The sequence below is a fragment of the Squalius cephalus genome (assembly GCF_949319135.1).
Source record: "Squalius cephalus genome assembly, chromosome: 9".
NCBI lineage: Eukaryota > Metazoa > Chordata > Actinopteri > Cypriniformes > Leuciscidae > Squalius > Squalius cephalus.
Genome location: NC_137130.1, coordinates 6,845,495 through 7,133,852, shown reverse-complemented (window position 1 = coordinate 7,133,852; position 288,358 = coordinate 6,845,495). Strand labels below are relative to the sequence as shown.

Below are 288,358 nucleotides of genomic sequence, written 5' to 3'. Positions count from 1 at the left end.
CTATTCAAATTCACTGTATATGCATAAATGGCTTTAAACCATTTTCCTTTTACCAGTTTTTCACGGTTTAATACCGTTTTACAATCAGGAATAATTGTCTTTTAATGTGTTGAATAGGTGTGACCCCTGGGTTCAAGGGCCCTTAGGATGCCTGGTCTTCCTTCCTCTTCTCCACTTATCGCCATGCTCTTTTCTACACTCTTTATCTGTTATTTAATGTGTTTTCTAATCAGTCCTTGAGGATGTATCTTTGTTCTGTGCTTCAGTGAGAAGATTGCATTGCATTATGATATGATTGTTTTTCCTTCTAAGTAGGATTTTGTTATTGAATAACCCTTATGCCAGCATATCAATGAAATGGAGAAAGATTGCACTAAAATTGTATTATTATTGTCTCTCTCTCTCTCTCTCTCTCTCTCTCTCTCTCTCTCTCTCTCTCTCTCTCTCTCTCTCTCTCTCTCTCTCTCTCTCTCTCTCTCGTATCTCTATTTGTTCCTTTCATTTTAGTGTGCATGGGCTTTCCCCAAAAGGATAACTTGGAAACTTTGAGGTCCATTGAGCGGCCAGCATTAGATAATCAATCAATGCAGCGCACGTCCCCCAAATGAGCATTCTGATGTCACTGATGTGGAACAACATGGTCTGAATTCACCATTGAGATTCCAGGGAGAAATGAGGTCATCTTCACTGGGGCTCACGCACACGAGAGCACAGCAATCCATAATCACACCAGGATATGATGTTAATGAAACGAATACAACTTCTCATAAAATGATGAGAAACAAGATTCTCATAAAATTATGCGATAATGCACCACTTATCTGCTCAAGGCCAGACGTAATCTGCTGAATTTTATTGCATTTTATCACACTGATTTTCGGTGAAACATGTTAAATTTATCTAAGAGCACTACCTGTACTGAAAGCTGAAATGATAATCAAATTATTGAAGAATACTTAAAACACACGCGAAGGTCCGAAGGTCTTTTCAGTTTGGTGGAAATCTGCAGGGCACATATTTCATCTCATTATCAAGGTTTTTGTGGACAGAAAATAAGATCCAGATATCTACATTATATCATGTCCACAAGTGCAGAAACAAATGCTATCAGGAGAATTTAAATGTTTTCTTTCCCCATCCTGGCTTTTGAATGTCTGTCTGTACAAGGCAGCTGGTCGTTCAGCTGGTGTCAATTACTCAGTGAAAATGGTATTTGTATTGTCTGCTAAAGAGAATATGGTGCCTCAGTGGGGGAAAAAAAGGTTTGATGAAAATCATCTTATAAACCGAGTCCATGTTCCTCTTGTTTTAGAGCTTCATTGGGGGAAATTCATGCTGAGAAAGCTGTAATTTCAAGCAAATTTATCTTGCAACCCATTGTTTGAAATATTTAGCTGTGCGCCAACAGACAAGAAACTGCAATCCACATTTGTTTCCTTAGCATTGCAGATGCAGACTTTAGTCAGTGTTGGCATGCATGTCTTCTAATTTGTGCTTGCGTAGTTATGATTGTTGAGGGGTTTATTTCCAGAATGCAGTCTCGCTTTATCCCTTTTGCACAATAAATTGTGACCAACTGCTATTTGCAGCTGTCAAATCTTCCCACCTGATATAGTTTGTCATTATTTTATCACTGTAATTTGATTCACTCTTTTCCCCCATGTTCCCTTTCCTTATGGGTCAATGCACAGGTTTAAACTTTCTTCAAGGTTACACTTTATTCAAACATCACTTTAACCAGTTTATGAATTGATTTAGATGGCCAGTTATATATGTGAAACATTTAATTAATTTTGTGAAATGATAGAATTATTGAAAACAGCATGTTATAATCTAGCCTTCTTTTAATGTATATATTTTTTTACATTAAATGTGCTGTATATTTTTTTTGACCAAATCATACCATAATATGTTTGCAAAGATTTAGGAAACATGCTAAGTTCAAACACTTTCTCAGAAAAACAAACCAAGTTATTCTACTTTGAAATGTGCTTTCCGGTCGGAAACCTGTTTGATCCCGCCCACTGCCAATTTACCCAATAGTAATTCGACACCCCGAGTTGCCAGTTGGTGGAAAACACAGTGTATTGCAGCCACGGATACCAGCAAACAAACTGGGTCTGACATTGCAGATTTTACCTGACCTAAAAAGCCAATAAAAACATATCAAACGTCTACATTTGCTGATCAACTTACATTGTAAGGCTTTTGCTTTTCATTTTTAATTGCACTTTTTCCTGTTGCGTGTCCTCAATCTGGCATCCTATGTGAGCGTTCTCCTTAAAAATGCAATGTACCAAAAACGCGATTTGAAACCTCCCGTGTTTCCTATTACCACAAACATGTAACCAATCCAGTCAACGTGTGGGGACATATGGCTGAATTAAACCAATATTTCCACTTGCCATTGTGTAGCATTTACTACAGTTAACCCAGTGGATCAGGTATTCTGAGTGGGTGTGATTGAGTGGAGGCGGGGTCAATTAGCATATTCATGGTTCTGTATGCTAAATTAAGCAAGGGTGTTAAATTACATTCAAGCTATTTTAAGCCATGGAGAAATTATTTTCACAGGGAAAAAAAAAAAAGTTTAAACATGTAATTTTGATTATCAAAGATGAGTTTTAAGGTATACAATTATTGATTGCAATAAATTAATGTATTTACAAACTATTACTTTTTATATGAATAAATCAGATCAAATAAATGAAGCAATTTTGCCCTTTTTCCAATAATCCAAAACCTTCTTTTTTTTTTCAGATCAGGTTGCTTGTGAGATCTGGCAACGCTGATTTTAGTGGCTGTGAAGGAGAGACAATGCAGAAGTCGTGTCCTGTTCCTTAGAGGGACGTGTTTGTGCTGTCTCTGCATCCCATAAGAGTTCCCTGCTCTGAATTATTGAGAGGAAGAACTGGGCAATCCATCACAAGAGAGGAGACATGAAGACGCCTGTCATAGCTGCTGGAAGGCGGTGTGTGGATGTGTGAAGAGTCACCTCACAGCTCATCAACACAGTGAGAAGCATCTACACTCCCTTCTTTCACAAACCATCAAAATCAACCCTCCGATTGAAATGACTCGATCTATTCATAGACTCCTTATTGTTGGGACAGTTTTCGCTGTGAAAATCAAAATTCCATACAGGGACGTCTCAGCAATGATTTGAATCAGAATATTTTTTTGTTTATTATATATTAACTTGCATTAAACTCTTTAGATAAGTGTCTGAATAAACTGAAGCACAATGTCTTAGGAGAGGTATAGCCTATATTGCGTCAGCTCACTTCACTATAAAGCTGAAAAGGCACAATAGAATTTTGCATAGTTTTTAGCATTTTTGTTTCACCACATCTGCTACATGAAAAAGTAGCTTGTTGATGGAAAAAGTTTAGCCTTTTTTATATGAACTACTACTGAAAACCACAGTAAAGTCACTAAAATGATTCGCTCCTTTTGAGTTATTCTCCGACACTGGGCAGCTCAATATTTGCAAGCATTTGCAAAACTGAAGCTTATGTTTGATTTTGATTTTGTCTTATGGTGCATTCAAGTCTTCCTGGGAAGTTAGTATTTACGAGTTTGGAATCGTGTTTTTAAAAAAGCCTGACTGTGTCACTGCTAAATACCTGTATTGTGGTATTGCACCACTAACACACCCCCAACTCGTAAACTCTGGGCTTTAAGAAAATCCCAAGCTTCCCACTCGTATTTACGAATTTGTAGTGGTGTTCATGTGCATTAAACTCATAAAAAATCTATCTTTCCGACATGACTTGAACACACCATAGGCAAATGAATCTGTAAATTCAAATCAGACTTTCCATGGCAAAGATGCACTCACCCTTTCTGAAAGTATTGTTTTCATATATACAAATCTATCCCAGATGATATTTCCTGGGAATTGAGGATGAAGATTAATCTCAGCGTTTCGTTTTATTTGTGCATTGCATGCATCATTTAATTGCGCTCATCCGTCCTGGCAGAGCCGGCTCTGGACACAGTTATGGAAAAGGTGTGTTATAGAAGAGTACGTTTTTGGCACAGCTTTGTAAAATCGTGGACAGTTCATAAAATGACGGTACATCATAAATAATGTGCCCATTTCTTAATTTGCAGTCTTTCCATGTCTGCTTCCTCCATAAGATTTCAATTTGAAATAAATTGGGATTCCCATTATTGGTCCATTATGCCATCAAACCGGATAATAAATAATAAAAATACACATAGCTACTGTCAATGTATGGTAGACAGATCCCACAGTGTTCCTGAACTACAGTACATGCAGCTTCCTTCTAAAGTGATTTGGAACTTTCTACATATAGGAAACAGCTTCTTGTGTCATATAAAATAATGCTCTGAATGTGAAGAATCATGATTTTATTACAGCAGAGTATGATGTTGACATCTTGCTAAGTTCATGAAACAAATAGGTACATTTTGAAGGGAAAAAAGCCACCGTATGCTCTCAATGGACCTTTTTTTCCTGCTGCAGATGAACTGTGCAGACTTAATGGGAGTAGGTGAAATGTGCAAATCAGTAAGTCATTGCACCTTGGCCTTATTTGTCCTAATTACCTCAAGCTTCACAGTGTCCTGCTTTAAATAGTTTCCGAATGAAGTCCTGGAGGAATCTTGTGGCACTATCAATATGTTCGCGATAGAAGATCCACAGTGAATTACCTCAGCGCCTGCTGCTTCTGATTGCTGCTGAGAGATAAAACCGCTACTTAATTGCTGGTTTAGGATCAGCTTCTCGTACACAGACTTAAATCTAATATGTGCTATAATTGATGTTTTCTAATCAACAGAATTAGACCTCTTTTCCCAAATTCCCACCCTCCAAAGACATAGCAAGTTCACTTTTAAAAATAATAAGGTTCCCTAAAATAACCTTATAGTAATAGTCTGAAGAACATTTTAATAATCTAAAGAACCTTTTTAGCAAACAATGTTATCTTGATATTTCAGTGTCAATCTTTTTTTCCTAACCCAACTGAGGCTGTTTGAAAAGCAGAAAAGTAAACTCTTTTTGCCCTCCAGTACATCATCTTTTGATTCAACTCTGCATCATTGCCAACCTTGTTGCTTACTGCACTGATTAACATCTGTCAGTGTGTGAGCCAGAGCTGGTGTAACGTATAAGAAATGTTGCTGGCAATGCCATTGAAAGCTAACGAGTAGCCTACAGTATCTGCTCATCTTGTAGTCATAATTAGGCTGTGAATGTGACGGAGGCTGAGCCCACTTGGAGGTGCTGGCATGCTAGTGTCCACACAGCTCGGTTTCTCTACAGCTCACGGAGCCAGACGTCCTGCATTGCCCTCGCTGCGCCAAAGGACAGATTGAGGCAAGTGACGACAGATGCCTCTCAGTATGTGTGTGATAGAGTTAGAGCCCTTACACTGGAGAAACTCATGTGGCTATCTGGTGTTGAGACAGTAAAGGCATTTTATGCGATTTTCAGAATGAAAAACTAGCTTACAGCTTGAGGAAATATGTAGATGAAATAGATGTTTCAAACAGTATGCTTCATTGTTGTCAAGTAAATGTCATCCAATTACCATCTTGAAAATAAAAAATTCTGTCACGAGTATGTTAGTTTCTTCATGTTTTAGGGCACGTTTACACGACAATGATGTACTACAAATTGAAACGTTTTTCTTTAGCATTATTGCATTTGGCGACTGTAACTGTAATGTTTTCAAAAACTTGCACTTTGAAACCAGTTTTCAAAAGTTTGCATTTTCAGGAACCCAAAACACAGTTGTCGTTTAAATGAATGGCCAAAATGCATATAAAGTTTTCCGTTTTTAGTTGAAAATGATGTTGACCCCTCAGTTTGGTTTTGTTCCATTCATGTTTGCCTGTGTTTTCTTAGTTTCCATGGTTGGTAATGAGTTGCGCACCTGTTTCTGGTTCTGTTGATTAGCTTACCTTTGTATTTAAGTCCTTAGTTTTCATCAGTTCCTTGGTTCGGTGTCGTTCGGTTTAGTTTATGTGGTTGTGTTATATTATTATTATCTCCTGCATGTTACTTGTTGGAGTTATTAAAGAATGTTTGTGTTATACGGAGTATGCCTAAGGGGACATGGGGATGGAACAAAATATATGAGATTGGAGGAAAAATTATATTTTGATTCTTTTGCGTTCCAAAGAAACTGTTCTCTCGCAAAACGATTGCATTCCCCCAAGAAACTTTGCAACTTGCAAAAGCACTGAAATATAGTTTTTCCTCACACCGCATAATTCAGAGTTTCTCAGGGGAATGCAAAAGTTTTGCGAACGAATGCAAAGTTTCACAGGGGAAAGCAAATATGTTGTGAGAACGCAAAAGCATTGAAATGTAATATTTCCTCCCATATAACTTTTTTACCATCAATGTCCCTTTAGGGGCTCTGTAGAAATCAGATCAAATAATAATGCATAATGCATAATGCAAATCGCAGCCGATGTTACTTCCAATAATATTACTTCCACTGTATATCCGGTCAAGTCAGAGGCCTTGCATTATGGGAAACAGCAGCCACCTAGCAACACCCTGGCAACCACTCATAACTCATTTCAATTTTATTTATAGAAAATAGTTGCTTATTAAAAATGATTAAATTATTAAAATCTTAAGACCTTAAGTTACAAAACATAACTTAACAGAACATGAATGACACACAATAACAATACTTTTTGAAATAATAACATTATGAAGGTGGCAAAACAGAATATTGAAAATGCACAGTCTTCATGATCAAATACGAGTTCAGCTCAAGTGAATGCTGAATGAGATTCAGTCTAGTTCAGACAATAAAACATGTTCTCTCACATATAGCTTAAAAGTGTCCCGAGCTTTTTTTAAATTGGCATCTTGAATCCATTGTGTAAAATGTGGTTTATTAGCCCATAATCGGTGACATACATATGAAAATAAGAGAGTAGCACAGTGAAAGTGACTTCACCGAAGGAGAGCAGAGAGGGATGAGAATGGCATGCGGATCCTTGAGCGTGGCTCTCAGCCACCCACACTGCCAGGCGTGGGAGGCAGAGGTAATTCTCCTGTGCCAGCCACACGCTAATGGCAGTAACGCTGCGCCACACCAAATGCCAGTGCTTTCTTTTTTTGGCTGTGCCTTGAACTTATTAACTGCTTTCTCCAGTGTATTCGGAGATAATGTGCCCCTCGAGCGACTATCCTCTGGTTTCCTTTTAACTGTAGCGTTTTTCTGCTGTGTCAACTTTGTGTTTTTGTAACACATCTCTGGAATAAAGTCTCAATATAAAATATATTGGTTTAGTAAAACATCCAGCATCCAGATGAGTTGCATTTTTGTTGATAAATCCAAAGGGACATTTAAAGTCTCCATGAAATCAAAATGGGCAATTCGCGCCCTGCATTTTTCCGTTTCACTCAGATATATGTCACAATAGGGAAGACCAGACTATCGCAACATCATGTCAACTTTATATAACAGTGGAACAGACATCGTCTCGTCCTCACTGTAAAAAAAGTTGCTGCCTTAAATTTTTAAGTACAAATAACTTGGATGTTTAAGTCATTTCAACTTAAATTACATTAAAATGACCTTAAAAATTGTTGAATCTTGTATAACTTGTATAACAAAAAGTTGAAATGAGTTTAAGCAATGTGAAGCAATAACTTATTGATCATATAATTTTTTTACAGTGTAAGGTCTCATTCACTAACCGTGTGCACAATAAAAAACGAAAGTCATATTTGTAAATTTGTCAAACAGAAATCAATACATTTGTGCTAAATTTATTATCTGTTAAGAAAATTAACACTGTATATTAAGAATTTGGAATGTGTTAAACAGAGAATGTTTATTTTTTAATATCATAATCTTGATAAAAAATGTAAGATGATAAAATAATATGAAACAATGTCATTTTTTTAATAGTTTGATCTAGGATTGTTTAGGCATAAAAATGCAACCGATCATCATGTTTGTTAATGTTTTTACTCAGAAATCAATACGTTAATTATAATATTATACTTAATAATATTGATCAAAATATTAATAAAATAATATGAAACAAAATCATATTTTAATAGCTCGATATATGATAGTTTAGGCATTAAAATGCAACTGATCATGTGTAGCTAGTCTATGCCTGTGTAAATGTGTTTGATTTAACTGGTTTTGACAAATTTCACTTTCATCTTGACGCACATCTTTATAGAGCATAAGGATACTTTTGAATTGTGATTAATGACTGTACAAGAGAAATTGTTACGGAGGCCCTTATATGGAGACGGGTTTGGGCGTGTCTTATGGTAATTAGTAATGACAGACTCATATTCCCTCATTTAGCATAAACTGGATTCATTAACCAGAGAACAAATGTGCAGACACACCTGTTGTGAATCTGGTGGAAGTTTTCCATGAGAGGTAAGAATGGTCGTAGCAGTCTGCAACAAAAGTAATTGTTGTTTAGATTGTCTTGTCACATTAACAAGCCCATGCATATCAACATGATGGCTGAATTCTCTTTTCCCCCTTATTATCTGTCATTGTTTAATACTCTGCTGATTTTCACACAACACAAGCATAAATCATTATCAGCATTCCTGGACATATTGCCCATAGTTAATCTAAAAAGGCAATTTGGCAATTTATTCAAGCATATCTCGCTCTTATAGGATTATTCAAACCAGCCTCAGCATTTGGTCAATATCCACATGATAAATATAATCTTCCTTCTGCAGTCTTTTTTTTTTTTTACCTCATATGAACAGTGTTCTACTAGCCTGTTTAGGAAAAGCCTACAAATTCCAGCCATGTTGTTGCTGGGCGGCTTCTGTGGGATGGATATTCTGTGTGTGTCACAATCTGTAATTACTCGTGGACAGGATATGAATTGATCTGCGGGTTTAATTCCCGAGGGCTGTGACCGCGGTGTCACTCGGGTGGGGTTCAGTGCTATCTCTCAGAAATTCACTGGCTTTTGTCTAGACTTGCATGTTCCAGTGAGAATGAAAAGGGCAGAGGATGAGTAAAAAGAAAATCTGATTCACTAGTTTATTAAACCGTTTTCCACAAATCCACAGGGGAAAATGAGGATAGAAGAGGATGTCAAAGAGGAAGGGGAGGGGTTAATCTGAGTCCACTAAAAGAGCAGACAGATGCCCTAATCCCATTCGCATAGGAAAGATGACTTTGATAAACTGTTAGCCTGTGCTGATCTTTGGAAATGAGAAGGCAAAATCCCGTTTTGGGGTTTGGATTTATCTATTCCAATGTTACAATTCCATTTGGTGATTATATATTTTTTGGGCTTAAAAGTACATGAAACATCATTTTATCTTCCGGTACATGACCTGCTTCATATTTTTAAGTCACTTGACCCATTTTGAGGTCTGTGCACTATAAAGTAAAAAAGTAAGAACCGATAAACAAAAAAGACATATAAACAAGTAGCCTACTGTTTTATTTAGGATTTTAAAGATTTTACATACAGTATCTTATTTTACTGAGAGTTAGTCAACAAATCTTCAGTAAACACAGCAACTATAATGATGTGTTTAATCTAACCTAGCTGAGCAGTCACTAAAATCTGGTTTAAGTTCATTTCAAGTGGATGAGTTGTTTACTCTATAATTATGCTAAGTCCTCCTGGGACTCACTGGACAATTTCACATTTCTCTGTCTTTTGTATTGACAAAAACAGTACATGATGAGCAATGCATGCATAACGGGTGTGTTATTGTTGCTGGATGTGTTGTCATTCTTGTGCTGCACAGAGAATTATGGAAAATGTTGTTTGGTTATGCATGATATTCTTCATCAACGATAAAACTAAAATATGTAAATGACATTTGTATTCTAAATAAAAGATGTATACTAAATGTCAGCTTGCTTATTTGGCTCAAGATAAGGATTTATTGAGTCCACATGTCATGCAAACTAGAAACTATGCTTCTAATCACAGCTTGAGAGCTGTCATTATCAACTTTGCGATGCTGTTTGCGAATGTTCGTTAGAACTACTGTATGTTTTCGGAGCCCCTAAGGGGACATGGTGGTGCGAAAAAAAAAAAAAAAAAGAGATTGGAGGGAAAATAAAGTTAAGAAAAAAAATCGATGTTTTTGCGCTCTCTCACAAATGTTTTGCGTTCTCCCGAGAAACTTTTCATTTACTTGCAAAAGGTTTGCGTTCCCCTGAGAAACGTAGTGTTTGCTCTCAAAGCTTTTGAATTCCCTCGCAAAAAATTCCTTCGTTTTTTTTTTTTTGAGAGTGAACGCAAAGTTTCTCGTGTTAACGCAAAATTTCTCAGGGGAATGCAAAACATTTGCGAGAGAACGCAAAAGTATTGCCAAATAATTTTTCCACCCATCTCATGTTTTTCTTCACCATGTCCCTTTAGGGGCTCAGTACCAACTAAGAAAGTCTGGGCTTAAAGAAAATCGTTTGCCACTCATAATTTTCCACTTTGTTAGACACATGTGTGATTTAATATTTGGTTTGGTTTAGGTTTGTACTGTCAATTACTTTTTTTTTTTTTTGAGGATGCTATTCCTCCCCACTGCGAGAGAAAATGCCCCAGCATACACTCTTAAAAATAAAGGTTCCATTGGTTTCCCATCTCGAAGCACTTTTGAAGCCTGATTGTTTTTATATATCAACCACATTCAATCTCTTCTCTTCCTTGACGTTATGTTCTTTGCTACCTTGTCTTGTAAAAATAGCATGCGCATCAATTATTCATTACGTAGGCTAGCATCTCTCCATTACATCCATCAGTTTGTTGCTTTATGGCTTTTATCCGTGGCATCTTCTGATAAACACACTTTTCGTTTTATCTTCTGGTGCACCCCTTTTGAAAGCCCCATGTGGTGTTATTTTTGAGAGATTTTGAGAAAAGTAGAGTGTGGGTTTAAGTGCTTCTTGCTTTGCAAATGCAAAATCTGTTGTTATACAACATGTTCTCACACAGCTACTGCAAAGTAATATCCAGAGACATCCTGACTCTATTTATAACCACCTTCGTTGTCTCATCATGGACAGAATGTGTGTATCATGACATTTGGCAGCCCTTATTTAGTTCCATTCCAAAATCTAGCAAATCTATTGATTAATTCTCCTTCTAAAAGAAAGCATGACAGTCTGTATCTTGTAAACCAACTTTGTTTCCAGGTTGACCCGTGATGAAGTGTGTCTGACATTAAATATTTCCTTGTTTGTTTGTTTGTAGCAGCTGTTGTTGTTATTTAATCACTCACCCATGGAGTCAGTCTAGGTCTGTTAATTGCAATAATTACAGCCACTGTTCATTTGTCTGTGATTACATGTGTTCCCGCTTCTTTAGTCCTGTAATTTGTGAATCAGTGGAAGTTAACCTTCAATCTAGTAGGATTTCAGCATTTTTATATTTAGGTAAATGTCATGAGAAAATATTCAAGCCACTTTTTAATTCAGGATGAAGCCTGCATAAATAAATAAATAAATAAATAAATACAATTATTTTCCCCATCAGAAAAGGGCAGACCATTTCAGGAATCAGACGAATAACTTAGCTTTTATTTCTTTTTTAAAAAATCTTCCAGTAATTATAATGCTAACGAGATTCCATTACCACTCCATAATTTAGCCAGAGGCTATCGAAGACTCATTCCGAAGTACCACAGTTCTACTTTAAAGCAGTTTTTTAATTAGGCTACCGACAGTGTCTTCCCAGTAAACGCTCAAAAACTGCCCATAGCAGGTGCTCTTCAAAATGACTCTAAATAGAATTTTCACACCAAGGAGTGGAAATTGCATTAACACATTATAGTAGACGATATCCAAGTATATTTAGAGAGTGTGATGGTGTGGCTCACGGGAGGGTGTGTGCAGAGACCGTAGTTTTCCAAAGCTGTGAGTGTGACTTTGACACATTCATCCTCTATGAATCTCATTAAACAGGCTGGTAAGGGTTTAAGGGGCATATTCCATAATACAGCTGAGCTCCCTCTGCCCAGATGCCTTACCTGGGACCAGGGGTGCTATTACATCCCATTCCATAAATCAAAATAGCCTGGATTATGACATGAACATCGAGCAATTAAAGCTGTTCTTTCGATTCCACCCCTCCCCATGCAGATCTTTTCACTTTTGGATCCAAACCACAGTTTATTGTTGTATTCTAAATGTATAATGCATGAGTAGGCTACATACTAACTGTATTTAGGTAAAGAATCAAAAGAAAATACAAGTTTGTAACTTCAGTTCAATTTCTATTTCAAAACTTTACATGATACTTGTTGTGATTGTGATGGTTTTAACATATTTACTTCACAACAAAAATGCTGTGCAATGAGCTACGGGAAATTAATTGAGTTATTCAAATGAATCTGATTAATCGTTTTGGAGTTCATTGAAATTAGCCGCTCAAACCAACTGACTCGCTAAAATGAATCAAACTATTTAGATAGATAGATAGATAGATAGATAGATAGATAGATAGATAGATAGATAGATAGATAGATAGATAGATAGATAGATAGATAGATAGATAGATAGATATGTTTGAAATGCCAAAAGTTAATAAATAAATGATCTTTATGGACCAGGGTGGAAGAACACTAATTCCCATTTAGTAAATTCCTCTTTCTGTCATTCCATTTTAACTTCTGTCATGCTACTGACAAAATATTTAGGCTAAGTTATAGTGTTGCTAGTTATTTGCTTAGTCCCCAACACTGCCACTTCAAGTTCACTCGTTGGTGCACATTTTCACACCAACTAAATGAACTGAACACGCCTGAAGCCCATAGTGTTAGGATTAGGAGACCATAACAGCATAGGCACTCTTTACTAAAAAACTGAAGACAGGAGCACAGGAGAAAAAATGCCCAAAAAGGCCTCACAGTCCCCGAGGATGAACTGTGCAGTAATTAAAAAAGAAGAATTAAGGGAGTGCACTTGCTGTTCTAATTGCTTCACTGTTTTATCCATGACAGGGGAGAGTTGGCACCAAACGTCCAGTCAGTATTCATTACTTCAATGGTTTGATATTTTGCCCACCATTTTAGAAAACCCCAGAGGCTTGCATAAGACCTGCACCTGGTCTACTTGATCTCATTAAAAGGATTTGCTCTAAAATCTCATTTCATGCTGGTGAAAACTGATGGTAAAGCTAATTTCATCCCTATACGTCCATAGGATTTCCTCATATTCTTTGTCTTTAGATCACCATCACCTCTGTGATTGCAATATCCTTCCTGCTTTCACTTCTAATAGCTGTAATTTCACTATCTTCCCAGTTTGAGCCCCTACATGCCACCACTTCCAGAGTCCATGCTTGTTTTTGTTTCGTATTGGTTTGTTGTGCTTGGTTTCTATCCAGCTCACTGGTGGCATCTGCCCAGCCCGTCCGTTGCATTGCGCAACGACAGATGGTACACCCAGCTGGTGTTCCCTCTCAGCCCCTCTTTTCATGGGTCATTCATCCGTGACCCAGGAAATATAGTATAAAACTTGACTCAAACTGCCTTCCTGCATTGCATCCAATGCTTAGAGAGGGTTGTGTGTAGCATTCAGAATTCAGTTGAGAAAGTCTGAATATGAATTGAATTCCAGTTGAAGTAGCAAACAGGATGAAGATTAAAAAAGGAATGACATTCTGGTGGTGCTGTAGGTGTAGTTTTGCATTTCATTTTTCTTATGTGTGAATTAGGCTATCCATTTTTTTATTTTTTTTATTTTAATAACCAATGAAATGCCACATATAGAACGTTTTTATATTTTAATTTCTATAAAAAAAAATATGCATTTCTGTATAATTATATTATTTAAAGGGGCTTCATGTAATTCAGAAACCGTTGTTATTAGCGACACCGTTGGGCCGTTAAGTGAACTACAGCCAACTCGAACAAGAAACTGATGTTGAATGTGATTCATCAATGCGCTGATATACTCACGAGTCATGACGAAGTTCTGCGAAGAATTTGGAAAGCGAATAAGCGATACTGTTGACGAACATTCAGACGCCGCTCACGCTGCTGTGAAAGACGTTTAGATGAATATTTCCTCTCAAAAACAAAATCTCACAACAAAAAATGACAGCAGTGAGAAAACAGCAGTCATAGCGATGACAATATGTTTGCACCAGCAATTCACCGGCATCATGTGGACAGATGAGGTAATTAAATTACACTGTTGTGATAGTTTCTTTATATATGAGACTGTATAGACTACATAAGCATTCATTTAATGTGTCTTTGAACGGAAGAGAGACTCCCGGAACCACGTGTAAACATCACATTCTTTTGATATTCCCTCTAAATACGTCCCAATTTCTCTACACAAAAAACTGTCTGCAGGCTTTCATAGACAGCCTAGGAAGTCGTTTTGTTACAAGCTGTTCACACAAATTAGCAATAAAAAGTAGTCAATAGGTCTACATGTAAATTCTTACATAGCCCCTTTAACCCTTTAACTGCCCCCCCCCCCCCCCCCCCCCCTTCCACATAGACATGAAAATCACTATCCGAACTTAATTGATTGTAATTCAAGAATGCTTTGGAATATAGACATATGGTTGGTCTTGTTTTAAAGAAGACATTTGCCAGATTATTGTAGAAGTGAAATAAAAGTTATATACGTCTGAGTTTATGAAAATGTACAATGTAAAAATATAATTATTTATATTTTATATAATATATATATATATTACAAAATATATTTTACTCTAAAATTACAAGATAATGAAAGCCAAAAATCTGAACAAGTTGTGTTCCAAATTTTAGGTTGATATCTCAAAAAATGAGCTTTCAGTAAGATTTTATTTGGGCGCAGTACCAAACTTTTTCACTAGATGGACAGCCAGTTTCCTTACTGACCATATAAGGGCGCCTCCATTTTCATATATGTTTTGAGTGATCTGAACCATGTATTTCCATAATTTTCTTACAATTTATGAAGTAGACATCCTATTCAGTAGTATGGGTGGTTTAGTAGTATTTTATTTGAATTCAACCTCTAATAAACGCATAAAAAGAGCACATATGTGCGTTATAGCTCGCAGCCGCATCACAAACCGAGAAATCATAATATTTTTCTTTATATTTAAAACATTTTCAGACCTTTTTTTCTCATAAAATTGAATTGGTGTTATCTTTTGAGCTCTTGGCATGAAAACAAACTGAGTACCAATCTTTCATGATTTTTCATATTTATTGCTATTTCAAAATAAAGGCCTAAACACGCCTAATGAATATGAAATATTCTTGTTGCAAATTGATAAATAACTGCTCCTCTTTAATTTATTTAAAAATACAAAATATGAAAACTAGAGATTGTAAGTTTTCAAATGGTATATAGTTTGTCAATATTACTCTAGGTTTTTACTAAGATATTATTGTTTTAAAAATAGAATAGCAAGAATGACAGTCAAGGTTAATGTAATATGTTATTTATATTTAATATATCGTATTCAATGATTCCCAACAACGAAATATGTTTTTTTTTAATAATAATGAAAAAAATTAAAAGCATTGTGACTTGCAATTAACTATTAGGATTAAACTATTAAAGATGAACCTTTTAAGGTCAAACTGACAGTTTTTAAGAATTAGCTGTTTTAAGGTCATGTATTTTTATTTAGGCTATACATACTTTTCAATGTACAATTATAATCATAAACAAATTATATCATTGTTTTAATAAAAATAATTTGATGTTACTCTTTATTCTATGATGGTGGTTGTGAAACCTATAAAAATTGTGACCTAAGAATAAAAATATTAGGATTGAAATATTAAAGATTAAATATTAAGGTACTATACGGTTATCCGGACCACACGTAAATGTACTATACGGTTAACCTAAACCTAACCCTAACCCTAACCCTACCCAAATAGGTGTGGTCCGGATAACCGTATAGTTCCAATATTAATATTAGTGTTGAAATAATAAATCACAATTTTATGATTTTTGTAGTGTATATCCTACCAGGTTTTTAAGGAAGTCTAGTGTAATATGAGCTGAAAGAAATACAACAGGTTATTTTGTTGATGAAGCCTTGTTGAGACTTGAGCTTTACGGTGAGGGCTATGGGGATACATAAAACCAAAAAGGTTTGGAAATACTGCTTTTATTGAAACCAAAGTCAGACAACATGAAACAGTCTTTCAAGGCGTACAACGTTGCTTATTCTTGCCTGTGTTGTTGAAACGACAAAATGCATTTCAGTAAATTGTATTTCAGTAAATTTCTCTTTCTGTTATTCAGCTTCTGAAATGAAAAGGAGTCTATTCTCATTCAGAATTGTCCCCTACCCCATTCTTAGCACAATCTAGAAAGGCACCAACAGGGAAAACAGACATCTTCAACAAAATGAAAGATTTTCCCACCTGGAAAATAGGCCGAAAATCTTCCCAGCATGAAGCTACTTCCATGTGTTTCTGCACTCCTGCAGTGCAAAGTGTCTTTGACTGTAGCATACCTCCACATAACCTCACACTTCCCTTTTTGCCCTCAGGTTTAACAGCTCGATGAGAAGGCAATGAGCAGCAAAACATGCCTGGAGGAAATACCACAGTATGTGCACACAAACCAGGCCGTTATGCCACATGCAGGACCATGGAGAGGTTGAAGGAGAAGTGGGCAGAGAAGGTCAGTGTGTTTTTTTGTAATTAGTTGGAACGTGACCTCAGAGTAAACCACATGAGCTGAAGGCTTTAATGAACACTATTCATCACTGGCATCCATGCTTCACAGGTGGCAGCTAGTGTCAGGACTGAGATGAGTCTCATCCTTCTTCATATGTTTTGTGGGAGGAACAGTGGACTATTTCTGTATCAACTGACATTCCGTTACATAACATTTATAAGGTGACTACAACCCCAAAAGCAGATGGCTTCCTTATGATCAGTTGCATTCATCTCTGAGAGGATGACTGATTATCAACAAACACTTCGGAATTTAAACGTACAGTATGTAATTTTTTCGCCGCTAGGGGTCGCTAACCTCTTTACAATAACAAAGGTGTAGTTTGACGACGTAACATTTGCTAAGAATTATGGATCTTGTCGTCAACGTCAAGCCGACCGATCTAATAATGTTTATGGATGAGTGAATACATCGATGTTTTTATCATGACTGTGATATGAAGCCGTTCGGGATTGCTAAGAGACAGCTATCAGCTCCACACGCGACGCGAGTCCCGCGGATATAAAAGGAATATGGACTTTTCATTCTACCGAACTACACGCAAGAGCAGAATTACAACTCACAGGTCAGTTTATTAGACAAATTAAACTTGTGAGGTAACACAGCGCTGTTTCACTTGGTCTAACATTACACTATCACACTAAACTGCATTTGAATGTGTTAAAGTTATAATGTTATTCTGTGTGTTAGTTTGTCTGTATGAGACTAGCAGTAAGCTAGATCAACATTAGAATAACATACAGATCATATTCTAACATTTTATCATTGTTGAACTATATAACATTGATTAGTTTTATGTAAATGTGCTCACCTGTTTAATAAAGTACATGTAGGAGCGGTCGAAGTCTCGGACGTGGAGCTCTCGGCATCTCGAAAACACCGCGCTGATATTGATTCTCGTTTTAATTCTCCTTTTTTATCCAAAGTCTGCTTGCCATGGTCCGTAATGTTTTAACGAAACAACAACAGCGTGCAAATAGACATTGCGAACTACACAGTTGTCCACGTCTGTCGCCTTGGTTACTATCAGAGGGCTCTGGTTGCTATGGCAGTACGAGCGGAAACCAGGGAGAACGCGGATATGACGCCATTGACGGCGACAAAACGGAAATAAAGAAACGGGACGTGTCTTCGAATTAAATTACAAATTTCTCCTGGTTTGAAAGTTGTTGGAAACAGTCGGGATAATGTAAGTGCACAACTAAAAATATATATATAACATAGATATAGTGATTTTTGCTATTTTTAAAGCAAAAAAGTTACATATTGTGCCTTTAATTTACCAAGTGGTCCATCTAAATAAACACTGCACACGTTAACTTTTACTATGTATTATTATATCATGTTTAATGAATAATAAAAAAGAATAATCAAAATAACTTAAACATTCACACATTGTCAGATATTGCACTTTACATCAAAACGATCATTATTATTATTCCCGACCTGTAAATACAAAAACTGATTAAGAATAAAAAATTATGGTTACAATTTTAAAGATTAACTGTACAGTAACCATTTTTAAGAATGAGCTGTGTCAAGCTCTTGTGGAATCACATTTGTTTTTCAAGCTTTATAACACTTTTTTGTAGTATTTTTTAAATACTTTTTTTATAAAACAAAATTAACACAAGCAAACAGCACCATAGACGTAATTATGGATATCGTAAGTAGGCCTACACAACTAGAGGCACATGTTTTTGGCAATATTACTAATAAAAAATAATTAATAATAAAAAGTATTTAGGACGTTCTATATAGTATGAATGTGTGTTGTATGAAAGTAATCTGGACTTATTATATTCGCCATGTATGTCATTATCACATCACCTATCAGCGTCAGTTACGTCACTTCACCGCCATTCACAAATCCACTCCCGTGGCCTCATGGGATAGTAAAGTGTCCATCCTGTGCACTCTTCAGAATCTCGTCGGAAGAAGTGGGCCATCTGGCTACTTTTGCATGAATACTGTGAATTCGGACATACCTCTTTTGACACTCATTTTTACTTGGCATTACATCCATGCTATGGCTTTTCTGGTGTGATTTCCACTGTCACGGCATGAAAGCTGGAAGTGCCACTGAATTCAGCAGTACTGGAGCACACACCTCAGGACACCGTGTATGAGGCCAGACCCTTCAGGTGCAGCAGGCTGCCTTGAGATGGAGAACAGATTGCTAACCAATGGGGTGACATTTAGATCAGCTCTCTGAGTCTCATTAGTGGGGGGTGGAGGAAGGGTTATCTTCTATCTGTATGCCAAAGACATTTATTCTAATAAAATTGCAGAAAGCAAGTATAGGATTTAATACCATGTGCTGATGAATATTCCATAGTACTGCATAGGGTTGGTTCACCCAAAATATTTTATTCTGTCATTAATTACTCATCCTCAAGTCGTTCCAAACCTGTACGACTTTCGTTCATCTTCGGAACACAAATGAAGATATTTTTGATGAAATCTGAGAGCTTACTGTCCCTCCATTGACAGCTAAGCAACTATCACTTTAATGTTTCAATAAGTTCATAAAGAGATCTTAAAACTAATCCATTCAGTACTTGTTATTTCATTATTAAATAAAATAATGTGATTTTAAGTGATCAAACGTAACTGTTTTCAAAGTTCAAGTTCAGGGAATGAGGCAGACATGAAATGTAACTTTAATTGTAAGATAAACATCATCATCAAGCTACGCCTTTGTTATTGTTTTGAATAAGCGACGGGAAAATTACATGTGCCTTTAATACACTTTTAATTTTTTTTTAAAAACAACAATCAAATAACCCATAGAGGGATTGCACTGTCAGAGAGTTTGGGAAGATATTGACATAATTTATCAGAGTTTCAAAATCAAACATTTTAGAAGAGAAAAATACATCACGGTTGTTCAAACCAATGATCATCAAGCTGTGCAGTCGGTGCAGGGAGAGCAAGAGTAGGAAGTAATTGGCCCTGTCGCAAATGGCACCCTAAACACTCATGCTCTGCTCTTCCAACGAGTCCGCACTTTCGTGACATAACGCTGCTTTGACTGTCGAGAAGAAGTCTGCTGCGGAGCTTGCTTCACTGCGGACTCAGCAAAAGTGTGCATTGAAGGCGCATATCAACCACAAAACATGCCGCTCGCGAGCACCCTTCTGAAACCTAAAATGACAAATGGGACCCTTGTGTCTTAACGGACACGCGCACGCTGCAGCCATTGTAAGTCCACAAGACCGTCAGTGCATAGTAGTGTGAAGTGTGCCATTTGGGACAGGGCCATTATTTCTAAAAAAAAAGTACATTTTATATATTGTATTAATGTAATCTGTACGTAATACATTCATCATGCGGTCATTATCACGTGACCTACCATTGTTTGTGTCGCTTCACCACCATGTGGTCTCATGAGATAGTAAAATGTCCATCGTTTGCACACTTTAGAATCTCGTCTGAAGAAACAGGTCATCCATCAGGTACTCTTGTGTACTATTTTATGAGAACTTTGAATTCGGACATAGGCTACTGCTTTTTGTCACATATTGTTTTTCACCTACTATATAGTAGGGAAGTAGGGGTGTAACAATATATCGTGTCACAATATATCGCAATACAAAAATGCAACAATATGTGTCGTGGATAGTGACAATTATGTATCGTGGATAATTCACCCAAAATAAAAATTACCCTGTGAGAAAAAATTTAAGTTTTCAGAGTCAGTACTACATTAAACTACAATATATTGTGTTGAATATAATGTATAATAATGGGGGAATATTAGTGGGTCCTGATAATGCTTATGTTATAAGTCTTATGTTACCAGTAAAAAGTGGCCTACATTATTTTAAATATATATATAGCCAGTGACAGAGTGCAAGCATATTCATCTAAAATTCTGTATTTTCAGGTTCAGAATGATGAATATATTTATTCTGGTGTCACCATTGTCCAAGCCTATTCATTTACACCCACAATGTTATATCAAATTTAGCATTTAATCAACAGTACATTTTTCTCAACCTTTTATTATATGTCTTGGAGTATTGCAATAATATCGTATCATGAGTTCAGTGTCGTGATATGTATCGAATCGTGAAATTAGGATATCGTTACACCCCTATAGGGAAGTATGTGATTTCAGACGCAGCCCAACTGTTCCCGACTGCACAATCCCACATAGCCTCCTCACCATCGTGACCCGTGAGTTTTTTTGATGTACGTCAGTATGAGATCAGAGCAAGTCGGACCACAGTCAGACACATTTCTTACAGGCATGCATCTCACGGTTATCGCTGGTGATGCACAGATTTTGCTCATATCAAATGAGCCTACTGTCCCCGTGAGTGAGTCAGTAAATCATTTGCTGAACCATTCAAAAATAAATTAAAAACTCAATATTATTTATTTATCAAACTGTTGTGTAAAAAAATATCACACTTGTAATTTAATTCATCACAGTAGGCCTACTATCATGCACGTCAAAAATAAAACTTTTTTTTTTATTTTAAAGATTGACTTCAAATGATCTTTTATGTAATTTTTTATATACTTTGTTAAAAGTGTTTTTGTTGTTTTCTGTTTGCAAAATTAGTATGTGAGCTGCACACACCCTTCTGTGGCTTCCTGAGCCTCAAGAAATGATTCGTACTGAAATAGTCCTGTTCTGCCTGACTGTAATGATATGCTTCAGAAACCAAAATACTACAGGCCTGCAAAAACCCAAATAAACACCAGACTTCCCCAAACTCAGGCCAAGATGCATAAAAGGATTCTTATTGGGCTCAATATTTTATATTAGTTTAGGAAAATGACCGGAGGCCATGGCATTTTCTGAGGTTTACCGTGAATATACAACCAGTAATTACCATCAGGTGGTAAACGTATCTGTCATATTATCTCTAATGTACTGCATTTTCCAGACATTCCTGGATATGTGGGTAGATTTTGTGGAACCTTGATCCCATTTGGTGCTGTGCACCCACATCAACAAACAATTCACTTAGCATGTCCTGTCTTTTCTTTCCAACTTATAAACTGGAAATGCTCAAATCTTTTCTGGATTCTCAACAGCTCCTTCAGTTTCTTCTCAGGTTGTGTAATTTCTCTTTTCTTAAAGTGAAGCATGTTATTTCTCCACTAGTGGCAGCCAAGTGAATTACTCTTTGTACATTTTGATTCATTTAGTGATGCTTGCCAAAACATGGCCAATATCTATGGCAATAATACACTTTTTTTCCCCTTACGCCTGTTTCACACATACTCCGTCTGCAGTGCAAAAGAAGATATTTTTGAAGAATGTTGGGAACCAGACAGTTGACGGCACCCATTGACTTCCATAGTAGGACAAAAAAAATGCTATAGAAGTCAATGGGTGCCGTCAACTGTCTGGTTACCAATATTCTTTAAAATATATTCTTTTGTGTTCAACAACATGAGGGTGAGTAAATGATGACAACATTTTCATTTTGGGGGAATCTATCCCTTTAAGACCTCAATATCAGGTTAAGCTAAATGTTATTCATATAGTACAGTGGATATATTTAACAATCTATTTATTTATTGCATTTTTAGAAAATACTAGTTAAATCTACACTATGCCTGTTCTTTATTACCATATGAAACAAACAATCCATTTGCTTCAGATTTTTACAGTTTGCTTTGAGGCTAAAAACCCAACTCTACTGGAAGCATTTTGTGGCGGTGAAGCTGTGATTATTGTTGATGCATAGAAATTCACAGTGCTGACGAGTTCAGATGCTGGAGCATAATCAGATTTCCAGCTGTGTAAATGGGAAAACAATTTTCTGAGTTTGTTTTTTGGATGACTTTTACTTTCCTCAGAACGATGGCTCTCCTCCACTTCAGCTTGACCTCAGGGCCAAAATCACACTTAAGCTGATGCGCATTATCATGCAGAACATGCGGCATATCGTGCCAATATCAACAGAACAGCACATTGAAAACACCCCACAGGGTGGTCCATAAAACACCTAATGAAACATCTTTAGATTTGATCTAATCCTCATGTCTGTGCAGGGAGATCATGCTGAGAGAGGCTTGTAAAATCTCAAGTATTAAGACATATCTTTTGTAGCCGTGTTGATCCCTGCTAAAGCCTGAACAGTTGCAAAGAGGAAGTATCACTTCATCTCTCAGTCATTTGAAACCTGAGGATTTTGCCAAGACAGATGTGTCAGTATCTTAGTGCTGTGTGAAGGACATGTGGTCTAATTGAGGAGGTAAAATACAGGGCAGAGGATTCAGTGTCTGATCTGTCATTTAAGCGCAGTGAAATACACAGGGATTTGAGAATCTAGCATGAAGCTCCTTGTATTTCCTTGCAAAGGCATATTTCAGCGTCTTCAGATCATTTAGTTGACATCTGGAGCAATTTAGGCCAGAAACATTCATGCATGTTCATGCAACATTCATCAAGTATGCTTGTTGAAGACATTGTGGTTCTGTTGAACAGTTTTGCATGCATTCTTGTATTACTGTGGCAATGGCAAACTTCGGTATACTCAAGGGGGTGAAAGAGTTACCTTCACATTTCTGTGTCATTTAACCAGATATGTTGTTATTCAGGTAGCTTATTTAGATAAATATACCCGGCAAGACATTTCTTAAACAGTTGCTCCACTTTGGCAGTAGTCTACTTAAATAAAGATCCCCCGAGACATTTCTATACGTCTCTGAATAACACACTTATTTTCTCTTGCATTTTATAGGCAGATTTGCAAAACGCATACCAGAACTGCTGTCGTTTGAAGATTAAGGTTGATGACCTTAACTGTGTCAGATCCGTAGATGTCATACATTGGTTCTGCATATAACATATCAGAGCACAACATGCCTGCTGTGGAATGAAAATGAGATTTGAGAGCTATGGCAGAGAGTGAGATAATAATGAAAGAAGATCTTTTGTTTCATTTTTAGTTAGAAATCAATTATTGCTAACCATAGATATTTATACGTAAATTCCACATTCGACCACTCCAGACATGTCGGCGCACGCACCATCTTGCAACGGTCAGTTTGTCGTCACTCACAGCAAGAATAATGATGTCACAACATTACGCAGCTTCTGGTTGTGAAACGCCGAGATTTAAATTCCCGAAGAAATGGTATAACCTTTCATCGGTGAGAATGTGTTGCTTACATTGTGTTTTTATATGTATTAAAGGAGAACTCCGGTCAATTTTAACATTGAGCTCATTTTTTTGTAAATTTGGAGTGCTGTCAGTATTTAATGAGAGTGATTCCTTCAGAGTGAACACGGTGAATCTGACTGCAGTAGATGTGAAAGATATGAATAAAAGTGATGTTAATTCAGCCAGCGCACATACCTGTATTTTCTTCCTGTTTTCGGTCGAAGTCCACAGTAGTCGATTGTCGAGTTCACGCTACCGAAAACAGGATGTAAATACAGGTATGAGCGCTGGCTGAATTAACATCACTTTTACTCATATCTTTCACATCTACTGCAGTCAGATTCACCGTGTTCACTCTGAAAGGAATCACTCACATGGCTGTGCACTTGTAATGACACATCAAGGATGTTAAGAGGCTAAAAGCAGGTTTAAAACTTGCCCCATTGAAGTCAACAGGGTGCAAATTTTAAAAAGAGGATAACACGGTGTAGGCAACACCGATTTTTGTCGTTGTTCTCTGTACTGACAGCACTCCAAATTTACAAAAAAATGAGCTCAATGTTAAAATTGTCCGGAGTTCTCCTTTAACTCAATATTACAAGTTTTTACTATGGTACTGTTAATGTTTTTACTTTTACTATGGCAACTTTTTAATGACATGTTAGCTAACACCTTCATATTGTTGTATTGTGTGAGTTTAGCAAAACCATCTGCTGAAGTCTATTTCATATATAGATATTCATACATGCATCTAATTTTGGTTGCAGACTTGCTCAACTTGCATCTAATTTTGGTTGCAGACTTGCTCAACTTGCTCTCAAATGTTCACGGTCCGGCTTTGACCGTTCCAATATGGCGGACGACTTGCGGATAGCAGCCCATAGAAACAGCTGCTAATGAGAAATCTATGTATATATATATATGTATATGTTGCTAACTATTATGAACACAAAAACCCGAAACAAGTTAGCATGTTAGCACTCCTGGTTCCATCGTCCTGGAACCAATGGGGTTTTTTAATGGGCTTTTGGTTAAAGGCCTGAAGTATGGTCTGTGGTGAACACAAGCTCAATATATTTTTATGTTTTATTCTACAACATAAGATACATCAGTAAAACCCTTTGTTGCAGCCTCTAGCGTCTGTCACTAGAGCGCCTATTGAGATCAGAGGAGTGAGGTTTACTCGCACAGCAACTACTAGCTGGCCTCCGTTACATGAAGATTATCATGATGAACAAAACATGTAGGAATCATAAACTTCAGTTGGTCACTGGAAAATGGAAATGGGAAAATCCTATTGTTGACTAAAAAAATCCTATTTGGTTGGCCAAAAAAAATACATCATCCCTGCAGCACTGTATATCGCACCAATACTGCAAAATTTAGTTATGAAGCTTGTTAAAAAAAATTTTTTATCAGTAAAATAATTTAGCCAACACTGAAATGTTACCCTGTTAATAATCAGCACAATGTCATGAAAAAAGCATCCACCTCCACAACATGCGTGAGTAACCTTTCTCTTTAATTGTATCTGCAGCAACCTGACTAGATGTATAAGAATGATATGTCCCAACCTTGGAGGGAACATTCACAAATTTATTGTTTTTAATCTTTTTAGCACACAACCGTGAGCGAAAATGAGTCCCCCACAGAAGCCATCAATCAACATAATGGATATGAGGCAGGACACATCTAGAGATGCTGCAGTGAAACTCTCCCCCTCTTATTCCATCACCACCTCTCTGAACGGGAGCCTAGGGAGACCAGGAGCAGGTAAACAGCAGCTTTTCACTTGAGCAAGGTGAATACTTACAGACCTTTTGGTAAAGCACAGGCTTTTGATAAAACAAATAAGAGTTGACTGCTCTTAGCTGCTCGGTTTTTGAACAGAGAAGTGGCAAAGGGGTAAAGGGTATCGTCCTTCAGCTGATGAGGTTTCATTCACCCTGAATACCCAGACGTGGCTGTCAAGGACTCTGGTATGGCTAATTACAAAAGCAATCCCATCAATGTCCCAAAATAGGCTCACTGGAGCCCTGACACTTCATTTTACAAAGTCATGAAAATGCTGAGGTATTGATTCCATTCGACTTCCTCTAGCCGAATGCGGACAGGCCGATGCTAGTCCCAGCAGGATCCTCTAAATGAGTCACTTTTGGTCACATCTTTCACCATTTTATTTATTAGTTTACTGTTTTCAGATGTGTGATCCTCAGTCGTTTAATGTATGATACCCAGATTTTCTTTGTAATCGATTAATAACTGAAACTGTTCAGATATTAAAAGTTGCTTATTATATTACAGCCAAAAAGGGTTAGTTCACCCAAAAATTTCAATTCTGTCATCATTTACTCACCCTCAAGTTGTTCCAAATCTGTATGAATTCCTATCTTCTGCTGAAAACTGAAGATGATGTTTTGACTATAGAAGTCAATAAATATAATACATATAATTCTCTTCCTCTTCTTCTGAATCAGTTTCTGGTTCAAACATAATGGCTGAGTAAAACTTGTGAAAAGCTGGTGTGAGTGAGTGGAGGCGGGGCTAATTTGCATATTTTAAGGCATGAATCCTTTTTTTTTCACAGAAAAAAAAAACATTTAGATATGTCATTTTGGGGATCAAAGATGAGTTTTAAGGTATAAAATTATTGACTACAGGGGGACTTTCACAATATTTCACAATATTACTATTAGAATCTTCAGTGCACTGGAATGAATTTGATTCCCTGTGTGGCAGGGGTTGCCTTTTTTCACCTCAGATAAATATTAGTTTTGTTTTGTTTATGTATTCATGGAAATTAATGTTCAAGTTTGATCCCTTATTATTCATTAACAATTTAAAACCCCTTGTTGTTGATGTGTGTGTTTTTTGTCAGAGAAATATATAAAAGTCAGGGATTAGTTAACTATTTGTTTGTTTTTCTTTTTTTCTTCTATTTTTCAAGGCAGCTTTTCCAACACTGTTTAACACTGCTGAGATATACAGTAGATGTACTATATGTGCTATTGTTGTGCAGTGTCTGAGTAGAATCTAAGTGAGGATCTGATATTCATATTTCCAGGTTCTACGTTACTCTCCAAGCAAGTTCAACAAACAATGTTGAAGACGTTTGCTTGCACTGGGAAATCAGGTACAACTTGCAAACAGCACCTGTGGTTGTTGGTTTAATTCCCACTGGGGCTACCTGACCATGTAGTAGACCTAGATATAAATGTCATAGTTTAGTAGTTGAGGGACCAGGACTGACTATTTTATTCTGGGAAACCCTGTAGGTGCAGATCAGACCCTTATGCTGTGACGTCTTGCAGAGTTTGGTGATGTTGTGTCTGTTGGAGTCATCCCTGTCAGGGGATCTGTTACTCCCCCTACACACCCAGGAAGATTTGCCGTGTCTTGACAACAGTTTGAAGCAGGATAAAAAGCTCCAGGAACAATTTGTAAGTTTGCTGATTATAATGCCATAGAGTAATCTAAAGTAAAATTTAAGATTGTATACTGCATATATTACAGTCTGAATCCTCAGCCTTTCACATTTTTTATTTATTTATGAGAAGCTTCAGAGAAATGTAATTTGTAACACTTTTTTGGATTTTCAGCTCGGTGTAGGGGATAAAGCATGTTTTAGAGACATGTTCCTTTAGACCATTGTTCAAAGTAAGTTGGATATTTTTTTAATTATATTTAAGTAGATGTGTATGGCCTCATGCAATTCAAATGAAATGACAGATCTGTATTTTCTAAATTAGCCATCCAGAAGAACCTGGCAACCCAGGATGCCACTGATGAAGCGGTCTAGGTTAACGTTTCGCGTTACCTGAAAGGAGCATCTGACCGTGAAGGCAGAAAAAGGCACCGCACAGCTGAGAGGGACCCACAGCCGACCACTTAGGCTGACTACTGACACCCCAGAATCACTGACAACTGGAATCCTTTCTTTATCTTGCAGTCAGTAACATCAAGACCCCTAAAGAAGTCAGAAGTGTCACACTATACTCACTAACTGTGGAAATTACTTTCTTTTTTTTCTTTTTTCAAATAATGCTTGTAAGTCCTTGTGCCACAGGTCAGCATTGCAGCTATAATGGTCTATTCTACTCCAGAGCTTTACTATAAATTACTACCACTTAACCTATTGTTAGAAATGGCTTGTAAATGTGATGTCATACTTTGATTTATTTGGTATCCTGCACATTATTTCGTATCAAGTATTCTCTTTACTTACAGGTAATTTTTTTCACCCTAGAGCTGTCCTCTTTATATGAACAATTATTGTAAGAGTTGTAATATGCTTGTAAGGCTGTTTTTTGTTTGTTTGTTTTTTTACCAAAATTTAATAAGAAACCTGCATGTTAGTATATTGATTTATTTATTTTTCTGTTATGTTTCAGTGATCTGACACATCTTGTTTAAATGACAGTTAATGTACTTTGAAATGTGGAATAAAAATGCCAAATGGATAATTTGTCTGGTTTGAGCAATCATTATTCTTGATAAACTGCATGCTATAAATATTAAATATTATATATATATATATATATATATATATAGCCAGAATAAGCGGCGGCAGATCGCTCGAAAATAGCGCTTGCCTCCAGCGGGCCGCGGAAGGGCCGCCTTAAATATAACGGCGGCGGGACGGCGGTTGGCCCGCGGGCCGGCCGCGGAACGAAGGCGGTAGGAAGGCGGCTGCCGCTTTTAAAGAGCGGCTGCCGCCGGCGGTGCGCCGTCCAACGTGTTTGCGATGTCGCCATTCTGCCGCTTCTACTGCCGCCGGAGCGCCGACGGTGGTCCGCCGACTCATTGCTATCTGGGGTTACTCTCCGATAATTTTTTATAATGTTGAAGCCATTCTGGTACATGATTTTCCCAAGTATGAATGATCAAAATGCTGCAAAGAAATTAATTTGAAACATATAAAATATTTACCTTTGGGGACAGGAATATCCTACTGAACTTAGATCAGAGTAATGCCACTTATCTCCTCTGCTTTCCCGCGTGAGAGGTGTCATCCTGCTAAGAAGTCGGATCAATGAAAGGATCAAGACGGGGGTTGTGGCTTTAGAGAGAGGAACAGTATATGAGGAATAAAACCTTTAGTTTCAGCCTAATCCTGGCCATGATTGACACAGTCCGTGTGCACAATGTGAATGAGCCACACGTAACCTGTGTCAGGAGACTTAAGAATATTTCAGATCTTAATCAAACCCTGTTAAAGCTTTTTACTCGTCCTCATGATGTTCCAACCCTGTATGCATATTTTGGTTACACTTTATTTTAAGGTGTCATTGTTACAGTGTAATTATATATTTAAGTACTGAGTAATATTAAGCAACTATATGTACTTACTATAGGGTTAGGGTAGGATTAGGGTTTGTTTGAGGGTTAATTGCATGTAATTATGCATAATTTATTGTTATTACTGTGATAAGTACATGTAACATATGTAACAAGGACACTGTAAAATAAAGTGTTACCCATTTTTTTTTCTTCAGATGAACACAAAAAAAAGATATTTGAAGAATGCTGGCATCCAAACAATGTTGGACGCCAGCATTCGACAAAAGCCAAGTTATGGCAGAGCCTGATGACGTCATCCAATCTTACTCCCTCTGTGACAGTCCCACTTTCTTTTCTTTTTTTCCAGCACTTCAAAGCTCAAAAGTCTGAATATTATCTGATTTAAATGTTATTTTTAATGTTATTACCAAAAACATTTTTGTTCAAACTCATTGAGTGCAGAAACTACCGTTTTAATCAATGAATCTGTTAAAACTGCACAATGAATCCTTTATTTACATTGTGTCTGCTTTGAGAGGAATGAGAGGATTTGTGCCCATGCAGAACTTAGTCAACTTGCGCTTACTATAAACTTATTCAGCGTTTTGAGAGATACTGAATAGATTCTCACTACCAGTAACTTAAACACTTCTGATTGGTCAACAAAATCCCTGTGATTGGCTACAATACTCAACACTACAAAATTAAGGAAAGTTTGACACTTTTAATTTTTTATTACTCTACAGATGGTTGTCATGAATCATGTATATAGTCTTCCCAAAATGCTCATGTTTGATCTTTACTTAATAAATCTGCCCAGTGATTCTCATCCAGGCCATGGTCATATTGCAGATAGACTGTGCCTTATGATGGCAAAACACAGCAAATATGCAAACACCGAATGGCTTAAAGGTGTTGGACAGAATCTTGATTGATTTGATATCAATTATCACACTTCATGCTCTGTTATGAGCATAGTTGAGCCAAACTTGTAGGATAGATCATATCTAAGGGTGTGTTCACACTTAGTTCGGTTCGTTTGGTTCGTTTGGCCCGGACCAAAAAAAAAAATTTAGTCCCGGTCCGATTAGCGTTCAGATTGGCATTTTTATCACCGAACCTAAAGGCTTAGGGATATGTTAACAACCTGATTGGTCTGCCTTTATGACGTATTGCCTATTTTGAGACGGCACTTACAGAACATCCAAAACAATGCTGTGTGCTGGGATAGCTTGCATATGATTTTGACCAGCTGAGAACTCGTTAAGAGCTTATAAAATGTGAATTTTGGGGGCAGTCATGGCCTAATGGTTAGAGAGTCAGGCTTGAGCAAGGCACCTAACCCCTGGTCGCTCCCAGGGCGGCACAGTAAATGGCTGCCCACTGCTCCAGTGTGTGTGTGTGTGTGTGTTCACTACTCGCTACTCCTAATGAGAGTACACTAACTTGGATGGGTTAAATGCAGAGGACAAATTCCGAGTTTGGGTTACCATATTTGGCCTTCACATGTCACTTTCACTTTTGTTTTTGAACGGCAGTTCAAAGGTCCACTTATAGAATTGAATTTTTATTGAAAGGATAGCCGTTGTGATGTGACATCTCATTTTCGAGGGGGTCCCAATTACACATACAAACTACAATACAAAATACAACACATTTAAAGCAAAAAAAAAAAAAAAAAAAATTCATAATGTGAGTAAAGTGTTTTTTATTTCCTTCAAAATTATAGTCATAAATTTGTTTTTCTTTATAAATAAATACATTTTTCACCTTTTCTCTGACACTTAGGCTACATTGACACTGTCAGTTTTTGGGATTGACAACTGCATTTATATCTGTGTGGATGGCAGAGCATTTGAGTCACGCGTAGAACACAAAACTGATGGGAACAGCTCCGGTGGAGAACATTGACTGTAGGCTATCTAAAACCTTCAGATGACACACCGTTCATATCTCTGTTGCTGAAAGTTAACAAAAGCAAAACCACATACGAAAACAAGCAACACACGGTAGACATGCGTTTGTGCAGCGCTGTGCAGCTCTCTTGCACTGTATTACATGACAGACATCCAGTTGTTCAGTCTGTTTCCGTTCATACAGCACAGCTTATGCAGTTGTGAGTCCTGAACATTTACGGGTGTGAATTTGGTTCTAGAATGCGGTGTAACTGTGTGTGAACGTAACCATATTAAGAACTTGAATTGGACTGACAACCCTATTCTGCTGCTGTGTGAACGTGGTCTTAGAAATAACATAGGAGCATTTGATATTCGCGCCTCTACCTTGTTTGCAAAACTCCAAAAATGTACTTACATATTTACAAACTTACTGCAGTTTCCAACTAAAATGAACACTAGATGAATCACAAGATCACAAAGATCACAAAACCAATCTGTGCTGAAATGTGTCACCCAGACTGTGAAGGTCAGACTGAAACGATTAGGGTCCTTGTTAAAAGAAAGAACCACTGCCCAGCTAAATGTAAAGCTTTCCTCCAGGAAGATCTTCCCATGGAGACTCGAGATAGAGGCACAGATTGTAGATGTTTTTCAGTGTGCCTCAGAATATACAACAAAGAGTGCCAATTCAGCAGTGAGGGAGTTGTTAAAAGTGATTGTCTGTTTTTTATGTAAGTGTTTCTTCAACCACAGACACTTCTATGCCCCAAACACCAACAATTATCGATTAATAAAGACTTATTTTTGCACAATTACTTGCACAACACTATGTTTTGACCTCAAAACAGTTGTACCATAGTGCATTACTTGTAAAATAATACAGTTTGACATTTGCATCACAGAACCAGCTCCATATATATGTTTTTTCTGATGTAAACTTGCTCACCTGATACAGCACTGCACTTGTGATGTGGAGCGTTTGGGCGCGAGTCAAATGAAACACGAGTCACGATTAAAGAGCTCAAAGACTTGTAGAAGCAAGCTAAAATGGCATTGTTGCTTCAGCAAATGCGGTTTTATCTCTCCTGTTTGCTTTTGTCAACACTATAGGTCAGGGTTTAGTGTAGGCAGTACATTATTTACATAGAGCATTAACCTTTCAGTGCCACTCGCTGGACATTATTTTCTGAACTGCAGTGATACACACACACACACACACACACATAACAACCAACATTATAAAAGATTCACATTCATCTGTTTTGGATAAATCTGAACTTGCTTTTACCATCACTCACTGAACATTTGACTTTGAAAGTACCACAAAACGGGCAAGGATCAATATAATATCATTTTGTAGAAATGTCGCCACAGGCACGTATTTTCAATGAGGTTTTAGAATTGAAATGGCTGTGTTCACTCCCTTTGCATTTCTCCAGTTTTGCTCACACGCTGGCTTGTGTGTTTGATGTTGTGTCAAATATAGTTAGTTACCATAATGTCATAGTCTCTTTGCAAAGCCTGCATTGCGACAGATTCACAAAAGAATCCAGGCTGCATCAACAAATGGCCTTTTTGGAGAGGAAGTTTTGAGTTCTGAAACTTACAGTAAGTTTTCATGGTACATCAAGCTCTTTTATCTCAAAAGATCAAGGGGAATTTGATTCGTCATGATATGACCCCTGTAACTAGCCAATCCATCAAAAAATGGCTCTTTTTAAAGCCCGTATTACATTGTGACAGGATCACAAAACAATCTGTGCTGAAATGTGCCGCCCAGACTGTGAAGGTCAGACTGAAATGATCAGGGCCCTTGTTAAAAGAAAGAACCACTGCCATATAAATGCATGTTATTTTTATAAAATAAAAAGTTGCTTCCGAAGGGAAGATAAAAATAAAAATAAGAAATTTGGACATCATCACCCTATTTTTTTTGTCCTGTGGACTATATGTAAACATCTTTTATGTAAATATCTTATTCAGGACAGTACTAAATAAAAAATAACTTGCATGTTTTTATTAAAATTATTTTTATTACAATTATTTTGTTACAATTATTCACATTTTCACAGATTCTGCAAGGGGTTCACAAACTTTCAAGCAGCACTGTATAATGTCCACTTTTGAACATTGATAGTGTTGATAATGATTAGTATTGATAGTGAGTCATTTGAAATACAGCATATGCAATACGGCATACATACATGCGGTTTGATCATACACAGTCAGAGATACAGCATGTTGCCCTGAACAATGTGTACTTTTGAATGAATTCTGCATTCCTAAACATACTGCTCTCACACTGGCATCTCATGTTCCCAGCTGTCTCTGTGCTCCTCTTTTCAATAGATATTTCTGCCCGAGGAATTATATAAAATAAAAGTTATAAATAAATAAACATGGTGATGGGGATGCACTTTCTCTCAGGCTTGAATCAGCTTGTTTGCCTGTGAAAGTGCTGTTCTCAAGAGACATTTGCCTCTCTGTGGCGGTGTAGTTTAAAAGGAATTGGAATCAAGATCCTGTATGGTTTTTATTGGTTTATTCATTTATGGTAAAAACACTGTGATTCATTTCATAATATTTGTAATGCCATTCATATTTAATGCAATAGTCTATTTCTTTGAAATAACAATGGTTCTACAAATCCTTCTCCATGTACAGTATAACCTCCTGGCACCCAGCAAAAGAGCTTTTGGTAATTTAGTTTTTCTTTGTGCATCATTGTAAAGTTTAAAGCAATAGAAAACATGTTTTATGAGTAAAAAAAAAATATATATAGCTATATATTACATGCATAAAACATGTTTTCTTATACTCTAAACTCTATAGTGATATATTCTATGAAACGGTGAAAAAATCAATGTAATATACCTAGACCGTGTCCTATCTGGTGCACTTAAAGGGAAAGTTCACCCAAAAATGATGTAAATGAATTGTGAAGTTTGCGCAAGAAGTTACAAATATTTGTATTTTTCTCACACACACTTATAGTTTTGCTTCAGAAGACTTGATTCCTCCACTGGGGTTGTATGGATTACCGCCATGAACGCTGTGTGTGTGTTTTTTAGGCATCAAACGAGCATCAATGGACTTCCAAGGGTGGATTCATTTCTTCAAAATTTTTGTTTGTGTTTATTTGAAGAAAGAAAGTCAGATACATCAGGGATGAGGGTACAAGGGTGAGAGAATTTTCCTTTTTGGTTGAACTATCCCTTTAATGTGGATTTGCAGTCTTGTAGCCTTTGCTTACATGCATCTGTAAAGCCTGTAGGGTTTCCAGTTTTCATTTTATGATTTAGAGGGTGCTCACGGTTGTGTGCTTTCAATGTGCCCTTTGCCGAATTGTCATGTCCGACATTTAAAACAAAGCAGAGGACTGTTGCATGTGTAGAAATAAAAATATTAATAATGATGCCCTCTATAGAGGACAAAAATGAATTGCTGGGTCCCAGGAGGTTATCAATGCTGTAATGAGATGATCTATATGACGTTAATATGTAGCCATACTGCCATTTCTCCACCCCCAGCTGCATATTGAACAGGAATTCAATCTGTGCCTGCATGTAAAGTTTTATGAGTCTCATTTGCACCTGTTATAAGGCTGCATTTCTATTCCACAAGCATCTGGTTTGAATATTTCTTTCAGGCTTTGATCACTCTGTTTATTCAAAGCATTGATTTGAAGCCCAGCTCAACTTCTTGAAGCCTGCAGCAGTCAAAAACCATGTGTTGACAACCGAGTGGCTGTAGTTTAAACTTGTTAGACGGAATTGCTATTCTTCACCAAAAGAATGTAATCAAAGACAAACTAGAAGGCTCTAATGGTCTCCAAAGCTATACACCGGCAAGCCATAGTGCTCTCGTTCAGTTAGGTTCATTTAAACTCAAAGCAGATATTAAACACAATATTAGACAGTGGTATCCACCACAACAGGACAAATAAACCACTAATATTTCATTATGTTGTAGTGGATGTTTTTAGCGGGCCTTTAAACGTGTGAAATTGACTTTGATGCAGGTTAGGCGCTAGAAGAGTTTAGGACTGTTTTATGTTCTTCTGGTTCCTTTCACTAATCAGCAATGTCAATGTTATTTTTCTGCAGCTCCAGAGTGATTAGTCACAGGACATTTACGACCGCCCATGATGCAACAACCAGGTCGCATACTTTTGGTGCTGCAGAGATTGCTGAACAACTTCCATTGAGAAGAATGGGAATGCAAAAGGACATTTTCTCCAGGTATTATAGAGCCCAATATCAAACACTGCTGAAACCAATTGTGAGTCTAGTCTCCCGTGCGCTTCATGTGAGTAACACAGAGCTGCTAGATTTCCAAATAAGCCACTTATGAGGTTCCATTTTAGTGGTTATGCTGACTTAGAAGGGAGCAGACAGCAAAGCAGCTCGCTGGGTCTTTGAAAGGTGTGATTTCCTCTGGACACTTTATATCAGTGATATGCTTAATTAAATTTCATACTAGTGCCAGTGAAAAAAACATAAACAACAGAAAGACTAAATCACTGAGGGATGTGTCATCTTATTATTCCTAATATCAGCTGAAAACAGAAGGTTGTGCCATAGAGGGTTTTCGACTAAACTATTCATTTTATGCTGCAAATTCGAACTCTTATGCTGTTTGTTGCCATGCTCATTAAGAATATCTTTTGTCACAATGTTAGCATTGAGTAGGATGCCTCATTTGTCTGTCCTCTCCTACACCCAGCTCCTGCATAGTCCTTGTGGTGTGACACATTTGTCTCCTTACTGCAGCAGAAGCATTGCAGGAACAACTGGAGCAGTCAACTGGGTGCCGTCGAGAATTCTGGGGCCTGAATTTGTGACTGTATTTACATTTGGCCCCTGTACACTGTTAGCATTCTCGTGTTCTTGGGAGCCCTGGGATCTCATAATTCTCTCCCGGTAAACTTTTCACGGTGGCTGAAAGAGCACTGTGCAGTATTTCAAATCTGCTGGCCCTTTTCAGCTGCCAAGGAAACAGGATTCTCAGTGGAATGAAACATTCTCTTGCATCAGTTTTAAAAAACACATTATTTTTCACCTATTTGACATTGTTACAGCACCTCTCTTCCCAGTCTCTCAGTAATGCTACTGATCAAATATTACTCCAGAACAAATGAAAGTAGTAAAGACAGATTTTTACTTAGGTAAAAGTACTTGCTTTTAAAAGTAGGCTACTTAAGTATCAAAAGTAAACGCATTGTTTTATTATTGTTGCATTGTTGAATGAATGCATGCTGTGCCATCATGGTGGTTTAAGCCAGTCGGTGATGCTCCATTCGACATGCTAGCACACTTGTATTCATTTAAATACTTGTTTAAAAGTTACAAAGCTCTTTTCAAAGTCGAAAACATACTGTAAAAGAAAGGTTTCTAAATTGTGTTTATTTGACAAGATTACGCTAAAACACATTTTTGAAAGGACTTCAGTTAACGTTATACGCCCAACTATGTTTTTGCATGCTAACTTACGTTATTGTCAAACCCTACCTGCGTTAGCGGTGTATCCACAAGGATATGGTACTGTAACTTGGCTGGCAAATCCCAATAAATTATTTGACTGATCATACTTCATAGTGAAACTTTAAAAACAGACAATTTCCATTTCAAGCTTTCACCAGAAATGAAAAGTTTACTTTTACATGGACGGCGAGTTTTTGAAGGCTGTGATACAATTCGTTTTAGGCAAACAAAACAAACATTTAAAACGAAATGAATCTTTAATCTTTTCAGAAAACTACGAAATTACGAGGAACCATCTTCTTTCATTTTGCCATCAACTGATCAGTGTTCAAAAAATGCTGGGAAATCAATGAACTTCACGGGACCCTAAAAGAGTAATTACTGATAGGCTGTCTGCAAATGTATTTATTTTTTAAATCACGTTTTAGAGGACCTTGATAAATGTAGTGGAGTGAAACATATAGACAATATTTGTCTTTCAAATGTAGTGAAGTCAAAGTCAAAAGTTAAGTACAGTACTCAAGTAAATGTACTTCATTACTGTCCACCTCTGGGTGGGAATTATTTAAATGAGGAATATTGTAATGTCTATGTTCAAAGAATAAAACAGTGCTTTCTGATATAGAAAATAACTCCCTTTGGAGTGGACTTTGTACCTTTGCAGACCTTTCTATGCTCAAACCTTAACATTACACTCTAAAGAAATTTCAAAATGTAATAAAGCATAATAGATCCTCTTTAAAGAGGTGCAAATAAACGGTGACTATTTGCAAGGGAGACTTGAAGTTTGAATGAAGCCAACTGCATTTGCACAGATGTAGATCACGTGTTTTTTGCAGAACAAGCTTCGCTCTATTTCTAGCATGTGTTAGGTCCCTGTGAGTCAACCTAGCGTAGCCTGACAGATGTACCGGCTGCACTTTTAATTATGATGCAGGCCCTAACCCAAACTCATTAAAACATCTTGAATAACAAAGGCTGCATTGTCTGAGATCATTTGTCCCGCAGACAACAAAATGCTGTATTCCAGATGAGTCGATAATTTGGCGTAATAAATGGAAAGCCGGCTGCCTCACGCGTGGAAGATTTATCTCTGATGAGCTCGGTGGTCATTGTTCTTACTCATTGGCTGTAAATTGATGGGTCGTTTCAGAGTTTAAGAGCCAGATCTTCTGCCCCAGGTCCCTTTGAACAGAACAGATGGAGAACAATTGCCACCAGAGCTTTTACTCTGGTGGTGCTCATAATGAATTTCACACATTATTCTCTGCTTCAGACCATTAATGTGCTGTAAATGTGTGTATTTCTTTCTGATGGTAAACTACCTATCATCTTAATATGCAGAAGCATCTATAAATGCGCTATTTGTAGGTTAATTATGAGGTTAGCTCAACCAGTGGCATGAGTTTGGGTCAGGGCTATCGGTGTTTGAGTGATAATTTTTCTAATGTCACAAAGTATACACCGTGTTCAGAATATGATACTACTATACTGAGCTCAGTATTTCTGCATTATGTAGTTGTGCATACTGTGCATTTATACTTTTTATTCAGCAATGGTGCATTAAATGAATCAAAATTGACAGGAGTGGCTTTTTACATTGTTACAAAAGATTTCTTGAGCAGCAAATCAGCATATTAGAATGATTTCTGAAGGATCATGTGACATTGAAGACTGGAGTAATGATGCTGATAATTCAGCTTTGCATCACAGGAATAAATTACATTTTAAAATATATTTTAATAAAAATAAGTTATTTTTAACTGCAATAATATTTCAATTTTAATGCAGCATGGTTGAGCATAATCTTTCAAAAACATAAAGAAGTTTTACAGACCCCAAACTATAGTGTTTATTTTAGTCTGTTCTTCACATAGCCTTCACACTGCTTGTAAACTAATCATAAACCCAGCATCTAACCCTGAGATCACAGAGGTTATTTGCTATTTTAGCAATACCGCTTTAGAGTTTGTTCAAATCTCTTCATGATGCTGGCATTTAGAAGCTAATTAGAGGTGTCACTTAAAGCAGCTATGGAGTTCTTTGAAAAATATGAATGTTTTTGATTAAATTAATTATTTGTAGATGTGTTATTTATTTATTTGTCTGTTTGTTTGTAAAGAAAAGCCTGCATGAGAAATGCCATTGTCAATGTTATGACACTCACTTTTATAGTGCACATCATTTTCGGTTAGCTGTGCATGAGATTCAACACATGACTGGGTTTTGTGCCGTCTCTGCAGTGTTTTGCAAATGGTTAAATATGTGTCAGAAAGAAAGAACTGATCGTATTTTACTATGCAGATAAATTAAAGCAACACTAAGGAACTTTTCCTAAGGAAGGGGGGGGGGGGGGGGGTGGACGATGCAATGCTCTGCTGATGTGAGCCGCAAGAAAGCCCTTGTCTGTTCTAGAAAGGATGCAGCAAAGATATTTAATGCTAATGTATGAGGCATAGGCCTACGCTGAGTTTCATTCATTTACGATGAGATGCGCTCTAGTTCAAATTCACAATGCAATGCAAGTGAACGCGGCGCACCGGCGCCTCCATGTCACAGTTGTTATATTGTCATTTGCTTTTTATTTATTAAATACATGCAATTGGTTGATGAAACATTTATTAAAATTAAGATACAATTTGTACAAAACGAAATTCGCTTTAAAGAAAGGCTTTTAACAATGCAATGCAAGTGAACGCGGCGCGCTGGCGCCTCAGTGTCACGGTTATTATATTGTCTACTATATTTGTTTTTTATTTATTAAATACATGCAATTTGTTGATGAAACATTTATTAAAATTAATATACAATTTATACAAAACGAAATTCGCTTTAAAGAAAGGCTTTCTACAAAGAAAAACTTAATGAAGTGGTAAAAATCATGTCTGACGATTTACAAAACAAAACTTGCTTTGGTACTTGGCAAAGAATCAAATACAGTTGGAAACGACGTAGACCATTAATGACACAGACTGTTAACAATTGTTTTTAATTAGTGTTTAAACATTCTCTATGATAAAAAATGTTTGTAAAAAATATTTTAATAACACGGTTTTGGCTGTTATGGAGATCTAATGATGGTGTTCAACTATAACCGTCGGTCTCACGGTTTTGATTAAAATCGTAAATCGTTTTGCATGCTGAAATTTACTAGTTTTATTGTTTAGAAAGTACCACTATAAATAGATTATTTGAGGAATATTAATACAGTAATGCCCTGCAAACGCTGCATTAAAGAGGACCTATTATGCAAAATTCACTTTTATATTGTTTTTGAACATAATTATGTGTCCGCAACCCTATTGTTTCTCAAAATGAGCCGTTCAGAAATGTTCTCCAATGGGACATCACATTGCTTACGACAGGCACAAAATCTGTTCTGTTATCTTAGCTCCTCCCCTGAGTGAGCCGTAGACAGTTCGCCATGTTTATCTCCTCGCCAGATCATTTAAAAGCAGCACTCAAGTAAGAAATGTATTCTTATTAAAGCTACTAAAGTTATTTAAGAGCAGTGAGTGATTTTCTGTTTTTCTTTTGTTGTTTGATTCATATTAACAGCAGAGCAGCTGCAGTAGGTGCTGTATATTACACTGCTGTCACTTTAATACACAGATCTGATATACACATGCAATTTCTTTCCCTGCTGTTTACATTCACAGGCATAATCGACTGTGTTTATGTGAACTTTGTGTTTTTTTGACATATCATTGTATGTATTTGACAGTTTAAGAGCAATAAAAGTGAAAGAGAACGTAGTTTAATATTCACGGGATGCAACGTCTCACAGCCAGCTTTCTGTGCACGTGCTTCAGATGTGTGCGCTCAGAAGACCTTATCTGAAGTTTAAACTGATATGGCTTTAAAACACATGCAAAAATTAACTTTCACTATGACTAAGAACTGCAATGTCACAAGAGCGCATTTATAATTCCTCGTTTGTAAGTCGCATTGGATAAAAGCGTCTGCAAAATGAATAAATGTAAATGTGACCATGATAGAGATGATAATCCAAACCAAACAGATATTTTGTTAGTTTTTGGCCGAGTATTCAAGGCACGGGCTGTAAAGGCACAGCGCTATTCTGGAGCTGTAGCTCATTTGCATTTAAAGATACATGAATGAAAGCGTGCTTTGCTTCAACTCAAAAATGAGCATTTATAGCATAATGTAACAAATGATCTGTGGGGTATTTTGAGCTGAAATACAGACACATTCTGGCGACACCTGAGACTTATATCACGTCTTGTAAAAAGGGGCATAATATGTCCCATTTAAACAAAATGGTTACAATTTATTTTGATGGTACACTTTAGACATTCTAATAACTATCAGTATCTTTGCAACTACAGCTAACTCTCATCAGAGTATTTTAGAGTTAGGTGTAGTGTTCTGGTTAGAATAAGTTGACAGTAGTTGTGAAGTTAGGCTACTTATAGTTAGTAGAATGAGTGGACCATCAAAATAAAGTGTTACCAACATAATTCTTCTGCCTCAGGTCTCAGTGAGCACCCCAAAACTGCCAAACACAGTCTTTCCCATGAGCTTCCCCATATGTTAGCAGTCGGGTCTGTTTGATGTCGTGACTTACTGTGTTTATCATGTCTTGGTTGGGCTCACAGGGCTGGGTGTGAGTCACTATGGTCGATTAAATTTTTTATTGGCTTGTGCATGTCTGTGCGAGTGTTTATTAAAAGGGCAGAGTAGAATAGCTCTGTGCTTCTATAATTCATCAAGCTGGAGTTCTCAGTAAGCAGTCCGTTTCCATTTGAGCTGGTCCAGATGAAAGATGTGTGTGGAGAGAAGGACTAGATCCCTGTTCATGTATCCTTTTCAATCTCTCTCACATACAGTCACACACACCCTGCTTTTACAAGGGGTTTGTACCCACAAATCCCTGTGCTGTGCTCAGGATTTTCATGATAAGAGCTTTGACAGGAAGGATAATGAGAAGGGAGCGATGAAATGGAGAAGCAGATGATAGGAGATGGTAAAGGGAAAAAAAAGGTGGAAAGAACAAGGAGGGGGAGATTATATGTTTGTGACTTTTCACTGCAGCCGTTAAGAATTGTCTCTCTTTCAGTTTATGAGTGTGAATCGAATCATCCTGCAGGATGTTGAAGTAGAATTGAGTTGCAATTCAACATGGTCACATATTAGAAGAATTGCATTAGTTCAACACAAACCCAAAATGGGCAAGAACAGAAAACTTATGCATGTATTTATTTATTTTGGCTATAGAAATGTATCTTCCAACATTGTTAATGATAACATGTTTATTGGAAATTCATACCGAAAATACATTATATGTTTTATTATGAATTTTAAATGTATTAAAAAACACATTCACTCAGCTATGAATTTCTTTGAATAATAGCAATGTCCATTCCTTCCTTCCTTCCTTCTTTCCTTCCTTCCTTCCCTCCCTCCCTCCCTCCCTCCCTCCCAGGTCTGCACATTAAGGTAACACTTTACTTAAAGCCTTTATATATAAAGCATTATAAAATTATTTTTAATGCATTAATTATGCCTTTCAATGCACCTTATAATGCACTGAATGATCTCATGAAGCTATAATACATATACAAATATATATTCTGTAAAATGCATACAAATTTTGAAGAATGTTGGTAACCAAAGATTTGACTTCCATAGTATTATTTTTTTACATCAACTGTTTGGTTACAGACATTCTTCAAAATATCTTCTTTTGTGATCAGCAGAATAAAGAAATTCATACAGGTTTGGAACAATAATGATAATGTCTTTTATTCCATTTTAATTCTGGATTGCAATTCTGCATCCTGTTTGCCACATCAGTTGAAATGCATTTCCCCCAAAAAGGAAAATCATATGGTTTGGATGGGTGAACATGAAGGTGAGTAAATGATGACAGAATTTTCTCAGAACTGTCCCTTTTATTCACAGGTAATTTACTCTTGATCCCAACTGCAGAAAGCCTCTGTAATTGAATCCCTAAACTCATAGGCACTTACCAAAATGTGACTTATGCTATAGAAAAGGCACACTGTCCCAGCATCCTCCTCTACTTTTTATACCTAAACTTTCAGGGACAGAGCAAACTAACTTTGCTAGCAAACCGTCCACATTCAATCCAGTTCTCAGACAGCCAACAGCAATAATCCATCAAATCAGTGTGGAAATTCTGGCACAGCTGCCTTCTGAGTGCTGTTTGCATTTTCTTACATCATTACCTGTCTGTAACACACACACATCACAAATCATGACTGACTGTGTCCCTCTTTCATCTTTATTTCTGGAAAATATTGTCTCTGGCATTTAAGCAATAGTTAACCCAAAAATGAAAATTCTGTCATCATTTACTCCCCCTCACGTCATTCCAAACCTGTATAAGTTTCTTCTGTAAAAAAACAACAACAACAAAAAAACATAAAAACATGCACACTAAAAAAAAAAAAAAAAAAAAAAACATTGGACTGGACACTGCTGGCCTGGACAGGTCCTCAGAAGTCTTACGGTAGCAGGCCAAAAATGTAAGACCAAAATTTAAGATGTTATTCCTAATAGTCATGACAATCTTCCTCTGCAGAGAGCAAGAAATGGCTGGGAATTGATCAGACTCATGAAGTTTTGTGAACTGGATCAATTTATTACTTAAAAAAAACAGACTCGCTAAAGTTATTTCTTCTTTCATGAACTTTCAAGAACGAGAAATAGAATCAGTATCAAGTTTTCCAGTGAATAATGACTTAAATTTCCTATTATGAATAATATGTTATGATATTTTGAAGTCAGCATGAAATGGAAGTTGAGGTAGCATATCCAAATGAAGTGGCTTCTTGACCAAGAAAAATGTAGGATGGGAATTGATTTTGTCCATAAGGAATTGGATGGATGGATGGTTGTGGTTTACTATTGGTCGATCTCATGTGAGTGACAGGTTGATCGTCTTTTTTGATTTAATGGTGCTTTCTTGTCATTTTATACTCTTTATTTTCATTCGTTATACTAAAAAGTGTGTTCAGGATATTAAAAACTTTTTGTGTTTCACATAACACTTTTGTGTTTCGCATAAAAAAAAGAAAGGCACACAGGTTTGGAAATGATGACGTTTTCATTTTTGGGTGAATTATTCCTTTAACTAACATGCACCCTCAAGCAGAAGAGGTGTAAAGTAAAGAAATAAAATGAGTGGGTGGAAAGAAGGTATCTCCGTCTATGACTAAGTTGGCATGCCCTTACGCACTTCTTTAATTGCATGCAGGTTAATGCCACATGGCGTCACATTGCCTTTCAGTCCTTCACTTTAGCAGCGTTGCTTGTGCCCAATTAAAAACAACACGGGAACAGACTCAGCTGGGAAAGAAAACGGAATCGTATTGTCAGAGTCTCTCAGGAAATAGCAAACAAATTAGCAGATGGCATGCAGAAATAGTTGTAGTGATGCACCTGGGAGGGCTGACAGAGAAGGGGGAGAGCCAGAAGACGAAACCGCCAGCATATGTCATATATATAGAGCTCAGACACAGCAGGGCTGTCAAACAGCATGATATGTGTGAGAAAAGCCGGATTCCTCATGATGGTGAAGTGCTGTTAGCTTCTTTTCTGAAATACAAAAGCCTCAAGTGCCCCTAATATGCACTTGCTTTGGGTGATAGCTCAACGAAATGACATCACACCCATATGCTTTAATCCATAGACCTTGAGAGAGAGTCCTGTTTTCAGAAAAGCTTTTAGACAATATTCACTCTTGAAAAAAAAACCTTCCATTTTGTCAGACTAAATTCTCTCTTCCACCCTCAATACCCACGACTGAGGTGCAGTGTGTGTGTGTGTGTGTGTTCAGTCACTACTCTTTGTTCTCTACTATTTGCATAATGCTCTTCATTGGCTGCCCGTGAACCACATCTACATTGACCTTCCCTCAAATATTGTAGTTAGAAATGTACTTGGCTTTGCAATGGTGGTTCGGGTTTATCAGCTACTTCTTCCAATGTTTAATTATCAGACTCTGGCTGAAATTGAAATTGTTTGTATTACTATCAAGTGCTGAGGAACATCCAGAGCTGAAATTTAGTTATGAAAGGGGCGTTTCGTTTAAGACACTCATTCTACCAGGTGTTTTGTCTTTGTGTGTGTATGACCCTGTGCATTGTCTATACATTAGCATTGTAAAATTAATTTCCTCTGTAATGTTAATAGGATTTTTTTTTTTTTTTTTTTTACAATGGAATCCTAATCATGTCTGTTGGTAATTAGTTAAATCAGCCCAAATTAGAAAGTTTACACAAAATAGAGACAACATCATCAACTTGATTAGCAGTGTTTGAGATACAACATTTTCTTGAAACTTGAAACTGCTAGCCTAAATGTTTTCTTGAAAACATTTTTGTTAATATTAGTGGAGCGGCTCATGGCAATTTTCATGCTTGTATTACCAACTAAATGATTTCTTAAGCCTAATTGCTCCACTAAGGTGGTGGCCATCTTGAAAAATGGCCGCCATCTTGAAATTTCAAGTAGCTGTAGGTGGCTTATTGTCAAGTGACCCACAGAGACTGCTCATGCCAATTTTCATGCTTGTATCACCAAATAAACCACTATATCACTTAACTGCTCCACTAAGGTGTCGGCCATCTTGAAAAATGGCCGCCATCTTGAAATTTCAAATTTCAATTTTCTCGTCAAGTGACCCATGGAGACTGCTCATGCAAATTTTCACGCTTGTATCATAAACTGAACGATTCTGCCAAACATAAGCACTTAGCCGCTCCACTATATGGTATGATTTTAACAACTTGTAAGGTTAATTGCATTAGTTGTTCGATGGTAAAATACTAAGTAAGAGGGATTTGTGATAACAGTTGAAATTTTATGTTTTACAGAGGCAGAAGTATTTTGACAAAAGGTTACTTTTTTTGGAATAACGTGCACAGATGAATCATGCACAATAAGATGGAAGAATGTATTATTAAAAAAGTAGGGTCGAGTCATTTTTAGATTTAGTGTTTAGTCTAAGCTGGAGATGCTTTCGCCATTTGATAGGAGGTCAATGAGATGTGAAGCTCTGTGCTTTCTCAATCTGTTATTTGTCGTTTGTTGAAAGGTGTTCATTTTCTTTTTGAATCCCCTGTGATGATCCCAGGCTGCTGAAGAATATGTGTTGACTGACACTCACCATTCTCTCTGTGTCTGGTTAAAGGTATGATCCATCATCAGGAGGAGTCAAAGAACTTCAGCCTTTCATAGGCTCTGACACTTCAACATAAAGCAATGAAAAACTGGAATGTGTGATGGCTCTCACCTGCAAACATGCCTCTTCCGTCTTTGAAGGTAATTGAGTTTTGATCCATATGTCTGTCTTTATTTGGCTCTGTTATACTGTCAGTATCTTTCAAAGAGCTGTCTGTTCCTTCTGGTGTATCCAAACAGCAGGAGGGGTTGAGCAAATGCACTTTATAAGATGTCTAATACGACGCCACAAATATATGCTTGAGTGACAAATGAGAAGGACTGAACGTGTATTTCCCACTGTATGTTCTGTCGTGGTATGTGTGTAAATTGTTTCTTGATTGACACTTATATTAAATTATGAAATGATTATTTTATGTTAATACATTTCCTTAATTATCATGAGTGAATCTCGTGACATGTCAAGAACAAATTCTGACCATATTTTATCCTAAACTTTACACCTACACACACCTATATGTTTGCATTGTGACATTATTTTCATGACAAATAAGCACATTCTCATCCACATTCTCATTACTGTTATGCAAAACAAAACAAAAATTGTATTTACACTGTAAGTTACATGGTAGTATTTGTACTTTTTTTTGGACCTGGGCCGGTTTTGTGCAATTCAGAAATTCATCTTTTATGAGTCACATTAGATTCTCATTGAGTTCCACCCACTGCGCCAGGAGAAGCCAGAAGTTGATTTATCAACTTATCAGCACACTAATGCTATTAAATGTTATCGAAGCATGACAGTATACCCAGTGGCACTGTCTGCTGTCATCCTGTGGTGCTAACGGGGGACCAAAAATCAGACGTCTGCACTAAATTGCGCTGTTATATAACATCTGAAGCACAATCAAGTAAACTGCCTCTTGAAAGGCCTCCAGCAAACTTCGGTCAAGGACAATCGTGTACTTCAAGGTCAAGTGTTCTGTCAGTACTTGATAGGATTTTACTGTGAACATCAGCCTGCTGTTCCCTCACACTATATTTATATCCCTTAGACTTATGGATTTGAACAAACCTCAACTTTAAGTATCCAAATTTGGTTCACCCTGTACCATTTGTGCTACAGACTTGAATGAAACTGCACAATTGTTCAGGAGATGTACTCTATTATTTTCAACAGACTTATGACTGTTGCCTGACAGATGAAAAAAGAGACAAACAATCTTACTGTGAAGGAGGGATCTTTCATCAGATGTCTTGGGAATTTTTAAGGGACTTTTTTGCATTTAGTTTATTACTTAGACAACAAACTTCCTGTTGACTTACAAGACCCTGTCAGACATTTTGTGATGAGGTTTGCAATAGATATTGGGGTTTCACTTTTTTTTTGATGGTCCCTTTAATTCATTCTGTTGACTATAAGTAATGTTGCACCTTCATGTCTACTAACTCTCATTATTAGTAGACTGGTAGGGTTAGAATAAGTTGACATGTAGTTGCAAAGTTACTTATAGTAGAATGTCTGTTGGAGGACCATCACAATAAAGAGGTAGCATATATTGAGCAGACAGTCTACTAATACTCTAATGAGATTTAGTTGACATATAGTTGCAAAGTTACTTATAGCCAACAGCACATTCAAAAGGGACCATCAAAATAAAGTGTTACCGATATTGTGTATATCTGACACTTGTTTTTGGTTAAAGCAAGGCATTACTCATCTAAAGAAGCCGTTTTAAGTGCAGCCCAGAAAGTCCCTTTTATTCTTATCTCAGAAACCAACGAAGGGAAAATATATTATCTCTTGTCATGCATTTAGTAAACAGCTTACATAATTTATTCTTTCAAATTTTAATGGAATTGTTCACCCAAAAACAAAAAAATCCATTGATGTTCCTAATCCATATGCTGTCTGTGAAACACTAAAGAAGATGTTTTGCTTTTCTTTACACAGCCATTTTGCATACAATGACAGTTCATACCACCACAGCTGTCAAGATCCAAAAACATCATAAAAGACTAAATACACAACATCTTTCTGTGAGGAACAAACTGAAATTCAAGTTATTTTGGTAATTTTGGGATGTATGGGATTTATTGTTGCCTAGCAACTAGCGGTTACATTTGCAATATTCAAAACGTCTAGAGCCTAAAAACAAACTAGAGAGTCTGTCTCCTCATGGGATCCGGTTTGCCTCGAGGATCAATTGATCTGAGATTTTGGTAACACTTTATTTCACAGTGACATTGCTACATATGTTACATGTAGTTACTATAGTAATAACTATAAATTATGCATAATTACATGCAACCAAACCAAATGGTTATCCTAACCCTATAGTAAGTACATGTACATGTAGTTAAGTAATATTACTCATTACCTAAATAAACCAGACACCTTAAAATGAAGTGTAACCGATATTGTTGTATTTGTGTAACTTCTAATGCAATAGATTTGTTAAGATGACATTGGCGTCTTGCATAGGTGCTCAAGCACCCACAGAAAAACAAGAGATTAAAAAATCGATTGAGATTTGGGAACCTCTCTGATCGGTGGATCTCACATCAGGTCCCGGCGGGTCAACAACCTGACATAAACCCGGGAGGTTTGGCACCCACAGGATTTTTGGACTTTATACTACAGTAAAATATTAATAATAAATGTATTTTTTATTACTCAGAATGCATGATTACTTTGAATGTCTATAGAACAGTACGCTGGAAGCAGTATACATTATTCTAGTATATATTACTAGTATTCTTCTTTACAACAGTTTCCTGCTGAATTGTTGTTTGTATATATATTTATGTTCATTTTAGTTGTAATTAATTACATATTCAAAGAGGCCAGCAAATTTGCTCCAGGCATGTCATTGTGCCCCAGCGTGCCATGACGTTTTGCCCTTGGTTTTACCATGACCTTCATTTTGTCCTTTGCTTTTGTTGTGCAACTGTGCATTTAAACATCCCTGACTTAGCTGTCAGTGCAGTGGGATTCAGCGCTATCTCAGGAGAACAGGGGTCATTTCTCTCTTGTTTCTTCTCTTTGGCTGTCAGGGAGAGCCCTCTATTATATGGCTGTATAGAGGGGTGGACAGCATTCGCAGGGGCAGTGTGTTGTTTGTTTAAAGGCTGAGGCAGAGGCTGACCCAGCAGAAAGGAGCTCTTTTATGCCAGAGACACAGGATGCCAAAGCTCACCTTCCTCTTTCCTGCCATTCCCCCTTAGGGGCTCTGCCAATGCAAATGTGCACCTCCAGTCTGAAGCCCAATGAATACACTCAATGAATACAATAAATTACAGAACCTAGCGAGCTGCCTTGCTGTTTTCCTTCTAAGGCAGCGTGTTAACTGAAATGAACCCTCACAAGTGACTGAACGGAGGCACTTGTATACTTAAAAACTGCTTGATGGGTGCAGTTTTTTCAGTGTTCACTGTTTATGTATTTCTTATTGAAATAGGAAGTTTGTTTGGATTGGGACCTATCAAAGAATTCCCTTTTCCAATAGTGTTGATGTTAAAATTATTTGCAACAATGTGTCCAACGTTGTATCCGTTTTTCTGGCTACAAACTAATCACTGAGAGTTTTTAATATTTTTGAAATAAATCTCTTATGCTCACCAAGGCATTTTTTTAACAATTTAAAAAACAGTTTTCTGTTTTATATATTTTAAAATGCAATTCATTCATGTGATGACAAAGCTGAATTTTCAGCATTATTACTCTGGTCTTCAGTGTCACATGATCCTTCTGAAATATGCACCTGATTGGGTGCTCAAGAAATATCTCAAAATAGACATTTTTGTAACATTATAAATGTATTTACGGTCACTTTTGATCAACTGAATGTTTTCTTGCAAAATAAAAAGTATTAATCTTACTGAAATTTTTAACTGTAGTATATATATATATAAAAAGTCTATTTTATCAAGTTTGTTGATCAATGTGGTTTTGAAAGAGCTATTTCTACACGACTTTAATTTCATTGTTGAAGCTCAATATGTTCAGGCTTATTCAGTTATGTTAAACAGTTTTTATGAATATTTATTTATTTATTACAAACTAATAGTTTAGGTTAACTGACAAAACATTCTTTACAGTCTATGCAGGACCTTGTCATGCCAGTAATCTTATGTGCATAAAAGCATAAAAGATATTGGGGAAAATCTATTTTTTTTTTTTTTTTTTTTTTTATTAGACTGAACTGTTTTCAATGAGCTTATTGCCATCCATTCTGGCATTGCCTTATTTGTGAAGAATACATAATGTTGACTTAGAATTTGGCATAAGCATAAGTTTGCTGCTTACCATTTGAAACCACCTTTGTGATGCCTTAATATCCTGTCTAGGTTGGCAGCTCACAAGATTTCAGAACAGCTAAGGTCTGTCTACATATGGAAGGTCAAAACAACACGTCTTGCATCTCTGAATTTGCATTTTATTTCAACCTTGGCAAATCAATGCTAGATCTGGACGTAATATATTATGTGAGATCAATTATTTCCTTCTCTGGCTTTCTTGTTAGAACCCCGAGGTGTGTTCCCCACCCAGGCGCAGAGAGCGTGCCGGCAAGGTTGATTGATAACCTCCCTCTCACTGCAGAACTCATCCCTTGCCTGCCCTGCGGTTTCTCAGCTCCGTGGACTGGTCTTCCTCTGGGTAAGACAGAGATGGCGGGGGCCCATTAGCAGGCCCCTCACGCAGGTGTCGTCACAGCCTCATGCTGTGCAGCGGGCTGGATTCACCTTGCCTTTGGAGGAGAGTGCACTAGACAGAGAAACAACAAGGTTAGGAACGATGCAGGGGGAGGTTGAACTGTAAATTAATTTAACCCTGCAAGCACAAATATTGCTGGAGTACTTAAGGGTTTTCTACAGGATTGGAAATGCTGTAAATAATTTGGATTTTTTTTTTTTTTAAAGAAGTCTCTTATGCTCACCAAGGCTGAATTTTTTTTTTTTTTTTTTTGTTCACAAATACAGAAAAAGTAATAATTACTTCAATGAGCTCATTATTTCTGCCATAAATGAATACATTGCTAGCTAACTGCGTGATTTGTATATGTACATTTCTGAAAATACGTTACTTGGACTCTGATAACAGATCATTTTAAATTTTAATATGCATTTTCTGTAAAGCTGCTTTGAAACGATATATACTGTGAAAAGCGCTATACAAATAAATGTGAATTGAATTGAAAAAAAAAAAAAGTAATATTGTCAAATACTATTACAATTTTAATATATTTAACTATTACTATTTGAATATATTTTCAAATGTTATTTATTCATGTGATGACAAAGCTGAATTTTCAGCATCATTTCTCCAGGCATCAGTACATGATCCTTACAGAAATTATTCTAATATGCTGATTTGCTGCTCAGTTATGATCAGTTATTATTGGTGCTCAATTATTAATAATGCTTCTTATTTTTCTCAGGATTCTTTGATGATTGAAAAATGTGAAGACATTATTCATTATATATATGATTCATTATTCTTCCTCTAGACATACCGCTGATCCATAAGGCTGAAAAGTTCCAGTTTTGTTTCATCGCTCCACAGAACAGAATCCCAAAACCTCTGTGGCTTATTTATAGGATTTTGAGCAAATTGGAGACTACTTTTCTTGTGCTTTTGGGTCTGTAGTGGTGTGCGTCTTGGAGTTCTGGCATGGAAACCGCATGCTTTTAGTACGCGCCTTACTGTGCAAAATGAAACCTCAGTGCCTGTTGCCTCCAAGTCTTGGTCTTTTGCAGTCATTCAATGGTTTTTCTGAACCTGCCTTCTCAGAAATCTGGTTCCAGCCATTGATAGCTTCCTTTTTCTGCCCCATCCAGGTAGTGTAACCTGTCACATTTTGGGTTTTGTTTCTTGTTCTTGTCATGTGATTCCCTGTTTGTCATGTGATCCTGCCATGTGTCTTGTCATTGGTTAATCGTCTTATCATTGTTCACAGGTGTTCCTTGTCTTGTAATTAGTCTGTGTATTTAAGCCCTCATGTCTTGTTCGAGTATTGCATGTTTCCTGTACCACTGTTGTGTTTTTATTCATGTTCATGTTTTGAGTTCCATGCATCGTCATGCCCTTGTTTTATGTTTGATCACATTTTGTTAATAAATTGCATTTGGGTTCTCACTTCAATTTGCCTACAGAGGATTCATTACAAAACCACGGTTTCTTTAACTTTGAACTTTCGAACTGTGCTTCTAACAGTGTCTCTAGGAACATTTAGTGTCTTTGCTATATTTTTGTATCCTGTTCCTTGTTTGTGAAGGGCGATGATAACATCTCTTAATTTTTTGGACCATTCTTTTGACTTAAGCCGCCTTTCCACTGCACACAACAAACGACAGCCGTCGGACCGGAAGTAATTCATATCCGTTGGACAATAGTGCGGGAGCTGCGTGGAGTTCCGATCATATGCGTATGCGGTAATTTCGGATCCGATTTGAGCTTCGGATGCGTTGAAATATCTGAACTTCTGCGGCTAGACCGTATGCGACCAGTGGACCGGATGTGATGTATTCTAATCAAAACTATGAGCGTGAAGATAGAAATACCAATTTTTTAACACTTTAACGTCATTATGTAAACGCTATTTATGTAAAATGTCGGTTATTAATAATTATGTCAGAAAAAATATTTTATAATTATTAAATCAATATTTATATTGATTAGCTCTATAAAATCTACTATATTTTTATTTTAGATGTATTGAGGGTAATTTTTTTTTTGTGTGGATATATTCATGCATGCATTAGATTTATTAAAATCATTCATTTTACCATTCACGACAAATTTCAAAGTTCTGTGCGACTGACACTAGGGGGCGAAATGCGACAATCGTATGCGAATGTCGTGTGCAGTGGAAAGGCGGCTTTAGCCATATTTTTTACATGCATGCAGTCAAACGTGACACTCAACAAACCAAGCCAGTTCAGATATTTAGTGTGTTCTAGCTCAAGCACACCTTGTGCAACTAATTAAGCCCTTGGTTATCAGGTGTGCTTGAAACAACACCTGTTTTGCAGATTTGTGCTGTTGTGAGTAATTCTATTCAGGGGGTTGAATAATTTTGAGACTGCATAAGTCATTAAAAGTTGCATTTTCAATTGAATTTGGGGAAACCACTTGAAGCATTTGTTGTGTTGAGCTATTTCAATTATTTTTGTTTGATTTTTTTTTTTTCATTGCAAACAGCTGAAAGTCTAATTTTGCCAATAAGCCTGATTTGCAATGGGGGTTGAATTTTTTTTTATTAAAACTGTATAGTGTTACAAAAGATTTCTCTTTCAAATAAATGATGTTCTTAATTCTATACATTTATAAACAGACAGATAGATAGACAGACAGACAGACATAGTTTGCTGCAGAATGTCGAGATACTTCTCATTCATTGTGGCTCATGATTGATTTGTGGCAGCACTGTAAATTATTAGCACTATTTTATAAACGATCTAGCACAGTGTTGTGCAATTTTAGACCTAAATTGGGTTTTTATAATGAGATATGGCACAATTAGGATATCCATTAAAATTTAATTGCACAAAAGAAGTATTTCAGATCCGTCCCCCGTGATATAATGATAAACAAAAAGAAAATGGGTAACGCCATGTGGCCTGTGGCGCTTATTGAATCTCTAAATAGAAATAAAGCCACATAGCACATCTTTACTCCTGCTGCAATTAAGACCTGTATCGATCTCCTCCCTATTACATTAAAACCATGCAGGGCTATAATTTAATCCATTTCAAGTTAATGTCCCTAAGAACACACCGTACATAATCGTCAACATGACTAATTGTACCATGCCTCGCAAATAAACCACAGAGGCCCTATCATCCCAGCAGCTGATTACAGCAGGCTGATAGATGAACTGACCTTGTGTAACAGAGATCCCTTTTACAGATTCTGCTTTAAAACTCTTGTTGCAGACTCAGTTAGCAGGCCAAAAATCATCGTAAAAGAATGAAATTTACCTAGGGCTCTGACACCCTTTTGTCATAGTGGAAGCTCAGAGTACATGGGTCTCAGAAAGGCTTATCAGAACAGAAGAGGTAAAAATGAAGAGGGGATTATGGGTGCTTAGGTCTTCACTACGGATGGGAATTTTATGGAATTTAACTAACTCTGATTCCAATTCCATTTAGAGACCATATGAAAGCTCTCGACGAGTGCAGTTTTCTGTATTGACAAAATTCAGTGTTAAAATTAGCTTTTATTAAGTAGCAATTGGAAATGATTTTCCACTTTTGTGAGTGGAATAGTTTTATGAACTTTTACGAAGGATTCTTTTTTCTAACTATATAAAAAACAAAGCATGCCACGCATTTATGTTAAATCTCAGCCTGACAGTTACGGCTGTAAATGAAAAAATTAAATGCACAAGATATTTTTACTCTACATTTTAAATTTTTGTGGCTTTTGGTGGAATTATTGCATCAAACACATGCTTATTTCTAACTCTCTGCTATATACTATAGCATATAGCGTATAGTGTGTGTGTATATATATATATATATATATATATATATATATAGCCTATACACTATATACAGTATATATATTTAAAAATTTGGGGTCACTGAGATTTTTCTTTTTAAACGTACTAATTTTTTATTCAGCAAGTGTTTAATTGACCAAAAGTGACAGTAAAGATTGTTAAATTGTTACAAAAAAAAAATAGTTTCGATTAAATTCTGTTCTTTTTAACAAAATTACAGTTTCCATAACAATATTAAGCAGATCAAATGTTTTCAACACTGATAAGAAGAAAAGTCCTGTTTAAATGTTTGTTTATTTTTTCTCTCTCTCTCTCATATTCTGTCACATCAGTAGATGAAAGTTGAGGACGTTGGTTTCGCTGCAAATCTGTGTGAAGCCATTAAAAAAAATAAAAACAACGTTTTTTTTGCAGTTATCCAAGGCAAATGCATTAATGAAGCAAAACATAATAGGACTGATATTGAAATTCATATCTTGTGTCATGGAACGGATTAAGGAAAAAGGTCATTGCATTGATAAGAAGGAATAAAAGCTATCAAAGTCACATTCATCTTACCAGAATCCTAACAGGGAGGGTCAACATCGAGGCCAAGCTCTCCAGTAGATAAAAACACTCTACATGGAGATAAAAAACGCTTTTAAATGGAAAAGTTCTAAGAGACACATGAAAGATAAATGTAATAAATAAATAATATTTATGCAACTCAACCTTTTGCATTTCAAAGGAAGATTAGTGGTGCTTTTCCAGTGCAAAACTTGTTAGTTTGTAATGTATATGCTTGCTTTGCCATTGCTAAGGTGTTCTGGGTATTTGCTAAGTAGTTGCTTTCTGACCCAAGTTAAAAAATTTCAGACCATATTCTGGTCTGTGGTTCAGGTCCCTAGCCTGGCAAGCCAGACCTACATCAAGATGTTAGGTCTGGCAACTCACCATAGACACGGCTCAATCCGAGGGGCGGGATAAACGGCTGTCTTTCAAATTCCCTCTGCACGCAATAGGACCAACCATTGCGTTTTCCGAACAGCGGAGCTAACGTTAGTTGATAGATTCAACTTTTGAATCTGGCCAGCAAAACTACGAACACATCTTCCTTTTTTAAGAATGACTTAAGTGCCGTTCTTTGCTCTTTTCTCAAAGAAAAACGTAACTCCAAGCCGAAAGGCGATTTGAAAGACTGTTCGCCAGAAGCAGCAACTCTTCTTTGTTTTCAAGTAGCAGGGAACCGTCGCAACTCTGACGTCATTATGTTAAGCCCGCCCCGCCTACTCTATACACGATGTGATTGGCCTGACCCAATTTAGGTTTTTACAGCTCCGAAAGTCAATGGAGAGTTGCTAGACTACCCTGGCTGCAAAATACATTTTGCTGCCGCTAGGGTGCGTCTAGATTTCTAGGCTATCAGGTCCCTCCTTCAGGGAAAAAATAATCACACCTCTCACCAACAAGCCGCATGATTTGAGATATCATTCTGTAGTGAAAACGGTCCGGAATGGGGTGCAGTAAAGTCAAATATTTAAGATAAAACCACATAAATGCTCTTAGAATCCTCTGGATAGATCTGTCAAAGATTCAGTGTGCAGCACAAGTGTGAATGTTGGCTTTAGCTGCATCAAAATATAATCTGAAAGGTTTTTGAGCTGCTGTGTTTAGCTCTTAGTACACACAGACCCAAAACAAGCTCTCACGGAGATACAAGAGATGGATCCTCAATTCAAGTCTTGACAATGTCTCAATTATTCTAAAATGACTCACCATATAAGCCATATTACATCAATTACATCCAATAGCATGGCCAAATTAAAGCATTTAATGAAGAGTTTTACATTTGGCAAAATAAGAGAAGTATATCTGCTGGGATGAAGCCACAACACAGTTTAAATGCTCTAACTCGTATAGTTTTACACAATTAACATGTTCTGACAAACAATCTAACTTTGGTGACATTTTCGAACAACATGGCAGTTTGCGAAGAATGAGTTAATGGGAAGAAATGTTAATCAAAACAGTCCATTAAAGAAGACAATTGCTTGAAATGTAAAATTACTGCTTTCTGATCCCATGTCAGCGACTAAAGTAGCACAATACAGATTTTATGTTTTTATTGCATAATTATTACATGTCCTCTAAATCTGTCATTCATTCAATCAGCAGAATATATCTGTCTGTCTCCCTGTCTGTCTGTTTATCTATTTATCATTATTCAATCAGCAGAATCTGTCTGTCTGTCTAGTTCATTCATTCATTCATTCATTCAGTCAGCAGAATCTCTCTCTCTCTCTGTCTGTCTGTCTGTCTGTCTGTCTGTCTGTCTGTCTGACTTGGCTAAGTGATAGTTTTGATTGAGAATAATTCTCAAGCATATTTTCATTTGAGTCTTTCAGGGGAGTTGATAACTGATGAAACATCACTTTACTCACAGTCATGCTGAAGCTTCTCATTACTGAATATACGTTAATTAGTTTCTCTCCCTACCGTTACCTGCAAAGCTGGTGAGATTTCTCTCAGATTTGTGGTGGCTCAAGGTGACGTGAGGTCTGTCTCTTTAAGAGGTCGATCCAGGGGAGTTCACACGTGTGTGGTTTCCTGTGTGGGTTGTGTGTATTGGTCTCAATATTGAGACTGATTGAGGTTGGCGACCGGCGCAATCAGAAAATGTGTCACAGCATAACCATCGACAGACCTCACAAATACTTTTTTTTTTCAGAGAACAGAATTGAATTGAATGAGGGAAATGCCAAATCTGTTTCAGCCCATTAAATCTTACAAATGATACGTACGCTCCCTAATGGAGGTGTTGCTGTGAGAGAGAAATGACCATGAGTCACTCACACCTCCACTGAAGATATGTGACTCATCTATGACTCATCTATACAATAGAAATCAAAGTAATGCTTTTGTATAGAGTAGATGTCTTATTTATGTTCTTAAGGAGTTACCCTCTAATGCCTGTGTCTTGTTACTTATGAGCTTAAGCTATTGCATAATCATATAAGCATTATGAGTGTCTCATAAGGAGCTTATATGTTAATCACAATGTACTGTTTGTGCGTCAACTCTTAGGAAAAACTTTTACTCTTTTGATAGGGTGGAAGTCGTCAAGATGGAACACATCCTGAGTTTAAAGGTGTAATTCCCCCCAAAAATAAATGTATTTAATTTAAAATTGCAATGTATTCATTAAAATAAATGTAATATTTACAATTCAAATAATAAATTAAATTATAATTGAATTAATTCTGTCTTTATTTACTTATTATTTAATCTTTCAAAATTCTCCTTTTGTGTTCTGCAGAAATATATGACAGCATACAGGTTTGGAACAACATGATGGTGAGTAAATTATGACAATTTTATTTTTGAGTGAACTATCCTTTTACACTCCTTGATTTAAAGCAGGGGTCTCAAGCTCAAATTATCTGTGGACCATTAGTCAGTTGTTGGTGAACAGCTTCACCAATTACAAGGGTTTTTAGCAGCACATATTTTTATTCAGATATTGCCACAGTTTTGTGTACGACTTAGTTCACATGTGCACACTATAGATTTTTCGACAGATGCGAGCAAGCAGACTTGTTTCTGATTAAACAAAGGGTCGTATCAAACTTTATTTTCTTCTATGGAGCACTTAGAGTACATTTTTAAGAATATTCTGGTCATTCTTTTAAATATAATGAAAGTAAATGAGGCCTAGTACTGTCCAAAAATTCCAAAAAGCACCATAAAATGATCATAAAATTTGTCCAAATCAAAATATTTGTACTTAAATTAAATAAAATAAAATATTAAAAAACTTGCTTTATTTCAGCTAAGGCAACATTTCCCATTTTCTTGAACTACTAAAATAACTAAAACTTAATCGACTTAAACTAAAATTTAATAAAAACTACATAGACTTTTTTTTAAAAGAGAAATAAAATTAAAATTAAACAGAAAACATACCAAATCTAATTCAAACATTAGCAAAAACTATAACAGTAGATCAATGATAGAATAACGCTGGTACATATTGAATTTTTAGTTAATATTAGCTGAAACCCTTAACATCTGCCATAACATCTGCCATGTTCTTGAGAGTAACCATGTCCACTTTGTTCCACATGCTTGAATCAGATCTTTTCCAACTCATGCACAAAGACAAAATGAGTGATTTATTCACTGTCTGATCTGATTCTCAAGTTCAACTGACTCTTCAGCAACTTTCACACAGTAATCCCGGTAAATTACCGTAAAATGACCAGACTGACTCATTCATTCCGATTGAATGAGTCATTCTGGTCATTTTAAGATAATTCACAGTAATGAATCATTCGCCCGCATAAGGAGAAGCGCTTTCGTTTCACTACCTATTCGCCTGAAATGTTGCGGGACTCGCGCAACGGTCAAAGATGTCCATCTAGTGCATATTTACATAAAAAAATGTTTAAAAAGCAGCAGAGCTTACTGTAAACTGCGCGGAGTAATTGCGTCATCTCCATAAGAACTTTATGATTGGCCTAAAGCAGACTTCTCACGTCAGCGCGCTCTGACCTCGTACATGCTCAAACCGGTAATTTTCATTCTTTGTTCACACACAGCATCGTACCGGTTATTTACTGGTAATGTTACAACTTCTCAAACTGATAAATTGCCAGAACCAAATTTACTGGTATTTTTGAAAAGGTCCTGTTCACACATGATCTCTTAACGGTAATTTACCAGTAAAGACTGTATGTGTGAAAGGGGTTAGTCTGATTCCGTCACTTCCATCTCCTTGTACACTTGTCTCTCATTGGCTATTGTGGAGGTACTGACATAGTCTAATCATAGTCGTAATCATCCTGATTTAAAATCCTAATGCTGGGGCCCCACACCACATCGGGACGATTTCTCCCCTTCCGACAATCCTAAGTGAAGTCCCTATTATCTTGATGGTTCTACAGATGGTCTCATCAGATTTTCCTGTGGTGTGAGGTGTGTTAAGAGTGACCGAACCTGCTCGGAAGAACATCGGAGCCGCCCCGATCGTGAACATCAGGATTTCTGATCGTAAATGTGTGGGGGGGAACCCAGAGGACATGTACTCTGTTGATTGTCAGGTGGAACGAAACGATACCCAATCAGAAAGCGACGTAAAGTCCATGCTCCCGCCATCTCCACGACTTCACCCAAACCCTTTTCTTTTTCTTTCCGGGAATGTTCTGTCAAAAGCATTCCAAACACTATCATAGCAATTTCTTCCTGCCTATCGTCCGCCATGTTTATTCTGAATTCTCAAGAGATTTTGTGAGATTTCCCGTGTTCAAATTCGGGACTCTGATTGAAAATCTTTTCGTGTGTGGTGTGTTGTCTTCTTAACATCATGGCACACCATACACTATAGGAGCAAAACTGTTATATCTAGTATTTTTTTGTCCTCGTGTTTGTGGTCTCTCACATTTTGAAAATCTTATAAGATTTTAATTATCTTTTGGTGTGGCCCCAGCATAATCAATGTAAATATGTAATGTGCGCCCGGCTTTACACAAAACTATTGTCACGCTGTGGTTCTCAAAAGGGACGATGGAGGCAATGGATACAAAAAATAACAAGATTTATTCTAAACAACGATTAGTTAACACAGTGAAACAGTGTGATCCAACACAAACAATAACTGACCATGAACAAGACATGAAGGGAACTTAAACACACAGATGAACAATGACGACAACAGCTGAAGATGATGAGTGATGATAACGATGATGACTGGCAGGTGCGGGTAATTGTGAAGGAGGTGCAGGTGTGGGCCAAGGAGGCTGCTGGGAACTGTAGTGCAGATGGAGACAGATGACAGTGATGGTGACAACTATAGTATGGCTCTGAAGACTTTAAATATTGTGCTTAAGTCATATCTTTTATGACACTTTTGTAGTCCTTTTTGAAGCTTGAAAGCTCATTCGTTCATTATTGTGGAGATAAAAGAATCTTCGCTTTTTCCATTTGCATCTACATGACAGCGATTAAATGATGACAGAACTTTCATTTTTGGGAGAACTATCTCTTTAAGTAGTTCAAAGGAAACTTCAACCGCTGATGTAGACAAATCTGAGAGATTAATGCTTGTAGGACAGCAACCTTCTCCACCGCAGATCCTCAGTACAGTCGCTGCCAGATGAAGATGATGTGTGTTCATACAGAGGCACTGGAGACAAATTGAGGACGTTTTTCCCTTTGTGCTGGAACTGAATTAATCGCTTGTCTCCAAATGAGCAGCGTTGCAGCCCAATACTCAGGGTGCTTTTGTCGTCACTATCTGGGGCAGCAGCCACCACACGCTTGACTGCTCCGCCAGCGCCTCCCGAGTGCCCCGCTGTGACTCACACAGGGGCGAGACATTCAGCAGCAGAAGAGTGTGTGTGTGTGTGTGTGTTGTGCACATGCCAGAGAAAAACAAATCTTGCACAATGCCTGTTTGTCACTTGAGGAGAAAGGAACAGACCAGCTAAAAGGTGTGTGCTTGTGTTGGTGTGTGTGAGAGTGACTTTTATAGAAGGCTTCTGCATCGCAATAACAGGATGAAATATCTTTTATGAGCTTGTTTTTGCAGCATGCATCTTTGATTGCACTGTGACTGAAGGTCATTCAGACAGACATGCTGCTCTGTTTGATTTGACTTGAATATGCATTATGAATATTCTTTTATTGGAGTGTTTTCCAAGTGCGACGACAGAAACTTCTTTATGAGGAATTCAAAGCAATGAACCAACAGCAATGCACCTTTTTCTTATCAACTCCACTGTTTATCATTCTTATGTTGCTCTCTGGTTCTTTGGGAATTAAAAAAAGTTATATTAAAAGTATATTAAGATCAGAGAAGATGTATTGGTTTTCTAAAGAACTAGAGAATTGAAAATTCTGGCTCTTTCTCAAAACATGTCCTTGAATTTTCAGCAACAAAAAATAGAAGGAAAGGCACAATTCTATAGCCTAATATTCTATTAAATATTAAATAGTTTGACTTTTTTTAACCTATTTTCTTACCTACCTACTTCAAAAAAAGAAAAATAATAATACAAATAACAGAATTCTATAACCTCATATTAAATGAAATATGAAATATTTGACTGTATTGTTTGCACACTTTTTTTATTGATTTATTTACTATGTTAAGTATTAGTTGAAAGAGTTTAAAAACTGTGCAAAAAAGCAAACTAAAATAATACAAATAATTTTAAAACAATGTGTATCCCTTTATTTCATGCCATTGATCTTGTCAACATTAAAAACTATAGAATTAAAATATTCAAATACTAGTTGTCCCTAAAGATGTTATAATTCTTCTTTTATGAGAACTGAGCTGAACTGAATTAAAAAAGTCAGCATGTTTTGAGGATAACTCTTTTGGATTATGCATATATGTGATCATGCATCCAGATGCTCCTATATCAACAGACATTAGAAGTAGACGGCTGATATAGGAGCATCCAGATGCTCCTATATCAGCCGTCTACTTCTAATGTCTGTTGCCAAGTATGAGTTTATTAAACAGAAACCAGAGGAATCGTCACACACAGCTCTGTAAGACTTTCCAATTACAGGCTCAAAGGCAGCGGTTCATTAGGCAAAATGGACAAACGTAGAAATGGCTATCCACTTTTTCCATCAGTTTCTTCAATTATTTTTGCACTTCTGTCAGGATTGATTGGCAGGTGTGGCTCAAAGTGAACTGTGAACACAATGTAAACGTGTCAATATAAAATCCAATTTTTGAGACGCACTTTCTCCATTGCATAATGGATATTATAACCACAGTTTTGACAGCTCTACTATTTTCCACAGAAGAAAAGGTGGTTCAGGGCCGGATGATTTGGAACCGTGTGCCGGTTTTGAGAGAGGTTTATAAATCTCCTGGCCAGAGTGCATTTTGGCCAAAAGGGGTTTCTCTGTGCTGCGAAAAGGAGCTTCTTCCCTGACTGTAGGGAGCCAGGCCTGGAGGGGAAGGGCCTGCTGTGAGAAGATTAGTGCTTTCACTTTGGACCCTATTTCAAAGCCCCGTCCCTCCCAGCTACAGATTCACTGCCAGTTCAGCGCTGATCCACAAGTCCCAGAGCTTTACAGCTGCAAGATTAATCAATACAGGGCTTCTATGATTCTGAACTCTACCTCTTCTACAGAATCACCTCTTCACCTCTTCAGAGAGCTGCTCTTGGAGGGCACTTTGTGTTGAGTTTGGTGGTAGTACAGTACAAACAGATCTATGCAATTTCACACTAATCTCAGGTGCTGACACATGTCTGGAAATGCATCGTATTTGTAGTGTACTGTAAATGCTAATCATATCTAATGCATCCCATTCAACAGTAAAAGTGGCATCACCTTACTTTTCAGTGAAATCAAGGTCAGAATGAGTTCACAGAACATCTTCAGTATTCTGTATGCAGTGACAAATTGGATTAAAGCATCTGATGTCAGTTTAATACAAGTACTTGAATAAATAACATTAAGCTTGAAAAATCAAACAAGTCTGCATTCAAGTAGGCTATATTTGATAGTGCTGTGATTACTTTTTTTGTCTTTCTTGCACTTAATCAACATGTAGCTATTCAGTATTTTTCATTCACATATTTTTATGCAAATTTTGCTGGATGCTGGATGCTGGATGGAAACACCAAGATGCAAATACAATGTGCATATAATCTGCCCATCGATAGTTTGGGATCAGTATGATTTGATATTTTAAATGCTGTTCATTTTAACTTTCTATTCATCAAAGAATGCTGAAAATCTTTTTTTGAAAATCACTGTTTCCACAAAAATATTAAGCAGCACAACTGTTTTCAACATTGATAATTATAAGAAATGTTTCTTAAGCTGCAAATCAGCATATTAGAATTATTTCTGAAGGATCATGTGACACTGAAGACTGGAGTAATGATGCTGAAAATTCAGCTTTGTCATCACAGAAATAAATGACATTTAAAAATATTAAAATGTTTAATTGTAATAATATTTCACACTATTTTACTATATTTTTGATCAAACAAATGCAGCTTTGGTAAGACTTCTTTCAAAAGCTCACTTGTAAATAGCCTACATTTTTTTCAAAAGCTCACTTGTGGTGAATAGCCTACATTTTCATCTCATAAACTTTGACAGAAACACATTTACTAAATAAATAGTTTATTTTCTTCAAGACGCCATGTGACTGAATCATTCACTCATACTTCATTTCTATTTTGCTCCAATTTCCCTTGAAGTGACAAATAGTTTTTTACATTATTCTGCTTTTCCCCTCAATATTCTTGCATGAATTAAGCCCTCCACTCAACAAAATCTGATCACAGGACATGCATTTGAGACACGTAGCTTATAAACAGTAAGGTGTCTCAGCTGGTGATCAAATCACCTGAGACAGATGTAAACAGCTAGAGCCTCCCTGTCCCGATGTAAATTCAGCAGATGATAACCTCTGTCAGACAAGTAATCCGCAACGCCTGAATCAGGACTAACATGCTGTTTTGCCTTCTGGCATCTAAACTTTGGCATTCAGTGCAATGGCCTGGAAATTGAGCGAGGAGAAGCAGAGGATTCGGTCTTGTTCGTGTCTGTGGTGGTTGGTGCAGAGATTGCTGGTGTTCTTCCTCTGTTTGCTGCAGTGAGGTTGACACTGATAAAGTGGACTTTGCTCTCGTCTCTCCGGGGAAACGGGAGGGCACAGAAAGAAATGCTGTCTGGGTAGCTAACACAGATCTCTGCTGTGTCGAGACTAAAAGCCTCTTGTAAAACAAAGAGTTCTAAAGATCATGTGCTGCAGTTTTGCATACCCTCGTGAAAACAAACAACCTGTGCCAAAAAGTATTTAAAATACATTTATTTCACACTAAGCATACTACAGATCCATTAACATATTTACTGCATATTTCTTGAGACTTACAAGTATAAATATTATAATTGAACTTTGTAGGCCTACTTCTTTTTTGCACAATCCACAGTTCTTAATATAAGCCTAAAATGTGTTTTAATATCACTATTAGTAAGAATAGTATGATCAGTGTATAGTATCAGTCTTTAAATGCAAGATATTTAAAGTATACTTAAAGGCTAACTCTCGCCAAAATGCAACCTAGGGTCTTTTTGTTAATCTACCCAAGGTAAACTTTCATTTAAAAGCATAATTAGAATGGAAATGCCACTTTTAAGTTTGACCGTATTTTCGTTTTCGGTTGAATGGGAGTGCTTGGGGCACTTCAAAAATCACTATTTTTAAAACACTAAGAAGGCTCGACACAACATGAAACTTTGCTCAAAGTATCACCAGGGGCTCTACACATGAACTCGAGCATTGAGAACATTGTTTGTGTACACAGAGTTTACTAAAAAGAAAGATTTTGAACAACTCACTGTAGCTGTGTCCGCCGGCATTTTGACAGTCAAAAATAGTCGATCTCCGAATGTGAATGAACTGACTCTGAATTTTAGTATTGCTTCTTATTTTTTCCAAGGAAAGTTAAAGATATGCTTTTTAGTATTTTCATTTTCCTTTGGGGTGTAATGTATCTGTTTGTGCATAAGATCTGCAAACTTACTAAGCTCACAGTCTCCCACAAAGGGATATATTCTATCGAGCAGAGAACACTGCTCTAGACCTGCCTAAAACACATAGATTGAAGTCCAGATACTTCCGCAAACGTCTTTGTCACAATTTAAAATATTAGCATAATGCCTATAAGCATTTGCATAGACATACGCAAAGAAAGAAGACGAGGCTTCAGTGAACTGTAGTGTTGTCGTCATATTGTGGCGTTCCGATCAATCTGCTTGATCATCTGCATTTTTAGACTCTTACTCGGGCTTGAACTGATGGGCTAAAAACTTACGCCATTATGCTCACGATTATAGTAAGAGGCGTTACATTTCCGACACACCCTTGTGGTGTTTGACCAATCACAACGCTCTGGGTCAGCTCAGCTGGCCAATGAAAGCACTCACAAAGGAAAAAATGTGTTTTGTGAACATTAAAACATGCTATTCTATTGTAGTACACCCAATAAACTAAATAATTAACTTTTAAACAGCATCATATGGCCTCTTTAATAGTGACTACATCAATTTCATTGAAAAATAGCCTAAACAAACCTGCGGTCCTTACACAAAGCACTCATATTGCTTTAGAAGCCTTGTATAGTCATGTTGACTATTTTAATATGGTCTATTTTCCCTTTTCTGTTGTTTTATAGAGAAGAGCTGTGTGAAGTTTCTTCAGAATTTTTCCTTTGGTGTTCCAAGAAAAAAATAACAGCCTATAAATTTGTAATGACAAGAGGGTGAGTAAATAATGATAGAATTTTCATTTTTTGGTGAACTGTTCCATTAAACAAGTCATTAGGCTGAATTATTGTACCTAATTGCCTGTGTGAGAAAGTATGCGGTTGTGATATTTTACACCTCTGTTTGTACCCCCTTATGGTGATCCATGGAAGATGGTTATATGAGACAGGACTAGTTTAGATTCAGTTCCGCTGTGGTCACTGCACTGTGATCAATCAGTCAACATAAATACACTCTTAAGCCGGTTTACGTCTGTCTCCAAGGATACAGCAGAAAACACTGTAGTACAGACTGCACGTTTTTGTTTTTGGCAGAGAATGAGCACAGATGTTGAAAGCTTTCTTCATGACCTTCATGACTTTTATTATAAAGACAGGTCATGAGGTGATTACACATTTTAAATTCGGTTCCATATTGTTGTTCCATAAATGTATTGACTGAAATGCATGAATTTTTCAGGATTCAAGACTATGGGTGTTCTATTAAAGTTCCAAGAGTTCTATTTTCTAAATTTCCTTTCCAGCAAATATTTCATCATAACTATTTCAGGATTTGTAAAATACATATTGACTTTACATATACGTATTGACTAACCCGTTCAAATGTTTGTGGTCAGTACAATGTTTTTTTTTAAATTATTTTATTATTCAGCAAGGATCAATTGAATTGATTAAGTGACAGTCACTTTTACATTGTTACACAAAATAAATGCTGTTCTTTTGAACTTTCTATTCATCAAAGAATCCTGATTTAAAAAAAAAAAATCACTGAAAACTTTTCCACAAAAAGTAAACTGTTGTCAACATGGACTGGAGAAAGGGCTCCTGAAAATTCTGCTTTGCCATCATAGTAATAAATTAAAATTTAAAAATATATTTAAGCAGAAAACAGTTATTTTGAATTTGAATAATATTTCACAATATTACTGTATATACAGTATTACTGTATTTTTGATCGAATAAATGCAGCCTTGGGGAGCCATAAGAGACTTTATTAAAAAAACATTTAAAAAATCGATAACACTTTACAATAAGGTTCCATTAGTTGAGATTAGTTGATGCATTAACGAATATATACACTAATAATGAACAATACATTTTCTTACAGTTCTTATTCATCTTTGTTAACATTGCTTAATAAAAATAGAACTGTTTGTTAATTTACTAATGTTAACAGATACAACTTTTGATCATGTATTAGTAAATGTTGAGATTAACATGAACTGAGATTAATAAATGCTTTAGAAATATTTTTCATCGTTAATTCATGTTAATGAATGTAGTTAATGTAAGCAAACGAAACCTTATTGTAAAGTGTTACAAAAAAATCTTACTGAATCCAAATGCTTGAACTTGGTCTTAATATATGAAAGTGGAGGGCTGCCACTTCAATGCTACCTCTTCTGTACTGAAGATAATATAGTATGTTTACAGTTATATTATGATAATTTATGAGAAATGATTTTTTGTCCATATGGAACCAATTTTGGGTCTGGATCTGAACCTCTAATTAGGACTAGGTTGTGTTGCAGTAAACAAAAGAAAAAAAAAATGTGGAAACGTGGTGTATGGCCACTGATGCAAAACTTCCTCTGTAATTAGTTGCCTTTAAAAGGAAAGGGAAGTTTCTTCACTGGAATATTACAAACATAACCGTGATTTTTCTCATTCCTGAGGTTAGTCTGTCATGCAGGTTGGCTTCCAAGAGCAACATTTTATTGCTTTGTCTCAGATGTGTCTCCTAAAATTCCTTAGGAGGAATAAAAATAGACACAAATGAGACAATTGTGGACTTGCAGTAAGTGTTATAAAATGAATGTGGACGACATATAAGAACATTATGAGAGTTCATATCAAGATCTTTAGTATCCGGATGAATTTTAGCGCAGTTTGAGTCAATCATCTTAAAAATTACATACAGTGGTGTTTTTTAAGGAGAAACATCTTCTGAAAAGTCTCCATTTGCTCTTAAAATTTCAAAGATGTCTAAGTGAAAAAGCCCAGATAGTGTATTAAATAGAACTCATTAGCAATTTTGAGTTTTTAAGCATGGTGCATCTGATCTCCGTGCATCGATTCTGCACCTGAAAACGTCTTTGTTTGTGCAAAAGAGGGTCGTAAAATTCTCAGGCATGAATTTTCATGTTTTAACGATGGAAATAATGAGCGCAGGAACACTCTGTGTCGATCAACAATCCGCGCTGGAGTGTCAGTCTTACTTTTCCAGCAGCGTTCTGGGCCACATTATCCTCATAAAGCAGTTGATTGACAGGTGACGGAGGCGGCTTCTTCTTTGCCTGTGGGCACAGAACCTGTGGGAGTCATTGATAAACACTCGGTTTGACTGCCGAGGTCAGCTTTCTGCAGCTAGATTGACTGCAAGCCTGATGAGGGATTGCATTTCCCCAGGTTAAGTAGGACGCGGCCAATATAGATGAGTTGGAATAGACTAAACAAACAAACTGGAAAATGTGTGTGTGCACGATTCGCTCATGGGGAATAATGATATCATTTGCTTCTGTTGACGTCTCTGTTGTGTTTAAGGAGCCATTATTGAAAAATCCTATCGGTCTCTGGAGGAAATCGGTCCCGTCGGTGGGTCTTGAAAGGAAGCTGAGGGGGGCAAAGAAAATGTTTGCTATGCTTTTGCTCTGGTTCTACAGGTCTGATGTGTTTGCATAAGCAATTATACATTACAGACCTTAAAAGGTAACAGAGAGGGTATTCATAATTCCTGTAATCGTGCACTTGGCCATCAGACAGAATAACTTTAAAATAACCATGAGCTGATATACTGTATGTATATATATATATACGCACATGCTCACTCGCTAAAAAGACTAAATATTACTTTGAAGTCACTTCCATAGCAACAACCATGAAATGTTGTTGTTTTTCAGTCGTAGCTATGAATCCTGATCTGAACCTCAGAGACACGCTGCAGCAGTTCTTATCCAAATAAAGGCATTGTAGCATGACTTGCACGGCACCTGGCATGAACAGGCACACCCAATGTTCTGTTTTCCTTAATAAAAAGACGCAAATAACAGCTCATTTACGACATTCACTCGACGGTTGGGTTGTTTATGGCTGTGCCCTCAAGCACTTGGTGTTCTGATTAAACAATGTCGGATGGATATCAACTTCCTCAATGTGTCAAGACATGGATGAACGTACTGACAGCAGGATTTCACAACAGTGCTTCGTATGATGACAAGTGGCTCTAAATTAGCATTTCCTGAAAGGAATAATGGTGCTTGCTTCTGTGTTATGATGACGTCTTTGCAATTATGTTGCTTGAAAAATAAGCCATGTGAATGCACATACTTTATTTTAAACTTGTTGCATGCACCATTCCCTTTAAAAGTGTGCCAGAGTGTAATGTATTGTAACTTCAATGGTTTGGTGTACTTGCATGAAGTATGTTTCTGGCCTTATGATACATTCATGTCGTGAGATAATTCTATTCTTTAAAGATCGACAGAAAGCTCTCAGATTTCATAAAAAAAATCGTAATTTGTGTTCCAATGATTAATGAAAGTCTTACGGGTTTGGAATGATATGAGGGTGAGTAATTCATTACAGAATTTTCATTTTTGGGTGAACTAGCCCTTTAATGGATTCAAACAGTTAATGAGTAGTTGAAAAAATGTCTCCCAGTTCGTTTAAGTTTAATATGAGACCAAATATTCACTATAGGGTTCAAATCTGGGCTCTGACCAGTCCAGGGCAAAACATGAGCTTGATGAACTTGTTCTCAAGCCATTTCTTTGTAATTTGGACAGAAGCATTGTCTTGTTATAAAATAACATCTGATCATTAGATATCAACTTTCCATTCTGCAATATTCTCCTGTACTCCAAAGCATTGAATGACTGTTCACAGTGAAGTATGCTCACCAATACCAACAGCTAAAAAGGCTCCCCACACAATGACATGCTTCACTGTGGTATAGAGATCCATTTATGATTATATTTCTCAGCAGATTTTCGAAGACACTGCTCTGGAGCATCACCGTGCAACTCGTGTTGCATTGAGATTCATCACTCCACACAACTCTGCTGAACCACTCCGAATCAAACTTCCCATATTCTGCCAAAAACTTCATTCTATCTTTGATGTTATTCTGAGACCGCAATCAAGTAGTGCATTTGCTTAAATGTTGCTAATTTTCTGACCAATAATTTGTGGCTAAGACAAGCTTAGTGTTTAGCCTTTTGGGGCTTGGGCCTTTTTTTTTGCCCAAGAGTGTATTCCCACACTTATTGTTAGTGCATGAACATTTACTATCCTTATGGTTTTATGGGACCATCTGAAAGCTCTTAAGAAACGTAAGAAGGGTTTGGGGTTGTACACTAGGGAATGTCTTTGTCTGAATCATCCCGCTCTCCGTATTGGCACTTTTTGCAGTGCATGGTATGGTATTCATTAGAAATCAATTCTGCGCTGAGGACAGACTCCACATGTTACGAAAATGATGGATGTCAAATGTGAAATTGATTAATTTTCATTCATGTAGTTATTGTTATATGATAATGGGAAAATTTGAGGAATTACACAACGGAGGACATTACCTTCACGAGCACTTCATGTAGAAATCTAATTTAGAAAAGACACAGGGGTTGGTCTCAACTGCAGGAATTAATTAAATACTCCCAAATGACATGATTACGGTCAGATGATTTTTTACAGAATGTTGAGTCTAAGTCTGTGTTTTGTGTACAGCCAATAATGGCATCATGCTGGATGGTTGTAATTTACTCAAACATTTTTCTTAGGTTATTTTAAGACTATTTTATGTCTTGTCACATTACAAGTAAAAAAAAAAAAACCCCAAATGATTAATTGCCTATTTTCTCCCTAAATTCCCTATTTGGTCCTGGTGCCATTTAAAGTGTCTATGAAGTTAGTACATGAATATAGACAGGCATTTTGGATCAAAAAAATACATCATGAAAGGAATAGATCATGTAAAATGAAACACTTCTGTCATGACATCATTTTATTATTTTCTTTCTTCCTTAAAAAAAAAAGAGCTGCTCTTTTCTGTCCAATAAAAATTCTATGAAATAAGTATAGTAGTCCAATTGATGTATGCACTATATTGCACAGCTTTCAGAAGTAATACGATCTATTAATATTTCCTCTGGTATTTGCTGATAACCCCTTTTCAGAACTTTCATGTAATTTTGTGCAATTTTGTATTTAAAAGTATGACATCATTGATACCAAATGGAATTGGTTCTTGCATCTAGAAATGTGTCTACTCACACAAATATGACTTCAGAAGAATTATGGTTTGTTTTTATGAAAGTTTTACTATGCTTTTTCCGTCCTTTTCAGAGCTTGACAGTATAAATCACTATCCATTTTAGTTGCCTATAACTTTTCTCTTTGTGAAAGAGGTTTGGAACAACTTGAAGGTGTGTGTGACGACAGAATTATTTATTTTCAGGTGAATGTCAGGATGTCTGCACGAAGAAGTGTTGAATTCTCACTTATTCTGACTAATTAAGCTGACAAAACGCAGGCCTCAGTATTTTCTGCCTCACTGCTTGTAAAACAGCATTATTCACTGTTTAACGGTATTCTTCTATCCTTGGAAACACCCAGCCTGCAGCACCATGTTCTGTGAAACACATTGAGAAAGCAGCTAATTAGTACGAGACCATGAGGGTGAGCAACCACAGTTTTTTCACAGCTTCAGGCTAGGCTAAATTGTTTGACTTTAATTATTTTTTTTATATATATAAAAATATTTGACAATTTATTTATTTTTTGCCCCATGGGCAATGTCTCAAAATCCCCATTATTTGTTTTCTTCACCAGGGGTTCTTCACAATACTCTCTCTCTCTCTCTCTCTCTCTCTCTCTCTCTCTCTCTCTCTCTCTCTCTCTCTCTCTCTCTCTCTCTCTCTCTCTCTCTCTCTCTCTCTCTCTTTACATTGGCATCATCGCTGACAGACCAGAGTCGCACTTGCCAAAATGAGATGTTTTTGAATGGTTCCCTGCATGTAAGCCAGACGTTTCGGCAGCTTTGTTGAAGCGAGAAAAGGAGACGTGTTTATGGATTTGCATATTGCCACTTTGAGTCTTGTTGTTTACCAGCTTTGTGGCAGTTTGTAGTGTAAGTGAAGTTGAAGGGGAGGCAAGTTTTGTGTTTATGTTCCTCCCCACTGTGCCAGGCCTGCCAGAAGGTTCTGCTCGCCAACCATGCGGGACGTCTGACTGCCTAGTCTTTTTTAGCCACCTTGTGTTCTGAAATTGATGGCCAGGTTAGTCAATGATTAGCTAGGTTAGTCTAGGTTAGACACTTTTTCACAATTTCAACAAATTATTCTACCAAAAATGCAAATTCATTTGTCAGGTAATCACCTTCGTGTTGTTCCAAACCCCATAGGACATTCTTTTATTTTGAAAAACACAAAAGGAAATATTTTAATGGAGATAATTTGTTCACACTTCTGCATTTACATATACATTTAAAGCTACACTGTGTAATGTTTTAAGTTGATTCTTAGCAAAAAACACTTTGTTCTTTCAAAATGATATGTGCTCATTAATGTGTAATTACTTCTACCAACTAATCAAGTATTCTCGTAAGCGTAGAATCTACCATTTAGAATACATCGCTCGAATGGCGGCAGCCATGTTGCGCCTCCATCTTGAAAATACATTAGCCAAAGAGGGACATACCTGGAAATTCAAGCTTCGCTTTTCGCGTTTTTACACTCAGTGGCACCGTGACGAATGCGAGGGGGAGATTACTCGCGACTGCCGGCAGATTTGAAATAATACGGCCGCCGTAGGAGTTAAAACGCCCTCGGAATGGGAGGGGCTAGAAAGTATTATTCAGTTGGTAGTCATAAACAATTTCACTGCTAGATTGGAGAAAATCCTACAAAGTAGCTTTAATAATTTAGCAGATTTTCTAGGTTATGATTATTTTGTTATCATCGATAACAAACCAACATCAACTGGATAGATTCTCTTTTGGCTTTTCCTGCCATAATACATGTGTCTTACAAACACAGTTACAGCAGCCAGAGAAAATATAATGTCTAAAAGTCAAGGGTCGAGAGCCCAACTAAAACAAACACTGATCACCATCATGGTGACGTCAAACGAATAATAATAATAAAACATCAACATCTAAACCTCTATTTATTCTCCAAAAAAAACTTCTGTAGACATCTGATATAAATAAAGTCATTTTGGTTAGTAATAAGTGAAGCTGGTAATGTTGTTTGTGGAGTTGTTCCTCCTCTGCTGAGATCTTGAGAGATTGAATGCCTTCTTTTTATTTCATCTAAGGCTGTGGTTGAAGTCGTTTGTTTGGAGAATGTTCTAATGACAAAAATCTGTTATCTGGGTGTGCACTCAGACTGTGAGCTCACCATGTGACCACTGTGATATCACTGTGATAGTGTTGAGAAACAGGAAGTAGAATGTCTGCCCCCCCCCCCCCCCCCCGTGACCGATATTTTAACCGCCTTCTCTCAACCTACTCAATATTTTGAATTCACAATGAGCTCATATATTACTCACTATCATCTTATGAGAATGGTGTGATGTCACTGTGATCATCACATGATCTAGAACCAGAATGATCTGTTGTATATAATACATTAACATTGATGCAAGTGCATACCCAAGCCACCCTATGAAAATTTAATACGTCTAACCATAGCCCAAGAATAGACTATTCATAATCGCATAGAACATGTCAAAGACATGAAACCAAACACCTTGTAATCACTGTTGACTTTGCTTACATGAGGAAATATCATACATCTCGCAAGTTATTTTGGCAAAACCGACGTAACCAAATTCAAGGTTATCTTGGCTAGAAGTTGGTTTCTCATAGCCGAACTGTATCGGGTCTATAGTTAACCTAGATGGTGAAATGATGTCTATTGCTTGCTGGGTAGCCACCAAAAATACTAACCCACGCCGCAGATCTGTTTCTCAATAGTAATTCAGGCTATCGAATGGTTATTGAACATCAACTGTGCTGACAAAAGGAGCTGCTGATGTTGTCAGTCAGGGCAATCTCTGTCTCCTCGTGCAATTCAATGCTTCACGTGATCTCTGCGTGCAGGACTAAACCAATTCGCTAAACTACTCAGAATCTCCAAAAGACGTATCATGTGTCTCAGCAGACAGCTGGGACAGTGAGAGACACGAAAGACGGCAGAAAGTGTCACTCGATCCCACAGAGGTTTCACCTGCGTTCAAGGTAGATCGGTAAGGTAAAGCTCCATTGTCCGCCTGTTGAAAAGCAGAACCTGGAAAATGAGGATTCTGACATGAGAAAGCTCTTGATTGATTGAGACGACATTGAGAAGCAGGGAGCAACAAAGGCGCATGAAAACGAGAGGAAATCCTCCCTTACGAATGCATAATTGATATTTTTCTCCCTAAATCAAATGTAAAAGACGTCATACTCATGCTATGGTTAAATTATGAAGTTGTGCAAGTACAGGTTGAATGAAATGTTTGCTAACCGTTCTTAAATAGATAATGCTAGAATCCAGAACAGGCTTTTCAAAGCATCCTGAATCGCACAGTTTTTAACACAACAGCTGATCGTGTATGAAGACACTAATGTTTATATAAAGAAGCTTATGATGCCCCTACAAGAACTTTGAAATTTTAATATTTAATTTAAAAAAATGCACTTAGCTTCATGTTCCCTTCTTAAATGCCATTTCTGTCTACAGCTCCTTGTATTAAACACAGTGTGTTGCAATGCAGTTGCAAAATTGTATACATTTGGGATTTATTTTTGTTTTAAAATAAAATTTAGTTTCAAGATTTAGATTTTTTTAATATATATATATGAGTAAACGTTAATAAAAGAAACACAAAATTAAGGTGCAATTTCTAGGTCACTCATAAGTAAATTAGTGGCAGTGATCATGTGACTTTGCACTTTGTATTGAAGCACAAGATGCTCACTGAAACATCTCAAGTCATGCTGGAGAACATGGTCATCAGCTCTAGTGCTGCTGTCATTGAAGTTAATAGTTTAACTTTATACTCACATTGTCTGATTATGTAATTTGAAATGGAAGCATTTTCACTAGTTTCAATAGTGTCAGATTTTTTGGACCACCAAACACTTTTCAATAGTGTCACAGTATTGTTGTCTATTCATCTATGTGACCCTGGACCACAAAAAAATAATTATACATTGTCTGAAAGCTGAATAAATAAGCTTTCCATTGATGTATGCTTTGTTTGCATAGGACTAATATTTGGCTGATATACAACTATTTGAAAATCTGGAATCTGAGGGTGCAAAAAAATCGAAACATTGAGAAAATCGCCTTCATGTTTGCGATTGTGCTGCATTCACTCACAAATATAAATGTTTTTTATATTTATGGTAGGAAATGTACTAAATATATTCATGGAACATGATCTTTACTTAATATCCTAATGATTTTTGCCATAAAAGAAGAATCGATAATTATGACCCATACAATGTATTGTTGGCTATTGCCACAAATATACCCGTGTGACATGTGACTGGTTTTGTGATCCAGGGTCACTTCATCAGCCTGATGATTCTCATCAAAAAATGAGTTTCTGGCTTGTTTACGATCACAGACAGCAGGATAAAGCAATTCTAAATGTTATTAATAAAACACAGCTAATTATATAATTGTGAATTGTTATGATGGCAAAACAAATACTCGTTTGAAAGGGTTGAGAAAATGCTTCCCATGTGTTTTGCTGCTGATGTCAAAATCAAAGCAAATAAACAATATTTTGATGTAAAATCTCTCATTTGGTAAAAGTATGGTAAAATATATTTTGTGCTGTAAATTACTGGCTTTCAATTATATTTTTCAAGTAATGCGTTACTCCGTAAAAAAAGTAACTAATTGCGTTATTTATTGACTTTTTTTCTTTATTAAACATGTAAGATTCTGAGTTTGCATTCCACTGTTTTATTCATTTTGATGAATACTGAATCTGTTTTTGTGCAAGTGAGATGAATAAATGCATGCTCACATTTAACCTATAATACACTACAATAAGCATCATGTTTACCCGGCGCACACAATGCCTCCTGATTTCTCTCAACATGGGGACAGGAGAGCTGTCAGTCAATATATGGGAAAACAAAGCAACTCAGATATTTTGTTGTAAAAATAAAAGTTATGTGTTACTTTAGTTACTTGAGGAAAAAAAAGTAATCTAACTTGCATTACTTGTGATGTGTTACCCCCAACACTGTTCATGATATTATATTAAGACATTTAATGTTTGATTTTAAGGACGGGTTTGTCCGATAATCATTTTTTGTGCTGTGTTTGGTCGCCACTTGATGTCTTGGGTCTTGAAGCTAATAATTGAGAAGCACCACTCAAGACAATACTCGTTCTTGAGTATCCACAGAGCAGTAGTCATTATTTACAAAGCATCAAATGTGTGATTGTGTCATCTCGCAGCGGCATTACCCACCGGCCTCCGCACGGCTACCCTGGAGAGAACTCACCACACTTGTTAAATTCCATCTCTCGGCTTTTCCCGGTCTTTCCCACCTCCCTCCCTAGTCATTGCCTCTGTAGTCTCGTTAATCCATTATGAATTCATTATCCATGCTGCCGGGCCCAGTGTTCTTTAATCTTTCTCTTTCATCCAATTGCAGTGCCTGACAGCGTCGCATCGTGAGTGGAGTCGTCTCATGCTTTCATCGGTAAACACGATGTTTGAGCACTGGAGCAGAGAAGGGAACCCTGACCCTTAAACAAAGACTATACTAGTGTTGTGAAATACAGATGACTCAATTCTCATAGTTAATTTCATAGTGCAGGGGAACTGCAGGGGGTTCATGAATTGACGAAAAAACTAATAATTAAGTAAAATGTAAAATGAGAATAAATAAATGTGGCTGCTCAATCAATCGAAATACAACCGAAATTGCTATATAGCATGGTGCGATTATCAAATCAAAGGCAGCTATTCATTTAATTAAGTATATCATCTGTGTTTCAGACTGAAGAGCAGCACTGTGTAATTATCAAATGTTATTTTTTTATTTTACAGGACATACAATTTAATTTACAACAAGAATATGTGTATAATTTATTATTTTAAAACTGTATTAGTATTATTATTACTCTAGATGGGGCAGGCTGATAGGTCCTCAACTCAATCTGCTTGCAATAACATCATTCTCTATTGGGCACTGCTGATTGGTTCCTGCTATATCAGTAGCCAATGAGCTCGCTGCTCAACCTTCAAATACTGCTCACCATTCGCTGTAGCAGTTGCAGTGTGCTTTCAGAAACCCTCCACCTTCCCCAGCTCCACCTGTATAGATCTGAATGAGTCTAGAATCAAATGAGTGTTACCAATAAAAAACAAACAAACAAATAAAATACTTAGACTTACTGTCATGTGACCATTAAACAACACCAGAGAACCATGAACATGCACATTCGTTGTGATATTAATAAAATATTAACTTCAGGTGAATATTTTACATCTAAAAGGTTTGGCTGGCAACAAAAAAAGTCAAGACTTGCATTACTATTACCACTGTTGATAAAATGTTCATAACTCCCCAACCCATTAAACTTTTTCGACTTCAGACTTCATTTAGTGGAGGACTAATGGTAAAAAAAAAAAAAAAGTAGGGCTGTCAAACGATTAATCGCAATTAATTGCATCCAAAATAAAAGTTTGTTTTTACATAATATATGTGTGTGTATGGTGTATAATTATTTTCTATATATAAATACACACACATGCATGTATATATTTAAGAAATATTTGCATGTATATACTGTGTATATATATTTGTATTATATATAATTTATATTATATATAAATATTTTATATATAAATAACACATTTTTCTTAAATATATATGCATGTGTGTGTATTTATATATAGAAAATAATTATACTCCACACACACATATATTATGTAAACACAAACTTTTATTTTGGATGCGATTAATCGCGATTAATCGTTTGACAGCCCTAAAAAAAAGAAAAGACAATTCTCTAGAGTTACATTGACTCGGGCCATTTATAAAACTCTAGCAAGGAACCAATTAGAGCTTAGCAAACACATATATAGCAACACCCTTGCATCATGGCAGTGATTTAACATACCACTCAAAAATCTTCTGACATGTGGCTTTATTCATGAAACACATGCTAAATGAATTTAAATGCAAATGAAATTGGTTATAAATCCATTCTCACATAATTTGAACGCAACAATTTATTTAGGAAAGATTTTACGAACGATTTACGCAGATTTATTCTGCTCTTGTTTCATGAATAAGGCCCATTGATTTTATAATCCAATCAAAGTCAAAGACAAGAGATGAAAAATGCAATATTTTCAGAATGTGCTGTTTTAAAGATATTTCTGACCTCAATCCAATGCAGAGAACTGCCATAATCCAGTAGATGGGTAAAGCTTTTTGGAGTTCAGACAGGTCGGGATGTGTTTTTCTTGCTGTTTTAACAGTGCTGACCCCTTTCCTGTCTCTGCTCTCTATCAATGATGCAGAAGGCTGGCAATCTCCAGAGATGCTCACCGTGTTCATATGTCCACACTCACCTTGCTCATCTTTCCTGCAAAGCTCACAGAGATGTATATTTAGCTGCTGAGTGCAATACTACAGTATGATGGTGCTGTTTGCACTGAGAGGAAGTGATTTTTATGAAGTTTATTGGCAGGGGAAACCCAGACGCAATTTGGAGGTTGCTTTTTCATAGCGAATAGTGTTTTGTCTGTAGTGTTATATTTATCAACATTATTTTAGATATTTCTCCTTAGATTCCATTTTATATGTAATTATTATGTAATATATTTTTTACTATGTCCGGGAAAAAAATTATGCATTCAGATTCAGAGGCACTTTGAGCTGCATTTCTATCTATCTATCTATCTATCTATCTATCTATCTATCTATCTATCTATCTATCTATCTATCTATCTATCTATCTATCTATCTATCTATCTATCTATCTATCTATCTATCTATCTATCTATCTATCTATCTATCTATCTATCTATCTATCTATCTATCTATCTATCTATCTATCTACAGTATCTATCTATCTGTCTGTCTGTCTGTCTGTCTGTCTGTCTGTCTGTCTGTCTGTCTATCTATCTATCTATCTATCTGTCTGTCTGTCTATCTAACTTCCTATCTATCTATCTATCTATCTATCTATCTATCTATCTATCTATCTATCTATCTATCTATCTATCTATCTGTCTGTCTGTCTGTCTGTCTGTCTGTCTGTCTGTCTATCTATCTATCTATCTATCTATCTATCTATCTATCTATCTATCTATCTATCTATCTATCTGTCTGTCTGTCTATCTAACTTCCTATCTATCTATCTATCTATCTATCTATCTATCTATCTATCTATCTATCTATCTATCTATCTATCTATCTATCTATCTATCTATCTATCTACCTATCTATCTATCTATCTATCTGTCTGTCTGTCTGTCTGTCTGTCTGTCTGTCTGTCTGTCTGTCTATCTATCTATCTATCTATCTGTCTGTCTGTCTATCTAACTTCCTATCTATCTATCTATCTATCTATCTATCTATCTATCTATCTATCTATCTATCTATCTATCTATCTATCTATCTATCTATCTGTCTGTCTGTCTGTCTGTCTGTCTGTCTGTCTGTCTGTCTGTCTGTCTGTCTGTCTGTCTGTCTGTCTATCTGTCTGTCTGTCTGTCTGTCTGTACATCCATACTTCTGTCTGTCTGTCTGTAAATGAATGACCAAAAATCATAAACTAGCAACTCATTCACTGGCCAGCTTTCCTATTGGATGACTCAAAGGACACATGCAAGATATATAAAGAGCGTTTCGTAAAACATAAGCGTACGCTTGCAGTTAGTGCTCTCAAGCATCTTAACATCTCAGACCTGAAGACTTCTGACCTTTGCATTGGTAGCTGCTTTTCATGAGTGTTTATGATGCCTGCTCTCTGCAGACTCTGGCGCAGAGAGAGAAAAAGAGGGGTCAGATTGCAGGGGCAGCTCTAGACGTCCCCTGGAACAGACGGGGGTAAAGAGCCTCCGTATAGGAGGAATAAAAACAGCGATTGATGGGCGCTGCAGGCTAGCTTTGAAGGTCTTTTCCATTATCTGTCTACACTGAATGCAAAGGTCATGTGTGACGTGAAACAGTCGCAGCAAATCAGAAAAGACTTCATGTTTAATATGCAATTAATGTACAATTAGACTAATTCGGTTTAGGATACCCAGAAAATGACCCATTACTCATCACTTGCATGGTCTGACTGGTTAAGTGATTTGTTAGAATCAAAAAATGCCTTAGTATACTCTTAAAAATAAAGCTAAAGCTTCCAAAAGGTTTTTATTTATTTATTTTATTTAATTATATAATGGATGCAAAGTTCTTCATGGAATACTGTGGATGCCAATAAAGAACCTTAATTATTTTAGAGTTCTATAATAATAGAACTAGAAGTTCTATTATAATTTAGAAATAATTTCTTATTTCTATAACTTAGAAATAATTCTAAGTTCTAAATAAAACTAAATTATGACTATTTTACTGCAGAAGACTTTACTAATATTTGAAGTGTTAAAGTGGTCAAATAAATGATAAAAAAGTGTGATATGATATGTATATATATATATATATAGTTAATTGGCTGTTGAGACGTGACACAAGTTGTATTAAGGTTGATGAATTTGGACTTTCACTGTGAATGAATGACATGGATTAATCAGGAATTTGGGCACAGGTCTTTGCATTTAAGAAACTGTATAGTTGGTCCAATGTTCTTTTCACATAATCAGTGACCTTAAAGTCTTCCTGTCAAAATTCCCACTGATGCAATCTTGTGAAATATTTTAAATTCCTTCCAACATCTTTCTGTTTTTCGGACGAAGAGGACAGAGTATGGAAATTTTTAACATATTCACCCCAGACTTTGATAAGGTGAGTCGAGGGGTGGACAAGGTTGTCTTTTATTCACTGATATGGAAAATAAAATACATTTACAAAATTACATCCTATGCATTCAATAAACTGTGCTTTAACCGTACAATTTCTCAAAGGAACAGTTCATCACCAAAAATCAAACTATTGTGTCATTCCAAACTATAATGTCTTTATGACTTTCCCTTTACAGAAACAAGTGTGCATGTAATGAGAGTGAGCCTATCAAGCTCTTATTGACAAAAAACACCATAAAATATGGCACCATTAATGTCTGTTCCTCACACAACACTATCAAATGATTGAGTAAATATTAATATTAAATATTATAATATTTCAATACTATTAAAATAGCATACTGTATTTTTTGTTTACTATATTTATTTTGACATACCTTTAAAACACAAGTTTGGAGCACCTGGTATGATACTTTTATAGTGCTTTTGTAAAGCTAGAAAGTTTTATTCTTTCATTGAGTGGGAGAAGCAGTAACTGATATTTCAGCATAAGGAACAGAGCAGAAGCATTACTGTATCCTTCACATTCACAGTCCTGCAATGAAGAGCAAAGAGTCTAAAACCGAAGCACAGGACGAGACAGAGAAAGAACGGGGAAAGATATCCACATTCTGACATACTTCAAAACCCTAATTCTTGCCCTCAATATCTAATGATGGGGAAATCAATAAACAGTGCACTTCAAAAAAAATAAAATAAATAAATAAATTGCTCTATTGATTTCTTCCCTATTGTCCTTCCAATTTGGTCTGGACGAGCTCAATAAACTGCCTATTGCAGATCAGATGTTTTGTGCCCTACTTAATTTAGCAAATTAACACACAAAAAAAATGGAGGATAAACAAATACAGGTGTAAAGTGCAATCTGTCTTGATTAAAGGCAACAACATTTTAATTTCACTTTTTTTCTTCTGGAATGATGTAGATAAAGTTTGTGCAGTTGCTCTGAGCTCTTCTGTAAAAACTAAACAGTGTTCCCTATTACAGAAAACCAGGAAATATCAGGGAATTTATGAAAATGGGATTTTAAAAGTCACACAATCTTAAAAAGTTGAGAAAAAGTAATGATTTAAACATTTATTTGGCTAGATATCGCTCTTTGTGAGTGTCCAAAAGAGTCCAAAATCACATACTTTCCATACAATTGCCCAAAAGTGGTAAAAAAGGAGACGCTTTTAAAATGTATTTGTGCCTTTTGTCAGGAGAGAGAAGTATAATTTCTTTAAAATACATAGCCTATGTATTTTTCTGTTTCAAGTTTAATATATTTCATATATATAAGTAAGTTAGCTGGGTTATGTGAGTGATAATTTAATGTCATAATTTGCATAAAATAAAGACTAAATAAGACGAAATGTATGTTAAGAACATTCTTGTGATCCTATTTGATTATTATCAAACTGGAAAAGTTGTATTTTAAAAAGTAATGTCAAGTAAAATGATGGGACACGTTTTGTCCATGTCTCAAGAAAGAATCAGAAAATCACAAAGTGTGGGAACTCACTATAAAACTAACATAAATATTTTAGCAGACTGCAACCCTGTAATAGCTGCAGCCAAGCCAACTTATCATCATCACTCTGTCGTTTACAGATATAATTAATTAAACACAACAAATTTGCATTTTTATCTTACAAATGTAATCATCCGTTGTGTTTACAGCCAATAGGGTTCCCTGTAGTGTGCTCCGCCAATCAGATTCGTCGCTTGGGTTCAGCCTCCCGCCCTGACGGACGCATTATGGGCGGTCCCTGCGCTCCTTCAGCCAATCACAGTGTGTTTCTTTAACCACGTTGCGCGCTACCGACGAGCGACCCCGCGAGAGTATTCTAGGCCGCTCGTGTGATCAAACAGATCTACTCCGTTCCCTGGAACATCATCGAGATTAGAGGTGTGGGCTCTCAACTTTATTCCAATGGCGGACTGGGGTCCTATGAATCTGTATTGAGGTGCCGATCGCCGCATTCCCACCCGTGAGTACTGACGCTTCTCCACTCTTGTGTTATTTTTAGACGCTGGATATTTTGCGCGTGTTCCCGCTGTGTTTATGTAACGCAAATGGATCATTTTTTTTCAGATCCTCACGCAAGTTAGGTGGAAATCTGGTTATTTGAGAGGGATAGAAGACGTAGAACTGGTGTATAGTAAATGTTAACCCGCCCCCGCTGCTGGAAGGTGCATATTATGGTGTTTAGTGGTGAACGGGAACGCGCGTGTAGCGTGAAACTGTAATAACGAACGCGATGCATCGCTGCAGCTCTGATGGGAAGCGGGGCACGCGAGCCTGTCATAATGCAGTTCCACAGTCCACAATGGAAACGCGCACGGAGGATAGATAGTGCTAGATGGAAAGAGAGAGACGGCTTGTTCTGGATGAAAACACGAGTCCGACGCGATGCTATTAGTCAAGTGCGTTTACAATGCAACTTCCAAATGATATTTCTGTCGAAAGATGTGTTTGTGTGAAGCAGCGCCGTGGCAGAAATCACCCATTCACATGTGTAAATTTGTCCGGCCAGCTCAATTTAGTCGCTACTTCCGCAAATAATTTGCAAAACACGGACACGTCTGTCATCATCTATCTACCTACCGTCATTGTTTGGCTTTTTTCCCCCACCAGTGAAACACACAATGAGTTATCAAACCGTCAAAGGTCCTGTGTGTCATTCAGTGAAGGCATATGGTGGCAGCTGTCAAAAAAAGTGTTTACCCTATAAAGTGCTCTGTAAATAAATTATTATTATTAATATCACTTTTATCAATAACCAAGATTAAATCTAAACAATAAATAGTATAACAGTTCAAAAAACATTTATTTTTATTTTTTTATTTACTCTTACATCCAAGTCACTTGAAAGTCCCATCAGCTTGGTTTATTTTTTCTAAATACTAACTATGATAAAGTAACAAACATGTATTTTACCACATAAATGCTGTTATATTAACCATTCCCAGCCACTGACAGTGTTTTTGATAATTTTCTCAAAAGTTTCATGGCCCCCAGAGTATTTTTTGTTTGAGTATCTGAACAAGCAATATATCAAAAGAAAGAACAGACCCTCTGCTTTAAAAAACAAACAAAAAACATTTTATTCTAGCTTCAATCATGCATTCCTTTTTTTTCAACACTTGAATTTGGCTAAGTTTCATAAAAAAGGCAACATTTTGAGCAAAAAGCTGAGAAAATCGTGTTTTTAGATGAGTCCATCAACACACCCAAAGCTTCACAGTCCTATAGCTCGTCCTGGGTCGACATTTCATTTGGTAACATTAGGCAGTTTTGATTTATGTTTAATATTGATGACAGTGTTACATCTGCTTACATATATCACTTGTTTCTGCTTTTCCTTCGCCTGTGTTTTGATCAGGAGCGTCAGTATTCTTTCAGAGGATGCGTAATAGCGCCACCTACCGTATAACAGTGAAAACACGGAAAGCCATTCCCGTCAGTAGAGTTAGAGTTAAATGAGTCAAAGAGTTAGGCCTAATAGTCACCTTTTTTTTCAGACCACTAGTCATCAAATTCTCGGTAAACACCACAAGTGTATGGTGACAGCAGGTGCAGCTTTATCATATGAAAACTGGCTCACACACAGATCTTTTTGTGTTTCAAGTACATTTGGATGTGACCACAGCTTATGATATCTGGGTGATTTGTTTACTTAGTTATTAGCCTCACCATTTTCCCAGTTTGACCAGTGCACCTGGTGTGCATTGTCCTGTTTTACTGTGTTTGCCTCTTTAATGCACCTGCCTCTCCTCAACAACAGTGTACTGTTGTTGTTTTTTCACGTCTTTTCATCACGAAACAGCAATCATATTTTAATGCTCATATCTCATATCTATCAGTAGTGCTTCTAGAGTTCAGAAATGTCCGTCTCCTTTTTTACTGTGATATTCTAGTGGGGTCACTCACTGTGGTATGTTTTGTCCTTTGTCAAATCACTGGACCGTTTTATGTTTCTCATCAAGGCTTTTGAAATGGAAAAATTGAGTTGAATGATATCTGGTAAGTACTATATGTCAAAGCAGTTCTATTATCCTGACGTCCTGCTGAAGTTTTAATGCCTAGCGTGGTGTGGTGTCATATGAAATAGTTTTAATATTGTAAGGGCAGAGCATCCATCAAAGCAGTTTAACCATCCAACCTCAGAGTAGCCCGTGAGATAACCTGATGATGGGCTGTTGTCCTCTGCAGAGCAGAAGTGCATGATTCACTTAGAGACAGCCAATCTCATGCTGCTTACTTCTCCTTAGTCATAGATACCCTGAAGACTCAAAGCTCATATTTGTCTCCTAATAATGACTTGGCTGCGCTAATCAGAGATGTGGAAAAACATTATCAGCAGATTATGTGGAAATGCAGTTTGAGAGCGTTGCTGTTCTTATTTGGATGTTAAGTTGAATCCCCCACATGATTGTCAGTATTATTTATACATAAGCTTCCTCTGACAGTCTGCTCGCCACTCAAACACACCGAGGTGCTGCTTATGTTTGGCCTGTCGGCCACCCTGGCTGTTAAAGAAGTGTGTAATCCGTCACATGGTATCACTGCATCCTTGTTAACAGCTTGTTTTAGGGTCATGCCATTGTCTACATGAGCAGTGCATCAGTTAATACGTTTTCGACCAGTTCGTTTACTGTGACGTGGAGAGATTCCTGTGCCGCGATCTGTATTGGTTGGACAGACGAGTTTAGCCACAGGGCACACAAAAAGTGCCATTGAGTATTGGGTGTCTCATTTGATGTCAAGTTCAGAGTTGAAGGTTAGGCTTAGCTGCGTATTTGTTCTTCTCTGTGGCACTTTGTTGCGCCAGACGTGTCAGATTGAATTTCATCTCGAGTCAATTGGCTTCAATTTGTCCATTGGGCTACTAACGAAATATGCAGGAATGACATGGGTGGTGTAGTTTGATTATTTGAACCGCTGATAAAATGATCTGGAGTGAAACTATTTATATCATGTGCAAGTAGAGCTGGCCAGTGTGTTTAAAAAAAAAAAAAAAAAAATCTACTTAATCGTGTTGTCAAAAAAAATGCCATTTTTTTGAGCTTCGAAGCTTCGGTAGTAATGAACATCGAATATTCGAAGCTTCGGAGAGAGGGGGCTGAGCATATTCTTCTCTCTAATAAAGGCAGTATTCTCTATGTGTCTGTCTGTCCGTTTGCATTTTGATTATTTCGAGAACCGTTCATCCAATCGACTTCACAAGGGAGTGCAGTGTGCATTTGGTGCAATATAGATAGACACGCGGGGCGCGACACGTTCAGAATTAATAAACTTTTAATAAACTACAGAACCTCACACGGGCAGGGCTTATGCTCCGAGAACGGACACTGCACTAGTGATATTAAACACATCTTCCCCTGAGCAACACAGAGTATACACTCGCACGTAATCACACACACACAGGTCTGTTAACTTAAGCAATACTTTTAATAATATAGTCTAATATTTTTCTGACTAACAAATTACTGACACAGTAAAGGGTAGATTTAAATAAAGAAAAACTAAATTTAAATAAAGAAAAACAAAATTAAGTTAAATTAAAAACGAGATTAGTTTAGATTGATAATAACGGGTAAAAAGCTTAATATATTTTGTTTCTATTATTCTATTTTCCACAATGTCAAAGTAACGCAGCTTAACCCAAAACACAAGCTCAGGCCAAGAAGCAGCAAATATATTTATTAAGTATAACGAGGTGAGGTTCCTTCAACTGTCCATCCTATTAAAAATGGCTAGGCTATATAAGATAATTGTAAAAAAGAGTATTGTATTTCGTCAGATTTTATAGCGTTAAACATATTCAAGCGCGAATGAGAACTGTTTCGAGGGGGATGCCAGGTGTGCAAAAAAAAAAACCAAACAAAACGAATATTCGAATGTCAAATTTTCAAATCGAATACCAACCCACCGAACGAATATTCGAATATTCGGGTACAGCCCTAAAAAATTTCTCTGTTTCGATACTGAAATATTTGAAACGATTCCAATACTCCTTTTCTGCAGTATCGATGCACTGACTCTCCGACGGCAAATTGACACACACCCGCCTCCATTCACTCCCTCGTCTTATTCACGTTCACACAAAAGGGGCACAAACCTCAAAAAACATAAAGCCATATCATTAACAGCTCGTTTAATTTTACTGAAGATTATAGAGCTGCTCTCAAACTCTTATGTTGCTAGACATGGAACAAACAATTGTGAAACTAGTCTTTAGGGAAGTTGAATAAAAAGCACATTAAATCACTGCGATTTTCAAGATATTCATTCATGTTGCTTATTCATCACAGATAAAATATTCATGTTTCTTATATCGCCCAGCCCTGTGTGCAAGTAGCCTCTTTTCTGGATTGTTCCTGTTGTACAGAACCGGCACGTCTTAGAGAGTTAGTCGGGTGGAAACTAACAGCGCTGGTTTCTAGTTAGTGAAGATTGAATAATGGGCGTCAGCAGCAGTAAATACAGTAAGTTATTGTATGGTGCGATGCACATAAATAATGAACACAAAGGAGCTATGTGTGTCACGAAATGAAAGCTGCAGCTTTATTCGTGTCCTCATTCTACCCTCGTCTAGAGCTGTGCTCATGATATCTGCATCCTTAATACTTCGTTTCTAGTGTTAAAAATGGAGTGAATACTCTGCTGAAATCTGAGTTGTTTCTAATGTATTGATAACGTATCCCCCAATGAGTTGCTAAATTGCATCTGGGCTTGTTTACTTGCTTAAATGTTCCTCGAAATATGCCGATAAAAATATTTTTTGTGATTCTGTTTTTGTTTAGTTCTGTTTCTATATTGAGGGGTGCTACTATGTTCCACAATATAAGGAGCTTCTTTTGTTGACGTAGTATGTGCACAAGTACAGTAATGCTTGATCATTATAATACAATTGCATGTATTTCATCTCCCCCAGTTTCATCCCAAAATGTAAAAAAAAAAAGTCAAAAAATGATCTCTATTTTTGTAAATTGATTTAGGTTTTGACAATTTTTACAACCACCACCTTGGCAGTTAGAATTAACTTTTTTTCCTTCCCACAATTCTTTGTTTAAATTTTCTTTTTAGTGGTGACACTTCAAATTGGGGGGAATTCTCCCCTTAGTTGATTCTAATGGGGGGGATTTTTTAATTTGGGTAGGAAGGCATATTTTTAGACAAAAAAACAAACAAAAAACTTCTCTCTCCTAAATGTTTGCTCACTTATTGTATTTGTGTTTTTACAATATGGTAATTTTGTTGCTTAAGAGCTTGATTTCAATCTTTGAATTGAATTAAAGTAGCACAAATAAATACAATAAAGATACAAATGAAATAAAGAGTTTTTTTGGGCAGGTCTAACCCTAGTATTCAGGTACAGAAATACTACAGAAGTGGAATAAAGTAATCAAATGTAAAATGACACTGGATAGTCTTTTAGTCCTGTATAAATGAAATACATAGGCTATTAATCCTGATTCCTTACAATTAAAGCTGTCTTTTGCTGTTTTATCAACATTGACAGACACATGCTGCTGTCACTTTAAGAGCTAGTGCATGGATCCATTATACTGTTACACATGTTTATTTAAAACATAACCATCTGTTTACGAGAATACTCGCAAAGACCGCAACTTTGACACAACTTTGTGTGCTTTTGACCATTAAAGCCGTGAAAAATAACTCCGTTTTGGTCCTCCCAAGCTGTTTTGTGTATGTGCGCAGAGAACCATCTCTCAGAGTACTAATAGTTTAAAATCGCTTGAATGTTTAAATGAAGACTTAAAAAGACATGCAAATGATAAACTTTAGTGACGATGCAACACTGGCCAGATTTTGCAAGTGACAATTCCGTTAACTGTCCCGACTCCCGAAACTCAAGAGTCTGATATCTCACGTTTTGAGAGAGAGAAGACGCAGCACCGCTGAATCACTCACGAGTCACGCTGTTTGTGAAATTACGTCTCGCAGAAAGTTTTAAAATGACTGATTTGATTTTATAATCTGTGTGGATTAATTTACTCATACAACCTAGATGCAATGTTTGCGGGAATTTATAAGCGCGAGACCTGCGGAAATTATATATAAACAATGTGTAATACCCGTAATCCCGTGCCGAAATTCGAGCGCTTGAGCAAAAAAAGTCTACTCGTCTTTCATCGCTCCCCGCCAAAGGAGTTTACTTTGAAAGGCTTGCACACTCAATTGAGTGCAAGAATGAGCGTAACGCGGAATATAAAGTATACCCGGGCCTTTAAAATGACCAAACAGGTCTTTGCTGCAGAATTCTGTTTGATGGTCTCTAGCTTTGCTGTAAAATTCAGTCTCACCATTGAGGTTTCATGCTTTTTCTCTCCTTTTTATGCTTTGTTCCGTGTTTATATTTGGAAAGTGTGACTCAAAGTTGTGTTAAAGCTGGTGAGTAAAGTTTTAAGAGTAGATTTATTGGACTGGAAGTATTGGCCCTTGGGTCACAGGGGTGGGGGAGGGTGGATGGATGCTTCTTTAGGCTGACTAATTGGGCAGCAGCATGGCCAGTGGAAATGGAGGAGGGGGATGAAGGGTTTTTGTCATGGGCCTGGTGATGAAACCGAGGCTAACATGGCTGAGACATCCTGAAAGCTTCCCAGAGGGCACATCACTGCCGCCCCATCTCCTCGTCACAAAATCTGGGCGGCGCAGAACCTGCAGGTTTGCAGCAATTACTCATGCTGAATAAGTTTGTATGTTGAAACTGCAGTTGCATAACTCCTTTTAGAACAAGTACAAGGCCTTAAGAAAGTACACCAATCGCATCAGCTGTGCGTAGAAGGGCTAGGGCACGGCCAGCCCGTTTCATAACTTCTTACACAAAAGGAATCGACCATTAGCGAAGAGGGGGGAAATGGCTTCCTGCATATGACAATGTCGGGATCTGTGAAGCGCGAACGATGACTGCTCAGTTCCAGTGCTCAAAGGTCAGATGTTTGACCACAACACGCACCTTAAGGAGACATCTTTTAGCATTTAACATGGTTGTGCGTCATCCATATTTATAGTGCACAGTCACAGAATGTTTAAACACTTGCTCCAGTTTGTTCCAAATTCTTTCACCAATGCTGTGGCCTACGTAGTGAATATAATCTGATGTATTAATGAGCTGTATGCTGTCTGTGCACTTTTTATATAGATTGACTGATACTGTTTTTAATATAATTTATTTATTATTATTAATTATAATTAATAGTATAGTAATAATAATTCCATTGTATTTATTCAGAGTATTTTTATAATCAAAATGCTTTGTCTTGAACTATATTTTAAAGGGATAGTTCACCCAAAAATGAAAATGCTGTCCTCATTTACTCACCCTCATGTTGTTCCAAACCTGTATGACTTTCTCTCTTCTGCTGAACACAAAAGAAGATATTTTGAAGAAAGTCGGTAACCAAATGACTGATGGACCCCATTGACTTCCATAGTAGGAAAAAAAAAATACTATGGAAGTCAATGGGGACCAGCAACTGTTTAATTACCAACCTTCTTTAAAATATCTTCTTTTGTGTTCAGCAGAAGAAAGGAAATCATACAGGTTTGGAACAACATGAGGGTGAGTAAATGAGGACAGCATTTTCATTTTTGGGTGAACTATCCCTTTAACTGTTAAGCTTAAAATGCTAAATTCATTCATTATTTAATTGCTACTACTACTACTAATAATATACTTGTATACTATTTATTAACTTTATTATTATGCCATTATATACACAATTTTTTTAAATAAGTTTGTTTTCATCTGTCTAACAGTTAAGCTTAAAATTATAAATGCATTTATTATTATTATGCTATTATATGTAACCAGAGTTGTTTTCCGATTCTTGAGTCATCTCAAACTGTTACGCTAAAAAGGCTACGTTTCGCACTTCAGAATGAATGACTGTAATTAGGGATGCACCGATAGGATGTTTTTTTGGCCAATACCGATAATAATCTGTAATGAATATGGATCGGTTCTATTTAACATTCAGCAGGCCAACATAAATACAACAGAACAAAGATACATAGGAACTAATCAGTGCTTTTTATTAGGGGTAGGCGATATACTAGCAGACACGATTAACCGGTAGAGATTTTGGACTATCGTCTCTATCGCGGTTACGCTCACGTGACGTTGCTGTGCTATTCAGTCACGAAAGCTTATTGTTTGCATGCGTTTTTAATAGGGCTGCATGATATATCATTTTAGCATCGATATTGCGATGTGACTATCCCTGATGGCGATGTCAAGTTTATGGATCGATCGTAGTCGATTCGTACACATGAACAGAATGGTTCTGTATTATAGTATAGGCAGGTGTTTCAGCTTTCACTTTTTTTTCTGAGTTCTCTCTTTTCACCTTACACATATAGCTTGCAACTTTCTCATTGCGAGACAAGTGATAGAGTTTGCTTGAATTTAAAGGTGCCTTTGCCTGCAAAACTGAATCCTCTGAGTTGAACATCTCCCTGAAGTGTCTTTATACAGCTTTGCACTTTTTCGGGAATGTTTTAGGAATGCAATTAAATGCAGAAAGACACGTCCAGCGAGAAGAGGTCTTGCCCTTCGATTAAATGAGAGTTAGTTAGCAGTAAGCACCAGTGACAAATGTACTTGGACATCTGATGCTACGGCTAGAACGGTCTGCTTGTATGGAGGCACTAAGAAGTGATTAAAGATACCGGTTTAGGCTTTGATATGTTTTCTCTGATCCTACACAAAGTGGTTTGTTTGATTTGTGTGCATTCAAGGCAGATTTTAAGATCATGGCGTTAGCCACAATGAGTCCGAGCATGATGCTAAGATGCACCTGCCAGGCCTTTAGCAGTTCAGCTTGGTTATCTTCACTTTGAGTGCAGGTTTGATTTTTAGGATTCCCGAAACGTGGTTATTGCGTGATCGCTGTACGAGGGCTTCCTCAACTTGCACTGGTGAAATGCATTTCACAATAATTCAACCCTTTTGTTTTCCGTTCAGTGAAATAACTACTGAGGACAAGCACATACTATCTGCAAATCATATGTGTTCTGTTGCTTTCTCAATGAGTCATGATCGAGGAAGACTATTTGTATTTTAGATAGAATGAAAGATCCATGAATAATACACATGGATGTGCCTCTGGGGGAAAAAATAACTCTTGTTTGTTTTCTTCAATGGCATAGACTGGAAATGGTATCCTGTGGAAATGGAGTGTCTTGGTTGGAAGAGTGTTTTCTGTGGGCAAAAAAAGACCCTGTAATGTGGGGTTTGATTTATTGACTAAAAAAAATGGTTTAAGTTTCTTGTTATTTAGACTAGTGTCAAAAATAGAGTAGTTGAATTACTGAAGAAAAAAAAGTGTATTTTGCAGTTTCATTTGGCTGAATGGAAACGGCAGATATATTACCCTGAGGTACTTGGAAGTTCATTGCAGTTTTCATCGTGAGAGAAACTATTTTGTTAGTTGATTAATCTTAAAGTAATTTCTTTGGTTAATCAGGAAATGCTCTCGCTCTTCAAAATTGAAGTTTATAATGACTGCTATACATTGTATTATGAGGTGCCTACTCTTCTGAGGATCCCATTACATTTACAGGTCATATGAAAATATACTTGTTACGTGGAGGATTTCGTTTAGCCACATCTAATTTAAAATCTAAATGATATCCAGCAAAACTATTTTTTTTGGGATCAAAAGGTTAAAAACATCGCTTCCTGCGCCACTTTTCGTAGATTGTGTAGATCATATCAGAACATAGATCAAAAGATATCATATTTTACTCAAGTTCCAAATGCAAGTAAAAAAAAAAAAGAAAAACTATCATGAGCTGATTCTTTTCAACCAATCACTTCGAAGGAATGGTTTAATTGAGATGAATTGAAACTCTATGAATCATAATAATAATAATAATAATAATAATAATAAATTATATATATATATAATATGTATATAATACAATAATACATAATATAGCAAGTTCTGTGTATTTTAGGTTTATAACCTTTATTGACTGGTTGCACATATCCCAACATGTAGTTAAAGATACATGCTTGCATTATTTATTTATTTTGTAATAAATTACACTACTGTTCAAACGTTTGTGATCAGTACGATTAAAAAAAAAGTATCTTATGCTCACCAAGGCTGCATTTATTTGATCAAAATACAGTAAAAAAATTTATATTGTGAAATATTACAATTTAAAATAATGATTTTCTATTTTAAAATCTAATTTATTTCTGAGATGGCAATGCTGAATTTTCACCATCATTACTCCAGTCTTCACATGATCCTTCAGAAATTATTCTGATTTACCAATTGCAGCTCAAGAAACGTTGTGTATTATTATCAGTTTTGAAATCACTGTGCTGCTTAAAATTTGTGGAAACAGTAATACATTATTTCAGGAGTCTTTGAATAGAAAATCTATAAGAACTGCATTTATGTGAATTGGAAATCTTTTGTAACTTTTGTCACATTTGAACAATTTAATGCATCCTTGTTAAATAAAAGCATTAATTTCTTAGAAAAAACCTACTGACCCCGACATTTAAAAATAAAAAAGGCTATTGAATAAAAAAGTTGCAATATAGCTGCAACTAATGATTATTTTATCTGTCTGTTGATTTCTTTGATTAACTGGATTTAAAAAAAAAAGCAGAATTTCCTGTATCTTCTGAGAAAATAGATCAATGCTTTGATCAACCTTTTGCTTTTTGGCCTTTTTAAAACGTGTTTTTGACAGCACTATTAAGACCTTGTTTAGCCTTTTGTTTGCTCTTCCTGTTCTTACCAATTTAAAAGAATCAAAGACACTCATTCAATGCACCGCTGCACCAAGATTTGAAGACCTCCGATGCAAAAGCCTCTAAAAGCCACTTATGTCAAAAATGAGATAATAATATTGAGTGAATGCTCTCCGCACATAGTAAATTCTCATCAAATCTAAATCGCTAAATCCCAGCCTGAGCCCATTCAGAAATGTCGGTACTTGGGTAGAAACCTATACATAGGAGCCTGATAAAAACGTTAAAAACATTAGGCTTTTGCATCTGAAGTCTTCATTTACTGTCCTGCTGTTTCCGCTAGTGTTCTGTGGCACACGAGGCTGAAACGAGCATCTAGTTTTTTTGCCACTCAGTGATTGGCCGGCGGTGGATTCCCTGGGAGCCATTATTCTGTTGTTCTGCAGCGAGGCCATCTGCTCTTTCTTCAGTGTCTTCAGTGCACAATCTGCCTCGTTGTGTCCGTCCATCCTCCGTCTCCCACCGCAGTGTATGGAAACTTCATCACACGCTCCTCTGGCTTGCAGTGAAGGTTGTGACGTAGTGTGTGTGACTGTTGTCTGCTTTTATTTGTCTCAGGAACTGCGCAAGCGTATAACAGGGATACAGATGTACTGTTTCTCACACATACATACGCGTAACTGCAGTAGCGATGTGGCTATAATGCATTATTGTACATGACAGGGTGTTTCTTTGCTAAATGATGGGAGAAATCTTTTGTTTTATTCACAAACAATCCAGCGCAGCGTAACGTAACACAAACTTGGATGTTCTTGGCTTTCGGCCTCTGTCGTGACTAAGAGAGAGGCTGCTGTAGACATCACCCCAATTATGTGGGTCGGTGGATTGGCTTTCAGGAATTAATGTAATGAATAATTGATCACAGTCGCCTTCATGTGGATGTTGACTAATCGTGCTCACCTGAGGCTGTGGAACGTTTTGTTTTATGTTGTTGCTGAACTGAAAAAACTGTTGCACAACTTTTTTTTAAAGACTGGATTATATTCATACATGGTGAATATCCAATCAATCATTCAAGAAAGCTCTTTTTTTTAAATGAGTAAGGAATCAGCTGTTAGCAGAAGGAATGGGAATCTTAAAGGGATAGTTCACTCAAAAATGAAAATTGTCATTACTCTTGTGTATCGTTCCAAATCACTCTTTATACAATGAATAAGGATGCAAACGCCATAAAAGTAATTATGACTCGTAAGCTGTATTCACAGTTTTTTGAAGCCGAACAATCGGTTTGGTTGAGAAATGAGTTAAAATTTTAAGAATTATTCTCAAAATATCTTGAGCTTGTTCTCTGGCACATTCATGACATAAGTAATGATTTCTAATTCACAAACGAGTTGTTCTTTTGAGTTGAATCTTTTCATTGAATCAGTTGATTCACTTCTTAAAATGGTTTAAGGTTTTGCTCACAAAAACAATCCAGCTTCTTTTTCAATTGTTTCAATATAAGTAGTCTGTAACTGTACACTTAAAAAAAAAAGTATATATATATATTTGAGAACTACTTGTAAAAAAAAAAAGTTAAAGAGATGCTTTCAGAACTGGTTTATGACACATAAAAAAACAGTCAGTAATCATAAAGCCTAAAGTACACTTGATTACTCACAAGTTTGAGACTTAATCATAAGTGTTTTTGACTAATTTATTCAAAAGAGTCAGTCATACAATCCAATTACACTGGTTATGCTGTATGTTTGTTGGCCCCACAATTAATTTGATATAGAAATCTTTTGTGACATTATAAATGTCTTTCCTATCACTTTTCACCAATTTAATTTCACCTTGTTGAATAAAAGTATTAATTTCTTTAAGAAAATGTTTTTGCTACTCCAAGCTTTTGAACGATTGTTTTGTTTTGGTTTGCAGGCTCACTGAGCTCCTGATTCCCAGCCCTAGTTATCAGAGTCCTCAGAGGAACTGTCATCCTCGAACTCTTCATTTCTGTCATGACTGCTCACAGCTTTTTTTTATGTGTGTTTGATGGATGAGTCAGTAACTCCACCATTCCTCCTCCTTCCGTCCCCCTTCCTCTGTTTGATCTCTACTTCAGGGCAGAGGTTGGTGGTTGCTTGAAATGATTTGAGTTTGTTTTTTGCAGAGATTGTCTCAACAACTACTACTACCAGGAGTTGAGGTAAATTGCACTTATGCGGCACTTCCCAATTCACCCAGATCAAATTTTTTAGGATGTATGTAGCTACGTGCCTGTATTCCACCCCTGGTACCAGCCCAACTCAATGCTGCAGAGAACAGTGTCTGTGGCAGGTGGACCTGAAATCCACTGATGAAAAAATAATGAAATGGCTGGAAAATATAGGTTGTAAACTGCACTCCTGACTGGTTTTGAAGGCTGGTGGATTTTCGTTGTGGTGTTTTTTTTAATGTGACCCAGTTTTTCTCTATGTATGGTGCAGTGGCTGGTGCATATGAGGCAGCGTGAGGAAGATGGACTACTTGTTGAAAAATGAATGGGAAAAATCTCTGTAACCAGTATAGGGCATCTGTAGGAATTAAAGTCACACATTTCAGTTAAAAGAGCCAATTGTTTAGGCACGATTTGTGTCTTTACACTAGTAAACTTGTGCATTAGCTGAATCGGTCTAAATAATTGTAATTTGAGTGGTTTAAAGTAGAGATGCACTGTTTGCAATTTTCTGTGTCTTTTGTTCTTTTAAATTAACAGACTGCAGCAAGAATATTAGGCTGCTGTTACTTTAAGAGTTTATGCACGGATCCAATATACTGTTACACAACTTGCGTAATTTTTCTCTACTAATTAGGTTCCAAAACTGACTGTGTTTTAACTGAATACTCACCAAGACTGGCATTTTAACATAATTTTGGGAATTAGTAAAATTTTGCACAATACAAGCACTATTAAACCAGAGCGAATGAGACGAGTGAGTTAGAGGAGGCGGGTGTGTGTCACTTCTCCGTCGGAGAGAAGAGAGTGAGAACGTACAGCTGACGTTATTGCTGAACGTTACTGACGATGAACCATCTCGGAATTGGAAAGCCAGTCACCTGTCCGATCATGTACCTGCCGATTCCGGTCCCTGGCTGGTCGATCGGTGCATCTCTATTTTTAAAAGTGATTCGTGTGGAGAAAAAAAAACAAACAAAAAAAATCATGATGTTAAAAAAATATGATTTATAAAACTGATAGTTCTGGTCCTTGATTCTGATTGGTTGAGCTATGTTCAAAGCTGTTGTAAATGACTCTACAAACATAAACCTGTTAATTTATTCAAATAAATAGTTTTGTGGACTAACCATTTTATAAAAGCAATAGCCAAAGCCTCCTGAAGCCATGGTTTACATTGAATTTGTAACTCCGCTCCGTGTCGTGCCTAAAAACACCCCTTAGCTGTTCTAAATTCATGGTAAACCACTGCTTCTTGGGGCTTATAAAAATATATTAAAAAAAACATATTTTGCTTATATAAATATAAAATAAATTATTTTATTGAAAATTTTGAAGATTTTGTTTCTCTATTCAAGGTGATGTACTTGCATTATAAAACATAAAATGCACATTAACATCAAGCTAGTTATAGTTGACTTCTTCAGTCCTTCATAGTCAGAACAGCCATGGCTTGCCTGTCTGCACTTTTTTGTCTGCAACTATTTTGAGTCAGCATGTTAATATAGTGCCTAAAATAGCGCTGTAGAGGGGCTGAATTCACACTAGCAAGAAATAGTTTGGCAAATTGCGTCCCATGGGCAGTTTCAGTGTTTAGTTTTGCTCTCACACCCTGCCTATCAGTGTTTTCTGAAATATTATGTGTCCTCTTTTTGTCATGCCTAAAAACACTCCTTAACTCTGGTAAAGTCGTAATATCCTAATAGCCTTTAGTGACTTATATACTGCTACAAGACTCTAGCTATTACTTTAAAGGGATTGTCCATCCAAACAACACTGGACCCCGTTGACTTCAATTGTACAAAAATACACTGAGACATTTTTCGAGACATATTATCTTTTTTAATATTCAATAAACATTTTATTTATTGTAATTTTGAAGAATTATTTTGAATTATTAGCTTACAGGCTTCTATACGTCGTCCGTTGGTGTTATTTTGTCACTTATTGGGAGCTAGTATGCTAGCTGGAGCCATTTACCTCCAGTCTTTGTGCTAAGCTAGGCTAGCGGTGGGTGCGTCAGACAGAGTTACGGCACGCACGGAGATGAGAAGGGGATGTATGGACTTACCCTAACTCTGGGGGATACGATGAATAAGCTAAAGTCCCAAAATGATGCCGTGTTCCTTTAAGAATGCAATTCTCAATGCAGCATCAAGCATGAGCGACCTACAAATTTCAACATTTTTCACAATCCTGACAGAAAATCAAAACACTACGTGATCCTCCTAAAATGCCGTCCAAACAAGTTACCCAGAACTCAACACAGCATTACCTCAGCTTCATATTCTCTATTATGGACGGACAAGTGTTCATGGAGGATCCAGCACAATTTTTTCCTGATAACACCGTAAAGAGCTCAATACTCTGTTATTTTTGGTCATACAGACTAGAGTAAGACAACATTCAAAACTGTAAAGGGTCTACTTTTGTAAAATCAAGAAAACAAACAGGGAGCGCTTTCTGCCCTCTCTGTATACTGGAGTGCGTCACACCGTCTCCTTTCTGTTTTTTTCCTGACTCATTCTTAATCTTTACATTCGCTGCGGCAAGCTTTGTGTGTGCGCTTGAGCGCTTAATGTATGTTTTTAAACGCTCAATAATATGGTTTGGTAATTCTCTCTAATGTAGGACAATGTTAGCAATGTAACGTATAATATTCTTTCCCAGCCCTGAAACTCAAACCATTTTCCGATGCCACATCCCAGTATATATTTAAGTATTTAGATTAACATCATAAACATGCGATTAGTCAACTGTTGAAAATCTTTAGTCGGGGGAAGCCTTTTTTAATGAAAGTCTCTTTCCCCTTTCTTCTGTTCTGAAGTGACCCGAGGTGCAGAATATCTATGATTACAGGTTGCGTCATGCATTTTGAGGGAAAGGAAACGAATTCCTCTCTTGCTTTGTTTGAAATGCCATTCTTTTATGCACAGTAAAGTTCCTGTGTTTTGACTGTCCTGTTTGTCATTAGGGTCACATTTCAATGAGTGCACGCAGATTTTGAACGTGGCCTGGTAATGAAACCAGAATACCAAAACAATGTCAAGTGCAATGAGGTGCGCCGTGGACAAGCAGAGGGTTCCTTTTTATTTTGCTGTTGTCATCTGTCTTGCTGAGATTGTTTATTTCTGACATTTTTTCCCCCCCTCTTCTCTTTGGGTTTTGTCAGCGTTTTTTTTCTCTCTCTCTCTCTCTCTCTCTCTCTCTCTCTCTCTCTCTCTCTCTCTCTCTCTCTCTCTCTCTCTCTCTCTGCGTCTGTAGTGGTGCACTCAGCAAGGGTGAGTGTGATGCAGCAGTGTTTTCTAGTTCATGTCAATCACTGCCAAGTGTTTAGTTTTCTCTCTGTATATTTTACCGCACTTGCTGCTTTAATAAAGCAATAAGCCATGATAAGCTGTCCGGTTGGGGCTTTACAATGGGCATGAGGTGTTCTGTTGCTTAAAACATCTTTGACCATGGTAAAATCTTGCATTGTATTGTTATTGCCGCTTGACCAATTGGATTAAAGTACCAAATATATATGTAGTTGTTCATTGTCTGAAACTCTGGCCATTAATATAGAATGTGTGGTAGTTACAGGTTTGACTATTTAACTTTTGATCGACTGACTTTTTTTTAGGGCGCTTTCACACTTGGTTCGATTGCCTGTTCCGAACCCGAGTTCGATTGCTCCCCCCGATGGACTGTTCACATTATATTATTATATACGCTGCAGCTGGTGCGTAATCGTGTTGCTTGGTAACCGCTATGAATGAAAATGTCAGCATTTTAATGTGTGTTTTCCAGTTGCGTTTTTATGCTTTCGTCAGCCCATTTCGTGCGAACCCGGGTGCGCACCAGTGTGAAAGCGCCCTTAATGTGGCTTATCCAATCAGAATCTAAAGTCCGCATCAGTCGTTTCATGTCAAGCCTAAATACTTCTTGCAGCTTCTGTTTTGGGTATAAATTCAGTGCCTTGTTTATCTGGAAATACATGCTACGCTTCCTCTCCATCTGTCTGTGTCTCTCTCTTGTCTCACAGACTCTCAGCATCTGAGTGACAGCTTCCGCCGGGAGCACTCCAGCCATAGAGAATTGTTTCCTCTCCTTTCTTAGCACTGCTGACAGGCTGTCTGTGACATATTGGGAATACAAGGGACTGAGACAAAAATGTGATATTTGTGTCTCAGTCCTTGTGGATGTGGCTGTTGTGGTTAAAATAAGAAGGTCGCGTCATGTGTTTGTACTTTCCACTGATAGCTTGCCTCTTCATTTGTTAATGATGGAGAGTTTTGCATTCTGTTACACTGTTACATTCAGTTTCCATGGCACGCCTCGGTCATGTTTTACTTGAGCTAGCTAATGTGTGGACAATGCTCTCAATTCAAAACAATTTGAGGTGAGCTGCATAGAAATTAGACACTGTTAGGCACACATAGGCAGTATTTTAAGGCTATTTTGTAACTCAGATGCACTTTTTAAAATCCTTCTGGAAGAAATTGAAATTCCCACATGCTGTTGCAAATTGCAAAGCGTTATTAAATTATTGTGAGATAAGATTTAGTCAAACACCATCAGATTGACTAAAGAAACGCAGTATTTAATCATTTTTTTACTTGACGACAACCTTTGAAGTTTTGTGAGCTATGCTATACAGAGCCTTTCCTAAGTTTTCTGTTGCATTGACTGAAGGTGTAGTCAAAAAAGTTCCATTGTCTTTTGTCAATAGTGTAGAAAAGTATGAAGCACAGCTCACACGCAATTCACTTTCAAACAAAGCAGCTTTCTTTTAGTCAACGTGGCTAAATCTGTTGCAAAATTTGCATGTGGAAATCTTTTGCCCTCCACACGAAATTCTCGATTGTGTGGATTCCTATTGAAAGAATGCCTATTTCGCCTGAAAAACAGCAGTGAATGTGACAGTACCTTGAGTGTTTGTTCACAATGCTTTTGAAAGCACTTTTCTTAGCAAGCTAATCTTACATCCGTATTTAGATGTTTGTCTGAGTCTGTTTTGTGTACTCGCTCTGCACTCCAAAGTATTGTGGTACATTTTCGTTTAAATTAGGAAATTTAGGAGACCGCACTGCACCTAGTTACCCACAGGTTAAGAAGTGCCATTGCTTCCCATAAGAATATTTTAGCTCATTAAATTTTACACATTTTTATGTAAATACAGTTCTGTGCCTTTTTATGTAGAGCACTTCAGCTAAACACTCTGCATTTGAGACAAAAGCCACTTAACTAGCACCTGCACCATTATTATTTAATGAAGCAACAACCACGTTCCTCGCTACCCTGTATTTGTGGCACCAGATTTAAGGGTAAATTAGATTGTTCACCTGCATAAGGATCTGCATGTATAAAGATGTTTAAATAATTGCTGTTTTTGTGCTATGACACCCACCGTGACAGGATCTGACTGTCTGTATTATTTGTTTGTTGTTTAGCCAGTCGTGTTGTAAAGCTGTTTGATTCCGGGTCTTTCTGCCGCTCTCTCCGCGCAGTTATGGATCGTCGTAGGCGTCTGGTGTTAACGCTTATTTTTAACCTCAATAGGAAGTTGGAACAAAGCTTCCCAGTGTCCCGCTCTCACCGTGCAGACAGGAATATTACCTCAGCGGACTGCCTGTGTCTGAACACATTTATATACATTTTTATAGAAATGCGCACACGCTGGGATCTCATTAAGTTGTTTTGTGAAAATGCTACAGCATCAATTATTCAAGAGTTGGTTTATTGTAAAGGCTTGGATTTCCTCTTGGATTCCTGACGGTTGGGTTTCTCGTGGTCTTTTATTCATGGGCTGGTGAATACGGTGTAGCAGGCCGGTTTCCCTGAGCAGTTGCAGACGCAGAAGTCAAGTTGAGCTGCATCAATTATGGTGGTCTGAGGGACGTTTTTCTCTTTGTTAGACTCCTTATTACATGCTGAATTAGTCAAAAGCCTTGAGACAAAAAAGAATCGACCTTGCAGATGTAGTGTTCGTACATTGACATGGAGCAGAGTAATGATTGCTTAATAATTCAGCATCTCGGGTCTTAAAACAAAGGTTGCTGTTTAGATTTAAACCAGGATATCTTGTCGTGTGTTTGGATGTGGGGAAATATCAAATATGTATATAAATGCATACTTTTTTGGCAGTTTCACCGCCATATTCAGTTAAGACTTAAAACTTTGGTTTGGAGCCTTCAGGCTAGTGTCAAAAATAAATGTCATTTAGCCTATGTTATCAACATTTGCCCCACTGAAATCGCATTTTTGAGGGCTTTTTTCTTTTCTTAATCTGGACATTTGTTGAAACTGTTACCTATAAAATCAAATCAACGTAAAATACGAGTTGTGACCGTTTAGTTTGCAAAACAAAGTTGTGCACCACCACTACCACCACCACCACCACTACTACTACTACTACTACTACTACTACTACTACTACTACTACTACTACTACTACTAATAATTTAGTAGTATTAATATTAGTAGTAGTAGTATTCATAATGTAGGCTATATTATTTTCATTGTAGTCTCATTGCTTTTGTGTCAAAATTGGTTCTGCATATCGACTTTTAGGTTTATAAACATTCTCAAAGACATTCTCCTTGGAGACAGTGATTTTGACGGCGTTGACGCTCTTTGGTAAATCGATTTATGAATGGCTTATTTCAGTTGTTTTTACTTATTTAGCAGGTTTGTATAAAGTGTGTAAAATATGACGTTTTGGGGATTTTTTTATCGCTTGCCATGTCATTTACCCCTAAAGCTGTGGTTTAAGAGACAGTTCACCCCAAAATTCAAATTCTTTCATCATTAACTCGCACTCATTCCATCCCAGATGTAAAAATAAAAGTATTTTTGGTCACACTTTAGATTGGGGTCCAATTCTCACTATTAACTAACTATTAGCTATGGCTTTAGCCTCGATTAAACTCCTAATTGCGGCTTTTTAATAGTTAGTAAGGTTGTTGTAAAGTTTAGGTATTAGGTAGGATTAGGGATGTAGAATATGGTCATGCAGAATAAGGCATTATTATGTGCTTTATAGATACTAATAAACAGCCAAAATAATAGTAATATGAATGCCAATAAACAACTAGTTAATAGTGAAAATTGGATCCTAATCTAAAGTGTTACCATTTTTTTTTCTTGTACATGACTATCATTTTGTTTCAAAAGACATTGATTCATCCAAAAAAAAAGGTCATGAACTTGGACTACCGTCACGATCGCTGTGTGTGGGGTTTTCAAGTGTCAATCGAGTAGCTCCCATTCACAGAGACTCAAAGAGATGGATTATTTATCTAAAAATTGTCACTTGTGTTTATCTGAAGAAATAGTCACATCGGAGATGGAATGAGGGTGAGTAAATGATGGGAGCATTTACATTTTTTGGGTGAACTATCCCTTTAATTTGTGACCCTGCTGTGGACACTGACCAGTGTAAGTGTGGCAGTAGCTGTTATAGAAAAGAGAATGTATGAACCCCACCAGAGAGACTATGAGTTTAAACACTTTTTCGCCACCGCCTCCACACCCACCCCTCCCTTTATATGACTTTGCCCTGACCTTGTGGTCTGGAGAGAAATGACCAATCTATGAGTGTCCTCTGACACATCATGCCTGTAAGGGCATCATTCTGCTGACAAAGACCTTGTCATAACTGTCTCTCTGCATCTGCAATTTTTTTTGTCCTATAGCAAACGTATTGGTTATGCATTAGGTCATGCTCGTCTCTTTATTGAACCCTGGGTGACCTTCGCTTGCGTGCGGTGGAAATTCAGCCGTCTTGAGCGCGTGCGGTGTCACCCGTGTTGCAGTGCAGGATAAACTTACAGGCTCCTGTTGCACTGCTGACAGTGAATTACAGTTCCTGCTGGATTCCTCCTAATGATGCAGGAACGGCTCTGGGATGGAACTTCCTCCTTCTGAAAGGCCTAATTGTTTGGAGCTTGTTAGGCAGAAAGCGTCTGCATTAGTAATGTGCGAATCTGAATGAAGAATATTGTATCCCTGTTTTACAGTTCCTGGTTTAGAAAGTGCCAATTATGCAGAAATATGGGCTTCAGCGATGATGGTTTAATTGCTGTATTGAGTGTGTGAGTCTGGGGAAAAACAGTGGCTTTGTGCTAGGCTATATGATAAGCAGGCGTGTTGTAGAGCATACAAGTTCTCATGAGATATGGATGCCTAATTCATTTACAAGATATTATTTATACTATTAGGTGTAAGTTGGTTTTAATTGTGGATGCAAATGTTTAGATTGTCAAAGGTCAGTGCTAAAACCTTTTTTCCAAAAGTAAATGCTCACCTATGTAGTGTGCATTTAGATTAGTAGGCTACTTAACTAAATTAAGAATGTATGTACTTAAAATTTTAGCTAGTACAATTAATGGATTTTTTGAACAATGTTTATATAACGGTATATTGTGAATATATCTGTGAACCCCAGATTTTTTATTGATATGGTATTATTTGTAAGTTAATTTAAAATAGGGATTGCACTGATGTGGAAGTGTTAATATTAATTAAAAAAAATATTTATACAAATGTTTTGTACCTGTCCATTTTCATATTGGTTATGGTTATTGGTTAATATAATTATTTTTTTTACTCTACACTAATATACAACTGCTTCCAATATTAGCATAATCTTAACCATGCTGAATTAATTACTTATTTAATATTAGATGAAACCAATATGATCACCAATATTTTGTGCACACTTAATTTTGATTGATTTTTTTTATTTTCTAGATTTAGTTGTAAGTTTGTTTTACTGTACTTGCATAGAAATTTTGGCCCGGCGTGGGCCCAAATGTAAGCTTATGTACACTACAATAAAAAGTAAAAGGCAATTGAAACTTTGAATTTGGTGGGAAATTAGATATTATTTGGTTTACAATATTTGAATGTTCAAGAGGGTTAGTTATACGTTGATTTCAATTCATCTTTAAGTGTAAATCTTCATCAGTTGTAAATGCTAAAAATATGGTTTCTCTGTATCATATATTTGAGGATATAAATGTGTTTTCCAAGTGAAAAGATGTGAGGGCCCATGGTAAAAATGATGGGCTCCTTTGATCTAGATGACAGCTGGTCAGTATTTATGCAGGACAGAAGTTCAGCCCTTTTCTTCTCTTCTCCTACAGCCCAAAAACAGCCTTGTCTAGTAAGCCCCACGTCTCCTCCGTTTAACAAAGGCCTCCGTGGACGAGCTGTGTAATGTTGTGTTTAGCTGTAGTAATTTAAAGCTGATAAACCGAGCAGACGTTTCAGGCTCGGTGGAGAGGAGCTGCAGAGGAGTTTACGAGCGCAAGCTCTCGAATGGTCTTGGTGGTGGAGAATGTTCAAGCCCCGGGGGGAGCTGGAGCGTTTCGGTCCCTGTCTCTGTGAATCAGCCCCATCGCCCAGAAACCTGACCACATCTGGCACCGTTTCCACTACTGAATCCCCGTGCAACATGTAGGGGCCTATGATTTTTTTTTATTTTTTTTTTTACCAAATTCCATTTTAATCTTTCTTGATTCCATTTTAATAGTTAAATAAAATTTCAGTAAGCAAAAATCATGTCTAATTATTGGAATAATGAAACTTATATAATTTAACAACAACAACAACAAAAAAACACTGTTTAGGGCTTTCCCCCCCAAATTCTGTTTTATTTTATTCGAATAGTTCTGGATTGAGTTTTAATGGTTTAATTACATTTTAATAATAATAATAATAATAAAAACATGTTTGATCAATTGAATACTTTTTTTTATTATTTATTAAAATGTATTTTAACTTTTATTATTATAATTACTACTACTACTACTTTGAGAAGAACATTCTGCAGTAAAATAGTAATATATTTCAACCAATTTCTTCAAGTTAAACTGAACTTTTTATTTTGGCATGTTGTCGTTAAGACCTTTCCGTATCGGTTTAAATTATATGACGATAGTTACAGTTTTATATTTTTTGTATACTTTTATATTTCATTTATATTTATTTTGGTTTATACATCAAATTTGCCATATTCCATGACATTCTGTGTTATACTGTAAATTACATTTTTATGACTGGATTCAGTGATTCCGTCCGTGTTTTCCGCTTCGCAGAAATCACAGAGCCCAACAGCATCGCAAAAGGCCAAAGACGAGGAAAAATAATGCCCTTCTTATCTCCCTAGAGCTGCACCGTAATGCTTGTTTGCTTTGCGCTTTGTAATGTGTCCTTGAGGGACGTGTCCCTAGTGTGGCGGCCGCTGGACCGCTCGTCTCTCGGTGGGAGGTTTGTGTCAGACTGCAGTCTGAGGGGATTTAGCTATTCTAAGCCTTCTCAACAATTGTGTTTCTGACACGAGCGTGCTTTAGTTTACAGGGATGGCGGAGAGCGCGGCTTTAATCCAGCGCAATACAGTGTGTCTTTCCTGCTGACGTCTCCAGTCTTGCGAGCAGCTGCGGACCCCGAGACCTCTTCCGCAGATTTTCTTCTTTGTGCGCTGAGCTGTGTATAATTATTTCAAAGCAAGCCAGTTTATTTTCCTTTCCTGCTTTTTGCTGCGTTTTGCAGTCATTTTCTACCCTTCGTGCTCGCTCTGGTCGGCCCGAGGGCCTGCACGTTCCTACTGTTTATCTGAGTGATGCGGTTCGCGATTGGGGAAACGGTCACACTGGCGGCTTGGATGCTGTGTGTTTGTTCAAGCTTCTGCTAAGACTCTCTGTCTTTGTCTCACTGTAAGAAATCACACGTTGAAACGCTGCACCCGCTGGGCTGCCGAGTGGACTCCCCCGATCTGCTTGCACACAGATCAATGGCGTTTTAGTCTTGTGCAAAGATCTCACTTCTCCGTAATAGTAGAAATGGGCCGCCTGCTGCTGCTGGGAGTTTGTTTATGATGAGTGGCCAGAAATTGGATCAACATGTATCTGTTTTGTTGATGTCAGGACATCGGTCCAATTTCTGGCTAATGTAAATGCCACAATTTAACAATGAGAATACAGTTTGCTCACAGTAAAAGTTGTGAATTTTAGTGACACATTTTTGTCCGTTTTGAAATGTTGCCTCAAATTGAACCAAGGAGAAATTGCTACATAACACTCTCTAAGGGTGTTCACAAAAAAATATCAGTCTCAAACCTCTTTCAGTTGAGTAAAATTCAGTTTTCTTTGCGTTCACATTTGTGACCACAAAACCAGTCTTATGGGTATTTTTTTTTAAATTGAGATTTATACATCATCTGAAAGCTGAATGCATAATCTTTCCATTGATGTATGGTTTGTAAGGATAGGACAATATTTGGCCGAGATACAACTATCTGAAAATCTGGAATCTGAGGGTGCAAAAAAATCGAAATATTGAGAAAATCGCCTTTAAAGTTGTCCATTTCTATTGGCGATAGTGCTGCATCCACTCACAAAAATAAATGTTTTATATATTTAAGGTGGGAAATTTACAAAATATCTTCATGGAACATGATCTTTACTTAATATCCTAATGATTTTTGGCATAAAAGAAAAATCGATAATTTTGACCCGTACAATGTTTTGTTGGCTATTGCCACAAATATACCTGTGCGACTTAAGACTGGTTTTGTGAAGTTGTTTCATACAGAAGTGAAATTTATAAACAATCATGCTTTTACTTTAAGACTAGTCTAATTTAAAGGCCTCTGATTCGCTACATCATTCATGTCTCTCACTGGTTCCAATGCTCAGCCTTGCAAAAAGAAAAGCGTGACACCATGTGAGTTGACCAGAATGGAATGCTGTAGTTAAACCTTTTAGCCATAATCGTAATCTCGATCATTTATTCGATTAATTGTGCTGCCCTATAAACCATAAATATTCTGCATTACTCCCTAGTGATTCACCACCGTGGCTTTCCAAATAGCTTTAATTAAACAACCTGCATGGAATTAAGTTCATAACTCAATGTGACGCATGCAAAATAAAGAACTAACTCTGAATTGCAACCTCTAATTAAATGACAAAAATATTTATTTGTTGTTTATGTCTGGGTGCTTTATCGTGCATAGATTGTCCCTGCAGTTACTGCTGTTATTTCCATTAGTCATGTAAGTCCTCTGTGTTTGTGAACCAGAAAGAGAGGGAGTCCACTTCTTTATTTATTTATTTATTTATTTATTTATTTCATGTTGAAATTACATTGAGATGCTGCCGATTGCATGATGATTACTTTGAAAAGATGATGATTTTATTGCTGAGGTTAATGGGAAACCGTGTCAGCCAGGAGCTCAGGACTGCGTCAGCACGGTTCTTGAAGGATCTCTGAAAGGGTTTGTCAGCTAAATATAGGGCGCCGTAGCGCAGAATGCTACTGGGATTCCCTGGCATTTGATTTTGTCTGCTCACAGAGCCTAGGACATCTCAGATGAGAAATGATTACGGCACTGCGTATCTGGAGGTTGTCATTCCTACTGCAGTTTTTCACTAATGCATTATTCTATCATATGTTACGTCATTTGAGCTGTTTTTCTGAGCTGGACAAGGAAACAACTGCATGTTTGAACGTTTCAATATTTTTGAAAAATGCCTATCCGTAGTCCTGACCTTAAAACATGTTCAGGTTCTCTCAGTCAGGTACATAACAGCCATTAAATAGCACATATTAAAGGGTTTCATTTAGCCTGGCTGCAATGTTTAGAAGAAAAAAAAGCAGTCGGTCAAAAAATAATTTCATTTAAATTTATTTACAAATTTATAACAACTTTTTTTTGTTAAAATTTAAATTATATTTATATATAATTAAAATTTTAACAAAAAAAGTTGTTATAAATTTGTAAATAATGCTATTATTTGTAAACATTTTTGTTACAAATATTGTTATTATTTGTTACAAATTAATGTTATTATTTGTAAATAATATATTTTTTTTTTTACATTTTACTTAAAATATTATTATTATTATTATTATTATTATTATTATTATTATTATTATTATTATTATTATTATTATTTACCAGATCAGCATAGAATAATTTCTGAAGGATCATGTGACACTGAAGACTGGAGTAATGATGCTGAAAATTCAACTTTGATCACAGGAATAAATTACATTTTAAAATATATAACAATAAAAAGGTTCTTTTTTAATTGAAATAATATACAAAAATATTGCTTTTTTACTGTACTTTGCATCAAACAGATGCAACCTTGGTGAACATAAGCTTCTTTCAAAAACATAAAAAAAAAAATTAATTATTCCAAACCTTTAAATGCTAGCTATAGTGTAATACACTATTTTATTATTTTTCAGTTTAAAAAATAACTTCTGTCCATTTGATTTAAAACAGTTTTTCAATATATAAATCATTTTTTACAGTCATTTTAAAAATGATAAAAAAAAAAAAAAAAAGAGTAAAATGACAACTGGAAGGCCAAGCAGAAGCTTCTGCCAAACGGTTGCGTTGGCAACAAGCAAGCTCTCTGCACCGATCCTATTATAACTAATGCTTGCTTACCAACGTCAGTCTGTCAGCAAGTCCTGTAGGACTCCTGGGTGAACGTCATGTCGTGTAATTCATATTCATGAGTCAGGCTGTGTAATTTTATAATGTGTCCCCCAGCTTTTCTCTCCTGCTTTGGACGACTCTCAAGTACCCGCTTCAGTGCAAAAGAGGAGTGTTTAGTGACCCTGATGAAATGAGGGCTGCAAAAATGTTCTGCGTTTGCCCAGAGCACGACACGTTTTGTCACCATCTTGAAGATGTCCCGAGACCTCGTGAAGTGGAATGGATTACGTGTTGGCTGACACCCTTGAACCAAAAGACTCATTGGACTATGGCACCAAGGGGGCTCTTTCAAATGGGCCCTGGGGCCCTTTCTCACTGAAGACTGGAGGCCAGACTATCTCAGGCTGCCCTTTATTCCATATCCAATCAAACCAGATTCAGTCTTCTGCCATTTTTTGATGTTTGGCTGCTGGAGAACCAGAATGAGCATCATCCAAATAGATGGCTGATTTGGGCCTGCCGCTTCCAAAAGCAATTAAAGAGTTGGCGTAATAACAGACCCCCTTCCCGCCTGGAAGGCTGAAGCTGTCAGATCAAATCGCAATGAATGCATAATTGCGAATTTAAATACCATTTGCAGTAGACTGAAAGCTAAAATTATCCCATTTGTCCCATGGATTTTTCCATTTATTCATTCCATACTCAAGTATACAGCCTAGAGGTGTGGTAAAGCCCCATCATGCATGCAGTATGGTTAAATTTGGGCTGACATCTGTGTTCGTCACTGTTCTTTCTGTGTCACACCCGGACCCCTTCTGCCAAGGTCTTTTTGCACCGGAGCTCAAGTCCTATGCTCGCTCGATACTTGTTGCATGGCTGAAACCAAATCAAATCAACAATATTGTTTTCCTCTTTTTTGTTGTTCGGCTGGGTAGTGAATTATTCACTGTGGATAATTCATGAAAAAAGCTTGCTGCCTTATTTTGTTGGCTATGAACTGTTATTGTTTTGACTGTGGAACAGAAAGGCCCTGATGGGCTTGGAAAGTTTAGCCTTACTCTACACAACTGTATATTGGAAGCAATTGACCGTTCGCAAAACCCCGCCCTAGAACGGTCCTCGTCCAATCCTAGCTCAGCAACAGTAACTAAGGAGAAGGACCTTCCGTCAAACATTGCGATTTCAGCAAGATGGTGAAACGATGCGCCTATGGCACCTGCAAGTCTGACACCAGGTACCCCAAAAGTTTAGAGGGAGGGGTTGTTTTTTTCGCCTTTCCAAAGCCCAAGACCCAAGCGGGAAGATGCCGACAATGGATTAAGCAGTGTGGGAGACCTCACTCACAGCTAAATGCCTCGAAGATTAATAAGCATAGCCTACATATGTCTGCTCTAATGTAAGCAAAGCTAGCGAGCTAACTTAGCATATCAATTATCAATAAGTAGTTTAAGTAGCTAATAGGGGTGTAACGATACACGTATTCGTATTGAACGGTTCGTTGGACCATTTTTCCTGCCGACCAAAATTTAGTTATTTCAAATGTAGGCGCGTTGCGCGTGGCAAGCGCGCTCATAATGTAAGAGACGCCGGCGCGACCACAACATTGCCCAACATCAAATGGCAAACGTAATGCAAGCGGAACGAAACTGCTCTTTATTGTGTGGTTGAAGGACCGTTTATCAGTTTGAACCAAAGCAGCACGAGCCGATCTTGATCAAGCGACACTGTTACTACACAGCGATAAGAGATCCAGTAAAGAAAGCATTTGAATTCGCCACAGAAGTAACAACATCGCTGCGAGATCTAAAGTTAGTGTGAAACATTCACATTTCGGATCAAACAGCGTTGACGTGGAAACCAGGAAGAAACATTGTGGCATGAATGAACTATCCAGTGTCCACAGATCAGCAACATTCACCATGGATTTACTCCAAAACCAATCACTATACCGATAGGTATGGAGCTCAACCCAGCCATGGCTATGTGTCTGGTTCTCAATTGTTTGACGGGCGTAGTAACAATAACTAGGGGGCGTGGCTTTTGCGAACGGTCAATTGTGAGGACATGCTAGACGCCATGTTTTGCTTTTGAGACATGCTATTAGTAGACCTCAGAGGGTTACGTTAATGCGCAATGCATTGATCCTGATCTCTAGATATCTGCACTGATGTCAGCCTTTAAAAAAACACTGTAGTAAACTCTGCTTCCAGTGTGAACAGCCTGAAGCTATCTGCATACCGCTTCTGGGTAAAATATTCTCTTGGATTCTGCTAGGAATGAAAACTCTTAATTTTGACAGGCCTAAAGTGCTGTGTCTGAGACAACAAAAACTGTTTATCCAGCACTGACTCTGTTCTCTGCTCACTCTCTTCTCACATGCTTTCTCATCCATTGAGATGAATATTAGTGTTCCTTTCCATGCTGTTGGGTTTCTGGCTTTCCAGAAATCTATCGCTCAGAGTCTCAGAGTGGTTTCTATCCATGTGTGTGTGTATATGTCTGTGTTAGGACAGATGCGAGCGTTGTAAGTGCTGTCAGGTTCCTCTGCTGGTCTCGGCACTTTCTGTAATTCATGACCAGGGTCTTGTGATGAAGGAGAGACACTTGACAGAAAGGCTTTCCCTGCAACCCTAAATCACCAGCTCATATGAATAAAGGCCTGTACACACACACACACACACACACACTTGGAGCCTCAGTCTGGGTCCTGGCCCACAGGCAAGGGATTGTGGGTGTAAAGACACTGGAGGAGTTGTAAAAGTCAGCTGTTGAGGGGAGTGGAAGCCCTCGTCTAATTCCCTGTACAGTTTTAGCGCTTGTAAAAGCCTGTTCTTCGCTGACGGAGTATAGACAGACCCATATCATAGAAATCATACAACTGATGCGGTTTCATTTCATGAGTGTGTCTTATCTACTTTATTAAACATGACCCACTCACAGTCCTTTTTATATTTAGGGCATCTGGGAAAGGTTTGGTGATAAAATAAACATTTGCAAATAATTAATTATCTCAAAATCATCTATTCGGTTTGTTTGCCACTCAGATTCTCACGTTTTTCAAATAAATAAATACAATTAAAAAATTATACCGGTATATGTTTTGGAATAATACAGTTTTGGAATTAATAATAATTTTGGAATATTATTATTGCTATTATTATTTTATTATTTTTTTAAAGAAATCTCTTATTCTCACCAAGGCTGCAATTATTTGATAATAATTAAAATGTCTTCAGTGTCACTTGATCCTTCAGTATGCTGATTTTGTGCTCAAACTTGTTTTGTTTTTTTTAAATAAATGTTGAAAACATTTTGAGTTTTATGGAAACATTGTGCAATTTTTTTGCTGAATAGTAAGTGTAAAAGAACAACATTTATTTAAATATAACATTATTTATGTCTTCACTGTCACTTTTGATCAGTTTAATGCATGCTTGTTTACAAAATTGTAAATTTCTTTCAACCCAAGTTTTTAAAATATATTTTTATATATTGAGTGCTGCCTGTCCACTTGTCCTGTACTGAACATACATAAGATAATTAAAGGTGTTCTAAGCGATGTCACATGTTTTTTAGGCCTAAACATTTTTTTGTCACATACAGCAAACATCTCCTCACTATCTGCTAGCTATCTGTCCCCTGAACACACTGTAAAAAAAACGTGGTCTCTGTAGACAGCCCAGGCTCCACAAACGGCAAGAAAAACAAACTGGCCCAGCCTGGACCACGAAACATAACAAACAGTGTTCCAGCCAATAACCGACAAGAATGATTTGGGGGTGGGGGTAGGGGGGTTAGTGCACATGAAGGGGGGTGTGTGGAGTCGAGGAGAGAGAAGCATGGAGAGGGAAGTTAGCTAGAGGAGAGATGTCCTAGACCAGGACTAACATTAGAATTATATTCTCTTGAATTTTGATATGGCCGACACACGACCAAAGAGATGAAGTTCCGATGAACACATAGCAAAGAAGAGGGAAAAGGAATGCGCGAAGTCCCGAATTTACATCGGAAAAGCCTGTTTCAGGAAGCACGGAAGGGAGGGGGAGGGGACGGGATGAGGAGGAGGGAGGGTCGAACTAGGCGTTGACTTTGAACATCAACAAGAAGTGACGTCACCCAACATCGCTTAGAGCACCTTTAATAATTATTAGTTATTTGGCCATTTTATTGGTTGATAAATGTTCCCAAGGGAACACTACTTAAAATATTTCAGAAAAAAAAATTGGTTGTAAGGTTGTTTTGTTTTAAAATGCATTACATATGTGTGTTGCATGCACATTTGGACATGTTGACTTTAATGTCCTTGGGCCAGCAGCATTTACAAACGGGCACAAGTCTTGTTTTGAAGGACCGCTCTCTCTTTTACTGCAGTTCCAACACCGCAGAATCATTAAATCTTTCAACCGGCTCTGCTGATGTACGGATCCCTCAAACCTAATATTTGCTTAAGGTCATGAAGAGACTTTAATAATTAATGCTTATGCTTAGTAAATATTTTTTCACCCCCCTCAAGACCGTGTGAAGATCAGCATGTGGTGATGACTTTCAATTACGAGCTGCATTTCTTCGGGCAAATGTCTTTGGGCTCGGACAGACTTTCTTCGAAACCCTTTGGAGTTGATGTGTCAGAGATGAAGTGGGCGTTGGTTAATTAGTCAGCCAATGAGCTGAGGCGCTGGAGCGAGTGCCATTTTGAGAAGCAGCTCTTTCAGCGGACTGTGGCGGCTGTCAGTTGCACTGATGCTGATAGTTGTGATTGATAGTTTAGTCCGAGTTATTTGTCAGCCTCCATCCCTAGAATGTGACATTTTGGTATTTGGTTTTTCTAATGCTGTTGAAGCATGAAGATAAGTGGGCTTCATTCTTTGCCTGCTGTTGGATTGATGCTCTTTTCAATCAACCAATTTAAAATCTGCGTCAGTTGTCGTTTGCAAACTATTTTACTTCCCTAATCTGACACATTTTGGAGTCACAAATTAATTTTGTTTTATATAATATAATATAATTTAATTTGATTAAATTCTTTTAATTTTGTTACGTCCCTGAATTTTATTCAGTTGAGCAGGAGCATGATTAATTCATAGGCATTTTTAAAAATATATATATTTTCCCAGCAGTCACTGCCAAATTAATGCCCATGAATCTAAATGTCAAATTTATTTTTTTTTAGCTGTGCAAAGACTGACTAAAACTTTTCACCTCTAGTTCAGGACACCCAGTGCCTTTTCAGTTCACTCCATCCATGCGTCAGACGTATTCAGAAATCACTGACAACTTTTCATGCACATTATTTTTTAATTTATATTAAGTCTATATTTTAGGAATCTCTTTATTACAAGAAAATAAAAAATAAATCATGCTTCATAGTTGTTGGAATATTCCTGACACTTTCCACAAATAGTACTTTTTTTTTTATTTACCCTTAAATGCTGCTTTGTATTGATGCATTTACATCTGGCATAGTTTTTCTTATAGTTACTTTGTCAAATTTATGTTAATTAATAGTTTATCAAACACCTTTACACCAAATGTTATGTATTTTAATTGGCGACTCTTTACAATAAGGTCTCATTTGTTAACATTATCAGTTAACTAACACAAACTAAGAGTGATCAATATATTTCTTACAACTTTTATTAATTTTTTTTAATGTTAGGATATAGAAATAGTTGTTCATTGTTTGTTTGATTTTAAAAATATATATTAATGATTGTTGTAAAAATATTGTTCATGTTAACTAATGTAGTTAACTAATGATGTTGTAAAGTGTTACCATTTAATTAATTTATAAATTTTATTTTGATTTTAAACACAATCATTGGTGATCTCTAATTGGTTGAAATCAACTCTGGATTTTAGAGGTTAAATGGAGTCGATACCCATAATGCACTTGGCCCAGCCTTTACTTACATTATTTCTTGTATTATTATTATTATTATTAGTGTTTGATCTGATCTTCTGCTGTCAGAAGATGTGAAAGATGAAACGAGTAGCGTACATTTGAGATTTGAGAGTGTGTGTCTGAGAGCTGTGGAGAGAGGCATGTTTTCTGCACTATGCTGAATGGATGTTGATGTGTCTTGAGGGAAAACAAGCTTTTGAGCGCTGGCTGATTGCTCACAATATGCACATTTTCTAATTGATATTAATTGATTTAATGATCTATGCGTTTACACTCAGGGTTTTCCGTGTTCCAGTTTTGATTTAGACTTTTGATTCGGGAATCGTCATTTCAACTAAACAGTCATTGTTGCCATTTTTGTTCAAAATGCTACAAGTAGAGTAAAGGCCAATTCCCACTGAACCAACAGATGCCGACCAATGCAGACAGTCATCAGATTACAGTGCATCACTTCTCAGGCAATCCAAGACCCGACATACGCCGATTCAAGATGTTTGATCGGCGACACCAGACGCCGACAGGTGTAACACACTGATCCGACGAAATGTTGGATGCCGTCTGTCAGTGCAGTGTGAATTGGCCTTGTGAAATGGCTTGTTTTTCACTAAATACACAAGATATATACCAATTAAAAAAAGTCTTGGCAACAAACAGAAATATTTATCTCTCTCTAAATCATTAATGCAGTGTTTCCAAAACTGGGGGTTCGTGAAGGAAAACTGTTCATGAGTTGATGAAAAGGTAATATAATGAATCATACAAAATAAAAATAAAAATAAAAAATTGCAATAAATATTTTTTAATCAATCAAAATGAAAGCTACCCAAAAAATGTTATATTTTGTTTACCTTTACCTGCATGTAATGTGACCAATAACTGACATTAGAGAACTGTGAACATGTGAATCATTCTTGAAATATTAACAATAATATTGTGTCAAAAGGGGTTTGGTTGAAAAAAAAAAAAAAAAACCTTTTGGGTTTTGCAAAAATGCAATCTATGTAAACGTGATGTGTTTGACAGTTGCGTTGCTGCGTCCCATGAATGACGACATATTATAAACATGCGGTGCTCAAGATAAAAGAAGTTCAACTTTCAAAAAACATGTTTGAAGCAGCAGAATATGACCTTTGTGGCATTTGTGCCTTTGTTCATATGGACATCAGACTGCTAAATAGGGTTTGTGTTTTTCAGCAATAATGTACGTTGCACATTGTCTAAAAAGGTTTGTTTATTATTTATTCAAGTTTTATTTATTTAGGATATTATTATTTTTTAATTACAATTCCATTGTCTAAATATTCTTAGAATTAAATTTTTTTTTTAAATTTTTTTTTATTTAAAATCACTTGTGTTATGATGCTGTTATATTACAATCAGTGGCATAAAATGGTCATAAAATGACACTAATATTGTTTGTCACAAATACAATTCTAGTATTTTTGGGACAATATATCGCCCAACAAAAAGTACTTATCACAGACCTACTGCTGTAATGCTTTTCTTGCACTCTCTGTAGCATTTTTCACAGTTTGTGTAACTAACTGTAACTTTTTTTTTCTCGTTTTAAGGAAATTATTTTCTGTGTCAGTGAATATTATACCACAAATACTTTTCATAAAGCTTAACTTTGTTGAAGTTCAAATATTTCTTTATTAATAAGTCATGCTTGTTTATTTCTGTACAGATTTTGCCACACATTGAATTAGTGTTTTATTTGATCATGGTGTTTGTACATGATTGATTGTTGTTCACTGCTGACTGTGGCATGTTATCAGTCACATGATCAAAATAATAATGTGAATAATAAATGATATGGCTCTGCTCTGACGTGGGATTGCACACTGTGAATAAACCCCAGTGTTTCCTCAAGGTCACGTCTGTCTCTCAGTGAGGAGGGTGTCGAGGTAATGAAGGATGAGAGCAAGTTTCAGGCCTGTCACTTGCCCTGCTGAACCGTTGCTCTATTGCCGCTACATCTTGATCTTGTCCATGCTTTTCTATGCCTTGCAAACTTAAGGCTGGCCCACACTATAAGATTTTTAAAAACTTGTCAGATTTTCAAAACGTGAGAGACCACAAACAACATGCTGATAAAAAAAAAAAAAAATCATGTATTTAACAGTTTTGTTCCTATACCAAGACAGATTCCCTTCAGAAACAGTTCCCTTCTCTCGCGGTCAAACATGACTTTAGAGTAAACAAACATGGTGGATGACAGGCACGAAATTGTCATGATAGTGTTTGGACTGTTTTTTACAGAACATTACATTACAGAGGACAAGTCAGCAATATCCATCTTTGTCTTTTGTTGTTTGATTAACATTGACACACATTGAAGCAGTAATTTTAGGCTGCTGTCACTTTAAGACCGAATTCTGGATCCAATATACTTTTACACGCATTTTCTATCTCGACTGTTTATTCGCTTAAGACATAACCGACTGTTACAAGGATACTCACCAAAATGGCATTTTGACATTTGTGTGTAGACTATTTGACCGGTTTGGTGTGAACCGCACTGTAGGCTATAATTTGCATATTCATGTTCAGCTCCGTCTCGGAGTGTGTGCACAGAAAGCCGCCTGGGGAACAGTGTATCTTTCTTAATGCGCTTTTAATGACACTCTTTATTATAAAACACATCCTGCAGTACTAAATTCCTCTAGGTAACTGATTGAGTGGTCAACATATATTTATTTGGGAAATGTGCAAGGACTGATATGTGGGACATTTATTTATTTTTTTGTGTTTTTTTTTTTTTTGGAATGACAAGTAAAAATGCTGACATGCTGCACGGCCAATGTAAATCTGGACTACAGGCCCCGACGGGGCTAGCACACACACACACACACACACACACACACACACACACACACACACACACACACACACACACACACACACACACACACACACACACACACACACACACACACACACACACACACACACACACACACACACACACACACACACACACACATATACAACCTTACTGCCCTGTCATATTTATCTTCTCTTCCACTTCTTCTCTTCTCCTCTCCCTCTCTTGGACACTCTCATCAGTTTCTCATTCAGCTTTTTTCCTCTGTCCATATGAAGTGCATTTATCCTCTGGGATTGGGGAGGGAAGCTGTCACAGGGTGAAATGCTTCGGCAAATGCAGCGTTCCATGTCAGGAAATGCGCAACTCCAGGGTTAAGTGTGTGTGTGTGTGGCTTCTGAAGCCAACTATGTGTCACCCATTTATGCCGCTTTCAATAGGTTAAAACGCGCTACTACTTTATAATTTATCCTGAATGAAAATCATGTGTGTTTATTCAAGCGAAACCGCTTGGCATGCAAATCCAGAAATGCGAAGTGCAAATGTTTCCAGAGAACAATCAGGCTTTTGTGTGCTTTGGCCTGCATTTTTCAGGACATTGCGTTAGCTATTTCTGCCGCGGCGCTGGAAGAGAGCAGTCAGTCAATATTTAATTTCATGTTTTATTGAGATCAATACAACATATTGACATCTCAGAGAGATTTTGTCTGTTGAATGACTCACAGGTGGAGGCTCAATAGACGCTCCGTGCCGTTTGAAGGAGACCGAGCACGATTGACTGGACCCAAAGTCGTTTAATAAACCGTCCTTCATCTGGCTTTACTTTAGTATGACTGGGGATGGTTTTCACTCGGCCAAGTCGATGGAATTAAGTTCTGCCATCGTGGACTGATAAAGTAAAGCAATAAGCCACGAGAGCCGTGGTAAAAAGACCGTAACGCAGGGCCTCGAGTGGCTCATTGCTGCTCAGTTTTATAAAAGCACACTGATGTTCAAAGACACTGATGTTCAATGAAGACTTGCCATAATAAATGGAATAAACAATTCTTCTGAAAAATAATATATGAAATAAATATATGAACAATATAAAAATACATATTCTATATAAAAAAATATATATTTTAAAGGGGTGGTTGATTATGATTTCACTTTTCTAACTTTAGTTAGTGTGTAATGTTGCTGTTTGAGCATAAACAACATCTGCAAAGTTACAACGCTCAAAGTTTAAAGCAAACAGAGATATTTTATTTGAAAGAAATCGCTTTTTAAGGACTACAACAAACGGCTGGTACACGACATTCCTCCCGGGTTAGTGACATCACCAACCCTAAATTTTACATAAACCCGCCCCCAGAACACGATTTATAGATTATCAAGACAGAATATGCTAATCAATGACTAGAAGATAACTACATACGCTACATAAATTCATCAACAAACTATTCAGAAACGTCCTGTTGCTTCTACATGTTGTCACCTCTTCTTGAGTCTCTCCATCATTGTCTGAATCCGGTTTGAACATAAGGCTAAAAGTTTTTGAAATTTTCAGTGCATGTGTGTGTGAGGTAAAAGCACACAAGCTGTTGAAGCTCCGCCCTCTGTGCCGGGAGCAGCAGCTCATTTGCATTTAAAGGGACAGACACAAAAACGGTGCGTTTTTGCTCACCCTCAAAAAGTGACAATTTTAAAATGCTATATAAAAATATCTGTGGGGTATTTTGAGCTAAAACTTCACATACACACACTGGGGACATCAGAGACTTATTTTACATCTTGTGAAAAGGGCATTATACCACCCCTTTAAAATGTCATTTATTCCTGTTATGTCAAAGCTAAATTTTCTGCATGATTACTCCAGTTTTTAGCATCACATGATCCTTCAGAATTAATTCTAATACATTTCTTTGATGAATGAATAGAAAGTTCAAAAGATCTGCATTTATTTAAAACAGAAATGTTTTGTAACTGATCAAAAGTAACAGGGAAAAAAACCCTTTTTTTAATCTGTTACTTTTGAGCAATGTAATTCATCCTTTCAGAATAAAAGTATTAATTTAAAAAAAATCTTACTACCCCAAACATTTGGATAGTTATTTGTTTTATTTTTCAATTTCTTTTAAACAAAATGGTTGACTGATATTATTTAATATTATGTACTATTTTGTGTAAATATATTAAAACACTAATATTTGTGTGTGTGTATATAGCTAGTTAGTTAGTGTATGTACATAAAATAAATAAAATATGTATTATAAATAACTAACACATATACATGGATTAAAAAGTAATATAGATTTGTAATCCTGTAATGCCCATTCACTCTCTCAAATGTTTTTCAGCTGTCTGGTTTGCCGTCTAGTCTCTCATAGACGAGACCAGAAGATATTTATATACATCCTCAGACACTCAAATTACAGTGAGTAAAAAAAGTCATGACGGTTTTGATGGGTTCATCAGAAGTTTAATTTTCCCAAGCTCTGTCCTCCTGACCTTAAAATAGGAGTCACGGCCTCAGTTTGTTCATTACAGTCCATTGTGCCTGTCTCCATCCCCTTCCTTTTCCGTGCTTCACAGGTTTAGTATAGAAGCCTCCATAAGTGTCATGGCCGCCCGTCTCCGTTTGTGGGTCATTATGGAAGAAGTTGCTTTTGGTAATGGCTGTCCTGTCTGACGTGTTATGGAGCGTTTCACAGACGTAATCCCTGACGGGAAATGGATGTGGATATAGTAACAGCCCGTGCTTCTCTGCATTAAGGATCTCTCTTCTTTGCATCCCGAAGGGGGATGGGGAAACGGAGCACTGTCCTGGTTTTGAGCAGATTGCTGGCTTGCGGCAGCACTGACGTCTTTAACTGTGGATTGTGGTGGGATGATGGACTTTCTGGGCACAGGGAGGGCAGGGTCTGTCTTGAATGAGCTGCTGTTGTTTCCCTTGGATCTTATTTCTTTCACTTAAATATGATTCATAGGAATGATCATAGTCAGTGACATGATAACAATGATGGATGCTTCAAAGTAGGATATGGCAATTATATTGAATATTTGCAACGTAAAATGAAACCACATAGTGCGTGTCATTTGACTAGTTTGTCAGTCTTTACTTGTTTCATGGTTACAATGTATGTTGTTTAAATTTAGTTTAAATAAGTGTCCCTAGCTTTTAGCATCTGTAGTTAAAAATGTTAGAGTTGGTCATTTCATTCAGTTCGTTTCAGTGATTTGGTTCAAGCTATCTGTTTAAACTCTTTCTTCGCCATATGACGGACATTTTCGTCATTTATGAGACAACACTTCCCTGCCATTGACGGAAAATTCCGTCTTTCCGTGTTTTCACTGTTACACGGTAGGGGGCGCTATTACACGTCTTCTGAAAGAGTACTGAATCTCCCGATCAAAACACACGCGAAGAAGCAGCAAAAACAAGTGATAGCAGTATTATAAAATTGCCTAAACATCGAATTAAAATCAAATTTTTCCAGAGGTCAGAACAAAACCAATATACATTTAAAGCCTATAAAAACAAAGAATAAATAAAATCTATAAAAGCAACTGAAACAATACAGTTAAATATATAAATAATGTTTAAGGTCGCACGTCATCTATTTGTGGTCATTCTTTACCCTCATATTATTCTCACACTTTGGCTTTTCTGACCGACATAATTCAGCATTGTCAGTGATAAGTCGCTGTGTGACTTCACCAATTCTTGTGTTTTTTTTAGTCGGCTATAAGAGGGCAGCTATAGATTTTTCTTTCCTTTCGTATTTCACTTTTTATTTTTTATTTTGTTCTTTTTTTCTTTTCTTTTAGTTCTTTTGTTAGTCGATCGAACTAAATCAGTGCAGGAAATGTTTTTTTTTCTCCAACTGTTTCCTGAAAACATGACCTCCATGTGAGCGCCTGTAGACTGCACAGAGCGGATCCATGTGGAAGACTGGACTGAGAGGATCCAGATCATCTCTATAGTCACGTCTGTTGCCTGCACTCCCAGTGCGTCAGTAGATCAGCTCCAGATTACGCCGATGCTTTTCATTTATTCTAAGACGCATGAATGCGCCATGCTGAAATAGCAAATATTCCTTCAGGCGCCCAGGATGCAACATAAGTGAATCGGTGTGTGAGAGGGGGTTGGCTGTTGTTTGCAGCACTAGTACACACGCTATCAACAACGACAGCACACCTCTGCAATCCATTTACAACACTGGACCCAATCGATCCTGCTTCTGTGTTGGATTTTGGTCGTTCAGTGGGGAAGGCTACCAGATTACACCCTGAATTCATCGTATCTGCTGATGTCACTGGATGGGAAGAGCTGGCTGGACAGCGAGACTGCAGTAATGTCCATCATTGGGACTGCCCGAAAGGTCTCCGTGAGCACGCTAGCCTTAACATTGCAGTCAAGCCCCGGGTTGGAGAATCAACAGAGTTGCAGGTGTCTAATGATGGCCTCTCAGTTGAAGAGATGTAATCTCTCACATGTAAATAAGACCTATTTCTCATTCAGATGGTTTGTGTTTGTGAGCATTTCTGTTGTGTTGAGTCACTGGTATCAGTCTGAAAGTCCAACAGAGATTAAATAGCCTAAATTGGTGTTATTATTGTATCACAGTCTAATTTGCATAAAGCTAAGAAAATGTAATGACTTCTGGCCAAAATGTCAATGAATCTCAGCGTTGTGGTGCATTTTTAGATGTCTTAAGCACTCTTCAACTGATGCTCGTTACATATTGAAGTGTGGGGTGATTTCAAATAAGTATCAATCTGATACGTTAATGCTTAGCTTTAATATCAAGTTTGTTTGTTGTTTTTATTCTAGTATTTTACTTTTAATTACTTATTTAGTAGTTGTTTATTAGAAATATTTTTATGAAATAATTTATATGGCTGCCCTTAAAGGTGCATTGCGCAAGTCTCTGAGTTTTTGCAGAACTATGCCCCCTCTGGCGACAAGCGAAACTGCAACCAGAGGTGTGCACGCTCATGGACCACACGCATGTGTCTTTGTCTTACGTGGAGTTTGCGTTGGGGTTTGGAATGGACTACAAGCCGGTCTCTTTGAATCCATCTTCTACTTTTGTCGCTCGAGTTGTCTTCGCTGATACGGAGAATGGTGGCGAATACACAAACCTTCCAGACATAGCCAGGTGAGCGTGAACACGCATGACGTCACGCCCAGTCTCAAATTCCGTCCCGAATCCCTCTTATTTATTTTACTGTACAGGATTATAGAGGCAATCGCAGTGATCAGAGAAGGGCTCATTCAGCCCATCAGGCAATTGTTTAAGCATGTATGGGTTAGAAAAACGGGTATTTTTAACATGAAATGTTGCGCAATGCACCTTTTAATAGTCGACCAAATTTTAATTAGTCTGTTAGTCGTTAATAAAAAGGTTTATCATTTGAAACATGTTAGTAGCTGCTTAATGTTAGCCACTTTTTACATGGCCGCTCACTCTTACATGTGTTAACCTAGGTAAATGTGTGCTATTAGGCACTAAATTAGTATTGATAGATAAGATAGGTTTAGTATTTCTCTTTAATGTATAACAATGTTAGCAATGTTACTTATAATATTCTTTCTCAGCCCTGAAACTCAAGCCATTTAAGTAAATTAACATCATAAACGTGCAACTAGTCCACCAGTGACTTACATGAACGACTACTAGTCGTCCTTCTACGACTAGAAAGTTTTAGTCTGGGGCAGCCATAAATTTATATTTATTTTTTTATAATGATAATTTATATTTTAATACATTTTATATCATAATTTAACAATTAGTAGTGGCAGCAGTAGAAATAAGTTTCTTTCTGTCCTCGTTTTGTAAATAATGTTATTTATTTACTTATTTATTCATTGATTTAATGCTGTTATGTAGAACAAGTATTTTACGACATTATTGTTTGATAGGTGCCTTTATTGTTTGATAAAGTAGGCGTAAACATTATTGTGCCTATGTTTGAAGTTTCCATTGGCAAGCCTTGTTAAATGGCTCCTTTGAAACACACTGCATTGTGGTCATTACAGATAATGCACTAGAATTGCTTGTAATGTTTTCATAATGTAACTGATCCTTAGCAATATGTAATTTTCAGCCACTATGAAAGGAGGGATTAAGACTGACTGCCTGTCTTGGTAGGGTTCATTCAAAATGCCATGCTTAACGTAATTGCACGTTATCGAGCAAAAGAACCATAGAAGAAACGCTATTCCTCTGCCATCTTTTTTTTTTTTTTTTTTTTTTTTCCTTAAAGAGAGTAATCCGTCATATTCAAACAAAACGCCAGTGTTTCATTTCAGTCGTTTCCATTTCACAGTTGGACGCTTACTGGCCTGTTGTCTGCAAATGGGAAGCCTGGCTAATCACTTTTTTTCGGTACAACTGATGTCAAGAGTCCTGGGCAGGGAGCTGACTGATTTCTTTTTGTACCTCAGTGTGCTGGCTGGATTTATTTATTTTATTTATTTGTTTATTTATTTATTGCTGTTTATTTGTTTGTTTACTTTATTGTGGTTATTTGTATTTATTTATTGTTTTATTTATTTGTTTTATTTGATTTTACGTAACTATTGATTATTTTAAATACCTTTTTTATTATTTTTTTAATTTTTATTTATTTATTTATTTATTTATTGTTTATTGTAATTGTTTGCTTTTATTTACCTGTTATTTGTATTTTAATAAGTTTTTTTTTTTTTTTTTTTTTTTTTTTTTGTTAGTAGTAGTAGTAGTAGTAGTAGTAGTAGTAGTAGTAGTAGTAGTAGTAGTAGTAGTAGTAGTAGTAGTAGTAGTAGTAGTAGTAGTAGTAGTAGTAGTAGTAGTAGTAGTAGTAGTAGTAGTAGTAGTAGTAGTAGTAGTAGTAGTAGTAGTAGTAGTAGTAGTAGTAGTAGTTGTAGTAGTAGTTTAGTAATATATTTCTAAACCAGGGTGAAGCTTAAAGGAATAGTTCACCCAAAAATGAAAATTATCCCATAATTTACTCGCCCTCAAGCCATTCTAGGTGTATAGGAGGGTGACCTCTGACCTGACATAGGACATAGCTCATCTTCTCTTATATCAAAATCCTCAGACATTTTACAGGTTTTAGACGATTTGCGACGATTGTTATGTTGCGACCAGTGTTTTGTTTTGCTCTCTGCACTTCCACATTCATCAATTTTCACCTAAGCTTAAGCTATGCCTACGTCATACGTGGGATCAGAGGTCACCCTTCTGTTGGAGATTGACCTTCGCGTACGGCCGTTGCCGGAAGCCAGTGATTCTAGTTTATAAAGTTTTAAATATGGATATTTTTCTTACAGAAACCCATCGCTTCACTTAATGCATTTATTAACCCACTGGAGTGGTATGGTATTTTATTTGGTTTCTTTTTAATAAATCCCTTCAGGTCCCTTTAAAGACTTTGTCTTGTTAAATCAGATTGATGTTTACTTCAGTGTGAAGCTTGTCATATCTTTTTTTTCTCGGTGGTACATTATCGCTCCCCCTGCTGATTAACAGTTTCAAACTTTTCGTCTGAGCCAACTTGGGTGACGAAACTGTTACTTGAGCCTCCCCAAAATAGAGACCGCATGGAGCGAGATGAATTTTAATCAAGCCCATGCTCAATTAGACGGCAGAAACGGCCGCCTCGGCATGAATATAAAATTGCCCTCAGACTCGTAGTTCATCTACTACAACAATCAAAATTGATCTTCCTCATTACCAGAGGTTCAGGCACGGATCAAAGGCTTGATGCTTCTCAAACAGCCATCAACGCTCATTGAATCCAGAGCCGTTGTCCCCGCAGCCATGATGTCATTGATTCTCAATTCCATCAGGGTGAAAAAGAAAAAGAGCAATCCATTAGCGGCATGCAGAGGGGCCGTCTCCGTCTGACTGAAATGTAGTTTTGACAGAGCGAGATCCTAAACTGGCCCCCTGGCCCCGGGCCTGCGGCTCAGGGAAAATTGAGTGCACTCCTGCAGAATTCAATATGACATGCTGGAAATAATGGGCTCCTGTCGCACAGATATCCATCATGACAGACCATGGACCCTTGTAGACATTCAGCTGCAATAAATAATAAATCATGTTTGGACGATATTAATAAGGTCACTTGAGAGGTGGCCATTGATTTGGTGACACCACAGTTTTTCTAGCAGGAGTAGTGCTGACGTGTTTGAGGGATGCTACGGAGAAAATATCAGATTTTCTTTCAGGTCTCATGCCGGGTTCAGACTACACGATATCAGCCCGGTTTTGGCACGATCTGTTTGACGTAGGGTGTCGTGGTGATTCATAAATGACAATGGGCGTCGAGTTGCAAGAATCGATCGTTTTATCTCATAGAGTGTGTCAGTGGATGACAACCGACGCCGTGTCTGCAATGATTCACTTTTTCATTAACGTTTAATAGTTTCTGTACTCCACAATTGGTTCCGTCACATCTGTGACGTTGACCAATAGGAGCACAGAAGCTCTTCCGTACACGGCTTTCAAAAATGGCCAAACGAAAGAGACGATGGTACTGGTGCTGCTAGGTGGAATTATGCATTGGAGAAAAGTTTTGTGGAGCAATGGCAACAATACGCCTGCCTTTGTTTTCTCGAAGGACTGCCAGGACAGAGTGAAAAAAAAAGATAATTGCTGGCGAATGATAGCAGAGTTGTATCAGCAACCCTTTGAGAACTGGAATTAGCATCAAGCTAACACACTACTTTGGTAGCCATTGTTTACACTCGTTACCGGAAGTCGTTAGTTCCAAGCGGCGATTGGTCGGGAAGTAACGTGTAGTCTGACCTGTTTCTTGTCCATGACACAATAAGAATTTTATGATTTAAAATCGCATAACACAGTGGCATTATTGTAACACACAAAAATATTGTGCAGTCTAAACCCAGCATTAGGTGCTTTGAAACTGATGAATAGTTGTTACCTTAAAGGGTTAAAACAATTCTCCCAATTACAGTGATTGGGGCCTTGAGCTTTCAAACTAAAAATATGCAAAAGGTATCAATGTACTATGTAAATAGTTCGTACGATCTATTTTTAAAGCAATGAAAATATGAAAAAAAGATTAAAAGTAATATGAAATTTTATTTTCTTATTTTTCAAGCAACATAAAATGCAAAAAATTTTTTTATTTCAAGTCTTATGAACCCATACTTTGTTACAAACAGATCAAATTTTAAGCCTTTATTGACAAATCATTGAGTCCATGAATCAGATTAGTGTGATTTATGAAAGAATAATTCAGAAATGGTTTGAGAACATCATCAAAAAGAAACAAAATCCAAAATTTTGGAAACAAAACGAAATTTTGCTCGTTGTAAATTTACTGACATTTTACTTCACCTCTACCTTTCCATGTAAGAGAGTCATTTGGTTTTGGGCGAGTAATTTTTGGGGAGTGTTTTTGGGTCGCTGTGCCTTTAAATAGATAATTAGCAGATTGAGGCAAAGTAAAGTTGTTTAAATGCAAATGATCAACAGTGTTTGTGTTTAATGAGGATTTTGATGGTGATCTCTTCACAGTGCCACATGAGAGAGTGCAGTAATTGTGTGGGCTGTTTTAGTATGCAGAGGCAGCGCCGCTGTGTTTCAGGCGACTGCAGTCTGCGTTTCTGCTGAGTCGGCTGCTTGTCTTAGGCGGTTTAGGACTCATTAGGCCTGTAATGTCTTAATTCTGTCCTCTCTACAAAGCCGTACTGACATCCCTAATATTTTACCTCCTGAAATGCATCACACAATTGATGCCTGTTGGGTTAATAACCTAATTGACTGACATTGACCCTTTTTTCGTTGCTAGAGTTTAATTTGCTGTTGTTTTAAAGGGGTCATGACATGGTTTTTGTTTTATGTTCCCTTAGGTGCAATTATAGTATTACTATAGTTTTTTTTGGACAAAAAACTTTTACATTTTAGTGAATTATGACCTTTTCCTACCCTGTTTCTCATCCTCTGATTCAAACAGTCTGTTTTGGGGGTGTTTCCCCTTTAAGAGTTCTTATGATTGGCTAACGTCGCAATCTTCTTGTAAACAGACCCACTGGCTGCACGTCGATTGAACACCTGTGGGCGTGACAACGATGCGAAATGAGGTGTAGTTGTCTTGTGCTGGAGGCGGTCATATGCAAACGACTGTCACGTCACTTCTTACCATGGATCTCCAACGAGCTGTAATTAGAGCTTGATTAAATAAATGCTTCGTTTATAATGGGGAGGACGTCTTAAGCTATGAAACTTGCAGGAAGTTTTAATGGTACAAAGACCTCTTATATACCAAAAGATCAAGGCAAATTTGGTTTCTCATGTCATCACCCCTTTAATAATGGGCTGGAAATCACACCAGCACACCCATCGATCACATCTGGGCTTTTGGTAGCACCTATTTCGTTATTGTTTCTGGGAAAGCTGAATTTTTAAAGCGATTGCAGCGCTGAGAGTGCATTTTGACTACAGGGTTATTTATATTATCGGATATTTATTCTGTCAGGCGGGAACTAAATAACACAATCTCATGCATTCCTGTGTAACACCAGAAAATTTGCTGATTCAGTGAATGCTATAAGCAATTCATTTTTTTAGAAATGGACTTATGTTTACTGAAAATGGCTGTTTTTCTATTTTTTATGAAGCATGCAGAGTATTTCAGGACAAAACCACATTTTGTTGAGCTGATGTGAATGGCAGACGCTGTGGCTTTAGGGGCAGACTGACCACACGGGGTGAACCGAGTGTCAGTGCCGACCACAGTCAGTGATCACTGTTACTGCGGTCAAATGTCTGAAGAGGGATGTTAACAGCAGAGATTAAAGTGTCTGGGATTCATCTACTGCTGCAGTGGAGTTGAGATCTATCTATCTGTTTATCTGTCTGTCGTTTTACTGTTTCTATCTGCCTGTCTCTAAATTTTGTCTGTCTGTCGTTTTGACTGTCTGTCTATATGTCTGTCTGTCTGTTGTTTTGTCTGTCTGTCTGTCTATATGTCTGTCTATATATATATCTGTCTGTCGTTTTGTCTGTCTGTCTATATGTCTGTCTGTCTGTTGTTTTGTCTGTCTGTCTGTCTATATGTCTGTCTATATATATATCTGTCTGTTGTTTTGTCTGTCTGTCTGTCTGTCTGTCTATATGTCTGTCTATATATATATCTGTCTGTCGTTTTGTCTGTCTGTCTGTCTGTCGTTTTGTCTGTCTGTCTGTCTATATATGTCTGTCTGTCTGCCTGTCTATATATGTCTGTCTGCCTGTCTATATATGTCTGTCTGTCTGTTGTTTTGTCTGTCTGTCTATATATGTCTGTCTGTCTGTCTATTATGTCTGTCTGTCTGTTGTTTTGTCTGTCTGTCTGTCATTTTATCTCTGTCATTTTATCTGTCTGTCGTTTTATCTATCTGTCTATCTAACTGTCTGTCTGTCTGTCATTCTGTATATCTGTAACTATCAACACATGTGATTGAATTTATCTGTCCATAAGCTGAAAAATATTGATGACTTTTTAGAAATTATTGCACCAAACTTGAGAGTTGAGCAAATTTAAATACAGTCCAAGAATTCACTTTTTGTTGTATGTAATATTTGTAGCTGACATATTTGTGATCTGTGCAAGATCTCGTCTGTTTTCGTCCTTTTGGCACTCTATCTCTTATTCTTTCTCTTCGTCTGTATTGTAACTGTTCCTTGAGGAATAACCTCTAACCTGATTCCCATGCGTAACCTTACCCAGATCCTGACTGAACTCTTGGCCTCCTGCCTACACATTGTTTCTTTCCTCTACCTGAACACCCTAGAACAGATACTGCCCATAACCTGATCCAGCCTTTGTTTTCTGCTCTCAGACTCTCAAAACACATCTATTATTCACTTGCTGACAAGTATTTCAGCAGCAATCCCATGTCAGCTGCTAAACATATTCTTTCCTTCTCTTGGTTTCAACCAGCCTGGACATTGACGTTTTCACAAAAAGTTGGAGAAAAGTTGTAGAAAACCCAAGCCATCAGGCTGAGCTTTGCTGTGTTGCATTGAGGCAGAAAATAAGACCATCTTGCTTTACTTTTATTCACCTCACACTTCCACAAACCTTTTTTTTTTTGGTCATCCGCCAGTGGAAAAAAGCAGGTAATGAAAGGTATCAGATGGATGCTATGTTTGTGAAAGGAAGTATGTTTTCAGTCTACATCGGCCTTTGTCTTTCCTGAGCCGCCTAATTGAACGATGTTGTCACTCTCCTTTGGCAGGATATGCTTCCTATTTTTAGACTTCCATTTCAGGGTGGCCGTGTTGTCATCTATTTTGAAACCCCTATTGAGTTTTCTTTCCTTAGCTCTCAGGGCTGTATTTATGATAACAAAGAGGGTTAGTCTCTCTTTTGACAGCATTTCTTTACACTGCAGATGATGAGGGGTAAGCCAATTTTCACTATCAGCTAGAGTCTGAAACCCTTTGCTGGCTGCTTTGTTGGCATCTCATGCTAACAAGTCCACTGCCAGGAACTCAACCTTGACATTTATGCAATGACTTCAGTGAGATAACATTTTCAAAAACACGCCCTAGTTAATGCCACTTGAAAGATGCCACTCGCTGTTTCTTTTAGTCTTTTTCTAGATAATATTACAGTATTAATCTTTCAAGTCAACTTGACACTGTTTATATACATATGTAATCCTGTCTTATCAATGTTGTTAACAGTTTTTGCTGTCATACATTGTTTTGAGGATAAAGAACAGAACAGCATTTCTTTTTTTTAAGCATGTTTACCTCCATCATGATTTCCCAAAAAACTTTTCAGCATTAATAATAGTAAAAAATGTTTCTTGAGTATCAAATCAGCATATTACAATAAATTCTGAAGGATCATGTGACACTGAAGACTGGAGCAATGATGCTGAAAATTCAGCTTTTCATCACAGGAATAAATTACATTTTAAAATAAAGTATCATTGAACAGTTAATTTAAATTGTATTATTTCATTTTATACTGTTTTACTGCATTTTTAATATTATAATAAATGCAGCTTTGGTGAGCAAAATAGACAAAACAGTAAAAAAAATGTAATTCCTAACTTTTGACTGGTAGTTAATATATGGGTGTGTATATACAGTTTGTCTTTATTTTTTTTATGTGAGGAATTTCTAAAGCTTATTGCAGCTTCCCCGGTTGAATGTGGAAGCAGAGAGGTGTTTAAACACTGATTGTTAAGTGTAAATGGTGAAGTATAAAATTTGACTTCTGTGTTTGGGGGAATTTCTCCATTTATGGTGTTCATTTCTCTCACCGAGTCCTCTCAGTTTAGATTTGCTCTTTGAATAGTTCATGATCAGGATGGGAGAGATCGCTTTAGCTCTGGTCTGATGTTTTATTCTCCTTTGTGTTCCAGGAAGAAGTGGAGACTGACAGCAGGAAGAGCTCGTTCAAGGCTGTGGGAAATCGGAGCACCATCCGCTGCTTTATAACAGTGGGTAAGTGAATCTGCAGTGAAACACACTCAAACAGAGATTGGTCACATAAGAAAGAAAGGTGGAACGCTGCTGGTAGGATGTAGATAATTAAATCTTGTGCAAAACAAACTGTTGCTTTGTGCCTGTTGCTGATGTGAAGGGTTTCTTCAAGGGCAGAAGGAACCAGTGCTAGGCGATATATCGATATTCTGACAATCGCAGTGATTTTAATGCATTCTGTTTTTGTCCATTGTTACAATCCCTCCTTGTCTTGTGACTCGCAAGTGTGAGCCTGTTAAGATGTTTTCGTGTCTGCTGACCTCAGCAGCATAAATGTTAAGTTGACAGGGTTTATGAATCCTTCTGTTTTTATAAATATGATATTCATGAATAGTTGGCATCGTGACTTGATGTCTCTGCCTATTTTTCATAATTAAAATAGACATACAAGCACTATCATTGAGTTTGGGCTTGATCATCTTTTTGAAAGATGTCTGCTCTGCTCACTAAGGCTGCATTTATTTGATCAAAAATACAGTAAAAGCAGTAATATAGTGAAATATTACAATTTAAAATAACTGTTTTCTGTTTGAATATATTTAAAAATGTAATTTATTCCTGTGATGCAAAGCTGCATTTTCAGCATCATTACTCCAGTCTTTAGTGTCACATGATCCTTCAGAAATCATTCTGATATGCTGATTTGGTGCTCAAGAAACATTTCTTCTTATTATCAATGTTGGAAAGTGCTGTGCTGCTTAATATTTTTGTGAAAGTTTAAAAGAACAGCATTTATTTGAAATCATTGTTTTATCATTCTTTTCAGTTAGTCAAAGTTTAAAAATTGTCTTTTTTTTTTTTTTTTTACTGTTTTACTGGTTTTTACTATTTAATTATTTATTCTTTCTAATTGGTTGAAATTATTTCTCCTTTTTCTTTCTGTTAAGCCATTTAAAGGCCTAAATTTTATTCTTTTATATGTGATGTTTCAAATATATCACCCAGTCCGAGTTGGTTCTCTGATTTAAATTGTGGATGAGCAATGGAAAATTCCATTTATTTCTCATGGTAATATGACTCCTCTTTTTAAGAATTAAAGAGTTGCATTAATTTATTTAACAAAGGAGGTATGAATATAGCCTTTGTGCTAGGTTTCCATGACTTGCCAGCAGAGACATACGGCAGCCTCAGAGATGAAATTACATGGGCCTGGATTCATTTACCTCTCACTTTTCAGCTCTGACGACGCCCACGCCAGTTACCAGTCAGAGCGTATACACTTTAAGGTTGACTGACAACACTGATTTACTGATTAATTTCAGATTTCAACAATATGTAGATTAATAATTCAGTTGCAACGTCATTAGGCTTGTTTTAGTTATTTTATCGTGATTTTTCACTGTTGAAGCACCTCACATTTGCATTTAATTTCGGCTGTTACAGGTTACTGCACAAAGCTTACATAATGACACAGATGACAGCATACTTCCAGATTTGGAATAAGAAGCATATTGAAAAGCTGCCTGGAAGAAGTTACCTGCTAGGACACAATTCATTTTCAATGAGATGGGCCAATGATCATTGCATTTATAGTGGGGGCAATCCTGTAAAACTGATTCACCTGTTGCTGTGTTTCCATCCAAAGTTGCGATTTTAACTTCTAATAAAGCACCGTTTCCATCCATGTCACTTCCTGGAAAACTGGCGCACAAATATCTGTATAATAAAAAATGAAGTCCGGGGAAGCCACTGTGGCTCATTTTTGTGCATCATAATTGATTTGCACCGCAGAGCGTGCAGACCATATGCAGTGAACACTCATGTTCTCTTGCGTCCTGCCTGGTGTTTGGGAACAAAATTGTGTGTGACAATTCCTGGAGGTAGTTATATCAAATAATTTTTATGACAGATTTTGCATTTCAGAATGATCAAACCAACATTAAAGATGTTGAGCAATGAAATTGCTCCGTTGTTTAGTCCAGTTGTCCAATAACATCCACTGTTGAGGCTAGGGCTGTCGCTTTTGTCAAAAATCCTGTTCGATTTGAGACATAAGTGTTCATTGAATCGATTGTAAAATAGATTTTCCATGTCTGAAGACGATTCCATTTTGAACGCCAAATATGGGCATATCTACGGACAACTTACAGGCATTAGGACGAACGTAAAGAGGGCGCTTGAGACGCACAAGTCAGCAATATTTCTGATGATTTATTGGCGTGAAGTTTCGTGCACAATGACAAACAGGAGTGCAACATTCTCGAAAAACAATAAGCAGAGTGGACTGCCATAACATCAATGAAAAACATCACTGCAGGCTTCAACATGGCTGTGTTTACGATTAGAAATGTCAAACAACTTTCGCCTACGTAGGCGATTGTAGCCCGTAGTCCGAATCTGTATGCATGAGACTGTCTGAATACCGGCAGAATTCACGTTTGTTGTAAAAAGAGACACATTGCAGAAGTATAATTTGCTGTTCTGTGTGTTCGTTAGAGCCTGCAGTTGCTGTGTAACGCGCGTTACGCCCGCAGCGAACGTGCGTCTTGGCGCGCTCCAAGAGAAGGCCGTTAATCGATTCCCTATTTTCGTTTTCGAAACTTGTGTTGGTTGGTCCGATCGATTGTGCAATCGATTTTCGAACGTAAAGTGACAGCCCTAGTTGAGGCAAAGTCACATGAGTTTTTTGTTGCGCATCGAGGGATTTATTCTGTAAAAGTGTTTCCATCATAGTGTAGTCGCATGTCTTATATTCACTCTAAAAAAAAATGCTGGGTTGTTTTAACCCAATTTTGGGTCAAATATGGACAAACCCAGCCGTTGGGTTAAATTTTTAAAGTGCATTTTTAATCCAACATTTGGGGTTGTCCACATTTGACCCATAATTGGGTTAAAACAAACCAGCTTTTTTTAGAGTGTTGGATAGTAAAATTAAATGACTGCAGGACACGATGCATGCTACTAACGTTTCACAAATATTTCCACACATCCACTAAAAGGCTTGGATTAAAAGATCAATCTTGGGATGTTAAGAGTCAATACCGGATTATTCAAATGAAGAAATCAATGTTTTTACCCAGCGTAATACTCTTTCATTAGCAGCACACTTGAAAGTGGTTCAGCATTTACTGTGTCCTCTCAGGTCTTGCATCATCTCTGTGCTATTTTAAGGAGATTAATAGAGCAGGGTCTTTTCGTCCCTTCTGTCAGAGTCAAAACCCGAGCTGATTTTATTATGATCCGCTCTGCATCACACCAAGAAGCCCGTCAGATTTGAGGGAGATCAGCATGTTCATTCGGGCTGATGGGAATGGCTTTTCAAAGCTTGCATTGTTTGAGAGCTGTTTCTATGGTCTCGTCGCTTGTTGCGCCGGCTTAACAAAACCTTGGAGGCTTTGCATGTCCCTGGTGAAAAGCGCCTCTTGTTTTAGAAAGTAAGCCATCTAAAGACATGGGTGCCTGGGGTCTGGGATATTCTGTGATTCTGGGCCCTTCGAGGTTTCTTTCATTTGCTTTGAGGAATTAACTGTCTTCCAGAACGACAGCTTTAGGCCTGCAGTGGGGGCTCATGGGAGCAGCGGGGTGGAGAGAGCAGATGAGCACCTGTTCTGCAGGTGATGCGAGAGAGGAGACTGCAGACAAGCAGAGATCCTTAATCAAGGGCATTCACTCTCCAACACTAAATAAGATTAATGAAACCATTTCATCTCTTTTTCAGTCTCGTTCTCACTGTCCCACAATAGAGGTCGGTGAGTGATTTAAATCACAGCAACAGTATTTATCACAGTATAGTCATTTTAAGATGGTAATTCATCAATGTACTTCTTATTTTATTAGTTATATGAATAAGGATGCACAATATGTTGGTACCATAATAGATGGATATTAGCGATATTACGTTGTTGTTTTTTGTGTGTGTGTGTGAAATTTTCGTATGCATGTATCTCACACACACACACACACACACACACACACACACACACACACACACACACACACACACACACACACACACACACACACACACACACACACACACACACACACACACACATTTATATATACATACACTTTATATTTTTAAATATAAATTTTTTAAATCTTAAATTTAACCTCTAATTTTACATCTTTGATTACTTTTTCTAGCACTCAAAGTAAATTTTAGTAACACTAATAACACTGTTAAATATTTAGCAGATCACATAATGAATGTTTATTTTATTTTTTAACATTTATTTTAATGTATTTTTTATTTTTATTTTACATTTTAAATATTGGCCAGTATTTTAATGTTGTGCATCCCTAATTGTAAGTATTATTATTATTATTATTATTATTATTATTATTATTATTATTATTATTATTATTATTATTATTCAAGAATTATTATTTATTTTTTTTGAGAATTTTATTTTTTAATTAAGTGTTACTAGTTTTAGATAGGTTCAACTCTAGTGGACGATCCACTTTAGTAGCCAATACCAAGTAACCAAACGCAAGTTAAATTCTGCATTAATATGAACAAACACCAACAGTTTTGTCGTCTTCACTGTTTTAGGATTTACTTTTAGTTTACCCGATGTTTCTTCACATTGTTTTTGAATCCTCTCTGGTTTTTGTTGTTTAGATCTGAAACCTTTGATGTTTCACAGTGTGGTCTGCAGTCGTCTTTTGCTCTTGCCACTCTCTGTTTCTCCCTTACTTACTGTTTTTCACAGATTACATCCATTCTCCTTGTTACATGTATTATAGAACACAAGAGAAGGAACGAAACCCTTAAGGCAGATATGTGCTTTCAGGTTTGATCTTTCTTTCTGTCATCCATTACTTTAATAAGCCATGCTTCAGAGTTAGGAAGAGCTGCCTTGGACTGTAAGGGATCTTCACTGACCTTTCACAATAACAACTTCCCCATGATTATGTATAAATGCAGTGTCTAACATGTATTCGCCTTGGCTCGTATAGATGTGGCTTCTAATCCGATGTTGTGGCTCGATCCCATTTCACATCTGATAAAGCGAACTTTTTTTGCTCAAGTCTGAGTTTTGTAAAACTTATTAAGCTGTTCTCTGGCTGTTTATTGATCAGAGATGAATATAGTCGCCCCCTGTAGACCTTATTATAAATCTACTCCCTGCTTTACAAAAAAAAGCCGTCTTGTTCTCATCTGAGAGCTGTTGGAGGAAGTTCTGCCCAGACTCCCAACGATCCGAGACCTGGATCAGAGCCATGAGTTTGGAACAACAGCCGGACCACTATAGAATGCAACAGTGTGGTTATGAAAGTTCATATCCCATCCGTTTTCTTCAATGAGAAAGTGAGTTGACCTCTCTACAATCACAACCCATAATATGTTGCAGTACACTTCACATATATTGCACTACTTATAATTCCTAACATATGTTCTAGTGAAGCACCGATATTGAAAAGATTTAATTTTTTTTTTGTCCAGAATGTTGTTATTTCCACTAAATGGCAGACATTTAAATCTCTATTCTTAATTATTATTTTTTTTATTATAAATAAATCAAATAAAAATCTATAATTTCCAATTTAGGTGCCACAAGATTATAATAAACGATTTAATAATAATTTTAATTATAATATTTTTGTTGTTGATTTTTGCTTTTAATGTGAATCATCTTTATGCTGGTTGTTGGTTTGGTTCAAGGCTTAAAGGGGTTGTTGATTATGATTTCACTTTTTTAACTTTAGTTAGTGTGTAATGTTGCTGTTTGAGCATAAACAACATCTGCAAAGTTACAACACTCAAAGTTCAATGCAAAGAGAGAGATTTGCTTTTAAAGAAATCGTTTTTTAAGGACTACAAACGGCTGGTAGGGACTACACAAGCTATTTACATAAACTCCGCCCCCGGGAACGCGATTTATAGATTGTCAAGACAGAATATGCTAATCAATGACTAGAAGATAACTACACATAAACTACATAAATTCATCTACTAACCATTCAGAAATGTTGTCTACATGTTGTTACTTCTCGAGTCTCTCCATCATTCTGACTTCGGTTTGAACATAAAAGGCTAAAAGTTTTAGAAATGTTCAGTGCATGTCTGTGTGAGGTAAAAGAACAAGACCTCTTGAAGCTCCGCCCACTGTGCCGGGAGCAGCAGCTCATTTGCATTTAAAGGGACAGACACAAAAATGGTGCGTTTTTTTCTCGCCCTCAAAAAGTGACAATTTTAACAGGCTATATAAAAATATGTGTCGGGTATTTTGAGCTAAAACTTCACATACACACTCCAGGGACATCAAAGACTTATTTTACATCTTGTGAAAAGGGCATTATACCACCCCTTTAATGCTCTATTGAGGAATTTTTTTGAAATGCCTGTGGAGGAAATGAATGGGAAAGATGCTTTCGGAACCAAGAGTGCGCTCGCTGTCACGCTCTTACTGATGCCTGTGTACTCTCCCACAGATCCTCTCCGTGCCGACCAGTCACTGACATCAATATCATTTCTGCCGCTCCTCCTACCTATTGATGGATGACCCCGTTGATAAAGAGATGCAGGACTGCAGTGCAGTGTCAGGCGTTTTACGGTTACAAATGCAGATCTGGGACTTCTGCAGCAGCTAACGCAATTGAAGAGAGATAAATCTCCTTGTGCTGCTGTCCTTTATGTAGAACAGCAATACATCTTTTCACCGCGATATTAAAATCTCTCTTTTATTTCATATGTGGGTAGTGAGGCATTAAATTCTATAATGGTCCAGTACTTTATATATGTCAGAACTGGCAATGTCGAATAAAGCTTTCATCGATCATTTTCACGAGGTAACGGCTCCTCGCTGTGTGATGCAGGTCGAGATTAGAAGGGGATCGCAGGGCTTTCCAGCTTCAGTTCTACATGGTCTTGTCTCAATCTGAGCAAGACTTTTTAAATCCTTTTTTTTTTTCTCTCTCTCTGTGCACTGGCTTGAAATAAGTCGATCAGAGTTCCCTTAACACATTCGTGTTAAAACGTTTGTGGTGCACTGCAAACACACAGCTTGCGTATTTCACAGGATCAGTTTGCATACTCTCACATTTTTTTGTTCCAGAGTAATTGCCTTTTTCAAACTAAGCATTTCAGATGAGAAATCATTGGCTGCATTTTACTAATATACTATAGTGTTATTTTAGCATAAAAACCATAAAGAAAAATCTAAAACTTATTAAAAAAAAGTCAAAAAAGTCAAAAAAAAAAAAAAACTTTCAAATGAAAAAGAAAACTCGCATTTCTTTTTCAATTGAATTTTTTTGTTGTTGTTGTGTTTTTGACTTTTATTTAAGTTTTTGATTTTTCTTTGTTTTTTTAATTATAAATTATTTAATTTTTAGTTTTAGTTATTTTAGTACATCAAGTAAACCTAAATGTAAATGAGAAATGTTGCCTTGGCCACTACCTGAAATATTTGTTTAAAAAATGTTTTTAGTTAAACTATTATAACCTTGCTATATACAATTATTAGTATACAATATATAGTTTACTATTATTATTATTATTATTATTATTATTATTATTATTATTAGTTAGTAATAATGTTAGTATTAGTAATATTACCGTATTTCACTAATATTCTCTATGCTTTCAGTTATTTAGAAATATTAATGAATAAAGAAATCATATACATGCATTTGCGTGAAAATTTTTTTTTTATATATATGTATATATGTATATATGTATATGTACGTACGTACACACACACACACACACACACACACACACACACACACACACACACACACACACACACACACACACACACACACACACACACACACACACGTACGTATATTCTATTTATTTTTAATATCTGAATGTTATCCAAAAAAGATTAGTGGTATTAATTACCTTTACTATTATGGAACAACACAAATGGAAGTATTGCAAATAATGTAGTGAACAAAAATGTTCAACAAATCAAATCTATCTTATATTGACTGCAAATATTCAGCGTAACGACTGGGTGAGCGGTAAAGAGTCGGAACCAATTGTTTGTCTATTTGGTGACACTTAAACTTCACTCTAGGGTTTTTTGCAACCGTTTTTATTAGCATAGATGATATACAAACTGGGTGGCCAGAACCACAGCCATGATGACATCCTGCTGCAAATATGACCGGTGCGATAATGAGGGAATTAAATTATGCCTTTTTTCCTTTAGCATCATTTATTTTCATTATGGGTGTGACAAATAGGAGGTCTCTGGGTTTAGTCGTGGTCACGTGGGAGAGGGGAACGTGGTGTGTGAGTTCATTATTGAATTTGCTGTCAATATAAATAAGTTCAGTGAAATCTAAGGGCAGCTGCCATCCTATCATCTCCCATAACATAAATCAAAGCTGAAGCCCTGGAGGTTTGGATCCGTCCTGATAACACTCCGCCTCTGCAGACTTGTCAATAGTGCCAATTATGTAGATGTGTGTGATTTTTGTCATGTGGACTGGGTAGTGTAAGGAAAACCCAATACATGTCCAATCTGGCATGCTTTTAATCAAAAGTTTTTGACCTCTACTAGATAGTCCTCTATTTGTTATTTAAAGCCTTTGACTGAGCTTTTAAGCTCTAGATGTATCTCATATCAAAAAGTGTGGATTTTGGGAAAGAGGCTTGTTGAATCAGTTGCTGTAATAACCTCTTTTTCTCGTTTGCCTAAGAAGTTGCACGCTGTCAATGATATTGCAGATCTTTACCCGGGGACTCGGCTTCTACAGAGCGTTGTCTTATCTGGAATATTCAGTGCAGATGTGTTTGACGACATGAACACTGGTTTTGTGAGGCAGCGGTGGTGCTATCTGATCAGAGCTGGATCCAGAGCTCTTCTAGCCGTTTCCATGCACGCTTAATTTATGTGAAAAATCTGAATATCACAAAAACATTATGCCAATAAATCAGAGAATCATCACTTCTGGGGAAATAGCAATGGAAATAAGAAGTTGCATCCACTGGGGAAGCCACTGTGGCTCTTTTATTGAATGTAGTAAATTACTTGCGGTTTAGAATTATTCAGTCACATAACTTGAGGCAAAGTCACATGATTTTATTATGCACATTTTGGAATTTATTCAGTAAATGTGTTTTCATAATAGTTCATGAATATCTCTTCTTACAATTTTTATTTTTTTTGGTAGAAATTCATCGTTTTATTCTGCAAGGATGCATTAAATTCATCTAGTTGATAGTAAAGACATTCATAAAATTAAAATGTATTTCTGTTTCAAATAAATGCTGTTCATTTCTATTAATCAAAGAATCTTGAAAAAAGTATCACGGTTTACACAAAAAAATAAGCATCATAACTTTTCAAGATTGATTTAATAATAGTAAATGTTTCAGCAAATCGGCATATTAGAGTGATTTATGAAGGATCACGTGACACTGACGACTGGAGTAATGATGCTGAAAATTCAGCTTTGCATCACAGGAATAAATTAGATTTTTTAATTATATTCAAACAGAAAAAAATAATAATTGTAAAAATATTTCACAATATTACTGTTTTTGCTGTATTTTGGAGCAGAGACTTCATTTAAAAACATTAAACAATCTCACCGGTCTAAAACTTTTCCTTATAGTTTTATTTTAATAAAATAATCTGCCCGTTTAACGTAAGGTAAGGTTACCGTAGGTAACTAAACCTATGCGCGTGAACTCGACAATCGACTACTTTGGACTTCAACCGAAAACAGGATGTAAATACAGGTATTTGCGCTGGCTTAAATAACATCATTTTTATCCATTTCTTTCACATTTACTGCAGTCAGATTGCAACTTTGCAACTATCTGTTACTTAAAAGGAATATAGTGACATGTTATGGCAAAGACATAACCCTTGAAGAGTGTATGTTGGAGGAGAATACTGTGTGCATGTAATGATAACTGTGTGCACTTGTGCGGAAAATGAGTTGTTTATTCTTTGGGGGAAAATGAAACATTAAACTTTGTCAGAACAGATACACAAAATGTTCCGTGTTATGTTAAAACTTCAGTGTTTTGTCTTTTTTTTTTTTTTTTACAAAATAGCATAGGTTCATTATATCAGCCTTTTATCAGTTTCCAGCGGCTTAGTATTGGATACATAGAGCTGCACAATTCTGCATAAATCAAGAATCATGATTTTTATTTGCTTCAAAAAGAGATCACGATACTCCCACAATTCTGAACAGACACCTAAACAAAATAACATTTAATTTACTAGAAGTTCTGACAAAATAATTGCTGCAGTCTATTTAAAATGTTTAATTAATCAGAATGAGTTATTTAATAAAAGGTTTGAATGAATGATTCACGTCACTTGTTTCATTACCGGATTGAATCGGTGTTTTCGAACAAATCTCTTGAATGAATGATTCAATGACACATTTTTTTTAGTCACTTGTCGCCACCTGCTGGTGTAACAATGTAATTCTTACCACTGTTATTTGAAAGTTACTTTCAAAAAATGATCTGCTCAATTTCGATAGCTTCTTTATATCCGAATTATAAACTTTTATCCCTGTACTTCTGTGATTTAATATGAATATTTGTAACGCAGAAATAACGAGATTGTGTGGTTGAAAGGTATAAATACCTAAACATAATTGCTTTCGCTGGGACAGTAGCAGCGCCAACACAGATTTGAATGATTTTGTCAAAGGTTTAATAGACACAGGCGAGTTGTTGTCATTTTAGGAATGAGATCGCTTGGGTGTATGAATCAAAATCGTGCTCTTTTTACAATTAATCATGCAGCTAGAAGTAATCATCACTAGAAAATTCCTGGACTTCGTTGTGCTGTTTGTTATGGGCCATTAAGCAACCACACAAAATTCCCTTGTGCTGAAAGTGAGATACTGAGTGAGGCAAGCAAAATCCAGTTTCCCCCTCTCATACAGTATAAAAATAATAAGAGGTGTTCAATTTAAAATACCTATTTGAAAATCCTAACTCCTTTATTAACGCTATAAAGGAGCAGTTGTTGTCATTCGAACGTTCGAAAGCTATTTGCTTTTAGGAAAGAAGCTCATGTGCAACATGCTGGTTTCACATCTGTGCGTTAAATGAAATCAGCACACGCTTTATGTTTTGAGTTATGGAGCACATATGTGTGTGCTGGTATGGGGCTAGCAAAGGGCTGTTATGACCGAGAGCTGTTTCGACTAGCCTCTGACCCACAATGCCTTGAGCCTGTGAATCAGCCCTTTCCTGGCTGCTGGGCAAGACTGTACGTGGCATTAAACATCAAAGCCGCAGGTCCGCAGAAGTCATTTCCACTAAGCTGAGAAAAGACCCCGGCCGTGTCTCATAAGGGCCTGAAGACGTTCTCTCAAAAAGGATGCTGGAGTTCGGTTCTTGATTATGTAAATCAAAACCCTCATTCTCCCAAATCAACTTTGATTTGAACCATATTTCAGCTTGGGAAATCTGAATAATTCAGCTGTCAAAGGGACCATTTAAAACTACATAAAATATTTAAAAAATACAGAAGAAATTTTTAAAAAATTTAATTTTCTTTCACCCACATGTCATCAATATGTCTGGCATAATATTAATTTTAGACCATTTGTGCAGGTACAACTTTATTATTTATGCTTCTGAAACTTTTAAATTCAGTTCAATGTATCGCTGTCTTTCTCCTCTTCTTTGCTGCCGAACCATCAAACCTATTTTTCAGGTGCGATCACAAAAAATTTGTTTCTTTTTTCTGGTCCTTTGTGACTTTTTTTTTCTAAAGGTCATTTTTGCCCTTTACACAGCTATAATTGCCTGAGGCCTCCCACTCCCTGGAGGCCAGAGAAGTATTGGTGGCTTTATTTTTGATGACTTGAATTGAGGTGAATTGGCGTGATTGTATGTGACGAGGATGAGCAAAAAATGTGGCATCCAAGAGAGAAGCTCTGAGAGTGAGCAATAAAGAAATAATTACATTATGAGATAAACGACTCCTGCCAGAACCACCAAGAAACAAATAAACGGTTTTATGTTGTTTTTAAAGGTTTCCATATAGCTCCCGGATTCAGTATGACATCAGTATTTATGATTTTCTTTGGCTGTTGAGTATTGCAGTTTTGTCATCTTGGAATATTTTTTTTTTTTTTTTTTGTTTAATAATAATCATCAACTTTAGGTCTTTAATATTGTTTTATTAACCCTCCATATCAGCATTTTTTGCCTGATTTATTAATGATAATAATAATCTTTTTTTATAGCTTTTTCTTTTTCTTTTGTTTTGTTTATTTACCCTCCACTTTAGCCATGCATGCAGAGAGTTTTTATGTTAGATAACTCCGAATAGCCCTAAATTAACTTCTCCTAACTTAAATCGGCCGTGCAAATGAACAGCTGTTTCGTTCACGCCATTGCTGTGCAGAATCAAATCAGATTGTTAATGCTCACGCTTGCTTGTTTGTAATCAGTAACTCCTCTCTATTAGCTGAATAGCAGTGCAGTTTCAGAGCAGGGTCGCTGCCGCAGTGATTTCATCAGGCACTGAGATTAGATGTTGGAGGAAGCATAAATACAGGTTCACTAGATTAATGCTGCTGATGTTATGAGAGTAAAGTGCTCTTTGCCTTCCATTGTCTATTGCGCTTGTTCCTGTTGCGTATTCTCAAACTGGCAACCAACATCAGGGTCGAGTCCGAGGAGGGGGCGGGAGAAACAACCCTCTCCAATATTTTGAATTTGAACTGCAGTTCCCATTTCAACCACTAGCTGTAAATATTACACACTGCACCTTTACACTGTAAAAAGTGAATAGTTGGATCAACTTAAAAAATTACCTCAATTGGTAACACCTAAAGACATTAAGTTTTCTCAACTTAAATTATCATGTTTTATCATGAAAAACGTGATAATTTAAGTTGAGAAAACTTAATTTCTTTAGATGTTACCAATTGAAGTATTTTTTTTAAGTTGATCCAACTGTTCACTTTTTACAGTGTATGTGAGTGTAAACAGTTGAGAAAAAAACCGCATGTGTAACATTATATTGGATCTGTGCAGTCGGTCTTAAAGTGACAGCAACCTAATTAATCTGCTGTCATGCGTGTCATTAATGTTAATCAAACAACAAAAAAGAAAATCTCTCAGTGCTCTTGACTGAATCACTTTAGTCTCACTTTAAGAAGAATACATGTATATTTAATTTACGCAATGATTTACTCTAGGCTATTATTTCTTATTTCTAGTGCTTAAAGTGTATTTTAGGTAGGTCCGTTTCTTTGCTCTATAATAGTTTGTTGTTCTTTTGCTTGTAATTAGTTTATTTGTTCTTATTTTATTACTGACTGTTTACTTGTCTTCTGTAAGTTTGAGGGTTTTTTTTTAACGTAAGCTAGTATTTGTTTTTTTGTGATATTGAAATTGGTTATGAAAAAATAACTATTATACAATGATATATATTGTTGTCGTGAAATAAAATGACTCGTACCGTGATATAAGATTTTGGTCATATCGCCCACCCCCACCACTATTTTTGAACTGCTCATTAATCCCAAATCTCAAAAGATATCAGCAACTTATAATGCATTTCCAGATATGGAAAAAAAAAATCGGATGAAATGGTTTTATGATACTGATTTTAAAGCATGAAGATTAGAGACCAATATTGACTTTTTTTATTAACGAGACTTTTTAAGTGTTTTTCATGTCAAATAATATTTATTTACGTTTGTTCATTTGCTTGTCTATTTAGCTAATTTTATGTATTACTCATTTATTCAGTTATATTAATTTGCTATATATATATATATATATATATATATAGCAATAGGTTTATCTCTATTGATATTAGTTTTATTTTAGAATGAACGTCAGGTCACGAGAGCAGCATCTTTCATAAGAATAAAGCTGTACTGTGAAGTTCAGCACATGTTCCTCTCTGCAGGAGTGCTCATCCCGACAGTGTTGCTGTGAGGTGCGTTTGTGTTGGACTCTTCTCTTGTGTCTTGATGGCCTGATTCCATCATAGCTGTGGGCCATATGGCTCAGTCATGCTTTCCGTCTGTGCGATGCGCGATAGTTTCCACCGGCGTGACTGCACCAACCCTGTCCATCATATATTGATCAGAGTGCAGACAATGAGTCTGTGAAACCCAGACACATCACGTGCGACGCGGCGGACGGGGAAATTAGAGTGACAGTGTCATCTTGCATAATATAGTAGCATTATCTTACCTGTAGTGTGCTGTTCATTTAGACTGCAGTACGTGTCTCAGCTGCTGGTGTGAAGTCAAGAAGCTCAGATAGGTAGTCCGGCTCCATTTCTAGCTCGTAGTGTTGTAATTTGATCAGACGTTGAAAAATAAATGAGGACATTACAGGTCTAATTGTGCTTTTGTCATTCAGTTTAGCTCATACTGATAGATGGACCCACTCGGATTCTCTTCCACAGAATTTTAACGCCTGTAATTTGCCAAGTCCTACACATTCCCACCTCTTGCTTGTTTGTTTGAATATCAAGTATTTTGGCTAATTTGATTATACTTTCAATATAAGCTACCAGTTTAACACATTCTACTATATTTAAAGTCACCATGATATCAACATTGACCATTCTTGTTTCTTTTATGGAATACTGCAGTATGTATTATACATTATTTATCCGTGCACATCGTTAATTTTTTTTTAATCCATGTGCCTTTGTAGTCTTTAATCAAAATAACCTCCCCTACCTTTTGCACTGACATCTCTTCTCTGATGACGTGTTTACTAGCGCGAGGGCGGGACAACCTGTCAATCATATGCAATCGACCAATAGCGAACAACCATCCAACCAATTCCCGGTGGACAAAATCAAGTCCCACCCTACTTTTTTTTTTTTTTTCAGAAGCTGTTTTATTCCGATATACATCATAATAGGGAAGAAAAGACTATCGCAACTTCCGTTTCATGCCGACTTTAAATCCTTTTAACAGATTTTGCCTTAAATTCATATCAGAAAATGTAGTTTATACCTGGATGTGCCGGTAATATTATTGATAACCAATGTTTTAATACAAACTTTTACAGTAAAATCTGCCATGAAGAAATGTTCGGCCACTGATATATTTTTCTCTAGATTTTTGGGGGTTCTTTTATTTTAATTTTTTCTCTTATGGGTTACTTACTTGTATTAAAAGCAAAATTTGTGTTAAATGTCATTATGAGCCACAGTGACCTTTTTTGTCCTGTTTGAAGCTTTAAATTCATTGTTTGGAAGTGCTTTGTGAACATTCTGCCAAACATCCTCTTTTGTGCTTCACAGAAGAAAAAAAATCATACGGTTTGAGGGTGAGTAAAGGATGGCAGAGTTTTGATTTTAGTGTGAACTATCCCTTTAAGAGTTGCAGTCCAGTCCAGCAGCGCCACTCCAGCTGTATTAATCACTGGCTTACTCACTGAATTAGGGGAACAGAATGCAGATGTTTCTCAAGCCAGGGAGGATCAGGGCCGATCTGAGCGTGAACCAGACAGGTGTATCTCTTACAACACAAAATCAGCTCACTGACTCTCTCAGCTCTCTCTCTCTCTCTCTCTCTCTCTCTCTCTCTCTCTCTCTCTCTCTCTCTCTCTCTCTCTCTCTCTCTCTCTCTCTCTCTCTCTCTCTCTCTCTCTCTCTCTCTCTCTCTGTAGCCCTATTCAGGCTAAACCGGTTTTCCTTGAGGACAATGGAGAGATTAGTTAAATTTGAGTTGCACAGATGTACTTGCAATTTTAATCCCATACAAATCGAACACGTCTGTGTTTCCCTGCACAACCTCTGTAAAAATTACAGCACAAATTACCTACTGTTTTTCGGGGAACTTTCATCCTGTACAGATTGCTGTGCATATATTTTTACTCATTTATTTTGACCTTCCTCGAGCACCGTAAACTAAAGCTGAATTTCTTGTTGTGCCTGATGCATCTTCATAATAGATGTAGACCAACCTTTTCCAACTTTACAGGTAAAATAAAAATGTATTAAATAAACAAATAATGCTGGTTTGACATCCTGAAGCTCATTCTAATATAGAATTGTTAGAAAGTAACATATTTTTTCATCTTTTTGTAATTGTTACATAGGGCTGAAAATTGTCGACAAATATCTTTGTTGTCGAGTAGTCGTTTGATCTCACGTGACCTAATGTAAGGGCCTGCAATATCGCGATTTGACCGCTACGGCGCTGTAGCGCTAGAGTGTAATGCAGCCGTTACAAATGCTATTGCGGTAGAAGAAAACACAGCGCGAATTATGACGGAGTGCAAACGAATCCGAACTAGCAAGGTGTGTGAAAGTTTCACAAAACTTCAAACCAAGAATGCTGTCATGTGCAATACATGCAAGGCGGAACTTGCTTTTCACGGGAGCACAACATGCATGTTAAAGCACTTAAAGAGGAAACACCCCGGCACAAGACAAGCCGGTGAGAGGTGAATGCTCTCCAGCTGGAGCTAAATAACTAGCAGTAAATCTCTTTATTAGAGAATGCAATACTACTAATAATAGCAATAATATTAACAATAATAATATAATTACTGTAATGTGATGATTTATTTTTGCATAGAATAAAGCTTGATCGAGCTTAGTAGTCAGGGCTGTTTTTATTATTAGGTATTACAGTCTTATCACTTGCCTGTATTTTGTTCCATATACATGAAGACTTACAAAATGAGATGTTATGAAGAATATCATGTCAGTTAATTTTTTATACTGTAAATTAAAAGGTGAATGAGAATGTCTCTGTCAGCTCAATTGTCATGTCAGTTTTTTTATTTTATTCTTATAATAATTGTTTGCAGTTTAAGTTTGTCTGTAATGCAGCTGATTATTTTTTTGTTTATTTTTTTCTATTGAAAGAGAACAGAATATTTAAAGGGGGGGTGAAATGCTATTTCATGCATACTGAGTTTTTTACACTGGTAAAGAGTTGGATTCCCATGCTAAACATGGACAAAGTTTCAAAAACTAAGTTGTACGTTTGAAGGAGTATTTTTGTTCCAAAAATACTCCTTCCGGTTTGTCACAAGTTTCGGAAAGTTTTTTTCGAGTATGGCTCTGTCTTACGTAAGATAGGGCGGAATTTCCTTATATGGGTCCTAAGGGCACTTCTCCGGTAAGATCGCGGCCGCGCGCGCACTCGTAGACCAGAGCAAGAGAGTGAAAGCAGTTCGCCATCAAAGCGCCCTGCCCGGCTTTTGGGAAGTCAATGTCACCAAAGAAGTGTGTTTTTGGTTGCCAGGGCAAGACAACCCTGCACAGGTTCCCAAAGAACCCAGCGTTAAGGAACCCGTGGATGGAGTTTGTTTTCCTGAGCATAAACGGAGTTGTGTAAGACTGTTGTTCCCTGCATTTCGACGATGATTGTTTTATAAACAAAGCCCAGATCTACGGATTTGCAGATCGTCTAATGCTTAAGGATCGAGCAGTCACAATGATAAAGGTTCGCGGTCGTGCGTTGGAACCGGACGGTGAGTAAAACTGTTTGTTGAACAAATGTCTCTGTGTGTTGTCACTAGCTTGGCGCGTTAGCACAGCTAAGCTTCGCCCACAGGGCCCGCCCCCAGCCGCTCGGTTTTTTCCGGAAAGACTCGGTACAGCCTATCTTTATGTTAAAAATTTAATAAAACAAAATACTTTTTGGAGATATAAAGGATGCAATATTACTCTATAGGTACTCAAGATTAACAGGAGATTGAGTGAAAATGAGCATTTCACCCCCCCTTTAACCAATGCTTAGAGCATTTGTGTGTGATTTGAGTTGGACAGAAATCTGAAAACTTAAAGAGAATGACCTGTTTAGTTGACTCAAAGATCATTAAAAAAAAAAAATAATTCAAAAGCTGAAGTGATTTTCTTTTTTTATATATTATAGTTAGAATATGTATAACTCAGTGTTTTAACTAATTGAAAAAGCTGAATAATCGTTCCAATCTTACTGATTAGTCGGCAAAATAATCGATGATTAGTCGATTAATCGTTCTAATAATTGTTAGATTAATCGATTATCAAAATAATCGTTTGTTGCAGCCCTATTGTTACACGACACAGAAATTGTTTAAAAGCATTACTGGTTTATCTCTAATGATCATTGTTGCTTAATTTACTGTCATGTGTGTTTTATTTCTACCAATTTCTATCTTACAATATTCTTCGTCAGTTAGCTGCCTGGTGCATCTTCATAATAGTTTTAGACCAACTTTCTGGCTAAAATAATTTGTGTTCAAGTTTTACATCAGATATGATCCTATTATATTTGCATTGCTTCCCATTATTTGCATGCATCCAGAGCGCATGACCTTTCCGTAACCCCACATCCAGACTATTATAATAACTACAGATCCCAATCCCATCCAAATGAGAACACGAAATTGCAGACGTTTTGTGTTAATTGTCGCTCGTATGTCGTTTAGCAAACTAATCCTGTCCGTATAGTGCTATTTTCTCTCTCTCTCTCTCTCTCTCTCTCTCTCTCTCTCTCTCTCTCTCTCTCTCTCTCTCTCTCTCTCTCTCTCTAATAGTATTCCTGTAAGCTGATTTTACATTGCCGTTTTATCTTATCTCTCAGAGAGCCACAGGAGAATGTCCCAGAGGGCTGAGATCTGGAAATGTAGAGACAGGTTGATTTAATGTGTCTCATGCTGCCTTACAGAGACTGGGAATGGAAGACACTGTCACTATAGCTGAACATCAGCATTCCTGTCTCACTCTATCTGTCTTGCCCTCCTCCTCTTTGCAGTGACTTTGGTTTGAGGTCTGAATGTTAGTGCACATTAATACAACATTACCCTCTATGGATTAGAGCCTGCATGGTTGGAAAGACATTTATTTCCCCCCCGACTCCCGTTTTGGATCAATGCAACCCATTTTGAAAGTCTGCCATACGTCACAGTAGAAAGTCAGCCAGCGTGCCGTTCTCTGTGATATGTTGTGTGGTTGTCCTCCTGTGGCAATTTCTCTGAACATCGAGTCGGAAGCGAATGAGTCCCGAGGCGAGCAAGTAACCTGTTTTGGAAACTGTTAAGATACAGATACTTTTTTTTGGCGCCTGCTGTAAGACAGCTTAGTGATTGAATGTCTCAACATTTATATAATAAAACAAGTGGCATTTACTTTAAGAAAGATAGCGCAAGCTTAAATTTCAAGTAAGAATTTATCCAAAAAGATTCAAAATATAAAACAGTACATAGATGGTATGTCTCGTTCTTCTCTCTAATGATGTGCATTATTTATAATGCATCTTTGCAGAAATTTATGGCTCAATAAGAAGGATAGCGATAAGAGATAGGGATATGGTTTTGTCGAATTTGCAAAAATGACCTGTGATGTTCATCAGCATATGTTAAATTTACATTTATTTACATCATTGTGTGTGTGTGCGCATCTTACATAAGTTTTTGTTTACATAATGTGTCTATATATACACTGTATATACACATGCACACACAGAAATATATATATATATATATTTCTGTGTGTGCATGTGTATATACAGTGTACACACACACACACACACACTTCCATTTACACTATGATGTAAATAAATGTGTAAATAAACTGTGAATTGTAATGTATACAGCTGTATACACTGTAACTATAATGTTATGTATAATGTAATAAAATGCAAATATGCAATTGCATTTTTATAGAAAAAATACACTTTTTTTTGCTAAAAAAATTCCCTTGTTTTTACAGTTTTTTCTTTTCATAAATAGAAATATTTCTAGCAAATAATCAAAACGTATATCATATGCATGCTTGTTGCATGCATTTTCTTTTCCTTTTTTAAAACAAGAAAAAAAAACTTAAATCCTGTAAGACACAATAATCAAGCGTAGAGTTCTGGCAGGTCACGTTAGTCAAGCTTGCATCAGCTGACTCTCAGCTGATCCACGTCTACCTATAGGAATATGACACCTATCACTGTGTACATATATAAGCTCCTTCAGTATTATCAGCAGATATCGCGTTTCTCAGGAGCGAATTACCCTCCTCCCTCCCCAGCTCCTCTCGTCCAGTCAGGATTTGCCATTCTGATTCTTCCCCTTGAATCAGAATAAATTCTCGAATTATGTTGTACTTTAAATTCTTGAATTAAATATATTTGCAAACATTCATGTTGGTTCTGTTCTGTTAACCCTAAGAGGGGTTATTGCTGCTCTTATCCATGCTAGGCTGCATGGATGCGCAGGGAGTTCTCGCTCAGAACGGAACCATACCGCCAATCCTAATTGTCAATCGTATTTGACGGTAGTGGTCCTGACAGAAATGGCCTCGCTAGTGTACTGGCTACTGAACTAGGGAGCAGATTGAAACACACACAGTTATGTCTGTGTAGTGATTGACAAAATGGCTGGTGAAACATCATTTGTTTGCCACTTGATAGTGCTTGGCGGTATGACCAAAAATCCATATCACGGTATTTTGCCAAATTATACCGTTTCACGGTATATGACGGTATTATTCGTTTTTTCAAGCATGACTGGGTGTTAACCACATTTTTCACTGATTGAGAGAGGAAAAACGGCAGTAGATTGACTTAGAATGCCCTATTTTACTGTCATGAGTGAATATTATAGAAAAAATCCACTCTAGTATCAATACAGGTTTGCAAGGCTGTTTACAAAGAGGCGGCGCTTTAGGAATGGCAGGAATAGCGGTTTCCCCGGTAACTGCTGTTCACAAAGCAGCGAAGCGCTCATAAACGCTGCTTTATCAGGAAAGATAAAGAAAGATTAAATTGAAATAACATCCAAACTTTTCTAAAGACCGTCAGTTAACTTCAGATACATTCATTTAAAAACACCCACGCCGCGTTTTGACTTTGAAGCGTGCAGTTCTCATGTTTATTCAACAATGTCAAAGCCTTTTGGAAAATCTATTTGTGGCGGGCAGTGTTGATATTGTGAACCAATTTATGGGAAACACTGTAATATAATTTGGCAGCTATCAATTATAGTTTAACCTATCCATCTTCACTGTCATGCTTAGTAACACATACAGTGCCTTCACCACAGTGCAACAGTGAAAAGAGACTCTCTCAAACTGTGTCGCGCCATGTTCCGATATATTAATGGTATTACTGTGTATTAAAATATCATATCATAACAAAAATAAACACCGGTATTCGGTATGAACCGGTATACCGCCCAGCACTACCACTTGATATGATAGTTTGTATCCAGTGTGATTGAATTCATACGTTTTAAGAGTCTGAGATGTCCTAATACGGGTCACTGTATGCAGCAATTCAACCGTTTGACATCTTAGCCGTCTCAAACAAGTGCCCTCTGATGCAAAGGAAGTTGTTCAAACGGGCAACGACAAATAATACGCCCTAAGAACTTCACTGGAAAGGTAATCGCTGCTTCCTATCGGGGCATGAACGGCTTTCTGGCGAAAGAGCTTTAAAGAAGAGAAGGTGAAAACGAATTCTCTCATATGTCATTGAGCAGCGGGGCAGCCACGAGGTAGGTGTCCTATAGAGAACCATCATGCTCTGCTCTTCAGTACACCACTTCATTTTCTGAATAAGGGCAGAAAGCAAGGACGAGCAAGGATAGTTCAGCCAAGCGCCGAGTTATTTGACAGAATGCAGTGCTCAGCAGGAAAGCCAAAGCAATCTGTTTCTCAGGGACCTCTGTCAGCCCAATATAGCGCACTGCCAGATTTTCAAATCTCTTTATGTGAGGTGCAGGCTATTTTTTTCCTTTTTCTTTTATTTTCATCAGATTAATGCAATATTTCTGATTTAATTTTCACTTAATGATTTGGGCTGTTGAAATCCTGCATGTGGGAACTAATACATGTGCATTTATCTTGTATAATGGAAAGTTTGCGTGCTGACCATATGTTGGAGGCAGGTTTTAAAGTGGGCTGCTGTTTAATGTGCGAAGGCCAGCGTTCTTCTCCCTAATGTTTCTTTTGAATGATTAAGTTGTGCCAGGTGTGCAGATTTTTTGCAAAAAAAAATAAATTCTCCATCAAGATTTTATAGCCAGAATCTCTTGCTTTGAGTTTGAAGAGCCCAGTGTTCTCGTATAAAGCCAGAATGTTCACACACAAGTGTCTGTTTTTGTCCAAAAATTGGGTTTCTTCTTCATTTGTTTAAAGATCATTTTACTCACTCTTATCGTTCCAAACGTTCATGATTTTCTGCTTCAGAACGAATGCAAATCACCATATGTAATTCATATTTTCATGTGTTATATTCCAAATCTTCTGAAATCAAATGATAGCTTTGTGTGATGAGCAGATTGGAAAAATCTTGCTTTCTAGTGTTCACATGCATTGAACAATATGATGTCTTTAGGAATAAGGCTAAAGATTTCATGTGAATAAGTTAATTTTCAATATGTTTCTCAGACAACACTATCATACGCTTCAGAAAATGTTTAATATTGTGCACAAGTCACATGGACTGCTTGTATAGCGCTTGTTTTAGCATTTTGGAAAACCAACCTTTTTTAGTAGGAAAGAGTATCCGTTCTTCAGCTTTTTCTTTTTTTTTTCTTTTTTTTGTGATGACAATTTAAATTTTTTGGGTGAACTATCTCTTTCTTTATTGCTGCATTTGCATGATTTAGTTGTGTCAGATGTGCAGTTTTCAGCAAAAATTGTCCATGAAGATTTTATAGCTAGGATCTATTGCTTTGAGGAGCACAGTGTTCTCTTATAAAGCCAGAATGTTTTTGTCGAAAGAATTGGGTTTCTTTCCCTGCAAAAAAAAAACAAACACATTAAGTCTTTAAGGGATATTCACCCAAAATTCTCAAGTTTTTCCAAGCGTGTATGAGATGCAAAAGCACCAGTAGTCCATTTGACTTGATATCCCAAGTCTTCTAAAGCCATGTGATAAACTGAAGATAAGTTTCAGTCGTTCAGTCGTTTCTCACAGAAAGCTATTGCATGACTTGCACAAATCATATGGACTGCTTGTTTTGTCTTGTCAAAAGTGGACATTTTTCAGTTTTTTTTCTTTTTGTGCTCCACATAAGAAAGCCATTCAGATTTGGAATGATGTGAGGGTGAGTAAATGATGACAGCATTTTCCTATTTGGATGAAGTTACAAAAACCCCACGTAGAATCATGGCTTCTCAGAGTGTTCTGCTGTCCATGAAGGATTAGTGTAAATGTGTCTGGTTCCTCTGCTGACTGTCTAAAAGCAGGTGCTCTTTCATTCCAGTGTCAGTGACCCGCTCGGTCCTGCTGAATCTCTGCAGACGTCCTCAGCGTGTAATAAAGGATTAATAGTTTGAGTCATGGCCCCATCTGCCGCTCTGCAGCGCTCAAGACTGTTTATCCCAGCACACTGTGACCTCGTGCTCTTTCTGTACTAGTACACACACACTGAGATGTCAGAGTCTGCGGCGTGGGTTTGTTCGAGCCACTCAGTAGTGGACTTCACAGGGTATTTACCCATCAAACGTGCAATTCCAAATCATAGGGAACGTTTCTGTTTGGTCTGAAGAGCACTTCAAATGGCACGGGGAGATAATGTACTTCAATATATCACAGCAAGTGAAGAGGGAAATGTACCCGCCAGTCATTGCACTCCACCTCTGTACACAACATTTGAGATTTGAACTATGAAATGCAATATAATGACAGTGGGTCACATAACAGTTAGGACAAAATAAATGAACCAAATCACTAATAATGCAACAGTCACTTTCATTAAATTGAAAGGTTTTGAGGATGGTTAATTATTTGTTTAAATATGTAATTATAATGATGATGATGATAATATATGTAATAATTATTATTATTGTTATATGATACTATATTATATAACAGAAAAGACTAATTAAATTGACCAAACCACATTGTTTTTTTATTTTAAACATTGCAAGTCACTTATCATTGAAAAGTTCGTTTTCAGGATGTTTAGTTTCTCTAATAATTATTTTAGTATTTAGTAATACATTTTTATTCTGCTTTTCTGAAGTATGCATTATTAGTATGGCGTTTACTGAGTTTGATATCATTTTTTTATCTTTTAATATCAGTCTAATACATTAATGTTAGCCTTTCAGAGGTTTCGTGACATAATTGCGTACAATAGAAGTCCCATTTCATTGGCTAGGCACCAACCAATAAAACGGCTCCTTTGAACCCCCCCATTCCCGCCCCCTCTTTCTCTCTCGCCACCACTGAGTTTCAAGTGCACAAGTTAGTTTTGCACCTAATATATTGCAAAAAGAGTAGCAAAAGACAAGGTGCGAAATAGGAAATTTTCACATTGGAGCTGGTGAGTGTAAATGTTCAAATACAAGTACAAATATTTATTCTACAAGTTCTCAAATTCACACATTCACGTGCTCTGGAAGTTTTGCTATTCTTTTACCTTTTACTCTCTCTCTCTCTCTCTCTCTCTCTCTCTCTCTCTCTCTCTCTCTCTCTCTCTCTCTCTCTCTCTCTCTCTCTCTCTCTCTCTCTCTCTCTCTCTCTCTCTCTCTCTCTCTCTCTCTCTCTCTCTCTCTCTCTCTCTCTCTCTCTCTCTCTCTCTCTCTCTCTCATTCAGACAAGATAAGGATGATTATTATCTCTCTCTCTCTCTCTCTCTCGGGAAGTATTCAGTATTTTCCCAGAACCTGCAGTGCGTGTGCTGGTCATGCTGCACCTCATGTAGGTCAGACATAAGCTATGAGAGATGAGGAGACGACTGCCGGTAGATGAGCTATTTAATATGATCTGTGATTATGTATGAGATCTGCTCTGGAACAGTTGGTGGATTAAGCTCCAAGCATTTGGATGCTGCTTATAGGGTCCTGAAACATGAAGCCTCGTGGATGTAATTCAGCATCATAGAGCAGGACAACACTGAATGGAACAACATCCTGCATTTCTCAGATGACCTTGTATGATTAAATTCATTATTCATCATGCATCAGCTGTCCTAAAAGTTATTTAATTTGATATATTTATTTAATTTTCTATCACATCTGTAGTTTTCTGATATCAGTGTGACACACTGTAGAAAAGTGTTGCCTCAAATTGCCTTAAAAGCTATGATATGTTAGTAGATGATCTAAAGGCCTGTTAACAGCAAGGGTGATAACTATAACAATAAAGATCATTTTAAATATAAAAGAATAGCAGAGACCACACCACAAGTATTACGATAATGAGGAATGATATCATTGGAACTATTTTTTTTTCCAGCTTATGAGCGATATAACCATTGACAACCGATCAGAATCCATCCTGTTTTAAAGAGCTCGAGCATTTAAAGCGACAGATGACATAAACTGCAGCGCATGCTCAGAATAAACAGTTTAGGGTTATGACTTTGCAACCTGACAATGATTGATTAATTGTCATTAATAGTTTAATCAGTTATGATTATTGTTTGTTGATTAATCAATTACAGCATATGTTAAATGATCACGTGAACATCTGCTTGAACTGCTCTAGTGTGCATGTCATGTCTCCTCCGCAACACTCGCCTGTAGAAATGAAGAGGCATGACGTAATCTGTGTTGAAGCAACTATGAAATATTCTGCTATGCAGAATGAATTGCGAACGTCTGGAGTACAATATCTGTATCAATAAGAAATTCATAATGTTTACATTAGCCTTTTAAGCCTGTACATAGTTAATACTCACATTTATATGTATGTTTATTTAAATGTGTATTTGTAATGTGTTCTGCGGTATTTATGTTAATAAATTAATTGATTTTGTTGATCAGTTTGATCAGTTGATTTAGATAAGAATTAGAAAAGTTGAACACACTTTAGTCATGGTAGATGACAATTTAACCAAAGGATGATTAAAGGTGCTGTATGTAACTTTTCTACTAAAATGAATCCTTTTTTTATTGCCTGTGTGTGAAGGGGTTGTAATCTCACATTAAAATGATCCACTTTGCGGGTTTTGCTATTACCTCGGAAAGCAAGTATTCTTATTTTTATGTGAAGGTGCCGGGTTGGAGTTACCGCGAAATCCAGTGACGTGACCTGCACGCGCACTCCCGAGCCTCTCGCCTCTCGCCTCGTCTAGCCTACTGACTTTGCACTGAAGAGCGACGACACTGCAACTTATGACATGGACTTATGACTTATGCAACTTATGACATGTCTGATAACACTAAGAAACGACCTGCTCCCAGCACAACACAGACTCCAACACAAACTCCACATATTGATAAAAAAAAAAAAAAAAAAGTTTTTTCTGCTGAAGCTCGTAACGTGAATCGGATGAACTTCGGGTGAAAAAACACGGCTCAACATCGGCAGGGCATTTGAATCATGGAGAAACCTTATCTACAAACCTAGAATGTACATTTCCTGAAGAAAATGTGAAGTGGTGCTTGCAGTGGCAAAATTCGGCACGGTTGCTAGGGTTCCATACTTATCATGGTACGAGCATGGAGCATTAGTTCAACGTCAAGCTGATAAAAGTAGCCTATTATTGTAACGTTGCAGTGGGAGTTTACCTTAGTTTCCAGCATGTTGTGTGATGCTTTCTCCGGTGTGTTGCGTCTCAGTCTGGCCGGTACCCACAGTCCTCGCTCATAAATTCGAGCACGCGCAAGAGCACGCGCTTGTAAACTTATTGGTTGCAATCTGAAACATCACCGCTAGAGGTCACTGAAAACTACATACAGCACCTTTAAATATGTAGCAATAATAACAAAATATTAAATGCTTTATAACTATATGTGTGTGTTTGTGTGAATATATATATATATATATTTATTTTTCTAAGTATGTTTACATTTACATTTACATTTATTCATTTAGCTGACGCTTTTATCCAAAGCGACTTACAATTGCTATATATGTCAGAGGTCGCACGCCTCTGGAGCAACTAGGGGTTAAGTGTCTTGCTCAGGGACACATTGGTGTCTCACAGTGGATTCGAACCCGGGTCTCTCACACCAAAGGCATGTGTCTTATCCATTGGGCCACCACCACCCCATGTATGTATGTCATTTTTTTTTTAATATTATATATAATTGTAACATTATATTATAATTGTTACATATATTATATACTGTATCATTATCATCAGTCCTAATCCATAGTCGTCTTAAGTTTAGTCTGTGACAATCTACTTTTAAATTTCCTTAAATAAGTTTTATATCTTCTCCATCTTGGTCAAGACTTTTTTTTATTTAATTGTATTTAAATTCATATATTTATATATATGAAAATGTCAGTCTGCACTTGTTCAAGGAAAAAAATGGTGACATGATGTCCCACGTTATTGACACCATAAATCATTGGTTCTTAAGTGTAAGGAGAGTTACAAATCAGAAAGAAGAATTAACAGTCAACTTGGCATTCTAAATAAACATCGACTGTCCTTGAATGAAATGCAGAAGCTCAGACTTCTGCCTTGAATTATCATTTTGGGCTTCTTGGAAGAATGAATACTTGGGGTCAGAAAATGATGACTATTATCATTGTTGAGTCTAGAGCACAGTTGCTATGTGGCTTTCCTCCACAAGGAGAGAGATGCCAGCGAGGTCCTATGAGGTGCACGAAAACCGTGCTCAAGTTGCCAGCAGGATGAAATAAAGGTTTACCAAACTTAGTGTTTATCCCAGTAATTTAGGGCAGAGAAAGCTTTTCAAGACCCAAGCTGCCTTCTTCCCTCTGCAGTTCCTCTGTGCTCAGCTCCACGAGGCTTTATCCCTGATCAACCCCATTCTGCAGGAACCGGACTGATCCTCTCCTTTCCACATTCCCTTTTCATATCCGCTACTCAATGCAATAACTGTCAAATGGCCAAACAATGACCCCATGTAAGTTCTATCATTTTCCAGGCTTGAGACAAACAGTCCTCATAATTGGCCCTTTTAATGTAGACCACAAAAACAGATTTGGAACGGAAGAACAAGCATGTCAAATCATTTTAATGGAAGATTATTTTCCTCAAGCCCATTTCCAAATGGTCTAACTGTCGAGCGATAGCAAATTGCTCGTGTTATTCTCGTGATTATCTCCAACAGTGTTTTCCTTTGTTGTAACTCCTTTTAATCTTGCTCGTTTCAGGCGGATAAAAGTCCGAGCAGACTTGTGCAAGACGAGTATGAGGAGACGCGGATGACCGAGAGAATATTTCGGTGTTAGTTGCCAGAACGGCTGTTGTGGTTTTGGAAGCGTGATTTATTGCTGGAGCGAAAGTAGTAATTAATGATGAGGATGGAGGTGAGGAAGAGGGCAGGAAGTAGACTCTGCTTTGAAGGCCATGTAGGTAATGTTCCCGATCGATGCACGCATGTTCTGTTGTGATTCTCCTTATGAGAATGCAGTTCAGACAAAATGTACCGGGAATGTGCAAAACTGCTTGAACAACAAGGCAACTAATCAGTCTAAAAGGGATAGTTCACTCAAAAATAAAAAATTGTCATCGTTTACTCAACTACTCACCCTCATTTTATTTAATTCTATAAGACTTTATTTAAGTGGCTGAACGATTGGGTGGGTGGGATCTAATTGCAATATTTCTGTTAAAGCTACACTGTGTAGGATTTTCTCCCATCTAGTGGTGAAATTGTTTATGACTACCAACTGAATGTTACTTTCTAGCCCCTCCCATTCCGAGGGCTTTTTTTACTCCTACGGTGGCCGTATTATTTCAAATCTGCCGGCAGTCGCGAGTAATCTCCCCCTCGCATTCGTCACGGTGCCACTGAGTGTAAAAACGCGAAAGGCGAAGCTTGAATTTCCAGGTATGTCCCTCTTTGGCTAATGTATTTTCAAGATGGAGGCGCAACATGGCCGCCGCCATTCGAGCGACTTGCTCGTATGTATTCTAAATGGCAGATTCTACGCTCACGAGAATACTTGATTAGTTACTAATTATACGTTAATGAGCACATATCATTTTGAAAGAACAAAGTGTTTTTTGCTAAGAATCAACTTAAAAAATTACACAGTGTAGCTTTAAAAATTGATTGGGCTTCACAATTTGGCCCCAAAAAATCTTATTGGGGTTACATGCCAATATCACTAGAATTGAATTATTATTATGTTTACTGTTATTATTTTGGCAGGGCACCCTTACAGCTATTGCTTTGTTGGCAGCAGTTTTATAAAAGCTTCTCATTGCAAATTACGTTATAAGCAACACTATCTCAGATGCAGAGATTTTTGTGTTAAGCAGCGTTTACTAATAATCCAGATTTGGAAAACATCAGATTTTGTGTAACAGTGCCGTGCTTCACTCTGAAATGCACAGCGTATATGTTCATTTAATTAAATCACAGCCATATGGTATTCACAGCCATTCATTACAAGTGGAGCTTGTTTTTGATTTGGCAAATTTTAGCATCGTAATTAAAGCATGCTTATTGAATTGCTGCTTCTAAAGATATTACGACGAGTTTAAAACTAATTTGAAGCTTGTGGACCTCGCTAATCAGCTAGCTGGTTGTTGAATCACTAGTAAACATGTTTGCAAACACTCAACCTGCCCAGAGTGCTGAAATTTGTCCTTGTACCAACCTATTGTTGGGCATTATCGATTAATATGCTGGCCGTGGTTTCACACTAGTTTTCATTCAGGTCTCTGTGACAGAGTGAAAACACCCTGCAGATGCCCTGTCCTCCAGTGTCCTTTTCCTTCCATTCAACCTAGACATAAGAGCATCTATCCTGACCTCGTAATATGATTGGAAGTGTAATATACTCAAGATCAAATTAAGTCAGAGCCTGTCTTAGTTGGCCAAGGCGAGCATCTGCGGTGCACCAGGTGACTTGAGGACTTTTCGGGCGAGATTAGTTGTCAAAATGAAATTTAAAAGTGCGTCTGCGATTTAAGGTAGTGATTTGTACGAGATTGAGTTATCTGTAGCAGATGGGATTCCAGCAATACTTGATTTTATTTTAAAACTCAGAAAGTTGTCTTTGAAACACAAATTTATTCTTAGTCTGTATTTAGCTTCTATAATGCATATTATATTAAATAAATATAACATGAAATTGTATATTTTTCATTGAATACATGTAAAAAAAAAAAAATGTTTTAGAAAAATAAATATTGCTACAATTTAAAATCATTTTAATTTGAATATATTTTAAAATGTAATTAACTCCTGTGAGGGAAAAGCTGAATTTTCAGCATCATTACTGAAGCGTTTAGTGTCACATGATCAGAAATCATTATAATATGCTGATTTTGGATGGGGATACCAGCAGTATGTTATTTTAAAACCAGAAAGTTGTCTTTGAAACACAACTTTTCCTGTGGATTTCATCTTTAACGCATTCATAAAAGAGTAAAACATTCTTTTAGCCTGCTTGTGTGCACTTGTGGTTTGGGACACGTCTGAAATGGCATCGTTTTTGTGTTTAATAAACGTCAACTCCTACACACAGAGCTAATAACAGAACAGCGACAGCTCATTAAAGCGCAGTGCCATTTACACTTCAGTTTTTTTCCTCCCTCTACATGCTGTACCATATGCTAATATTTTAGTCAATTCTCATTCTGGAACGGCTAACCATAAACACTCTATATCAGTGTGAAATGGAGATGTAATAGGCAAACGATGACTTGAAGGTGCAGTGAGAGCTGAACTTTTATAAAGGACCTGAGGGGAAACTGCCACTTTGACAGAATGAACTGGTAGTGCTCGGAAGTGCTTTGCTTGTGCTTGTCCCTGTTGTGTGGTGTGTTTGGATCCTGTACGGAATAAGAGGCGCTCTGGGAAGCACTTGTGCTGAGTGAGCCGGTCTCAGCATCCAAACCTGATGATTTCTTCATTCTGCTCTCTGGCCGCGCAGGATCCTGGAGCTTCTATTGGCCGTTCTTTCTCTCATCTCTTTGTTCTTCCTCTTTTGGTGCACCGCTGCATCTTGTTTCACTGAGCTCGACACTGTTTACTGTAGTAAAATCAGTTCAGATCTTGATGTATTTTTGTTTGGAACATGGGTGTTGCCCTTCCATTTTTTTTGCTTTTCCCCTTCCTGTTTCCTTACCTTTCATCTATCCTTTTACCTTTATTTTTTTTACCTTTTGCTTTGCCTTTCCTCTCATTTCCTTGCCATTTTATTTTTCCTTTCATTTCCTTTTACCTTTTCTTTTGCCTCTTCCTTTCGCCTTTCATTTCATTTTATCTTTCCTATTGCATTTCCTCTTTCATTTCCTTACCCTTTTCCTTTTTCCTTTCCTTTCCTTTCCTTTCCTTTCCTTTCCTTTCCTTTCCTTTCCTTTCCTTTCCTTTCCTTTCCTTTCCTTTCCTTTCCTTTCCTTTCCTTTCCTTTCCTTTCCTTTCCTTTCCTTTCCTTTCCTTTCCCCCATCTTATTACGTTCAATTTTGCATTTTCCTTTTCTCTCTCCTCTTTCTTTTGCCCTTTATATTCCCTTTCCCATTTCATTTCCTTACCATTTCCTTTTTATTTCCTCTTATTTTCTTTCTATCTTTAATTTTAGTCCGTTTACTTTTTACTTTACTTTCTTTCCGTTTTCCATTTCCTCTTTCATTTGTCTTTTCCTTTCTTTCCTCAACTTTGATCTTTTCTTCTACTTTCTCCTTTTCTATTTTCACTTCCATATCCTTTTCTTTTTTCTTTTAATTACACCTGTTCTTTTTCATTTTCTTTTCTTCTCCCCTTCCCTATTTTTCCTTTTTCTATTGTTCTCTTCCATTTCTCCTCTCCTCTCCTCTCCCATTCTCCTCCACTTTCCTTTTTCCTTTTTGTTAACTACACTTTTTCTTTTTCTTCTCCCTTATTTTCTTTTTTTTTCTGTTCTTTCATTTACCTCTTTTCTTTTTACATTCTTTTTAAAATCTTTTCTTATCATTCGCCTCTCCCTTTCCTCTCCCTTCCCCTCTCCTTTTCTCCTTGTCCTGCAGACATGCTTGACGAACTGATGGCTCAGTATTCTCACGTCTGCTTGTGTCTGCGTTTGGCTCCTGCTGGAGTAAATTGCAGTGCGGTTGTCGAGAGCAGAACTGGAGGCTTTGGCCTCTGAGCTCCCCAATAAAAGGATCAGACAGCTCTGCACTACACCACACTTCTTAAAGTATTACAGGTCGTGCAGGCCTAAGGCACCGGTGACCAGTACACAAGAGGAACGTGAACTCATGTCAAATAATGGCCTTATTTGCTATGAGCAGTCTGATATTCTGTGATGAACAGAGGCACATAGAATATTATATTACATTAGTATCAGGTATTCCTACCTGTGTTTTTATAGCTTCAGAGAGTTGTGATCCCTCAAACACATGTATTTGAAAAGCACACATCGTTCAGCTCTTAACAATTGCTTATATTGATAACTCAAGAGTTCTGGCTTTGATTAAATGAACCCCTTAGAGTTTGTGTTATATCTACACACTAAAAAATGCCGGGTTGTTTCAACCCAAATTTGGGTGAAACAACCCAGCATTTTTTAGAGTGTACAGCTTTCTGCTCACTCTGTTTGACTTTTCATACAATTAAAACATTTTATAGTTTGCTGGTTTTGTGAAGTGGATGTTTATTCATTTCAGTCATTGTTTTTTATGAACTTTTGTTTGGTTGAATGCCAGTTCTGTTGATGAATTATGATTTTAGTCTCTATATGACTTTTTAGCTTTTATAAAATATTATTTATTTTTATAAAATGATATGAAATCCTATATTATGTGTATTATATTTTAATTTTATGACATGCTCTAGCATGTAGGGTCAGTAAGATGATTAAAATATTTTTGAAAGAAGTCTCTGATGCTCACCTAGTCTGCATTTATTTGATCAAAAATAGTCAAAATGGTAATATTGTGAAATATATCAACAATTTTCTGTTTTAATATATTTTTAAATGTCATCTATTTTTGTGATGGCAAATTTTTCGTTACTCTAGTCTTTTGAGTCACATGATCCTTCAGAAATGATCCTATTAGGCTGATTTGGTGCTCAAGAAACATTTATCATTATTATCAAACCATTGCATGTGCTGCTTTTAAATATTAATGTAGGAAGTGATGCATTTTTTCTAGAGTCTTTGATGAATATAACATTCAAAAGTCAAGTAAAAACAGCATTTATTTAAAATGGAAGTTTTCTTTAGTTGTCTTTATTTCACTTTCGATCAAATTTAATGCATAATTGCTGGATAAAATGAATCATAAAAAGATCCTCCTGACCCCAAACTTTTGACAGGTCGTGTAATGTTTTATATTTTATAAGTAAGCTTTCACATGGCTTCAGAAGACTTGTAATACAGTAATCTAATCATATGGACCACTTTTATTGTGTGTGTTTTTTTTTTTTGTTTTTTTTCAATGGTCTCTTATTAAATGGAAAAAAGAAACATGGATATTCTTCAAAAACTCACTTTGTTCAGTGGAAAACATCATATGGATTTGGAAAAAGACATACGGGCGAGTCAATACTGACAACAAAAGATGGTTTCACGAAAAATTGATTCGCAAAATCAGTCACCCGGAATCAGATCTACATGTACACTAACCCCTAGGACTCAGCTCTGACTCTGCATTTCTTTTTAACCAATGTCCTTCTGTAACATTTAAGAATGTTTCTCACGTTTGCCAGAGTTTAAACAATACAAAAAGCTATTTCCATGCCATACATTTTTCCTCTCACGCCTGCCGTTTTCAGTTCTCGTGTGACTTGCCGGTAGATCGCTCATTCATCCTGGGGCTGCTCGGGGATGTGGAAGCTTTTTGCAAGTTCAGTGGAGTGGGAATTTCACAGTAGTGCTTGAGAGAGAAAAAACACACAGGAGATGAATGATGCCCTGTGCTCCCTGAGGGAAGATATCCTATGTATTAATGAGTGTGAGTGTCTGTCTCTCAGGCAGGAGGTACTAATGACCTGTCTCAGCTGATCATCAGTGCCGAAGTCTTGTCTTTGTCTTGATCTTTATTGGAATTCAACACATAACAAAGATCTTTTCTTCGTAACCAAGTGGAAAAAATCAATTTCAGCAGTCTATGTTTTATAATCAAGTTTGCTATGTCCTTTAGTGGGCAAATTGAATTTAATGAAATGTCAGGGTGGTCAGCCGAAATCCACATGGCGCTGTAATACGACAATAGTCTGGGGTGTTTGGGTAAATAATACCGTCCTGTGTATTAGAATCATGGACTTGCATAGGCTTTTTAATATCGTATAATTCAGATCATAAACAGGCTTGAGTTGAAATGGATCCAAGGGAAGGAGGGAGGCAGTTATGAGATGCAAACCCGTTTCTGAGAAAAGCAGAATGGCGGCTTTGTTCTCAAATTCCTCCTCCAAGAAACAACTGGCATTTGTGCTGTGCGTCTGCGGTGAGGAATATGTCTGCGTGTGATTTATTGTGTGATATTTGAAATCGTAGTCAACATATCGGCCCTGTTGCACAGTCTAGAAGATGGTTCAGCGCTATCTGATCGGAGTGGTGGTGTCAGATGTTGTTGTGTTATGGTGCGAGTGGATGAAAGGTTTTTGAGTTTTGTTTTTTATATGAGGAAAAGGCTTCAACCTTTGGTTTGTGGCAAAGACAGAATAAATAAATATATATATATATATATGTCAGATATCCAAATAATACTTTGATAATTGGATGATTAATGGAATTCTGAAGACTCTTGGTCTTTCTTTTCCAATGAATGGGGAATCGAAGCCTTTAAGCTTCAAAAAAGGATGCAAAAGCATCATGAAAGCAGTCCAAATGACTCATTCATAATATTCAAAAGTCATCTAAAGTCGGATGATAACTTTGTGTGAAACTGAAAGTTTCAGACTGAAAGTCATTATTCACTGAAAATCTGTAGTGAGTTGAATTAATCATTTTGTGACCAAGTTCAATGAATTAATTGAAAAGATTTGATGCAAAATAATTGATTTATTCACAAATCAGACTTCACTGTTTATCTCATTTCATCTTTCGTGAGTGCTTCAATGAGAGCTGGAGCGGAAGTCAAGCTTTAGGGTGAGAAATGACTTCAATGGTCGATTTCTTCATGAATCACAGACCATGTTTTTGATACTTTTGTGGTGTTTTTTACTTGTCTTTTGATGCTTAAAGGCTTCTGTACATTTTCGTTGTAATTGCATTAAAACGGTCTTCAAAATTTCTCCATTTGGGTTCCACAGAAGCAAGTAACTAATAGGGGTTTGTAAATGACAGAAGGGTGAGTAAATGGCGACAGATTTATCACTTTTGGTTGAACCATTCCTTTAAAATCCAATATTATTTCCTGTAGTGTCGAGACCTGACTGTCCTCTTCAATTGTAATCTGAGCACATTACACTTAGCGTACCTTGTCTTTTAACACGAGCAGAGTAACCTCTCGTAATAGTCTCTCATTATTTTCTCTTACTGAGGTGAAACCAGAACGTGTTTCCATTTCACAGGAGCTCCGTTTGTCATTGAGGGCCATTGAGAATCTACCCACAATGCCTTGTGGCCCATCAGTGGGTGCCGCTGGGGCTCCAAATTACCTTGTCACAGCTGCTGCTGTTCTGCATGGATGACCCCACGGAAAGGCTCTGACTGAATTGATTAGAGCCTCGAGCTGAAGTGATGATGTGTTTAAAGAGAGATGATAGAAAGTGTCATCATAATGGATTATGCTGCCAATCCATTGGTGATGCCTTGAATGTAAAATATGAACACTGAATATTGATTTTCGGGAGTAGCAAAGCATGTCGCTTGTTTCTCTGAATTTGAGGTTCATGACTAAATCACTTTGTGAAGTCGTGTGTAAGTACTGTAGGCCTATATGGACTTATTCCATATTTTATGGATCTTTAGTAAATCCAGAGAAGTTCCTGTGGGTCTGGCTAATTCAATGCTAAATCCAACTGATTAATTAAAAGTGAGCCAGTATTAAAATTCTAAATTCTTCTACCTAGCATTGCAATTCAACTTCTTTTGGATGTGATCAATTCAAAATCAAAATGATGATTTAAAAGTGTACCAAATCCTTCAAGCCCTGAACATATCCTCCATGATATTATGGCATGAATGAATCCTGGTACCCAGAGTTCTCTGGTTGTACTCTTATGCAGTTTTGTTACGTAACCTTATCCCGTTGGCTCTGCAGCAGTTTTTTCAAAGCGTTTGTGAGTTGGTACTGAAAACTAGAATTAAAAGAAAGTGCTCCTTGCCTTCTGACATCTCAATGAGATTGTAAATATTTCAGAGAGTCTCAGAGAGAAAGAGAGGCATGTAATGAAAGAGTTGTGTTGAACATGAATATGGGACTTTATATATTTAATGACAGCTCGAGGGTGCAGGAGAACAGCGACATGCTATTTCTCTGCAGTGCCGACTACGTTGAAAACCCTAGCACTCTCAAGAAAAATAAACAACCCTGTAGAAAATAACTGTTGGCACAGTGCAAACACAACCAGGCTTTCTAGTTTCATATTTGTGTGCTGTAGTATGATCACCTGCTCCCTCTAAAGATCATCTGAAGGTTGTGTTTGATTGTGACGATGGTCTCTATATGCTAATGACTGATCTGATTTAGCCCGCGTCCTCTGAAGCCATTTACCACCTCCAGCTCCTTTTTATTTTCCTTCCTCAGGGCTTTTTGTGTCACTGAATTGCAGGTGGGGTTAATGAGGTTTTCCCTGAACACAGTTCCTGTGTAATGATATACAGCAGATTGGATGAACCCTTTGTGGTTATCAGTCTTTCTGTCAGGCGAACAGTTGCATGGGTCTGGCTTCTGTGTGTCTGGCTTGCTGCGTCTGGGGGTGTTGTAGATGGCCAGATGTTGTGTAGTGTTGGGATAGAGACAGAATAGAGCGCAGCTTGCTGTTGATATTGGATTGAGGAAAGCTTGTCTTGTCGCTCTGAGCTTAAGACCAAATCAGATGGGACGGAGAACAAGGTCTCATACATATACGCAGACATGCCCCTTCCCCCATGATGCTATTCAGGAATTACAAGCAGCCTTTACTTCCATGTTCAGCGGAAATGGCTGTGTTTGCTTTAGAGTGTGCCCACTGATTGAAGAGATGAATGCTGGGCAGACCGGCTGCCAGCTTTAAACTCTACGCCCTCCTGTACAGATTGCACTCATCACTGTTCAGTGTTTTCCTTCCTGTTTCTCTTTACCTCATGCAACAACCTTGTATAAACTAGTTTGCTTTATTTTGGTCCATAGATTTAAGGTCAAGCTTTAGTAGTATTACAACCTGTTTCCTGTTTTGATCAGGTAGATGCTGATTGAGAGAAAATCTCTTGAGCAGTGTCTGCCAACCCTAATACCTGAGTGCCATCAACACTGTATGTCTCCTTAATCAAACACACCTGATTCAACTCCTCTGTTCAATGGTAGACTCCAAGACCTGAAATGAGTCTGTCAGATAAGGGAGACATCCAAAATGTGTATTGTTGGTGGTACTCCCAAGACTCCTGTGATGAGAGAACTGTATTTCTGTATTTTCAGGTCTTTTCATATAAAGTTTGACTACAGTTATCTTCTAGAGATGCTGGTATTTTTTGGGCAATTTTTCTCCCTCTGCTCAATAACTCCTCTTACACTACCTAAAGGTATAGTTCATCTGAACACACACAAAAAAAAAAACTCTCATCATTTACTTACCCTCATGTCGTTCCAAAAATGAATGACTAAAATGCCAAAAATATTTGTTTCATCTGTTTTTGTCCATATTATGAAAGAATCTCAAACTTTGTACTGTATATGTAACATTGAACTGTTTCATTCTCAAATCATATCAAAACATCAATCAACACATGCATGCACAGACTAAGGGGCTGTTTACACAACACCGTTTTTTACCAAAAACGTAAATCTTTTTGGCCATTCATTAACACAACAACGACGGCGTTTTGGTTGACAAAAAATGCAAACTTTTGAAAACTGGTTTCAATGTGTACGTTTTTTAAAACTGTCTCCATATAAACAACAAAAACGCGTATCTCTGAAGACTATAACATCATGCACATGAGTATTACTTGTTCAGTCTATAGTGTTTCATCACCATCTAATGGCCTGGCAGCAGAATACAGCGTTTTTGGACGTTTTCGCGGATCCGTGTTAATGGGGATCGTTTTGACAATGGTGTCGTCTGTAAGAGGAAATCTCACAGGAAAAACTTTTCCATTTTAAGCATATCGTTGTTGTGTAAACGTACCCTAAATACAATGTGGTAACAAACTTGAAAGGTCAATTAGTGTCAAACCTCACTGGTTCTCGCACATCATGTGACATTTGAGGTTCATTTCACCATATTTGAATATAGTTTGTGTGCGCGCATTGCTTTAAGGTTTTGATTTGAGAGTGAGTAAAGACTCAATATTTTCATCACACAAAGTATTCTTTTTTTGGAGCTTGAAAGTTTTGAACTCTGTCGACTTTCATAATTTGGACCAAAACTTCTGGTACATTATTCAATAAGTCATGTTCTGCAGAAGAAAGAGAGTTAGAAACGACAAGAAGGTGAGTAAATTATGACAGTGTTTGATTTTTGGCTGGTTCAAAGGCCTGTTCAAACCCACCTCAGTTCCCCCTTGAGCGAAGTGTGAGATCCCTCTTACTCTTTCAATCTCTCTTTTAGACACTTCTGGCCTACTTAAACACAACTGCTGTAACACAAGCTGGGGCACCTCAGGAGATCCTGCGTGGGAAAAAGCTCGAGGGCATTGTTCTGGTTCTCAGACAAGAGTGGTGAACAGTGTTGTGAAAGATCTTATCCTCATAGGTGTAACTGGTCTGGATTGTCACAAGTTGGTGCTGGACCTTGGTAATCACTGGGTTTCGGTTTCTGCCATAGAGCAAAACTCCTAGCTCAATAGAAACAGGTTTAGTCTCATTGGCGAATTTACAGAACAGGCTTTGTTGGAGTGTTTGTGTGGGGAGGTGGGGGGGGGGGGTTATTATACTTCCCTCGTTTGTCCTGGTCTGGAAGACTGCGTCACCCGTCGTTTTGTCATAGCACAAGACTGAGACTTAGGAAAAGTTTAACTATAGCTACACTACAATGCTCTGCTCAAAGCATATTTGACAGATCACCCTCTCAATTTTAAGGGTCTTCCACTGAGTTTTCTCGCTCCCTGAAGGCCTAATCAGTGCCCAGGTGGCAAAGTTGGGTACCCGCCCTTGGCCTCAGAACTGCAGATGTCACCCGGTGGGTTCCATGAGCCCCAGCTGTGCTGGCCAGCTGGTTTCTGCACACTATCCTTGCTTCTCCCTGAAGACATGACCCAAATAGCAAGCCCCAGAGAATTCTGAAACACACCGCAAACAAACAACCCCAATCTGTCAAGTGCAAGTAAAGAGTGGAGGCGCAAGAATGGTTCTGGATTTTTAGGTTTCAGGTAGATTAAACCATGGTCAAGTAGATAAAACATGGCCTTACCCATCATTCCACACTGTGACCTGTTCCTCTACTTTGCTCTAGTTGTCGTAACCCCCATTCTGGGGGTCCTATGGGAGTTGACAGTGTTGTTTCAGGCAGTGCGATCTACATTTGAGATTGTCTCCACTTCTAAGTTGGAACCAGGGAATGTTGCTTTCCAAAGGAAAAACAGAAGAGCATTATTATCATGCCCAGTCCTGCAACAGACAGTCAGACCTGGCCTTGCCAAGAACACACAGTGACCATCGATGGTACTCAATCCAAAGTCATCGTCTGTTTTTCTTTGGGGTTTTTTCCTGCTTTGTTTCAACTAGACCAGGACATCTTATCCTACTTTGGAGCCAGCAAGTCTGCAACAGTGCTGTTGTGTTAGACCACTTGCACTTAGACTTGTGTTAATGACTCTTACTAATGGGCCAAAGCTTCCAATCTCTTGTGGTGTAACTGGAGAATAGTTAGAGAAGGTCATACGTCTGTAAATGATATCGGTTTTCTCCTCTACTTGTTAGCGCACAGCAAGCAATACCCTGCAAGTTTACGACGTCCCTCGATACCTGTACTTTCAACACAGGAGCCAATATTGTTGATGTTACAGAGGAGCTAGTTTACAAGGTACACTTTGACCAAATGTTTACACATCTCGGATATATGTTTGTGCCTTGCCTGTGTATGCAGCGTTGACTTAAGGGAAATAGTAAAACCAGGCTACAGAGGATATTAGCCAGGCATCTTTAAATAAATTTAATATCCTACTGACTTGGCTGTCGGAAGTTCACACTCAGGGCAGCAGCAGTAATTTTCCCCTCGTGTCTTTTTCACTGTCTAATGGCTTTATATTTCCTGCCCGCTCTGCCAGCATAACTGCTGGGAGCAGGAGCGGGGGGAAACAGTGTGGCAGTGCACTGCAGCAGAGATGGGCACACAAGCTTCTGCTCTCTCTACGTCATCTTCATGAGAATCTACAGACTTGAGTCCCTGTGGGAAAATAGCCTCTCTGCATCTCCCGCCCTCTCATTCTCTATCACTCTCTCTCTCTCTCTCTCTCTCTGGTCATTCTTCATCCTAGCAGGATCTGTCGCCCTGAGGAAGGCCTCTGAATCTGGTGATGACTGACGGCAAGAATGCCTCTGTTCTTCTGTGCGTTCCATGTGCACTCTTCTGTAGCATCTTCTGGACAGCCGCCGCCTCCATGTAATCTCTGGTACACACAGTAGGAGTTTCCTTCTGTAGGTTTCAGTGAGTCTGAGTGCTTGTGCCCCCTTTAGGAAGAAGGTGGTAGTGCCTCTGTTGAGGTCAACTTAAAGGCCCACTGAAGTGCCTTGTTCAATGTGTTGATGTAATTTCCACTGAAACAGGAAGACAGGGCGGAACATATCGAGCAGCTCCTTCCCTTTTTTAAAATAGCTAATAGCGTTTAGTTTATATCACAGCTCGGCCAGAGCCGTTGAGCTCGGCAAAGCCGCGTTTGACAGCTTATGACAGCCACAGTGTAATAGATTCCCATTTTAAGATGTAATAATGAAACTGTTACTAAAGCAAAACCGTGAACATAATCATGCTGAGGATGTGTTGAAAAGTGTGTAATTTATGTAAGTGCATGGCATTGGTGTTATCTTTTCTACTTGTCAGTGCTTTTTATAATGCCAAATCTGTCTAACAGTTTCTCCTTCTAATCTACTCCTTATGTCTTTAAAATATAGAATTATGTGTAGAATTCAAATAGGTTAGATTTCGATACGCTCTGTGGTCTGCGCTGACTCTCACATATGATCTGCTCTGTGCTATCGTGTCTCTGGACCGGAGGTGGTTTCCGTGACATTAACTCGAAACCAGACTTCTCATTCGTCTTGAATCACTCCCTTTCCCCTATTTAGTGCATTATGTGCCATTCACCATATAGAAAATAGTAATTGTGTGAACAAGTGACTGATTTCAGCCGCAGATTTAGCGTCTATTTATAGTGTAGGGGGGCGCGATGCTTCAGATACTTGAGAGCATTTGATTGGACAGAAAATCTGATGAGAAGTTGGAGTGCAGAGTGATGTCATCAAAATCGTTGATCCATATTGGCAGAAGTTTTGAATGCTTATATCTTCTTAATATGGATCTTATCATTGATTTGGAGCACACTAGCTTACAGATAACAGGAAGGCAAAAAACGTAAATTCTGATTTCATGGGGACTTTAAGATGCAGTGAAATAATAATAATAATAATAATAATAATTTATTATAATTAATAAAAAATCTTTATTTTATGTCTTTGTTTTTATTTTATTTAACATTTTGAAAGACCGCTTGTGTTGTTTCATTGTTACACCTACTGTTTATTTCTTCTCTAACTGTACAGGACCTCAGCAGTAGAGAGAATCACTGTAATTAGTTTTAAAAATAGACATCTTTTATTATTCAAAAGCGATCGTTAAACATTAGATTAACCCTAGTACTAACATATATGAAACTATGGGTTGCAAACTGTACGGTTCTTGTTTTATGGGAACTGTTTCAACCCTGACTGATTTCTCACCTAAGCTGTCTGTTGTTGGCAGGGGTTCCTCATTCCTTTATCTGTTTTTTTTTTTTTTCTCCTCTCCTCTCTGTTATGTCTGGAGGTGTGATTTATGTATTCTTTTATTGAATTCCTTTGCGTTGTTTAAACTGAATATGGCAGTGGTATTAAGCGTTTTTCTCAGTTTACTTGGCAGCTTTAAAACCGGCCTCATCTGGTCTGCTTTGATCTTGAGACATTCGAATGCTGTTCAAGACATGGCAAACGTGTGTGATTTATGAAACCTCTTAGCATATGCGATACTCTACAATGAGAGGGCTTGTAATTGGCTGAGATGTTGTACCTGCTCTGCTGGCTGCTAAAATTGCTGTGCCAAAAATGTAACTTAGAGCTTTTGTTAAATGGGAAGTTTCTTCTTTTTTGTGAACTATTCCCGTAAACCTTAACAAGAAGAAAAGTGAGTGCACAGGACAGTTAGAGCTCGTTATCGCCTCTTTTCTTAGACCACTTAAAAAATGCGTGGGACACGAGGGTTGACAGAGGAGTAATTTTATCGTTGTAATGAAGAGTGTATCTGCAATTAGCCTTTTGTCCTCTACAGCTGAAGTTCAGGCTCTCGGATCCAAACATGCATGACTCCCTCATCCCAGTTAGCCTGACTGAGAGCCTGTCGTCTAAATGTCTGTGCTGGTTAAAGATCCCCCACTGAACATGTTAGCTGTGGTCACACAATGCTCTTAAATGCAGATTGCGGTGCATTGCATGGCTGCTATCTGGCTTATTTGCTCTGCGGTAGAAACTTTTCATCTCATTTGATGCTGTGGCCCCCTAATTGTGAGGGACCCTCTGGCACTTCCAGCCCTAAAGCTGCTGTTCAACCATCAAAATGCATTTATTATAATGGAAATGAATCTGACCCTGAAGAAACTGGCTGAGGAGATGCTTGGACAGTTTTGGAGCGCACATTATGCCATTGTTTTAGGCGTTGTTACCACTGGCAGGCTGGAATGTTTCTCTGTCTTTAGATAGTCACACTAGCTTAGTGTATATAAGCGGTTTCTGGGTTTATTTTAACAGCTTGATGAGTTTGATTTCTCTAACTATTTTTGATTTTGAGTTTGCAGTTTTTTTGTTTTTGTTTTGAGGACCCCCTGGAAAATGAGATGTTTCATCTCAAGGGGTTATCCTCAACAATAAATTTCAAGATTTTCTGTAATGTAGTTGAAGCTTGTTGGGAGAAAACCATTTGGGAGATGCAGGAACCAGCAAGAAAAGGGCAACGGCGCCCCCTTGTGACCCAAACACTGTTCTCATGCAGCAGAAAACTATTTTATATTAAATTATTTGTTTGTTTTATGGATTAAAATATTGTTTTTGGATTATGCATTTAGCAGATGCTTCTATCCAAAGTGGCTTTGCTTGAGCCAGTTGAGCCACAAGAATTACAATTGATCTGACTACTTTGAATATTAGAATGATTATGCAATTTTTTTTGTTTTTTAAAATGTACAATAGATATAGAATTTCTAGAAAACACACTATAATTATCTAACGTGATGCAATCCAGGTATACGTGACTGTTTTCCTCCTTATCGCTTGATAACTTATGAATTTGTAAGAAGACCTAAAATGACAGTACTTTTAAAACATCTCAGACATTTTTCTTGGAAAGAACATGCAGACTGCAACTGACCTCAAAAAGTTCAAGGCTGACTTTTCATGTGTACTTTCCCGCTGGTTTCCCAGTGGCCCAGCTCGCTCTCTTTGGTGTTTGACGATAGCTTCAGAAAGATGCTGAGTGCTTCTCTTCAGTCTGTGCTGAACTCAGCTGGCCATAAGTGAAAGATGTGATTTATATGCCTCACGGCTCACTTTCTGAATCTGAGCTGTCCTAGAAAAAGTGTGTATGCAAGAAATGGATTGAGGGGCGCCCTCAGACTTTTACTCGTGTGTATCAGCGTTTACCCGAGAGAACAACCCACATGTCATTCCAAACCTAGATCACTTTCTTCTGTGGAATACAAATAGAAATGTAAATGATGAAAGTAAATGCTGACTAGGAATACATACAAACATATATTTAAAGACTGAAGCCGGATGAAAGCTTTGTGTAAGGAACAGACTAAAATATGTTGATTCACTATTGTTATAAAATTGAGAAATATGCTACTTTTATGGTACTTTTATGCTTTATTGTGGATTTTTGGAGATTTTAGGAGACCTTAGTCCTCATTCCCTTTTAGTATCAAAGTGTTTTTCTCAGGATACTCATGCCAGTGATATCAGTGCGATTGGCCTATACAATTATTAATTTAGCAAATGCTTCTATCAAAAGTGTCTCTACTTTTCTAGCACCACTTGATAATTACAAGTTGTCTAGCAATTTTTATTATTATTTTAAATGTTAGAATGTTTAGGCAAACATTTTTGTGTATATGATGTACAATAGATGTGCAGTTTATCGAAAGCATGCTTGCACAATCAAATGTGATGCAATCCAGGTATTAGTGGCTATTTCCTCCTTTTTGCTTGATTTTCATTGGGACATTTATTTGTCTGGTATTCATTTTTATTATGACAGGTTCAGGAAGTAATCCGTTGGACTGATTCAGACTTACAAATCTTTTTGGACGATTCTTTGCAAGAATCATGTCCCTTTCTGCGTAAGCCAGCGCCGAAGAAGATATTTTGACTTTCATTGTATGACCAAAGAAACGAAATGAGGGAGAGAACATGATGACAGTTTTTAGATGAACTATCTGTTTAAGTGTGCATGCAGTCACTGAAGAAAGGTGAAGTAGAAAGATACTGTATTATTTATTGTATTTTGCATGAGTTTTTCTCTGCAATACCCTCAGATACCCTGCAAACTCAGTAAAATATACATGTTGTGCTGTGCCACTGTAGAATCAGCACTGATGCAGCATCGCTGAGTGAACACGAGAGGCTGCCCGGGTTAAAGAAACGTGCTGGAGGCTGTCAGGGTTAAAGAAACGTCCTGCAGGGAGATGGACGGGTTTGGCTGGCCACTGTTTTTATTGGGCTGCTGTTTAATTTTTCCTCTATAAAGCGTCCGGCTGCTGCTTTTGCTCTGCTGGTCTTTCTAGTGATGCAAGCAGTCATTTAAGGACCTCGAAGGATAAAAGCTCCCTCCTTTTAGCGTTTCTGCTTGCAAATTTGACTGGCTATTATTGTGAGATTATCACCCTTCTTTCTTTTCCTTTCCTCATTTTGCATCTCCGTTCTGATTCCAGGTCGTTCCTCCCTCTGCTCGGCCAGGCCTTTGGATCGAGGGACTGTTATTTTTCCTCTTCTACTTTTATGAGGGACATTTACAGCTGAGGTCATATTGTTCTCGTGCTCGCGACACGTCACCTGATGCATTTAGCACAGCCGTTAGGTCATGTTGTTGCGGCGTTCACCTGCAGGTGAAAGTTTTCAGACTCTCCGCAATTTGGAAAGTTGATGACGTGAAGGGATTGAAACTATATCTGCAGTAGCTGGAGATTGCATCTAAACGCTACTGGCAGTGTGTGAGTAGATAATGTGTCTGTGAAGTGGTGTGGAATATCGCTTTACACAAAGGTAGAAACTTATGGTTGTGGTTTATTTGAAAGTGCATCGTTATACTGGAATTTGGTATTAAAATCTTTCTTTCTGTTTTCTTTCTTGTCTATGCAGGCTAGGTGATCAAGCAGGAGTGCTGCTCTGACAGCAAGTGGAAACCCAGGTGTGTATCTTCTGATTTCCTCTTGTCTAGTCTAGTATAATCATTTTGGCAAATTTTGGTTCTTGACCAAAGCAACAATGTGCTGCTCTTCAGTGGAGTTTAAGAAGTGTTCATGCACTGATGCACATATTCAGTCTGTTTAGCAATTACTGTATTTTGTTATATGCAATCATTCTGTAATCTGTCTATGATTTTGTCACTTATGCTGACCAAGTCAGCATGAGATCAGGAATACAGTAAATAAATAGTAGCATTGTGAAATATTATTACATGATCCTTCAAAAAAAAAAAAAAAATTATGATATGCTAATTTGGTGCTCAATCAACATTTCTTATCTATGGAAGCTTGTTTCCGCCACCGAATAATAAATAAATAATAATAATTGCGACTTTTTATCTCACAATTGCGAGTTAACATCTCGCAATTCTGACTTTATTTCTCGTAATTGCGAGATATAAAGTAAGAATTGCGTGAAATAAAGTTGCAATTGCGTGTTATAAAGTCAGAATTCTGACTTTTTTTCTCGCAATTGCGACTTTATATCAGGCAATTCTGACTTTATAACACATAATTGCGAGTTTATATCTCGCAATTCTGACATCTTTTCTCAGAATTGTGAGATATAAAGTCCAATTCTAAGGGGGGAAAAAAAGACGGATTTTTTTTTTTTTTTTATCTCAGAAAAGTTTATATCTCACAATTCTGACTTTGTCTCCCAATTGCGACTTTATTTCTCAGAATTGCGACTTTATTTCTCACAATTCTGACTTCATATCTTGCAATTCTGAGAAAAAAAGTCACAATTCTGACTTGATATATCGCAATTGTGAGAAAAAAAGTCAGAATTGTGAGATAAAAAGTCGCAATTATTATTTATTTATTTATTATTCAGTGGCGGAAACAAGCTTCCATACTTATCAGTGAGAAAAACAGTTTGTGATGCTTAATATTTTTGTGACATTTTGATGAACAAATTTCAAAAGAAAAGCATTTATTTCAAATAGAAATCTTTTGTAGCATTATAAATGACTTTACTGACACTTGGCTAATATCATGCTTTTTGGTTTTTTTACGGTAGTGTAAGTGTAGGTAAAGTTGTTTTATTATTTGATAGTATAGTGGTTCAGAATTGAATATTGAAATGCCTTGTTTTTTTTTTGTTTTTTTTTTAACTGATGGGGTGTCTAGTGTGTTGCCAAGGTCAAAAGTTTCAGTGAGGTAAATGTTGCTTGCTTGTGTGTATTCACACTCAGTCATTGCATTCTTGAATGTCTTTGAGGTAATGCTGTAGTTCCACCTAATTCCGTTAGAGGGTGCTGGAGAGCTCCTTCACACCTAGTGACATCTTCATTCACACATTCTGCTTCTGTGTTCAGTTGTGGCAACCTGCTAATTTACTGGATGCATTATACCAGTTTACAGGGCAGTGACCATCTTGCTTTTTATGCACAGAATGAACCATTTTATTTGTATTGCATATGACGTTTTGCAACCATTACCAACATTTTGCATCAAAATGTCTAAATATACATTTTTGTTGGGTGGTCTGAGTGATGCTGAAGGACATCAGTAAAGATGTTAAGCTGTAGTTTTCTAGGCCAAGTTTCTAGGCTCTTGAGAATAGTTGTGGATCTCGGGTCTGGGCTGTTTATAGATGTAGTCTGAAATATCATTGGATGTGTTAGTCTACTAAAATCTTGATTATTTATTTATTTATTTTGTTAAGTTGTGCCTGAATGTGTGTGTGGTTTTCTCATTGGGTGTTTTCTGTGTAGGAATATTACTAGATGAGGTGCAGTGGTTTGCTCTGGCCTCATGATGGCGTTAGAGTAACTTCCAGATCAGAAACTAAACATGAGCTGGTGTGGAGCAAGTGAGCAGATCTAGACTGCTTATTGATTAAAGATTTCTTTAATTGCACTGAACAGCTGTTGCATTTAATATTCTAATGATCATGGCTGGTTTAAAGCTGAACTTGTATTTGGCCAGTGGCTCTGGAAATGTTGGATATTTTACTCCATTTTCACAGATTCCCTGTTGCCCAACATCAAATATCAGCTCTAATCTTCTCCAGAAGTTGCAGGGATGTGTGTGTTTTGTATAAAGTATTAGACGTATGGGGGAGAAAACCCCAGCTTAAACGCATCTGAAAGTGTGTGAGATTATATTAAGTCTGTGATGTTTTCTTTTACCATCTTAAAAATATCTATAAAAAATGAGAACACATCCTGTGTGAACAACCCTTTAGACTATAACTTTACCACCATCTTTCCAGCTTGCTGTCTATGGTGATTTTAAGAGAAAAAATAGGCTCATATAGCCAAATTAAAAAGAAAAAGTTTATTTTTAGTTTAAAGTTGCACTTTGTAACTTTTGGCTTTCTTGCGGTTTAAAAATGAAACCATGCATTTCATGTAAGAATATTGTTTTGGTTGTGCTTCATCTCTGTGTGATTGTGTGGATAAATATGACGCTTCACAATAGATAATGCTTTACAGCGAACTCTGTTAGAGAGCTACATATGGCAATTTATCAGTTAAAAGGTTAAAAAGAGTACTAAATACTAAGGGTGTCACGATTCTCCAATTCCTCGATTCGATTACATTTTCGATTCTAAAGTCACGGTTCGATTCGATTCTCGATTTGTTTGATTGTAAAAAAATTGCATCGCAATTGCATGTTACAATGTTTACATGGTACAATTAAGCTACACTTTTTTATAGGGATGCACCGATCCGATACTCAGTATCGGAATCGGCTCCGATACTGCCATTTTTGGCGGATCGGGTATCGGTCAGACAAGGCCGATCCAAATCCGATATTGTGCGTATACTATTCAGTGTTATTGTTAAGCCCCACAAACATTATAAAGCACCATAAGTTTTCGTGCACAATATTTTAAGTGTTCTGAAGCCATTATATAGTATAATGTGAGATATAAATTAATATTTAAGTGTTAAATTCAAGATCACGTAAACGTTTCCCTCAGCTGCGGCTGCAATCATTCTTCATTCAGCATTCAAACAGCGCGTCGCGTCCGGTTATGACAGAACACACGATGAAACTCTCTCCAAGATGATTCAATGTTACTATTATTATACTTGATCTGTAGATAAAGGTCTATGGTTTCGCATAAAACAACTTTATCTTGCTGGACTTTATTGCTGTAACTTAATCATGTTACTTTCTACCGGGTGTCTGTTAGATCACAACACTGGAGTAAAGTCAGGTACTATTTGTTCTTCACGCGCACAGTAACTGAAATTTAAAAGAAAATGCTGAATAGACTATTGCATAGATAGATACTGTATAATACACCATGCATCATATGTATTTTCTTTGTGCTTTAAACTTTTCAATGCGGACTCGACGCGCTGCGCGCTGTGACTCATGTTGCTTCAAGCGCATCATTCTGCGCTCGGGATGCGCATAAGCGCTTTGTGCCGCGATGTATTGGAGCCTTTCATATCATAATACAGTGACGAAATGAAAGATTATTAATAGCCGTTCTTGTCCTGTCCTATCTATTATGTTGCTACCTTATTAAACAGCTGTGCTATACGTTTAAAAAATGTCTCAATTTTATAGTAGGATATAAAATAATTGCTATTTTTATCTTGTTTTTCATGAATGTATTTTACAACAATACAAAGAGCAATGTGTAAAGTTTTACCAGATTTAGTGTTACACTTATTGTCTCTAATTTGTTCTCCACTAAACATTTTTTTCACAAAATGTTCAGATTTTATACAATTAATTGTGCACTCGTGATTTTTCTAGACTAAATTTTATTGCTGAATTATCCACTAATCTAGTTTATAATAGCATTTATGTCAGATTATGATCATATATTTTTTGTTGGTGTTTTTCTTTTTTTTCAGTTCTTATCAGTTTAACACAGAGTAATAGAAATTCTACTTGATTAAAAAAAAACTGCGCTGGTATCGGTACGGATCGGTATCGGCCGATACTCAGAATTTTTGGTATCGGATCGGTTCTGAAAAAATGGTATCGTTGCATCCCTACTTTTTTATTATTTCAGTTCAATTCAATTATTGTGATTTGATTTAATATTGACTCATTTGGATAAATATTAGGTAGGCTACACAAGATAGGCTTAATTTGTCAAAAAAAAAACCAAAAAAAAAAAAAACCTAATGCTGTAAACATACAGAGAGCCTATCAGCTGGTAGTAGGCTATTATTTAAGGTTAAAAATAATTAAATATAATGCGTTTTTTTAATCATAATAACAACTTTATTTAATGATATAAGTAAAAAATATAATATGTAATATAGAACACATATTTAGCAAAATACTCTCTATAGCTATTTTTTTCTTGCCAACTAAGTGCTATAGCCTATATTATGGTCATTAAATGGCTTTCCTGAGGTAAATGTGACATAATTGTTCTCCAGCTGTTTTATTGACCTCTTCACGCTGATGAAAAACACTGATTGATCGATATTATGTATGAGGAATATACATTTCGGTAAGTTGTACTGTATCTTTCAACATTAGCTAGAGATCGATCATCGCATCTTCACGTGCGCTAGGGATCTGTCACGTAACATTTACAAGCGCCAAAACGGTATTTATTGTTTGAATTTCGTAATAAAATTGACAGAAATAAATAAAATTTTATATCATAAAGTAACCTGCTCTAGTCTGTCGGTCTCCGTGTCCTCTTTGCTTCGCGATTTTACTGTGCGTGAGAGCGTGTGAAAAGTGTCAATTGCGCGTGTCTCACGGTGAATGCGTGAGAGTTGGCAGCACTTCAACACGTGTGTTTTTTTCTTTCGCTTGGCAAGCCGAGCTGACGTGACATGGGGGTGTGACAGCATCGACGATTCCATTTTTTGATTCGATAATCGAGATTGAGCATAAATTTCGATCGATTTCGATTTAAAATCGAAATCGTGACACCCTTACTAAATGCCATCTCTGCATCGCCTTTATAACATTTCAAATCCCTCAGTTCTTGGCATCTCCGAAAAGCCAAGCCGATGTTGATTCTTGTTTTATTACGAGCTCTGTCGCGTTCTCTTTTTGCCAGCTGACTCTCCTCTGTTCAGCGCGTTTTTAAAACAAGCGATTCCCCGGTGGTTCAAAATTTGCCATGTTTTGTCAACCTTTTTCTCTCGTTGTGACAACTAACCTATGCCACTCCCACACCATACGTGTGTCAAATTAGCCATTTTTTTATTCGTTTTTAATTCCATGGCAGGTCATACTGCAGCAGAACATGGACTAAAATGCGAAATAAAAGCAGATTCATTATATATAACCTAGTAGAAGTCTTAGTGAACGGATGTCAGGGGAGTAAACGTGTTTTTTGAACTTGTCATTACCTGGACTGGCGAGAGCAGACGGTTCTTGCCTCAGGGAGAATAGCAGGATATGTGAAAGAGAAGGGAAGTGAGAAGAAAAAATCTCCAGCGGTCTCTGTTTACTCAGTCTAACCTTGCAAAGCTCTACTAGTGTCCTCTCCTCCAAGCTCCCTGCTTCTCTCTCTCCTCTCACCAAGTACCAAAAGGAGAGGAGGGGGAGGAGAGCACGCATGTGTTTGTGTGTGTGGTAGAGCTGAAAGTGTGGAGCGAGGGAAGGGGGCTGGCGGCGCACACCTTCACTGAGTGGCTCAGAAACACAGAACAGGACAGTGCAGTCAGGTATCTATCCTGTCTCCGTGTCGAGCGTCAGGGTCAGGCGGCCATGGCCCTGTTTGTGGACTCTGCGCACTGCATGGGGGCCTACTACTGCCTCATCAGGACCCGGTTCAAGCGGAGACGCAAGAAGCGGTCCGAGCGGAAAGGTCAGAACGCTTTCTTTAACAGGCCTGACGGAGATCCGAGGACGGGTTTTCCACTTCTAAAACTTGATCGTACGCAGTGCTTTTCTTCAGTGCGTGTGATTTGCATTTCTAGACAGACATACAGTAGTTGACTTTAGAGAAGTTGACGTGTACTGCGGTCTTGAGGATTGTAAATAATGTTTTTTTCAAAGATTATTGGAGTATGTTTTATAAGAAAACACTATTTCAGGTTTCTGCTTCCAAATTCGCTGTTTCTTTGTAATTATTTGGGAAATTTACTGGCAGTTTCTGAGTAGAAATCGATTCAACACCAAATTTAGTGTGAACTATTTTCAAACTGTAATGCTTCTGTCATTTTTATTACATATTAATTGAGTGAGTACATGTAATATTGATAGCTTTTTTATTTGTCACACTGCAGGATCATTTGAAATTAACTAGTGAATGTAAAAAGGCACTTTTTATTGTTCTGTCTGGTCAAATCTAAAGCTCGTATCACAGTTTTATGATATTCTGGATAATACAGCTGTGCACTGTACCTTTGCTAAAAATGATGAAAATTGAGTAAATAAGTTCAGAAATGTCAACCACAAGAATTTAGAAATGTCAGGCTGTCTGCAGGTTCTTTCCAATAATCTTATATTTATAATCAAGTCTTAAATGTTGTTTTTGCAAGCATCTAAAGTTGGTTCAGCAGTTTGCTTTTAAAATCTGCTTGGATATTAATTTTCCATGAACTAAATTAGTGTAGCACTAAAGTGGAAATCATGCTTGTTTTTTACTCCATTTTAGTTCTCACATTAACATATTTATGTCTTTTGATGTATTTTTGTTTATATTTTTGTAAGTTATGAATATTGATGTGGTCAAAAAATAGTTCATCTGAGAAAAATCTAAGTTTTTATTTTTAGCCAACTCAGAACATTTGTGTATCAAAGGTATATTTAAACATGATGAGGATCTTTAAAGTCCTTAAATCTTTTTTTTTTTTCTTGAAAGTCCTAAAATGTCTTGCATTTCATTCCCTTAAACATGCAGATACCCTGAAGATTATGATGTATTTAATATATAGGCTAGGCTCACATTTCTTTAGTGGTTTGGGGATTTATGCATGATTCAGTTTCTAGTTCAGAGTTTGTTATTTTGGGAGTGTTTTATGAATGATTTACATTTCTGTGGTTAGTTTAGGTGGAAGGATGAAGTGAGATGCTGTTCTCGTTGAAATTGTTGTAGTCTGCTGTGGAATGAGAAACTTGTGTGTCTAATGTATCACCATGGTGATGAGCCACAAACAGAAAAAACTAAGATCGCTTGCAAGCATGCTGAACTTTGAATTTTATTGAATTAATAAACTTCAGAAACTCTGTATATATATTACAAAATGTATTTTTTATGGAAAATTCTGCAGTGATCGTCCCTGCTATCTGACTGATATTTTGAGATCCCGAGGTGTCACACACTGAGATCCTGAGCTGTCAAGAGCAAAAATGAAGGCACTCTCTCCCTGTCAGTCATGTCATATGAGGGTGGTATTTTAGAGAGGAGTGGTCTAAGTAGGGAAACATCGCTTTCAGCAACTGGAACTTTTTTACTTGCTTTCTTTTTTTTTTTTATGTAATTTTATGGGTCCTTTTGAAATGTTAACTTATAATTTCGTTTTGGTAGGTGTGAAATCTTATTTAAAATGGGAACATTATTTTAAAGGCTGTTTTTTTTTTTTTTTTGCACAGTCATCAGATTTTATATGAAGAACTAAAGTGTGAATAGAAATGTTAAAGTTAATTAGCTGCTCTTTGCGGTAGGTAATGGAATCAAAGTTTGTGAATGTCAGTTTGAGATCTACATTTCAGCTTCTTGGACCCAAATCTGCCTTGAGGACTTTTTGGGAAGTTTTCATCTTTTTTAGTTAATGCGTGTAATAATTCTGTCCTACTTTAGAATGTTACTTGGTTTAAATGTTTAGTGGGAACTATACACTATGTGTGTATGTTAGGGGTGTAAAGATTAAAAATACTCATGGTTTGCTTTGTATCATAGTTTTAGGGTCATGGTTTTAGTATGTTTCGGTATGTGCTATGTTCAGGTGAAAAAAAGGACTACTGTCAAATAAAAATACAGAAAATAAGAACAAATGATCAAGCTAAAAGAAACAGCACAAATAAATACAATAGAGTAAAAATGGATACTGCTTTTCAGGTTTTTCAGATAGGTCCAACAGTAGTTTTCTAGTACAGAATTTGAATAATCAATTGAAAAATAACACTGTATACATTAAAGATTAATCCTTATTAAAGTTACAAAAGTTATTCAGTCAAGAGCAGTGAGTGATTTCTTTGTCATTTGTTGTTTGATGAACAAAGACACAGTCTGCCACAGGAATATTAGGCTGCTGTCACTTTAAGACATAATGCACAGATCCAATATACTGATACTAGTGTCAGGAGTGCACTTTAAAATGCTATCCAAGTAGGCAGCTCACTAGTTGTTGGAGCAGAGCTCGTGTTTTTCTCCTCCTGTCCAGGAGCGGGGTGAGGTATTGGGTGTCACACTCAGGCAGTGTGTGGATAAGCCCAGACGGGAGGTTTGGCGGCAGTCGCTGAGGTGTGCGTTTAGAGGTATTATCCGAGCATTCGCCATTTGCCTTTACATTCTGAGCCACGCGGGTTGAGAACTGAGACCTGTCATCCAAGCAAATCCTCCGCTGCTGAAGTGGCGTTTTTTAGCATGCCTCACACCCCCTAATGCGGCCTGGCAACTTAAGGCGGCTTTGTCAAACCCGTGAGTTTGTCTCCTCCTCTTATCTAGGGCAGGATGCCAAAAGGAGGCAGAAAAACGGAGGCTTGATGATTCTCTTTAAGAAGTCTAATGCTAATGTAATTCCCTCACTCACGGGCCTGATTGGGCCACATTGTGTCTGCGCCGTCTCTCTGTGTGGTTGTAGCCTGACGTTGAGCTGGCTCTAAGATATCTTTGGAACTTTATGGGCTTTGCGTCACTCATGGTTCCTGCATTGGTGGTAGTAGTGAATGTGCTGTAAGGATATGGTGTGGCATTGAAAATCACACAAACGACAAGGGTCTTAAAATTGGGTGTGAATAGTTGTCCAAGCTGAGAATCTATACACAGTCCTGCTCATAATTTTACTCCACCTTGCAGAATCTCGAAGATGCTTCTCTTTTTTTTTTCTTTTTTTATGAAGTTATTTTTATTGTATTTTTCTTCTCATTTTTCTTATTTTTTATGTTTTTTATTAACAAAAATTATTCTCTGTAGATATTGCATAAATAAGACCACACTCTTGCAGGCAACATATGATGAAATACTAAACTACTAAAAATCATTTTTGTTTGCTGAAATGAAATGAAATATAAATATTACATGAAGTACTTAAACTTGAAAAGCTTAAACGAAAATTAGAAATGTTGCATTGGCAGCTAAATGAACTAAAGTAAGTTTGGTCTAAAATACTATAACTGAAATAAAATAAGTTTAGTCTGAAGTTAAACTGAAATTAAAAAACAATGGAAAACTAAACGAAACTATTAAAAAAAAATAAAGACCAAGACAGCAGATAAAAAAATTATAATGAAAACTGAAAATATAAACATAAAAGCTAATATACTATACTATATAATATACTATTATATACTTATATATTTAATAACTATAATAGTATGCAAAAATACTAAAATAACAATAAACATTTTTTTTTTTAAATGCTAAATCTGCTCTTGCAGATTGTACAAGGACTGTGTAAATTGAAGCATCAGGGATGTAGTTGAGATCCTTGTGTCTGCCTTGTCATTTAACCCTCTCCAGTGGGCCGCTGATGGCATGTGGAGGAGAGTTTCTGCCCAGCCAGCAGACTGGAGGAAATGAAGCTTCTCTGATGGAGTGAATGGAACGTGTGCAGTCGTATAATGGTGTATCATGGGGAAGATCACCATTGCTCTCCTCTCTTTATTATGCTATATGAACACACACAGCAGCTTTACATACATCTCTCTTTAGAATATTTAGATGTCCATTAAACTAGATATTGGATTTAATTTTTTTTCTAAACATGTTTTAACTTACTCAGTAGTAAGATTGTCTTTAAACTTGCTTAACCACAACCTGAAAAATCTCTGAAATGTTCCTGTGGCAATGCTGAGAATGCAATGACGCATGAGGCTAGAATCATCTGTTGTTCACATACTTGCATGGAGTATGTTATTTTGGAAAATATTTTAGTTGGTTGTCACATTAGATAAAAATAATTTTTCAAACCAAGATTATACATTCAAAACATTTGTTTTAAACTAGATTTTTAAAAAGCTTTTTGTTCCTTTTTCATAATCCTATGACATCCTTATTTGTCATTAAGATGCATTTTGTTTTGAAAATCTAAAGCTTTTTTGTGTAATGGCTGTGTACTTTGCTTATAATGTGCAGATAAGCACTGAAATAACTACAGCTAATGTAATAAATTTACATAGTAACCCAATTGGCAATACTCAGTCAATCAGACAATTAATTCATAATTAAAAGCAATTAAAAGAGCAGTTCTCGTTCCTCTTAAGTGATACCATTAACCTTTTCTTTGCATATCGATTGAATTAGCTATTGCCATTGGGAAACAGAGACCATGCCAGTGCCGCAGCTCTCCAGTCTAATTGAGACTCAAACCGGCACATGGTTGAGATGACATAATTAGACTGGATCAGTGAGGAAGAGTCGTGTGTGTGTGTGTGTGTGTGTGTGTGTGTGTGTGTGTGTGTGTGTGTGTGTGTGTGTGTGTGTGTGTGTGTGTGTGTGTGTGTGTGTGTGTGTGTGTGTGTGTGTGTGTGTGTGTGTGTGTGAGGTGGATGTCATCCCTCCATCCCTTCATTTCTCAGGCTCATTAACTGCAGGTTGCAGTCTGAAAAACTGCTAATGTTTCTGAAATAATTCTTAAACAAGCTGCCCACCCATATTTAATGACTCACTCAATGCGGTCCACCAACACTCAACTCTCACAGACACAGTTCCCACCCTCCGCCCTCGTTTATTTTTCTTTTCTTTTTTCTTTTTATTTTTCTTTGTTCATTATATTCTCAATCTTTTGTTTCATAAATTTACTGTATTTTGTTTTGTTTACTTGTTTGTTTCTTTCAGTATTTGTATTTTTTTTGCTTTCCATTTGTTTTATTCTGTCCTTGTTCTTGTTTCTCCACTCTCTTTTTCATTCATTATTTTCCTGTATTTATTTGTTGCTCTTGTTCTTCTATTAATTATTTAACTTGTATTTTGTTCTTTCATTTGTTTCTTGTTCTTTTGTTCATTATTCATTTTTGTTAAAATTTTTCTCTTTTGTTAATTTCTCTCTTTTTAAAGCTAAAATATGTAAGTTTTTCACCACTAGAGGTCGCTAACCTCTTACAAAAACAAAGGCGTAGATTGATGACGCAGTGATAAGCGGAATCGTGGAACTTGCTGTCATGCTGATGGATCTAATAATGTTTATGGATGAGTGAATACATTCATGTTTTTTAACGTAACTGTGGTTTGAAGCAGGGCGCGATTGCTAATGAGAGACAGATATCAGCGCCACACGCGAGTCCTGTGGACATAAAGGAATAAGGACATTTCATTATACCGAACTACTTTTATTGTACCGACACTGTCAAGTCGTGATTCTTTGTCTAGTCAAAGTTTGTCGCAGAGCTCTCGGCATCTCGAAAACGCCACGCCGATATTGATCCTCGTTTTAGTTCTTTAGGTTTTTAGATATTTTAATACACAATTCTTACATATTGTACCTTTTAAGTGTGCTTGTTTTTATTCGTTCGTTTGTTCTCTTTTATGTTCATTCTTTCATTTATTTTCTTTCACTATCTTGTATTTTGTTGTCGTTTTCATTTCCTTGTTTTTTACTTGTTGCTTGATCTTTTGTTCATTCTTTTATTCGTCATTTAAATTCTCATTCTTTTGTTTAGCTATTTCGTCCTTTTTTTTTTTGTATGTTTCATGCATTTGTTCTTTCCTTCATTTGTATTTTTTGTCTTTTCGTTTCGTTCCTTCTTTCTCTTTGATTATTGGGGAAACAGTTCAGACAGAGTTGAAAGTATTAGCACACGTCTGTTAATCCGGTCTGTCTCTCCGTGTGTCAGTCATATCTCCCTGTGATGTTTCAGATGCTCAGCGCTCCTGCCTGTCCATCACTGTTACCTTCAGAGCTGTTAATATCCCAGCCACCGGGTGTAAAATTCACCGGCTAATCCACTCAGGCATGTACACGCACCCAGCGCTGCCTTCCTCCCCATGGATATTGGAGTAACTGACCTGGCCTTGAATTAGGAGTACAGTGATAGTCATCTGTTGTGAGCAGCGGGGCCGCTGATGCGAGGAAAATAGGCAGGGAAGGAGACGAGCCGAGAGAGAGAGAGAGAGCGCCAAAGCTCAAAAAGACAGGATGATGCATAGTGCTGAGGCCAGCAAACTTCCTGTCTGTCCAGTGTAGGTTAGGAAAGCTGAGGATTAAACACACACAGAGCTGGATATAAGCTCCAGGGGCTCATCTGTGCTCATAACCAAGATTTTGAAGCAATTTGTCATGCTTCAAGATGCCACGTCAATCCCTACCCTCCCACACAAGGGTCACGGTTCTGGGGGCAAAAAGCATCTTTCTCCATTCAAAAGTAAAATATATTCTGACAAAATATTTTTTTTCATACATATAGCTAATATTTCATTGTTATTCTTACACCGTGTCCTAACTACACGCGACGTGCGATAAAAGGTATGTCTTCCATGTTAATCAGAGTTTTTGTCCTAACCAGCCACAACGGCGACACGCGATTCTATTTTTAGAAATTTCTATTTCTAATGTTTCTGAAGTTTCTATTTTTCTGCGACATCGCGGCTGCTAACACACACTCGCAGTATTCGCCGTGGTCTTGCGGCTGTCAGAGCAGAAACGAAAGCTGATGCTCTCTGTGTGTTTTTGTCATCTCCGGTCGTCCATTTTGTCCATTAGATCGAAAGATCTGAGAAAACCCATGCATTAACCCATGCATAGACTCTCCCCTCGAAGAAATCAGGACAGAAGTGATTGAAAGTGGACAAAAGAGATGGATTAAAACACCAGGTGTAAACGGGTATGTGTCTCCCTCATCTACTTGTGATGTGATAAACACATAGACAGTAAAATAAATGGACACAGCGACCCCAGTGGATTCAACAGAGAAAAGTGAAGTCAATTAGAAGCTCTCACTTCCTGATGGCTGAGCGTACTGCGCAGACTCAAACTGAGCTTGACGACGTAGATGTGACGTGAGCAACCCGTCTGTCTTCTAGTAGCTGTGCCAAGAGAAATCTGAGTCATTCCCTTCCGAAACTTGCAGAGACGGAGAGTGTGAGTAGGAGGTGTCCATGAGCTAGGAGCAGGAGCAACTTTTGCTAAGTATTCTGATTAATTATTTTGTCATTTTGCCTCCACATCCCCCCGACTGCCCGCGAGCTTCTCCTCCTGTCCATACGGTAATCTCTCTACTGTGCGACAGAGAGTCGCGTGGTTATGACGCAATCGTTAGCCTATTTTTACAAAAACGGCTTCTACGGGGCCATAACGTAAGATAATGGAGCCTTTTATACATTTTCGTGTGTTTCTTTAGAAATAAATGATGGACAAATGGAGTCTTTAAACACCTCAGATGTAAAGTTATTCGCTGTCAAAGTGACGCCAAAATGAATGGGAGTCAATGGAATGCTAACAGCAGGTGGGGGTCTGCTAATCAATGGCGGCGCCCGGGGAAGCTTCAGTGTTTTCCGGAACATTGGCCCCCTGGATAAACAGAGCCTGTGTTTGGCAGCCATTTTTGAGAAATAAATACTTGATTCAGTTCCTAAAAATTTGATTCGTAGGTTAATGACCATGGGAAAATGTGGGTCCCGTGGCAATGAGAACCACTGCTCTAGAAAGCACTCAGAACTCCTAAGCAACTATTTGACCAGATTTGATCATAGCTGTGAGTTTTACGCAGACAAGTTTTGTTCATTGCTGCTAATAAGCCCAATAGGCACATAACATATGTCATCATGAGCTTTAATAGAGTTTGTGGGTTTAATAGGGTCTTGTGCTGGCTGTAGTCTCTCCTGGTGGTCTTCTAGCGTGTGGTCTTTGCAGGTACATGTCTGGTCTGCTGTTCCCATTTTGACAGCGGCGTCATTTATCAAGCCCCAGATATTAAAAGCCACTTTATCAAAGTGTCTCGTCGCGAGCTTTTGTTCAGGAACTCCTAAATGTGTCTGCGGTCTAAAAACCCTGTAATTTGCGGCGAGGGAAAAAATGAGTGTTGGCAGACTAATTCAAATCTGTTATTGGTCATTAAAGTGCTGAAATTCAATAATGGAGCTGGATGTTCTCAGCAGCGCCTGGTTGCCATGGCGGCAGTCATTCGGGGAGGGGGTCGGCTACTCGCGGGCCGCTCTGAGGTGGCCGCGCTCGTCTTCCTAACATGCCCGGCCCATCAGTTCTAATCAGGTGGAGCGACAGCCTGCCCCGTCTGCAGGGACCCCTCTCCATTAGGTGCTCAGCTGGCCAGCGTCTGCCGCACGTGTAGTCCATTAACTGTCGTTACGTGAGTGCAGAACCGGGTGAGGAGAGACTCTGGAGCCACGTTTGAGGAAAGACTGGTTTTTGTGGTACACCTCCAAAAACCATAGGAAGGCACAATCTTTTCCCTTCCATGTGTAGAGTTAATTTTTTGGCCAAAACAGTACATTTGGAGAAATTTACAAAATTTGAAGACATGTCCAGGTCATATTTCAGCCCTAATTATAGAAAATTGAAAAATATTTTACTTAAAATATTCAAATTACTCATGTTTCAGTTTTTATCTCTGTTTTAGGGCCACGGTTCGGTATGTGTTATGTTCTGGGAGAAAAAGGACTGCTGTCAAATAAAAATAAAGAACAAATAATCATACAAGCAACGGCACAAATAAATAAAATGGAGCAAAGATGCAAAAAAAATAAACAGTGCTTTTCAGGTTATTTAGGTTTCTAAGCGTAGTTTTCAGGTACAGAAATTGAATAAATTAATCAAAAGTAAAACACATTTGCATATAATCTGCACTTTATAAATTAAATAAAGATTCATCATTTTTAAAGTTACAAAGAGTCAATTTGTTGTTTGATTAACATTAAAAACAGACAGCGGGAATATTAGGCTGCTGTCACTTTAAGAGAATGCACTGATCCAATATACTGATACACATGCATTGTCTTTCTTGACTGTTTAATTTCACTTAAGACATAACCTACAATGTTTGCCAGGGTACTCACCAAGATGGGCATGTTGACATCATTTTTTATGTGAAATTGTCAGTTTAAGAATAGTAGTTCAATAGTAGAATAATAGTAGTAGAACTGTTACACCCCTAGCACCCATGTACATATATTTTATCATTTCGAAAGTTTTTATTCTTCTTGAAAGTTGGTTTCAACACTTGTTCGATTTCAGGGACCAAAGCGAGCAAGTTGGAAATGTCACGTGTCCCCAGTTGTATTGACAAGATTTTTGTGAAATGTCTCGTGAGGAAGTGTAATTTATTGTTGTCTAGGGCTTTTAATAGTCAGCTAGTTGGTACAAAATTAAGTTCTCCACTTCTATGTTATTATTAGTTGATCAGCTTTGCAATTATTTAGTTCCTTTACATTTGTCTTTTCCAGATAACAAAAGTGATGAATGCCATGAGAGAGAAAGAATATATTGACTTTTTCTTAAATACTGATCTGGGGCTGTAATGGAAGTGGATGCACCTCCATTCTGGAAAGGGGCCCTTATTTCTTCCAGGCTGTTTGAGACTGTGAGGTGATCCATCTATGTTAGGCCACACAGGGGCTGCTATGATGGTTTAGACTCATATCATATCCCTCGCCATTTGCACAGCCCATCCATCTATGTCCACTCTCCCTCTCTCTTTTTGTCTTTTACTCACTCGTTCACTCATGATAACTTTTCCTGCACGAGGCCCTTTGACCTGCGGTAGATGTTGGCAATGAGAGACACCTCACAGACTGGCTTGTGGATCATGTTTTCAGCCTTAAAAATGCAATTACCTAGTTACTAATACCAGTTACAACTTACCTAGTTACCAGTAGATATAAAAATAAAAATAGAACATCTGTGGTTACCGTGCTTGTGAGGTAGTATTGTATTAATATTTCTCAAACATTCTGTTTAGGGATTGTTTTGGTATTAAAGTCGGCATGAAACTGAAGTTGTGATAGTCTTTACTTCCCTATTGTGATGTATATCTGAGTAAAACGGCTTCTCGAACAAGAAAACATTTAGGGTGGGACATGATTTTGTCCGTAGGGAATTGATTGGATGGTTGTGATTTGCTATCGGCCAATCTCATTTGAGTGACAGGTTTTTGTCTAACCATAGCATCTTTCTTGCATATACATATACTATTTAACACCACCTTTAAAGTGCATAGACTCTTTGTTTGTTCTTAGAAGAATCAGATTGAAAACACCAAAACAATCAAAACCTAAACTTAGCAAAAGCTTTTGCCTTGGATGCTTGTATTTCCTTTGGGAGATGGAAATATTTTTTTTCAATCCCAGATTTCATTGCAGCATGAAAGAAAGAGATGCTCAGCAGAGGACCTTGGCATAAGTGTTTTCTATTCTTGTTTGTCCAACTGCATTTATTGTTAGCAAGACAAGGTCGTACAGTATCAAGGCCATTGGATGCAATTAGCAAAATACAAACTCAAGGCCTCTGGAGTCCTCTAAATCTTCTCTCCTTTTTTAAAGAAATGTTCAGAAGCTGAAGCTCTTCATTCTGTTTCCTCTTAATTATTTTATGTAATGGGTTTTAATGACCATGACTCTTGTGACTGAAAATCTACATTTGCAGCTGCCCTTTTTTTACCCAGTGAATGTGTTTACATGCACTTTCAAAAGTTTATTTTCTTTTAAAAAGTCATGTAAAGACTTTAGTCCTTACCAGTCTGATTTTTTGCTTGTACACTACTGTACTATACTTTGGGGTCTGCAAGATTACTTTACTGTTTTGAAAGAGATTAATGTTTTATTCAGCAAGGGTTCATTAAATGTGATCAAAACTGTCAGGAAATTCTTTTTACATCGTTAAACAAGATTTGGATTTCAAATAAATGCTGTTTTTTGGGTTGTTTTTTTTTCCTTTCACAAAAATATTAAGCAGCACAAGTCTTTGAAATGTGGCAAATCAGCATATTAGAATGATTGAAGGATCTGAATGATCATGTGATACTCAAGACTGGAGTGGCTGCTGGAAAAATCTGCTTTAACATCACTGCAATAAATTACATTTCAATATATAAATATCAAATAGAAAAGAGTTATTTAAAATTATAACCATATTTTACTGTTTTACTGTACTTTTGATCTAAATAAATGCAGCCTTGGCGAGCATAAGAGACTTCTTTCAAAAACGTTACAAAATCTTACCGACCCCAACTATTAAATGGTAGAGTATACGTGTTAAAAGGCTGTGTCCAAACAAACTGAGTTTACTCTGTTTTTCTGTGCAGTTATTGGAGTTTGATGTTGAGGACTGTTTACAAACTGATTTCACACCAGTGCTTGTTTCCTATGCTGCATACTAATTCCTGGACCAATAGCGTGTAGCGTTTAGCCTGTGCTCCCAGATCTCTCTGTTTTCCCTGTGTTGTCCGCTATAATCCTGTTAACACCGTGGCATTGAGCTGTTCTGTTTTTCCCAGAAGTTCATCCATGCCGCTGTCTCTGTCAAAAGCCGCACCTTTGGAAGAATCTTCCTGAAAACCTCAGTAGCATGAGTTGCATTTTATTGCATCACATTTATGTAGACAAGTGTTCAAACATGGGAGAATTCTTCTTATTATTTTGGTTTTCTTTCTTGAGACATTAAGATTCGAACTTACTAGCGTAGACGTGTCAAGGTTTTCTGAAGTGTGGATAATACATGTGATTTTTTTTTTTTTTTTTTTTTTCAAGTACATTTCTGCCTGTGTGTAAAAGTGAAAGAGTCTCCTTGTAAGTTTTGTTGTTATGAAGCTACTAAAGCAATGGAGCATAAATCCTTAGCTCAGCACTGTCTGAGCCAGCATTCAGCGGCATTCGGCTGTATTTCTCAGCCTAAATGGAGCGGAGGTCACAAATGAAGGGGGATCTGAGAAGGGAAAGGATCCAGAAGCATCTGTGAGGTGGATTGATCGAGAAGGTGGGCTGTCATCTGTCCCCAGTGTGGCGGTCACTCGACCTTGGAATGATGGACTCTGGGAGAGCAGCCATTTATTGGCCTTCCTCCAGTGCCTGGACTTTCATAGCTACACATGTGGGTGATTTATACCCGAGCGCACATGCAGGGTGTGCGGGTGTAATGTATTAAACTATGTGCTGTAGGGCTATGAGGCGGTGGAAATGTGCTTTTGCTTTACTGTTTATACTGAGAGACTCCAGACTGCGACTAAAGCTTTGAGAGTCCGTATGCAGTTTCATCAGTTGAGTCATGAAGTGAGGTGCCATTAGTTTATTAGAATACACCTATAGTGTGACTGTGAACACTTGAGCTGTATGATTAATCGTTAAAGGGTTGTGATCTCGAATCAAACACCCACGTGATCTTATTCCTAAATGACAACGAATCACATGTGACTATTAAACCTTTATAGCACACATTCAAATCTGCGTTGGCGCTGCCGCTGAACCAGAGAGAGCAGTTGTCATCTATGAAGCAGCTTCACAAACAGTCTTTTCGACAACGCGTTATTTCTGTGCTACAATAATTCAGATTATCACAGAAGTACTGGGATAAAAGTTTATAGTTCGGATATAAACACTGATGTCTTTGGCAGTGTAAAGAGAGTAAATCACCTTTTGAAAGTAACTTGACACTTCAAATAACATTGGTCAATTGCATCGTTACACCAGTAGGTGGCGACAAATGACTGTTAAAAAATGTATTTGTCAGTACCCCCTTTCACACAGCGTGTTGATCCCGGAAATTGCCGTAAAGTTGCTAGAGTGCCTTCTGTGTGAACGCAGACACGTCCCGGGATTGATGCCGGGATGGGAACCTAGTAACATTGCCGGGATCAGTCCCGGAACGCGCCCTGTGTGAACAAAAGCCAGGACCAATGCCATAAGGGGTGTGTCGTAGTGATGTGCCATTGCGCGCCTTTCTACAACCTATGCTACAGCATATGGGGAACGAGCCACTCGGCAAACCCAGTGGCGCTACTGGGTAGTATGGACTCGTCTCCGTGTAGACGAGTTATTTAGTTAGAACTGACATCTAACAGGAGTTATCACATCCTGACGTCACGTGTCTTTACAGGATGTGTGTGAACGCACTCACAGATTCCGGAAAATGAATTAACCAAAATCAAACGATCCCGGGACAGATCCCGGGACACATTATCCGTGTATTTTCCGGAATCTCTTTGTGAAAGGGGCTATTGAATCATTCATTCAAGAGATTTGTTAAAAAAATGGCTGATTCATCCAGTACTGAAACAAGCAAAGTTTTTATGAGCGAGTCATTAAATCATTTATTCAACAGATTTTTTTATATTACATAATTGAATTTAATTAAAAGAAAAAATTTTTTAATTGGATTGCAATTAAAATGTTGTTAGAACCTCTAGTAAATTGCATTTTTTAGTTGTCTATTCAGAATCATGGAAAAATCCTGATCTCTATTTAAAAATAAAATAAAATAAACTGATTCTCAATTTATCCAGAACTGTGCAGCTCTAATGAACACCAATGTTTTTTATACCATTCAGGCAAAAATATAGTTTTGTAACTTGAGTGGTTTAAATCACACTCAGTGAATCATTCAGTCATTACATCACAATTAATACCCACATAGTCCTTTATCACACACATTTTTAAGGGGTTTGAATACTTTTGCAAGCCACACACATACATGTATATGTGTGTGTATTTTTTTCAAATAACTATATTGTGAAAATAGTGAATAAAAGTTTGATTATACTGCTTTTTTAGAGACCGATTATTTGTAAAAGAGGAGGTTTTATGCTTAATCTGCTGCATGTATTTCCATACATGTGTGTACACATGGAGGGTTTGAAGATGATGATCTTTGCCCTCGCTTACTCCTTCAGCTTTTCACATCTCCCCCACAGAAAGCAATCTCACATAAAACTATCATATAAAAAATTCATCCCGCACACTCGTTCTCCTTGCCAGCCATTCTTTTAACTCAAGTGCAGCGTGATGACCAGCCATCTGTCAGTTATTGAATCCACTAACCCAGTAAAAGAGTTTCTGCCCTCAGCCCAAGCTCAAAGAATCAGCCTTCTCAGAAAACCCTCAGATCACTTGGAAAACCTTGACGTTGCTGCAACAGCAGAATTCCAAAGCTGAAGAATATTCATAACCATTCTTTGTCTGAAACCGGTCAGTGAGTTTGACATTTTTGGATGAAGGAAACTAGTTTCAGCTTCCAAGGCACAATAATATAATGTCGCTTTAGACGTAATCAAGATATATTTAATGTGCTTGCATTCAGTAGAAATGGAATCATACTGTGAATTCTGTATCTTATAATATTAAATTATTAATGTTCATTTTCTAGTGTCAACTACAGTGTTTAAATTTAAAAAAAAAATTTTTTTTTTTTTTTTTGGTGATTTTCCTTTTATTGTGACAGGACAGTAGAGAGATGACAGGAAACGAGGTGAGAGAGCAAAAGGCGCTACATGTCGGCGCACTGACCACAAGGCCATTGGCGCCGACAATTTCATTTAATATTAGTTTAATATTTTACTTTTTATTATTTTGTTCGTTATTTATTTTTATTTAATTGTTTAATTTAATTTCCAAGTATGAGCTTTAGCTTAGCTAAGTCGTTTAATGACCAACTTGCTGGTCAATGGAATCATAAGGTGACAAGGAAGTGAATTAATAATGTATGCTCCCTTTACACGTAGACCAGATGGATCAGATGTTATGCAAGTATTGAACTTTATGACTATACCTCCTTATACAACCTAGAAAGGCAGCATTTGTCATGTTTTGGACACAGATAGTGTTTTTTGTCTGTATTGGTTTAAACTCTCAATCAGGATATTTGTATAGTGGAAAGTTTTAATGTTTTAGAACAAACGTCCTATGGTTATTATTTGTAAGCAAATGTTATGTAGTACATTCTTCACTTAAAATAAGACAAATGGATGCTCATCTCAGAGGCTTGTGTGTCTTCTACAGGAAGTGAGATCATTTGTTTGTGGCTCTGCAGCCCTCTCCATGGTGCTGAAGTCCCCGGTCTCGTTCCATCAGTCTCTGACACATGTTGGGCTCTTGGCCACCCTGCCCCCCGGCACTCTATTAGAGCACAGTAATTGGCGTTCAGGCGGGTGGAGAACTCATATCAGCGGTAGTATTATTAAATTTATTTGGAGAGCTGAATTTATTTGTCCTGAGGGCTGGTGTTTGGCTCAAGCTGACTGAGGGCCATACGTATGTGTAGAAAACGTGCGGTTGTAGTGCATGCTGAAGAATAGCTAATGTGGTTAAGATTTAGAGGCACCTATTTGTGAATATCAAATAAAGTGCAGTATTATTTTGTTCAACATAAATTCGCATGTTAGGTAGAATGTCCAAGTTTTTTTTTTTTTTTTTGTCCACAGAGCAAATGTGGATGGTGATTTGTACTGCTCCAAAATAAAAAATAGTAATCCGTTCAAAAGTAATCCAGTAATTAGTTGACGCACCGTTAATGTAGTTCATAATTTATTTTTTATTTTTTATTCCATTTTAGTGGTAAGATTTAACGTTGTAAAATTGAGTTGAATTCACTATATTAAGTTCACTATATTATTATTTTATTATTATTATTATTATATAAGGTAATTGTTTTATTTATAAACTGCATTTTTAATATATATATATATATATATATATATATATATATATATATATATATATATATACACACACATTTATTATGATTAATATTAAATTATATGTATCTAATATATTAAAAAATATTATATACAAGTAATAAAAAGGAAATATTAAATTAATAATATTATTTTAATATATATATATATATATATATATATATATATATATATATATATATATATATATATATATATATATATATATATATATATATATATATATATAAATATATAAATAAAATCAATATTAACATATAATTTAATTAATTGTTTTAATTGATTAGTATTTAATTTATAATATTAAAGCTGCAGTCCGTAGCTTTTTTGGGTTAAAAATTATCCAAAATAAATTTTTGAGCAAGTACATAACCAGCCAATGTTCAAAACTATCTACTTGCCTTAGCTCGATTCAAAATGGTAAGCTTGTAATAATGTATTTAATTCCAGTGGTACTGGTGGATTTCCGTGGGACATTCGAGCATGTCTTTGCGTCATTACGTCACATCTGTACACATAAAGAAGATGTCTCGGCTAGTAGGCTATGAGTGTGAGGATGTTGGAGGTGGAGATTTATAGCCTTTTCTCACAGCACTTGATATAATTAAACTTATCAATTTAATGGTGGACCAGAAAGGTTCAAACGACAATCACCAGAGACAATTGGAGATTCACTCGTTGTAAAACGCGAAAGACTTCGGAGAAAAAAAAAGAGACTGCAACCGGCCCATGCGAAAACAAGGATAAATATCGGGAGGGCATTAAATGTAGTCACGCAATGCTGATGTTGTTAACATTAACAATTTGAGAACAAAGTATAATTTGCACGGTTTGACATGATATGATAAGCGAGCGTTAGATTTAATCAGCGCGATTTACTGCAATGCTTTTTTCCCCTTAACATTAGTTGGTCAGAACAAAAGTGGATGCTTGTTTACTTGTTCAGATGACATTTTCCGGTGAAAATTCTTATGTTGTTCATACTTCCAAAAAGTAAAATAAATCTGTGATTTCGAATGACAGTATCCACACCACCAGCTTTAATTTAATATTTATTTTTTTATTAATAATCTTTTTTAATAATATAAAAAAGCTCTGCCTTTCAGAGCAGACCCACAAGACTTCTTTTTACCTTGAAAGACTTGTTGAAGTCTGGAAAACACCTTGTACTCGTGAATTAGTCGCATCTTGAGTTTGAAGTTTAGAGGAAATTGGTGTGATTTAATGTGGAATGCGGGACCATCTCTCTTTTTATATGTGCTTTTCTCTAACAGCATGACTCATGACAGCCGCAGTTAAAGTTAAAGATGTGATAGAACGTTCTCAGGTGTACGACCAAAGTGCCCCGGCGTGTCACCCTTCATCTGTACGTCAATACCAGCCACAGGCCACTTTGGTGAAATTACATAGTGGGCTCTGAAGTGGCAGATCACGGTGAATGCCCTCACCCTCATCTCACTGCTCTCCACTGTCATCTGGCTCTTCTTCAGCTGGGATGTTGACTGTGGATGGCTGTCTGCGTGCTATAAGCCTCTCACACAGAGATTTGAACTCTTGCAGATCAGTCTTCATTTGAATGTGAGCTGTGTGATGGCACTAAAGACTCTCAGGGTGAATCGCCCCCTTTTTCTTCTCTCCGCTCATGGCTCATCAAACATGCTTTTACTCCGAAACACACATCAGTCTGCTCTAAATCACATATTTGAAAGATAAGAACTGAGAGCGGGGAATGCTTCTGTCAATTTCAATGCCAAACATGCCGCTAAACATAACCTCAGAGAAAATCATCTCTTTATTTCCATTGGAGCCATGTGCAAACCAGAAAATACCACCTTCTCCTTAGGCCTGTGCGGTAAAAATAAGTTTCGGTGCTCATATTGACAGTCACAGCATTCATACTGCATGTGGAAGCATCGTGGCAATGTGTGGAAGTATATTTGCATGTAGAGTTTAAGCAGATAATATGGTTAAAATGCACTTTTTTTGGCACTACTGTCTTTTGCAAAATATGCTTTTATGAATACATAATGTGAAATGTAACTATAAAATAATGATGCAAACCACTTCCCGTGGTAGAAGGCTGTGTTGAGTGGACAGCACAGTGGACCAACACCAGCCGATGACATGGCTCCCCAAACCAACACAGACTGTGGAAACTTCACACTGGACTTCAAGTATCTTGGATTTTGTGCCTCTCCATTCTTCCTCCAGACTCTGGGACCTTGGTTTTCAAATGAGATGCAAAATTTGCTCTCATCAGAAAAGAGGACTTTGGTCCACTGTGCTTTATTAAATCCAGAGTCAACGCAGCCGTCTACCAGGACATTTCCAGAGCACTTCATGCTTCCTTCATTCTCCAGCAGGATTTGCACCTGCCCACACTGCCAAAATAACCAAAACCTGGTTCAATGACCATGGTATCACTGTGTAATTACTGTGGGATTTCATGTAATATTCTAATTTTTTGAAATCCTGTTTTCGTGGGTTTTATGAGCTGGAAGCCCAAATTATGTACAAATAAACAACTAAATACTTGAAATCGTTTAAGTTGTGGGCCCTGAATCTATAATCTATGGAAGTTTAACATTAATAATGGAATTATGGAAATAAATAAACTTTTTCATGATATTCTAATTTTTTGGAAAGGGTCTGTATATATATATATATATATATATATATATATATATATATATATATATATATATATATATATATATATATATATTATGAAATTATTTGAATATTGAATTATGAAATTTTCCACTGAAAAATAATAGCATACAGGTTTTAAAATGACATGATGATAAATAATTAAAGACAGAATTTTAAGTTTTAGGTGAAATTCCAGATGCTGAGATGGTTAAACATCTCATCCACACAGTCACGCAAGATGAATGAAAAACAAATCAGCGAGTGCTGCATGCACATCTCCCAGAAAACTGTATTTCACAGTCCTGCACTTTTACAGATGAGCAGAGATTTGTTATTTTTGGTTTCCTATTGGATTGCTCTTTCTCTGTTATTGCAGGAGAGTCTGCTCTCACAGTGCACTGATATGATACACTCTGAGAAATGCATGCTGGGAGTTTTAACCTCCAAGTTGGCTTTGGGATCCTCTGAAAGAGCAGATGTTGGTCTCTGTTTGTGTGTTTAACTAGTAACATTAATGAACTGATGTGTGTCCAGCTGCTAGTTGAACTGTCGCTGGACTGTGTGCTCAGAGATGGAGAGATCTGACACAGCTGTGCAAACAGGAAATCCTGTAATCTCCTCTCGCTGCTCTCAGAGACCAATGTGACATGGCTTGAGTCCCAGTGTCAACACCTTTTTAGTGCTTACTCTTGATTCTGTGGCTCTGGCTCAACACAAGTAGCATCCTAACAGAAATGGAAGCTGATAAGTGGCTGATGAACTACATAGACAGTAATTATTATACTATATTATTAATTTAAAAGTTTATGTATTTTTTATATTATTATTAAATAGCTTTTTAACTACAGGTTTTATTTTCATGTTATTTCTATTGTTTTATTTCAAAAGAAGTTTAGCTTCGACTTTTTTTTGGTCACAACATCAATCGCTTCCAGTATATATGTGAAGTGAAGCGAAGACAATGACCTTCTTGCCCTGGTGTAATGATCATCCTCCGGTCTCCTGTGCTCCACGGATGCAAATGACACATTCAGCGTCCCCCTGAAACGCTGTCACCGCTCCCTGCCTGTGATTTTGTGTCTACCACTTGTAGATTGAAGCTGATCTCATTGCTGCTTATGGATTCATGAGCAAAATGAGAACAGCAGAGGAAGCTAAATCAAAAGCGACAGACCCACAACGAGCTCAAGTCTTCGAGCCGCTCATTACACCATAGACCATTAGCAGACCAGCAAGAGGAGAAAAGAGCAAAGAGATGAAAATCAAGGAGCCGTTTGACGCCTGCTGAAATTTCAGCTCCGCTCAGACAAATACTCTCACAACAACACTCCCCTGACTCTTTTCAATTTTCTTATGGAATATTAATCTTTAATAGGGTAATAATTGTGGTAGCATATTTGATGTCACCCACCATTAGACCAGATTAATTAGGCCATTTAGTTTAGCTTAAGAAAGTGTCGCCCGTGAAGAATGGGCCAGAGCGAAAGCAGAGAGCTGTGATTGGCTTCTTTATGTGCTTTGTAATGGCTTTCATTGGGCTGTCTCACATGCAGTATTGTGTGTGCTTTAGTATCGATGCCTGGAAATTTTGCTCAATCACATCATACTGTTTTTATTCATTTATTTTTATGGTCCAGGTATATCAAGTTATTGCAGACAATGATTTCAACTTTTAAATTCGTTAAATTTATTAGTATTTCTTTGGAGCTCAAAATGTCTAGATGGCATATATCTGTCCAGAGATTGTAATGAAAACAAAATCTGAATCAGTTTTGAATTTGGAAGATAATTCTTCCAAAGCACAGTGAAGATTTTTTTTGCTTGAAAATATAATTTTGGCAGCCAAATTAAAGTTAGAGTGGTATAATTTGCATGAAGCCGTGTCATGGGCCTTCACAATAGATAATGCTTTACAATGAACTACATACTGTATGGCAATTTATCTGTTTTATTACGAACTGTCGCTTTCTCTTTTTGCCAGCAAACTCTCCTCTTTTCAGGGTGTTTTAAAAACGGCCGATTCCCCAAAGGTTCGAGATTTAGTGTGCTTCATGCCTCAAAGTAACCCGAGCAACTTTTCTCCATTTTTCTCTATCTATACAGTAGGCACGGACGAGTGTCGTATGTACACAATTTGCCATGAAAACCATCCCATCAAGTCTAAAATATGAACACTTATAATAATAGGCTTACTGTAGTGAATCAGGGTAAGACAAAAACATGTTTTGGAAGAAGGATTGATGATGTATTGACTGAATCGTTCATTTTGAAGAAAAAATGACATGGTGTACTGTACCTTTAAATAAATATTTTTAAAATTGTATTTAAATCCACATGAAATTGAATACAAATAATACTATTCTAAGGACTTGGCGTGTGCGTTTAACTTAACTAGATTTTTTTAAAGATTTATTTTTGGTTTATTTTTATTTTTACCTTTATTAAAATAGGATAGTAGAGGACTAGGACAGGATCCTCCGTAGGATCATGGATGGAGCGCGCGCACAAGACATCCCAATGTATACTACCTTTATCGACTTCAAGAAAGCGTTAGACTCAATTGACCGAGAGATGATGTTTGCCATCCTACGTCATTACGGAATCCCAGCAGAAATGGTAAACGCAATCAGAATCATGTATGACAAGTCGACAAGCCAAGTATACGTTGGAGGAGAGCGTTCGAAGTCCTTTGCAATCACAACAGGAGTTCTACAGGGAGACGTCCTCGCACCGTACCTATTTTCCTATTTATTATTCAATTGTCATCGACTATGTTTCAAAGCAATCAGCAGGCGATTTCGGTTACCTAACACACAAGGGTACCCCAGCACGATCGAAAAACCACGGCCACAATGATCTTGTGCTAAAAAGAGAAAAGAGATAAAAACCGAACGAAAACTCAACGACCTCGCACAACAGCAGCTAACAGTAATGCAGCAAAATGCCTCTACCGTCGGCCTTGAGATAAGCATTGAAAAAAAACGTTCAAGTCCAATTAAATGATAAATCCCAAATAAAGACCAATCTGTCAATTGATGGAAAGCCGATTGCAATCGCGGACGAGTTTAAGTACTTGGGATCATACAAAGTGTCACCCAAAAAAAGATGTCAACAACTGTATAGCTTTAGCTTGGGTCGCATTTACGAAACTCAAGACCATCTTGAGATCACCCAAGCCGCATGGAAAGTTCAAGATGCGCCTATTCAATGCATCAGTGCTTCTTTACGGATGCGAATCATGGGCGCTCACTCAATCCATTGAAGAAAAGCTAAACATCTTTGCTAGAAAGTGCTACCGAATCATGTTGGGAATCAACCAAGTAGAATCTCACATGACAAATGAACAACTATACAGCACAACAGGTCAACAGCCAATTAGTGATACCATCAGGAGAAGGCAGCACCAGTTCATCGGACACTGCCTTCGCATGGGAAACAATGAACCAGCGCAGATATATGTTCTTTACAAGTCGGAAGTCGCATCGAACCGGCGGGGTAGACCAAGAATATCATACAGGGACTACGTTTATCGGTACTACGAACATCTAGACCTAGATAAGGAACGACTGCACGAAGAGCTGGCCAGCATGTCAAAAGAAAGAGGACTGTGGAGAAATATCTTCACGCCTAAAAAGCCCGCCCGATGATGATGAGTAGAGGACTGACAGCAAGCAAAGAGTGAGAGAGGGGGGACGGGATCGGGAAGGTTCACGAGCCGGGACTACATGTCGGAGCACTGTCAACAAAGCTATCGGCTCCCAACAGTATTTTTAATAGATTTTCCCTTTTCATTATTTCAGGCATCCTTATTTGTCATAAAACTTATAGAGGGTGATGAATTCGATCAACCGTTTTGTACTGTTGTTCTGGTGTCTTACCTGCAAATTTACCTTTTGTGTTTCAAAGAAGAAAGAAATACAGATTTGGAAAGACGTGAGTAAATAATGAACTATGCCTTTAAAAATATTCCAAGTGTCTATTTGAAGAAAGAGAAAGCAGGAATACTGGCATTATGTCCTTGACAGCATCTTTTCTCTCAGTTAATCTAGAAGCTCCTGGTATCGTCTCTGTGTCAGGCGTATAAAAGCTTCCTCACTATAGCCTCAAGTCAACACAGCCCTGCATCTCGGCTCTATTATGAGGAATGTTTTTAATGAAATGTAGAGTTTTGCTCTTGTGTTTGTGTTGTGTTTTTCACCTGAGCTCAAGCGGCATCTGTTTCGAGGGGGACTAAAAGCCCGTTGATGTCAATAACTGTATTTTTCCTCTGAGGCAGCTGAAGATGAGGTCTAATCGAATGGATATTAAAGTCACAATAGACTGCTCCTGCTATTACGGCCTGTCAAGCACGGCCCTTTCTCTCAAAGATTAGTTTCTCCTGCTGAATATTTATACACTTACTGTAGGCTTAACCTCACAGTCAATGGTGTTTCATTCCTCTTCTATCCTATTCTCTACTCTCCTCTTTCATTTCTGTCCTCTTCTCACCTCTCTTCTCCTCTTTTTTCCCCTCTTGTTCTTACTGCTCCACTCCAGTCATCTAAATAAAGCCACACGGGATGCATGATGTCATTATTTAGAGACATTATATGATGGCCTATACTTTCTCTTTGATACTTGCAACACCAGTTATTTTGGTAAAGTGCAAATTTCAAGTGCACTATAGTGAGATTAATGATTGGAGGGAAGTGTGTTTGTTTTCTTGAATTTGTAACTTCCACACTTATAGAAAACCTGGGAAAGAAAAGTGTCAGGGAATTTAAAAATTGTGTTTTCTAGTCCTGAAAAAAAGTTTCGTACATTTTCTGTAATTCTATATCGATTCAGTCTGAATTTGAATCTGAATCTTACTCTTAATCTGAATCTTAATCACTGGAAAAGTCATAGAATGTGCTTGTGGGAGCTTTATAGTAATAACTTCTAATAATATAGCTGATCAGTAAGACATTATAAATTCAAAATGCATGGTTTTATTAAATATTAATAATTGAGCACCAATAATAATTGAGCAGCAAATCATCTTATTAGAATGATTTCTGAAGGATCATGTGACACTGAAGACTGGAGTAATGATGCTGAAATTTCTGCTTTGCATCACAGGAATAAATTACATTTTAAAATATATTCTAATAGAAAACAGTTATTTTAAATTGCAATAATATTTCACAATATTTGACTCTATTTTGTATCAAATAACTGCAGCCTTTGTGAGAATAAGAGACTTTCAAAAGTATTTCAAAATCATACCATCCCCAAACTATTAATGTGTGTATATGTACGTCTATGGACTATTTTCCATCCACCAGGTGAAAATTATGAATTCAATCACTTGTTGATCATAATTCCATGTGTCATTCATGTCTGTAGCTCTTTGCTTATTATCATGGTGAATGCTTATTATCGGGGGTTTGTCCAAGCCACTAACCCCAAGATTGAGCAGAAGTACCTGTGATTATATGTATTTAGCAGACAGCACTAATGATGATCTCTTCCTCTGTCTTTCTGTCAGGTGTGGCTGTGGCTCAGCAAGCGCAGGGTCAGTCGAGGCGTTTCACCACCATGGATGTTGATGAGGAGGAGAACATGAGTGAGTGCTCATAGCTGAACCCCAAACCCTCCATTCCAGAACAGAGCCCTACACACTCCCCGTAACGAATGTGTCATTTAGTCAACAGTTCATGTGCCTTCCCGTCCCTCTATATGCCCATCACACTTAAACCATCCCAGCAGAGATGTTTAAAGTAGTGTTTAGACATGGGCACAATTTTTACATTGAAACTTCAGTCCGTTCAGATCAAATCTTTTATTTTTTAGACACTTTTTTTCTTTTTCTTTTTTAAAACGTCTTCTATGTTTAGTCATTTTTCATTATTGCAGTACATTTTCATCTGACTCAAATAGTGTAAAATTTTAGTTGACAAAGTAACATTGTGGTTGATCTTTAGTGTGTTAGATGAACAAATATTTAAATTAATTTAAACATATCAGACGTATATAAGATTTATCCACGTTCTAATTTTGTTCTGTTGCTTGCTTGCATTGTGTATTGGGTGTTACACCTTCTACCTTTCAAGCATGTCTTATTCCAAAATGATATAAAATTTCTGCCGCTTTTTGATGTCTTGTTTAAAGGGATGCTTCACCCAAACATGAATCTTCATTTACTCACATTTTATGAAAGAACAAATGAAGAACATTGGGGTCCAAACTACATGGAACCCCATTAACTATCATTGTACTGACTGAATTTTTTTTTCCCCTAATTTTTTTTTTTCTTTTGTGTTCCACAGAAGAATACGTCATAAAACGTCATGACAGTGAGTAAATGATGACAGATTTTTTTTTTTTTTTTTTTTTTTTTGGGTGAACTATTCCCTTAAGTGTCGTCTTTTTTTTTTCTGCCCTCATTTTTGTGCCACTGCAAAATTAGCTAAAAAAAGATAACTGAATAAAAATGCAAAGCATGTTATAGATAATAACAATTTAATTTCATTTGTTTTTTTAAAATGAGTAAATTATCAGTGGTTTAAAACAAGGTAGCATAAAAAAGTCAGTATCACTAGATGTGCTAAATAATCCAATATCTTCCAAATTTTGCATTCCCTATTTCATTGGGCTTTACACTTGAATGTGATCAAAGAAGATCGGGACTCGACACAGTGTTCCTCCGGTGTCTGAGTCCCGTTCTTCTTTATTCAGCAGTGCTGTGAATAGAAGATTCTGGGAAGAGTTGTTAACCCAGATGAAATGTAATCCTCTATTGTCCCGTCACTCCGCAGCTTGTCTTCAGAGCCACTGACAATGGAGGGACCCGTCATTTATTACGGATCTGTAGCGAAGCGGACGCTTTCTTATTTAGATTTTCTGCCGATAAGCGTATTTGATATCCCAAAAGCTTTCTACCTCTGACAGTGCATATTTCTCTATCAGCTTTAGATGTTAGGAACAGGATTTTGGGCAGAAATTCATTGCTTGGCAAGAGCGTCGGTTTTATACACTCATTCAGCACCAGATACCCCCCCCCCCCCACCCCCCCATTGAGTGAAAGACCAAGACTTTTTTCGCCCCCTTTTTTTAGCAGCCTTACCAGTGTTTTCCCATTCTTGTTCTCCATAGGAATTTTTAAGGTTTAAAGATTTTAACCAAGCAGTGCATTCGAGTACATCGCCATACACCAAGCGAGAATCAACATGGTGTTCTTTTCGACACTGCTAATACACACAAAGGGAGCTGGTGCACTTCGCTGTTACTGGGCCTTTGTGTAGATTGAAGACATTGAAGTTCATGGCTCTAAATCAGAGATCCTGTTTCTATGTTATTTAAGCTGTCGGTGCCACTGCAGGTGTTCGCTTTTACATTCCTTTAATACTCTGTAGTGAGCCAATGCATTTTACTGCTTACAGTAAGTACAGTTATTAGGATTGTATGCTTTTGCATGTGCAATTGATTGAATTTTCAGCTGAGGGTGGGCAGGTCTATAAATGTATAGCTTTAATATCTCTAGTAAGCTTAAAGCTGTTAAAGTTTTATTGCACAATCTTTTGGGCATTCTTTGTTAGTGTAACAAGCTACTGACCTGCTTTGGTGTCGTCTTCTAAGGCCACATCTTAATGAAAATTTAACCTAAAAAAATGTTTGAAATAAGTTTTTGGCAAGCACAGATTCGACTGAAAATGTTTACTTAGAAAAACAGCAAAATAGTACATTAGTTTGAATGTTTTGCAGATATTTTTTGTTACTGAATGGATTATAAAAGTACATTTGGAGTGGCCTGCCTAAGATCCTTTAAAAGCCTACCTATGTAGGGATCTCACTAGGTTTTGGAACAGGGCTGTTGTTTTAGCAAGAGTGATTTCCATCGTTAAAGCCAGAGTCAATCGCTTATGTGTGTGTGTGTGTGTGTCTGTGTGTGTGATGTGGATATATGTGTATTAAAGTTTGACACGCATAAGAAGGGTTTTGATTTTCAGATTCTGCTCCAGTATTTTGTATATTTCTCTCTCTCTCTCTCTCTCTCTCTCTCTCTTTCTTTCTTTCTTTCTTTCTCCTCTTCTTTCTTTCTTTCTTTCTCCTCCACGTTCTCTTTCTTGCTCACCCCCCCTCCCCCCCTCGCGTTTTCCCTGACACGACTTTCTCTCTTCTCAGATATCTTCATTTTATTTCTCCTTCTGCCTTGCACCCTCTCCCTTATCCACCCTGTTGCTCCTACTGTTTGCAGAGAGCTCTTACTCTGTTCCCCTACTGTTCACGGACGCTATTCTCTCTCTACCAGAGCACTGAAAGCAGTAACCTAGCGAGCTTTTGCTGAAGGATGTTATAAATGAAAATTTAGCCAAAGTTCCATCAGCTTTGTCAACAGGACATGATGATGTGTGTTTCCTCTACAAGACCCTCTTCTTAAGGGAAAAAAATTGTGACCTTGTAAACACCATGTAAACATGCCCAGATCCTATTTCACTCCAAAATCTAAATATAGAATAAAATAAAATTTTGCACTCAGAAAAACTGATTTTTTTAAAAAATGTTTCTGCTCTCACAGTTAACACATTAATGCATGCGATTAAATATGCTCTTATTGTCATATATATTTTCTTTTTTTTAATTTGATATATTATTGAAACCTTGAGTGAAGAACACTATTGTATAAATATTATGTCATCCACACAACACCTAATAATTGCATATATGCATATTTTTTTATTTTATATATTCAGTGTTTTATTTGTTTTTTAAATGAACTCATTAAAGATTGACCATGATTTAAATCTTTTAATTGTTTGAAATCCCTATTGTGACCATTTTTGGACAGTTATTTGTTTTTTCTTTTGATTTTGGGTTGAAATATGATGCTTGACCAGTTTTGTTAGATAAGAGAACTATGTTCCCCATTGTGAACCCATATTTGTTGGTGTTTTATAGCCACTATTTATATGGAGGGACCTGAAAAAGTGCCTTTGTCTCTCAAAAAGAGCCTCATTTAATTAGTTATTAGGCTTTTAAAGCTTTGGTTTCTGTTCTCCATTAGCACATATTTTATCTCCAATGAGATGATTGATTGACTCGGCACGAGCCATTGCCTGCAAAACTGAATGCTCAAACTGTACTTTAAATTAAACTGATGATTATGATCATTTAGATTTCATACCTCATGGTCTTCCTTAATTATGTTAATTAATCGGGGTTTTTTTTCCTTCAAAGTTTTTTCAGTGTCGTCTCTGAAATTCCTCTCATAAAGAAGTTTCACAAGATTAGTCTAAAAATGTATCATGCTAGCATACCTCGGCACACAAAAAAGGAACACACATCACTTGTTCGGTTACAAAGAAAGATAAAGGAATCTATAAATTTTACATTTACAAGATCCTGCAACGAAGGCGTTGTAAGTTACTCTTTCTGGGCACCGCAGGTTCATGCAGCACCGACGTAAAGGAAAACCGCAACCTGGACAACGTCTCTTCTAAGGAGGGAGCTGGCCTGGTGGAGCAGCTCCCCAACGGTAGTGGAGGAGGGGGTCGCAAGCGCCCCCTGGAGGAGGGCAACAATGGCCATGCGCACTCAAAATTCAGACCCAAGAAACGTAAGAAAACGCCAGGGCCGGTTCTGCCCAAGAACGCCCTGATGCAGCTGAACGAGATCAAACCAGGCTTGCAGTACAAGCTTCTCTCGCAGACCGGCCCGGTCCATGCGCCAGTTTTCGTCATGACCGTCGAGGTTAACGGGCAGTTGTTCGAGGGCTCGGGTCCCACAAAGAAAAAGGCCAAGCTGAATGCCGCTGAGAAGGCCCTGCGTTCCTTTGTTCAGTTCCCTAACGCGTCTGAGGCGCACCTGGCCATGGGCCGTACGCTCACCGTCAACACGGATTTCACCTCCGACCAGGCTGACTTCCCTGACATGCTCTTCAACGGGTTTGAGACGCCGGCACCGCCCGAGGAATCATTTTTTCTGGGCTCCAACGGCAACGGCTCCTTAAACCCGCTGGGAGAGTATCCCGTGCCCCAGGCGCCAGGTACGAACAGCCTAGTTCAGGCGCCCCTGCCACCGCCCTCCTCCTTCGCCTCCTCGGCCAGCGGCAAGAACCCCGTCATGATTCTCAACGAGCTGCGGCCAGGCCTCAAATACGAGTTTGTGTCGGAGAGCGGGGAGAGCCATGCTAAGAACTTTGTGATGTCCGTGACTGTGGACTCACAGACGTTTGAGGGCTCGGGCCGAAATAAGAAACTCGCTAAAGCCCGGGCTGCCCAGGCGGCTCTGTCTGCGCTCTTCAACATGCAACTGGACCAGACCCCATCTCGCCAGCCCATCCCCAGAGAGGGCCTACAGCTGCATCTGCCACAGGTAAGAGATCCTCACCTCAGACTCAACATAGTATACCCAGATAGCACACGTACATCATGGAGACGTCTATTTGATGTGTGTGTTTACATCTGGAAGACGTATATTTTTAAGAGTGTTTGCTCATCTGCAATACGTCTATAGGACGTTTCCTGTCAGATGTCAAATAGACGTTTAGAAGATGTCTTTAAGATGTAATGATTTAGAATGTATGTAAACTGACATCTTAAAGATGTCTATCAGATGCTTTCAGCAGATGCTTTCCAGATGAAGCGATCTTTAACAGACATCTTGCAGACGTACGTGTGCTTTCTTTTTTGCCCTGAAGACTATAGGCTACACAATGATTGATGCATCTTAAGGGGTCATTCACGCAGAGCATGTTGTTGTGTTCAAAACGCTAGATGTTGAACTATGAACAACAATGAAACGCAATGCGACTGGAACATAGATGAGGGTTGGATTCTAACATTAAAAACAGCTAGACATAGCACAACATAGCCACATCTATTCCCATGTGTCATAAACAGCCTTTAACCTTTTTGTTTATTCACCAATCTTTTTGAAAAATACTTAAATTATTTATAGCTCTCTATGCAGCGTATAGTAATGGTTTATTTATACCCTAGATATAGGCAGGCCTAAACTGGTAAAGAAATATTGTACAAGAAGATTGCATTAGTTATAGTTTAATAAAAGTTATAGAATATTTTCACAAGCACTCCGCTGAAACTACTTTAATGTTGAATCTCATTTAAACCTTTTCTTGTACTGTGGCTTCCTTTAACTCGCACATCAGACTGTCTGATAAAGTCTTGATTGTATCTGATGTGTAAAAATCTGATAAATAAAAGACTGGTCTTTCACATCTTAAAATGTTTAATTTAAGTTTCTGATCCATTTAAGTTTATCGGAGATCATCGTCTAAGCCTTTATGCCGGGATGCACAAAGCAGGCACATTATGGCCATCTTCATTAGGAACAAAGCCTAATGGAAATGAAGATGGGCTCTGTTAAACATTGGGATGGATTTAGTGATTTAGCTTAAAAAAAAAAACTTTTTGCTGATATATATATATATATATATGACATAAAAGTGTAAATGTCTTTATATATGAATTAAGTTTATTTTGTTTTGTCATTATATGTACCTACATAACACATAGTAATTTATCTTCATACATTTTAATATATATATATATATATATATACCTTTTTTTTTTTTTTATTGCCATGTTGAGACTGAGCATTTTTTCGTTTTTCAAACAAACAAAATCTAAAATAATGCACTTAATTGGCCTGACCTGATTTATTTGGTTAAAATCAAATTTCCATCTCCTAATAACATTGTAACTTTGGACCTTTAGGTAATTTTAATGGTCAATTTTAAAGCGTGTTAAAGCATTATGGTATTCGCAATATTTCTTAATGTCGTGTCTCTAGCAGAGCGTTGTGAATATGTCATATATATTTAATATATTGCTCACCCCTTCCAGTGAAACAACACAGTGAGCTGAAATGACCAGCGATTGGCGTTTGTGTGAGAAGACGTCTATTTACACATTTCTAAAATCCTCTGTTAATCCTGCTTTTGAGATAAGGCCAGGCCTGGAAGCGACCCAATCTTAATTAACATCTTCCTCTGAACCGTGTCAAAACAAGAACATTTTGTTTCAGCCTGCCCACTACCTGTCCACTAAAGAGCAGTCCTGTCAGCCGCATGTTTTGTCTCTAATGCTGATTGCTCTTGGGCCGTCTGTCTCTGTGACACATACAGCACCATGAATGCAAGACCCCATTATCCATTCCTAATCCGATACCCACAAATTTAACATGCCGTCAATATGAGACCAGAGGCCGGATAGGTGTATTTGTTTCAACCAGATGGCAAGAGGTTAAATAGACTCTCGTCACGGGACAACTGATCGTTTTAGTTTTTCCTTCTCTCGTGTGGCGATACCTTACATCAAGGATAGAAGGTTGAATACTATAGGCCATTATGGCCGTCTTAATTAGGAGCAAAGCCTAATGGAAACGAAGATGGGCTCTGTTAACACATTGGGATGGATTATATGATTTAACAAAAAAATATATATAATTTTTTGTCGATATTCTATCATAAAAGAACATTATATTGTGATATAATTTGATACCATTACTTATAAAAATGACTTTTAACTAATTAGCCCTTAAAATCATAAATTATGTATAAAATTTCCTATGTAATAATTTTATTATATAATATTATGGTTAATTATTGAACTTTAGAAAAATTTTATTTGCATCAAATTACTTTTATTAATTTATCATATTAATTTGCGATTTATTAATCGGCAATAGGTGGCGACAAGTTACTGTCTTAATGAGTCATTCAGTCATTCATTCAAACGGTTGATTCTTTCCGGAACGAAGCGAGTGCCCGTCTTTATGAAAGTGTCATTGAATCAACTGCTCACTCGATTCATTACAAACCGCAGATTCATTCAGTAACGAGTGAATTCAGTGGCTTTGTCTGGAACTATTTTCATTGGCGAAATTTGGCAGAAACAGACAATGTTATGTCTAAAGTGTAACACACTTTAAACCTGTTGTATAAATCAATATCACATTTGCAATCATATATCTTTTTATTGCCCTCATATATCTTGCATTTTAAATGCATTCTAATAGGCTTCATCACACAGTCAGTTGTTGCCCTGCCTCATGTTCATAACTAAAGTGCATGTAATGTAAGATGACCTACAGGTCTGGGCCAGGGCAATGTGCGTTAATAATTTGAGCGCATTATTTTTTCCATAATTAATCGCAGCAATTTAACATGTTAAATCTCTAAAACAGCTAAATTTTGATTTATTTTATATATTAAGTATTTTACATTTATATAGCATTTGGTAGTTTAATAAATTGCAAAAGGCCACGTCGTCATGATTAATCACTATTAATTTGGCATTTCTATTGAAAACATTCTCAAGAATGTTATTTGTTAATTTGTTAGCCTCCTTTTTTCTCTGCGTCTGGTCTAGTTGGCCAGTGATTTTCCTGTCATCTGTCCCCAGGCGCTAATGGGAAATGAAAGCAAATAAAGATGATGGTGGTAACTAGTGTGTTTTATCATAAGAATAAAACGCAGCCTTCTGTTCGGTGGGAGATTTCTCTGTCTCCTGATAATGTATCGGGATGCTCCACTTTAAAACTCCCATTAGCCGTCTCCGACTGAGTGACTCTGAAGTATTTGGGAAGCAGTGTTAGACTAATGTCTCTAACTCGTGCCCATTCGGCCATTGATTTTTCCTTGGCATAATCATTTTCCAGCATATTAAGGAATGTGAAGTGGAGGGCACTGTTAGCGGAAAGGAATCGACGAGGTGCCTGAAGGGTTTCGATGAAATATTGATATTATATTGCAGCAGCGGAAGGTGAATCTGAGGTCTACGGTAAATTCTGCTTTACAGTCATCCATAGAGGGAAGGGTCAATTGAATGGGATTTAATTTAGATGCGTTCCATTACAAATCAGTATAATTGTATAGACTATTTTGTGTTGAAACTGTACTTTTAATCTCAAATATTTCTGAGTGGAAAAGCATATTCAACAAGGAAAAAAAAAATCTCGATTTTATCCATCAGGAATTGATTGGATCATGAGAAGTGTGTATTACATGTCGAAGGGGAGAGGATAAAAAGGGGGAGGATGACTTAATGTTGAATTTAGTCATGAAGTTAGTACTGTTTTCGGTAGCACTTTATTTTACAGTCCCGTTCCCCATGTATATGCTATGTACTTATTATAGTAACTGGGTAATAACAAGGCACTAATCCTGAACCTACCCCTAAACTTAACCTTAACCCATGTAGTTACCTTATATTACCCAGTACTTTCTTAGGTAAGTACATGTAAGTGCACGTACTGTAAAATAAAGTGCAGCCCTGTTTTCAGTATTGCATGTCTGCCCGAAGCGGATGTGTGTTCATGTATTACTGATGTTAGCATTGAAGTCTGACGCCTGTATGCTCTTTACCAGGTTCTTGCAGATGCCGTTTCTCGTCTGGTTGTGGACAAATTCAGCGAGCTCACTGACAACTTCACGTCTCCACACGCACGGCGGAAAGTTCTGGCGGGTGTTGTCATGACAACAGGTAGAGTTCTTGAAACTGAGAACAAGTATTCAGAAATGGTCCCATTTTAAATAAATTAAAAAAGCAAATATCTGGGGGGGGGGGGGGGGGGGGGTTGCCTCCAAATGGCTCTAAGACAGTTCTTTACAAGTAATCCATCAAAAAGACTCAAACTCATTAGTAATCTTTATGAATCAGCCTAATGAATTACTTACTGACTGCTTTTTTGGTGTTTCGTGTACTTGAAATTGTCTACTTTTACTAATATTAAAATTTAGAAAAGATATTCCCAGACTTGTGCTGTGTGATTTTTGTTGGTTCAGTTGTCAGTCCTGGTATGTCTCCACCTGTTTTGAACACAGGCACTGATGTCAAGGACGCTCAGGTCATCTGCGTCTCCACGGGAACCAAGTGTATAAACGGCGAGTATATGAGCGACCGCGGCCTGGCGCTCAACGACTGTCACGCTGAAATCATTGCTCGTCGCTCCCTGATCAGGTATCTCTACATGCAGCTGGAGCACTTCTTAAGGTGAGACGCCGCCTCTCTTGCATGTCTCCATACGTCTCATTTGTCATCATAGCATGATGGATGATGTTTAGTCTAGCAGAAAGGGAAATTAAACTCATAAACAGGTTTTAATTTAACATCTTGTTATAGTAGACAGTTTTAGATTGAGATGCAAAATGAATAGTGATTAATCATGACGTGGCCTTTTGCAGTTTATTAAACACCAAATGCTACATAAATGTTAAATATAAATATATATTTAAAATATAATAATAATAATAATGAAATGTTAGTATGGATATATTTGCATATATTTAATTAATCAGTGTTTGGTGGTTTTATTATAATAATAATAATAATTATTATTATTATTATATATTTAGCATTTATACATTAGACGCAATATAGTATTTTATTTATTAAACTACCAAACGTAAAGAAAAAAATATATATTTGAAAATATATTGAAAAAACAAAAATGTAAAAAATAAAATTGATTAAACCACCAAATGCTGTGATGTAAAAAAAAAAAAAAAAAATGAAATGTATATTCATTTATATATATATATATATATGTGTGTTAATTAAAATATTTTGAAAAAATATTTGTAATCTATAATATATACAAAAAATATGTAAAGAGAGAGAGAGAGAGATAAAATTATGTAATCTATAATAAAATTATTATTATGGATATATTTACTTTTTTTTTTGTATTATTATTATTATTTAATATTACGTTTTTATATGTAATTCAAGTGGACTGAGTTCCAAAAGAAAGTGTATGTGAGATATATATGTAATGTATACTGACCACACCTTTAAATGTTTAGAATCTTGGAGTTCAAATTGCAGTCACAATATGTCAAAATAATTGCAATATGTTCATGCAAGTATGCATGCATTGTATGTATTTGTACATGACAAAAAAACTTTGGAGAAAAATGTGATTTTTCTATTGTTTCTCTCTGAGTTTAGCAACAATAAAGAGGAGCACCAAAAGTCCATATTCATGCAGTGTGACAAACGTGGCTTCCGGCTGAAAGACAACGTCCAGTTTCATCTTTACATCAGCACATCGCCCTGTGGAGACGCTCGGATCTTCTCTCCTCACGAGGCGGGCGTAGAGGGTGAAACTGAGTCTTTATTCAATCAAACTGTTCAGTCCTTTATACGTGATCTAGCGGGAGGTGGATGAGGACGTTAGTTTACTCAAACACTTGTTGGAAATGAATGATCAAAACTGAATAGTTGTGTTCAATTAAGATCAGGATGGGCCCTCTTATGATCAGGTCGCGTTTCATTATAATTTCACTTTACTGTCTGTCTGGCTGCATTTCAAAAACAAATTTCATCAGTGTTTTTAATTAGCTGGCTTTGTCGACTCCTCTTGTGAACTGATTAATTCTGCTCTTGAGTGTTGCTTTATAGACCATACAATTATTCAGCTGGAGCAAAACAATCAATTACTTCTTTAACTTATTGTTATTGGTTGATTAAATGTGTTGATTAGTTGAAGTAGATTAACATTTTCAGAAACATTGCATGGAAGTGCCCCTCTTTCCTTTAAAAAGTTTGTTTAACTGTTCTCCTCAGACCAGGGTGACAGACACCCCAACAGGAAGGCAAGGGGCCAACTGAGAACCAAGATCGAGTCTGGAGAGGGAACCATCCCTGTGCGCACGAGTAACACCATACAGACATGGGACGGAGTTCTGCAGGGGGAGCGGCTGCTTACGATGTCATGCAGTGACAAAATCGCAAGGTAGTTGGTAGCACGTAAACACACATGTACATATGAGCCCTGTTCTAAAACCTAGTGAGCCGACTTGCTGTCTGCTGCCTACATATACATACTAACTGACGCTCAGCAACAACACTAATAGAATCCCAGCTGCTCAGTTTTAAGGATGTCCAGTAATGTTTTGCACTTAATGTCATCAAGTGTTAATGATGTTTTTAGCTGTTAGTTCTTACATTATAGCTAATTAGTGTAAAAAAAAAAAAAATATATATATATATATATATATATATATATATATATATATATATATATATATATATATATATATATATATATATATATACACACACACACAGACCCTTTCCAAAAAATTAGAATATCATGGAAAAGTTTATTTCCATAATTCCATTCAAAATGTTAAACTTCCATAGATTATAGATTCAGGGCCCACAACTTAAACGATTTCAAGTATTTAGTTGTTTATTTGTACATAATTTGGGCTTCCAGCTCATAAACCCCACGAAAACAGGATTTAAAAAAATTTGAATATTACATGAAATCACACAGTAATTACACAGTGATACCATGGTCATTGAACCAGGTTTTGGTTCTTTTGGCAGTGTGGGCAGGGGCAAATCCTGCTGGAAAATGAAGGAAGCATGAAGTGCTCTGGAAATGTCCTGATTTCAGAACTACCGGTTTTCTGTCAATACGTTAATATTCAGCCTATTATGATAATGCTATATATAAAAATGTGCAAAGAAAGAAGCTTTTAATAAACATTTTTTAACGTGCGTGAATAAATCAAAACACCCCGTGACAGATCGATTTAAGTTTCACTTTCATTCCGTGACCGACAGAGGAGCGTCTTGGCGGCAAGGATTTAAATCTTTAACAATGTCTGGGATAAGAAAATCTAAAGTGTGGATGTACACCATCAGAAAGGATATTCTCCAAGGCTGGATTTAGCATCAGGAAAACCATGATTGACAAAGTTGAAAATTCTGGCTACTATCGTTATTTTAATAATTTCTTTATTTTTATTTTATTTATTGATCTGTCAGGGTTATCTAATCTAACTATTTGTGGCTTGTGTTTTGAATATATGTTCCCCTGCAGTGCACTTTAGGCATTTTGCACACATTTGCTCATCTTGTGACTTGATTCTGATTTATTTCGTTTTGTATTTTTATTTATTAGAAAGGTATTCTGTTCTAATTAAATTTTTTTTTAATTAATTGGTTTTTTTTTTTGGTTCATCGATGTTGTGCTGTACTTAGAGCCTGCTCGCACAGGTAATTTAGCCGATTTAATTTGATTTGCATGTGAAATGCAAATCCTGTCTGCAGTGTGGCCTTTCTGGAGTTATTTATGTTATTTCTTAGTTTTATTGATCCAAAATGTTTTTATACATTTTCTTCTATATCTTTGTGTGATTTTTCTGTACATTGCGGCTTTGAAATGTTAAGGCCCCGCCCCCAGCCCCACCCCCATACACATGATTCGACTATTAGTCGACTATAGGCAAGACTTGACGATTCTGATTCGACTATGAAAATCCATAGTCGGGGACACTCCTACTACTTATTCTGCACACAGTATATAAAATATATAATGTTGGCTAGCCATTTTATGAGCCTGAACTGTTCCTTAGGTAATGATACAGTATGTTGTAGCCATTTATTTGGTTTCATTTTTTTTTTATTACAATTTTATGATATTATTTAGTTGTTTTGTTTTAATTTGATTTGTTAATTAAGAAAGGAAATATCGAAAATGGGATACATCATAAAGGGCGTGGAAATGGATTGAATTCAAAATGTCGGGAGATATGGAGTGGGTCTGAGACGATTTTTGACCACTTCATAAGTTTTTTTTCGTTTTGTATAATTTGTACCTTCATTTTGATCGATGTTTTGTAAATCAATTATCTGGATTTAAATAAGAAGAAAACAAACAACGCTTGGTGGAATGAAGTGCGTATCAAAACACAAGCCCACTACCATGCCTCCGCGGCCTTGAGAAAAGGCCGAAACACAGTACATACTAATAACCATATAAAATACTTTTCTTTCTTTCTTTTGCTATTTTACAAAATAAGAAAATATTCCAACTCTCTTCACTGAGCTCATCACAATGCATTCTGGGGTGTCCTTGTCTGTAAAGGATGTAATGTTGCATTAATATTTGGCCATAATGAGCATAAATTCCTGCCTACCTTTGCTTTGCTTCAATGATATCTATGTTAGAAGTTGCTGCCTAGTTAAGCAGCTCTCTAAGTTCTGGAGTGAAGGTATTGTCAGCCCTCTTCATTAGAATAATAGACAGCTCAGCAAAAGCAGTAGTCTGGAACCTTCTGGTTAATCTCACTGCACTGGGTAGACGCTGTACCTGTCACCGTCAGGAAGAGAACAAGGGCTTTGTGAATTTAATTGCTCTTTGGCTATTACCGGACTTCATAATTGACAGGGAAAGAGGTGCATGGGTTCAACATTACTATAACCCTAGTTAAATAAAGAAGACCGTATTATCAGAGTAGGAGAGAGCATTCATTTATCCTGTGGGGTCAATGTGGCGATGCGTCTGTCCCTGCCGCCCAGCAGCTGTGAGCTAAGAGATAAGAACATGTCAGAGACAGCTGTGACCAGAGAGCACAGGTCCTGTCTCTGCTAATGAGAGAATACCCAGTGTGCATCTCCACCTCAGCTCACACACACACACTTTAACTCACTCTGCAGTACGTTTATATCAACCTCATCCTGCAGTCTACTTTTTTTAATTGTACTGTAATTTTTTTAATTAATTAATTTGATTTTTTTATTATTTTTTTATTTTAGACCCCCATTGAAACTACAAAACTTTTGTTGTTTTTGTTTTACAAAAACAGCAAAGCTGCTTTTTTTTAAATTATTAATATTTTTTTTAGGGCTGTCAATTTAACATATTAATTTGGTACGATTAATTATGGGGGAAAATAATGTGTTAAAATGATTAATGCACAACGCCCCGGCCCAGACCTGTACATCATCTTAAATGGCATGCACTTTAGTTATGAACATGATGCAGGGCAACAACTGACTGTGTGATGAAGCCTATTAGAATGCATTTAAAATGCCACTAAAATTCAAGATATGAGGGCAAAAATGCCCCTCTATGTGTTTTTGTCTAATTATATCACATGATATAGTTTAGCAATATCACACAATATTGTCTGTTTCTGCCAAATTTCACCAATGAAAATAGTTCCAGACAAAGCCACAGCAGAACTGTTGTGCGTCTCTGAGCAACACAGCGGTGTTTCATTACTGAATGAATCTGCGGTTTGTAACGAATCGAGTGAGCAGTTGATTCAATGACACTTTCATAAAGACAGTGCTTGCTTCGTTCCGGAATGAATCAGCCGTTGGAATGAATCGGTTGAATGAATGATTGAATGACTCAGTCATTAAGACAGTAAGGCCACATATACATTACATGATTCAAGTAATGTAAATGTAATGGAAACATGGATTCCGATATCCTCATTCATATGTGGAACATCCTTTTCGACCTAAGCTTTTCCGGGTCAGTACGTCTACCTTGTGTCGTTTCTCCAAAAGTATAGTGTAAATACAGATATCGGATATGGGTCACTTGTAAAAGATGTAAGATGGTCGTCAAAAAAATCATAAATAGTCAACAAATCGGAATTTGGCATCAAGACTAGCAGTGTAAATACGACCTAACTTGCCACCACCTAATGGATGTTTTAGTTTCAGATTTAGAGTATAATTTAATTATTTTTATTCATGCCACATCTGAGCTGCATTAAACATTCTGTGTAAATATAATGTACTTAAATGCCAGTTCAGCTTCTGAAAAAAAAAAAAATGTATGGCCACATTGTAGCCTTTAATGTTTGTGAAATAAATTCTATGTTAGATCAAAATACTTCTTTCTAAAGCTACTTTTTGTAATGTCGATTCAATGCTTTTCTCATCTAACACAATAATGACTTTAAATTATCTTTTTGGGGGATTGATTTGGGATTAATACGATTGATTAATCTTCTTATTATGTTATTAATTAGATAAAAAAAAATTAATCACTTGATAGCCCTATATTTTTTTTCGGTTGTCATACTAAAGGAGATAATAACAAATATGTTATTCACTGAAGATTGTGTGTTTATGGAGTTTTTTAATGATTTTTTTTTTTTTTTTTTTTTTTACAATGTTGATGGCCCTGGGTAACCTTAACACATTTAGTATTAATGTCTATATACAATGCATCAGTTGAAGTATTGAACTATAGAGAGACAATAAACCTTTCATGTTTTCAGGATCTGTATGATACTGTATTTGCTGATTCAGTTTATTGCTTTGGTTTTTAGAGGAAAGCGGTATTTAGTGAGGGCTGGGCTAGTTTATGTGTTGCTCAGGGACGGCCTGACACACACACACACACACACACACACACACACACACACACACACACAGCAGAACTGATGTTCACAGCTCACACTCAAGGAAAAGCAGCCCATCTGCCGAGATGAATGAGCGTGTGGTGTTGATAGAACGCTGTGTCTCCTCCGTCAGGGCCTGTACCTGCTCTGCTAGGTGTGAGTCTCAAACTGGGACACACTGGTGTTCCTGTGAATTTTTAATGGAAGGTGCTGATCCAGCCACGTCTGAAATAAGTAAAACAGTAGCTCCAAAACAGGCAGAATGTCTTTTTGGCGATGCCATATCTTTAGCTTAAGTCTATCGTGCATAAACCCTCTTCCCGATCACCCGTTTTATTAGAACAGTAGAATCTATATAATATAAGAATCGATTTTTTTAGAACAGAATTAAATGCAAAACAACTCCTGAAATAAATACTTGTAAATGGATTTTTTTCTTTTTTTTACATTTGACTTCGAACACATTTCATCAAATAATTGAAATATTCACATTTTACATTACAGTCTGGATTTGTCAAAAGTTTTCCAGGATGTGTCATCAAACCTTTAAAAAGAAATCTAGTTTCGCAGGTAGACTGGATATCCGCCAGCAGGAACTCTGAATACGCTGCAGTGCGTTTAGTGCTTGGTTAACAAAGTAGTTAACAGTAGCAATTGCTAAAGTTGAGCTGTGTCTTTCTGGCATCGGAGGCTGTTGATTGGTCAGGCTGAAAAGAACAGCTCTAATCACTTGAGTCTGGGATCTTTTCAGCTGCATACAGCAGGTGTTGTTTTGGGGAGCAGCTTTGAGCTTGATTAGGCCTTTTGACTGTGAATGGCTGAGGAGGGAGACCCAGTGGGTGAGTCTGGGACCTGTAAAGAAAATATGCAAATGAGGTGGTTTGTAAGAACAGCTCTAATTGAACAATTCATCCACGGGTGCTGTTTTTATATACCAGGCGTTTGAAAATCATTCACATCTGGGCTGCTGGCCAGATTGCTTTTTTTGCTCTGTTGTTTTCCTGTTTTGTGATTCTTGTAGTTCCTGATTGTCTATGCTCCATCTACATGGTAATTTGTAGTGTTTTAGATGGTGAGATTAGGAATCCGTTATGTAAACGTGCTGGAAGTACTTCAGGCTAGTAACAAACTAAAAAAAAAAAATATATATTATATATACACATATACATACACATATACATACACACATATATATATATATATATATATATATATATATATATATATATATATATATATATATATATATATATATATATATATATATATATATATATATATATATATATATATATTAACCTTTAAAGCCGAGTCAATGCAGTAATGGTAAAATGCAGTGGTTGTCACCTGGTGCACAGTTCTGATGGGGTTACATACAGCAGAGGAAAAAAAATATTGAAAAAGGCAATAGTAGAAAGTATTATATACCAAATATAAAATGTGATAATTATAATTAATCATATTATTAAATATAATACAATTGGGCGGCAAGTCTGCTCTGATGGCGAGCAGCAGGGGAAGGCAATGCAAAATTTTAATAATAAAATAATTATAAGTAAATTCAATAATTGTATTTAATTATGATAAAAATCCACCACACGTCTGTTCTGAAGGGGTTGCGAACAGCAGGGGGGAAATTAATGAAAATGTCAATTATAATTGTAAAATAATTACATTCTAATTAAATGTAACAATAATTCTAATTGACTATAATAAAAATCCACTGCAGGTCTGTTCTGATGGTGCTGCGTACATTAGAGGAAAAAACTATGCAAAATGCCAAATAAGAAAATAATAATAATTATTTGTAATAAAAATGGACCCCAGGTTCGTTTTGATGGGGGTTGTGTATATCAGAGAGAAAAGTGCATGTAAAATAATGATATCTGTGTCTTGAAGAAGGTGTTTGTGTTTGTTCCTGCAGGTGGAACGTGGTGGGCATCCAGGGCTCTCTGATGAGCTACTTCACTGAGCCCATCTACTTCTCCAGCATCATCCTGGGCAGCCTGTATCACGCTGATCATCTGTCCAGAGCCATGTACCAGCGGATCGCTGACATTGAAGACCTGCCCCAGCAATTCTCCCTCAACCGCCCCCTGCTCAGCGGTAAGACAACATCATACGGCCGGCTCGCATTTACACTCCCGAATCATTGAAAACGGCACCCATGTCAAATTGTATTACCATTTACTAGATGGACAGCTTCCCCCAACTCGCCTCCAATTTCCTTGTGGTTTGATGAATTACTGGAATTTAGACGGGCCTGCTCTCCATCTCGCCATCACACAACGACGACCTGTTTCAGTAATTCACATCATGCCTGAAATCGCAGATGCCCCTGCTGGTTGGGAAAAACTGTCCAAATTTAAAGTGGTTCAGCTATAGTCGAGCTACACTTTTAGTGGTTAGAAAAACTACCTGCTAAAAGCTAACTATTTTGAAGCTACGTATAGAGGCCGTATCTTTTAATTGCCTAAATATCACATGAAATCATTTTGAATTTAATCAGTCATATTTTTATACATGGTACAAAACAATGATTAAGTTTTTTTGTGCCCCTGATCCGAGTCATTGAATATTAAGAAACTGCCAATACCGAGTCCCAATTCGATACTTGTATTTTACATACAGTGTGTGTGTGTGTATGTATGTATATATATATATATATATATATATATATATATATATACATACATATACTGTGTGTGTGTATATATATATATATATATATATATATATATATATATATATATATATATATATATATATATATATATATATATATATATATATATATATATATATATATATATATATACTATATATTATATACTGTTTCATCACAGTTATGAATATATATATATATATATATATATATATATATATATATATATATATATATACATACATACTGTGTGTGTGTGTGTATGTATATATATATATATATTATATACTGTTTCATCACAATTATGAATATGGGACTACTGATATAAAATGTGTGCATTTTATATGTACAATAAGCAGTAATTGCAACAAAAAGAAAAAAATAGTAGAATTAAGGTTAGAAAGCTGTCAATAAAATCCGAAGCAAGGCGCAACCCATTGCAACACGTTATGGCAAAAACGTCTCGGATGGCCTGAAGACAAAAATAAATGGTAAATAAATGACTTTCGAGTGATTCGTTATAAAAGTGCACATCAAATATACTTACCACAGAAGCTCGAAGGTGCATGTGACATACTAGAACAGACCTCACTGGTTCTCACGCATCAATCGCGCACAGTTGAGCTTGTTTTCCTTTTAATGGCGGTTGGCAAACCCACTTGAAGGCGCTTACCATCCCCTACTGTAATACACTTGCGTGACAGCAGATTCCTGATCGGCCCTGATACCAATCCTTGAGATATATTTGATAAAATTTGGTGAACTTTTTTTATGCTTCTGAAAAACCTTGGTAAGTTAAGTAGCATCACAACTTTTAGCTAGTTTCTACGCACTGGGTTTAGACACTAAGGTTTCCTCATTAAATATTTGCTTGAGTTTCAAAGAGTCATCAGGGAGATGTTGGCTGCTCTTGGAGAGAACATATCCTTTCTCACTTTTTGTTCCTCATTAGAAACACCCAACACTGCTTTTGCAGTGGGTTACATCAGATTCCTAGGAGAACTAGCTTTTAATGGCTTGCTGCTGAAAATCTCCATTTGATGATGTGTTGTGGGAGGTTGAAGCATAACATACTCGACCTATGCTTCATAACACTAGCTCAAAGAACGACCCTTCTGCATTTATCAGCTCTTTTTCTTCCTGTTGTCTTGGTCTGCCAGTAAAGAGGTAATGCGTAATGCAATGAGCCATTTATTGAATGCTTAATGGAAATATTTTTTATAAAATTACAAATTATATTACTTCATGTATTTTAGTATTAATTTAACCTTAATAAGAATATAAATATTAAAGAATAAAAGATTGAAATAATGGCGTACAGCCTTCAAGTATTTTTCAATTAATTACCATTACTTTAAGTAAATATTCAGTTAAAATAGTTTCTTCTTTGTTTCTGGTTTAGTCTGTCCTCTAACATTTTTTGTTGGCTTGGTATAGCTTTTTTGAGTTCTTGTGTAAGACGTGTAAAAGTCATTAGTCTGTTGTTTAGGATCTTATTGGAGACATTTACACTCGTAAGTACAATTGTTTAAATCTGTTTATTCAAAATAAACTATTTAAACAACCTTGGACACATTGTTTTATCAAAAAAAAAAAAAAAGCTTTGGAATAAATTTCTTCTCATTTGTTCAGGAAATATTTAGTTATATCAAGTTGTCTGCATAAAAAGGGCCACACTGTATGTTTGCAGCAAACACCATCTCGGGGTTTAGTTTTTTTACTATGATTGAGTGTATTTGTGTGTTTGCAGGAATCAGTAACGCTGAGGCCCGGCAGCCAGGAAAGGCCCCCAACTTCAGTGTGAACTGGACGGTGGGCGATCAGGCTCTAGAAGTCATTAACGCCACCACAGGCAAGGATGACATGGGCAGGCCCTCACGTCTCTGTAAGCACGCCATATACAGCCGCTGGGTGCCACTACACACTAAGGTAAGACTATCACTAATTTCAAAACGAAGCATGCGAATATAAATTCGAAGCATGTTAAAAACACTATAAACAAGGATTTAGTTACCTCTTTCCACAACATATCCTTTATATTTAATGGTATACAGAACAGGAATGAAAAATATAATATAAAATATAATATACAACCATGTACTAAAACGGTTAACCGTTTCCTTTGCATTTTTCGCTTTGTTGTTCACTATTGTAGTTGTGTAATTACATATAGTTATAGTTATACGTAACATACAGTATAGTATATAGATTATGCAGTGTGTATATATATATATATACAGTGCAATGCATAAGTTAATACACCCATGCTAAAGTTGACTAAAAAGAGGAATAAAAAATCATATTTTGGAAATTGAACGTAATGCCTTAATTAAAAAAATTAGGAAAAATCCAACACACATACCTAGAGATTGGCATGGTTTTATTTCAGTTAGCCTAAAAGCTAAAAATGCATTGAGAGATGATCTTATGGAAAGTACCCCATGCCAGTCTCTAGGTATGGTGAAGGCTATGTGATGATGTGGGGCTATTTTAATTCCAAAGGCCAAGGGAACTTTATCAGGATGCATAGTATCCTAAAAAAAAATTGAAAAAAATACTTAAAAATACAAATCTGCCTGCCTCTATGGGAATTTAACATAGGGGTGTACTAACTTATGCACCATGTATTTTAAGGAAGAACATTTATTTATTTACGATACATTATTCATTCACAAAGAAAATTGGTGTCCTTAAAGGTTGGATTTTTCCTAATTTTTTAAATTAAGGCATTACGTTCAATTTCCAAAATATGATTTTTTATTCCTCTTTTTAGTCAACTTTAGCATGGGTGTATTCACTTATGCATTGCACTGTATATATATATATATATATATATATATATATATATATATATATATATATATATATATATATATATATATATAATGTGTATATATATATAATGTATATGTACCGGTAACTATAATAGTGAACAACATAATCACACCTAAAATTAAAGTTTTTATATTATCTAACACGTAGGATATAAGCAGAAATTGAATAAAGTTATCTCACAACTCTTTTGAGGTCATTTAAGGCTTTATTTAACTCATTAATGACTGTGCTTACGAGGATATTGGACAAAACGGGTATTTTGGCATACTTTTGTGTGTTTTGTTTGTTCAAGCGCGTAAGAGAACTCAAAGCGGCTTTCTGTGCCTACGAGTCTTGTTTGTCTGTCACACAGACAGGAGATTAACAATATTTTTAACACTTTAACGTGAATTTTTTTTTTTTCCGCATTTTAAGTGTAAAATAGAACTGCCTAATGAGTATTGTATTATATTACAAAATAATGGAAAAACAAACAAAACACATCATGGAATGTCATTTTTTTCTCTCTCTCGGCAGCTCTCATCAACTCTGCGAATCAAAGTGCCCAAGCCCAGCTCGTACCACGAAGCCAAACAAGCAGCGGAGGAGTATCACACAGCGAAGCAAACGCTCATCAAGGCCTTTCACAAAGCGGGCCTGGGTGCCTGGGTGAAAAAGCCCATAGAACAGGACCAGTTCTCACTGAACTCTTGAACAGGGGACATAAAAAGACCAGGACATGACAACAACCAGCTGTTAATACTTCACTTGATGTGCGGGTGTGTGTGTATGTATGTGTGTGTGTGTTGCTGTTTGTTCTCAGACAAACTAAGAGCCCTTTAGAGTCTGTCATTTTGCTCTCTTTGTGTGAATCATGACTTTGCCTTTATAAGTTGTAATGTAGAAGCAGGTTGTCATTTAACGTATGTTTGTTTGTTTGTTTTGAAGTTAGCGGCATTAGCCTTCCGCGGATAGCAGGATGTAATGTCATTTGTAACTGGAAAAAACAGTTATTTTTAGTTTTTCAGTCTATTTTCATGAGAGAGGGTTGTTCTTCTGACAAAACCTCGACGCCGTAAACGTGTACGTTACGTGGCTTCAGGTCGACCACACAGCTGTGCGCACGGGTCTGAGGGTTTCCTGGTCCAGCCTACCCAGATGCTGGCTCACCTTTCGAGCATGATTCTCCTTGATATGCAAAACATAAGCATATTTATATTTTTTATTCCGTTCCCTCCGGATTTTTAAAGGGGAAGAAATTCACATAGATCATTACTATAAAGCATGGTCCCTTTAGATAGACTCACTTTTGTCAGGACTTTAGTGTAGAATTAGCGTACTAGTCGGAATTGATTTCAGATTTTAATTTGACCTCGGAGGGAAACTTGAATTTTTGCATACGGTTCCTTTAGAGCTTGGAAGCGAAAGCTGTGTTCTCAAACAGTAAATTGAATTGGATAATGGAGTATTCTTATAGATGCAACCAAAGTGCATTGATCTTATTAAACAATGTGTCGTGGCTATTTCAATTTCTCAGAGGTCTTAAATGCATGTGCGAATTACGCAAGGCTCCGGGCAGCCTCGCTCAAAGAAAGCCCTTTATCTGGGCTAAATACATTAGTGGCCTGTAATGGACCATTTTTAGAAGCCCTTCTTTTCTTTTTACGTTTCTACACTGCATTGACTTAAAGCAGCATGGAGTCCTTGAATCACTCGGACGGCGGATTTCCCAGCGAGCCTGATCTGCTAATGTGATCGAGTTACACTCGTGTTAAAGGAACAGTTCATCCGAACATGTCGCTCCAAGCTCCATAAAAGCACTCCAAATCTTCCCAAGTCAAATAATAGCTTTGCATGACGAACACCGTTCGAAACGACATGCAGGCGAGATAATAATCAGTTTGTTTCTGGATGAACTCGTCCTTCAACATTCATGCTGCATTAAGTCACTGCAGATTCGAGAGCAGGGCATTGTGGGAGTTTTTCACGAAAAACGATGCACGTTTATTATTGACAAAAGTCATCTCTGCATGCGGAAGCGAGGGTTTGCAGGGCCGACTCTGACTTTCACTTTATCCTTGCGTCTAGTTCGAGGATCTTTTCTTTTCCTGCGCAGACCTGAATCCTCCGAGACGGTTTCTGTAAGGCTGAGTTCAGCCGTGTCCTTGAGGAAGAGGTTTTCCCTCCGCAGACTTCTGCTGTAGGAAGGTCTGAGCCAGGAGCTCAGGCGCTCTTTGATTTATGGCTTATCCAGTGCAGCATGTTTGACTGGTAAGGTTATAGAGAGCTAGGAAGCAGAACTATTTTCTGTACCGATCATTCTTTTTTTTAAAAGTTGAGCTTTGGTGGTTTTCGGATTCCAGGAGTGTTGCTGTATAATATAAACTCCTGGTGGGATTTATAACATTTCAGACATATGATTTTGACACACAAAATGAAAGATACAAGGCTGCGTAGCTGACCCAAAAAATGAGTTGCTCACCCTAAAACCTGTATGCTGTAGTTTTTTCCTTGGAACACAAAAGGAGATTTTTAAAGGATCTTTATGCAGCTCTTATGAGTACAACAGCAGTTCAATGACAGTCAAGCTCAAAAAGGACAAAACGTACAACTCGAGCATTATATTTCAGATCTCAGGAATCATTTGTGTGAGGAATAGACTGAAATGTAAGGAATTATTCAATCAATTTAATACATTTCCAGTTTTGTAGACTTAAAATTCTTACCACCTTCAATGGTAATGTTTTTGAAAGAAGTCTCTTATGCTCACCAAGACAGTGTTTATTTGATCAAAAATACAGTAAAAATTGTGAAATATTTATTAAAATAAAAAAAGTCAAAGCTGAATTTTCAGCATCATTACTCCAGTCTTCAGTGTCACATGATCCTTCAGAAATCATTTGAATATTTTCAACATTCTGGTTCAGAGAAACATTTATGCTGATTTAATATTTGTGTGAAAACCAGGATTCTTTGATGAATAGAAAGTTCAAAAGAACAGCATTTATTTGAAACAGAAGTCTAATCTTTTGATCAGTTTAATGCATCCTTGAGTAAAAAAAGTATTTATTTTATAATTATTTTAAAATCTTACTGACCCCAAACTGCTGTATGTTCAAAAAAAAAAAAAAAAAAAAAAAAAAGGACTTTCCATTAGGAAAGTCATAAATATTGAATATTGACTACTTTTAAGGTGGTTTAATGGTCCCTTTTTTGAAGGGGTCACCATGAAACGCTGCATTGAGATTCTTTAAAAGCTCTCATATTTTATCCCAATGAAAAGATAACCACATACAGGTTTGGATTTCTTTTTTTTAAGGTGAACTTTTCCTCTGATGGGTCGCAGAGCCTGTTCTTCCATAATACTTCCATGAAATCAGACCTGCTTCGTTCTGCCAGTGCTATCATTCCATTTCCCGCTCGATGGCGTCAGGTTTCTCCGGCAGGATTGGTTGTTGATTTTAACCCTTTTAAAGAAACCAGCAGTATGCGTGTTTGTCCGTCCGTCGGTTCGAGTGTGTTTGTCTGTGCACCTGCTGCTGAGCCCAGTTGGCATTCTAGCAACAAGACTGAGAGATTGCTGTGGAATCTTCACCAAAGATGTCAATTTACTTTTCTTTTCAAGCATTTAAACAAACTGAGAATATTTTTTAAAAGACGAGAAAGTTATTGGTGCAAAGATTGTTCAGCATTTTACAGTTCAGCCTTGGTTGAGTTTTTGTTCTTTCGTAATATTCACTAATGTATTTTTTTGTTTTGTCTTTAATTATGTGCATTTGAGTTGGATCAGTCGGGACTGGCTTTGGGACGTGCTCGTCATCCTCAGTATTCTGGTGCACTGCTGTAAATATATTGTGACCCTCTCCAATGCTGTTACAGTAGACTCCTTGCATATGTATTACTAATTTTAGTTTTTCACTCAAAAAGCAACATGCAATTTCGTTTTAAGGTCTTTACTCAAAATGCCAGGGCTGCCGTGTCCTTGCAGAGGCCGTAATGTATTTGTGACGGCGTGTGGGGATCTGCAGTACTGTAATGATTAATGACTGTAGACTTTGACTCCCTTTTGCTCTAATGGAAAGGATTACGGCCTGAAATTAATGAGCACGGTCGGTTCTACATAAATGTGGCTCAGCAAAAAGTAGCTTTTTCTGCTGGTGACACTTTTCAAGGGCGGGAGACTTATGGGATTTTTTTCACACACAAATATGAATATATTTTTTTTTTTCTTTCTTTTGCATCATCCTAATTTCGTCTTCACCTTCTCTTTATCTGTCGTCTTCTATTACGGATGGTTTTGATGGCGTGAGAAGCCAGCGGATGATGTCACGATTTTTCTTTCTTCTTCTTCTTCATTGTGTTCTTTTGGGAATCTGAGCCGTGTCTTAGCAAAGAGTCCTGACTTTCGTCCCCCTGGTCCTGGCCAGCCCGTTTCTAAACGTCTTGTGATTTGGTGACTGTACAGTGGAGTCCGGAGGTGGTCCAGCTCGATCTAGGTCCACCCCGTCTTTTGCCTGTCCTTCGTAATATCCACATGGGTCACCTGCATGAGCTACTTCACCGAAGCTGCACCCAGCATGACGACATACTTTAAAAAAAGGACTTGTATGTAGAAAAAAGGAACAAAAAAAAATAGATCTATACACAAAAAATAAAAAAATTCAAGAAATAAAAAAGATCTTAGTTTACCTTTGCATATTAGTGTCGTGTTTTTTTTTTCTTCTTCTTCTTTCTGGTTTATTTGAAGAGTGTGTGTCTGTGTGTCTACTTCACATAAAACTATAAAAGCTGAATTATGATGTCTGTGGCTGTTTCAATGTGAGCTACCTAAGGGCAGCTCCTTCTAAAGCGAAATGGAACCTCATAAGTGAGTGATTTGGTGTTCTCTGTAACTCTGTGCGCCATATAAATAGTGCTCCACATGGGAGACTCAACTCGAAATAGATTTCTGTGGCATTTGGTGCGCTCCTAAGCTAAGAAATGAATAATATATGCATTCAAATGTGTGTGCATTTTATTCAGCTCTTGTAATTGCACTGATCAGGGAGTCAGTCCAATGTGATCTCATGAAGTATTTGTGAACTGTATTCAACATTGATAATAATAAGAAATGATTCTTGGGCGCCAAATCCGCATATTAGAATAATTTCTGAAGGATCATGTGACACTGAAGACTGGAGTAATGATGCTGAAAATTCAGCTTTGCATCACAGGAATACATTACATTTAAAAAAAAAATCTGTTTTTTGCTTTATTTTTGATTTACAATGGTGAGACTTTTTTTAAGAGACTTTTTAAAAAAACATCTATAAAACAAAACGTTTGAACTGTAGTGTATATCAGCTGTCATCTGATTAAAAAAAAATAATAATCGTTTTTTGGGCAGGTGGTTTTTTGAGAAGTGTCAGTAGAATACTAAATCAGACATTGTTTAAAGCATTTCATCAATTTATTTTGCTTATATTTAATAGATTGTGCTGAAATATCAAAATCACAGTGATGCATCTGAAATGTGTTCCATAAATTACATAATTTTGAAATAAGGTATACAGTGCTGGTCAGAGTTATCTGCCCCCTTGGTAAATATGATCAAAGATGGCTGAAAAAAAAAAAATCTGCATTGATTATGCTTTTGATATTTATTTGTATTTTTTAAAAAAAGCAAAAATCTAACCTTTTATTGAAGTGAAATAATTTGTAATAATAAAATATCCAAAGGATTAACAATGCAGATTTATTTTTTACAACCATCTTTGATCATATTTACCAAGGGTGTAAATAATTCTGACCAGCACTGTACGTCACAAACACAAAAATCTTCAGTTTATATTACAGTGTCCTTGTTACACGTTACATGTAGTTACTGTAGTAATAATTCTAAATTATGCATATTTACGTGAAACTAACCCTGAACCAGACTCCAATCCTAACTCTATAGTAAGTGCATGTAATTCATTATTATTACTCTGTACTTATATGCATAATTACACTGTAACATGGACACCTTAAGTGTACAGTAACCCTGATTTGTTTTATTATCATTATATTGTTATATCAATTAAACAATATAAATTGTAATATGTGGTATATGGACCGGTCCCTATTTCTCATAAAACTCCATGTAAACTCTAAACTGTCATTCGTAAAGTACTTTTTAAGTAAAGTTTTCACGTCCTTTGAGGTTCCCTATGAAGGCCTCATTCATGCAAACAGGAACGCAGTGGAGGTTTTGGAACGGAGTGTGTGTCTGTGACACTCGCTGTTGTTACTGATCTAGGCGCTGTCATGCACAAAGTCTGTTTGCTTGAGAAACTCAGCAGTCACCACTGCAGCTGTCAAGGTTTAGGAATCCTCCGCACTCACTCCCACAAGCCCCTGTAAAGTTTGCTGAGGTACTTTCAGGACGGCAATGCTGGAGAACTCCTTCCAAAACTTCTTGCGGATGGGAATTAACTGGAATCTGATGGACTTAACTTTAAATTAATCTTCAGTCATCAGACTAGGTGCACTATTGGGTGCTTGAACCAACAAACAGTGCAAGTGTTTATTATGTTGTAATTTCCCCTCCTTCGGATAAACACAGTGTCTCTCATTGATTCTGGCTTAGTAGTCAGATGCATGGTGCTCGTATTAATAATGAATCAGTAACCAGTGGCACAGACCCACTCAAAAAGCCTGTCTGCCCGGTGGGATCTGCTTATGATGTACTGCTGGGAGTTGATCTCTTTCTCAAGTCGGAGTCGTCCCGGGAAGCCCTGAAGTCTTCTGCGCTGGCTGAGATCTTAAGCACATACAGGTTTATGCTTCTCTTCCACGTGTGCTGGGTACTTCACCTTCATCTGGATAAACAGAGGGAATTATTCACCAGCTAATATGGGCTGAGAAATAGGAGGTAAATTCACTGCAATTGAGGTTCCCACGCTCATGAAAAGCCTAGAACTGTCAGAGAATTATACATTTGGCATCACAGATTGCACTGTTTTCAATATTCCTCTTTGCGAGCGGGTTAGAGGAAAACTTGCTCACAACATGACTTTAGAGTGTCTTAATGGAGAAATTTTGCACAGCACATGTGATTTAAATCTCTTCATTCAAAAAATGGTCTAGGGAATAGTCACTTAGAAATAGATCTATAGGAATAGATCAAATCGGCCATCACTTTCATGTTGTTCCAAATCTGTATGTGGATCTTTCTTTTACATGAAAGTAAATATAATACAACTTAGTTTGATTTAACTAAGATCAACATTCTTTTGAAGAATGTTCTCCCAACATTCTTCAAAATATCATCTTTTTTGTTCTTCAGATGAAAGTAAAGGCTTGTTCACACCAAGAACATGAACTATAACTATAGTTTTAATCATATTTCTAACTCTACGAGAATAGGTAATTCCACACCATAACAATAATGGCACAGAGGAAAGTTATCATTGGAATCACTTTCAGAACATTTTTTTCCAGCAGATGAACAATGAAAACATTGACAGTCAGAATTCACCTAGCTTTAAAGAATTCGAGCATTTAAAGCATTAGACGACATTCTTACTGCAGTGCGTGCTTATAATAAAGAAAGCGTTATTGTCTGTTGGCGTGGACACTTATTATCGAGGCTTATTATCGTTCTTGGTGTGAATGTACCTTAAGTCCTCTGGTTAAGAACAACTGAGAGATATAAAACTTAATTATATTTAAGGATGTCTATCAAGTGAAATATGAAGGAATTGATAACACAGACATGACTTCTCAAAAAGTTGTCCAATTACACCACTCTTAAATGTGAATATGTAAAAGATTTACTGAAAATGAAAATATGAATCTAGCACTGGAACTAATTATTTCTCTTATTTCCAATGAACCAGCCAGAGAATATTCCGAATATTTTATTGTACACTCTTTAAAATAAAGGTTCTTTATTGGCATCGATGGTTCCATGAAGAACCTTTAACATTCATAGAAACTTCCCATTCCACAAAAGGTTCTTTAGTTTAGATTATTAAAATGTTCTTCACACTCACTGAAATGTTCGTTGGGAAGCAAAAATGGTAGTTCTATGCCATCACTGTGAAAACCCCCTTTTGGGAGCTTTATTTTTGAGAGTGTAGTACTATATCGTTTAAAAAATGATTTGAATTATGTAGTTGGAACTTAACCAAAAGTTTCTGAGATTTCAGTCTTTCTGGAGTGATGACCCAGTGAACTGACCATTTCAATTTCCATCATGATTTTTGGGTTACACTTTATTTTAAGGTGTCTGTGTTACAGTGTAATTATATTTAAGTACATGTACTTACTATAGGGTTAGGGTAGGATTAGGATTTGGTTGAGGCTTTATTACATGTAATTATGCATCATTTGTTATGTACATGTAACATATGTAACAAGGACACTGTAAAATAAAGTGTTACCGATTTTTCTTTCATAGAATCAGTGTTTTCATTAAGATCCTTTATTGGACCAAACAAACTATTACATTATTATTCCAGCCATGATGGCTGTAGAGAAATATGAAATATTATTGCTTTCTTGCAGTTCTCACATCTTTGAGAAGCTGAGGTTTCTCCTTCAATGCATAACTTCATAGAAATACCATTGATCATTTTCTATGAATTGTGGCTTTCTTTCTAGCTTTCTTTCTTTCTAGCTATCTCTAGCTGTGATTCTTCAAAGAACTTTGGCCACCCACTTATGTGACTGCGCTCTGCCTACATCTTCAGAGAAAATGCTTCATTTAATCATTCATGGTTAATATTTTTCAAGAAAAATTTGACATGGTTTTATTCATTGGTAATTTTTCAAAAAATCAATTTTTAGACATGGATAAATTACTTCTTTTTTTCCAAGCTACATATGATTGGATTTGGTCACGTAAGGAAGGTTATGCTTAGTTTGCTTGTTTAACGGGGAAAGCTAAAAAAAAAAAAAACCTTTCCTGTGACACTTCTAGTCGTTCGTGATGATTACATCAGTCATGGAAGTTTGGGAACCCAGACTAATGTCCTGAAGCAACATTAATCACACAGACACAGGTAATGCAATAGCGTGAAGTGTGTCATTGAAATAATTGGGCCAATATTAGTTGTAAAAACTTTGTCCGTTTATTGTGATTAAAAAGTAAATCTGGATTTAAGATAATTCCACTTCTCTGATATAGAACCACAGTTTGCCATATATAATGAAGTTATCTTGGCCATTAGTTTGCTTCTCCCTGCGGTGGCTCGTTGATTTTCCTCAGTGATCAGCTTAATGGAGCCGGAGACCCATGTTCCTCAACAGATGGAGATATTCTCCTCTAAACACCTCCTGCTAAACCATCACTGCTGCATCACTCCTGTCTCTGTGTAAAAAAACTACAGGGACCTCTGAAACCTCAAGGAAACATGTTCACATTTCATCCCAAAATAAAGAATAACATATTTTGCCTATACTGTAATAGAATGTTTTTTATTAAACAACTGATTTTGAATCAGAATGATTAAATGGAATTGTACAATAAATACTTTTCATGAGATTCACCTTATATTATCCCAGGGTATGTTCCTGACATCAAAGCACTTCTCTTAAAGGAATAGTTCATCCAAAAATGAAAATTCTGTCATCATTTACTCACACTCAAGTTTGTTCCAAACCAAATGAATGTCTTTGTTCTGCAGAACACAACAAAGGATATTTTGAAGAATGTTTGCAACCAAAGAGTTGACTTCAATAGCATTTTTTATTTTTTTTTTATTCTACAGAAGTCAGTGGTGCCCCACAACTGTTTGGTTACCCATATTCTTCAAAATATCTTCTTTTGTGTTCAGCACAAGAAAGAAACTCATACAGGTCTGGTATACAAGTAAATAATGACAGAATTTAAATTTTTGAGTGAACCAACCCTTTAAAATATAAACCTGTACTTTTGTGTGTTTGCTGTGTGCAGGCTATGTCCCCAGAAGAACTGAAAACTGAAAGCTTCATTACCTTCATCTGGTTTGAAATGGCAGCAGTGCTGTCTGGAAGTTTATTAGCTGGGGAGTTTCGGCCCCCCGTCTCGTCCATCTCGACCACCTCTCCTCAGGACGGACTCTGTCCTTTGCTGACTCAGTTTTGTTAGATCATTTTCAAGTAGAAAGCTTTCCCCTGGCCTTGTGTTTGTGTGTCGCATATGTGATGGACGAAAAGATGAAAAGCTTACTTGTTTATGGATGTTTATTCCATCCATCCTCATTCATGTGTTAGCATGAAATCTGCCATAAGCTGTCTGAAAATCTTTAAAATCTCTGCTTTAAAACCTGTTTCCTGTGCAAAATAACTATTTCGGTACAGAAATAAGGTATATAAGATAGCTTGAAGTTCATTAAAGGTAGTGTAGGCAATTTTCGGAGATAGCGAGCTAGCTTTGAAAGCATTAGATCCCAGCCTCCCTTCAGAGCGTCTCCAAAGCCACGCCTCCTCCAAAACACAAACAGCGTCACAAGAGATGGCGTTAAACTCATGTCTCTCAAAGCACATAACTTTACAATAATAATGAACATAAACAACTTAAAAAGCACTGACCACCTGACTGCTGCAGATTCATTTCAGCGTTGATGGTGTTTCTGTTGAAACGCATACATTCGAGTCAAGAACCGCTCAGAGTATAATGTCACAGGTTTCCATCTCTTCCAAATTGCAGTAGTTATGGAGTGAACGCAGCATAAGCTTGTTGTTTTGGTTCAGGAGGAACTGTAAAAGGTTGCTGCTGTTTCGGTTGCGGTGCTCGGCGACCGACATCTGTCTAACTCTGCATAGCATGAAACGTGCTGGTGCACGGAGGTATGGAAATACCAGCCCGTTCTCATCCCAAGGCGTCATATACTGACGCTTTTGACATTTCGTCTACATTGAACGCACATGGCACCCTTTAGCGTCAATATGAGACGCAGATAGATATGGGCCAGAAGGCGCCTCCTAGCGGTCTAACACTAACCCTACCCCAGACCTAAACCTACCCATAACCGAACAAAGCTCTGTGCGTGTCATATTGACGCTAAAGGGTGCCATGTGCGTTGGATGTAGACGAAATGTCAAAAGCGTCAGTATATGATGCCCTAGGATGAGAATGCGTTGGAAATACATGTTATAATAAATACATGTTGACAGGCAAGTAGGACATCGTACTTTCAGTCAGCAGAATGTCTGTAAGAGGACCATCACAATAAAGAGTTAGCAGATATTCAGCAGACAGTCTACTAATACTCTAATGAGAGTAAGTTGACATGTAGTTGCAGAGTTACTTATACAGAATGTTCAAAAGGAACATCAAAATAAAGTGTTACCCGGAACCGCATACTAGCATACTACTCTTATTTCTGCCATAGAAAGGTATGATAAAGGTAGTACGAGTGTATAGGCCTACTAGTAAGAGGTTCCGAATTCAGCAATTCGTTCGGGATTCGCACGACACTGGGGTGATAAAAGGGCGTGATATCACTGTTGTGTGATAGTTTATTTTCACAGCTTGCTTTGACAATTCAACAGAAAGATTTGCACTCAAACTCTTGCACTGCATCATATCTACACAGACTGCGAACTCACATTCACAACTCATGTATGATTTATTTCATTCAGGAATCGTGCTACACTGCCATCAGTGTGTTCGTTTACACTTAAATGTTTTAGTCTTGTGTTGAAATTGACTGCGTCAGTTGCATTTGTGATTTATGTTTATGCTTTTATTGCTTTTCTCATCAAAGCTATTGAACCTCAAGTGTTTATCACATTTCTCTGCATACATACAGAAATTAGTTTACTCCCTGGAGACATTCATCTTGATCTTCATGAATCCATAATGTGCTTATATATCTAATTTTCACTGAGGAGTCATCATACTCTGTCTGGGGAACCTCATTCAGACGTGCCTGCAAAGTTTCACATGAGCTCACCTGTCCAGTTGTGGTTCAAAATGAAGCGGCGAGCAGAGACCGGCCGCCTTAAAAGATATCATACATCATCAGATTGCATTCTGGGGACAATGGGATCTGCACTCATTCAAGGCCCAGATTTCCATTTCAATTTTCTGCTCAGTGGAGTTGATGTATGTGGCGAATCGCTCCACAGCCTCGCTCTCCACCGGCCCGTTCCATCTTCACACCATTTATTAGCCTGGAATCCCGGTGACCTTGTCTCCCCGCGCGCGCTGACGCCACACCAGCTGTCACCGAGAGCAAAGAGAAGTGCCGCGCTATGAGACGGGCCGCAAACCCCAGGACATTACACTTATCTGAATCCGGCACACTTCAATTTGGTTTGGACCCTGCATCTGGGCCCCATTTCAAGTTGTTGGTTAAACTTTACATTCACTCTCCCCTGGAGAAGAGAGCAGGGATGGATGAAGAGATGTCACCACGCTTTTCTAACTCGCATATATATTGGTGGTTGCATGAAGATGATGAGCTGAAACAATATATTGTTGTTGTCGTTTTTGTGGTTATTGTTGTTATTGGTTGTTGCTATCAGCATTTTTATTATAACTCTTGTTGTCACTATCATTGCTTTTACAGTTGTTATTGCTATACCGTTGATGTATTGTTGCTGTTTTCATCGTAGCATGTGCCGTTTGTTAAGGTGAGCATTTCTAATAGCCCGGGGTTTTTCAAATAGGGGTCCAGGGACCATCAGGGGGCCGCAAGGGAGTGCTAGGGGGTTTGTGGAAAAAAAATAAGAGAAAAGCTGTGTAAACTGTGTTAACAAATAAAACGTATATTCAAAAAGAAAACTGAATTAAAATATATGAATAATTATTAGACAAACAAATAAGTTAATAAACGAGAAAATAAATTAATAAATAAGATTAAAATAAATAAACAGAATTTAGAATAAATAAATACAATTTTATTTCATAAATAATAAATGAGCAAATTAATGAATAAATTTCACAGTATACTCTAGTAACTGTAACTTAAACTAATATTTTAGACATTTATAATATTTTTTTCACAGTCTAATTTGGGTCTTTAAACAATAAACTTTATAGATGCCTTTTAAACTTTATGATCGGGGTCTCTCATGAAGATGGCTATTTGGGGGTCAGTGGCATCTAAAAGATTGAAAACCCCTGTAATTGCCTATTTGAACATGATTTGAATGTGTGAAATTTGTTTGTTTGTGTTGCAAACATAAATAAGGCTTCAAATTGAGCAGCTTGTTGGAGAAGTGTGTTAAAAAAAATGTAAGTGAGCAAGATGTTTGCCCTGATCTGAGATCTGTCCCTGTACAAATAAGAGCCTTATCAGGCTTTTGGGCCCTTTTGACTAATATTTTGACTTATAACTAACTACCTAGCAACCTCCCAATGAACTATGATAATTAATTAACTTTGCTTCATAATTGACAAACTTTGCAACACTAACACACAGTTATTGCCACGATTCCCCTCTGTCTTTGTGTCTTTGTTATTCTGTTGCCTTGATGTTTCTGGTTTCATTTCTTGTGTATTAGTTTCTGTTTCCTTTGTTTCTATTGTTTTCTTGCTAGTTTCCATAGTTACCCATGTTAGTCTCCATAGTTATTTGTCATCACACACACCTGTTCCTCATTAGCCACTTGTATTCCTGTGTATATCAAAGACTATAAATTTACAAAGACCGTTCACTCGTATTACTACTGCAACACACAATATGGCGGCATAAGTCCCGCCTTACAAATAAAAGAGCCAGTCAGCAGTTGGTAAAGTCATTGCATCACTTCAGCTGCCGTTAGAAGCCCCAATTCCCATAGGAACCTGAGACCCGCAGAATAAATAAATGTGATGTGATGTGACTTGAATTGACGCTAAAGCCACTCAAACAACCACAATGCAACACCCTTAGGGCTGGTTCACACAGATTGTGTTTTTGCTGTTAAAAACGCTAGATGCAGGTCAGTGAAACGAAAAAAGTGCAAGGTCTAGAAACGTGTTTGGTAACACTTTATTTTAGAGTGTCCTTGTTACATGTATTTACCATAGTAATAACAGTAAATTATGCATAATTACATGCAACTAACCCTCAACCAAATCCCAATCCTACCCTAACCCTATAGTAAGTACATTTAGTTCATTAATATTACTCAGTACTTAAATATATAATTACAATGTAACAATGACACCTTAAAATAAAGTGTAACCACGTGTTTTTTAAAAGTTAAAGCAGCGAGAAAAAGACGTGAGTGCAATGGTTAAAGGTGTCTGTCTAGCTCATGTTTACTTTAAAAAACAATGGAAAAGTAGTGTAGTGGAAAAGTGGCTTTTGCTTTGAATAACACGAGACGCGGGTAGTGGAATGGGGAAAAACTGCAAGGTCTCGGCTCTCAAGATGCGTCTTTTAAAGTTGAACTTAATTTAACATGTTTTTAGAATGGCGTGTCATGCGTGAGACGCTGTAAAAGACGCAAGACGCAAGACGCAAAACGCAAGCACAACGGTCAAACTTGTCTGTCCAGCGCAAAAGTAGCCACGTGTTGTGTGTGAACGGCCCCTTAGCATTGTGGCAGTGAGATTCACATCTTCTTCAATTTTTCTTTAAATATAGATCAAATTTTTGTTCTTATCTTGTTTTGGTTGTGGTGTATTTACATGCAAATTCTGATATTTTGGAAATCTTTATGCTTTGCTATTGCGGACTCTTGACAGCTGCATGATTTTTTCTGCAGTGATGCTGAGGAGAGAGCTTTCACCTCACAATAGAGATCTGTTGGTGTTTGTGTGCCCTGGATTGAGCCCGGCCTGTGATTACATTGTTTCCTGATGTCAAATAAAACACTACACGCCCGTTAACTTCACACGACCATTTACTTAATGTCCCGAGAGTTAATTGGCCCCGTTCCCTCTGCCAACCCTAAGCATATTGATCTATAGAAATTACTCTTGAGGAACGACCTGAGAGTCCGCAGAGAGAGAGAAGAGACGTCGTCACAGGAATGGATAACATTTATCTGAGAGCTCAGACCTTCGCGGGCGCCACGATATTCTGACGAGGAATTCTTTGAAGCTGACAGAATAATTAAAAACATCGACCCAGTCTCTATTGATGGGTGAGGGAGACGTGGAGGAAGAATGAGAGCGAATTAGCATTTTGACCTTCCTGTTTCAATGGCACGGATGCCCCTTTCTTTCCAGGGCACACGGTAGACTCAAAGAGACATCACACACCTCTCTCTGGCAAAGGTGTGTTACGGGACAAATGCAGAGAGAGAGAGAGAGAGAGAGAGAGAGAGAGAGAGAGAGAGAGAGAGAGAGAGAGATTAATGTCACATTACCTATTCAGATTCTCATTGCAACAGTTTCCACAAAGCGAGGGCATATTTGAATATCTAAATTGTCTGTGTGGAGCTATAATGGCAGCTAATGGGTCTTTGCCCTTGTCATATTTCAGAAAGTCAAAAAGGATTGTAGAATTTGACCAGTGAATGTGTAACTATTGCAGCCTCCCCATACTCAAGAAAATCACAAAATAAAATAGCAAATGTGGTACTAGTATAAGTATATTGTTACACTGTCTATAATACAATATGTGCTTTTGGACCCCACTGTATAAATATACAGATGAGATTGGGGCTAGTTGTCACATTTTTTACAAACATATCTCAGGGTGGGTTTATTTTTGAAATTCAACTTCTGTATACATAAACCTTAAAGTCTTTAAAAAGGCTGTTTACATTTGACCATTTACACTATTGAACACACATGTTAGTTTGTTAGTTAGTAGGTTAGTTCTCAGACTTTTGGACTCTACATTATGTCAAGTCAAGTCACATTCATTTATATAGCCAGGGGTGCACATAACTTTTTTGGTCTGGTTCACAAGGGAGCACCTGGAGAAGCTGCTTGGTACTCACACTTTACGTTACACAAGCTGTCGTCATCACTTTCCTCCTGACTGCTCTCCTCACTATCTACTTTTCTGATGATTTTCTGATGATGATGTTTTTTTTTAATTAACATTTATGAAACAGACAACATCAGGAATATTAGGCTGCTGTCACTTGACACACATCCGCTGTCTTTCTCCACTCTTCAATTGTGACATAACCGAGAGAGTACTTGCTGAGAGGGTATTTTGATATAATTTTGTTTGTATGTGTCTGTTCAAGAGCAAATAAACGCGAAAGAGGGATAAATTCGGTTTTCTAGCGCTGTCTGAAATGTGCCTCTCTCTCTCTCTCTCTCTCTCTCTCTCTCTCTCTGTGTGTGTGTGCGTGCGAGTCCCAATTTTCGCCTCTTCTTTCTGCGTTTAAAATCGTTTGAATGTGTAAATTGGCAAGACACGATAAACTTCCACTCTCTGACTGTTAAACTTAGCAGTTGATCCGCGAATTACATGCGTCCCGAACCGTGGCGTCTGGTCCGTACACAGATCACTGATCAACTGCGATCCGTTGCACCCCCAATAATTAATGAACACACTTATCATCATGATTGCTATCTTACCAGAGATGGAGAAAAATCCTACTCCAGTAAGTAAACGTGTCCTTGTCCCCAAAAATGTTGGGACTCAAAAGCACTTCCATACTTCCCTCCGTTTTCTGTTGCGCAGCGTTTATTTTTACCATGAGCAGCTGCGCACCACGTGCACCCCTACAGTAGCCTATATAACGCTTTTTACAACACAGATTGTTTCAAAGCAGCTTTGCAGTGATAGAAAATAATGCAACAAAGATTATTTTGGCTTTACAGCAGCTCTAAGAAAGTCATTGTCTAGCTTAAGTAAGTTTTTAAAATTCATATCCATTGTAAAAATCATTAGTTATTAACTTACACAGTTTTCTACTGAAAACAGAAAACTTTTATTGCGTTCTGGCCGTTCATTTACACTACAACTGCGTTTGTAAACTATACGCTATTCTCTATGATGCTCTTTAATTTATAGTAAGTGCACATACGTACAGTGTACTTACTATAAGGTAACTACATGGGTTAAGGTTAGGTGTAGGTTCAGGGTTATACCTATAATTATTACACAGTAATTGTACAGTAAAAACTAATGTCCATATATGAAACAGGACTGTAAAATAAAGTGATACCCACATGACTATTATTATCATTAGCCTAATTTATTTATTTATTTACATATACATATTTTATTTTATTTTAGTATTTATAGGTTTTTTTAGCTCCTCTATTTATATTTTCACACCATCTTAGAATTTCTTTTTCACCATTAATAGCCTGAGTTATTGTCAGTCAACCTTGAGCAACTGTAGATGTCCCAAAACCCTCAGCCTCTGAAATGTTAAATTGCATTTCAGAGTTTTTCACATTTTATGTATGACCGTCTCACATCTGTCCTTGAGTAACAGTAGAGCTCTCAAAAACATCCTCCAGAATTGACGAACATTGCTGCATTCACCCAATGGAATGACTTAATATTAAGTTATTAAGTTATAATATTAAGCAAACACTAGTCTCTCACCATGAAATGAATAGTTAAATGCAGATACTCAATGGTGTGATGCATGGCCTCCAGGAAGAATACACTTTCTACAGTATACAACAGTATTTCTGGCTTGAACATGAGAGCTATGAACATGACAAATGGGATCCATCTTGATCTGTTGGGATATGGTGTTGTTTGAGACTGCTTCTTCTTAGAGCTGTGTTTGGAAGAGTGGCTTTTCTGTTTTGATGCATGCAGGTCACAAGAGCCTGAGCGTTTTATCAGTGCCTGGGAAGAGGGGAACATCTAACCATGTCAAAAACATGAATCATATTTTTGTGAGGATGTGCAGTAATACAGGCAGACTTGCTGAACTTGTTTTTAGCGCAATTTTCCACCGGACAAAATTGCGCTTGTTAACTCATGATTTCTGTTCTGTGCGTCTGTGCGCACCAATCTTGCACTTCTATCAACTCCTCAACCAGACCACCTAGAGACTTCGGGTTTTCGGCATTATGTTAAGGAAGGTCTAATCTCGGGAACGCACAAAAAAAATCCAGGAAAAGATTTACTATCTCTTAGTGTTGTGATCCCATGAGGTGAGAAAATTGCGCTAAAACACTCACCGAGTTTTTATTACTTGTTTTTTTTTCTCTCTCTCTCTCTCTGTCTGTCTGACAATTTATTGCTATATACTACCATGAAACGTTTTGGGTTTTAAGGCTTACTGTATTTTCTTATTTTCTTAATGCATTGAGAAACATCGTGAAATATGATTACAATTTAAAATAACTGCTTTCTATTTTAATATATTTTAAAATTGCATTTATTCCTGTAATGGTATAGCTGAAATTTTCAGCATCATTACTCCAGTCTTCAGTGTCACATGATCCTTCAGAAATCATTCTGATATGCTTATTTGCTGCTCAAGAAACATTTTTTATTATTACCAATGTTAAAAACAGTTGTGCTGCTTAATATTTTTGTGGAAACTGAGATACTTTTTTAAATGTATTTTTATGAATACATGAATAGAAAGAACTATTTGATGAATAAAAAGTTCAAAACATTGTCATGTCACATTATAAATGTCTGTACTTTCACTTTTTGCAAAAAAATCTTACTGACCCCAAACTTTTGAAAACGTTACTTCTTGTTTCAATGGGAAATATGTCAACAAAGGAAATAAAATTGTGATTTTTGTACCTGAAAATTGCATGAAAATTAATACAATCTTTTTTTCTTGGTTAGATTGCTGCACTCTACAGTATTTTTATGCTTTTTTATGCTGGACAAGAGGGAGCTGCATCAAAAAGTGAGCACTGAACACATTTATTATTTGTGCATTTTTTCTTTGATTTGTCTGTGACCATCCTTGCTGTCCTTTGTCAAGGGCTTACTGTGTGTGTGTGTGTGTGTGTGTGTGTGTGTGTGTGTGTATGTGTGTGTTCAGAGAGTATCGACAGCGGCTCTGGCAGTCTTATTGGTGAGGTGAGAGGGTGTGCTCATCTGTGGCGTTAATAAGACTGTTCCCGCGCCTCTGTGTGAACCAGCGTGCGGCTGTCAGTCAGAGCCGTAACCAGGCGTACAGCATTAATTCACTCTGTCGGTGGAGGAATGACCATACTGCTCCGCTCCATTACTCTCTGTGACCCTGGGCCGGAGGAGGATTAAAGTCTGTCACAGTGTAGTGTCACCTCCCCTTCATTCAGCACACTCAGCAACTCCTGGCTCATAGTCATAAAGCTGCTTTTTCAAATCCTGTTGAAATTTTTTCTGACTTCAGGCCCACCTCTTTTGCAAAATTACCACACACTCCCTACACTGTCAGAAAAAATGTGCAAAATTTGTACCTTTAGGGGTATGGCTTGTCACTGGGGCAGTACCCTCAAGGGTACACCCGTTGTACCCTTATACATTGGTACATATCAGTACCCTTGCAGTATGTACCTTTCAAAGACAAATATGTACCTCTGGTGACTAAATTGTACCTTATATATAATAATATAATTATTTGGCTGGTGCATTTATCCAACACGACTTGCATTTTATCAATTCATGCATTCACTGATAATCAAACCGATGATCTTGGCATTGCTAACACCATGATATACTGCTTAAAGGAGAGCTCCGGTCAATTTTAACATTGAGCTCATTTTTTTTGTAAATATGGAGTACTGTCAGTACAGAGAACAATGACAAAAATCGGTGTTTCCTACACCGTGTTATCCTCTTTTTAAAATTTGCACCCTGTTGACTTCAATGGGGCAAGTTTTAAACCTGCTTTTAGCCTCTTAACATCCTTGATGTGTCATTACAAGTGCCCAGCCAATGTGAGTGATTCCTTCAGAGTGAACACGGTGAATCTGACTGCAGTAGATGTGAAAGATATTAATAAAAGTGATGTTAATTCAGCCAGCGCACATGTTAATTCAGCCAACTCGATTGTCGAGTTCACGCGCGTGATCATAGGTAACTAAACTACGTGAACTCGACAATCGACTACTGTGGACTTCGACCGAAAACAGGAAGAAAATACAGGTATGTGCGCTGGCTGAATTAACATCACTTTTATTAATATCTTTCACATCTACTGCAGTCAGTTTCACCCGTGTTCACTCTGAAGGAATCACTCACATGACCTGTGCACTTGTAATGACACATCAAGGATGTTAAGAGGCTAAAAGCAGGTTTAAAACTTGCCCCATTGAAGTCAACAGGGTGCAAATTTTAAAAAGAGGATAACACGGTGTAGGAAACACCGATTTTTGTCAATGTTCTCTGTACTGACAGCACTCCAAATTTACAAAAAAATGAGCTCAATGTTAAAATTGACCGGAGTTCTCCTTTAAGGTGCTAATAAATAATTACATTAGAGTAACCCTATAGTCTGACCTTTGACTTTTGAACCACCTGTTTAGACACCATGACCCATGTTAAGTGCCCAATTTTTAAAAAAAAAAAAAACTTTAAAATTGTAAGTTCAGTCAACTTGAAGTGTTAAGTTGTGACAGCTTGAATATTTGAGTTATTGGAACACATTAAATCCTGGAAATGTATTTTAAAGCAAATGTTTAAGCTGTAATAGCTAACTACAACAATAATTTGTTAGGGTTAATTGTACTTGCCTGACTGCTTTCTTGCTTATTTCTTTATTGGAAAATCATGGCAAAGCCAATTGCAATTTTGTGTTTCAGTTTTGCTATGTGAATTTTGTCTTTCAAAAAGAGATTATTTCATAAGACCTCAAAAAGCAAAGTGGTGCTTTAGACGTCTTTGGATGATCAATCTAACCCACCATGTTTATATGCAAAATTGGACATTCTTAAAATTCACATGTTATGCAGTCATTCAATAGTAATATTTATGAACAAATTAACACATTGATATTGTACTAGTAATTTACTTTAGCTTATACTTATTTACGTATAGCATAAAATTGATGATTTTGACACTGGCTTACTTCTGTACATAGTATACTCTGCCATCTAGTGTATACTCTGTTTCATTACTACTACATGCTTGCATTTTTCCTCATTGTTATGACACTTATTCTGCAAAACACAGACAAGTCATGGCTCTTAGTCCTTATACAATAGAGGACGTCTTTGCCTTGCTTAGTTAATGGAATAAGTAATTCAAGCAACTGTTTATTGCTGGTGATCTTTGCCAAGTTGAGCACTTTATTCAACCTACTGTTGCCTAATAGGTCAAGTGACCCCAACTACTGTTTCTCATATTCTCTTTTCCTCCTCTTTATTTAGGCCCTATATTATTTCTTGCTGTTAAAGGTGAATGAACACAGAAACATTTTTAACACTAACAGACTTTATTCAAAGTTGAATATTGCTATTTGCACAAAGAAAGCTGTGTGCAAGTCTTGAAAAAGGTAAGCTGTTATCTATCCATCACAGATCACCGTGTTCCTCGTGCCCACTATTAAGCACGATCTTGGCTTTCATCATGTTCTCGGCCACTGCGCACAAAGAAAGATATATGCAGGGGAAATGATTAATGCATGCTTAAATAATGACTGGTAAATCAAATATTAACTATCAACAGCACATTCCATAGCATTAAGTAGCAGAGAATGTGTCACGATGGATGAGCGTGAATAAACAAATGAGAGAGCTTCAGAGAGTCTCTGAAGAGCTCCTGTCTCTCAGTGGAGCTCATTAGACAGCAGAAACACACTCACAGAAGTCCATGTCTTCTGACTCGTACGTGTACATTCGGTTGGCGTACTTTCCAGTGATATCAGCTCGCACAGTCAGTGAGGGATCTAGGTGGAGGAGAAGAGAAGATGGAGAAGAGACAACTTAACCTTAACACCTGAAAATCAAATCCTTTTACATAAAGACAATGAAAAGGCAGTGCAACAACTACCACTATGATGTGTAAATACTTTAAGATTTCAATATTAGAATATAATATAATGTAATAATATAATTACACAATATGTTCCTTCTCGCAATAATATTAGTTACTTTGTACCAGAGACATGTGCACTGACATAATGACACAATATTTGTTGCTTCTCGAAATCCCATTGATGACAGAGTTAAGAATATACAATATTATCAGGTAATCTTAACTGAATAAGTCACTGTTTAATATGAAATGTGTGAAAACTCACCAACAAACATGATCCTGGGGACGTAGAAACCATCAGGGGCCAAGTTTTTATCGGTGGTCTCATGCTGAAAATCACAATCACTAGGTTTTAAATGCATATCTTACTCCAGTGTCTGTTGAGTATATTTTACAATATTTGTACTGTACCACTAAATTGAGCATGATGAAATCTGATTTGGCCAGCCTTTGAATAGTTGGATGTTCAACAAATGCCTTTTTCAGAGCTAAAAGTGAATAGAGTGGAAGAAGAGATTAATAAATTGACATGAAATTGCATTTTATGCATACTGAAAGCAAAGACTTATTACTCTCTGATTATCATTTAAAGCAGAGGTATTCAACATGGGGTTTTGAAAAACTGTGTAAAATAAATAAATAAGATATACTGTAAATACATAAATGAATAATTTGATTAAAAATATTAAATTAAATAATAATACAAATATTCGAATAATGGTAGTGCTATAGTGCAGAAATAAATGTGATAATGTACCCTAATAAATATTTTCCACATTTTTTCCACATTCATAATGTACATTTTTTTACATTATAAATTGGGTGTTTATGTGAAAATACATATTAAGAAAAGGTTCTATATAGAAATATAAAGAGTTTCCATTCAGTCAGCCACTTTCGACTGAACATCGGACTGATGTCATGGGGTCTCGCTTGGGAGCCCAATCACCTCCAATTGGTAACTAATCATCGAAAGCTCATTCCATTCACCTTTCAAGAGAAAGAGTACATTTCTGAAACAGAAAGAACAAACAGCTATTTTAATTGTTAACAAGGAGAACTTTGCTCTGCTCTGCTTTGCAGCTGTCATCCTCAGAACCCGGCCCGGATATGTGCCCACCAATCCCTTTAGGAACCAGGTGGTGAACTTGCAAGCGCTGCCCCCTGGAGGAGGCAGACCCGGCCCTTGCGTTACTATGTCCTGTTCACGCATTGCGTGTTTATGTGGACCGCAGGCAGAGCTTTAGAAACTTACAGCAGCTCTTTGTCTGCTGGAGGCCAGTAGAAGGGAAAGGTTGTCTCCAAACAGAGGTTGGCCCACTGGATAGTGGATGCCATCGCCTTGGCGTACTTGGGGTGAGGGCTCACTCCACTCGGGGTGTTGCTTCCTCCTGGGCTTGGCGTACGGTGCCTCTCTGGCAGACATCTGTAGAGCTGCGGGCTGGGCGACACCTAACACATTCGCGAGATTCTACAATCTCTGAGTGGAGCTGGTTTCTTCCCGTGTGTTGGGTACAAACAGGTAATGTTTAAAAGCTGGCTCTTGCACTGCCATTCCCCTCCAACAGGGGGATACGAGTGCCTAATTGCTCTTCAGGTGAGTTCCCTGCTTAGTGAACCCTGAATCGAGTTCCTCCAGCATTCTTTGGCAGTCAAATGTGGCGGAGGAGTCTGACGCCAGGCCCAGTACTCGTGTGCATGCCCTGCTAGTCAGCCCTTGTACTGGACTAGATGCCCATATGATGTGATTCCCCCTCGGTAATCCCATATGTGTTTTGTCCACAATATGGTTTCCCTGTAGGTAAACCCTTGTCTTTCCCTGGGCAGTTCTGCTCTGCCCGATCTCTGCAATGGAAGTAGATCCTCCCTGGTTAGGTAGGATCTACCGCAGAGATCTTCCATGTGTAGCACTGCCCCGTGGGTCAGTCCATATGTGTAGCCGCCACACGTTACCTCCCCTGTGGGCAGGGTGTGGTCTCCACAGCGTACCTCTCCATTGGACTAGCCACGCTAACCCAGCGTTAACAACACTGGTCATGGCTGAAAAACAATGGGAATTGAGATCCGAAGCAATCTTCTAAATGTCACATTAAAGGAACGGCAGCTATACTATATCCCCAGAGTAAGTCCTATCCCTTCCATCCCGTTTGGTATGGAGGACTACCCCGCAGGCTTTCTTGGGGTGCTGGGTAGCTTACGACATTGTGAGAGCAGTTGCCAAAAGATCACACCGTAGCTTGCCTTGCAGCATCTCCAACACACGTAACACAGTTCAGTGGCTATGGTACTTTCCATAGGGACCCCATGACGTCAGTCTGACGTAACTTCGAACGTGACTGACTGAATGGGAACGTCTAGGTTACTAATGTAACCCCCGTTTCCTGAAGGAGGGAACGGAGACGTTACATCCCCCCTGCCACAGCCCTGAACCACCGCTGAATGGCCTGGATCCTGTCTCGGCTCCTCAGCAAACACGAATGAAGTGAGTAATGCCTATTTATACGGTTATAAACATAGACATATACATATACGGTATGTCTGGGTGGGTGTGACTCGGTATACAAATCTCACTGGCCAATGTTCATTGGCTCGTTTAGTTACACGTGGAGGTGATTGGGCTCCCAGGCGAGACCCCATGACGTCAGGTCTCCGTTCCCTCCTTCGGGGAACGGGGGTTACATAGACGTTCTTTCAGGCACTTCATATATAGAACCTTTGGTTCCCATTATGGGATCATTTTATGATTTAGTTTTAATTAATTATTATTGGTAATTCATTTTTATTTTTATTAAATTGTATTAATTAAACAGCTCGTAAACATACTTTATCACTAGATGAAACTGAAATAAACATGAAAGTATTATGCAATCATTTAAGACATTTCTCCTTATATAACCTTTTTGGCATAAAGAGTTCTTTGAATTCGAGTCGATTTTTTAAGTTTTGCATAGGGGTCCAATCGCACAAGCATGATGATATTTGGATGGTTCATGGCAACTAAAAAAAATAAAACCCCTGATTTAAAGGAACAGTGCACATTACTTTACTGTAAAGTTTGAATTTTAAATTTTTGGGTGAAATATTCCTTTAAGCACACTTACATGCATCTACGGCACAGGGAAATAATCTATATGTTTTTATTTCATTACAGATAATGTAGACTGTTTGAAAAAAGATGCAAATATGCAAACCTTTACTGTACTGACAATCCTCCAAATGATGAATGATCATCAGTGGCTTCTTACTACGGTAAAACAGATACATTGTGCATTTAAAATCTGATTATTCATAACATACAGGTGAGAGTGGAGTTTAATGTGATTGCGTAATCTTTAGGTACCTCGAATGCGCTTTATTTAGTCCCTCCTCATACGTCTGAACCCAGGTGATGTCATCGCCCCAGCCTGAAAGAAACGAAACACTTTGAATCGGATGTCATTCAATATGATCGATTTGCCGTAGTATAAGAACAAATCTGACTTATTTGGTTCTGTTTTGTGAACATGTAATTCATTGATACCTCTTGAAAGAGTTTGGACTGTCTTTTTTTTCCTTTGAGTAGAGACGTCACAGAACACAAAGAATAAAAATAAGACACAGAACATCCAGTGCTGCATGATTATGGTATGTACTGGTGCGCTGAGAGAGAGAAAAGAGAGAAGAAAAAGGAAGTCAAAGATGACTAATGCTCTGAAAAATTAGTCCGTTTTTAAGGTTGGGTCCACCTACTGACATTGCATGGCATACTGTCAAATAGTTGACAGGAGCCGTCGAACTGGACAAACGTGCTTCTGATACTTTGTTCTAATGAGTGACAAATGTTAACTTGAATATAAAACAGCATTTTAATTTGAGAAACTATCAGTTTTTTATTCATCTTGACAATATTCATGAGAACTAATTCATATTTCAAGCTACAAGTTTGCCCTGTATAAAATGCTATTACGAAAGTAATATTACAATTACAATTATTGAAAGTAAACTTTTTTTCCATAAAGATTTCCCTTGACATTCGAATTGCATCTACAGTTTTGTATTCTCTAAAACAACATTGGTTTAATGCTGGCAATTTTGGAGTGAAATACAAAAGAAACCCAAGCATTTCAAATGAGAATAATGTGAAACTACTAAGGTAGATAGCAGTGCAAACAACCCAGCCTTTATATAAGTGGATAATACATTTAGATTCAGATAAATTCTGTCTCATAGCACGCAATAAATAAGTTCAAGAAATTAAGAAAATAGTATTTGGAAGTAAAAGAGAACCTACCGGGAGTGAAACAGGTGAACCAGAGCTACTGTCCCTTTCTCAAAGCATATGTCTGGGATTTTATAGTCTCACTCTATGCAACCTCCCAGACATGTTTTGCATACAGGAAATACCGGATTCTTCTCATGTTTATTTAGCCAATCACAGAAACTCAATATACATCTATATTGTGTAGTATATAAACAGTTCTTTTTCATCCAAAGATCTCTGTGCTTTCTTGTCAATTCATTAGAGAAAATATTCTTTCCCTCATTCGTACGTGTTCTACTATTCCAGGTGTGAGGTTTGAATATGCAACAATCTCAGAAACCTGTCAGTTTTAGGTGGAGCCTATGTGCTTAATGATTATCCTGTATTTGTATTGTCATTATTTGAGGCCTTAAAAGTTGTGAAAGTAGTTTTGATCTTTCTATCTAAAGATTACCCAGCTGAAAAACACAGCTTAAGATGGTTTCTAGCTGGTCCAGTTTGGTCATTTGCTGGGTGATTTTCAAAAACACCACATTCCAAAACACAGCCACCAACTTAAGATGGATTTTCCCATTCACACTGCCCCAACAAATGCCAAAAAACAGTAACATCCAACGGTTGGTCATTTGAACCCTTTCACGCATAGAGGTCATTACAGTGGCTTTTCAAAAAGATGGCATTGCACATCAACCTCTATAGTGGACTCTATAGTGCATCTATACATCAAGTGGCAAGCCATTATATGGGATTTTTTTTTTTTTTCCTCCAAACCAAGGCCAGTCAGAAATGCCAAGTTGCTCCGGAATATCAATCCATTCCTTCTATCCCAGGAGACTCTTGCAGGAAAAAAATAAATAAATGTTGTAGCATCAAGTAACAACTAAGGAGTCATATCATTGTTAATTTTCCATATTGATTTAATATTGGGAGGGGAAAAAATCTTGACTGTTTATTATCATAATTCATGCATGTAAGTGTTAAATACCAGCACAGATAGCAAGTCAGAAAAGTGTTTATTTTTTAAATAATTAATAATTTTAATTTTAATAAATAATATATTATATTATTATAATATATAATAATATAATAATATTATATAATATATGATATATTAATAATATATTTATTAATAATAATATATTTATTAATAATAATATATATTTTTTTTTTTTTTAATTATTATCATTATTATTCATAAATAATTTCATTGTATTTATTTTTGTTTTGGTAAATTTTCTATTTTGTTTTTACTATAGATTTACTAAAAATTCATCTTTTTACAGGTTAGAATTCTTTTTTTTTTAATCTAATGTATTTATAAGTAATACATTAGTTAAAAATAACAACATAATCTGTATTCTGCAATCTGTATCTGTGTTTATTTTAATTTAGTTAATTAATTATCAGGTATTTATTTATTTTCCATCTGGTTTGTGACACTTAACCATGCACTTAACACTGATATTTGTTTCAGTTTTGGTCTGGAGCAAGAAGAGAGACCTGACCAAAAAATATATAATATAATATAATATAATATAATATAATATAATATAATATAATATAATATAATATAATATAATATAATATAATATAATATAATCAAAAATAACAATACATTTTGACGGCGAAAATTATTTGTTACTGTTACAACAGTAGACAGCTACTGTTGTTTGTTGTTGTCATGGACACCTGTAGCCTTTGACGACCGCCTACGTTCCGCGCAAGCGCAGAATCAGCACAGTGGAGGATTGTGGGATAGAAAGCTATCGCCACGGCAACAGCAGAGTTTAGCGAGCGGAAATCTGCTGCTAGTAGAACAGTAACGGCGATTAATTACTAAAGAAACATCTTTCACACAAAAAATACTGGTTTAGTTTGTTGCCATGAACGAATCAGTAGCCAAAAAGACCCAGGAGGCTCTGGGAAAAGTGATCAAAAAGCCTCCTCTGACAGAAAAACTGCTCAGCAAACCGCCGTTTCGATACCTGCACGATATCTTCAGTGAGGTGAGTTGCTAAAAATATGAATATTATTGTGACATAAGTGCTGTTTTAGTTCCCTCACTATCTACATATTCACATTTACACGGTCCAAATCCTGCTTATAGATCTCAACGTGCTAGCCTGCTAATGTAGCCTGCGCATAGTCTTCAAAATATGTCAGATAAATCATAGTAATGTTAGCAGTAACGTTAGATCAGTCTGATGGTGTAAACATCTCATATTAGCTTTAATATTTGAACGCCCAGAGCTTTGTATTAGTTTCAGCGTTAAGTTTATGTTTGTGTTTTGATGGTGGTGAGCAAGCTAATAGATTATTAATAACAATAACTGTTTAAAACAATGTCAGCAATATCATCTTTCTTTTAAAATCAGTTTTACTTTACTGTTATTACATACTCAAGCTCTGGTTGAGCTGATTATCTTGTTACTAGGCATTGCTCTGTCCACATGGTTATGCAAACAAAACTCAAGGGTCCACACAACATCATGAATGCAGATGATCTTGACATATTCATGAGATATCATAACACAGAGATGTACTTCTATAGATGGATCTGGATCTGGAACCAAATTGTGGTGATGATTTTGTATTAGGAGTGTAATATAGATACCATATTTAGTAAATGAAATGATATGCCCCCAATAAATGGCAGCAATTGCCAACAAACACCATCATCCAACGGTTGTTCATTAGAAGTAAGTATGAGTGCCCTGTTACATGCCATGCACACTGAATTAAAATAGCAAATCAGAAATATGTGTATTTTAAAAATAATTAAATTGTATTTAGAAGTAATTTAATTGTCATGTCATTTTATTTATTTTTGTTTGATTTGGTTTTATTTAATACATATATATATATAGTATATATAATATATTATATATAGATGTAACATTTAGTTGATCAAATGATATAAGCTACTTTTCCTGTGAGTATAATTGTTGTACTGATGTACTGGTGGTGTAATAGAGGGTATGCGTGTGACGTCACCGTCGGCCGGAGTGACTGTGGTTACGCCCACTGAGTGGCAAAAAGACTGAGCGGCAGCATTGGTTTTCAGCGTGAATGATGCGAAAAACACATCTAAAACGGGAAAGAGCTTTGCGATTGACTGGATAAATAGATTTGACAAGAAATCGGAGGTATATTTTTACAGACTGACGAAAGTTACATAACAGAGAAGCAAATGGATCACTGCAATTCATAGAAACAATTGGACAGCAGGCAACGAAACGTGGATTTGCAGTTGCCATTTTGTGTCAATATGCTGAATTGGATAAAATCATACCCTATTTATTGTATTGTAATTGAGTCGACAACTCATCAATTAAATCTTTACCATTGTATATTCTGCATAATTGGATATAATAAACACTGACAAGACAAGGCAAGGCAAGTTTATTTATATCACATTTCATACACTATGGCAATTCAAAGTGCTTTACAGAAAGGAATTAAAATAATCACAAAATAAAAGCTATACAAGTTTTATGGCTGGACGATATCGATATGCAGTATATACCATTGATATAAGTGATCACTTGGATTTAGACCTACCTTTATTGTGTTCACAACAAAAATTTGCTTTATGTATTTCCCCGGCGTCGAAATCAGGCATATATATAAATGTCAGGAAACATGATTCCTGGCTGGATGTTAATATCCATACAAGTTGTAAGGAACACTATATCGAGTCCAACCTTTAGTTTAAACTGATAATCGTTAGTTTTACTCGTGTTTTCACAGTTTCCCGATTAAATCCATTTTATTTTATTAAATCATGCAGCAGCTCTTTTGCCACTCAGTCCGGCTGAGGCGGCGTGTTCCGGCCGGAAAGTGGCGTTAGTGCAATCCCTCTTTAGTATCGCTGGGTGCTGTTCTGTAGAGACACACTAAATTGGTCGAATACAATGTTAGTCAATCTCTATTGACACACCTACTTATTTTTATTACAGCTGTTTTTCAATTTTTAGAACAATAGGCCTAGTAAAGTTGTAAACTATAAAATAAATAACATATTACATTATTACCAAAATATGGTAAACAAATCAATCTATCTTATATTTGATCTTCAGATCCACACACTGTTAATTCTATCAAGTAACTTCATGAGGGGAATTCTAGGGCCCTGTTTTCACGTTGTATTAAAATGCGTTTTGGTTGATCGGATCACAAGGAGACGAGGGAGACACATACCCGTTTACACCTGGTGTTTTAAACCGTCTCTTTTGTCCACTTTCAACCACTTCTGTCCTGATTTCTTCGAGGGGAGAGTCGATGTGTGGGCTTTTCAGATCTTTCAATCTAATTGACAAAATAAGCTCACGCAATTTACATATGAACACGACCAGAGAAAACATTAGTTTCTGCTCTGACAGCCGCAAGACCACGCCAAACACGGTGAATGAGTGTTAGGAACCAGGAATGGTGAGAGAACATTGTACTTGGTACGTTTTTTGTCTTCAAATCAAACTTGGGTCTCCAGCCAACAAAGTATAAATCCCGTCTGGCTATTGTGCTTTCCGTAATGTTTACGCATTAGGTCAGTAGGTGTCGAGTAGGCAGTGTGTTGCGGCTGTTCAAACACATTTGATCACATGAGCGTCTACACTACTAAAGCAATTTGGTCGAAAGCATTTTTGACTACCTCTGGAAGTGGACAAGCTCAAAACGTTTTAGACCCTATTTACACCTGTATCTAGACGGTGTTAGGTAAAGGCCTAGAGGACAGTTAAGGATAAAGTGGGTGTATTTGTATCCAGAGATAGGCCTGTGGGTTGTAAGCTCAGCTAAAATTAGCTAGACAGATAGAATCACCCTAAAGGTCACATCATCCGCTACTGTATGCATCAGGGTTGCCAGGTCTGCACAACAAAACCCACTCAATTGCTAATCAAATCTAGCCCAATCACGGCCAAAAATAGCTCCAGGGCCGGGGGTGGTGGTGGTGTTCGCTTCAACCTGCGTGGCAACAGTGTAAAAGTAGCCCAATTGGGATGCATTCTCTCTTCATACCATTGCTTGTCATAGTATAATGTAGTATTTTGTAAATTGTTTCTCCGTCATTATATGTTTTCATTAATGTGAACAATTTACAAAAGTATTAACTTTCTTCCAAAACCTAGTGAGCTGCTTGTGTAGCGCTTTGAGTTGCTGTCTATGAGAGTGTTCCAAATCAATGACTTATGAGGTTCTAATTCAGACAGTAGACAATAACAGCAGCTTACTAGGTTTTGAAACAGAGTGTATGTCTTTAAATCTTTGAATTATGAACCTGGTTTTAATCTTTTGTTTACCCATTTATTTTAGGTAATACGCACCACAGGCTTTATGAAAGGACTTTATGGAGAAGCAGAGATGAAGTCAGACAATGTGAAGGTAAAACACCAATAAGAATGTGTCCACTTTTAAAGGAATGTTTAGGTGCACTGTTTTCGTAAGCTATATTTGGTTGGATCGTCTTTGTCCCAGTGGTGTTGTGTTTGACATACTACCATTCAAAAATTTGGGGTGATTTTGTTTTTTGAAAGAAATGAATGCTTTTATTCAGCAAGGATGCATTACATTGATCAAAAGTGACTTTTATACAATACATAATGTTACAGAAGACACAGTGTCACAGTTTCCACACAAAAAATATTAAGGTGCACAACTGTTTTAAACATTGATAATAAAAAGATTATTTTATTGAGCATCATATAGGCATATACTATAAAAACAATATAGGCATATATTATAATGATTTCTAAAGGTGACACTGAAGACTGGAGTAATGGTTTTTAAAAATTCTGTTTTGTCATCACAGGATTAAATAACATTTTATAATATATTAAAATATATGTTAAATTGTAATACTATTTTACAATATTGTTTCTGTATTTTTAATCAAATAAATGCAGCCTTGGTGAGCATAAAAGACTCTTACCAAAAATCTTACCAACTCCCAACTTTTTAACTTGAATCATATTTGTCAAATCCTAATGTTAAATCCAGCACCTTTAAAAGCCAATTAACACCGCATCAACAGACGGCGACAGACGTACGTCACTTCTCAGACATTCCACGACCCGTCACACAGGGATTGAACATGTTCATTCAGAGAAAACGAGCTTGACAAAAAAACTCCAACAGATGTCGACACACTGATCTGACAAAACCCGAGAGTGTCCATTGCGGTGTGAATTGGCCTTAAGAGGAATTTTAGGCTTTATATTTGTGCATATGTATATGTGCAAACCAGACACTTATTCTTGCTCATTCCAGTACTACTTTAAATCATATGACAGTTATATGTTCCTCGCAGTCGCTAATTAATCCACCTACTCAGCAGTGTTACAACTGACTTGTCTATCTCTATCAGTCTGATCTCCTGCCTCATTAAGTGTTCTTGGATTCTATAGACCTTATGTAGCTCCGCCCCTTTTCAGCGCTGCGCTCATTGTCTTTTGACTTCCGGTCTGTATTTTCACAGCGTTTTGCGTGTTTATTAATGAACGGCTCGTTTTAAAATCTTCCCGGTCGATTTACATTTGTTTAGTCATCTGCTTTAAACATTACAGTCCTCATGATAACTTTCGTTAACTTTACATTAAGTAAATCCACTTAAAAAGCTAATTACTCCTGGACAGAAATGCCATATAAATATACAGAGCGACCGCAAAACGGAAGTTAAAAGACAATTTTCCAAAGATGGCGGCGCCCTTGTTTCTCTGGCGCATAAGGTCTATAGCCGCAGTATCTCAGACTGTGTTTTCTTGCTGTTCAGGTGTTAACATTGATCATATAACTGAGTGTAACTCAAGACGCTCCATTTAATTAGCGTGCCAAAGTTCCATGTCGTGGTGATCCATGAGGTGTGATAAACCTACCTGTTAAAAGCTTGGTGCCTTTAACTAGCTTTACTTGGATCAGTATCACTGTGACCCTGTTAGAGAGGCAGGTGAGCTTACCACATCACTCTGTGTGCAAAGTGAGGAGTTCACGTCTGATCCTTCTCCAAATGCCGGTCAGTCTAAAAGAGCTGTGGCCTTTGATGTCCCAGCATGCATAATAAATGATCTCCCCACACCCGTGTGAAGCAGTCCAGCCCTACGGTATACCATGACATTATAATGTTTTGATAGCGCCACAGTTTTAACACTTTTCAGGGGAATCTACTGACAGATAGCAACTTCTAGCTGTCTATTAACTGGGATAGAAGAAAGTATTTTAACACGGAAAAAAATTACACTGAAAATAAAACTATTTAGAATTGTTTTGCTTCGCATTATGATATTTTCATGACAATTTGTGAATATATATATATATATATATATATATATATATATGTATATGTATATGTATATATATATATAATTTTATATATATATATATATATATATATATATATATATTGAAATATATATGTATATATATATATATATATATATATATATATATATATATATATATATATATATATTGAAATATATATGTATGACACACACATATACAGGAACTGAAAACATTGCAATTATATAATTTATAATTTTTGCACTTTTATATTGCCTTTCTGACAACATAGATTTCTTACTAATTCATGCTGATTTAAAAAAAAAAGAAAAAAAAAATCATTGTATAATGTTAATGAGAAGCAAATAAGTCTCACCATTGAGAATAATGGAAATTCTCAAAATATTCAGTATCTGAACCAAATGAAAATATAGGTAAAACTTGCTTAATTTCATAATGCACAAAATCTTAATGGTTCTTTGTTAATCTTAATCGGGCTTTGTTTTATGCAAAATATATTTCTTTATTTTGTCTTGAAATGTAAATGGCGTAACCATGTTTTCATGAAATTCGCCCTGTTCACTGATTAGCCTTGAGAAACATTTTGACCGCATGGATATTGTGTGGCCTGTAGTTGGATATTAAATGCTGCTGAATGTGTAAAATCATAACAGATTAAATCAGCATACAGGTTGTTCTGCCGCTGGGGCCTCATTAGGAACTTCATGAAGTATGAAATAATTAAATGGCAATATGGACAGTTGCACTTCATCATAACCAGCAAAGCAGAAATACAGAAAAAGAGGATTTAATGGAGTGGACGGACGCATTATCAAGCTGTCGGTGATGATGTATGTACTGTTTTGTTTAAAGCATCAGGATAACTTTAGGTTCTTTGTGTACAGTGCAATTAAGTCTAAGCCTAAAGTAACTAAGCTAAAATTTTCATTTCATTGAATTAGGAAAAAAAAAAAAGTTATTATTTTCTTCAACATTTAATCAGGGATCCTATACAAATATTCTGTCAGAAAGTGTGGCACGCATGTTTTATGAAGTGTTTACAGAATGAGACCGACACCACAGATGATTCACATGATAATAAGATAAAGTTACAGATCAGTTTTTGATTTTCGATCTCAAATCTTTCAAAATGTATAGATTTCTAAATGTATAAGATTATTTACATTTACTTGAATAAGTTTAAATAGTCCAATTATGATCAGCATTAGAATGTTTATTAATGCTATTAGTGAAAGTAAATTATTGTTTTTATAATGAGTGTCCCTGGATTGGCTAGTTATTTGGCTAGGCTATCTAGTTTCTAGATAGGTGACCCTGGGTCTGTAAAGGCTGAAAACCCAAGCCCTGTCCAATGTGTATTTTCTGCACCATTGGTTGCCCCAAACAAATTGCAATCTGTTTGTTGAATTGCCCCAACTGTGCTAGCAATGACAACCTTGGCTTATCCAGTGGAGTGTGTGTTTTGGGACTACATGTTTAAACAATAGAAGACTGGGGCTGTGTTTAAAAACAGACAAACATTATGCTTTCAGTTCTGTTTCACCTTCTCATTTCTCTTCATGTACCCTGCAGGACAAAGACTCAAAAATTGCGTTCCTCCAGAAGGCCATCGATGTGGTGATGCTAGTCAGTGGAGAGCCCTTAGCTGCCAAACCTGCTCGGATCGTAGCCGGACACGAACCAGAGAAAACCAACGAGCTGCTGCAGGCCATTGCTAAATGCTGTCTCAACAAGGTCAGTCCTGCCATTAAAGACCACTCAGCTACTGTGCTTCTGTCCTGCAGGATTCGCTCAAAGCCATTTAACTAGTGAATGACTCAAGACTAATATGTCCAAGCAGGGGGTAATTTATACATGTATTCATTTAATTGCACCCTTGAGCTTTTCTGAAGGTTAAGGAGCGATGGAACATTGCCATCAGCATTATCAGGGGAACCCACTGATGCCTGCAGGGCGAAGAGCAGGTGAACGTGAACAATGGGCTAAATGACCGTTCTTCTGCTCTACAGCACACTGGGATATTTTATACATGTCTTTGACCTCATGTTGCTCTAGGATGACTGTAGGTAACTTTGAATGGAAACTTCAGGTGAAATTGGTGATGTTGTGAAGGGGATAGTTAACCCAAAAATGAAAATTGTGTCATCATTTACCAATTTCTTTTTTCTGTGGAACCCCTAAGGATGTATTTTGGGTAAAATTTTGTTTCCTATGTAATAACAAGGGGCTGACAAGCCCTTCCAAGAGAGAAAGAAATCCCCATAAAAGTATCATATAGTAGTCCATATGTGTAACTGTGCACTATATTCCAAGCCTATGATAATTATTATAGCTTTTTGTGAGAAACGAACTGAAAGTTATTCTTTCCTTTCCTTTCCTTTCCTTTCCTTTCCTTTCCTTTCCTTTCCTTTCCTTTCCTTTCCTTTCCTTTCCTTTCCTTTCCTTTCCTTTCCTTCCCTTCCCTTCCCTTCCCTTCCCTTCCCTTCCCTTCCCTTCCCTTCCCTTTCCTTTCCTTTCCTTTCCTTTCCTTTCCTTTCCTTTCCTTTCCTTTCCTTTCCTTCCCTTCCCTTCCCTTCCCTTCCCTTCCCTTCCCTTCCCTTCCCTTCCCTTCCCTTCCCTTCCCTTCCCTTCCCTTCCCTTCCCTTCCGTCAAGTTTGTGTACATTCAACTTCTTTTATGCCAATTTTTTTTTATTAACCCTTAAATATAGGTATCAAACTTCACTGTGTAACTCATTCCACATTCTTTGTGCTATGTATGGACATACATTATACCCAAACTGAGCGGTTTGTTGAGGAGATCTGCTGTTCATTTTCAATTACACAGTTTTTCAGCAGGTGGATAATAAAATTAAATAAATTGTGCGAAAAAAATAATCCCATAGACTTGCGTTGAAGAAGCGACAGTTGAACTGTACAACACTTTGATCACCCACAATACTAGTTTTGTATTAAGCACCATGCACATGTTTCTTAAGAATTGTTTGTCAATTACTCACCCTCATGTTGTTCCAAATATGGATGAGCATATTGCAAAGGCAAAAATAATGTAAACACGTGAAAGTCTTCACCCGAGATGCGGCCCCGAAAAACCCCTTCAAGGCTTTTTATACTAACCTATTTTTTGGGCCGCCTTCAAATTATTGGCTGTCATTATAGTATAGCTAATTCCCTTATAAGGTAATACCTGGGACTTATCCTAGTCCCTCTATTAGCATAAGCTTGCAAAAGCACATATTCAAGTTATCTATTATTTTTTTCACACTTATTCTATGCAGCACGTACATCAAAAGCTTTATATGGTAAATTCCTCTATCATAGCCCTTTTGACCTTTCTCTAACTTCACACATTTTCTATGTCTGAAGTAAAAGACGTTCAAAGTTCCCTTTAACAGTACATGTGATTTTAACACCCCTACACACATACATTACACTTCTAACAATGACCCTTAAGTTTGCAGGCCAAGCTCGAACTAGGCTTTAAGTAATTCGAGCCGCCCTGCAACTTCAACACATCCTCATTTGAACATTTTATTTCATTTTCAACCATAAAACTGTTTGCGATGTGTATTATCTTCCTATTTAATCCCTCGGCTTGTCTGACATTTTTTATTAACTGTTGTGCATGATGAATCAGTTCGTCTCGAGGGAGTTGAGCTTTAGTGGAAGATCTTTGCCAGCGCCTTTCTCTCCTTCTCCGTCTTGCGAGCTCTTTTTGCGTTGTCCCTCTGGAGGTGTTCAACTATAAGATCGTCCATAAAAATCTCAACTTTTTCTGTGACATTAACATTTCTTATTTCTGTCTCATCTTCATCTGTTACATTCAATGCATTCATGCAGTTTTTAATATATACAATCTCTGGGGAGTTTTCAGAAGGTTTTTCAGAAGATGATTTTTCAGAAAAATTAATCTGTTGTTCTACAATATTTATTACAACTTCCATAGTAGGAAAAAATACTATGGAAGTCAATGGCTACCATCAACTGAAATTGGTCTAAGAGCATGCAGAGTGTTGCTTGGGACTTGTGTTCATTATGTTAAGTTGTTGTTAAACAGCGTATCCTGTCCTTGTTCTAGCTCTCCAGTGACGAGGCTGTTAAGCGGGTGTTAGCAGGAGACAAGCTGGATCAGAAGGGGAAGCCCAGCACCTCCAGATCCCAGGACAAGGAGAACAGAGAGGGCATGGAGCGCCACCGAGACCGAGAGGTGAGACCCGCTTGACGCTTTGACCCAGTGACATTTTCAGCCAAACCAGAATTTTCTGTTGTCATAAATCACAATTTATTCCTCAACTTGTCCGTCTTGGGTGTTTCTGTTATGTCTTTTTCTTTCACTCGTTAATTCTGGAATTATAATAACACTTTGCATTTGGGTCCTGATGAAGCTGTAAGGGTTATTTTAGCATTAATGACCAGTTTACTATACATTATCCCTTACTTGTTTTGTTTATTGCTATGAAAGTGAAAATCTGATGTTGTCTCTGGCGCTGTTGTTCAGGAGAGGAATGGCATTAAGGAGAGCAGCGGAAGCAGAGAGCAGAAAAATCCAGATCAACCGAAAGATCCCGAGAGCAAGAGGGATGACAAGGACCGCCGAAAAGATGCAGAGAGGTCTGACAAGGGGCGCGAAAGAGACCGGACAAAAGACAGAGACAAGGACAAGAGCCGGGATCGGGAGAAAGACAAGGCCAGAGAGAAGGAACGTGAGCGAGAGAAGGAGAAGGACCGCAACAAGGACAAGGAGAAGGAGCGAGATAAAGAAAGGGATAAGAAAAGAGAACGGGAATCTCACAAAGACAGAGATAGAGAACGAGACAAGGAGAGAGATCGTGAGCGTGAGAAACGAAGGGAGAGAGAAAAAGAGAAAGAGGAGAAGCTGAAGGACAGAGGCGATAGAAAGGTTTGCTCACCAGATTTTAAGACTCTGTAGCTTTTTTTGCACGCCAGCCACAGTGGCAGACGAATGACCAATTTTACCAGCCTTTTTTTTTGTCTAATTCAAATATATAAAGTAACTCTTGCTCTTAAAATCCCAATTAAAACTAGAAATACAGTTTTAGGATTGTGAAAATTTTAACAAAGAAAAGTGATGAAATAATTAAATGTATATTATAAAAATTTTATTATATATTATTACATTTAAATATTTCTAGACCTCAAAGCAAATTTATGTGCTTTTATCCTTGTGAATAACTCTTTCTCTGCTTTTAATCCACTATAACAATTTGACCTTTTCCATAGATAAAGGCAGCAGAGATCAGCAAGTTAAAGCCTAACCCAGAGATCACAAGTAAAACACATGAAGCTGAAGCAGAAGAGGTAAGATTGATCACTGGCTCACAATCCTGTGCTTTATTCTGCTTACGCACTTTACGTTTGTTCTGTAGGAATGGGTCGTCAGTGAGGCTTGTTGACGTAATGTTCCTCATAGTTCTTTATTCTTTTCTTTGTTCCTCTGAATTGGAGGCTGAGGGCGGTGAACTGGAGGTACGAGTCTGTTGTGATGTCAGTTAATTGCTTCGTGGCGGAATAATAGGTGTTTTGCATAGTTAGAATTGCACAAATACAGTCTTGGTGGCACAAGGATTGTCTTATCAGGCCTCGACAATTAGGATTTTTTCTGCTGCCCAGGTTGAGCCATTAGTTAAGAATTTTCTCTGGTCCTGAGGCAAAAGTTTGGGGTTGGTAAGATTTTTTAAATGTTTTTGAAAGAAGTCTCTCATACTCACCAAGGCTGCATTTATTTGATCAAAAATCCAGTACAAACAGTAATATTGTGAAATATCATTACAATTTAAAACTGATTTCAATTGATATTGATTTTCTATTAAAACTGATTTTATTTATTTTTTTATCTAATTTATTCCTGTGATCAAACCTGAATTTTCAGCATCATTACTCCAGTCTTCAGTGTCACATGATCCTTTAGAAATCATTCTAATATGCTCATTTGATGCTCAAGAAACATTTCTTGCTTAATATTTGTGTGTAATACATTTTCTTTTAACAGTCAAAAGTCACTTTTGATCAATTTAATGCATTCTTGTTGAATAAAAGTATTGATTTTGTTTGAAAAAATATCTTACTGATCCCAGACTTTTAAATGGTAGTGTATATGAAAAGCAAGTATGTATATAAAATAAAATAAATGAACGTTTCTTTTGAAGATTTTTTTTTTAATAAGTTCAATAATTTTCTTAAATTGTGGCAAAATGCTAAATAAATACAAGTACATTTGTATTTACACATAGATTGCTGGAAATAACAAAAATAAACAATGCATCACATGCTTTTAAGTTTGTTTTTAAAGGGATAGATCACCCAAAAAGGAAAATTTGCTGTTATTTTACTCACCGTTAGGCCATCCAAGATGTAGGTGTCATTTTTGTTTTTCTTCAGTAGAAATGTAAAGAAGATTTTTAGCTGATCCCGTAGTACTTGTTGATTCATGTAATGCAAGTTGATGGCTACTGTCACTTTGAGAGTAAATTAAAACAAACATATTACAGGCAAAACAAAATGAATACCTGTGGCTCCTGGTGATACATTGAGGTCTTATGAAGTGAAACGATCGGTTTGTGCAAGAAACTAAACATTATTTACAACATTATTACCTGTAATCAACAGCCTGGGTAAACGGTCCTGAGCACATTCATGGAAGTCTTGAGCACAAGCTTCCTCTCGCATTATGACGTAGAGCACTGACGCTGTTTGTATACAACAGAGAGGGAGGACACATGTGCCTATCTTGGATGCTGAAACCTATATAAAAGGTTTTTTTTTAAATTAAGATTACGTTTGCTTGCGCAAACAGATACCCAACGTTTGAGCTCACACACATGTCATTATGCGACAGGAAGCTCGCTCTTGCATTACCAAGGACCGTGGTTTCAACTAAAAATCCAAAATGGCCTGAGGGATGAGTAAATTAACCTCAAATTTTCCGCCATGTTGCTCCACGTCTATGTGTCTTTGCAGCTTCTGTAGCTTCTCATTTGGAGTAGTGAGCTTTTATTGTTTTGGCTAGTGGTGCAGCTGTTTAAAGCAAGTGTACTGTATAAACGTAAATGTGAAAGTCTTAAGGATCTCTGTTCCGTTTTGTTTTGTCTTCATTCAGCCTACAGATTTCTCTGAAATCCAGGTAATTTCTCTTTGTCCCAAGTGAATCTGTTTCTGCCTATGATAATGTTATATGTCTGCAACAACAGCCCAGAAGATTTTTGTCTTAGAGGGTTTGTAAAGAAAGAAGGCTCAGGTGATCTTGAGTGATATCTGTTTTTCCTCATTCCTTTCAGCCTGAGAGTCCCTCCCGGATGCCAAGGCCCTCATCGGCTAAAGGACAGAGGCGGTGGCCCAAAACAAGAGGTCAAGGTACTAAACATGTCTTCCTTAACAGACCCTATTAATTATTGATGTGCAGTGCATTGACGTTTTGATGCATATCCAACTTGATCTGTTTAGTTGTTTCGAGTCTGCACGCATGAAATCAAATTTTTACAAACCCAGTCTAAACAAACTGATTAATGTAGGATTATTAACACTGTCACAGCCTTAGAATGTTTAACACCATTATGAAAATCACAGCAGCACATCAGATGTTGTTTTATGTGATTCATCTTAAGTTATAACATAAATTGTGTATCTCTGTTGCAGATGAGACTGACAGCGAAGGAGGTGAGTGTTGTTTTATTTCGTGAATACCTGTTACCAAGGTTCAAAACTAACTTTTTGCCACACCCAATAATAGAAATAATACGTTTAATTTATATAGCGCTTTTCCCGAGCTCAGATAGCTTTACAATCAGAAACAAAAATACATCAGAAACAAGGCCAAATACAAGAAACTATACAGTACTGCTCATTAAAATATTTGTATATTTTTCACTCGGACTATGCATTTAATGTGCATAGAGTAAAAATGAAGTTACCAGATTAGTCCCTTATGGAGTGAGTACACCAAGCAACCTGCGTCAAACTGCATCTCGAATGCAACAGAGCTCAAACCAGTGCAAACTCTAGGACCACAAACGGGAACACTCGATGCACGCCACAATCACAAAAACCAATCACGAGAGTTCGTTAGGTTGAAGCCCATTTTATGAGCGTGTGAAACATTGAGAAGCATTCTTTTTAAACAAGACAAATCCAAAACAAACATACAGCCCCGGTGTGAAGCTGCAGCCAAACTCGTACAGCATACTCACACTGTAAGTCTAAAAAATAAAAAACTACACTACCTGCCAATGGCCGATGACTTCAGAAAAGTACTGGCCAGCAAATTATTGTTATTATTGTTTTTATTATTATTATACAACTTATTAAAAAAAATTGAGAAGATGGTTGCTGCATGTTGCGTTTTGAAAAACACATTATAAGCTACTCAAATGCAAAACTTCTGCAGAGAGAGTTTGTGGGGAGCAGCTTTCACTGCAAACCGAGCTGCTCCGAATCATAGGAAACACCAGATCATAAACTGCTCATGTGTCAAATATATTTATATAGTCATAGAAAGGAAATTAAAACAGCTAAATACTTATTGTTAATTCAGAATTTTGACTTAATAAATTAATTTTGACTAGTGCTGTCAAATCGATGAATCTCATCTAACATAAAACTTTGTGTTCATAAAATATATACCGGTATGTGCATATATATATATAATTGTATTAATATACAGTGTGTGTGTATGTGTATATGTATGTGTGTGTGTGTGTTTACATGCATATATAAACACAAACTTTTATGTTAGATGCGATTAATCTCAATTAATCGTTTTGACAGCTCTAATTTTGACCCTTTCTGTAAATATCCACAAAAAACATTCTTCCAGAAGCAGACATCACTTCACCAGAGAACCCAGTCCCCATTGAGAATGGAGAACCAAAGGATTCTGTGCCACCTCAGACAACATACAGGTTTGTTCTTTCTTTCTTTCTTTCTTTCTTTCTTTCTTTCTTTCTTTCTTTCTTTCTTTCTTTCTTTCTTTCTTTCTTTCTTTCTTTCTTTCTTTCTTTCTTTCTTTCTTTCTTTCTTTCTTTCTTTCTTTCTTTCTTTCTTTCTTAATAAGTGCTAATGATCACATAAGTGTATTGATTTAAAAAGAAAAGAAAAGGCTAAATTTTCATCCAAGTGATAACAAAGTAACCCAGTGTGATAATGTGCTGAGGGGATTGTGGGTAAATGGAGTGTATCATGTATGTTCCCATGAGAGATTGTCTGGCAGTGGAAGTCACTGATGCAAATCCCCTACTTTCACTGCACTGTACCGCAAGATCAAACCACAAGATAGGTATCACTCTCATCCAGATCATTACTCTTGTTCTCAGGACTATTTCTGTAAGCATTTAGCCATATAGGAACTTGCCGTTTACTTGAACTCCCCACGCATAGTCACATGCGTACCTTACAAAAAGTGCTTGTGTATTTAATGTGAACATATTTATTCTTCTTTTGTTTGCAATGTTTGTGAGTAGAAGATTACCACGGCCCAGCAGTGCTCGACCGGCTGCCCCCCGCATCAAACGACAGGAGAGCTACACTGATGTGACCCCAGCAGAGAGGTGAGAGATCTTTCTCATCAGGCTCTTAGTTTCACACTTTATATTAAAGGGTTAGTTCACCTAAAAATGAAAATTCTGTCAGTAATTACTCACCCTCATGTTGTTCCAACCCTGTAAGACTTTTGTTCATCTTCAGAACACAAATTAAGATATTTTTAATGAAATCTGAGAGCTTCTAGGTAATCGATATCTGCCATCCCAGAAAAGTTAGTAAAGACATTGTTAAAATAGTCCAAGTGACTACAGTGGCTCAACCTTAAGTTTATCAAGCGATGAGAATACTTTTTGTGCGCAAAAACCCCCAAAATAACGACTTTATTCAACTATTCATTTTCTTCTGTGCGGGCCTCTGACGTGAGTTCACGAGAGCGCCAAGACGCATGCGCGAGAACTTAATTTGTGTTCCGAAGATGAACGAAAGTCTTACAGGGTTGGAACAACATGAGGGTGAGTGATTACTGACAGAATTTTCATTTTTGGGTGAACTAACACTTTAACGAAGTAAGCCACAAGTGATGATGCACTGATACATACACTGATTTTACCACCGGTAGGGGGTTCTTACTTGAAATACCCTCTTAATATTTTGTGATAGGGATATATGCTACCTTGTAAAAGTTTTGAGGCGATACATGTTTTTCAAAGAAGTTTTTTTTAAGCTCATCAAGGCTGCATTTATTAGATACAGTAAAAGCAGTAATATTGTGAAATACTATTACAATTTAAAAGAACGTATCTATTTTAATATATTTCAAAACGTAATTTATTATTGTGATGGCAAAGATGCATTTTCATCAGCCATTACTCCAGTCTTCAGTATGGAAGATTATTTCAGCCACAGAATAAAAGAGAAAAAATTTAATTGTGAGTGTATGTATCTCACAATTCTGACTTGTTTTCTCGCAATTCTGAGTTTCTCACAATTCTGAGTAAATTGACTTTTTTAGGTTTAAACTCGCAATTGTGAGTTATAAAGTCTGAATTATGAGATATATATAAGAAATTCTGAGTTGTGAGATGAAAGTTGAATTTAAGCATGACTGGGTTTTCTCAGGCTGGGCAGTGGCAAGACCCCCGCAACGGTCATTTTGGACGACAAGAAGCTCTCTGAAGATGAGGATGAGGAAGATGGGCATTTTGTAGTGGAGGAGGCAGTTCCGCCTCCCCCTGACATACCGGAAATGGAGGTAGTGAAGGCAAGCTTTCTATATGCATGTAGTATTTCAGTAAAAAATCAGCATGCATCAGACTCAATTTGCTTTTTTTATTACAGCGTAATTCACTTGAACTGCAAGGGGATGACAAACATGGTAAGCCATGTCCAATAATACAAATAAAAATTCAAAAATGATTCATTGTTGTGAATTAACCCTTTAAAGACACACTTGAGAAACAAATATATATGCAAAAAGCATAAACGATTGAATGGTTTTCATTTGTTCATAGGTGGGCTTGTGAAAAAAATCCTGGAGACAAAAAAAGACTATGAATCATCTCCATCCACAAAGTCAAAAGAACAGGTATGACATGGTTTTAAGCTCCTGGTTGTTCCCGTTAATACCACTAGGTGGCGGTGCTATTCCATCTTACACTGTCCATGTTTCGTTGTTTTTTTTTACAACAAAATTCCAGTAACATGAGTAAATGCATTTCAAAATCTCTTCATCAAGGGAATAAGCATTTTTTGTGCTCTAAACAATACTTCAGGGATGTGTCTGTCTCTCTTTTTATTTCCAAAGCCTGACCCAGTGCACTGTCAGTTTACTAAAGAAAGCAACTTTGCAAATGGAGTGGAGAAATGTAATTGCAGTCCCTCAGAGGCATTGAAGTGTTATTCTGTTCCACCGAGCTTAAATAATTAGGGTAAAATAAGCATGATGGCTCCGTACTTGCTGTTTAGATATTTTTGTGGTTAACATTGTTAACAATTGTGGCCTGTTTGTTTGTGAATTTTGTTGGGTTTGGTTACTGCATTACAGATTGAAAACCAGGCTGTGCTGGTGACTTTTTATAAGCTTGCTTGTGATTTGTTTTAAGGTTAAAACTTTTTGGGGGATTTTATCTGAAGTTTCAGTGTGGTTCAGGCTATGCAGTTTTCTGTTCTAGCCATAACATTTGTGGAAAGATTTTTCAGGACAAGTAGAAAATCATTTGCCAATCTAAAGTGGTTCTTCATCAATGTCTTTCCAAATTTTTAGCTTGCTTTGGGCTAGGGGTGGTCGATATTGCAAAAATAACATACCACGTTTCTTTTTCATGTTGTATTTAAAGACTATTTGTAAGTCACTGAGCAGTGCAGCCAAAATGTTTTGTCTTATACTAATAAAAAAAATGACAGACCATTTAGGCCAAAGTAAGGGTGGGCAATACGATCAACATCTTATTATTATTTTATCTTTGTTATTAAAAATAAGAACAAAGGTGCAAATAATAAGACAAATACAATATGAGATTGCTTATTAGGCTACCATAAGACCACTTTAGGACCTAATGCACAGATCTAATAAACTACTGACACGCATTTACTTAAGATATAAACTACTGTATTTATGTAATCCTTTAGTGAATTTGAGTTTAAAGTCCCCCTGTGGTGAAAATCAAGTTTTCAATGTTGTTCATATGTCTCTGTGGGGTTTTTAATATGCTTTAAGACAAACCATGTGCAAATTCATAAGTCAACACCATTGCTGAGTATTTTCTCCTTAAAACTGCAGTGAACCAAAGACAGGCTCAAAAATGCAGTTTGAAATCGCTGGCGTTTCTGACGACACAAACTACCTTGTAACCAATCACGTCAACGTGTGATCCTCTGAGCTGGTGTGAGTGGAGGCGGGGCTAATTTGCATAGTCATAGAACCGTGTATACTAAATGAGGCAAGGGTGTAGTTACATTCAAGCAATTTTAAGGCGTGAAGAAATTCTTTTTCAAGGAAAAAAAAAAAACGTTTAAATGTGTCATTTTAGTGATCAAAGATGAGTTTTAAGGGATAAAAGTATTGACTACAGGGGGATTTTAAGCGCAATAAGATGCGGAAGAAAACTTCAGTATTCGCATGTTGTGTGACAGGCTTTTAGTGTGTGTGCGCTTCGAGTGTGCGAATAAAAATTTTAACTGGCAAGGCTTTAAAAGGCATGCAAATAATAAACTTTCATGATGGTAAAGAACTGCAATGTCGCGTGAGTGTAACCCCTCCGCTGCCTTACTAACATGTGATGTGAATTTACGTCGCGTTGTACAGTTTGTTGGGACGGTGATGCCAGAACTGCAACCGATTGAATCTGCTTGAATGTGATCTCTCTTCAAAGGCAGATCATGGAGACATTAATCGTTCACAATCTAAAATCGTGATATCGCACATCCCTTCTTTGGGCGGTTTGTGAGCCAGGGAAGATGGGAACAATGTGAATTGAGTGTTGAAGTAATCCTGTCCGTGCCCTGGTGGAAAGGGTGGTCTGTCCTGGGTGGTCCACACTTGCCGGAATGTACGCTCCGGTCTATCTGTCCGTCACTGGCTGTAGGCCCTGATGGATGCAACGTTTTGTGATGGCCTTCATGCAGAACCCTCACCCCTTCACCCTGACTTCCCACCTTAGTCACATGTGAGTTGGCAGTAGGGACAAATAGAGATGTTGGGAATTGTAAGGAATTTTGGCTCTGTTTCAGATTTCATACAACAGTTCTGGTTCTTTAATAATTCTTTAATTTAGGTTTTTTAATTTAATGATTCTTTTCGAGGACGAAAGAATACAAACTTTATTTCATACTTTTCCTCAGCTAGAACCTAAATAGCTATAATAAAACCTTTTTTTATTTCTTTTTCAGCTTACATTCATTGTCATTCAAAAGTTTGCCTACAGTTATTTTTTCTCTAAAAGAAATTAACACTTCTATTTAGCAATGGTGCATAAAATCGATTAAAAGGGACAGTAAAGATATTTATAATGTTACAGAAGATTTCTATTTCAAATAAATGCTGTTCTTTTGAACTTTTTATTCACTTTAAATTCAGTTTTTGTTTCCACAAAAATAATAAGCAGCACAACTGTTTTCAACATTGATAATATGTTTTTTGTTTCTGCTGAAAAATTCAGCTCTGCCATCAATGGAACACATAACATTATATATATATATATTATATATTATATATATATTTTATACAGTGAGCATAATATGTTCCTTTCAGAAACATTATAAATTCTTACTGACCCCAAATTATTATTTCTTCTCCATGTAATGAAAGTAAATTACGACTTTGATGTCAAACCTGAACTGGAGTTCCCATTACCTTTCCTTGCATGAAAAAGAGTGGTCAATACATTCTTCAACGTTTACAGATTTGGAAAGACATGAGGGTAAGTAAATTATCACAAAAGTTTCATTTAATTCATTTGGTTACAGTCCTCAATGAACAGACGTGAGCTCTGTGTGCTTTGCCGGCGGCGAGATCTGGTTTGGTGTTCAAACTCAACCGCACACAGTAAGCTGCTCCCAGCTGGCCCTTACAGCGAGCGCTTCTCCCTCCTGTGTTCTTGATTTCAAAACAATCAGACTGGATTTCCTTTCAATCCCAAATAATTAAATTAGATTTCCCCCCATCAGACGCAGGCCAACTCCGCGCTGGAACCTGAGCGCTGCATGGCGCGCTCCCCTAATTGACTTAATTTAGCCTCATCATCTTTCTAAATTCTTTGTCTTAATTGCGGGGCATGAAATGGGCGTGCGTTTTTTGGGGTAGTACATGTTAACTGGCACTCCGCACCTCTCCTGTCTAGTCAGCTGTATGAAAAAGAAACCTGTAATGACTTCCTTCCTGACTTGAAAGGGGGCTGAAGGTCAACGCAATAAAGCGGCTGCTCTCCTGTAATCACGGTGTAGCATCCAGGGTTAAAAATGTAAATATTGAGCTTCCTTATCCTCCTCAACAGGTTTGAAGTTACAGCACTCATAAATCACTTCACAAATATGAGCTTTCGCTCTCAGATCTCTCCATGATTTTGAGTTTACGGTGATCCCCACATCAAGTACGGATGACTTAATCTCTTCGGAATGACCACAGAATTTAGAGTTTTGACTATTAGTAATTCCGAAGGTGAAACAGAGCCAATGACTCATTCTGTGGCTTTATTAGCTTGAGCTTTCCGTTCCGCTTCGTAAGTGAAGATTTAGCTCGCCGGGGTGGACAGAACTTCATTTATCAAGATCTGCTAGACGTAATATTTTTCATTTGACTGAAACAACAGGCCGGATGCAATATTATGATGGGCCATTTCCTATCACGGTGCGTTTTGCTGAAGAATTTGCCGTACATTTTGCAGCTGACCTCTGTTGTGACCTTCCAGATCACGTGTATATTATTGTAAGATATTTCTTGTGGGGCGTCTTTTTTGTTTTGAGAGTATTGGCCCCTGACAGCAGCTGCGTTTTCATAAGCATTTTTTTCCCTCTTCCCTTTCCCCTCTTTTGCGCAATCAAATTAGCCTGATGAAGGTTTGCAATGTATAAATAAACCCCATGGCACACAAATGGATGGCTGTTGAGTGAACACCACACCAGCTTGTGCTCTGCCGAACGGGCAAGAAAATAAATAGTCATCCCTTCAAGCCTGTGTCTTTGTAAACATCTACCTTTTTTGTTGGATAGGTAAAGGAAATGACTCTTGTGGCATTCCTCAACGTTTTGCCCTCATCGAGAGACGATTGACATCCCCGTGGAATGATCCAAAGGTTACGTTGAAATGCCACGATTCAAGTCTCTGACGTCTGATTGCATAATTGGTTGCATTTTAGCCTATCATTTCAGTCTTTCCACTCTCTGGTTCTCATAAGTCGAACTGTCATACACAGTGGTTCTGTGGTGTTCTGCTTAGCACGCAAGTGCAGGATGGTGATCTCAGCGGTGACCCCCACGGGGACGAACTGACCCTTCCATCCTGTGTATACCACTCCGCCTCTCTGCACTTCACTTCATCCCAGCTATTTTTATGATGTTGCTGGACGGGGCCCATGTTTTCCCCAAGGAGGAAACCCCTAAACATTGCTAAACAATTAATCTTTCGCCTTTGAGTCCTTGTTGGACCCACCATGGAGCAATATACCAGTAGCAAGCTGTCTAAAAAGGACTTTGCTATTGAAGCCACTGTCCATGTTAAACTCTTTCACCGTGTAGTTTAAATAAAATCCTCTGTAAAGAATAATGCATTTTTGGTCATTTTAACTGCTTATGCATACTCAAAAGAAATGCAACAGCATCTCACTGCTTTTTAGCATCCCAAGCCAAATTTTTTAAGAAAGCAAGTAGTTCTGATCTATAAGTGAAATATGTTAAAGTGTACAGCCGATTCATTGACTTTAGCCAGTCAGAATGCAAAGTACAACCCAAAATGCTATTTAAAAAAAAAAATATGATCGATCATACCTGATCATACCTCCCCTCCTGAAAACTAATCTGAAAACGTTCCCAATGCAAACTAGGGGTGAGCGTTATACAGGGTAAAACGAGAAACTGGTAGAAATGTGTTAACCGGTATACATATTTCGTGTATCGTTTCTATTGCAGTTATGTCAGTGTTTGCTGCAATGATGACTCAGCACCAGTATAAAAAATCATGTTTACCAGATTAGTGAATGTAATTTTGCAGTCGGAATACGTAGTGATAAAGACTGTGCACGTCCTTCTATTAAGTTGTCCTGTCCTCACGAGCTGCACACAAAAACAAACAAAATGCCAGTGTTGTCCAATTCGCAAACAAATGACTTTTTTTAATGATTATTTTCACTCAAGTTACTGTTTTGAATCAGTCTGACAAATAACTCACTGAATTCATCAGAGCAGTTACGCAAACATCTGACTCTCACCGAACCGCTAGATATCCTTACTTTCACTGATGTCCGTTTCAAAATGAAGCAATTTTTGTGTACTTGTGTGAAAATGTACTTAATTTGTGACTGGTTGTGTGGAACTGATCCTCCACTAAGTTTGGCTGTCATGTTTACATGTAGCCTACCTGTCTGTGCCTGTTCTGTCTTTAAGTACTTTAACTGGAAGAAAAATGTGCGTATTTGTTAATTATAAATGTTTGCTTATATCGCCCACCCCAATGCAAATGTTCACATCTTGAAGATAAAGTTTTTGACACTAGAAGTAGCAAACTAAACTGCAGTTTTGGGGACGGGACTGCATGTCTGTCCAAACAGTGATAGACGAGGGGAGTGTTTGCCATTTTTTTTCCCCATTTCTGTTTGATGCTGCTAGTGGTGAATAAATTACTCGCTTCATATTTAAAGTTTGTCATACTTGTCCTAACAGAAAAAAAACTGTTCTCATTTGCAAGCCCAGTTTATCTCACGAATCGCGTTTGAACTCAAAGTTTCAGATCCACAGAACCGTGACGCAGCAAAGTGAATGCTTCTCAAGTTCATCATTCTCAGGAGGATTGCAATTCTGTGATTTTCTTTGCCAGAGCTCTCATTTGAAAGAGTGCTGCTCTGCTTTATTTTGTAGTTTTTCATTAGCACTCTATTAATCATGCATTTTGCATGCATTGCTTCATTAAGCAAATTGGGCTTGCAGCTGAAGGCTTAGATCCACATAGCGGGGTAATGAGGCATCCCGATGCAAGAGGCTTCGGCCCAATGCATCAGCGTCTCTGGAAGCCACCTGACCCAGGCACACCGACTCCACGTCCCGCTTGTGTCACTGTTCGAGATAATGGGAAAACCTGTCCTCAGCTGCCTCGCGCAAAACAAATATTTTTCTTGGGTCCGACTGAAGAGAGGGGAAAACGAGAGCCCCTATAAACGATTGATTTATGTCCTCTGAGACAGAAAGCCTGAGTTTTTCTTTTCTTTTCGACTGAGGGGTGAGGTGCAGGAGGACGGCAAACAGAGCGAATCTGGCCTGGCCTTCGCGCTCCACGAACAGTGAGCCGAATGTGCTCGCCGGTGTTTGTGTAGAGGGGGTGTTTAAGGGCCAGAGAAACCACCCACATTGCAGACAACTATTAGACATTTCAATCTGAACGCACTTGTAAACCACAGAGAGAGAGAGAGAGAGAGAGGGGTGGGATGAATTTAGTCTTTCTTCTCAGACGTTTGTTACGAGTCCTAGAGAAAAGCAACACAGTTAACCTTTGAAGTGTTTGCAATATAGTTACCGGACTCTGTAAAGTTTTAACAATAAACTTTTGGTTTCAAAACTTGGATGATTAGAGACCGGCTCTTTATGAAAATATTTTCAGATTTCAAATCTTAATAGCGTTTGACCCACTGTTTATCTATCTAGTACTATGTGATAATTGTATTTATATTACATTGGTCTATATGAATTATTTGAAATGTATACAATAATATGAATTTTAAACCAAATTATATATATGTGTGTGTGTGTGTGTGTGTGTGTGTGTGTGTGTGTGTGTGTGTGTGTGTGTGTGTGTGTGTGTGTGTGTGTGTGTGTGTGTGTGTGTGTGTGTGTGTGAAAACAGATTATATATTGATTATAGGGTTATGAATTGATCCATTGAATTGCATAAGACTTACCAACACTAACACCATTTTGGCTTCTGAAGTTTAAGTCACAGATGTTATTAAACCACCTGTCTTAACACTCTCATTCTCACAAATCGAGAGAGAGAGAGAGAGAGAGAGAGGGATTGTGAAACTGGTGTAATGACGCTTAATTGCCAGATAAAAAGCTAGTTAAAATCAGCAAGATATTTTCAGTATTGCTTAGTTGTATATTGCCAGTAAAATCATTGCAAATATATTGTAAATATATCCATTATATCTATCTCTATAGCTCTTGTGTATTTTGATAAGGAAGTTTCTGGTAATTGTATTGTCATGTAGCTCAGGTTTGACATGTTCTGCCTTGGAAAGGAAGATGTTAGTGTTTGTGGCCATAATGGCATGAATTGCTTGAGCAGTTCAGCTTGAAACAAGGTAAATGTGAAGTAGTTGTTACCAAATACTGTTGTAAAATAACTTCGCTGCCATTGCCTGTTACTAAAATAAACAAAGTCATGCCTTGCATGAGGGTGTGTGTGTGTCTGAGTGGGACGGAGGCAGTAAGAGTAAAGCCTGTTTGGCCTAGTGCCACACACAGCCTGTGGCCCCAGCTGAGTAAATAGACACAGGCCCCGTGTGCCAGGGGGGCCTTCTTGTGCTTGGCTGAAGGGTGACTGGGGCACACCAGGACCCCCCAACCACACCGCATACAGAGGAGGCCTTCAGTAACCACTCACTCACATTATGGATCCCATGTCTCTTTCGTTTTGATCTTTATATACATTGCAAGGTTTGTATAATTCCTGCCTTGAAATTCTAAACATTTGTAGCCTTGACATTGAAAACCCACTAAATGCAGACTTCTCCCTGGTGCTTTTCCCCCCCAAAAGTATATTGTTGGTAGGTATAGATTTCCTCTAACCTCATTCATCTACAGCATAAATCTGAAGTGCTCCCTCGTGGGAGTGACTTCCCACTAGTCATTTTTCAGCTGTAAGCTTAATTTACACAGTCGCTTGAGAATCAGAGGAAGCGAGTGGCCATTAACAGCCCAGACGACTCAACTCTTAAGGGGACAGTTCACCCACAAATGAACATTTCATCATCATTCATTCACCATCATGTCATTCCAAGCCTGTATTTCATTTGTGGAGTGTAAAATAATTTTGTGAAGAACATTTTTACTGTTTGTGTCCATACAATGAAGGTCAATGGGGTCCAAAACATTGGAACCCAGTTACTTTCATTGTATGAACAGAAAGCACAGAGACATTTTTAAAAATATCTTCTTTTGTGTTCTATAGAAGAAAAAAGGTCGTACAGGTTTGGAATGACATTAGGGCAAGTATATGACGCTCATCCAAATGCAAAGCCAGGTATACAAAAGATAATTGTCGTCTTGTGTTATATGTCGTCTTACAGCATGCTGACAACGGATTAAAGTGAAATGCATTGAGATTTCAGTAAAAAGTCGGGAGGTGTGACATTGTTTTGAGACGGCTATTGTTGATCTGTTTCCTATGGTTCCATCTCTCTCTGCAGGATCGGACTCTGGTGTCGGAGGTGTCTCGTAAGAAAGAACGAGAACTGGTGGCGAAGGAGATTGAGCGCTTGCGTTCGTCCATACAAACGGTGTGCCGTAGCGCTCTGCCCCTGGGCAAAATCATGGACTACATTCAGGAGGATATGGACTCCATGCAGAATGAATTGCAGACTTGGCGCAAAGAGAACAAGGAGAACGCACAGGCTCTGTTACAGGAACAAAGGTGCACATTCATATTAGCTATGTGAACTGCCTTGTTGTCTTCTGCCTACGTAAGCAGCATCCTAACTAAAGTGATTGATTTGGAACGCTCTGCATAAGCAGAATCTCAGTTGTCATTCAAATAAATGCTCCTCATGCAATCGCACAGGAGTTGACTTAAAATTGATTTCAAGTTGAGCTAAAAGCCAGTGTTCTAATAAGCATAAAAGTAGTCCATTTTGACTTTGATTATATTTATTAAACGATTTTGTTCAATAAATGTTTTGTTTTTTTTACTTTACAATTTACTTTACAATTTTAGCATATTTTGTATTTATTTTATAAAAAAAAAAAAAATGGCCACTTTTTGAGTGGCCATTAACATATATATACATATATACAAAATATTTGTATTTTTGTTTAATGGCCACTCGCTTCCTCTGATTCTCTATATATATATATATATATATATATATATATATTGCAAAATTGGCCATCCTATTGGTTACCGCCATTACGTACAAATAATTATTGTCACGATCAGCTATAATAACTCTCAATCAATGCATCTCAATCTTTATCATGATTGAGATATCCAAACGCTTTGATAGTCTCGTTCTTCTGTGTTAAACCATTTCTCTGTCTATGTCTCAGAATCACGGACACCGTTGTGGAACCTCTGAAGTCCGAACTCGCTGAACTGGAGCAGTTAATCAAAGACCAACAGGACAAGATCTGCGCAGTCAAGTCCAACATCCTGAAGAACGAGGAGAAGATCCAGAAGATGGTATCCAGCATCACTTTCTCCTCACAAACATGAATATCAACACATCCTAAATGATAGCTGAAGCACTGAGCAGTGGTGAGAGCTCCTGTTAATAGGCCTGATGTCTTGAGCCGGCACTGGAGAGACTTCAGAAGGTCAGGAATCGCCCTCCTCAAACCCCCTTCAAGTAAGGTGCCTTCTGTAAGACCCAGGATCTGTTTGCGGTGGTCCACACTCGCACGTCTGCAGTAGATTTGCACTTGTCACTTACTTGAGAGATAAATGTGTGGTCACCATAGTGATGTGTCCTTTTTTTTTTAAATGATCTCCATATTCTCTTGGGAAAGCAGACTGACTGGATAATTTTATTTTTATTTCGTTTTTCCATTCAGACTGACAGGCTTGTCTCACGATGATAAAATATGATTAAAATTGGCAATGATATATGATTATATATTTGTATGTATATACCACATGTGTGCATAGACACAGTTCATACACACATATATAATTTAGTAAGCAATAAAGATGACCTTTAGAATTGCCAAAAATTGGAGAGACACTACACACGCACCTCTGCACTTTGACCAATGAGACCATCATACAGCACATCATTTACCTGTACACATTAAAAACCTCTCAAGTAGCTTAATGTAAGTTTTAAGAAATGATATGAGATGGCATGAATGTGTTTTAAGTCAATTCATTGTGTAAGTCAAGAAATGTACCCTGATCAAATGTACTTGTGTATATTTCAAATTCATATAAATAATGGAAAATGTTCAACTGATATTTCATTTAAAAAAAAGAAGAAAAACACTTAACTTGCTGAAACACTTTTTAGAGGGCTGTTGAGAGTTTTCTACTGCAATCTGAGATCCATGAAGCAATTATTGCATTGAAAATTTCTATTTTGATATAGAAGTGTGTGCAAAACTGTGTTAGATGAAGCAATAACAGGTCGGATCTGTCGAAGTTGATCAGCTGGTCAAGCACAACATGTCACACTTTATGGATACTGTGGTGACCATGCAACGGCAAACTTTAATATACAGATTATACACTACGTCAGTATTATCAGCTGAACACTATGTCACAAAATACTGTTTGCTATTTATTAAAATCAACTTAAACGTCGATAAATTATCAGTTACTTTGTAAAAGAGCCGACCATATACACTGTAAACGATTTTTACCACATCCATACTTTTTGCTGTACATTTTGTGTATATGTTGTTTGTATCATAGTTCACAAATGAATATTAATTTTGTAGTGAAGTCTAATAAACAGTTACATTTCTGTTAAAAGTGTGAATTGTGACCGATTTACAGTGCATACAGTTTGGAAAATGTCTTGTTTGTGCCATGTTGGTGCCAAACAGGAATGCAAGTTGTTTAAGAGGACATAACATGGGAAAGGAATACAGCACAGCATGTTATGTTAAACAGAACACACTATGCAATGAGAAAGATTCAAATATCATGAGATTGCATGTTTTTATTCAGAATAAAAGCAGATATTTTGCATTTAAGTCCAATTTTATATACATATCACAATTTCAAAAGTTGGGGTCAGTAAGAATTTAAAATGTGATTAAAAGAAGTCTATTATGCTGCCTTTATTTGACCAAAAATACAGTAAAAACGGTTATATCGTGAAAAATTATTACAATTTCAAATAGATATTTTCTATTTGAATATATTTTAAAATGTAATTCCTGTGATGCAAAGCTGGATTTTCATCATCATTATTACACCAGTCTTCAGTGTCACATGATCCTTTAGAAATCATTCTAATATGAATGATTAGATGCTCAAGAAAAAATTCTTGAAAACAATTCTGCTTAATATTATTGTGGAAACTGTAATGCATTTGTTTCAGGATTCTTTGATTAACAACATTTTGGAACATTACAAATGTCTTTACTGTCAGTTTTGATCAATTTAAAATTGCTGAATAAATTGTATTCATCACATTGGAAAGGTCACTCAAACGCATTGCATTGTGGGAAGCAATGCCTCGCAGTATACGTCGATGTTCTGCAATTATAGTAGTGTTCTATTCTGAACAGTCATTATTTTTCCAATTCTGTTTGATGGTGCCATTGACACAAGAATTACACACGTCATCTTTAAGTAAACATTGCAACATTTTAATGACCGTTTTCAATTGCATTTCAGAGCTGCGATAAACATGCCAAGTGAATGTTTTTGACGAGTTCACAAAAAGGCCTGGACGTGTTTAACGTGTCACACACCGCGCTTTGGAAAGCTGACCCGGTGGGACATAGCGAAAACACTGAATAACATTTTAAAAGCCTGTATCAGCACATCAGTTTTGATTTTTATTCTGGCGGAGCTTGAAACAGCTGCACCGCAGGCTCACACGCACATACAGCGGGAGCACTCGATCGTCTATTGAGTAACAGTTGACTGGGGCATTTAAGATCAGGATTTGGAGGCCCTTGAAAACCTGGGCACCTGCCTGAGATCACTGAGCGAATGTTTGGATTAGGTCAGAGTGAACAGGCCACGTGCTCTTTTGTCCGAGTGTTCTCCTGCTGTGGGCCCTGGAGAAAACACCAGCCGGAGGGTCCTTGGGACTGTCAGAAATGATTGTGCCGCTTCAGCAAGAAGACCGGTGAACAGGTGGAACTTGTGTTCTTCGGTTTCCTCCATTTAATGCTCTATAGAAATAAGTCTTTTTTATTTTACTTTTGGTCAAAAGTAACTAAATGCACCGTAACCAGCAAAGAAAAATGCTTTAGTGTATGACCTCCAGGAAGAGCCAGTCTGTCATTAAAATGCTATTATCAAAGATCATTTTTTTTCTGAAAAGTAAACCTCAATACATTATTACGATTGCTCATATTTAGTTTAAGGGATTCAAACAAAACCACAAACCATAAATATTAAACTTCAGCATGTAACTCGTCCTGCACAGTTTATGCTACAGAGTGACATGATTCCTCACATTGTGCGCTGTGTTAAGAAGAGGTGATGTTACTTTACTCAAATGTTTTGAATTCGCGAACCATAAAACAGATAAAAAACTGAGCCTGATCTAAACCAGAACCAGAACATTTTAACAATGGCCAAGTGTAATGAAGGTCTGCTAGTAAGAACTGTGCATGTAAACCTCACTCCCCTGGCCTCAAGAGGTGCGCTAACAACTGATGTTAGAGACTGTGGTCTTTAGCATCCTTGTTAGCGCGCCCGCCTACCATGCCAGAAATGCTGCTTCGAATCCCGCTCAGAGCGGTGCAAGTAGAACCGGAGGGGTTACGTTGGTGCCGTGACCCGGATGGGAGTGAGGTTTAGGGGGATGAGTGTAACAGAAGCCAGCTAGTAAGAGCTGTGCAGGTAACCCTCACTCCCCTGGCCTCAAGAGGCGCACTAGCGACTGATGCTAGAGACTGCGGCCTTGTTAGCATGTCCGTCTTCCATGCTGGAAACGTTGGTTTTGAATCCTGCTTGGAGCAGTGCAAGTAGAACTGGAGGTTTTACACATAGCAATCCTAAAAAACACTAAGAACACCTTAGCCACATAGCCACATTCTGAAAATCACCCAAAAACCCTAGCAATGGCAAAGCAACAAGCTAAAACCACCCAGAACACATTGGCAACTTCATAGCAATCCAATGGCTACAGTTATTGTGTAGGCAAATTTTGCACAGGCAAGGCTCAGATTAAAAAAATTTAAATGTGGCAAAACTATTGTATTAATAGGCATATTTCAGCCCAAATCTGTTGTATAATTATGAGATTTCAACAGTGTCAGCTGAATGACTTGCTGAACGAGACAGCTCTCTGAGTGATGTCTCCTATTTTCCTGCACAGAGTAGCTTGTGTTTAGAGAGTTGTGCGTTTTAGCTCCTTACAGTCCAGTTCTCTTCAGAGACACATGGGGCCATCAGGCTCTGTTTATTTTTAAAGCCCGCAGGCCAGCGTACATGCTTCATCTGTCGTCAGGCAGCAATACGGCATGCGTCTGCGGCTCTTCAGTGTAAACTTCCAACAATGACCGGCTCAAGTCACCTACCACAGTTACAGAGATTCAAGCTTTGGTCCACACCGCACTGGACTGAACTCTCCTCGGGTCTCCGAGTCAACGAGCAGAAGGTCAGTAAGTGTGTGAATCTCAGGAAAACTGTCAAAAACATGTTCAGGTTCAGCTCTCCCCTCAGAAAGCTAGATTATTGTAAATGTTCATTATTGACATGGTATATGTGGTACTGCCCTTAATTAAATCTGATTTAAATGTAAATAAAAATTAATAATCATTGTGTAGCAGTACATGGGGGAAGACTACAGTAATGACAATCCCCATGTAAAATAATGGGAATTGCAAATATCCTCAATATAAAATATATGGCTATATTACAGTAAAGACATCTTGGTGGAAAATAAAATAAAATAATTAATTAAATACTCTTAGACCTCTGTTACTAGCATCTTATGGAAATGGAATAGTGTTTCTATTCTTTCATAACTGCAATTTTATAATGCTTGTAATTCATATTTTTGGTAGCATACTTACGTATTTTGGTGTCTCTGGCATAATAAATTGCTTTTGGTTGTCTAATTATCAAAGTCACTTTGTATTAAAACATTAGATAGGTAGGCTATGCAAGAACTTGCAGCAGTCCACCTTAAAACCAGATGAGCATGAGCCAGACAACTGCAAGTCAGCCAATCAGAGAAGCTCTTACAGTGATGTAGTTATGAGTCCATGCTGCTGCTAAAAACAACATCAAGAGAAAGGCACAGACGCTTACGACAGTTTTAGTCATTGGTTGTGGTTTATGACATTATTTTGAAGTAGACTGACAGGACATGATGGCTGATAGAGAGAATGTTGAGCGCCCAAACACAGCTGGTATGTGATTGTACCTCTGATCCAAATGTCTGACTTATTCTAAACATTTATATAAGAATGAACATACGTTTTTCAGCTGTTTAATACGGCATTATGTTCAATGCAGATCTATTATGGACATAATTGTTGAAAAGCCTCTTTCACACACCCAAGTGAAAGATATGCACGTAGCTATATTACTGAAACTACGGTCAATGTACCCATTTGAAGCTGAACCTGTCTTACAATCGCAACGTCGGAGCTTTAGCGTTCTCGCGCAAAAGTTCGTTTCCTCTGGAAACTCAATAAGTTAGTATTTAAATATTTTAAATAACAGGCCTGTTTAGCCTATAACTTTCTTCTTGTGCATAAAGGCATTGTAGCAGCACATAACCATGGGAAAACGTTTCTGGTTATTGTATAATTCAAAAGTGCTGTTTACTTCATGTGCGATAATGCAAACATCGCGAGAGGCGTGGCTGATGTCGACCTCGTGACCAGTCGATGGTGCGTGTCCACTGACTCGGAGCAGAGCGGGCGTTTTCAATTTATTCTGGATGTTCAGCTACAATCTCGGGCGGAGATTGATTGAGGGGCAGTTTGACAGATAGTAATGCTAGACATTTTCAAATATCTGAATGAAAGCCATTTCTATGGAAGCCTGTTTCCACCACAGAATTTGAAAAAAGAAAGAAAATGTAATTGTGACTTATCTCACAATTCTGACTTTTTTTCTTGCAATTGAGTTACATCTAGCAATTCTGAACTTTTTTCTCAGAATTGCGTGATAAAAACTTGCAAATGCGAATTATAAACTGTGTGATATAGTCAGATTTATGGCAAGCCGTTTTAGCTTAAATTGTACCCAGCGTTACTCGTCGCAATTGCATTTTTACTAGTAAGAATTCAATTAGAGAGCTCTACTATTCAATTATTACTAGTAAAAATTACAATTAGAGAGCTCGCTAATTCAATTATTACTAGTAAGAATTACAATTACAAAGCTCTCTAATTCAATTCTTACTAGTAACAATTCCAATTAGAGAGCTCTACAAATGAATTTTTACTAGTCATATGTCTCCATTGACTTCCATTCATTTTTAATTACGGAGCTCTACAATTTAATTGTTACTAATAAGAATTCCAATTAGAGAGCTCTCTAATTCAGTTGTTACTAGTAAGAATGCAATTGCAGAGCTCTTTAATTCAATTACAGAGCTCTGCAATTATACATATCTTTAAATCGTTTTTTTTACTAGTAATAATTTAATTAGAGAGCTCTCTAATTGTAATTATTACTAGTAATAATTGAATTGTAGAGCTCTCTAATTGGAATTGTTACTAATAATAATTGAATTAGAGAGCTCTCTAATTGTAATTCTTACTAGTAACAATTCAATTGTAGAGCTCCGTAATTAAAAATGAATGGAAGTCAATGGAGACATATGACTAGTAAAAATTCATTTGTAGAGCTCTAATTGGAATTGTTACTAGTAAGAATTTAATTGTAGAGCTCTCAAATTTAATTCTTACTAGTAAAAATGCAATTACGACGAGTAATGCTGGGTACAATTTAAGCTAAAACGGCTTGCCATACAGATTTGCATGATATAAAGTCACAATTGCGTGTTATAATGTCAGAATTGCGTGATTTAAAGTCGCAGTTGCGTGTTACAGTATAAAGTCGCAATTGCGTGTAACAGTAGAAAGGAATTGTGAGATATAAAGTTGCATTTGTGTGTCATGAAGTCAGAATTGTGAGATAAAGTCGCAATTTATCTGTATTGTACTGAGAAACAATCTTATTACTCTGTATGAGTTAAATGTGAGACACTTACAGATACAAATGTGAGAATTTACTTTTAGTAATTTATGTCCATAGAGTGAGCTTTAAATATCTTCATAGTGTTTCTAAAAAGATTTTCAACAACTACACATACGCCTATCATACAGATCTATCTTCATTTATTGATCTTGTCTCTGTTAGGTCGTAACCTGAGGGAATGGCTCCAGGAGCAATTCGGCGACAGGCCTCTGGAACCGAGTGAGGACATGCGTCTACACAACGCTGCCCATTTGGGAGATCTAGACACTCTCAGGACCCTACTACAAGAAGACAGCTTCAAACGGTGAAATTTCCTTCTTCATTCATTCATTTAGTCATGACGAAACGGAAGTAGTATCAGATCTTTTCTTCTGTAAAAAGAAAACCTACACAATGGTTTG

At 37.2% G+C, this 288,358-nt stretch overlaps 4 protein-coding genes and 1 long non-coding RNA gene across 12 annotated transcripts in view; 4 read left to right on the top strand and 1 right to left on the bottom strand.

The window, feature by feature from the left end:
* The first annotated feature begins 26,861 nt into the window (after positions 1-26,861).
* Positions 26,862-28,260, top strand: LOC307164189. Its single transcript, XR_013822235.1, has 4 exons — positions 26,862-26,930; positions 27,073-27,237; positions 27,397-27,454; positions 27,547-28,260. It is a non-coding gene; the product is annotated as an uncharacterized lncRNA (long non-coding RNA).
* Positions 28,261-82,204: 53,944 nt separating this feature from the next.
* On the top strand, positions 82,205-229,092 carry adarb1b (adenosine deaminase RNA specific B1b). Of its 5 annotated transcripts, XM_079880661.1 has the most exons (13): positions 82,205-82,391; positions 130,874-130,955; positions 176,357-176,405; positions 206,309-206,386; positions 207,090-207,116; positions 210,206-211,134; positions 215,153-215,267; positions 215,609-215,777; positions 216,735-216,886; positions 217,353-217,521; positions 223,869-224,050; positions 226,360-226,538; positions 227,961-229,092. In XM_079880661.1, exons 4-13 carry the CDS (start codon positions 206,359-206,361, stop codon positions 228,135-228,137), a joined length of 2,127 nt encoding a protein of 708 aa, XP_079736787.1. In that variant the 5' UTR covers positions 82,205-82,391; positions 130,874-130,955; positions 176,357-176,405; positions 206,309-206,358; the 3' UTR covers positions 228,138-229,092. The 5 variants fall into 5 exon arrangements, with proteins under 5 accessions (XP_079736787.1, XP_079736788.1, XP_079736789.1 ...); XM_079880662.1 differs by lacking the exon at positions 176,357-176,405; XM_079880663.1 differs by lacking the exon at positions 207,090-207,116.
* A 19,358-nt stretch (positions 229,093-248,450) lies between these two features.
* On the bottom strand, positions 248,451-253,494 carry agr1 (anterior gradient 1). The gene is made up of 8 exons (XM_079882365.1): positions 253,437-253,494; positions 252,687-252,805; positions 252,507-252,570; positions 252,358-252,410; positions 249,578-249,654; positions 249,432-249,495; positions 248,994-249,077; positions 248,451-248,771 (listed from the first exon to the last, which is right to left on the bottom strand). Exons 2-8 carry the CDS (start codon positions 252,781-252,783, stop codon positions 248,704-248,706), a joined length of 507 nt encoding a protein of 168 aa, XP_079738491.1. The 5' UTR covers positions 252,784-252,805; positions 253,437-253,494; the 3' UTR covers positions 248,451-248,703.
* A 1,634-nt stretch (positions 253,495-255,128) lies between these two features.
* On the top strand, positions 255,129-282,799 carry traf3ip1 (TNF receptor-associated factor 3 interacting protein 1). 3 transcript variants are annotated; one of them, XM_079880508.1, is made up of 17 exons: positions 255,129-255,412; positions 258,720-258,788; positions 262,275-262,436; positions 264,780-264,908; positions 265,200-265,601; positions 265,943-266,020; positions 266,168-266,188; positions 267,819-267,842; positions 267,997-268,072; positions 268,355-268,375; positions 269,535-269,616; positions 270,175-270,261; positions 271,316-271,448; positions 271,535-271,571; positions 271,708-271,781; positions 280,306-280,529; positions 281,162-282,799. In XM_079880508.1, exons 1-17 carry the CDS (start codon positions 255,290-255,292, stop codon positions 281,325-281,327), a joined length of 1,908 nt encoding a protein of 635 aa, XP_079736634.1. In that variant the 5' UTR covers positions 255,129-255,289; the 3' UTR covers positions 281,328-282,799. The 3 variants fall into 3 exon arrangements, with proteins under 3 accessions (XP_079736634.1, XP_079736633.1, XP_079736635.1); XM_079880507.1 differs by having other exon boundaries at positions 269,532-269,616; XM_079880509.1 differs by lacking the exons at positions 266,168-266,188; positions 267,819-267,842 and having other exon boundaries at positions 269,532-269,616.
* A 3,135-nt stretch (positions 282,800-285,934) lies between these two features.
* asb1 (ankyrin repeat and SOCS box containing 1) overlaps positions 285,935-288,358 on the top strand; it is a 7,648-nt gene continuing 5,224 nt past the window's right edge. Inside the window, exons 1-2 of one of the 2 annotated variants that reach the window (XM_079880664.1) lie at positions 285,935-286,153; positions 288,120-288,261. In XM_079880664.1, coding sequence (XP_079736790.1) covers positions 286,111-286,153; positions 288,120-288,261 — 185 coding nt within the window. In that variant the 5' untranslated portion in view covers positions 285,935-286,110. Of the gene's footprint in view, positions 286,154-286,657; positions 286,728-288,119; positions 288,262-288,358 lie in introns of those variants that run through there. The other variant, XM_079880665.1, reaches the window with a different exon arrangement.

Coding starts and splice junctions, on each gene's coding strand:
- adarb1b (XM_079880659.1), top strand. CDS start 182,119: ATGGCCCTGTTTGTGGACTCTGCGCACTGCATGGGGGCCTACTACTGC. Junction 215,778..216,734: donor CAGCTGGAGCACTTCTTAAG/GTGAGACGCCGC, acceptor CTCTGAGTTTAG/CAACAATAAAGAGGAGCACC. Junction 216,887..217,352: donor TCACGAGGCGGGCGTAGAGG/GTGAAACTGAGT, acceptor TGTTCTCCTCAG/ACCAGGGTGACAGACACCCC.
- agr1 (XM_079882365.1), bottom strand. CDS start 252,783: ATGCAGCACTGGATGTTCTGTGTCTTATTTTTATTCTTTGTGTTCTGT. Junction 252,571..252,686: donor AGTCCAAACTCTTTCAAGAG/GTATCAATGAAT, acceptor CGTTTCTTTCAG/GCTGGGGCGATGACATCACC. Junction 249,655..252,357: donor GGATTGTCAGTACAGTAAAG/GTTTGCATATTT, acceptor ATTCACTTTTAG/CTCTGAAAAAGGCATTTGTT.
- traf3ip1 (XM_079880507.1), top strand. CDS start 255,290: ATGAACGAATCAGTAGCCAAAAAGACCCAGGAGGCTCTGGGAAAAGTG. Junction 265,602..265,942: donor AGGACAGAGGCGATAGAAAG/GTTTGCTCACCA, acceptor CCTTTTCCATAG/ATAAAGGCAGCAGAGATCAG. Junction 268,073..268,354: donor GCCCAAAACAAGAGGTCAAG/GTACTAAACATG, acceptor TCTCTGTTGCAG/ATGAGACTGACAGCGAAGGA.